Source organism: Emys orbicularis, chromosome 14 (genome assembly GCF_028017835.1).
Source record: "Emys orbicularis isolate rEmyOrb1 chromosome 14, rEmyOrb1.hap1, whole genome shotgun sequence".
In the NCBI taxonomy this organism is placed as follows: Eukaryota; Metazoa; Chordata; order Testudines; family Emydidae; genus Emys; species Emys orbicularis.
In genome coordinates, this window is record NC_088696.1 from 25,874,703 (window position 1) to 26,118,495 (window position 243,793).

Genomic DNA, 243,793 nt, shown 5'->3' on the forward strand with positions numbered 1-243,793 from the left:
GTGGGGGGAATCTCTCAAAGGTTTGGAGTCGAATTCAGATGCTTATCCAAATCTTTGAGAGTTGTCATGGAGACCTTACCATCTCCCTGTGTTAAGGCAGCTATTGCCTCAGTTTCCTGTCCTGGTATTCTCATTGGTTCCTATCTCCAGCTAAAGTGAAACTTGACCCTTTCTAGATTTACAGAAGTCTAAATGAAAGTCCACAGCCCTTTCTTCCAGAGTCAGTGTCGGTCTTCAAAACTTCTCCTCACTCTCGGTGTACCAGAGACAACCCCCCCCCCCAACTACCCGCTGCATCTGTCCCAGCAGAAGGAGAACTTCTGCTTTCCCTTTTCCAAATATTTCAGTCTTGAGCCCTAGACAACAAAGTAGGCATGAGGTCTGAGAACTCTCCCCACATTTCTTCCCCCTCGACTACTTCCTTTGATGCTGCTATAAACCATTAGATTCCTCTTGGGGAACCAGGAGCTGTCTATGTCTGCATCCCTGTCTAGTGACAGATGTCTCAATAGGGCATTTTACCCAGCATCTGGCTGTTTCTTAGGTCCCTCCTATGCCCTTTGATTGGTGCTATACATTAGAGTACCTGCTCCCTGTACTGGGCAAAGTGAGCTGCTTATATACAGTCTGTCTTTGCAATGAGGCCTACAAGTCCCAGGAACCCTCCTGGACGACAGTCCCAGTGTATTTTTTTGCTAGAGTTGCCAATTTTGGTTGGATGTATTCCTGGAGGTTTCATCACGATACAATCTTTAATTAAAGATTAATCTGTAATTCCTGGAGACTCCAGGAGAATCCTGAAGGATTGTTAACCCTACTTGTTGCAGGAACTAGGGTTGCCCCCTGGGATCTTTTTTTTTTTTTTTTTTTTAAGGTAGGCTGTCCTGGGAAATGTGTAAGTATGCTCAGTACACATTGCCAGCTGTGCAGTTTTATGCAGGGTGGATAAAAATCAATGATTTAAAAAAAAATTGGAGTTTTTTTTATTTAAATCTGATTTTTTTGATCAAATGTTTGTGTGACAACAGAAGAAGGGAACGTCTTCCTTACAGAAACAATTGATACATCAGAAAATGCACACACAGCAGAATACTTACAAGAAGTAGCAGTAAAAGCTATAACAAACTGTGAAAAAAAATTCAAATGTCTAGTACGCAGTTTGCTCACAGACAATGCTGCAAGTGTATCCAAGATGAGAAGAAATTTAGAAGAGCGTGGAGAGAGTCCCAAGTTAATAACATATGGTCGCAGTGCTCATTTTGATGCACCTCCTAGCCAAAGACTTCAGTGTTCCAGAAATAAAGGCTAATGTTGTTGAAATTGCAAAATGCTTCCGTAACAACCACTTTGCAGCAGCTGCTCTGAAAAAAGTGGGAGGAACCAAGCTAACTCTCCCACAAGATGTGCGATGGAACTCAGTAGTGGACTATTTTGAGCACTATATCAAGAACTGATCTAATCTGATGACAGTTTGTGAACAAAATCGTGAAAAAATAGATGGCACTGTCTTAGCCAACGTTCTCAACATTGGGCTTAAGAGAAATGTTGAACATATGCTGAGTATCCTGAAGCCTATTTCTGTAGTCTTGAACAAAATGCAGGGAAATAGCTGTTTTATTGCTGACGCTGTTGAAATTTGGAAGGAACTGAGTGAGATCTTAAAAAGAGAAATATGCAAAGACAGAGTTAAATTACAAGCATTAAAAAAACTACAGGGACAAGCACAATCTCGAGCTCATTTTCTTGCAGATATTCTCAATATTTTGGTACCAGGGACAAACCTTAACAGCTGAAGAAGAGGAGTTGGCTATGCCATGGACATCCAGGAATAATCCCTCCATAATGCCAACTATTATAAACTTCAGAGCTAAGGGTGAACCATTCAAAAAATATATGTTTGCTGATGATGTTTTAAAGTCCCACCAGTGAACTGGTGGAAGTCACTTAAGCACTTGGATTCAGAGACTGTTGAAGTCTCAACAGCAGTAGCTTCTTCTGCTGGTGTAGAAAGAATATTTTCTTCCTTTGGACTAGTTCATTCCAAATTGAGAAATGGTTTGGGACCTGAAAAAGCAGGAAAGCTTGTTTTTCTTTTTTAGATTATGAACAAACAGGAAAATGAAGGTGAAGATGACTGAGTTAGCTGCAGAAGCCAATATTTTAAGTTTCTCATGTTGACCTGGCTGACATAGTCGATTTAATTTTTTTTTTTAATATTTCATTTAACTATTTTAGTTAAAAACAATTTTAATAAAAACAAACCTGATTTAAAAAAACTTGAATGTTTTTAACTAAATTCAAAAATTCATATGCTTGTTTTGTTAAAATATTATATGTTTGCTGTTGAAGAAAAAAATCCAGAATACCTAACATTGTTGTTTTAGTTAATTAAAACAATTTAAATGTTTGACTGGTGATGTTCTCCTCCTAATACAGCATGGCAAGAAAATCCTTCAAATATTAATGATTAACCTGTTGAATTGGAGATAGTTCACCTCCCAATGACTTCATAAATATCTGCTTCACTTACCTTTGGTAAATGAAATAACCAAACAATCATTCACTTTCTGATATAGCTGTAAAACTAATTTGAAAAGTTTTCAAAATAAATCACTTAAAAAATGTATAGTGTGTACCTTCTAAAAATGAAACCTACATCTCTTTCTGAGTTGTGAAGAATATGTATTAAGGTTATAACAACCAACAAGAATGCACTTTTATGTAGAAATCCATGATTAAATAGAGTCTTCCTGACTAGTGATTTAAATCAAATCCACCCTGGTTTTATGGGCTCAGGATCATCCTGGATGTTTAGGTTTTTTGTACCTCAGAAGTGGCAACCCTAGCAGGAACATTGTAGTGCTGGACTGTAAGCCTGCCCTAAAAAGCCAGTTACAAAACTCCAAAAGAGACTATTTTGACTCTGTAGTCCTTCTCTCCTGTACACGCTCTGACTCAGCCCAAAAAGTTGACTCCCTGAAGTAGCCTATTTGAAATCCTGGAAGGGTGGGCAGAGCCCACAAGAACAAAATGCCTGACCCCTCAAATAGGGGAGAGGATGCAGATCAAGAATCAGCTAAACATGGGAGACAACAAATGATTAAAATAGGAGGCTCCTTGGAGTAGTGTGTAGAGCAAGCAGACTGATGCTCTCTCCTCCTAACCACACTCCACCCTCAGGGTCTCTTATTCAAAGGCAAATGTTTGCCCAAAGTACTATATTATTTCAAAAGGTATGTTTGTGGCTAGGGGGAAAGGGAAGTGAGGGCAAGCTATGATTGCCTGAAATTATTCAATTCTAATAGTGAAATAAATTCTGAGTGGCTTCATAAAGCATCAGGAATTGATGGGAAGCTAAAGATGTAATAAAAGAAAAATGATCTAAACAAAAAAAATTGTACTTGTAAATTATTTTGGACACTAAAGTCAACTACCACACTCTGTAAAAGAGAGTGCAGAATCTGGAAGCTGTGACAAGTGTTTCTACACAAATCAGAAAGTGACAGATGTAGATGCGTATTTCTAAATCCTTCTGGAATATAAAGGAATGGGTATTGTTTTCCTGCTGAGCAACAGCTTAATTGACTCCTTGATGCTCCGCTAGTCTCTGTTATAGAAAAATATGTAACACAAAGAAAAGTGCAACTTTGTTCAAACATAAAATAAACTAAAGGGATCTTTTCTTCTGGCACAACTATACTGCATATTGATGAGTTTACTCTGGAAAGGTAAGCTTGGACAGCATTTCAGTGGTTTCAGTTTATGCACCTTTAGAGATGTCTTGCAAACTGTAAGAATGTAATAAATACAAGATTGCATGGCCTATTTTCTTCCTAATTTAACTCATTTTTTTCATACGTGGAGGGGTGGGTATGAGGGAGGATAGGAAAAAGATTCACATGGAAGTTGGTAAGGCATCTAGATGTTCTCTTTCACCTGTCCAAATCCAACAATGTGGGGACCGTTAGGTCATAAGAGTTGGGTAAGTTACCAAACAGTAACATGGAGAAAGGGGAATGAGTGTGAGTGACTACATAAAAATATCATGCAGTATAGCTGTGTAACATTACATTGAATACACAGTGTTGTTGCAGCTGTGTTGGCCCAGGGATATTAAAAAGGCAAGGTGGGTAAGGTAATATCTTTTAGTGGACCAACTTCTGTTGGTGAGAGAGACAAGCTTTCAAGCTTACATAAAAGAACCCTTGTCTGTGTCTCACCAATAGAAGTTGGTCCACTGAAAGATATTACATCACCCACTTTCTCTCTCTCTCATTACACTGGATAGTTACCCCAAGAGGAGTTCAGAGCTTATTTAAAAAAATTTTTTAGCAAGTATAAAACATTTACACTTCTAGGATTGAATAAGAGATGGGCTCACTCAATAAAATGTGCTGCTTCTCCTGAAGTAGAACTTAGAGATGGTGCTTCTTTCTTTCTTGTTATTGATTTATACAACAATGGTTGATGCTTTTTTCCCCCTGGATCATTCTTGTTAACTAGAAAAATGCGACCCAGCAATCTAATGGTGCAACCTATATTTTTGACTATTCCTATTAAGAACTATGCTGTACTGCCTGAAAACTAGTTCGATTTCATTTCATGCTTAGTTGCTTTCAGATTTTAATAAAGAGCCCATAATATCATTATATTCAGCAAGGAAGTTTAAGAAGCTTGAGGAAATGTATACAAAAGAACAAAGATGAATTCTATTCAATGGACTGTTCCCTTTTGCTAGTATGCTAATGAAAAATGACAGCCTTACTTGAAATTTCAGTCCCTTGTGTCCTTTTTACACTTTTTAGTCCTTTAAAACACTAATTTAGTTCATAGTTGAATGTTTCTGTAACTCTGTACCGTTTGTCTTATAGAAGACAATGAAAGGTGCTTATAATTGTATGCATGGGATATAAAGCATTTAGCTTTTAATAAATAACAGTACACAATAGAATATGACAAATGTGCGTGTTCAGGCAATCTTATATAATACTTGCTTATGAATCCTTATCTATTCATCTAGGATACTTATATGGCTTGCATTGCCATTGTATTGAACTGCTGCATGATCCTTAATGTATTTATCCTCACAATACCCCTGTGAGGTAGAGAAGTGCTGTTATCCCATTTTTACAGAAGGGAAAGGGAGGCCCGGAAAGGCTAAGTGACTTGCACAAGGTCATGCAGGAAGTATGGTACAGCAAGGACTAGAATGTGTGTCTCCCAGTTCCCAAGCCCTAACTAATAAACCATTCTTCCTCTCGTTACCCAGCTAGAATGCAGTGAGATTACCTGAGCTGCCTGTGGTATGCTGATCTTGAAATGCTGTTCTAGAAATAAAAGTCCTGATTTGTGTCAGAGTCCATGCTACAGGTGTAGTATGTTGTATTAAGCCTTTAGACCCCAGTCTGGCAAATGCTTATGCATGTGCTTAACTTTACATATGTGAATAGTTCCACTGATTTCTGTGGGGCTACTTAAGTTAAACACATGCATAAATGTTTACAGCGTCAGGATCTTAGTGCCATTCAACGTACTGTGTACCAAAAGAGCACTGTGGATGGATACCATAATTTATATGTAGAAATAAACTGAATGCCTTTAAAAGCCATGCGCTTAGGAGCACTGTAGCATAAGGATTTGTGTTGTACAGTAAACATGGTATTTCCATAGAACATCCAGCTCTCAGAATGGAGGCATGTATTGTATCCAGGTGGGGAGAAGTAATGGGGACTCCATCAATAAAATTTGAGCCTGAGAACATCTGCCACAGAAAATCACTTGGTTTAAGGATTGTATGCTTTCTGATCTTTACTTGTATATGCTCATCTATCCAGTTGTATGTTGTTTTCCCAAAGCAGTGAAAAACTCACTGAGAAGGCAGGTACCAATACTGGAACACCAGCTTTGCCTGTTTGTTGCAATCCCAGATCTGCATCCCTCCCTTTCCAGGCACTTTGCTGTCTACTGAGAGAAAACTTCTGCTCACCAGGGAAATGTTCAGCTGCCAGAACCATGTTGCAGCTCATACAACTTATCACTTGACTTGCATCCCCCAACTCTTCTGTGCCTGCAAGTTTAATTTATATTAAATGAAAAACCATTTTTTACTGGCAAACCTTACTGTCCACTAATGGTGAAAATCCAAAGCTCCTCTGCCCAATGTTTGTGTGGGGATTTTTTAGCATTGAAAGGTGTGTGTGTGTGTGTGTGTGTGTGTGTGTGTGTGTGTGTGTGTGTGTGTGTCTAAGGGAAAAACAGAGAGCTGCAGTAAGATCGGTGAGTTTTCCCTGATGCATCTAGCATATTTATTACTGAAAAATCTTTATTTTTGCAAATTAGTAAAATTCCCTATTTATTTGTTCCAAAATGAAGGCCCAATTCTTCTTTCACTGCATTCAGTGTTGTGAAGTCCCACTGAAGTCTAAGATTTGTCTCTTGCTTCGTTAGGAACAGGATCTGGCCCTGCCTGTTATAATCTCAATGAGACTCAGGGAAATTCACATTGCATTCCATAGACATTTTAGTTCAGTTACAATCATTCAGTCATAAAGAGCTAAAGACTGGAACGGGGCCTTGCTTTATATTTAGTTGTGGTATCAAAGGAGAGGATAAGGAAACATGACTTTCACCAAGCATACCTGTCTTCCCCTTATAGGAAAGAGAGATGCTATGTGTACCCTGCCCCCAAGAGTGGGAGAAAGGTGTTTTTTGAGCTTTTCTGGATGGGAAGAAAAACACCTGCTGTCCCCAAAGAGAGTCTGTACTGTCATTCCTCGAGGGAGGGGCTGACGACTGTGCCTCATTAGGGAAATAGATCTTTAAATGAAAATGTTTGCTCTGAGAGGACTATGGTTCCAAGTGGGATCAGGCTATGCCAGGATTCTAGGCCAAGAGGACATTTCCCCACAAAGTCGGGGCCTGACTGCTTAGAGAGTGAGAATCCACTATCCACTATAGGACTGCTGGTATATAGTCCCCTGAGTGTTCAGGAATGTTCATGACTAGGGCCCTACCAAATTCACAGCCATGGAAAAATGCATCACAGACCATGAAATCTGGTCTCCTCCTGTGAAATCTGGTATTTTGTGTGCTTTTACCTATACAATACAGATTTAATGGGGGAGACCAGCATTTCTCAAATTGGGGGTCTTGACCCAACAGGGAGTTGCAGGGGGGTCACAAGGTTATTTTAAGGCGGTTGCAGTATTGCAACCCTTACTTCTGCACTGACTTCAGAGCTGGGTGGCTGGAGAGCAGTGGCTGTTGGCTGGGCACCCAGCTCTGAATGCAGTGCCCTGCCAGCAGCAGCACAGAAGTAAGGGTGGCAATACGATACCATGCCACCCTTACTTCTGCGCTGCTGTCTTCAGAGCTGGGTGGCTGGATAGTGGCAGCTGCTGACTGAGGGCCCAGCTCTGCGGGTAGCAGCACAGAAGTAAGTGTGGCAATACCATACCATCCTTACTTCTGCGCTGCTGCTGGAGATGGCTCTACCTTCAGAGCTGGGCTCCCGGCCTGCAGCCGTCCCTCTCCATCTGCCTTTCTCTTAAGGCGGTGCTGCTGCCAGCAGTAGCGCAGGAGTTAGGGCAGTAGTACTGCAAACCCTCCCCCCCACTCTCACACACAGTAACCTTGCGGACCCCCTGCACAATTCCTTTTGGGTCAGGATCCCTACAATCACAATACCTTGAAATTTCAGATTTAAATAGCTGAAATCTTGAAATTCACAATTTTTAAAATCCTATGACCGTGAAATGGACCAAAATGGACCATGAATTTGGTAGGGCCCTATTTATGACTTAACATCTGTGTGGTATCACTTCATACATATAATTGTGCTGTGCCTGGGTGTGAACTATGTATCAGATGCACCCAGAGACCGTGATGGGGCTGCCACACACCTTTTATCCCATAATAATTCATTGTAGCAATTCCATCAGCCTATGATGGATATTTAAAGTAACAGTTGTCTTATACAAAGTATATGACACTATGGGTAATTCAGTATACTTTCTAACTAAAGGCCAATATTATCATAATTTCTCCTCCTTCTAATCATTTCCCACTCATTTTTTCCACTTCTGCTTTTCTTTCTTTCTTTTGTTTTTGTTTTTTAAATTCATATTACTGCTGCTTACAGACCATCTGTCTCCTGGGCATGGAGTCTGTTCTTCCAAAAATACCACTTCCCATCAGTGCATGATTTATAATCTTATGAAGGGGAGATAGTGATTTCAGGACTGCAGGACCAGTGTCAACACAGACACCCCAATGAAATATTCCAATATAAATAAAAATATTTGCATACCATGACAACTGGCATAATAGATTTTTAAAAATATCTGCAATGACTTATTCACACAGAGCCTTAATGGAAAGCTAGGCAACAGTAATAATGTCTTTTTGTGGCCACTCTCACTCATCAGTGTTAGCATTTTTGCTTAGCTTGCTTTACAGTGTCCAGGAATCACATGTGCGCAGTTGGGTTTATCTGACTGTGCAAAGCAGTAGCTCTCATCCCTGCTGGTGTGCTTCCCAGAATGGTATGACAGGGTGATTAGCCAGATGGGAGCCTACGCAGATGCATACTTAGAGCTCCCACTGAAGTCTGTAGTTGCTGTACAAGAGCTTCAATCTAAGGATAGAATTAAGCCTTTTCTATGAAGCATGTATTTTATAGTTTTGTTATTTCCTTATTTATTTTTAAAGTTAAACTCTGTCCATATCATCCCCTTGCTATAGCCAAGTAAGACGACTTGATGTAAGAGGCTCAATGGGAGGGAATCCATCAGGGTCAAAGGTTACAATAGTCTCCTTTACTCGTTCCCCTCCACCCTACAAATGCCAATAACCTCTGTATTCATGGAGCAGATGATATACTGGCCCCACCGTCACTGCTCTTTGTCTTAGCCTTCTAAAAACCAGCGAGACCCGTTGGAGCTGGGCTCTATATACCCAAGTGGACCGGAACCTCTCACTAAATCTTATCTGCCCTTATTCAGGGGAATCACGCTTGTTCTGCTTGTGCTGTATCTGGGGCCCTTGTCGTCATGGAGTAGGTGGCAGGATTTAGCACCTTTACAGTAGTAAATATTTCTGAAGCTTCTTTGATCGGCACCTTGCTCATAAACACGACCCTCACATCAGGATCAGCTGTTGCTTTCATTGGCATTTCTCCTGCATCGTACATGCTCTGGTTTTTCAATTTCACTTTTATTAAATCAGCAGCATATGGTTTGTAAGGTCTCGGTAAAGAGCTACTGCACAGTGCAGCTGTGGCAACATCACCTGTCAATAGTGCTTTAATTACATTCCTTCTAAATCTGGAGATATTTAAATATAATGCTAAATTTAGGTGTTTGGAGTCAGTAATCCAAGTCCTCCCTATTCATTCAGTTGTCTGAGTTTGTTTTACAGCGTGCAATCTGATCTCGTAAATAACCATAGAGGTCTAACAACATTGAATAAATGCTAGTTAGATAAGGAGCAGGTGTGGGATTTTATTATTTATACAGTGTGCTAGGGGCTTTACAAAGAAAAGACCACTGGGCCAGAGTCTCAGCTGGTTTAAATTGGCATACTCCATTGACTTCAGTACCACTGCACTGGTTTACACCAGTTGAGGATTTGACCCACTGTCCCTGCCTCAGAATTTACAGTCTAAGGGCCTGATCCAGCAAAAACTGTTGGGCATAGAGTTTGCCTCCATGAGTAGTCCAGTTGAAGGTGTTAACATGGGACTAAGGGTTCAAAAAGCATTATGTCTGATCCAGAGAGACTTTTTCGCATGGAATAGCCTGATGGCTAAGTTACTAGCTTGTGGAAGGGCTATGCTCAAGAGTGATTTGGGATGAAAAACTGCTTTGAATACATGAGAGCTGGGACTTGAACGTGGGTATCCTACATCCCAGGCCAGTACCCTAACTTCTAGGAGAGACATGTGCGTGCATGCATGCTTTTTTTCTCAGGTGTGTTGATACCTTTTCCCAAATGGAAAATGGACATTTCAGCAGCATTCTGTTTTCACAAAAATGCTTAAAAGCTTTTGTTCAAATGAATTTCTGGATTCACTCCTGTGACTTTATTTGATACTTTCTGGATGGTCCCTTGCTTCACTCCCCCAGAGATCAGTGAAGAAGGGAGCAAAACAATAAAAATTGCCATAGGATAAGACAAAAGAAAAAATTGTTCTCCAACATGTCCTCAGGGAGGAGCGTTATAGAGGGTTGGCAGAGGCAGGGACTAGTAAAAGGCATAAATTATGCTGAAACACAGAAAGCTCTTCCAAGTGTCACATACACAAACAAAGGTGCTATTGCTGTTACTAATGGTTTGCAAAAAGCTTTGGATTTTTGGAGACTGGTTTAGTTTTTACCACTGACTAAAAGCATTTCACATAACACTGAAAGGCTGTGTGTCCAAATTTATATGATAATAGAAAAGATGGGATGGTAATTGGGTATAAGACTGAAAATTGAGGATGTTCTTGCACTTCTCTTTATAAACAGCAGGATAATGTCCACTTTACAGCAGCTTTTATTTCACTAACACTGGTTTTCAACCTTTTTTCATTTGTGGACCCCTAAAATGCTTTGAATGGAAGTGTGGACCCATTTGTAAATCTTAGACATAGTCTGCGGACTCCCAGAGGTCTGCAGACCACAGGTTGAAAACCACTGGACTAACAGTTCTTTAAAAAATGCTTTCAATCAGTCATTTATACACTCTGATAGGGACACAAATCATTTCAAGAAGGATGTATTTGAAAGCCAACATGCGCAAACATGCCTCATGGCATAATCATGGCATAATCTAATGTGATGTGCCAGTTGTTGTTGTTTTTTTGGACAAATGACATGGCATCACGTTGCCTTTTTGGTGCATCAGAATTTAAAGTAATCCAAGCCATTTGTTCAGATCATGGGATTGTGCATACTCCTTATTTTCAGTTCTTTCCAAGCTGTTTCATTTATCTCCATTCAGAATGTTAAACCTTTAAGCATTTCACAGTAAATCCATCAGTGGTATCTTTTTGTAGGTTAATTTAAACACTCAATCTTCAACCATCTTCATCAGCTGCGAAAAGTTATGTTTGGAAAATAACATTTGATTAAAAAACAGAAGAGGGATTTTGGGGTTTTGGTTTTGGGTTTTGTTTTTTTTAATCCATTGTATTTTTTACAAGGCTTTGGAGGAAATTAACATTAACAAAATTTATCTCAGAAAAAAATTTGATCACAAAGATTATGTAACTCACTCTTTCCTTTAATCTTCTTATTACTTTTTTTTCCCCCTTAGATGAACTTCTCCTTTAGAGAAGCCCCTAGATACTATGTGTTAAGCAATATCTGCTATTTGTGGGAACAAAACTTTATTCCTCAATAGGGTTGCCAGGCGTCTGGTTTTCAACCAGAACTCCTGGTCGAAAAGGGACCCTGGACACTCCGGTAGGGACTGCCGACCGGGGCATCAAAAGTCCAGTCGGCAGTGCAGCAGGGGGCCAGGGCTAAGGCAGGCTCTCTGCCTGCCCTAGCTCCATGTGGCTCCCAGAAGTGGCTGCCAGGTCCCTGAAATGCAGCCCCTAGACACATGGGTGGCCAGGGAGGGTCCGCGTGCTGCCCCCACCCTTAGTGCCGGCTCTTCAGCTCCCATTGCCTGTGAATTGTGACCAAAGGGAGCTGCCGGGCTGGCATCTGTGGGCACGAGGGCAGCACGTGGAGCCTCCCTGGCCGCCCATGTGTCTAGGGACTGCACTGCAAGGACCTGGTGGCTGCTTCCTGGTAGCCGTGGTAAGCGCCGCTGGGACCCCGCATCCCCTCCCGCATCCCAATCCCCTGTCTGAGCCCGGAGTCCCCTCCTGCACCTAAACTCCCTCCCGGAGCCTGCACCCTCACCAACACCCAGCCCTAAGCCCCCTCCTTCACCCCAAACCCCTCATCCCCGGCCCCACCTCAGAGCCCACACCCCCAGGCGGAGTCCTCACTCCCCGCACCTCAATACCCTGCCCCAGCCCAGAGCCCCCTCCTGTACCCTAAACCCCTCATCCCCAGCCCCACCCCTGAGCCGGCACCCCCAGCCCAAAGCCCATACCTCCTTCTGCACCCCAACCCCCTGCCCCAGTCCAGTGAAAGTGAGTGAGGGTGGGGAAAAGTGAGCGACGGAGGGAGAGGGATGGAGTGAGCGAGGGTGGGGCCTCGGAGAAGGGGCAGGGGATGGGGCAGGGGTGTTTGGTTTTGTGTGATTAGAAAGTTGGCAATCCTATTCCTCAACCCAGCTACTGTGCTTCAATACTGTTGCTTTAGTGCTCACCTCTGTGCTTGGACTTGCGTCACATACTCTGCTTTCAAATAGCAACTTATACTTCTGTTTCTAAATGCATACTAGTGTTTCTAGTTAGATAAAATCACTTTTATTGAAGGAGGTTACTTGGTGGCAGTGATAAAATCTTAGATCTTTTCAAGGGAAGAAACTTTGAGAGGCAGATTCTCAACAGATATAAATTGTTGTATTCTGCATGGAAGTAGTGGAGCTATGTTTATTTACATCAACTCAGAATCTGTGTCTTAGCTTTTATGGCATGTCTAAACATTATTCTTTTCAAACTACTTATTTCATTAAATTGAGTAAAATAAGTCTGCTTGCAGAAGGAAGCTGTGTGGCTTCTGTGTTTGGAAACCAATATAGTATTCAGAGTGAAGAAGGGAATTACAAAGGTTTAATTTAAACACAAAGCCTTTGCATCTGAACACACATGCAGAATATGACAATAATTGAGAAATCAAGCAAGATTTTTGTTCACTCAGTCAAAGTTTGCGCCAAATGAATAAGAGAATGATCAAAGTGAAGCCTGGGTTTTAAGTTTGGAGAATGAAATTCCTAAAAGTATAGAAATGTGAATAAATTAAAATTCCTCATAAATGTGTATTGGAGATATTTTTCAGTTTGAAACAACTTGCCATTTAAAATAGATAGCAAGTGCTTATTTTAAAAAAATCTTGAAATTAAAATGACACAAGCTATCGTCTACTGTAGAGCTTGTTAGTGAGGAGGTATTTCTGTACTTGAAGGAATTAAAAACAGGGTCAGGCCCCCAGGTGGTGTAAATCAGCAGGGCTCCCATTGCATCAGTGGAACTATGGTAGGACTATGTCACCAGATCATTACACTTCTCTATAACAGATAATCAAAGAAGAAATCCTAAAACTATGAACTTCTAATGTCGCTCTGTATATATAGTTCTATGAGAAACAGCTTCTGAGATACTGCAATAATAAATTACTGTTTAAAGGTGTATCTGTCTGCAGAAGAAAAAAAATCGTTTCAAATGTTTAGTATGTGGGTGATGACAAAATTATAAAATAGAAATCTTGAGTTTTGTATTATCTAAAATGATGACGGGTCAGATTCTCAGTTGGTGTAAATCAGCATTGCTGCAGTGGCATCAATGGAGCTATGCTTGCTTACACCAATTGTTTTTAATTACTTCAAGTACTGGAATATCTCCTTACTAAGGCCTGGTCTACACTAGGAGTTTATATCGAATTTAGCGCCGTTACATCGAATTAACCCTGCACCCGTCCACACCACGAAGCTATTTAGTTCGACATAGAGCTCTCTTAAATTCGACTTCTGTACTCCTCGAAAACGAGAGGAGTAGCGCTAAATTCGAAATGGCAATATTGAATTAGGCTAGGTGTGGATGGAAATCGACGGTAATAGCTCCGGGAGCTATCCCACAGTGCACCACTCTGTTGACGCTCTGGACAGCACTTCGAGCTCGGATGCTCTGACCAGCCACACAGGAAAAGCCCCGGGAAAATTTGAATTCCTTTTCCTGTCTGGGCAGTTTGAATCTCATTTTCTGTTTGGACAGCGTGGAGAGCTCAGCAGCACTGGCAACGATGCAGAGCTCTCCAGCAGAGATGGCCGTGCAATCTAATAGAAAGAGGGCCCCAGCATGGACTGATCGGGAAGTCTTGGATCTCATCGCTGTGTGGGGCGATGAGTCCGTGCTTTCAGAGCTGCGCTCCAAAAGAAGGAATGCAAAGATCTACGAGAAGATCTCTAAAGCCATGGCAGAGAGAGGATACAGCCGGGATGCAACGCAGTGCCGCGTGAAAATCAAGGAGCTGAGACAAGGCTACCAAAAAACCAAAGAGGCAAACGGACGCTCCGGATCCCAGTCCCACACATCACGTTTCTACGAGGCACTGCATTCCATCCTAGGTGCGGCCGCCACCACTACCCCACCAGTAACCGTGGACTCTGAGGATGGGATATTGTCCACGGCCGGTTCCTCGTTGGAAATGTTAGCGGACGGGGAAGATGAGGAAGGAGATGAGGAGGACGAGGCAGTCGACAGCGCTTGCACCGCTGATTTCCCCGACAGCCAGGAGCTCTTCATCACCCTTACCGAGATCCCCTACCAACCGTCCACAGCCCTTACCCCGGACACCGAATCAGGGGAAGGATCAAGCAGTGAGTGCTTTAAACATCTAAACATTTCATTTTAACATAACTGGAATATTTATATTGTTAAGAATGGGCTTTTCATTCACTCATTTAAACATAGAAACTTTTATTTATAACAAAACAGGAATATTAACTATATTAGCAATTTGGTGTTCATGATTTATTTGGCTTAGTCAACTATTTAGTCCTAACTATGTATAAAAAATCAAATAATGTCCGGATATTCATGATTAGGCCACCACAGGACGCTCCACTCTGTAGTCCCTTATACTGCACTTAAAGGAAAAGACGGTCAATGTGCCCGGGAATGGACAGAGAGTCCTCCTGGGATAGCTCGGCATAGCTCTCCTGGAGGTACCGCTCAAGCATGCGCATCAGGTTCCGGGGCAGGGCGATCTTGTTCGGTCCACCGTGGTAACACACGTTCCCACGCCATGAGTCCATTAAGTAGTCCGGGATCATGGCACGGCACAGCATGGCGGCATACGGCCCTGGCCTCTGCATGGTCTCCCGAAGCATCCTTCCCCTCTCGCTCTCCGAGATCCTCATCAGAGTTATATCGCACATGACGCCCTGCTTTAAATTAGTGAGGGGAATGTTAGTATTGGGACTGCTTTACAGCCACGCGGTGGAGGCGGCAGAGGGGCAGCATACAGGGATCTTTCCCGGGGACTGCCGCGAGGTGGTGGGACAGGGGCAGAGCTCATGCTTCCCTGATTGCTGCCAGCAGAGAGTGGCCTTGCATTCAGTGCGAAAGGAGCCCAGTGCTACTATTACATTTTTAAGCTGCCACAAGTCTACGGCTTACCATGTTTTCCTGCAACAAAAGTAGAGGTGTCCTGCAATGCTTCTCTGATCGCAACTGCAAGACCCCAGGCACTGAAGGCGAGGGCCGAAAATTCGACCTTGTCCTGAGTGCGCATGTGAAAGGTGCAGTGCATGGTGTTGTTCACAGAGAAAGACTATGTTCTTTGTTAGCAACTTCATTTATCTGTCTCAGGAATTCACTCCCTTTTTCCCATTGCCACAGACACATCTGCGACTGTCTCCCAACCCAGCCTGGCATCACACTCCCAGAGGCTAGCGCAGATTAGGAGAAGGAAGAGGAAGACGCGTGAAGACATGTTTTATGAACTTATGGACTGCTCACGAGAGCAGGCAGCCCAGACGACACAGTGGAGGGAGAACTTGTCACAAATGCACAGAGCAGTCATGGAACGGGAGGAGAGGTGGCGCCAGGAGGACCAGCAGGCTACTCAAACCCTGCTTGGACTAATGAGGGAATAAACGGAGACGCTCCGGCGCCTAGTGGATGTTCTGCAAGACCGGAGGCAGGAGGACAGAGCCCTGCTGCTGTCTATCTCTAACCGCCCTCCCCCGCCACCAAGTCCCACACCCCCCTCACCAAAAGTCCAAAGAAGGAGGGGCAGCAAGGGCCGTTAAAACTTTCAGTCAGCCCCTGCACACTGCTGCAGCAATGGAAGGCTCTCGTTCCACAAAGTTTGAAAAGTCCTTTCCTACCCATCTCACACTAGCCCACGTCCAAGTTTCCTCCCCCCCCCCCCCCTTTCATGTGCGGTTCATAATAAAACATCTGTTTCTGTTAAGTACTGTTTCCGAGAGTGTCTTTTAGAGGGGATTCTGTCTGAAGGGGGGGAAGGGGTTTGTTACTTGGACAGGACAGTCACCTTTAGCAGGCTACAGAGGCGGGGGCAGGTCCAGCATCAGGACACATACACAGTGCAGTCACCAGTTACCCTGGTCAGTCTGGGAGGCGGTTTTCATGTTCTGGGGTGCGAGGGGGTTGATCTGTGACTTTGTGGCGGGGGAGGGCAGTTAGAGATCTTATGCCGCGGTCCTTATCCTGGATCACAGAGCCACGCAGCAGGGGGTCTGTTACCCTCCGCCCCCTGCCAGAAAGTCACTTGGCCGACACATACACGCAGTCCCGCCCAGGACTGCTGGCAGGCTGCGTTGAAACAACCAATCCAGCACTGCGGAGCCTGACATTCCCGGAGTTTAGAAGCATCATTTGCATCAGAACACTAAACCCGCCCCCCCGCCACAGTCTGCGTCCCCGGCTTAAAACATTCCCGCGAAAACAGTAAGAAAGAGAACCTTGTTCATTAACAAAACGGAACAGATTTTATTTGTTGGGAAGGTGGTGAAGGGGGTATGTAACTTGGAAGGATAGTCAACAGTAACTGGGTAAAGAAACGGGGGCAGGTTCAGCATCTGTGTCCACAAACTAAACAGTCACTGGAGACCCTGCTCAGTCAGGAACCTGGCTTTCAAAGCCTCCCTGATGCACAGCGCGTCCCGCTGGGATCTTCTAATCGCCCTGCTGTCTGGCTGGGCGTAATCAGAAGCCAGGCTATTTGCCTCAACCTCCCACCCCGCCATAAAGGTCTCCCCCTTGCTCTCACACAGATTGTGGAGCACACAGCAAGCAGCTATCACAATGGGGATATTGGTCTCGCTGAGATCACAGCGAGTGAGTAAGCTTCTCCATCTCCCCTTGAGACGTCCAAAAGCACACTCCACCACCATTCTGCACTTGCTGAGCCGGTAGTTGAATAGTTCTTTCCCTGAGTCCAGTGCGCCAGTGTAGGGCTTCATGAGCCAGGGCATTAGCGGGTATGCAGGGTCCCCGAGGATGACTGTAGGCATCTCCACATCCCCAACAGTTACTTTGTGGTCCGGGAAGTAAAGACCTTCCTGCAGCCGTCTAAACAGACCAGAGTTCCTGAAAACCCGAGCGTCATGAACCTTGCCAGGCCATCCAACGTTGATATTAGTAAAACGTCCCCGATGGTCCACCAGTGCTTGCAGCACCATGGAAAAGTATCCCTTTCGGTTGATGTACTGGCTGGCCTGGTGGTCTGGTCCCAGGATAGGGATGTGAGTCCCATCTATAGCCCCACCGCAGTTTGGGAATCCCATCTCGGCAAAGCCATCTATGATGAGCTCCACGTTTCCCAGGGTCACTACCTTTGATAGCAGTAGCTTGACGATTGCCTTGGCTACTTGCATGACAGCAACCCCCACGGTAGACTTGCCCACACCAAAGTGGTTAGCGACGGACCGGTAGCTGTCTGGCGTTGCAAGCTTCCAGAGGGCTATGGCCACTCGCTTCTGGACAGTCAGGGCTGCCCGCATCCGGGTGTCCTTTCGGTTCAGGGCAGGGGACAGCAACTCACACAGTTCGAGGAAAGTCCCCTTCCGCATGCGAAAGTTGCGCAGCCACTGGGATTCATCCCAGACCTGCAGCACTATGCGGCCCCACCAGTCCGTGCTTGTTTCACGGGCCCAGAATCGCCGTTCAACAGTATCCACAAGACCCAGTGACAGCGAGATGTCCTGGGCGCTGGGTCTCCTGTTTTCTGAGAGGTCGGAGCTAGTGTCCGACTTCATGCCGTCACGGTGGTGCCGTAGCCTCCTCTCATGATTTATCTGCAGCTGCCTCTGGTAAAGGTGGATGAGAAGCTGCGAGGCGTTGAGAACTGCCACAACTGCAGCGATGGTCGCAGCGGGATCCATGCTCGCACTGCTGTGGCGTCCGCGCTGTCAGTAATCAGAAAAGTGCGCGAACTGATTTCCCGCCGGCGCTTTCAGGGAGGGAGGGAGGGCGGGAGTGACGGACGGATGACGACAGGCGCCCAAAAGCACCCTCGACACATTTTTTTACCCAGAAGGCATTTGGGGCTCGACCCAGAATTCCAATGGGCAGCGGGGACTGCGGGAACTGTGGGATAGCTGCCCACAGTGCACCGCTTCCAATGTCGACGCTTGCCCCGTTAGTGTGGACTCACAAAGTCTCACAAAGTCGAATTACTGTCCTTAGTGTGGACACACACATTCGACTTTGTAATATCGATTCCACATAGTCGAATTAACTAAAATCGAAGTACTCTCGTAGTGTAGACATACCCTAAGAGATCTGACTAAGGGACATATACTGAGCCCTTGTTACTGCCATAGAGGTAAAGTTGTTGCAGGGGAAACAAATATATATATATATAAATATAAATGTATATATATATATATATATATATATATATATATATATATATATATATATTTTAGGTCAACAAAATGTATATAGGTATACAACAGTGGAAAAAATATTACAAAATGCTACACTTACGTTAAGTAGCAGAAAAATATAATATACTATATTTGAGAAATAGTGTTTGCTTTGATGATTGACTATCATCATACATACACAGAAAGGGGTAGAGTTAAGTTTGCGGAAGCAACCTTTACATTGGTATTTCCGATTTTGCATGTTTTAACAATGCAACTGTAAAGTTCTATTAATGTAGGCATTTTTGTATGGCATTAATATATATTATACATATACATATTACATTATGGAATATATCAGGGAACTATTTTTGAGAAATTATAAAAGATATACTTTGACTTCTTGAGAATCTGCAGTTATATTATAAAAGTGTCCCAGAGGATCCAACCACTTCAGCCACACCATCAGGGGCTCATTCACCTGCACATCTACTAATGTGATATATGCCATCATGTGCCAGCAATGCCCCTCTGCCATGTATATTGGCCAAACCGGAGAGTCCCAACGTAAAAGAATAAATGGACACAAATCGACATCAGGAATGGTAACATACAAAAGCCAGTAGGAGAACACTTCAGTCTTCCTGGACATTCTATAATAGATTTAAAAGTAGCTATACTTGAACAAAAAAAACTTCAGAAACAGACTTCAAAGAGAAACAGCAGAACTAAAATTCATTTGCAAATTTAACACCATTAACTTGGGCCTGAATAGGGACTGGGAGTGGCTGGCTCATTACAAAAGTAGCTTTGCCTCTCCTGGAATTGACACATCCTCATCTATTATGGAGTGGACTACATCCACCCTGATCGAATTGGCCCTGTCAACACTGGTTCTCCACTTGTGAGGTAACTCCCTTCTCTTCATGTGTCAGTATATAATGCCTGCATCTGTAATTTTCACTCCATGCATCTGAAGAAGTGTTTTTTTACCCACCAAAGCTTATGCCCAAATAAATCTCTTTAAGGTGCCACCGGACTCCTTGTTATTATAAAAGTGGAAAGTTTTTATTGCTTTCCAAGTAGCAAAAAGGGCATTATTTTTAATAAAATCTCCATAGAATGAACCTTATCATGCATGAAATATATATTATTTACAAACTTTAGAAGATAATTTTTTTCTCTAGGAAATCATGAGTGTCTTCATTGCAATTCACATTATTGTCAGAAATTATGTTACTGTTCACTGGGTACTTGTTTTTATCATATTCCTTTTTCATTAAATATTCAAGTTTGGCAAGGCACGAAGGCAAATGTCATTTCAGTAGCTAATGTTGTCAGATGTTAGAGAAGTGGCTGAAGCAAATTCATATAAACTGCATCATTAATGTCCTTTCTCTTTTGATAACCAAAAAGCAAAGTTTAGTGCAAGAGTCAGGCTTTGCAAATTCAGCCTCTCCAGATAATTCTAATTAGCAGTGTGATAATTAGGTACAGATGGTTTAGAGATGGGAGATGGCAGTGGTCGTCTTTTCAGGGTTGTGCAAGATGTCATCTACTTTTTCCATCCTACAGAAATGCTTTGAGGGCCTGAGCCAAAGCCAATTGATATCAGTGGAAAGATTTCCCTTGACTTCAGAAGGCTTTGGCTCAAGCCCTAAATTCTGTCATTATCCATAGTAATATTTTTCTGTACAGCATGGAGGAAATAATATGTAGCATTGCATCTTCAAAGCACTGTGAGAACATTAAGAGCTAGATTCTGCTTCCTAGAGTGTAGGTGCTGCTCAAGATGAGTATGGTTTATGGAATCTAGTCCTTATTAATTAAAGGCTCAGTCTGCCCCGCTTACTCACACTGAGTAGATGCTATTCCCTAGTCCTAGTCCTCAATGATTCCCAGAATAGCACCAAAATCGTAGAATCTGACTATAACTGACTAGTCACCAGACTATTACTGAAATTCTAGAATCAGACTTTCAGATATATAACCAGTCAATTTTAAATATATCTGTATATTATGTAGTAGAAAACACTGACAACTGTGTCTTATGGTATTTCGTATGTATCTGATCTCAGTTGATGTGTACCTTCTCATCAAAGTGTAAGGAATTAAAAGAAAAACAAGAGTGAACAGTTTTATCTGAATGGAGTATGCGTGGGCTTCTGTTACAGGGATTTATGGGCTATGTATGAAAATAGGATTCAGTTGGGAACATAACACAGCCAATTTCTTAAATCCACTAAACCAGACTGACATTTGTTGGGAAGGTACGATTAAAATATATGAAATGATACGAAAGAAGTCTGCCTCTACCAGAGCAACAAAAATACATTATCTATCTATCAGATAAGGCAAACTGAACTCAAATTATTGGGTTATCAATAACATATTTGCAAATATGTACCTAACTTGTGCATGCAGTTACTGAGACTGCAGGTACACTTTTGCATGCGCAATTATGCATGCTTCTCTTATACTCAGACCCCAAATGTCCATCCTTTACGTAAACAGTTTTCAGCTTTTATCTTTAGAATTTAAGACCTAGTGTAAAGAGAACATATCCAATATACACAGTGAGCTAAGAGATTTGGGGTCTTTTCTCACATTAATCAGATCAGGTTAAGAAAAAGACTGACACTCTTCCCCCCCCCCCCCCAAAAAGTATTGCATGAATTATGTCAGCTGGTAGTGAAAGAGTGGTAATTAAACACGTTCTTTCTGATCCTAAAGGCCATTTGCAATAAGGCATCCTGTAAACACTTTGCATATGCTTCACTTTACACACTATGAGTAGCGCCCCCTGAAGTCAGAGGGGCTACTCACAATGTGTAAAGTTAAGTGTGTGAGTAAGTCTGTGGGATCAGGCACTAAAGGTGTTACTTAGCTAGTCAAAACAGCTGTTAGGAGAATTATATACAAAATCAGATTCCATTCTCACTTACACATGTGTTAATTAGGACTAACTCCATTGTCAATGGAGTAATGGGTATAAATGACTGGAGAATAAGGCTCACAGTATCATTCCCTGTGTTCAATGAGTAAAATATCTATTGAAGTCAGGAGTCAGGTGATATCTTCACTTGGAAAAGTATCTAAAAATGTATCTGAGCTTGGAGTTTCCATAAAAAATGGAAAATAAATTCTTCTCTGAATAGCCTGACTCCATTCTACCCCCTGGGCACAACTGTAAAATGCAAAACTGTAAAGTAACTGCTCCACTAAAGCACTTTAAATATTTTTGTAGGAACTTGTAGGAAAGCTGAGAAGTCCTCTACTCTGTCATTAAGAAGCATCTACATAAATCTGTGCCAAATGAAAAGCTTTTTAAAGGGAGGCAATTAATATTATACTGTAGAGTGTATCATTCCCTGTATATAAGTCACAGGAAGGGGATGTAGGCTTTTTGTGGATTTTATATCTGTTTGGAAAGATTGATCTAGGTTGGAAAAGCATCAAGGTTAGAAGAACTGTTTCATACCTTTATACTTTTTACTATCATATATTTACTATATATAAAATTCACATTGAAAATAATTTGAAAATATTTATTCATAAGTAACTGATGGGTTTTTTTAAATTAACTGCAGTTGAATTTTAGTCTGATCAAATGTGTAAACTTCCTAGCAACTTTATACCTAAAATATAGTATACATTTTTAATACTAGGAGACCTGTCAAGGCAGAAATTTATTTTACAGTAATGTGGTATTCTTCAATAGAAATCACCCTGCAGGACAGATATAATATTAAGTCTTTCTCAAAAGCTTCCAGAGAATACTTTTCCAATTTCAGTGGACCAATTAAAATAATGAAAGGCCCCTCAACACGTGCACTGTATTTCATGGGCCAAATTCTGCTTTCAGTTACACCAGTGTAAAACAGGTGTAAATGAGTGGAGAATCTATGTCTCTGTATCATTCCCTTTGCCCTGGTCTACACAACAGGGTTAAGTCGAATTTAGCCACGTTAGGTCGATTTTATAATGAATGCGTCTACACAAGCAACCCCGTTCCATCAACCTAAAGGGCTCTTAAAATCGACTTCTGTACTCCTCCCCGATGAGGGGAGTAGTGCTAAAATTGATGTTGCTGGGTCGAATTTGGGGTAGTGCGGATGCAAATTGACGTTATTGGCCTCTGGGAGCTATCCCAGAGTGCTCCAATGTGACCGCTCTGGACAGCACTTTCAACTCTGATGCACTAGCCAGGTACACAGGAAAAGCCCCGGGAACTTTTGAATTCCATTTCCTGTTTGGTCAGCGTGGCGAGCTCTGCAGCACAGGTGACCATGCAGTCCCCCCAGAATCGCAAACGAGCTCCAGCATGGAGCGAATGGGAGACGCTGGATCTGATTGCTGTATGGGGAGAAGAATCTGTGCAGGCAGAACTCCGATCAAAAAATATATATGCCAAAATCGCACAGGGCATGATGGACAGAGGCTACAACAGGGACACACAGCAGTGCTGCATGAAAGTCAAGATGCTCAGGCAAGCCTACCAAAAGACAAAGGAGGCAAATGGTCGCTCTGGGTCAGAGCCCCATACATGCCGCTTCTATGAACAGCTGCCTGGCATTCTAGGGGGGGACCCTACCACTACCCCACAACTGTCGGTGGACACCTGCAAGGGGGGAGTCTCACACAACATGGAGGAGGATTTTGTGGATGAGGAAGAGGAGGAGGAGGAGAATGCACAGCAGGCAAGCGGTGAATCCGTTCTCCCCGGCAGCCAGGACCTTTTCATCACCCTGGAGCCAATACCCTCTCAAGGCGGGATCCCCGACCCTGAAGGCGGAGAAGGCACCTCTGGTGAGTGCACATTTGTAACTACAGTACAGGGTTTAAAAAGCAATAGTGTTTAATGTTTGATTTGCCCTGAAGACTTGGGATGCATTCGTGGCCAATACAGCTACTGGAAAAGTCTGTTAACGTGTCTGGGGATGGAGCAGGAATCCTCCAGGGACATCTCTATGAAGTTCTCCTGGAGGTACTCTGAAAGCCTTTGCAGAAGGTTTATGGGGAGGGCTGCCGTATTTCGTCCTCCACAGTAGGACACTTTATCACACCAAGTCAGTAGCAAGTAGTCTGGAATCATTGCAGCACAAAGCATGGCAGCGAATGGTCCTGGGTTTTGATCGCATTCAAGCAACATTCGGTCTATATCTTTCTGTGTTAGCCTCAGGAGAGTGATATCATTCATGGTCACCTGGTTGAAATAGGGGAATTTTTGTAAGGGAACAGTAAAAGGATCCCGTTCATGCTGGGCTGTTTGCGCTTGGCTAAAAGGGATCATCCCTGAGAATAGCCACGCGGCAGGGGGAGGGGTGAAGGGATCATCCCAAATAGCCACGCAGAGGGGTGGGGGGAGGTGTGTGCTGCACATCCAGCCGAAAACCGCAGCCCCACCTTTTAAATGGCAAACCCAACTGGCGTTGCTTGCTATGGGAAAGAAGAGCGCTGCAGTTTGAAAACATTCCCACATGTTATCAAGGCTTTAGAAGCCAAACCCACGTACCCTTTGGCTTACCATGGCTGCCTGGAAACCGAATTCTGTTGCCCAGGCATCTGTGATGTGTCACCATACCGGCAGGCGCTCAATATAAAAGGCAAAATGCGACCTTGTACCTAAAGCACATGTGCTGTCTGCTGTGAATTGCTTGATTCACTGTGAAAGAGTCTCCCTTTTGTTCTCAGAAATGTATCATCATACATTTTACTCTCCCTTTTTATCCTCCCGCAGGTGCAAATGTTTCTATGCTCCCCCTATCATCTCCGTCCCTGAGGTTATCGCAGATTAGAAGGCGAAAAAAACACACTCGCAATGCCATGTTTTCCGAGCTCCTGCAGTCCTCTTGCACTGATAGGGCACAGCTGAATGCATGGAGGCATTCAGTGGCAGAGTCCAGGAAAGCATTAAGTGAGCGCGATGGGAAGAGGCTGGATGCAATGCTGAGGCTAATTGGGGAGCAAACGGACATGCTCAGGCATCTGGTGGAGCTGCAGGAAAGCCAACAAGAGCACAGACCACCGCTGCATCCACTGTACAACCGCCTGCCCTCCTCCCCAAGTTCCATATCCTCCTCACCCAGACGCCCAAGAACACGGGGTGGGGGGAGGCTCCAGGCACTGAGCCACTCAACTCCAGAGCAACAGAAGGCTGTCATTCAAACAGTTTTGATTTGTAGTGTGGCTACAATAAGCAATGTGGCCTTGTCCTTCCCTCCTCCCCCACTCCACCCGGGCTACCTTATCAGTTATCTCCCTTTTTTTAAATTAATAAAGGAAGAATGCATGGTTTCAAAACAATAGTGACTTTATTTCCTTTGCCAGCTGTGATCAAAGGGGGGAGGGTGGTTGGCTTACAGGGAATTAAAATCAACAAAGGGGGCAGGTTTGCATCAAGGAGAAACGCACACAACTGGCCAGTCATGAAACTGGTTTTCAAAGCCTCTCTGGTGTGCAGCGTCCCTACCTGTGCTCTTCTAATCGCCCTGGTGTCTGGCTGTTCAAAGTTGGCAGCCAGGCGATTTGCCTCAACCTCCCACCCTGCCATAAACGTCTCCCCCTTACTCTCACAGATATTATGGAACACACAGCAAGCAGTAATAACAATGGGAATATTGGTTGCGCTGAGGTCTAACCTAGTCAGCAAACAGCACCAACGAGCTTTTAAACGTCCAAAGGCACATTCTACCACCATTCTGCACTTGCTCAGCCTATAGTTGAACTGCTCCTTACTACTGTCCAGGCTGCCTGTGTATGGCTTCATGAGCCATGGGAGCAAGGGGTAGGCTGGGTCTCCAAGGATAACTATTGGCATTTCAACATCCCCAACAGTAATTTTCTGGTCTGGGAGGTAAGTCCCTTCTTGCAGCTGCTCAAACGCATCCTAAAGATGCGAGCGTCATGCACCTTTCCCAGCCATCCCATGTTGATGTCCGTGAAACGTCCCTTGTGATCCACCAGTGCTTGCAGCACCATTGAGAAGTACCCCTTGCGGTTTATGTACTGGTTGGCAAGGTGGTCCGGTGCCAAGATAGACAGAATGCATATCCCTATCGCCCCACCACAGTTAGGGAAACCCATTGCAGCAGCACCATCCACTATGATCTGCACATTTCCCAGAGTCACTACCCTTGATAGCAGAACGTCAGTGACTGCATTGGCTACTTGAATCACAGCAGTCCCCACAGTAGATTTTCCCACTCCAAATTGATTCCCGACTGACCGGTAGCAGTCAGGCGTTGCAAGCTTCCACAGGGCTATCGCCACTCGCTTCTCAACTGTCAGGGCAGCTCTCATCCTGGTATTCCTGCGCTTCAGGGTGGGGGAAAGCAACTCATAAAGTTCCAGGAAAGTGGCCTTACACATGCAAAAGTTTCGCAGACACTGGGAATCATCCCATACCTGCAACACTATGCGATCCCACCAGTCTGTGCTTGTTTGCCGGGCCCAGAATCGGCATTCCACTGTATCAACCAGCCCCACTGCTGCCATGATGTCCCAATTGCCACAGCCCGTGCTTTCAGGAACATCTGTGTCCATGTCCTCCTCACAATCATCCTCATGCTGCCGTCTCTTAGCCAGGTTCTGCACATACTGCAGTATAATGCATGAGGTGTTTACAATGCTCGCAACAGCAGCAGTGAGCTGAGCGGGCTCCATGCTTGCCGTGCGTGCTATGGCGTCTGCACGGGTAACACAGGAGAAAAGGTGCGAAATGATTGTCTGCAGTTGCTTTCACAGAGGGAGGGAGAGAGGGGAGACTGATGACATGTACCCCAAACCACCTACAACAATGTTTTTGCCCCATCAGGCATTGGCAGCTTAACCCAGAATTCCAATGGGCAGCGGAGACTGTGGGAACTGTGGGATAGCGTTCCACAGTGCACTGCTCCGTGAGTCGATGCTAGCCACGGTAGTGAGGACGCACTCCGCTGACTTAATGCGCTTAGTGGGGACATATACAATCGACTGTATAAAATCGATTTCTAAAAATCAACTTCTATAAATTCGACCTAATTTCGTAGTGTAGACATACCCTTTATTTAAAAATGGAGTAACTCCATTGGCTTTGTATGACTGTAACCAAAGTGCAGAATTTGTGCCTAGCTCAGTCCTTGTATTTAGGAGCCATTCATTATTTTAATTGCTTTCAATATCTCTTCTCTTTTTATCTCAGCTGCTCTGTGATTCTAGGGGAAAACCATGTTCTCCAATCGTTCTGTTTTCTTCCTTTCACTAACTAGTAAATTACTATCATCTCTTAGGTTGTGGACAGGACAAAACCAGTGGAATTACTCCAGATGTACACTGTTGTAACACTATTTGACACAGTGTATGAAAGCCCTTTTCGAGAAAACCAGCATCTTTAGGGTAGTTTCGTGTATGAGCAAGCATTGTTCTTATTGTGAGTGCTTTAGTAACAGGATACTACTACAGAAGTTGCAACTCTGTTATTAATGGGGCTGATTGCTGAACAAGAAAAAAAACCACATTATCATAATTTCTCACTCCTATCTTCCCCAAGACAAAATATATTGCTACTTGCCATGCCCTGTACAAGGAAATTTATTTAAATGTTTGTTTATCAACTGTCATATGAAGGATATGTTGATGTGAGGAAGTCCTTCAATGCAGGAGATAGCAGCACAGCTGTACTTCTAGTATCTCTCACTGACCTAGAAAACTTGAGCCCTGCCCCACACACATCCAAGCTTCTGTTCAGGGTGACTCAGAGGCATACCACAAACTCTGTCATTTTATAGAGCTTTCTCCCATAAAACAGGATGAATAAAAACCTATTAAAATAATTAAATAGATTAAACTTTATAATATCTGATCAATTGGGTTTAATTTTTTTATTTCTCTTTATAGCTGAAACTGTCATGGCCTGGGGAGCAATGTTTGGCAGAGTCTGTTACTTTACGGGCCAATCCTGCAACTCTCATGAATAGACCCACTGGGCCAGATACAGTGTAGATGAGAGAACTGCAGCCCCATTGAAGACTAGGATTGGGTTATTTGACTTTCCTAGAATAATAGATACAAGTAAGGGCTGGTAGGAGGGGGACCAAAGTGTGGAGACTGTTTTTAGCCCAGACTTCATCCACTCTCTACTTATCATTGGGGGGAGGGATAGCTCAGTGGTTTGAGCATTGGCCTGCTAAACCCAGGGTTGTGAGTTCAGTCTTCAAGGGGGCCACTTAGGGATCTGGGGCAAAATCAGTACTTGGTCCTGCTAGTGAAGGCAGGGGGCTGCCTTGCCTTGATGACCTTTCAAGGTCCCTTCCAGTTCTACAAGATAGGATATCTCCATTTATTTATCCTTTTCTGTAGAACTGAGCGAATAATTGATTTTTTTTTAAGTTCGATGAAAAAAATGGCTTTGAGTTTACCCAAAACAGAATTTTGTCAGTTTTTGTTGCTGAAACAAGAAACTGAAGAAATTTTGTTTCAGGTTGAACAAAACATTTAATTAAACCTGAAATGTATTTTTCTTTTCCTTTCCTTTTTGTTTTGTTTTTCAGGTGTGGTTTTTAAATAAATCTAGCTAAATTTATAAATGAAACATAGGTTTGAAATGAAAAGTCAATGTTTTTGTTTTAAAAAAAGTCACCATAATTTTTTTTTACTTTTTCTAATTTTTTTTATTCAACTAAAATATGCAAATAGTTTCAATTGATCCAAAACTGCAGTTTTCAGTAAATAAACTATTTGTCCAAAAAACTTTCACCCAGCTCTACTCTGAAGTCCTTGTCTACACAAGAGAGTTGCACCAATTTAACTTAAATTGTTTTTAAAGCAATTTAATTAAACTGGTGAAAACCCCTGTGTGGACACTCTTATTTCACTGCTCAGGCCTGGTCCACACTAACCCCCCACTTGGAACTAAGATACGCAACTTCAGCTACGTTAATAACGTAGCTGAAGTCGAAGTACCTTAGTTCGAACTTACCGCGGGTCCAGACGCGGCAGGCAGGCTCCCCCGTCGACTCCGCGTACTCCTCTCGCAGAGCAGGAGTACCGGCGTCGACGGCGAGCACTTCCGGGATCGATCCCAGAAGATCGATTGCTTACCGCCGGACCCGGAGGTAAGTATAGACGTACCCTCAGTTTTCACTGTGCTTTTATCTTGTGATAGCTCATGTCCATTCATTACTGTGAGGTAAAAAAATAACCTTTTTAGAAGTGTAGACAAGGCCTTAGACTCCAGTACCAACATGTATCCACTCTTGCTGATGTGGGCAGGGCAGGCCAGACATGTTCTTCTGACACTGACATGTCTCCATCGTAGCAGCAAAGAACATCAACCAGATTTCTTGTTTAAAATTATAATTTAACATTTATGAAATGTCCTACGCATCCCCAGTGCTTTACAAATGCAGAGAGGCTTCGGGCAGATCCTCAGCTGGTCTGAATTTTCATAGCTGCACAAAGGAACTATGACCACTTACACCAGCAGGGGATTTGCCCCTTTATGTCTGCCTTGGGGAGATCACAGGATAACAATTCAAACACATGATGATTAGGGGCTAAATGCTGAAAATATAACTTAACAAATGCACCTCATCTCACCCAAAGTGTTGACCTGACAAACACAATGGAAATGGTGTTATTGTTTTAAAATGTATCTTTGATAAAGACTTTGCTGCAGTTACATTCTGACAATGTTTAATCGGAAGTTTTGAACTCTCTGCTATTCCTTTCTCCTTGGCTTCTGCTGCTTTCCTTCTCCTCTCAAACTCTGTCTTAAACAGTGAATCCATATACTGTTAGCTACTCCTCCTACCCACCCACCCTTCTTTTGTTTTCTTCCTTTTCTTTAAAGAACACTTTGTGCTGTTAGCTATTGTCTGTCTTCCAATATGTGGGCATGCTGCAGAGACAGTTTGGGATCGAATTTGTCTTAACTGAATTGTCTTGCCTTTGAGGTTTTGTGTGTGTGTGTTTGTGTGTGTGTGTGTATGTGTATATATAATATTTTTTTAAAACTTATTACTTTGTCAGTTTCTGTGGCTTAACACTAGTATGTGGAAGATTACACTTTGCTTTGATATTTATAATATGCATGCAGTGACAAAATGGTCTTGTCACAGGATATCTTAGCCAAGGAGATTTTTGCTACATGTTATTTTAAAAGATGGACTTCTCATTAGATATTCACATCGCATGTACTGTCACCTTTGGATCAAGACTGAAATTTGATTCTAGCTGCAGATAATTACTCTTGGACTAGCCAGGACCCTCAGATCAAAAGATCAGCACTCAAAACATATCAGATCCTCCTCCTCCTTCTCTATCACTCCCCTCAGCATTGTTGAGAACCCTTGGAAAATATGCTGAATTTCTCATCCATTAACATCTATACGGTTTCACATAAAAGTTTCTGTATAGATTAAAAATGCAGAAATGTTAAAAATGTTAGTCCCTCTCCTAGAGTGAATAACAAGTGAGACTGTGGGTTGGTTTGTTTGAGGCTACAAAAGGATGACATCTCCATCCTCAAGGTAGAGACAGTCGCAGTTTATGAGCTTAGTTAGGGATGAGGTTACTGTTTACAATCCAACATCATCATAAAGTTCTAGTGCATGATTACATGTTAGTTCTTATGAAAATATATCTATTTGTTCTTTCAGACCTGGTTTATTTTTTCTTTTTGGTTTGCATGTGTTTGTATTACCCATTACTAGTGTAGATAAATTTGATCTTTTAATCTGTTTTCCCCTATCATATGGAAAATTTCATTTAAAAAAAGTCTCCGTATACTCAGTGTGTTGGGGGGTGGGGAGCGTTAAGGAAGAAGTGTCTAAAGTAACTGCCTTCAAAGTGTGCTAGCCCGTATTATATGGGGATCCAGGGAGATACCATTAATCTTGGAAAATGTAACAGCTTAAAAATAAGGGTTAATTTGGCAGGAGTTACAATCCAATTTATTTTATCCTGCACTAACTTTCATTGTGCAGCTGGCTGATTAGCTCTGGCCAAATTGTGCCTGAGAGGCACAATACTGCACAGTGGGCAATATTTTCATCTTTTCTGTGCTTCTCCTATCCCCCTTTGGGGTGACTTGCACTCCAAGGGGCACTGAAAGAGGGATCAGTTTTTGTATTCTGGAGAATGTGCACTCCTTTCACTCTTGTTACAGGGGCCAGGCACCATCTGGGCCTTAGGAATTAGAGGATCTAAGATGCAATGTTGCTGATAAATCCTTAGATCATCCTAATTAGTCATGTTCTAAGTGTGAGATAATCAAACCCAGGGTCTTGCACACCTCCAGAGAGGGGGCAGGTACAGGAGGTGATTCTTTGTCACTTCATTATCACCACCACAGTTGTTAGGAGGCTCTGTCGATGTCTCCCAGTTGCTATAGAAACACTGTTCTTGCTTATCTTTGTTTCTCTGGTAACAATCCCCTACTTTCTGACTGCAGTCATGCTCTCTGTTGCTGTAATAGTCCCTAGTGTGGTTTAAGTTGTATGTTAATCGCTCATATTGGGTCATCCCATAGATTCATGCTTGTAGCTTCTTCCTTGCACTGTGGATTTTGGGGCTGCTTGTTTGGTGTTCTTTCAGAAGCTACTGAGACAAGAATAGGAAAACGTACCTTGCTACAGTTTACAGAGGAGTCTGGCAGTAAAGCTATTAAAAGCTAGATTTCACAATCTATTGCTTCTTGTGGTACGTGGGTCTAGGATTCACTTAGGAGAGAAGCCTGACTTGGGGCCAGAGAGTCAGGAAGCCTTTAAGGGAGTATTATGCTTGAGTTCTGGTTATTTGGGATTTCATGAGGAGAACATCCAGACATATGTCCTGAGGTCATGCGACTCCTTGGGGAGAGCAGCCAAAATTGAGGCCATAGGGCTTGGGATTCTGTGAAGGGTGTTTCAAATACACTTACTGGATTTAGATGAATGTGAGGTTAATGGGATTATTGCTGGAAATAGGGATTGTTGTATATATTTGTAGATGGTTACATGGCTAGTTTGTTTTTCATAGTGCTTTCCATGGTGCTGAATTTTCAATTCACTGAAATGCTTCTGACATTCTTAATTGTTAGAAACAATAGACCAGATTCTCAAGTGTTTGTGGTGTCTCTCCACATTAGTGCCACCAGCAGAATCTGGCTCTCCAGCTGGTCTAAGAGGCCACAAGAGGGTTACACTACTCGAGGGAGATACTCTGGTGGTGAAAAGTCACTGTAGAGATGCCTCTGAGATTGGTATAAGAGGCATGAATGGGGATTCCTTACATTCCCTCCCCCCAGTCCTTAGCTGCCTATGGCAGATGATGTAACACTGGGGAAAAGCCTTGCAGAAAGCCAGGATGAATGAAAAAGTGAGCATTGTGTACTCATTCCCCCATTCTTTGCTGTGTACACCTCAGCTGTAGATGAGGATCTGGTGCAAAGGGTTTAAAAGGAGAAGGAAAGTGATCTTTTGATTAGAGGATGGTTAGAGTTAATGTGGGCCTAAACTCTTTAAGACAAACTGAAAATTGATTAGACTATAATGTTCTCATGAGTTTTAGATAAGGAATTCATTAATGAGTTATTATGAATAATTTGGTAGTTTAAGAGGATCTGGAGATTTTTTTTGCTGTCTTTAGTTAGCAGACATTTTAGTGCCCTTACAACATCTCTTACTTGGGTTACCTTTTATGGAGCTCATATTTAGGTGACCATTGTTAATGTTTATGGGAGTCATTTGTATTAATCTCAGTGTTCCATTCACTGAATTTACCACACTATCCTAAAAGTAAAATACAATCTACTCTTCATGTACTATAGAGAAAGGCATGTTTACCTTCATGTAATTCATTGGAATGTTTGGAGAGATGAAACCACTATTTTTAATGTTTATATATAGTTTCTGTATTAGCCTTTTTGGAATTTATGGGTGGATAGATACTGCATATTTATATATTACTGCCTCACAGCTCAAACAGTTTATCATTTAACCCTTTTATCTGAATTAAGAGTAATATGCTGCCTCTAATATCAAATCAAACTTGGTATCCACTGTATATGTAATATAATTGTATTAAGATAAATTTGGGTGAGTTTGTTAATTGATTTCTTCCATTTACACCATCTACTTTATCTTCTCCATTATCAGTGTTGTCTATGCTGCTGTATTGGGTCTGTGTCCTGTACAATTATGTAGACTGAATGGGAAAAAAAAGTGAGAAATGAACTAGGAGAGTAGTTAAATTTGTTGCTAAAATAGATAGATGCTTGCCACCAGTATATTCATTCGATGCTACAGGACCATTGAAAACAAGTCATGTCGGAGAGTTTGGCTACACTTAGAGTATTGACGCTGGTGGCACTATTTGGAGAAGTAAGGATTACTTACATGCGTTTTGCAGGATTGTGTTGCTTTTAGGTTTTATATGTATTGGTTTAGAAGAACAGAAAATAGAAGAGATCAGCATATCTGTAGATTTGTAATACTAAATCAGATTTATTGCCTTATAAATGAAAACATTCTTCTGTCATTCTGTCAGGCATTCCCTTCTTATTTTGCATGACACACAGTACAGTATTTACCTGCTGCTGTGAATTGCCTCTGAGCATTTCTTTTTGTGTTATCTTTGCCTACCTATTTTCCCATGTCACCAGTCTCAAGTGACATTGATTCATTAAGTAGCAAATCCTGGGAGGATGTTCTGTCAGCATTTAAGGCCCAAAAGTATCTCAAACGATATGTTGGCTCTTCAGTGGGCAAAAGCAACAGAGATCTTGTGAAGGTCCCTGGGCTGCAGGTGAGATCTCCCTGATGCAAGGTAGAAGTGTGGAGGCTGGCCATGTGCATGTTCACTTTGTGGATCTACTGGGCCACATCCATTATTATCCCCACTACAAGCTAATGGTGACTGCAGCCCTTCTGAATGGACTTTCTGGCTAGCTGGAGCTAAGGATTTCATCTCTCAGGCCTGAGATACTTTTACACTGAGCAAAGCCCTTATACTGAGGTTTGTTTCCATTACCCAGGACCTGCCCTTACATGCAGATGAATTTAAGTTACTCTTTATACAAGAGCAGCCAAAGATGTAATAGCTGATAATGCTGTAGTGATAATGCTGATAATTCTGTAGTGAGTCATCAAATATACAGCCACTGTATATTTTAGAAAAAAGAACAGGAGTACTTGTGGCACCTTAGAGACTAACAAATTTATTAGAGCATAAGCTTTCGTGGGCTACAACCCACTTCTTCGGATGCATATAGAGTGAAACATATATTGAGGAGATATATATACACACATACAGAGAGCATGAACAGGTGGGAGTTGTCTTACCAACTCTGAGAGGCCAATTAAGTAAGAGAAAAAAAACTTTTGAAGTGATAATCCAAGATAGCTCAGTACAGACAGTTTGATAAGAAGCAAGTGTGAAAATACTTACAAGGGGAGATAGATTCAATGTTTGTAATGGCTCAGCCATTCCTAGTCTTTATTTAATCCTGAGTTGATTGTGTCTAGTTTGCATATCAATTCCAGCTCAGCAGTCTCTCGTTGGAGTGGACTCAGGATTAAATAAAGACTGGGAATGGCTGAGCCATTACAAACATTGAATCTATCTCCCCTTGTAAGTATTTTCACACTTGCTTCTTATCAAACTGTCTGTACTGAGCTATCTTGATTATCACTTCAAAAGTTTTTTTTCTCTTACTTAATTGGCCTCTCAGAGTTGGTAAGACAACTCCCACCTGTTCATGCTCTCTGTATGTGTGTATATATATCTCCTCAATATATGTTTCACTCTATATGCATCCGAAGAAGTGGGTTGTAGCCCACGAAAGCTTATGCTCTAATAAATTTGTTAGTCTCTAAGGTGCCACAAGTACTCCTGTTCTTTTTGCGGATACAGACTAACACGGCTGCTACTCTGAAGCCTGTATATTTTAGAGCACATACAAATCACCCTATTCATATTGCCACAACTTCAGTCTTTAGTAAAAGCAAGATCAGAGCATAGCTATTGAATGAGACATATGAGTCACAAAATGCCACTCCCATGATTTGAAATAGTAGGGCAATTAAATTCAGCCCTCTCCCCCAGGAATATGTTTGCCTGTCCAATCCAAGTATCTTAAACATGCCCAGGAGTGTGGTTTCTAAGCACAGACCATATAAAATGGCAATGTTTAAAAAAAGACACTTGTTTAATATTATGTATTGTAAGAGACTCCTAGAAAAAGGTGCAGTTGTCACATTGGTTCCTATGAATTTTGCAAGATTTTGGAGAAAGACGCCTAGAGTTTCAAGCAGTTTATGAAATACATTTTTTTAAAGTAACAAGGTCGGTGGGGCAGGATTTCACTCTGTGTCTTACTGGGAGCATATGCAATGATTTTTCCTTATCTCCATTCTTCATCAATGTGATTTTTTCCTTTGACAAAATGTTTCGTTTACTTGCAGAGATCAAAAAAATACATTGTCCTGATTCTTCTTAACACTAAGGCTCCTTTACACTGGTCTAGCCATGTACAGGGGCCTTACAATGGGTGCAGTTCTAACTTATGACCACTTTAAGTCCCGTTACACAGCCAAAGGGTACAATGGGTCCTTAATGCAATGAAAATAAGGTTCACATATCTTTTTCTGATCCTTATGGAGCAGGTTGTTCTAGGCTCCCTGTTGAGTGTTCTCTTCTATATAATGAACTGTAGAATGCCTACCAAGATACACTTGCACAGATATCCCAAATTTCATATTTCACAAATGTCAAATCTGTCCCTATCCTTAACAAGGTTTCACTGTATCCTCTGATGGGTTCCAAGCTTACATATACCAACTGAAATCTCTATTGAAATCTCATTGGGTTTTTAGGCTTGTTTCAGTTATGCAAGTGTTGTTTCTAAAATACTCTCCTCGGTACTTGCTGTCTACAGTTACCAGTCCCAATTTATAAAGAATAATGGCTTTATCCATTGGAAATGTTTGTGCTGAGTGCAGCAACAAGTGTTTTTTCCCCCTTACCCGTATAAGTTTTAAAGCCAAGTGACACAAGTCACTTCTAATCTTAATAGTGTGATTTTTACAGACTACCTTTCTTCAGAAGGGGCATCAAGCAGGAGTGTGCAAGCAAACTGAAATGCTGCTGTTGGCCATGGTACTCTATAAAAGTCATATAAACAAATGTTATGTGTGGGATTGCCAGGAAAAGTATTTACTGACCTTGTGGAAGGTACTGCTCACCTAATTTTTTTTAATGCTAGCAATTCAAAGCACCATGTAATATTGAGTTGTCTCATGTACCAATCACCACACTTCCTTTTCACTGATGTTTTGGGTTGGAAAAATCCTTTTTTAAATATGGATAATCATCAGAAAAAAATCAGAAAACCACTGGGCTCAACTCTCAACCCTGCTCTGGTCCATTTGCACTATTCCTAGAGCACAAAGAGGCCAGAAAGTATCAGGATCAGGCCAGTGGGGAATTCCTAAACCAGTATGTCTGTTTACTGTTAATTTTACTACCCTGAGGGTCCACAAATCATTTATGGTAATTAACTTCACTTCTAATGATGATAGCTCACTAAATAATATTGCTCTTTTTATCTCACAAAGTCCCTCATGATGGTTTCCATTGTATAAATTAGTGGTTCTCAGCCAGGAGTACACATACTCCAGGAGTACACAGAGGTCTTCCAGGGAGTAAATCAATTCATCTAGATATTTTCGTGGTTCTACAACAGGCAACGTAAAATGCACTAGCGACACCAGTACAAACTAAAATTTCATACAGACGATTACTTGTTTATACTACTCTATATACTATACACTGTAATGTAAGTACATTCTTTTATTCCAATTGCTTTATTTTATAATTATATGGTAAAAAATGAGAAAGTAAGCAATTTTTCAGTAATAGAGTGCTGTGACACTTTTTATGTCTGATTTTGTAAGCAACGAGTTTTTAAGTGAGGTGAAACTTGGGGGGTATGCAAGACAAATCAGAATCCTGAAAGGGGTATGGTAGTCTGCAAAGGTTGAGAGCCACTGATATAAATCATCCAACAGAGTTGTGATTTCCCTTATGGAAGAATCCTACAGAATTTAATAGTGATTAAATCAAAAGGATTCTATAGAAATTAATTGTGAATCTATAGAAATCACTCTAAAACCCATAAAATGGCATCCTTTCTATAAAATGTATGTCAGGGTATAAAATTATAGAGAATTATACCTCTGTTATACAATTCTATAGGTATTAAATTCAGGAGGATTTTTCTAGAAGGGTTTACTTTCTATTGTATATTGTTTCTAATCCCTTTCATTGTCCCTTGGTGTCTTCAGAGTACAGAACAGCTCACTTTGTTAATCAACACTGGAAAAAAAGACCCCTGTGTTCTACACATTAAGGTTCAGGAGTATATGTCATCTTCTCTAATTTTAAAACCATGTTCAGGCAAGAGGCATCAAAATAATCTTTTAAACCAGTTAAATTCCTAGATGTACAAGGCATATTTCTGTAACAAGTAGCAAACTGAAAGCATAAGTCATTACCAAGGACAGACTGTCAGTCGCTTAGGTCTAAAGTACTTGTAATATATAACTAGTACTGACATTATTGCAGATTGGAGTCGGAAATTGAATTTTTTTTTAAATCCAGGATTTCTTATGATGGAACAAGTCTATAGTGAGGCACTTGATTTATTGCAAAAATTGTACTGGAGAATAAAAACGGAGGGTTTTTTTTAAGAGCGATATATACTAATTGAAGTATTTCTCCAGAGAGCTTAATTAACTGTCTTCTGAACTTTTTATTATTAAGACCCTGATTGTGCAACTTGATCCACATGGGTGGACGCCATGGGTGGACACCTGTTCAGGTATAGAGCACCATATACTTCAGTGAGACTCTGTGTAGGGGATGAGAGGCTCATCCGCATGGATTGGTTTGCAGGGTCAGCCTATTGATGAGGCTGAAACACTTAGGAAGAAAGTGGCTTGCAAAAGCCAATGGGCATCACTGACAATGACATGAGTGAGATGCAAATGTATTAATGATATTACCTGGAGCTTGTTTGTAATTACTTTTCAACATCGAGTTGGAGATTTTTCAAGGGCACTCAGTGTTCACCTAACTCTGCTCTCATTGATATCAGTGGCAGCAGTTAAACAAATGCTTTTTTAAAATTCCACCCTATATGTTCTGTGTAAAACCTTTAAAAATGATCAGGAATGTGAATCAAAAGGGGAAAACCAAAGAGAAACTTTAAACATCAACTCATCGGTTTGCTAAGTATGTGTGTTAGTGCAGGACCTTATAGGGAATTATTTTGAACTTCAGTTAAGACCTCTTCGTTTGGCTTTTTCATTAGGTTTCTTTGATGGACAATCTGCAGAAATTCAATCTAACTTGAGATCTCCATCTGTGATTCATTTGATTTAATGTTTTGAAAGAGACTTATTATCTTGACAGGAATTATTTTAAAATCCAAATAAGAGCAATTGAATCAGTCAAGTCTGGGTCTCAAGGTTGCAATCATTTTAAACAGCCAACCATAGCATTAAAACAGCTGAAGCAGCATTACTTGATGTGCTGCTTTTGGCAGTTTAATTCTGATATCAGCTGAGTTTAATGCTGGTCTTTCAATAAATTTTTTGTCTTGCTTTTTAGGAGAAAAAAATTAAACCAGGGAAATAACATTAAAAGTGAGCAAATATCCCTATATGTTTACTAAGGATGTATCTAATCTCACTAACTGTACTTCTCTAATTCCATCAAAGGTAGCCTACTGTAAAGCGTTCCTATTAAACATCCCCCCAACTACAGTATATAGTCATAAAGTTTAAGGCCGGAAGGGCCCCAGATCATCTAATCTGACCTGTATATGACAGGTCAGCAGCACCCACATCCCAACAACTAAAATTAAACTAAAATATCACCACCCACAAGAGACTAAACTATTATGTGCCACAAGCAGAGAGCAGGCAGAACCAACATGCAGTAGTGCCTGAAGCCTCTGAAGTGGCTGGTAATTAAGTGAGATGTACCGAGATAATTCTGACAAGTGACCCACATTCTGTGCTGCAGAGGAATATGGAAAAAGCCCCAAGATCACTGCCAATCTGACCTGGGGAAAAATTCCTTCCAAGTCCCACATATGGCAATCAGTTAGATCCTGGGTATCTATGCAAGAGCCAGTCAGCTGAGCACATGAGAGACAGAGAGAATGCTCAGTGTAATTTAGAGCACTGGCCCAGCCCATGCAATGTCCCATGTCCAGCTATGGCTATCTCTGATGCTTCAGAGGAAAGAGACTCAACTCTCCCCTCACCTCAACCCCAGAATACATTGGGTGGGTTTAGCTTGCAGTAACTTTACACAGCCTGAGGATCACTTAGTGGTCCAAATTCACACAAACTCTCTAAAACTCAATGAAAATAGCGATTTCCCCCCAACCCACAATTCCCACACCTACCTTATATCAGGCCCTAGGATCCTCTGACCTACTTAAGTCTTTTGGAGGGAAGTGATTGTCTGCAATCCCCTTCCCCTACGATGTATTCAGAAGTCTGATACCTCACTTCCTTCCTCCATCAGATTTATAAGAAAACAGACAGCATAGGGATTGGGACATGATCTTCTAGTAGCTGCTGCTGTTCTAAAGCTTGTTACCTATTTACTTATCAGGAAAACGTTGGGGGCACGGAGAAGGAGACAACGGCAGTACAATGAAATGTTAATGCTCTCATGATAGATTTTGTAGTGGAAAAACTTCTTTATTGTGGGAAGATAATCTGCATGCTTATGGATTCATTTTATCTGAAAATAAATGACCACTGTGCTCCACAGATACATTGTGCGCCAACAGTACAAACTTCATAGTGTGCTAATTCCACCACCTTTTACCCACTAAACTTATTTCTTTGCTGTTGGTCTGCAACATTTATTTTGTCTGCAGTATTCTCCTGTCAACTTTTTATCAGATTTCCTCCAGTCCCCATTACCTGTAGATAATATTCTCTAAAGCATATCACATGTTGCAGTGATTTTTAGGTAGATTCATTTGTAGATCGTCTGCGTTTCTAAAGGATTATTGTAACCTACTTTTTTAGATAATAATTTTTTATTATAAATAGTGTTTGACAAAGTTGATAGTAGTCTCTGGTGATTCCCTGTAACAGCAGCCATATGGAACTGTAATTTCAAAGTCCCACAGATCTCATTTAGTTTTATACTGTGTTGGATTACATGTCAAAGTTGTTTTTGTGCCATCTGTAAGATTTCTTACACTATGAATGGCTTTACTCTAGATTCTGTTATCTAGAGATTCATTCTTTACATCAAAAACAACGAGGAGTCCTTGTGGCACCTTGGAGACTAACAAATTTATTTGGGCATAAGCTTTCGTGGGCTAGAACCCACTTCATCAGATGCATGAAGTGAAAAATACAGGAGTAGGTATAAATACATGAAAGGATGAGGTTGCTTTACCAAGTGTGAGGTCAGTCTAATGAGAATCAATTAACAGCAGGATACCAAGGGAGGAAAAGTGGTAAGAGAGTGGCCCATTACAGACAGTTGACAAGAAGGTGTGAGTAACAGTAGGGAGAAATTAGTATTGGGGAAATTAAGTTTAGGTTTTGTAATGACCCAACCACTCCTAGTCTTTATTCAGGCCTAATCTGATGGTATCCAGTTTGCAAATTAATTCCAGTACTGCAGCTTCACGTTGGAGTCTGTTTTTGAAGTTTTTTTGTTGAAGAATTGCCACTTTTAGGTCTGTTATTGAGTGACCAGAGAGATTGAAGTGTTCTCCTACCGGTTTTTGAATGTTATGATTCCTGGTGTCAGATTTGTGTCTATTTATTCTTTTGCGTCGAGACTGTCCGTTTTGGCCAATGTACATGGCAGAGGGGCATTGCTGGCACATGATGGCATATATCACATTGGTAGATGTGCAGGTGAATGAGCCCCGGATGGAGTGGCTGTTGTGGTTAGGTCCTATGATGGTGTTCCTTGCATAGATATGTGGACAAAGTTGGCACCGGGGTTTGTAGCAGGGTTTGGTTCCTGGGTTGGTGATTTTGTTGTGTGGTGTGTAGTTGCTGGTGAGTATTTGCTTTAGGATGAAGTGGGTTCTAGCCCACGAAAGCTTATGCCCAAATAAATTTTTAGTCTCTAAGGTGCCACAAGGACTCCTCATTGTTTTTCTGATATAGACTAACACATCTACCACTCTGATTCTTTACATCAGTTACCAAAATTAGATTTCTTGTTAAAAGATACTGTACAGCTTAATTTATTCCCCTATCTCTAGTCCTGCAGACTGGGGTCTGGAATTTATCTGAAAATCACAGTGACTCCAGAGATGAGTTAACAATCAAGTAAGTGAATTTGGTAAAAAGCAGCAATTTAGTCATTTTAACTCCAGAACATGTGGGTGGGTGGGAAGGGAGGAAATGTCATTTTGGCCTGCTACAGTGCAGCAGTATAGTGGAAGTTCACTTCCCTTAATGCGTAATTGCTTGGTTTTCTCCATCTGTGTCAGTTCAGTCTCAATGGGACAGAGCTAAAAATAACATAACCGTGCCCATACTGAAACAGAAGAAACGCTTTCTGGTGGAAAAAGAAGTCCAGGTAAATAATCTCAAAAAAAAAAAAATTACTTTATACTTTGCCTTTAGGAAGTGAGTGTTTGTCAAAGCCAAGTGAGTCACAGCTAATTTTTTGTTTGTAACCTTCAGTTTTGTCTAATTAATCTGTCCTTTCTCTTTGTGCTAGTGCCCACAGGGTCAGCCATTGAGATGGCTCACTAGCACTTGGAGCCTGTTCCTGCAAGCTCTGCTAGGCAAAATCCCCATGGCAGTCAGTGAGTTTTTTGCCCAGATAAGGACTTCAGGACTGGGCCTGGCACGTGGGAATGCCCTGGTGTTTTGTAAAATGTTTAGGAAGTTTTGGAGGAAGGAAAAATACCTATGGGTGTTTAGCAAACATTCAGGAGAGTGTTTGTTTCTTACAATGGCTTGTGAAGAGTTCTGGAATGACAGGTCCAGAGCCTGCCTTCCTCTATATGTTCTCAGAACAGGTACAGTTCAGGCAGTGGCAATACATCTGCTATAAATATCCAATTCAGTGCATCTTAACTCTCCTGGGGTGAAAACATAGTTTAGCATCTGGTTCCATGCAAATTAAATCCCTGGTCGTTCTGCTGAGACACCAGAAAGGGGGCCATTTGTGACAGTAGGTTTTGTAATATGTATGCCTGTGCATCAGAGACAGGTGTGAGACCACAAGCTCATTTAATGTGAGCCAATGAACAGCTGCCATCTGGGAAAGATTTTTTTGGTCTCTGTCAACCCTATTTTTATGTGAAGTGCTAATCTACGGCCTGGTCCCCACTAAGCCCCCACTTCGGACTAAGGTACGCAAATTCAGCTACGTTAATAACGTAGCTGAATTCGAAGTACCTTAGTCCGAACTTACCGCGGGTCCAGACGCGGCAGGCAGGCTCCCCCGTCGATGCCGCGTACTCCTCTCGCCGAGCTGGAGTACCGGCGTCGACGGCGAGCACTTCCGGGATCGATTTATCGCATCTAAACCAGATGCGATAAATCGATCCCAGAACATCGATTGCCTGCCGCCGGACCCTCCGGTAAGTGTAGACGTACCCTACAAGTTACCACCTACGCTGCAGTGGAAGAGGACTGGTGTCTGATAGAAAATTACTCCGAATGCAATAAAGACTTTTCCCCCAAAAAAACTTTAAAACCCTTTCAGAATTTCACAAAACAATTGTAGCAAGCCCAAAGGCACTAACAATTGCCAGCATATGCTCATATCATTGGGTTAGAAGCTCAGATGTTTGGCTTAATAAACATCAGGCTTGTAGTTTGCCTTATGGATAAGGAGAGGTGGGCTTGGCTGCAGTGAATGCAAATGGATTACTTTATTGGACATGTGTAGTTTGGGGGCTCTCCAGTTCTTCCTGTCTGTCTAACTAAACACATCCTGTGGTGCTTGGTGTCACACAGTGTATCCCTAACAGAAGCAGTGCCAGCCCATTGGGGACCCTAAGCAGGAATATCCTCCCTCCCCCCCAATAAAAAGCAAATGGGGGCCTCTTGGAGCTGCTCAGGGTCCTAAGCAATTGCTTAGTCTGATTATGCCGGCTCTGCTCCCTGAGTTCTAGCCTGGGCCATGCAGTCATGAAAGGGACGCCTCCTTATAGTACAGGCCTCTGTTGTTGTTTTTATTTAAGGACAGACAATGTATTAGATATGTACAATGTATTTAAGGACAGACTCATTTTGATGAGACCATTTCTCTCCAAGTAACTTACAATCTGAAAACTTAAGTTAAGGCTTGTCTACACTGGCACTTTACAGCGCTGCAACTTTCTCGCTCAGGGGTGTGGAAAAATACACCCCTGAGCGCTTCAAGTTTCAGCGCTGTAATGTGCCAGTATAGACAGTTCACCAGCGCTGGGAGCCATGCTCCCAGCACTGGTAGCTACACCCCTCATAGAGATGGGTTTTTTTAGAGCGCTGGGAAAGCACTTTAACGTTGCCAGTGAAGACGTGCCCTTAGTTAATAGAGAAACTACATTAGTTATCAGCATAGTAGAGCCCACATGTTTTATGGGCCAGCCTCTAGAGAATGACATTAGCCAGTACACTACAATCTCTGCAGAGAGACTGTGCATTGTCATGGGAATATCCACCCAGACTTTTAAGTTCCTTTGCACGATTCTGTTGGGAAAATTTGATTTTATCTGCATTAATCAGAACCTAGCTTTCATTTTGTGTGTTGTGAATAATCCCAGTTTTTTTAAAAAGGAAGATTCTAGTTTTGATGGTTGGATGAATCTTGCTGGGTTAGTCTCTGATCTTGGCTTTCTGTTTCGCTAGTTGCATCTCTTCTTTTCAGTTCTCAGAGGTTCATAGGAACCTTTTCTGTGGTCTTGATTCATCTGAGTTGTCACCCTCTCAGTTTTGCTTTGAGTTTGGTATTCAGACAGTTCCCAAAACTTCAAATGTGACCTGGTCTATAGAGATGAACTTTTTTAACACAAACCTAATAAATAGCTTTGATTCATAAATCTGTCAGTGAACCTGTGCTGAAGTTTTTCCAGTTTGTAACAAAATCCAATACCAGAATATTTGCATATTGAACTTTGGTGGGGAAAGTTCTCTCCTTGCCCCTAACCTCAGGCTCAACGAGGCCTTTCTATTTCTTAAGTAGTTTTATGTGGCCTCCATTACCAGTGGCATAGTATCTAAGCTCCTTATAATCTTTTATATATTTATCTGTACAATGCGCCGTGAGGTAGGACAGTGCTATTATCTACATTTGCTATTATCCACATTTTACAGATGGGGACCAGAAGCACAGAGAGGCTAAGTGACTTGCACAAGGTCATACAGGAAATCTGTGGCAGAGCAGGGACTTGGACCTAGGTACCAGGCTAGTTCCCTAACCACTGGATCATCCTTCCTCTCCCGGAGCCATGCGAGCTTGGGGAAGTAAGAAACTCCTGGGAGTTGACACCCAGACAGCAGAAGCAGACACAAACAGCTGCAGTAGGGACCTTCAGATGCTGATGCCTGTACTGATTGGCTGTTTGCCCCCAGTCTCCCTCCCACATCATCCTTGCAGACTGTTCAACTCCCTCCATACTTCCCACCTACCGATACTCAGCTCCCCTGTTGGTAGTTCCCCCTCCTCAAAATCTTTTCTCCTTTCCGTTGTCTTTCTGTTTCACTACCTCCTCTAAACAACACCCCACCCCCCAAAAAATAAAACCAACCAGCAAGCCACTCAAACAAAAAATGGTGGCACTAACATGACTGTTGCAGATCATCACACTGTTCCTTCTGCTTATATTATATCCTCTCCCTCCAACCCTGTGTCTGTTTTCTCTGTTTAGATTGTGAGCACTTTGGGGCAGGGAATGTCTCTTACTCTGTGCTTGTAGGGTACTGTAATGCTGCCTGCAGTGACTCTAGAGCATGAGTATCAACCTCAAGGCAAACTGTGAGGAACCAGGGCACAAACCCCAAATTGGTTGAGAGTTCTATACTTAGGTTTCACCAACCAATTATGAAGTGTAAACTCCTCAGGCACTATAACAGCCTAAAATGGAGTCACAGAGAGTCCCCTTGGGTATGCTGATCTATCTCGCCACTCAGGTGAGCATATCTTTGTGATAGATGGTTCCTTACAACAAGAATCACAGCAATATTCGGGTTACTCCCAGTCCGAAAGGACCAGTCACTTATCCCAGGTCAGTTGCACTTTACATCTCACACCAAAGACAACACTTGAGGCTAATCCTATAATAAACTATATAAAGAATTATTAAATAGGAAACTAGAGGATTATTTACAAGGTTAAAGCAGGTAAACATATATGCACAAATGAGTTACAACAATCTTAAATTTCAAAAGGTAATAAAAGCTACTATAATCAGCAAGCACTTTATGTCCTGTAGGGCTAACCCAAGCAAAGCAGCTGGGAATCTCTCGCTGATGCCTAGAACCACTTTGCCCCCAACATAGTCCAAGCGGCATAGAGATAATCACTTCCTTCTTATTAGGGTTTTTATCACCCTCCTGCCACGTGCTCTGAGCTGCAAGCTCAGCTGATGGGAGGAGTCAACTTGCATGACTCGTCTTTACAAGAAAGAGGGCAGAACAACAAAAGTATTTTGTCCTCTTGATAGTATGAAGGGAAATTCCAGTTGCAACGACCCACAATAGTCTGTCTGATATTGATGGACATTTCCCTTTGGGAAGGGTGCAACACCTTCTGTTGAAGATTAGCCCTTCATACTAAATGTCTCTCTCCTGTCTGGTGATTCTCACAGTTACAGAGGCTCACAATACAACCGCTCATATATCATCTTACAATATGGGATACAGATATTAGAAGTGAGATTAATGCATGCAGCAACTCACAAGCATTCAATAAAGTCTAGGCAAATTCTTATATTTCTAATACCTATTTTAACAATACTAACACACAGGTGAGCCGGTCTGATTCCACCTATGTATTTCTCAGTGTATGTTTGAGACATGGGGACCTTGGCATGAGCGGGCACTTGATCTGCCAGCGTCACTGGTATCTAGCACTGTGGGACCCTGAGCTCAGTTAAAGCCCAGAAGCGCTACCGTAATACAAATGAATAATAGTATTTGGCCCATATACAATTGTTGCCTTTCCTTTTTTGATTAAGATTCTGGTTTGATGATTTGAAAAACACAGTCCAAGTCATATCACAGTATTCATTGTAAAGTAAACTTCAGTGGTGTTTTTAGTCACATCCCCCCATGGAGACATCTCACTCATTAAGGTTTTAAATGACTTTTCACTTCTGCACACTCTGCTCTTGCCTCCATCTTTACTTGGTATTACTTCTGCTACTCTCAAATCCCAATATTCTTTTAAAATATTTGAAAGCTCATGCATGCTTGTCTGGTGCACTTTTAAATTGTTCAAACCATATCTGTCAGATAAGCAGCAATTTATTTTATGAGCTAGCTTTTTGTGCTTCTGTGAGATTACTCAATGCTGGATGTTTCACAGGAGTCCATTCGGGACCTATTACTACTAAATATTTACAGTTTAAGCTGCCTATGAGACAGGCTATTCACAGGCACAATGTTTGGTTGCAATGTTGTGCACTGATATGGATGAGAAATAGATTCATTGGTCTGTAAGTCAGCTAAACAAAATCATGCTCTGATTACCATAGTAAGTGGTCAGCTGGCTGCTACCAAAGTATGAATGACCACCAGTATAGGTTATAAACAATAAACATGGGGATAGCAGAAACTTGTCAGTGCGAGAGCCTTTGTTTTGGATTTTGATTGATATACATGATCTCCAAAAAATAACAGCCTGGAGTGCTGGTGCTTTGTTCTGGCATTGAAGTGTTGTTCTAGAATTAGGTAAAATATGGTGTTGTGGTTAAAACGTAGGCCTGGAAATCAGATCGGGTGATATTCAATAACATAGACCTCCTGTGTGATTTTGGGCATGTAACCAAGTGATTCAGTTTGACAAACTACAGTGCACTCTGTGACAATTAGGGGGATAGGTGTGTGTCAACTTAGGAATTCCATTTTGGTTTTGTGAATGCCATTTTATACTTCAACACCCATTTTGTATGACTTTAGCATTCATTAGTAACCTTTGATGTGACATGTAGCATTTATTTTGTAGCAGGAACTTGACACCCAATGGAGAGACTATATCTAGGAAGCTGTGACAGAGCAATCAAGGGCCACTGACGTTGAAATGGCTCTACCCTAACAAAACAATGGCTTTGTTACCAGCTGATTCATTGATTTTGAACAACTCTGTCCCCAGAAGCCGACATGCAGGCAAGGGGGGTGTTGGAGCCTGGAAATTCCCCAGAGAAAGTGCATGGGTAGAAAAGATGACAAAGGAATGATCTCTAAGCAAGGAAAAAGAAGGCAGACAGTCAGGCCAAGAAGGCTAGAAGAGTTGCCTGGCCTCAAGGAATCTGACCACATCCTGGTCTCATAGGGTTGGTGAGGGCAGAGTGGGGATTGCATTCGGGTGTTCATTGTTTTCCATAGATCTGTAACTGTCTTATCTTTTTTAAGAGTACAGTGTATGTGTTTAAGAAATTCCTTTACTAAGTCTATGTTCTTTGCTTTCATGCCATGTTATCCATGAAGGGTATAACTAGGGAACTAGACTTCGCCAAGTCAGGTAGACTATGTGGGGAATGGTGGCTAAGAAACTGTGACACTTCAGGAGGGCTGTTCCAGAGTCTAGGCAGTTGGATTGCAGGGTCCCACTGCCCAAGAAGGATGTCAGATATGTGGTCAGCACCCGGGAGTTCCCTTGAGAGACCCAGAGCTAGAAATAGTGACCAGTCTCTACCCAGATACAGGGGACTTAGAAACACATAAGATTCAGTGGTTGGATCCAATCATAACACACTGGTGTCTATGAAGAGAGCAGGACTGGAACCAGCTGTGACGCATTCAACAGTGATTAGGTAGTTGGTGTACTGTAACCACAGCCAATTATGCTAACCATTATTGTTTCATCATTGCCATGTGCTTTCCTTTATCTGTTATAGCCATCTGTTGTTTCTTCTGTTATATGTGGATTGTAAGTTCTTTGGGGTAGGGACTGTATTTTTGTTCTGTTTCTACAGCATCTAGTTCTTTGGGGTAGGGCCTGGTGCATGGCCCTAACGCAACACAAATGAATAAATAACACCATATTTGCTATTAGTAGAAGTATTATCAATCAACACTTCTATATTACTGTGTATCTAAAAGTATTTTACAAATGTTAATGAACTTAGTCTTAACATATCTGTTGCCAAAAATAAAATGCATTTCCATGGCTATCTCCCATAAACGGCACATTGCCTTTGAAGTGGCAATTTCCAAGTGGAGAGCCCATTCTTAAAAGGAAGATGCTGAATGTGCCACCCAGGGTTAGTACTAACATTAGCAATGAAGAGGCTAAAACATCTCATCATGCCAGCCTGGCATTCATTTTCTGCATTGCCATAGAGGAGACTCTGGTTTGATTTTTCCAGTCTGATTCTCCTGCCTTGCAGTCGGAGAATGCTGTGGAAACCTTGTTTAACTCAGGAGTGTTATCTCCTGCCAGTTAAGGAATGGCATTAAGGAACTCATTAGGATTGGGATCATGAGGCAGGGTCCAAGATGGGATGGATATTCAGGTATGGGAGAATTTCAGTGGGATGCAAGAACCCTTTCTAAGGGAAATTAACCCTTTCCTCAGCACTTGAAAGATGTGGCTGTTCTTCAATTGTATATATTCATTTCAGATCTTTTGGAGAAGCTTATTCATGCCTTTATCTCCCCTAGATTAAATTGCTGCAGTGCTCTGCTTGCTCGTATACCAAGTAGTTTGATGATTAATATTCGGCTTGTGCAAAATTCTACTGCCAGGGTAGTATTTCATGCAAGAAAGCACAGGCATATTTTTCCAATCTCTGTGCCTGCAGTCTATAAAACAAAGGATTGATTTTAAAATCCTTTTATGAACCTCAGTCTCATCACAGCCTGAGCCTTGACTTTCAGTACATTGTGTATGTAATTATAAGAGAGGCCCATTCTAAGTCCCCGTGGTCTGCAGCTTCCCAATTATTTCAAATTACAATTACTTGGCAATGAACGTAGGATGACAGGGCTTTCTGCCATCTGCCCCACAACTCTGAAACAAGTGGTGCGTCTGAGGGCTGATAGCTCCATGCCTGCTCATGAATGTAATTTGAAGACATTTCTTTATTAGTATGACTGAGCCTAGTACCCTTCAGGTTGTTCAGCCCTCTTTCTACAAAGTTTCTCGCTAGCCTTGCTGCAGCACTAGTCAGGGAGGAAGACTTCATCTGGAGCTCTTAAGTGGGAGGAGGGTCTTGGTTAGAAAGAGTGGGTGTCTATTAGGGATCAGTGAACTGAATAATAAGTCTGCTGAATACACAAACATCGGTGCTCTTCAACAAGTTCAGTATTACCCTGATATCGAACTTCTGGCCATACTTGGTACGAGAACCTTTGTCTGAGGATGGGATATGCTGCTGACCTAGAAAGCATCAGATTAAGAGTTGGTCAGTGAACATCTGGCTCAATGGATCTAGCAAAGGGGGGCAAGCACCATTCAGCTCCAGAACTGACAACCAACCTCAATGTCCAACTCTCCTTCATCCTAAACTTTCAGGGAGAGAGAAAACCCACCTGCCTGTTATCCATCCTTGTATAGAAGGATAGTGAAGCTTCCAGCTCTGTTGCTGCCCCTATCTAGAGGAGGGTAAGTAGAGCTATTATGATGCCCACCCTCTTGACTGAACACTGGGTTCAGCCGCCGGGGGGAGAGCGGAGCCCCCGCCGGGGCTCGCCGCCCTCCCCCCCCCCCGCGCCCTGCCCCCGGCCGCCGGGGGGATCGCCACCCTCGCCCCGGGGCTCCAGCCGCCCCCCCCCCGGCTCCGCCCCCCCTCCCCCGCGGGGGGGGGGGGGGCGGCCGGAGGCTTTTTTGCCTGGGGTGGCAAAAAAGCCAGAGCCGGCCCTGGTTATCTCTTAAATATCTCTAAACTATGGGTAAATATACCTACATATATCTCATCCATATATGCACCCGGAGCTCATTGCTCACAGTCATTTGCTCCTGTGATAGGCACAGGTACTGTCTGTGTGATGTAATGTGTGACTCTTGGGGTCCCTTACCTTTTTCATCATTATATGTGATTGTTGTTTCAATCCTTACATAACATCTGTATGCTCTTAAAATTATATGCACAATGTCTTTACATTCTGTTTTGTCCCCTTTTAGAGGGACACCATAAAGGTTGCTGGGTCTGAAACTTTACCTGGTGCAGGATTTTTACATTCCGTTTTCAATGCCCATGTATGTCTTCATGTATTTCCTCCTTTAGACAGATACTGCCATGCTCATTGCAGAGCCAGAGAACTATCATATTTTGTAACAGTTTGAAAAAGCGAACTCTTGAGTCAGTATGTTAATATCTTTCATGAGCTTGAAAGCAGGTTTCACTGAGGTATTTGGAGTGGCTGCAGATTCAGATTTTTTTAATAAATAAAGCCACTGAGAAATTTGGGGGAACATCTGTTAAGGTTTTATTGTAATGAATTGGACTTCTTTTAAAGTAGAACTTCGAAATAGTAGGGTTTGCAAGATTATTTATGCATTGTGTAGATCTCTCTACTCTCATGCTACTTGCTAAGTGACCTCTAGACCCTGCTACTCCTTCCTACTGCTTCTCTTTTCCCTTCCTGCATTTCATGTTCCAGCATGCCCCACTAGCTGCCTGTGTGTTAAAGCTGAGGAGGTAGCTGAAATGGTTGCCAGGGTAAAAGAAGGGCTTGGGAAAGTATTATATATGCTTGCACCTCTCCGAAATATATACATCTCGGCACCCAGCAACTCCCACTGTCTTGGGTGGTAGCTGCTGAAACCTGAGCTCTTTTGAAAATCTAACCCTATATATAGAACATTGTATTGAATGCGGATGTGTCTGTTGTAAGAAACACTGAACTGAAAACAAAAGCTTTTTTGGAGGGGGAGGGGGAAGGGAGAGACATTCACTTTCAGAAAGTGAGTCCTTGCTTTTGGAATATGTGAAAATTTGTGAAAAACTGACTGGCATATGACAGAGAAAAGCCCATATTCCCCATTCTCTGCATCCAAACAAATAGTTAACACAAGAATTTCCTAAGAAAACGAGATATAAACAAACCAAAAGTGTCAGGGTCACATGCTGCCCCCTCCCCACCCAGCAGGCATGAAAGGCACTAAATGCGGCACAAACGGCACTGTTTCTCCATGTATAGATCCAGGTTGTGGAGAGGGTTTACATGTGCCTGTACCCCTGCCTTTGAGCCAAGGAGCACTACTCTGTATCAACTCTTCTGCTCCAGTGTGTGTGAAGAGGGCTTAGGCCCTGGGTTAACCCATACCAGATGAAGGGCATGGCTTTGGCCTGTTCATCCACCAGAATTAGGATGTACTGGCCAAAACCGTTATATACGGGGAGGATAAAGGCAGCACTGTGAATAGTCCATGGGTTAGTGTAGCAGCTGTGACGTGACTCTGGGTATGTCCACATTGCAAGGTGAAGGTGTGATTGTAGCATGCGTAAAAATAGCACACATCTACACTGGTATTGTTAGCTTTAATCTAGCTGGCACAGGTAACATTGGTATGCCTACCAGTGCCACAATCAACCTTTACTTTGCAGTGTTGACGTACCCTAAATGGGTGCTCGGCAGCCTGGGGGGCGGGCACACAGTTGAGTTCTAGGATAATCCTCCCTGCAGAACCTATTGGTGAGAAACAGGATTTTGCCTTTAATTTTAATGTCAGGTTCTTGACTGTGAACACTTTTTTTGTATATTAGCTTTCTTACAAATAACCAGAACTGCATGTAAACAATAAAACTGGCCTACCAACTCCTTTGAAACCCGCTGTCTTCATGATTTTAAGATTTCTAGGGACACACTTTGTTATAGTAGTTCAGACACAGTCTTTGTTCTCAGCATTTTTTACCCTTTAGAAGAAAAAAGCCCAGCAAATCTATAGTTGTCTTCACCTTTCAAAATGACCTAACTCCATAAGCAGCTCTGTAGGATCAGAAAAGCAATGATCAAAATTTAACCTGATCTTCACTAGAAGTTTAGAATCCAGCTATAAGGCAGCTTTTGCTGTTTCACCAAGGGTACGTCTTCACTACCCGCCGTATCGGCGGGTAGCAATCGATTTATCCGGGATCGATATATCGTGTCTCGTTAAGACGCGATATATCGATCCCCGAACGCGCTCACCGTTGACTCCGGAACTCCACCAGAGCGAGCGACGGTAGCGCAGTCGACGGGGGAGCCACGGCCATCGATCCCGCGCCGTGTGGACCCCAGGTAATTCAATCTAAGATACTTCGTCTTTAGCTACGCTATTCTTAGATCGATCCCCCCCCCCCCCCCCCCAGTGTAGACCAGTCCACCAATAGATAAACATTCCAGGGCTGGGCTTTGATGTATTACCAAGTGCAAAGGAGTACAAAATGAGGCCGGTTCACAGAACACTAAGGGCCTGATTTTCAGACCCAAGCCTCTCCACACACCTGCATAAAAACACCTGTGTGTGTATTTTTGCAACACTAACATGCAGGTGAAGAGAGTTGTCATGTGCAAAATCTATTTGAACAAAATAACTTTGTGTAAACAAATTCTGTCCCTCCCTGTGCTGGCATTGGAAACTTTCATCAGTGTGCACAGGTTTTAATGCACCCAAAGCTCATGTGCAGGGCGGTATAGGGTGTGTGCAAAATTCTGTGCCCTATTCAAGCTGTGACGGAAGTACCACTCGCAGTCAGGATTTAAATCTTTCACACAGAGGGGAGGGGGGTGTAAAATCTTACAAATCTTGGGAAAACTTTGGAGAGGTTTGGGAACACCAGACTTGCAAAACTATTCAGAAGGAGGCCTTCCAAAATTAACTTGTGGCACCAAAGTACATAACCTTGACTAAAATGGGAGGTTAGAGCACAATCGGCTCAGGGTGTGTTCAGGAAATAGGCCCTAGTGATTGTGACTGATCCTGCAAGCCTTACTTGCATAGCAGTGATTTACAGAATTTGGCTTTGTCAGAGTTGCTGGGTGGCTGGCTGAGGCAGGAACAGCTGTAGAATGGAACAGGGGCTGTCTGGGGTGGAAAAGGACACCTACTAGCGCAGGGGAAAGGGGAGTATTTCTAGCCAGGTTGCAACACTGAGCAGACTGGAGAAATTGCTTCCCTTAGGAGCCTTTATACTTGCCTTGGGATAACCTGGGTGGGACCTGTGGATTGGCTAAACCCTGCAGGTAATTGATGACTCACCACATTCAAGGAGGCTCCAGCTCAGAGATAACTCAGGGATGAGTCATCACTCTTTAATATTGTAAGGCTGGCCCTTGTAGATCTCCCCTGCAAAAAGTCTCCCTTTAAGATCCTATAAACTATTTTCTTCTAATTCCAAACATACTGATAGTGTAAATCTCATGGTTTTTCCATATAGATTGTACTTTGTGCTCAAAGACAATGTATTTGTGGATTAAGCCATATATCCTCTTTTATTTGGTTGCAGAAGTTGGAAGGTGTACAGTAAATTAAGCAGGGAACTGCAGGAACAGGAAGGAGGGTCCCATGGGGCAGTTGGATACTGCCCTGAAGAACTGGATTCTATCCCTGCATCTGCCACAGAGTTCCTACGTAATGCTAGGCATGTCACTTAAACCAAACTTTTCACAAGTGGCCACTAATATGTGTTTCTCATTTTCTTGGCGTGTGACTTGAGGCCCAGGCATCTGATTTTCAGAAGTGCTGAGTGCTCACAGCTGCAGCTCAAGTCAATGGGAACTGTGCTTTGATTATATAAAGTCTATATAATACTAAGTACTCTGATAAATCAGGTCCTAAACATCTCAAATTGGGCACTCAAAATTGGTGGATGCTTTTGACCTTAATCTCTTAATCTCTCAGTGCCTCAGTTGCCCATCTGTAAAATGAGGATAATGCCACCTCCCTCACTTCATAGGGATGTTGCAAAAAATTAATGTTTGTGAAGAACTTGAATACTGTAGTGAAGAATACCATAGAAGAGCACAGGAGGAAATTAATAATTCTTCTTCGAGTGATTGCTCATGTGTATTCCACTATAGGTGTGCGTGCTCGCCACATTCACCGGTGCCGGAAGTTTTTCCCTTAGCAGTACCCATACTGGGGGAGCACCGCTGTGACCCCTGGAGTGGCACCTGTATATCGTGCCATAAAGGGGGCTGCATGCTCCCCCCACCCTCAGTTCTTTCTTGCCGCCAGTGAAGGTAGTCGGAACTTCTGCTCCAGCCTTGGCTGCAGCGCTTTTAACCTTAGTGGTATCCCGTTCGTGAGTGAACAATTTCTCTAGTTCTTAGCCTGGCTCGGGGCATGCCCCGTGGCCCAGGCTTCAAGTCGTGCGACTCTTGTCGCAATTCTATGCCCAGAAGCGATCCACACTCCCAGTGTCTTCGCTGTCTGGGCGAGGCTCATATCAGTGAGTGTTGCAAAATCTGCCGTTCGTTCAAGCCCTGGACGAAGCGAGAACGTGAGATCCGACTCCGGGCCCTTCTTATGGAGTCGGCACTGACCCTGACACCAACACCTTGACCCGATCCCGCGCCAGGCACCGCGTCTTCGGTGCATAGTGAGGCACCATCTACCAGTCGGCACCGCTCCCCGACTAAAAAGCAGGGAAAGACTCAGCGATGCCAAGATAAGGAGAGGGGTGAGGCCAGACCCGAGTTGGGCAGCCCACGATCCCCGTCGGGACCTAGACCTCCGACTCGGGCTGAGCGGAGTAGTCCGGTCCTGCCGCGTGAGCCTCTCCCGAAGTGAGGATGCCTTCGACGCCAGAGGGAGCCCAGGCCGCGCACAACATCCTAGCCCTACCCGCCGGGAGCGCCACCTCAGTCAGGTCCCCGGTCCCGAGGGAAGCCGCCCTTGGGCGCACATCAGCCCTCCCCGGAGGCATCGGAGATCGAGGTACCTTCCTGGATTGAAGGTCCAGCCCTAAGCCCGCGACAAACTTCCACCCCATGGGCCGGGTCTTTTGGGAGCGAGTCTGACTCCTCTGGTCGCAGGGACCGTAGACGCCGGGACAAGAGGCGACGCCGCTCCTCTTCTAGCCAGAGAGAGAGGAACAGGTCTCGACGCCGACGGCACCAGCACTCTTACTCCAGCGCCCACCGTGATAGATGCTGCGCTCAGAGTCCATCCCGGGAGTCCCCGGCACCGCGTCGTCGTAGCCACGGCCGCTGAAGGGAGTCGAGAGACAGCACCTCGGAGATTTACCTCTCCTCATCGTCGAGGTCGAAATCTCGGGGCAGGAGATGTCATGACCGGGACCGTTCCAGCCGATCGTACGGCACTGTGCGGTCGTTGATGACCTCGGCGTCGGCGCCCAGCCGCCCCTCTCCGGGCTGCTCTGCGCCACAGGAGCAAGCGGCTTTGCTGGGCCCCCACACGTCTTGGTGGCAGGGGGTCCCCTGGCAAGGACAATGGTGCCAGTGGACACCGTGGCCCCAGGCACCCGCACTGCCGAGACCCCGCTCTGTGGCCAGGGCCTCTCAGGCCCACTTGGCGTCTCTGCCTCGGCACCGTGACCAGGCCACGGGCACCGAACCACCGGCACTGACCCCAGGCCCGGAATTCGAACCGACAGTGCTGCCGGATGCTGAAGGCACCGTGCCAGCTGCCTCTTTGGCGCCGGACGAATCCGTTGCGGTGCCGCCTCCCGTCTCTCAGGAGGACTTTAAGGCTCACCAGGAGCTGCTTAGAAGGGTGGCATCAAAGCTCCCGCTCCAGGCCAAGGAGATGGAGGAGCCCTCGGACACTTTATTCCATGTCCTGACCTCTTCGGCACCGGGGCGTGTGGCCCTTCCTCTGCACCAATGGGTGGCCAATATTTCCACTGGCCTTTGGCAGATCCCGGCCTCCCTGGGGCCTATTTCTAAAAAGGCCGAGAGGAAGTATTTTGTGCTCACAAAGGGGCATGAATACCTCTACACCCACCCTGTCCCGAACTCTCTGGTGGTAGAGTCCGTTCACCACCGTGAGCGGCATGGCCAGCCCGCGCCCACCCCCAAGGACAAGGACGCTTGGAGACTTGACACCTTTGGAAAAAAGGTTTATTCCTCGGCAAGTTTCCAGCTCAGAGTGGCTAACCACCAGGCGCTACTGAGCCGCTATGATTTTAATCTGTGGGGGTCCCTCCCAAAGTTTGAACCCCTCCTTCAGGACAAGGACAGGAAGGAGTTCTGGGCCTTGGTCGACGAGGGTGCGGCGGCGGCCAAAGCAGCTCTCCAGGCGGCTTCCGATGCAGCAGACACAGCGGCCCGTTCGATGGTTTCGGCCATCTCCATGCGGAGGGCGTCGTGCTTTCTCTGTTGGGGCTGTCCGTGGAGGCCCAGCCCATCATGCAGGACCTGCCGTTCGATGGGAGGGCCCTGTTCGCGGACCAGACGGACACGCGTCTGCATGGAATGAAGGATTCCCGCACCACCCTGACGCTAGGTCTGTATGTCCCGCCTGCCAAGGACAAGCCCAGGCCTCAAACCTCTGCTCCCCCGGCTCGGGGCAGATACGAGCCCCCGCCTAAAAGGCAGAGGGAGCAGAGGCGTAGATCCCAGCGCCAATCCCGTTAGGCCCCACGTCCTGGCCCCTCGAAGGGCAAGAGGCCTGGGAAGAGGTGTTTTTGACTCGTTGCGGGGGGTCACCGGGCCTGTTGCCAGGGAAGCCCCCCAGTTAATAAAGTTGAGTTTTGCCAACCGTTTATCTGCCTTCTGACTACAATGGTCCCGTATAACGTCGGACCGATGGGTCCTCAGCACTATCTCCCAAGGGTACAGGTTGCAGTTCGTTTCGCCCCCTCTCCACCATCCTCCGTCCCGGGAGCCGCCCGGGGACCCGGAGCATGCCCTCCTTCTAGGCCGGGAGGTAGCGCGCCTCCTCACCCTGGGGGCGGTGGAGAGAGTACCTCAGGAGTTCCAGGGCAAAGGGTTCTACTCCAGGTATTTCCTGATCCCGAAGGCGAAAGGCGGGCGCCGGCCCATCCTCGATCTGCGGAATCTCAACCAGTTCCTGGTTCATTACAAATTCTGCATGGTGTCCCTGGCTTCTATTATTCCATCCCTAGACCCGGGGGATTGGTTTACAGCTCTGGACCTCCAGGATGCGTATTTTCACATCCATATTTTCGAGGGTCACAGGCGCTTCCTCCGTTTCCTGGTGGGTCAGGACTACTACCAGTTTACCGTCCTCCCCTTTGGCCTTTCTACTGCCCCCAGGGTCTTTACAAAGTGTATGGCGGTGGTGGCGGCCCACCTCAGGAAGAAAGGACTGCAGATCTTTCCCTACCTCGACGACTGGCTGCTCAAAGTCAAGTCTCGGATTCAGGTGCAGGAGCAGACGAACTTCCTGCTAAACACCTGCGCAGCTCTAGGCCTAGTGGTAAATGAGGACAAATCCACGTTACTCCCGGTTCAGCACATACACTTCATAGGAGCGCTGTTAGACTCCCGGGTGGCCACGGCCTCCCTCCCACGGGACAGATTCAAGACGCTCAAAGCTCTCATCGCCTCGGTCACGGCCTTCCCGGTAACTACGGCACGAGTGTGCCTTCAAATCCTAGGCCATATGGCAGCATGCACCTCTGTGGTGCGACATGCCAGGCTCCGGATGAGGCCCCTTCAGCTCTGGCTGGCCTCCCGGTATTCCCAGGCCAGGGACAAGGTCATCACGGTGCCACCAGCGGTGGTGGCAGACCTGCAATGGTGGTCCCTCCCGAGCAACATGCTTTGGGGTATTCCCTTCCGAGAGCCCCCTCCCTCACTAGATCTGGTGTCCGATGCCTCGGACCTGGGATGGGGAGCCCACGTGGGGGGCTTCAGAACCCAGGGAATGTGGTCACCCGAGGAACTGGTCCTGCGCATAAATGTCAGGGAGCTCAGGGCCGTGCGCCTGGCGTGCGTGGCCTTCCGCCAGCACATAGAGGGGAAGGTGGTCAGAGTCCTCACGGACAATACGACCGCGATGTATTATGTCAACAGGCAAGGGGGCTCGCGTTCCTCGGCCTTGTGCCAGGAAGCCCAGCTCCTGTGGGAGTTCTGTATAGCCCACGGCATCCTCCTGAGGGCCTTTTACCTGCTGAGCAGGAGCAACGCGCTCGCGGACCACCTGAGCAGGGTTTTCTCCCAACAGCACGAGTGGTCCCTGCACAGGGAAGTGGCTAGGTGCCTCTTCCTAGAGTGGGGCACTCCCCAGGTAGACCTGTTCGCCACTGCCCAGAATTGCCTGTGCCCACGATTCTGCTCCAGGGTGGGAGAGGGCGAGGGTGCGATATCGGACGCGTTCCTGATCCAATGGTCGGGGCCCCTGTTCTACACCTTCCCGCCCTTCCCCCTGATAGGCAGGGTCCTACAGAAGGTGAAGTCAGACGGGCCGCGGGTTATCCTTATAGCCCCGGACTGGGCCCGTCAACATTGGTACAGGACCCTACTGCAACTCTTAGCGGCCCCCCCACACAGGCTGCCGCTCCACCCAGACCTCCTCTCCCAGGAGGAAGGTCACCTCCTCCACCCCAATCTGACCGCGCTCCACTTGACAGCGTGGCTGCTCCGTAGTTGAACGAGGAGGAAGGGAGATGTTCAGAGGATGTGAGACAGATCCTGCTGGAAAGTAGGAAACCCTCTACACGTCGAACCTACCTGGCCAAATGGTATCGGTTCTCCTTGTGGGTGAGGGATAGGGGCTCCTCTCCCTCTTCCGCGTTTATCCAGCTCGTCCTCGATTACCTCCTGTCCCTTAGGACCCGAGGACTGGCGCCTTCCTTGATCAGGGTGCACTTGGCAGCCATATCAGCTTTCCACCCCCCGGTGCAGGGCCACTCGGTGTTTTCACACCACATGATGTCCCGGTTTCTAAAAGGGTTAGATTGGGCATTCCCTTACGCCAGACCCCCGGTCCCACTCTGGGACCTGAACCTAGTGCTCTCCCGCCTCACAGGGCCTCCTTTCGAGCCTTTAGCCACATGTTCGTGGTCCCACTTATCGTGGAAAGTGGCATTCTTGGTGGCTATCACCTCAGCCCGCCGGGTCTCGGAGCTCAGAGCCCTGACCTCTGAACCGCCGTATACAGTCTTCCATAAGGACAAGGTTCAGCTATGCCCTCACCCCGCTTTTCTGCCAAAGGTAGTCTCGGCTTTTCATGTGGATCAGGACATTTTCCTCCCGGTCCTCTGTCCTAAGCCCCATTACTCCAATGAGGAACGCCGCCTGCACATGTTAGATGTCCGCAGGGCGCTGGCCTTTTACCTGGATAGGACCAGGCCTTTTAGGCAGTCCCCCCAGCTGTTTATTGCATCAGCCGAACGCATGAGGGGGCGACCGGTCTCCACCCAGCGGATCTCCTGCTGGATCACCTTGTGCATTCGCACCTCTTACGACCTGGCAGGGGTTCCCCCGCCTCCTATAGTGAAGGCTCATTCGACGAGAGTTCAGGCCTCGTCAGCGGCCTATGTGGCTCATGTCCCTATTCAGGACATATGTAGGGCTGCTACGTGGTCCTCTGTCCACACCTTCTCCTCGCACTATGCGATCGTCTCCCAAACGCGGGATGATGCAGGGTTTGGTAGGGTGGTTTAAAACTTAAAACCCCTACCCATCTCCATCAGGTATAGCTTGGAGTCACCTATAGTGGAGTACACATGAGCAATCACTCAAAGAAGAAAGGACAGTTACCTGTTCCGTAACTGGCGTTCTTCGAGATGTGTTGCTCAGGTGTATTCCACATCCCGCCCTCCTTCCCCTCTGTCGGAGTTGTCTGGCAAGAAGGAACTGAGGGTGGGGGGAGCACGCAGCCCCCTTTATGGCGTGATATACAGGCGCCACTCCAGGGGTCGCAGCGGTGCTCCCCCAGTACGGGTACTGCTAAGGGAAAAACTTCCAGCACCGGTGCATGTGGTGAGCACGCACACCTATAGTGGAATACACCTGAGCAACACATCTCAAAGAAGGCCAGTTACGGAACAGGTAACTGTCCTTTCTGTCCTTTGTAGCAGGATTTGACTAGTGTGCAATGACTAAAGTGTGGGGCCATAAATGTGCAGAAAACAAAATATTAAGTGAGCACAATTCATTCTGTGCACTGAATGAGGCAGGGGTACTGTAGAAAAATGGTATGTGATCATGTAATTAAAGATTATATCATACTGCATATGAACAAGTGCGTGGAATTGAGGTTGCACAGGGAACTTTAAATCTGGCTTTTCCTGACTTTTGAGTATCTGACTTCGTAACCATAATAATGTTCTTTTAATGTAGGTTTTTAGTGTAATAATTATATATGATGGGTGAAATTCACACTGGTTTGCAAGGTTTTTTACAACACTCAAGCCCCATACAGGCAGCTACATAGTCCTTCTTTGTCCTGCACCTGTCTGTGTCGGTCTGGTGTGGGAGGTCAGTTTGGGAATGGGTCACTGCGGGTTCAGGGGCAAGCAAGAAGAAGAGATGAAGATCTGCATTTATGCAGATCCATTGGCCCCTGAACTATAGTCAACCAGCATGGAGTTCGGCCACTATCCAAGCCCCACAGGCTGAGGCAGCAGCTGCACTGAGAGCTTCAATGGCAGCCCTCCACCCTGGCACTGATTTGCAAAGTGACTCTCATCTCCCCAAACTCTCCAGAGATTATAGGCAAAGAGCTAGAGCATTCTGGTTTTATCCACATGGAGCAAAATTTGCTCTTATCGATATTCATAGTATAATGTTGTTCCTTCTTCTGACATCAGTGTCCCATTCTGGCACCAGTGTCATCCCTTTGCTGAGTGATAGCAGCTGTCTACGGCCTTGAAGGTCAACTTCTGAGTGGAGGAGAAATCAGTGATGTGGTATCTGGATATATTCTAAATGTACCTTGTTTTATTTACACATGCATGCCAGTCCTGGGACAATGGTGGTCAAACAGCATGCAGAGCAATCTCTTCTTGAAGAAATCTCAGCCCAATACCACTGCCCAGTAACCATAGCCTCATTGATACCAATCAGACTCTCCTGTTATTCTCACAGCTCCCCTCTCTCTAGGACCACTGCCTCTACACCGACTCTTGCATAACCAAAATAACAGCACAGCTTGTTTTTTCAAGACTGAACATCTGCTTGCATGTTGAGACAAAGAATATGGAAGACTGTTAAGTGTCAGCTGGTGATGCCTGTCATAACAATATTATGGGCCATTATATATATATTCAAATGCTAGCCATAAAACATTTGTTGAAAATATAACAGGAATTATTACAGACAGCTATGGAATATTGTTGCTGATTGGAAATCATAATACAAGAAGTTCTGTATTGTTCAAGGCTGCAGCCTCTGGTACACAGTCCTTCTCATGTCCGCAAATCTGAAGGGAAATTTTTCCACATAAAGCGAAGGGAAAAAAAGAGTCAGAACAGTCAATGTGATCGCACAGTGATTCATAGCACTAAATCATAATATGGCTACATCTGTTACCCAGTGACAGGAGTCACTGCTCAGTCAGGTCGATGCATCCTTCCAATATGAACGCCCAATTTTCAGGTGTTAATGTGTCTCAAACTAAATGCTTCAGAGACCTGTAAATTAACATTCTTGGGTGAGGTGAATATGATTCCACATGATTAATGGAATTAATGGCATCATTGGGCTACCCACTGGGTAATGCAGGCTTCTTATTTTATGTATTTATTTGTACATTTACAGTAGTTGGTAACTGCTTTAAATAAAAAGGCTTTTTTACCAGGATTGTTTTTTTCCTCAGTGCTTGTTATGCCAGATAATGTTACTAATTCTGTCTCTCCTGTAAAATGTAACACAAATCAGGAATTACTTCTGATTGGCGTGTTGTCCTTTTCACCCTTAGGGAAAAATTAAGGCTTAAGAAATTCCAAAACGGAAAAAAGTTAACCCATAAATTTGTTATGAGACAAGTGCAGAAAAGGGTGGGTAATAAAATAGCTGTTATCATCTGTGCAGGTATTTGTCCCTCATTTCTACACACCAATCGATCACCCTGATATTTCATTTGAAGGCAGGACTGCCAGAATGGAAACAGTTCTGTATAACAAAAGGGAACAGAGTCACCCTTCCAAGTAAGCAATGGAGTGGTAAGGCAAGCACTCCATTGTACACAGAAGGTGTCTGGAGTTTTCAGGTTTGCAGGTAACAAAATGGTTGTTAGTACTTCTAAAGCATAACAGTGAAGCAACCCTCTGTTGTATGCTGTATACATAGAAAGTGCATGAACATCACTAAAATATTTATTCAAGAGTGACTGGAAGTGAATCAGATGTGAAGTTTATTTTAAAGCACCTACCTACACCTTCCCCCTCCCCTCCCCCAATTACCTGATGAACTGGTAAAAAAAAAATTATTGGCTCACCATAGAGAGGCTCTTCTCTTGTATCAAGTAGAGCATGAAGTAGAGATACTGCCTATGGTCTGAGGGTCCCCTTTTGAGTCTCACCTGCTTTTATTTACATATGCTTATATAGTGTATCAAGTCAGTTCTGCACAGCATTGGTAGGAGAGTGAGGAAGAATGATATGAAAAGGATGCAGAGAAACACTATGCATGCAGTTACAGAGTTAGATCAAAACATTAATGTTTCAGTTTTGTCATGTTACTTAGCAAACTCCACAGCTTGTGGGCAACTTTGTGGTGTTGGGGTAGAAAGTGGCGCCATCTTGTCCAGTAAAGAATCAATATGGCTGTAGCATCCAGAGTCTGCAAGATCACTTATATTGATAGTAAGGTTATTTATTTCAAGATGCTCCTCAATTGTCCTCCACCTACTGTCCCTCTTCCGCTTGAAGTGGGTCAGAAAGTTCCAATAGGGCCACCTTCCTTCAACCAAGAAAAGATCTGAATTTGAGATTGTAACATCACCCTAAGTTGATGAAGCCAGGTGAGAATATTGTTGTACCAGGGCTGCATAGGTTCTTCCAAGCCATCTGGCGCACTAATAATATAATCCCCGATGATAGGAAGAAGGGTGCTGTTCGGCCACTGTTCAAAAAGGACAATAAAGCCAAATTTTATTGAGGTATTATGCTGTTGTCTGCCAGAGGGAGAATCTTTGTTTCTGTGTTAATGTCTCAAATCAATTATGTGCTTCATGACAAATGTTGGGATACTAAGTGCAGCTTTAGACCTGCTCATTTTACTGTCAACCAGATCTTTACTTTCAGACAGCTTTTGGAGAAGATGGTTGAATTTAATAAGCCCTGCACAGCAATTTCTATAGACTTTTGTTAAGCCTTTTACACAATGCTTTGAGCAAGTTTGTGGGATCTGATAAGGCGACTCAGCAGATAGCTGTCCATTCCATTATGCAGCTCTTCTATCAATGACGCTATTTTCTAGCTAATGGTAGATATACAGCATGGTTTCCTATTTCCACAGGAGTTAGGCAAGGCTGTGTATTGTCAAAATTGTTGTTCAATAGAGGCATTGATTCGTTGATGGATAAGCGTGAAGGGGCAGCTGTTGGTGGCATCAAGCTAAACACCATCTTGCTTTGAGATCTCAAACACACTGATGCTATTGCCTCATTGTCTCAGTCTGGTAAATTGCAGCAGCAGATGGCCAATTTGGTCAGACAAGAAGCAGCATGTATTGATCTGGTTATTAATCCAGATAAAACTAAGTCCCTGGTCATTACTATCAGGAAGCCCCCTACTCTAGATTACAAATTGTATTAACCTGTCTGGATTGTTATTTAGTAGCCATCAACTGTCAAATACTTGGGAAGCATCATAGACAGTGCTGGAGGGTGTTTGAAATATGTGGATGCTCCTAGAGCAGCAGCTACTGCCATGTGCCAGGCCCTTCAGTAGCCTCTGTGAAAACATTGTGACATCAAGCTTACTACGAAGCTGTAGCTCTATGGGTCTACAGCTATACTTACTCTCTCCTGTACAGCAGTGAAACACGTGCACTGAGGAAGGCTGAAGAGCTCAGATTGACAATTTTGATACTCGTTGTCTTTGTCAGATGCTCCATAATAAGTAGCAGGATAAGATCAGCAATAAGCATATTTGAAGCCAAACCCACCAACCTCCTCCATCAGTACTGGTTTGGTTTTGGTGACTTCCTTGGTACAGACATATTTTTTGGGACCAATAAATTGCACAGTGTATTCACCAAGGAATGCCTAGAAGTCGTCGGGGATCATGTGGGGACCAAAAGGTTCAGGGGCACTGAACATCCAGACAGACTGTCTGTCACTGGCAATCTTAAGAACCTAATTAGAGATTGATCTGGATGGCGCTAAGCCTGCAAGGAGGTTACATTCCTTTTGAGATTTGCCATGATGATGTTGATGAGTAGCTACGATTGTGCATCCCCAAATGTGTTATTGCCAGAAAGGGGGGATGTGTCTTTTGAAGGAAATCAGGGTAACTCTTTCAAGGGGGAGGGATAGCTCACTGGTTTGAGCATTGGCCTGCTAAACCCAGGGTTGTGAGTTCAATCCTTGAGGGGGCCACTTAGGGATCTAGGGCAAAATCAATACTTGGTCCTGCTAGTGAAGGCAGGGGCTGGACTCGATGACCTTTCAGGGTCCCTTCCAGCTCTATGAGATAGGTATATCTCCATATATATATATATATATATATATATATATATATATATATATATATAAAAGCTTGTGTTCCCTCTGTAGAGCTGGGATTTATTTTGACTGTATCCTCCTACAGGGCAGCGCTCCCCCTATTGGACAAGGACAGAAATACACTGGGTTGACCGTGACTGTATGAAAGCTTCCTACAATCACAGACTTAGATTCATAGATTCATAGACTTTAAGGTCAGAAGGGACCATTATGATCATCTAGTCTGACCTCCCGCATGATGCAGGCCACAAAATCTGACCCACCCACTCCTGGAATAATTCTCTCCCTTGACTCAGCTGTTGAAGTCCCCAAATCATGATTTAAAGACTTCAAGTCGCAGAGAATCCTCTAGCAAGCGACCCCTGCCCCATGCTGCGGAGGAAGGCGAAAAACCTCCAGGGCCTCTGCCAATCTACCCTGGAGGAAAATTCCTTCCCGACCCCAAATATGGCGCTCAGCAGAACCCCGAGCATGCGGGCAAGATTCTCCAGCCAGACCCACATTGACCATTGATACTAATTACCAGCGATGGCACGTTATTGACTTATTGACTAAAATCACGTTATCCCATCAAACCATCCCCTCCATAAACTTATCAAGCTTAATCTTAAAGCCAGAGAGGTCTTTTGCCCCCACCGTTTCCCTCGGAAGGCTATTCCAGAACTTCACCCCTCTGACGGTTAGAAACCGTCGTCTAATTTCAAGCCTAAACTTCCCGACGGCCAGTTTATATCCATTTGTTCTCGTGTCCACATTAGTACTAAGCTGAAAGAATTCCTCTCCCTCCCTGGTATTTATCCCTCTGATATATTTAAAGAGAGCAATCATATCCCCCCCTCAGCCTCCTTTTGGTTAGGGTAAACAAACCGAGCTCCTCGAGTCTCCTTTCATACGACAGGTTTTCCATTCCTCTGATCATCCTAGTGGCCCTTCTCTGTACCCGTTCCAGTTTGAGTTCATCCTTTTTAAACCTGGGAGACCAGAACTGCACACAGTACTCCAAATGAGGTCTCACCAGCGCCTTGTATAACGGAAGCAGCACCTCCTTATCCCTACTAGAAATACCTCGCCTAATGCATCCCAAGACCGCATTAGCTTTTTTCACGGCCACGTCACATTGCCGACTCATAGTCATCCTGCGATCAACCAGGACTCCGAGGTCCTTCTCCTCCTCCGTCACTTCCAACCGATGCGTCCCCAGCTTATAACTAAAATTCTTGTTAGTCATCCCTAAATGCATCACCTTACACTTCTCACTATTAAATTTCATCCTATTACTATTACTCCAGTTTACCAGGTCATCCAAGTCTCCCTGCAGGATATCCCGATCCTTCTCCGAATTGGCAATACCTCCCAACTTTGTGTCATCCGCAAACTTTATCAGCCCACTTCTACATTCGGTTCCGAGGTCAGTAATAAATAGATTAAATAAAATCGGACCCAAAACCGAACCTTGAGGAACTCCACTGGTAACCTCCCTCCAACCTGACAGTTCACCTTTCAGTACGACCCGCTGCAGTCTCCCCTTTAACCAGTTCTTTATCCACCTCTGGATTTTCATATCGATCCCCATCTTTTCCAATTTAACCAATAATTCCTCATGCGGTACCGTATCAAACGCTTTACTGAAATCGAGGTATATTAGATCCACCGCATTTCCTTTATCTAAAAAATCTGTTACTTTCTCAAAGAAGGAGATCAGGTTGGTTTGGCACGATCTGCCTTTCGTAAAACCATGTTGTAATTTATCCCAATTGCCATTGACCTCAAGGTCCTTAACCACTTTCTCCTTCAAAATTTTTTCCAAGACCTTGCATATTACAGATGTTAAACTAACAGGCCTGTAGTTACCCGGGTCACTTTTTTTTCCCTTCTTGAAAATAGGAACCACATTAGCTATTCTCCAGTCCAACGGTACCACCCCCGAGTTTACAGATTCATTAAAAATTATCGCTAACGGGCTTGCAATTTCTCGCGCCAGTTCCTTTAATATTCTCGGATGAAGATCATCCGGTCCGCCCGATTTAGTCCCGTTAAGCTGTTCGAGTTTGGCTTCTACCTCGGATTCTGTAATGTCAACCCCCCCTCCTTTATTCCCCTCCGTTACGCTGCCTCTATTCCTAAACCCTTCATTAGCCTCATTAAAGACCGATGCAAAATATTCGTTTAGACATTGTGCCATGCCTAGATTATCCTTAATCTCCACTCCATCTACAGTCTTCAGCGGTCCCACTTCTTCTTTCTTTGTTTTCTTCCTATTTATATGGCTATAAAACCTCTTACTATTGGTTTTAATTCCCCTCGCAAGGTCCAACTCTACACGGCTTTTGGCCTTTCTCACTCCATCTCTACATGCTCTGACCTCAATAAGGTAGGTTTCTTTGCTGATCCCTCCCCTCTTCCACTCTTTGTACGCTTTCTGTTTTTTCTTAATCACCCCTCTGAGCCGCTCGTTCATCCAGCTCGGTCTAAATCTCCTGCCTACGATCCGTTTTCCCTTTCTCGGGATACAGGCCTCCGACAGCTCCTGCAACTTCAACTTGAAATAATCCCAGGTGCCTTCCGCCTTTAGATCCATAAATATGTTAGTCCAATCCACCTCCCTAATTAGTCGCCTTAATTTATTAAAGTTAGCCCTTTTGAAATCGTAAACCCTAGTCTCCGATTTATTTCTGTTAATCCTTCCATTTAGTTTAAACCGAATTAGCTCATGATCACTCGAGCCAAGGTTGTCTCCTACAACCATTTCCTCAACGAGGTCCTCACTACTCACCAAAACCAAATCTAAAATGGCATCCCCCCTCGTCGGTTCAGTAACTACTTGATGAAGGAATTCATCAGCTAGCACGTCTAGGAAAATCTGAGCCCTATTATTGTTACTAGCATTTGTTCCCCAATCTATATCCGGGAAGTTAAAGTCTCCCATGATTACACAGTTCCTATTAGTATTTACTTCCCTAAAAACATTAAAGAGTTCTCTGTCCATATCCAGGGTAGATCCCGGCGGTCTATAGCACACCCCAAGCACTATCCCAGGGGAGGCTCTAGTAGTTTTTTTACCCAATGTGAGTATTGCCCAGACAGACTCCGTCTTATCCATTCCATCACTTATTATTTCTTTACAGTTTACCTCATTATTGACATACAATGCTACTCCCCCACCTTTACCTTTGTTCCGGTCGTTCCCAAACAGCACATACCCTTCCATACCTGTACTCCAGTCATGACTACCGTTCCATCACGTTTCGGTTATTCCTACGATATCCGGTCTCATTTCTCGGACCAGGAGCTCCAATTCCTCCATTTTGTTACCTAGGCTTCTCGCATTGGTGTATAAACATCTTAATTTATGCCGTTTAGCCTCCCTCACATTAGTTATCCGATTTGGTACGGACACCGTACCGCCAGTATGACCTATTAGTCTAGTATCCATCCCCCCTGTCTTCCTTATGTCCAATCTCTTCCCCCCGGCTATATCTGTTCTTGTCTCGTCACCCTCCTTCTCAATGTTGTAATTTGGCGTGGAGATTAACTGGACATCTCCCAACCGTCTCCCCCGAATTCCTAGTTTAAAGCTCTTTTGATGAGATGAGCCAGCCTCCCTCCCAGAAGTCTATTTCCTTCCCTACTTAGGTGAAGTCCATCCCGTGAGAACAGTTGTCTATCCCCGAAAGCCTCCCAGTGGCCATACATCCCAAAGCCCTCCTTATAGCACCACTCCCTTAGCCAACTATTTATCATCACAATCCTGTCAGCCCTTTGCTGCCCTTCTCTAGGAACAGGCAGAATCCCACTGAAAATGATCTGAGCATCGATTTCCTTAAGCGTCTTCCCCAGCCTGGCATAATCTCCCTTGATTCTCTCTAGCGAGAACCTAGCCATGTCATTCGTTCCTACGTGAAGGATGATCAAGGGGTTCTTACCTGCTCCTTTTAGGATCCTTTTCAACCGCAGGTCCACATCCCGTATCTTAGCGCCCGGCAGACAGCACACCCTTCTGTTCTCTGGGTCCGCCCTGGTCACAGGCCTGTCTAACCTCCTCAGTAAGGAGTCCCCAATCACATAAACCTGCCTTTGCCTGGTGACAGTGCGATCTACTAATCTATCCCCTGTTCCCTCTAGTCGCAACCCCTGTCCGTTCCTATTTTCCCTTATAATCCCCCTTATGCCACCCTGTACCGTCCCGGGGCCCAGATTTGGTGCTGTCTCCATCAACTCCTCCCCTCTTTCTATGGGACTAGCCGCTCTTCTCTTCTTCCTCACCCTTCCCCCTTCAGTTACCACCTGCTGCACCCCTTCCTCGTTATCCAAACACCCAAACCTGTTCCTGAGCTCTATTTCTCCGTCACTGACCCTCCTTTTCCTTGGCCTGCTTCTCACGGTCACATGCTTCCACTGCCCTTGTTCTCCCCCCGACATTCCCCCCTCACAGACCTTAGCCCCTGCTTCCACCTGTACCCCTGAGCATTCCCCTTCAGCCACTCCTTGCCTTTGCTCCATTAGCTGCTCAAACCCCCTTCTAAACTCTACCAGGGTATCTACCTGCATCTCCAAACCTTGGATCTTTTCTTCCAGCAGTTCTATTAGGCGGCATTTCATGCAGACATACCTCTGGTCAGGCACCCCCGCTAGGACCATGTACATACCGCAGCTGCCACATGCAATCATCTGCATTGTGTCCCCTGCTGCTTGGCTCATGGCTGCTGTGGTCTCTGCCCACTGCACCTGGGGGAACACAGCACACGGGACACCGCGCCCTCCTGCCTCCCCTTCCACCTCCCCCTGCAAACTCCCACTCAAACTCCCCTGTTAGCAGCCCTGTTTGCCGGCTCCTGTGCCGCTGCTCGCAGCTGTGCCACTGCCTGGCTGGGCGGCCGCTTTTATAGGTTAAACCTGGTGTTAAACCAGCACAGAAGAATGCCCTTTAGCTGTGGCATTCTTGACTGTTGCATGGGTAACTGACTTAAATGATACATTAAGATTAAGCACTTATTTCATATTTTGCATTTAATTTCCTAGATGTTTTTAAAAGGGGAAGCGGGAAGTTCATAAGCATAAACATTCATGTGTAGATTTTAATGAGAATTTTTACTAAACATTACTAGTATGCAATTTTTCATAACTTTATTAAATCAAAACTATTTTTTTACTTAAGAAACCATAAACTCATGCTCATGCCACATATCGCTTTTCAGCTGTTTTTTTTTTATATGGTGCCACATCTCCCTTTTAGTTCCACTGGGAGCTGCACTGCTGGAAAGGAGAGGGGAATTTGGCCATTCATCTACTTCTTGAAGTTCAGTTGACTAGTTTTCTCCCAGACTATCATTCCCTGCTTTTTAAAAAAACATAGGTCCTGCAATGTCTTTCTATGCAAAATGTTCCCTCTGGTTGAGCGCACAGACTGTAACTACCTTCTCGGATTTGCATCAGAGCAAATGAACTGTGATGCTGCTTGCCTGTTTTTAAATAAGTTGAGCATTGTTCCTCTAATGAAATGCTAAAGAATGCTATGCCCATGGGAAATATTCAGGTTTTGCATGGAAGGATAGCTAAAAAGAAGAATATTTTAAAAATAAATATGATGTCCAAAACGTAGTGGAAGTTGGTCTAGGCACGCATGGTTTAGCTTTGGCAAAGCCTAGGTAACTGTTTTGGTTAGAGCTGAAAGAGGTCACAGCTTCTGAAAATAAGGTCCTAGCTGTCTCCAATGGGATACTCACAATTAAGGGACATCGCTGAAAATGTTGGCTTTAATCTCACTGTCTTAGTTCTCAGATTGACAGAGCCAGAAGAGTACGCAGAAGTCACCTACTACAGGACAGGCCCAGCAAAGAAAGTAACAGAACACCACTAGCCGTCACCTTCAGCCCCCAACTAAAATCTCTCCAGCGCATCATCAAGGATCTACAACCTATCCTGAAAGACGATCCCTCACTCTCACAGATCTTGGGAGACAGGCCAGTCCTCGCTTACAGACAGCCCCCCAACCTGAAGCTAATACTCACCAGCAACCACACACCTCAGAACAAAAACACTAACCCAGGAACCTATCCTTGCAACAAAGCCCGTTGCCAACTCTGTCCACATATCTATTCAGGGGACACCATCATAGGACCTAATCACATCAGCCACACTATCAGAGGCTCGTTCACCTGCACATCTACCAATGTGATATATGCCATCATGTGCCAGCAATGCCCCTCTGCCATGTACATTGGCCAAACTGGACAGTCTCTACACAAAAGAATAAATGGACACAAATCTGACATCAGGAATCATAACATTCAAAAACCAGTAGGAGAACACTTCAGTCTCTCTGGTCACTCAATAACAGACCTAAAAGTGGCAATTCTTCAACAAAAAACCTTCAAAAACAGACTCCAACGAGAAACTGCTGAATTGGAATTAATTTGCAAACTAGACGCCATTAAATTAGGCTTGAATAAAGACTGGGAGTGGATGGGTTATTACACAAAGTATAATTATTCCCCCTACTGTTACTCACACCTTCTTGTCAATTGTTGGAAATGGGCCATCCTCATTATCATTACAAACATTTTTTTTCTCCTGCTGACAATAGCCCACCTTAACTGATTACTCTCGTTATAGTAACACCCATTTTTTCATGTTCTCTGTGTGTATATATATATCTTCCTACTGTATTTTCCACTGCATGCATCCAATGAAGTGGGTTTTAGCCCACGAAAGCTTATGCTTAAATAAATTTGTTAGTCTCTAAGGTGCCACAAGTACTCCTCGTTCTTTTTGCTGATACAGACTAACCCAGCTACCACTCTGAAAGATTTCATTGTGTAAGCTCTGGCTGCTGACTTCTAGTTGTTTAATGCTGGTGCTAGTATCTTGTTGCTTCTGTATTCTCCTCTGAACTAGTCTCATTTTTAGACCACTCGAGAGGTTTGCCTTATTCCTCTACATGTGTTTGGCAACTGCTCATTCTGGTTTTACATTTCTCATTAATCTTTCTACGTTATTTGGAGGTCTCCTGATAATCTGCCTTAGAGTATCAGCTCGTTTTTCTGCATGAATACAGAATACGATGTAGGCCTGGTGTCTCATTAGCAGGGATGAAGCACTATTTTAGGGCGGTAATTGAAACAGCTGACTCCCATAATATGCAGGTGATTAGTGTGTAATGGCATCTTGGAGGGGGTTGTACAGGTTACTCTCTGCAAAGCGATGTGGCCATATTAATTCTCATGGAATGTGTCTTTGCATTTTTGGATGTATGTCTTGTCGTATGGTTCATATGCTCCTAGTGATATTGCCTAGAGCAAGTGATATTCTGCCCCAATAAGGAAGAGGGATGCAAAAAATTAATTCTGTGCCAGTAAGCATTCTTAAAGTTAACTTTGTCATGAGGTGAGAAATGGCCTAGTTAAGAATATAGAAATTGTGGGAACCTATATATTTATTTCTGAATATTTTGACTTTGTATATGTACTTTTCAGAGAGATCTGCAGACAGAAAGCACCAGGGTAATACAAATTCTCTCCTATCCACAAATTAATTAAACCTCACAATAGTCCTTTGTGGGAGGGCCCCACTTTATATGTGGGTTAACTGAGGCACAGAAAAGTGAGGTGACTTGCTGAATGTCACACAGCAAATCAATGCCAGAGTTGGGAATAGAAACAAAAGGTCCTTGCTCCCAAACCCCTGCAGTAAGCAAAACACCACACTGCTGTAAAATATCACTTGCAAAAAAGATAAAAAGGAAGGAAGGAATGATGTGGGAGGGTAGAAGCCTAACAGGATTTGGGAATCCAGCATCTTTCATGGATGAGAGTCAGATGAGTAACTTTGAGAAAATGTAAGAGATTATGACATCACTACATTGTAGCATGACATAAAAGGCGGGGAGATGCCTCAGGGAGCCCATATAAAGTCTGTGGGATTAACAAGGTAAATTTGTGTCTAATCAGTTAAAACTTTTTTAATTATTTGGTCGTAAGGGGGTTGGAGATTGAATATAAGAGAAAGGGCTGTGATCATGCCCCTTTTGCCTCACCTGTAAATGGGGAGTGTGGCATAAGCAGTGCTAGAGACAGCCCCAAGGAATTGATGAAGTGAACAACAACTGGAAGAGGACACAGAAAGGCTACTGTGACCTACCCCACTTGAGCTCAAGCTCCCTGGAGAGACCTTTCCAAGTAGCATTAGACTCCCTTTTAGGTGAAAGTGGAAGTAAATTCGATTGAACTATGAGGAATATGATAGCGATTCTGATCAATTCCAAAAAAAGATTTTGTCTTTTACATGTGTTGTATAGTCAGGGACTGATTTTTAAAACTATGAGTGCGCAAGTGCGCATGAAAAAAGTGCATGGGTAACTGCACACCTAATTTGCATTTCCTTTTGCCACAATTATATGCACTCAGTGGATAACTGCATAAGTGACCATTTATGTGCAGAATTATAGAATTTTTTGCATACCCAGTTGTTAATTGTTCATGAAAACTAGGGGTGAACTTTTGCATGTGCATATTTTAAAAATCAATCCCGTGGTGTGTAATGGGCTTCTTAGAGTATATGTGCCATTGCCCCTGCTGGGCCTGCAGGTCAGGGCTGAGGTACATAGGTAAAGCAATGTACGATAGGGACAGAGTAATAGTAAGGGTGTTGCAGGTTATGCGCTTCACTTCATTAGCACCTTTCATTCAAGCCCCTCAAAGCACTTTACAAACAGTAATTCACACAATACCACTGTAAGGTGGAAGAACAGTGTTATCATTTGCATTTTACAGAAGGAGAAACCAAAGCAGAGAGGGGTTAATCACATCACACAGCAAGTAAGGGACCAAGCCGGGAATAATCCAGAATTGCTGATTCCTAGTCCCATTCTATAGCTACTCTCCTGAGATACATTGGCAGAGCTAATTTGCGGGGATGAGAATAGGGGCTTGGGAAAGCAATGAGTCTTGTGAGGGAAAGGGTGGTGCACTGGGAAATCTGAGAGGGTGTGTGAATAACAGGTGCTGCTGTCAGGCAGGACTGAGATGCATTGGAAGAGCTGAATTTTCCTTTTTTTTAAGAGGTGGACATCCATAACTGTAGACCATCAGGAGATGCTGCAAGTCAGAGTTTGCTTTAGAGTTCTGAGTTTAGAGTTACAGGGTTTTACCTCTGACATTCCCCTGACAAACCTCCAGCCTTGGATGACACTTTGATATAAATAATCCAGCTGTCAGACACTAAACTGGAAAACTGAGTGAGTAGGGAAGAGGGAGGAGAGAGAGCAAAATTGTGGTCTCAGATAAGGCTCCTTATAGGAATTCCTTTCTTTCCCAGTCTTGGGAATAAGTCAGCTTCTCTGACAATGCGATGGGGGGGGGGGGCAATTGGGGGACGTCTACCTTTTTTTTAAAAATGTGGTAATTAAAAAATGTCCTCTGCAGGGATGAAGACTAAAATCGTTTGCTTGTAGAGTGATCAGAGATATAGATGGGACACAGTAGCAGGACACATGTAAAGGAGAGTTTTGAGATGCCTTTAAGAGGGGTATAAATGGATATTACAGATCTAATATTGAGAGAGCAAGAGTCAACAAGTAGAATTATGGTTTGTCACAGAAATAATGAAACTCATTCAAAGTGGAAAAGCAAAAAAAGAAGTGGTCTCCATTAAAAGAACATTGATTCTTGGGGGCCTGCTAGTTGGAAGAAATTTTCTCCCCTTCTTGATGTTACTCCCTAATAAAATAAAGAAATTAATATTAGAAGGAACCCAGCATATGATTCTATGGTGACTTGATTGTAATATCTTTTGTTTTCTTTGTCTACTTTCATCTTCCTTGACAGTAGAAATGGTTGGGAAAGATCAAAATAGGAAGATTGGAGCAAGTCTCCCTGCCAGTGTGCTTCTCTGACCTCTGGCATGGAAGTAGGAGGTCACGTCTTGACAGCCACTGTGTCTGAATACTGAGAGGGAGTAAAAGGTTGATCCAAAGTGACACCACTTGTTCCTGTGAATGTTACAACAGAAGTATCCTCTGTCAAAGAAAGAACTAGAATATAAAGAAATTGTTTGCTCTGATGAGCCCCTTGACACAGATCTGACTTCTGAGTACTCCTAGCAGGTAAAATTTTCAGAAAGGGCAGAAATAACTCTCCAAGCTGTTTTTTAAACTCTCATTTTCTCAGAGATCCTCTGTCTCACCACCTAATTTGCAGAATGCCATTGTCTTCACTGGCGTTAAACCAGCACAGAAGAATGCCCTTTAGCTGTGGCATTCTTGACTGTTGCATGGGTAACTGACTTAAATGATACATTAAGATTAAGCACTTATTTCATATTTTGCATTTAATTTCCTAGATGTTTTTAAAAGGGGAAGCGGGAAGTTCATAAGCATAAACATTCATGTGTAGATTTTAATGAGAATTTTTACTAAACATTACTAGTATGCAATTTTTCATAACTTTATTAAATCAAAACTATTTTTTTACCTAAGAAACCATAAACTCATGCTCATGCCACATATCGCTTTTCAGCTGTTTTTTTGGGGGGGGGGGGCGGGGGGTTAGTTAGAACTTTTCCTACAGTGGAAAAAAATACTTCCCCTCCACTCTTTCGTTGCTGAAAAATGGATGAAGGGACTTTGCTGACAGTTCCCCAAAATAATAACCTTTGGGAAAAGATCAAGTTTGGAGAATTTCATCTGTAAAAGTAAATTATTTGGGGACCTATAAATGTGTGGAAAAACAAGGGGTTTGTACCGAAAAGAGTCTTGCAACCTTAAATGTAGCAGATGCTGTTGGCATCCATCCTAATAATGCTTTTATATAGAGAAAAACAGATGGTGTCCCTGCAGTCACTCATATGTTGAATGTCATATTCAGTAGGCAAAACTATTACTATTATTTTTTTGTTTTAATTTTTTTTAAGTATTAAAGAAACATTGGCTATAATCCAATGAGATAAGCCAAAAGTCAGATGTGGAGGAATTGGATGGTATTCAGAGAGATTAAGGGTAAACATGTTGTTTAGCCATATCAACTACATTTTATGTTGCTACTTTGTTGTTTTGATGCAGCAGATTTTGGAACATAAAGAGGAATGCTGGATAAAATATAATGGGATAAAGCAATGTGGGTTGAAGGGGGAACAGATAGGAAATGGAAACTGCTAAGTGAGAAATTGTGTTCCCAAGGGTTATGAATAGCAGACTGCAATACATCCAACAGGATCAGCAAAGGCCAATGTGAATGAACAAGGACCTGAAAAAGTAATCAAAGATAAGAAAATGGCATATGAGAGGTTAGGTATAGAACATCAAGCATGAAGAAAAATGGGGACGTGTACAGAACCAAGCTAAGAGAGTGTAAAAAGTGATAAGCAAGTTTAAAATAGATAATATAAAGAAGATTGCACAAAAAGTAATAAGAATGTTGAAATACATTAAGAATAAGAGATTAGTAAAATTAAAACAATTAAACAAGTCTGTCGGGCTTCTAAGAGATAATTTTAGAAGGGCTAATTTGGTGACAAGGCAGGCATGGCAGCAAATGTAAAATAATTCTTTGTCTCTATGTTCACCAGGGAGAGTGAGGGACTGATGCCAGAAAATGAATTAGATTTCCACAATAGGAAAGAGAATTGGTGAAGGAACTTAGGGGTCACATCTGAACATGTGATTCAGAAACCAGACCTAGTGGAGATTAATGCATTGGGGTCAGAGAGAGGGTCTCTCAGAATTCTGAAATTGGTGTTAAGGGGATTTTATTATCAGATATTTGAAACCTCTTAAGAAATGGAGTGACCTAAAGGAAAGGGGAGAAGCTGATAGTCTTTTTTAAGGTAAGGTCTGGTAAAAAGTGAGGAAATTGAACCTGTAATTCTCATTTCAGCAAAAAGCAAATGCTAGAGATCCTACTAAGGCCTTGCCTGCACTAGGAGGGTTTTGCTGGTATAGTTATACCAGAGTGGTTTAACCAGCAAAAACTTCTAATATGGCTGCAGTTATAACCACTTTTAGCTCAATATACCAGTATAGCTTATGCCAGTTCAGGAAACCTGCATAAGCAGTTATAACAGTATAACTGCATCTACACTAGGGCTTTTCCCAGACTAGCTATGTCAGTTAAAAAAAAAAAAAAATCACATCCCTAACCAACACAGCTGTGCTGGTAAAACTTGTAAGTGTAGATAGACCCTGTCTTAGATAAAGGATGGAACAGTAGAAACTTCCCTGCGTTTTGCTTCAAAACTCACTTGTAGGGAGCACTTCCAAGAATAAACCAGCACTTCCAGGAATAATTTTCTAGTGGCATTGCTAAAACCTTGTCTACACACAGTTCTTGTACCAATAAAACTATTTCACTTAAGGAGTGTAGTGATTTTTTTTTTTTTGTAACCAATATATTTACAGTTGTTAGTGTGGAGACAGTTATGCTGGTATGAAAATGCCTTATACCAGCATAGCTTGTTCCTCTGCCTATATGGGAATAATATTGTTATAACTGTGGGGGTAGGTTGCCATTTTAACTATACCAGCATAGTCAAAGTGCTACAACTTTTGTGTGTTGATAAGGTGCTAATTGTGATTAGAACTGAGCAACCTATTCAATATGAATAACTTCCTTGACAAGTGTTGCCTTTTTCTCTGTTTCAAGAATTGCAAGTAGGTTGTGTTGTTTTTATCAAATTTATTTGGCATATTTTCTTCCAAATTTTTTCTTGGTCTATGGATTGGTCAAATAGAGTTGTGTGTGAGTATTTGCTACTCCATATAAGAGCTGTGATGACTAGCTGTGATATGTTACATAAATTGCATCTAATTGTTTCTGTTTCCTGATTGGATAAACATAACTTTTATAACCTGGTTCTCATTTGAATATTTTGACATGCAAGCTTCAAAATTGCTTTCTGTAGCTGTTCATGTGTGAGAGCTTAAAATGCACATTCTATGACTACTTGTGTGAGTAAAATCACTCAATCAAATGTGAATATACAGCAAACACAGAAGAGTCAGAACACAGTGGAACTGAGTCTGTTTAAATTCACATGAAAAATCACAAAATATTTGTTTTCCCATCTTTATAGTCCTGAGGAAATTCTGTGCCACTGCGCACATGCCGAATTCATGTCCCCCACAGATTTTTTTTCTCCGCAGAAAATACATTCTGCCAGAGAGGTGCTGCAGTTACTCCTTTTGTCCACTGGGGCTGCTGTGGCTCCAGAATAGAGGGCAGCCACCTCAGCCAGCCATAGCAGTTTATAGGAAGGGGTCAGAGGCTGCGTTCCTCACAGCACCCTGCCCGCGGAGCCAGGTGAGAAGTCACAGAATATGGAGAGGGACACAGACAGAGCAGGGCACATGGGGCTGCTGGGGGGTCACATAGACTGGAGTTCAGAAGGGCTAGTGAGGAGATAGACTGGGGCGGGGGATGAATGGGAATCGGGGTGCAGGGCCACATGGGGACAGGGGCAGCTATGCCTGACTGAATGGGAGAGGCTAGGGGTCAGATAAAGTATGCATGGGGGAGCGTCCCCAACTCCCTAACAATCCCCCCCCACCAAAAAAACAACAACCCCTGTTCCATACTTCTCCCACCCACATCCAACAACCCTCCAGGTTCACTCCTGGCTCTTTCCCAGCAATTACTTCCCTATCCCTCAGCTCCTCCATTACCCCTAACTCCTCCAAGCCTTTGCACTGCTTCTGAGGGGTACAGGAAATACATTTCTGTATTGTGGTCTAAGTGAATTATTACTCAATTATGTATTAATATGCCTAGTAAGGAATCTGTCAAAAAACATTTCCTGAATCTGTTTTGTTGTTTGTATTGTTACAAACAGACTTGTTGGTCCTGCTTTGAGCAGGGGGTTGGACTAGATGACCTCCTGATCTTCTATGATTCTATGATGGGTATTATGAAAAAAATTACTAAAATAATAGAAACTGGTGTGATCATATTGTGTTATTTTGATAAATAAAATATGCTGAATTTTGCAGAATTTTTAATTTTTTGGCGCAGAATTCCCCAGGAGTTATCTTTACTTGTGATGTACACAGCTGCCTACTAGGAACAGGAATGACACCACCAATTTATCTCACAAAAGGCTTCAAATAGCCATTGGAAGATATTTGGCTATTATTGAATGGATTTGAATTGATGACTTAGGGCCTGATACAAAGTTAGTAGTAATCTTTTCCTTGACTTCAGTGGGTTTTGGATTAGACCTGAGATAAAATGTTTCATAGCTCATTACCAACCTTCTGAGCTTTCAGTTCTCCATAAATCCTTCTCACAAAGTACCTGCCTCTGTCTATTCTTGTAGCATGTATTCAGTATCTCTGCTCTTGCATCACAAGTATGCTTAAATGTTCTCTTCATCTTTGTACGTAAATTATTTAATCTGCAGTCTCATAGTTTATGGAATGCATTAGTGTATGACATGTATTATTCTGTGATTAATAAAGCATATAGGGTGAAAAAAGAATAGAAGGAATTCCTTTGATATAGTTTTATCCAACACTGTCAGCATGGATACACAGAAAGAAGATCATGTCTAATATAGAATTTATTCATGGAGATAATTTACCTGGGTCTTGAGCAAGTTTGTTACATTAGTATCCAAAAGATGACTGTATGCAATGAACAGTATGGTAGAAAGGCTCAGCTACATGAGTGCTGAAGGAGCCAGTTGAAGACTAAGAATTAAGGCCTTTGTGAGTGGGAAAGAGGTAATGTGGGGAGCCTCTTAAGTAAGTATTTAAGAGCAGCTTTGTTCACTGTCTATATTAAAAGAACTGGTGGAGAAAATCTGGTTCCCACACAAGGACCAAGTAGTTTGTCTGGTCAATGGTGAGTTGCATGGTGACAGACAGAGAGGGAGAATCTTACCTCTAGGTCATAGGACAGTAATGATGCTGTGTTCAGCTGCTGACAGGCCCTCAACATTAAGCACCAGTCCAATGGCTTAAAAGTTGAATGATGGTGATACATTGGGGCCAATGCCTGCAGTGTGATCCAAATCCAGTTTACTTTGGTGTGACATTGGATAGGTCAATAACATATTGCAATCACTCGAGGAAGATAGCAACCAAAGTCAGCACTAGCAACAACCTGCTCAGAAAATTGGCCGGTTCAACCTGGGGTGTGAGTGCCCGAACACTTAGAACATCGGCCCTTGCCCTCTGCTATTCAACAGCAGAGTACTGTGCTCCTGTCTGATGTCGCTTGTCTCACACAAGGCTGGTCGATGTAGAGCTTAACAAAGCTATGGGTCTTGTTACCGGGACTTTACAGGCAACTCTATTGCCATGGCTACCGATACTTATAATATAGCACAGCCCTATATTCCATGGTGAGAAGGCCTCTGTCATGCTGCTGGCCAAGATCCGTGAGAATAGCAACCTACCATTGTACGCAGACCGCGTCAACCAACCGCCAGCTCGCCTGTCTTCTAAATGCCCTTTATGGTCATTTATGCCACCACAGGACAGGACAGTGGAATCTGCTTGACGCAATGAGTGGTCAGTGACAACCGTCGTTAGTCACTCCCTCTCATCACTGAAACCATTTGTCCACCAGGTTTTGATCTGCCAAAGCATCTGTGGTCCTCTCTGAACCTGTTTTTGAACAGGACAGGGCAACTGTGCAGCCAATCTCTTTAAATGGGGTTTTTCTAACAACTTGCAATGCAGCTGTGGTCAACTTCACACTATGTCACATACCTGTGATGAGTGCCCACTGACTTATTTCGGCGGTGGGCAACTGGCTCTCCACCTGGCTGATGATGACGCCATCAAATGGCTGAGCACATTGCACATACACTGATAAAGGGCAGTTCTGCAGCCACTCCTTCAAGGCTGTATAGGAATTGCCAGACTGGATCAAACCAGTGGTCCATCTAATCCAGTATCCTGACACCAATGGTGGCAGGTACCAAATACTTCAGAGGAAGGTACAAAAAATAAATGCTGCAGTAGGCAGTTACGAGCTAGGCTACCCCCAGAGAAAGATGCCTCTTAACTCTCAATAGTTAGTTTGGGGCTCATAATCTGAAGTAGGAGGGTTTGTATCCCTACCGACATTCTTCTTTCATTTTTATTTCATTCCAACTGCTGAGGTACTATACACATGGCAGCCCCAGAGTCTTGCTCCCAACTAGCTCGTATCCCTGCTTGTCTCCCCCAACATACTGCTGCCTTGCAGGGAGCTTTAATGGTGCAGTTCTCTGTGCCACAAAGGGGTGTGTGTGGCTCTTCAGCCTTCATGCAGTGGAACCCCACTGCTTCTGCTGTACAGGGACCCTCTGGCCACGGTGAAGGAGAGGCCGCTAAAGCAGTCTAATCTATAAATGCCACAAAACCAAGGATAGAGGCAGTCATTACAGAGTTACGGCCCTGATCCAGCAAAGCATTAAGCACATGCTTTACTTTACACACAAGTAGTTCTGTTGAAATCAATGTTCTGTGTTTGTACAGCGCCATGTACAATGGGGTCCTGGTCCATGATTGGGGCTCCTTGGTGCTACAGTAATACAAATAATTAATTATAAAAATAATGGTAAAACTCCATGTTAAGTCCTGATCCAGCAAAGCAGTTAGGAAAGCCACCAGATTCAAGAATGTCCAGGTAAAGTACACACTGGACTGAAAATGTTCCATGTCATTCATTGTAGAGAAATATGAAGCCATGATAGTAGGATATAGGTACAACCTGAAAGGAGCTCCTCAGCACTCTCACACTGTGTAACTCTAATCATAAAAAGAACGGATGTGGGGGTTATAGTGACAAAATCTTATGGAGTCGATTAAAAATATATAAACACACTTCTGGGATATATAAATTGGAGGTACTCTACATAAGGCAGGGCATGTTATGTTATGAACAGTAATTATATATTGCACTTATTAATATTTATTGCCTGCATTTATAATGAATCTGCCACTGTAATATCTGGGAGCCCTTTCTGTGCAACTCATCTTAAAGTGCAACAGGAACATCAATTAACTAAGCCTAATAAATTCCTATGAGGTAGGAAGTACTGTAACAGTTTTATAGATGCCTGTGCATCTCTTAAGTCCCATTTAAACACTATTTAAAGGCTTATGTAACACTTAAGCGATATTTAGGTCTTTTACAGGCCCTCTCAACAGTGATGAATTTAACCAAAAGTGATTAAGCCTTCTTCTGTAATCATAGACTTTAAGGTCAGAAGGGACCATTATGATCATTTAGTCTGACCTCCTGCACAACGCAGGCCACAGAATCTTAAGGTAACACAATAATTCCATGACGGAGGTGGAAATAGAATCTTCTATTCCTTACTCTTAGTCCTTTCTTCTAGACAACATTCCTTCTCCAACAAAGACCAGTGAGGCCAGATCTGGAATATTGCCCTTATCTATAGTCCATATAAAAAAAGTGTTGGAGAAAGCACAAAGAAGCGCAACCAGAATGATTTTTGCACGAAAGAGCATATAGTAACTACACAGAAATCCTAAAAAATGGGGAATGAAATAGGGTCTGAATTCTTTGGAAAAGGTATGACTGAGGGGGAACTGTTTGCTATGAAAAATTCTGAGAGGTACAAAAAGGATCATTGCTACAAGACTGTTTGAGGTGGTGTCCAGCAGAAATACAAGAAGGATGCGCAAGTGAAGGAACAGCATTTCTTTGCATAGAGAACAGTTAGTTGGCGGGGGAGACAGAAATAGGAGAAAACGGTGATAAAAAAATTAAGCAATTCAAGAGGGATGCAACTGCTGGTTCAACAGACTGGGTTGAATGAGTTACATGGTCTTTCATTACTGTAATTTCCTGTCTTCTCATTGTTTTTTCCATGGGCCTAGGAAATAACATTGGCCTCACTTGTCAGTTTCTTGACCTTAGATATTTTTGTTCCTGTGACTCTTCGTTTCTTAAAATCAATCATTATGTGAATTGCCTGCAAATTCAGTCTGCTAGATTTGGGGTTTTAATACTAAGGCAGCACTTTTCCCCCATCCTACTTAAAGGTGAAGTATTCATCTAAGTGAGCACAGACCATTTACTATAAAGAAGAAAAAATTTCACACAACCCTTTGTGTCTGACTTCAGTGCTCACTCTCTTATTGAGGTGCAATGAAACTGTGCTGTATGCACCTGCAGCAGTAGAGAGTATTCCTCAGAAACAGAAACAGTTCTTTGCAAATATCTTTTAAGATATTCAGGAGCATAGGTGGCGAGTTATATGGGCCGTGGAGCCCATGCTCCATCAATATTCATGAAGGTGCGCCTAGCTCCACCAATGTTTGGGCCCCGAGCCCCAAGGTCCATGCTTTGGGGGGCCCTGCGTCATGGGTCAGCAACGTGGGGCGCTCTAACCTCGGGGGCAGCTCCCCCGCCTCCCTACAAGCAGCTCCCCCCGGCCCCGGAGTCGCTGCGTGCTTGGGGGAGGCCCCAGCGAGGACTCAGCTCCCAGCCCGTTGGCCGGGGAGCCACAGGTGAGCAAGCCCCGGTCGTCATCATCACAGGCACAGCAATTCTCTGGGTATTTAATTTCACTGAGGCCAGTAATTCAATTGACTCTTCCTTTCCAGACAGTTTGTGGCTTTTCCTGTAAGAAAACTTACAATTTCTTTGCAAAGAAGTACATTTATACTTTTTTCACTTGAGAAGTATATTTTCTGGTTGTTCATAAGCTCATTTATTTTGTTAACTCGGTTTCATAGGCAATTTTAAAAGTCACTTGAATTGTACCTGTTTTTTTCCATTGATCCAAAAACACATGGATGCTGTGCAGATTTTTATTTCTGTGGGCCAAACCACCCTGTGTAGAAATGTAAATGTCGGAGCTAAAAAAGCTCTGCAAGGGTAAGGGTCCCTTCAGGAAATTGTCCTCAAGTCATTCATTCTTCTGGGCATTCCATTCTATTGTTCCCTCCTATAGTGATAGTGATCAGTGTTTCCACCCACAGGGGAGAGGCAGAAGACAGGGTCAACCTTGCAGTGACTCTGCCTCTACGCTTGTTCTCTGTCTGCTTCCTCTACCAGCCCCTTTGGTCTCCCTAGGATTGCCCCTCCCATTACTCCCTCTGGGTTTTCTTTCTCTGGAGCTTCTCATGAAGTAAAGTCTGTCATGACAGGTTCTTATCTCTGTAATATATTTAATTTTGATGTATTTATTAAGTGTTAATAATGCACTATGGGAGTCCCCTTTAGCCCTCTGTATAAATTGATCCTCTTCTTTCCATACGTTTTGCCCATAGGGTTTTCTGCAGCCCTAGGGCAGCCAGCAATAACCCCTGTGCCTTTGCAATGGGGTGAGGGAAGGGGACCAAGGGTTCCCTATTGATGTGATTTGCAAGAAGTGTTATCTTTACTCAAGGTACCAAATGTGTTTACAAGATATAAGTGCCTTGTAAAATCCCAAAGCAAGCTCATTTTCATTTCTCATATAATCTCATATACAGTATACACACATTTTTCATTAATTATATGAGTTGAATTTATTATTATTTTATTAGCTAGGTTACTGGGTTTTTTTTCCAGTGTGGCAAAATGTGTGCTATTTTATGGGTTGAATGATTGACTGACATAATACACCCCTGCCCCCAATATCCATCACTAAGTCCGGTAATTTTGTCAAGTGTTCGTCGCACAACATGGTGGTGCCTACCCCTGCCTTGTGCTTCATGGGGTCATGGGGTCCAGGGCAGCCTGAGGAGTTAGTGCGGGGCCTGGTGCTGGCAGCAGCAAGTGACCTGACCCCAGCCCACTCCGCTCCACCTCGCTGGCTCCCAGCATTGCTCTGGGGCGGGGCCTTCGGGGAAGAGGTGGAGTGGGAAGAGGTGGGGTGGAGCAGGGTTGCTCGCTGCTGTCGGCACCAGGCACCCCGCTAGTCCCCCAGGCCACCCTGGACCCTGTGTCCCCCTGAAGTGCAGGGTCCCCCAAAGCGCAGGGCCTGGGGCAGTTGCCCCAGTCTGTCCTATGGATGGGACGGATCCACTTGGGCACCACCAAAAATTATACAAACCTGCCGCCCATGTTCAGGAGGTGGTCTGGGACTATGTGTATGGCAGGAGTGGTTGTGGAGTGATATTATTCGTTCTGAACCTCCATGATTCTGCCCTGCTGATCTCCATGTCAATCAAATCTACAGCTAGGGTTTGCTGTACTTAAGAAACTTCAAAAAGAAAGGGATGAAATAAGTGACAAAGGAGGGTAAAAAAAATAGAGCCAGTGCCTCAACATGTATAAATTGACATAGCCGCACAATGGATCTGTCCAGTAATTCTGCTGTTTGCATTAGCTCATCAGTTATAGTGCTGGGTCTAACCTTCCCTGTTTGACAAAGCTTACTGACAAGTTGGTGTCAAGGTATCATGGGTATTACTTGTAGTGTTTAGAATTCCTTGAAAATTAATATTTTTGTTCTGTCAGAAACTTTTTTTACCACTGTCCGTGAGGATTTGCTTTCCAGACTGTGGGCCCTAACTGGGGTAGGGCCTACCAAAAAATCAGCTAGAAGTCTAAAGGCTCAGGGAGAGAAGTAGAAGTACATAATCTACATAATCTGTGAGGGTAGGCAAAGGAGTTGATGCAAAGAACTCTTTGCTCTCGTTATCTTACCTTTTCCACAAGCAGTGCATTCTCTGAGGGCCCTGTGTCAGAGTGCGCCACAAAGTAGTTGATAACTCTAAAGGAAGCAGAATTGTTGTTTTTCTACAACCTATTTTTTTGTTTGTTTCCTTTATTTAAAGAATTTTGGGAATTCAGCTCAAAGGTATAACTGTTTTCTAAACATACCTTATTTTTATGTATAAATTAGTTTTACTTGATTGGTTCTCATTAAATTATAATAAGAATACTTGTATGCAGTGTTGTAGCTATGTTGGTCCCAGGATATTAGAGAGAGAAGGTGAGTGAAGTAATATCTTTTATTGTATCTATTATGTATTTACTTTTTTGCTTTATTGAAGTTGGTCCAATAAAAGATATTATGTCACCCACCTTGTGTCTTTAATAAGAATACTTAGGGTTTATACCATGATTAGGGGCTTGACTCAAAGCCCATGGAAGTCTATGGGCTGGATGAGGACCTTCGAGACGAAAGGTGATACTGTAATAAAGGCACTGGACTAGCACAGTCTGGGTCCTCCCACAGGCTTCCTGTGTCAGCTTGGGTCCCCACTTAATCTCTCAATAGTTCAGTCTCCTATCTGTAAAATGGGGTAATACTGGCTGTGTGGATCTTGCTACTGCACACTAAATGTTCTGTAGTGTGCATTAATGTACTGCTGTGTATATCAAAGTGCACTACAAAACTTCTAGTGCACAGTAGCAAGGCCCATGTGATGACTTAGAGTGCTGTACATTTCCACCCTGTGTAGACAAGCCCTGGGTAAGTTTTACCCTACCTCATTTATATAAGGAAGCACTAATAAGTACTTTTCCAGTAGAGCTGGTCTGAAAAATTCCAAGAAAACTTTCTGTCAGAATTTGCCAATTCATCTAAATCAAAAAATTTAGTGAAAAATGATTAGGACTGAAACAGCCTAAGGCCTTGTGTACTCATAGGGTTATTGCTGTTTAACTCTTCCTGATTAACTCCATATGCAGACACTTTCATTCTGGAATAAGAATGTCTTGTTCCCATTTATCTTAACCCACTGGTGGGCCATTTCCCCCCTCCCATTCTTTTCAAATGCGCCAAGTGTAAACCTGTATTTTCATTTTTCAATGTACTTATTTTTATATCTAGTTTTAAACGTCTCAAATAGGCCTTCTGCCACATCGTTGAGAGACTAGATGACGTATATATCTACTTTACAAGCTCTACAGCACTGGAGCTATGCCACTGTAGAGCCTGTAGCATTGACACTTGGTACAGAGAAGGAAGAGGTTTTTCTGTCACTGTAGTAAATCCACCCCCTCAAGGGGGTGGTAGCTAAGTCGATGAAGGAATTTATCTGTTGATGTAGTGGTGTGCATAATGGGGCTTAAGTTGGCTTTACTATATTTCTCAGAAGTTTGAATTTTCACACTCATGAGTGATATAACTAGGCCTTCCTAAATTTTAGGCGTAGTCCAGGCCACAGTATAAAAGATATCCTTAGTAAACTTATACTGGTATTCATTTTAAATTGCCTTTTCACTTCATCCCATTACTCCCAATTACACATTTGAAATATTTGTGATCTATTAAGTCCTTACTGGGTTAAACTAAACATAAGAGTGCCTAGTTTCTTCTGGAATAAGAGTGTCCACACAAGGTTTTAGTCAGGAATAACTCTGTATAGACCAGGGGTTCTCAAACTGGGGGTCGGGACCCCTCAAGGGGCCGCGAGGTTATTACATGGGGGGGGTCACGAGCTGTCAGCCTCCACCCCAAACCCCGCTTTGCCTCCAGCATTTATAATGGTGTTAAATATACAAAAAAAGTGTTTTTAATGTATAAGGGGGGTCGCACTCAGAGGCTTGCTGTGTGCAAGGGTTCACCAGTTCAAAAGTCTGAGAACCCCGGTATAGACAAGCAAGAGGTGGGGTTTTCAGTAGTGTTTAGCATTGACTTATCTCTGTTCTCTCATTGAAATCAGTGGGAGTTTCATCACTGACTTCAGTAAGAGTAGAGTTAGGCCAATGTTGAGCATTTTTGAAAACTCCACCCTAAATTACTGTGGCTGCAGCAGTCCCATAGGGATCACTGCACCAGCCAGAGATCAGATGACCATGCTATATACGACCTCCTATTCTCTCCCCTTTCTCAACTCTCACCAGCGTGCAGGACTGGAGAGCTATGCAACAGGGCTCTGCCACATTCTTCCAACTGGGTCCAAATGTAATTGCTAGTCTCTATGAAGCTATAGACAGCTATTAGTTTTGCTTTCAGAATTTACACAATGTGCCTGTTGACATTCATTTGGGGCTTATCTTTCTCCTGTTAATGTTCCTTGAGTCTGAAACTCCTTGCTAATATAGAGGAGGCAGTGTCAGAACACATTTTTATGCACCACATAAGACTTTCTTCTTTGCTGTCACCTTCACTTTGTTTAGTGTTTCATTAACTTCATTTTCATTTACATGGAACACACTATGCTCTCTGAATACTAAAGCAAACATAAATAGGTTTGTTCACCATTCATTGCATTTAAAAAGCATAGTTATTGATAAATCAGCAGAAATTTGTGTGTCTTTTAGAACCAGGCTTTTGTTCAAAGGGTGGCTTTAATGATGTGTTTTTAAACTTCACAGAGTATTGTGCAAAATGTTACCCCTGAAATTTACCAGTAATCCATTCTGAAGAATATTATTCTCCAGTGAATAAGATAAAATGCAAATACTCTTGGTGTTGCATAAATTTTCATTATTGGGTGCATTCAGGATATGGCAGGTGGCTGATAAAGCACTTACTGGAATTTTCCATCTTTTTGTTATTTGCGGAGTGTACAGTTTTTCCTCTTTGAACAGTATGTTTTATGTCAAAGGAGTTTATGTGCTGTTCAGACTTCTATTTAATCTCATCTACTCTTAGATGTGAAAATGCAGCTTTTGAGTCTTCACCGTTTTATGCATTCACTGGTTATACAGTAAAATGCTCTGTCCAGCTTGAGCCCATCTTCTGGAGCTATAACAGAATTTCACTCTCGAGTGCCTTACTTTGTGTATTTCTTCACCCAAAAAATGCAAAGTAAGCTAAGAATTTTTGTTAAAGTTCATTTAATGTCATTTTTCAGTGTCCATCTGAGTGAATTAAAAATACAGATGTTTAGTATAAGCACCAGGAATAAAATTGATAATGAAATAAGGAAACGACAAATAATTTATAGCTGAAATACAGCGTTTGTTCCAAGAGCTTTTGAATTTATAATAAATTTTCTTCCACTGAAATGCACTGTGAGTCACTTCCATTAATGATAATGTGAGCTAGGATTGTAAATGGAAAAACCCCAAGAGATCAAAAACATTTTCAAAGATAACGGCCTAATTCTCAAAACTGCAGTTTTGCACACCCTTAATAGTCAAAAGTAAAAGGATTTTATTGCACAATAAAAGCCACAGTCTGCCCTCAGATATGTATGTAACTTTCATTTATTTAACTGGAGCTGTGCAAACATGAGAGGGAAGGATTTATCCCTAAACATATAGTATTGTCTGTTACCTTGAAACAGGAAGAACCCTACAGATTTCTATTTTGACTAGCTATACTTACATGTATGCATGATATTTTAATTTTCCCCTCCTAAAGCAACAAAAATAAATAAACCTGAAGAATGGCCTTTTGTTAAGGCACTGAGCGGAGACTTAGGACATCTGGGACCTGATTCTCCATTGCCCTGCACTTTGTGTAATCATACAGAGAAGTGCAAAACGGATGTAAAATCCTACCAGTCAGAATAATAGCATTTCACACGCACTTTTCACTGGAGTAAATGACTTCATAGTATGCAGAGCAATAAAGAATGCCTCTAAATCCTATTCCTCGCTTTCCTGCAAACTTCTTGTGTGACCTTGGGCAAATACCTTCACCACTCAGTGCCTCCATTTCCCCCATCTATAAAATGGGAATGATAACTCTTCCCTATCTCACCTTTTCGTCTAATGTTGGTGAGGTGATCAGGCGCTACAGTAATGCATGCCATAGATAGATAAATTCTTGTTAGGGTTTTGGTTGGTTCGCTCGTTTTTGTTTTGTTGGTTTTTTTTAAGTATTTTGCCAAGGGTTATCTGTTGCAGGGCCAAATTCTGCTCTTGGTTACATCTTTGCAACCAGGGCTTTGGAGCTGTGCTCTGGCTCCGCTCCAGCTCCAGGCAAAAACCTGCAGCTCCTCTGCTCCGGAGCTGCTCCACACTCCAGCTCCGGACTCTGCTCCAAAGCCCTGTTTGCAACACTCTGATTAACAGACTTGCATGCATGTAACTAAGAGGAGAATTAAGTCCTCAGTACGTAGCCACAAATTGCAAACATTGGCTTTGGAGTCTTGTTTTATATCATACAGTAGCTTCATTTCAAGCAGTAATCAATTAAAAAAAATATGGGCCAAAGTCCTCTACTCTCAATTACTTAAGAGTTACACTAGTGTAAGAGAGAATGGCATTGATCTCATAGAATCCTTTACTGGGGAGTGCACAGGAATCAGGCAGTTTTTCATTACATTGAAAATGTTGTACTTGTTATGATTCTCACACTGCTAAAATTCTACTGGCATAAAAGTCTCTGCCTTCACATCGTCTACTGTTCATGTCATTGGATACTTCTGCATGATAGATCAAGAGGCACATATGATGGATTTTCACATGCCATAGTAAGGAAATCCATTTTGTTTCCCAAAAGATGAATTTATTGGTGCTGAGTTTCACTCACAGTAGCTTATTGCTTTATGGTGATGGAGTTTTCAAAGTGAATTCAACTAAATTGATAGAGGCGAGGAAGCAGTTCCTGGATATAATCCATATTGTATTTTATCACAGAAGGGAACTCAGATAGAAATGGAGGCTGGGATTCTAATTCCTTTTGCTCATTCATAAAAGTGTTTGGTTCAAGGAAATAGTTGCAACATAAAGACATGCACGATCCATGCCAAATGATGAAGGAAATTCTGATTCAATGGAGAATGGAATATGAAAAGATTATCTCCCTAGTACTGGGAAGATTGTCTCCATAGAGTGTTTATTATTGGTCAGATGAGTTTGGTTACAAGAATTAAAGAAGAAAAACGGTTACTCACCTTCTCGTAACTGTTGTTCTTCGAGATGTGTTGTTCATGTCCATTCCAAGCAGGTGTGTGCGCGCCGCGTGCACGCCAGCCGGAAGATTTTACTATAGCAGCGTCCGTAGGGTCGGCTTCGGCGCCCCCTGGAGTGGCACCTTCATGGCGCTGTATATAGGGGCCAGCCGACCCTCCACCCCTTCAGTTCCTTCTTGCCGATACTCCGACATAGGAGTAGGAGGGTGGGTATTGGAATGGACATGAACAACACATCTCGAAGAACAACAGTTACGAGAAGGTGAGTAACCGTTTTTTCTTCTTCGAGTGATTGTTCATGTCCATTCCAAGCCGGTGACTCACAAGCCCGAATCTAGGCGGTGGGGTCGGAGGTTACTGCAGACTGGAGGACTGCGCGGCCAAAGGCAGCATCATCTCTGGCCTGGTGTGTGATGGCGTAGTGCGCCGTAAAGGTGTGGATTGAGGACCAGGTGGCCACTCTACAAATTTCCTGCTTCGGGACTTGGGCCAGGAACGCAGCGGAAGAGGCCTGCGCTCTTGTGGAGTGGGCCGTGATAGGCGGGGCTGGTATATTGGCCCAACTGTAGCACTCCCGGATGCAGGTTCTGATCCAAGCCGAAATTTGCTGTGACGTGACCGGGAGCCCTTTTATCCTGTCGGCTACAGCAACGAAAAGTTGGGTTGACTTCCTGAAGGACCTTGTCCTTTCGATATAGAAAGCGAGAGTCCTGCGAATGTCGAGGGAATGCAGCCTACGCTCCCTCGCAGAGGAATGTGGTTTCGGATAAAAGACCGGGAGAAAAATGTCTTGACCCATGTGAAATGGGGAAACCACCTTAGGCAGGAACGCTGGGTGCGGCCTGAGTTGGACCTTGTCCTTGTGGAAGACGGTGTACGGGGGTTCAGATGTTAGAGCTCTGAGTTCTGACACCCTCCGGGCTGATGTGATAGCCACCAAGAACGCGACCTTATATGAAAGATATAACAGCGGGCACGAAGCCAGCGGCTCGAAGGGGGCCCTGTGAGGACGGACAGGACCAAATTGAGGTCCCAAGCTGGGACAGGTTGATGGATGTGTGGGAACAGTCTGTCAAGGTCCTTAAGGAACCGTGTAACGAGTGGGTTCGCAAACACTGAGGTACCCCCCTCTCCCAGGTGGAACGCCGAGATTGCAGCAAGGTGTACTCGAACCGACGAGAGGGTCAGTCCCAGGTGTCTCAGATGCAGCAAATAGTCCAATATGAGGGGGACCGGGGTGAGCGAGGGAGCCTGGCCCCGTTGTGTGGCTCAGAGGGAGAAGCGCTTCCACTTGGCCAAGTACGTGGTCCTTGTAGAGGGCTTCCTGCTACCCAGAAGGACCTGCCTGACCTGATGAGAGCATTGCAACTCCACTGGGTTTAGCCATGGAGCATCCAGGCTGTAAGGTGGAGCGACTCCAGGTTCGGGTGAAGCAGGCGACCGCGATCCTGTGTGATCAAGTCCGGGAGTAGGGGCAACCTGAGTGGCACCCACATAGACATGTGCAGGAGAGACGTGTACCAGTGCTGGCGCGGCCACGCCGGTGCTATCAGGATGAGCCGAGTGTGATCTCTGCGGGCCTTGAGGATTACTCTGTGAATCATGGGAATCGGGGGAAAGGCGTAAAATAGCCCGTCTGTCCAAGAGAGGAGAAAGGCGTCTGTTAGGGACCACGGACTGCGTCCCCTGAGGGAGCAGAATTGGTGACAGTTCCTGTTCTCGGTGGAGGCAAACAGGTCCACCTGGGGATGACCCCAGAGCCGGAAAATTGAGAGAACTATATCCCAGCGGATAGACCACTCGTGACCCTGGAACGAGCGGCTGAGTGCGTCCGCGAGCCCGTTTTGCGCTCCCGGGAGGTAGGATGATGTCAGGTGAATTACGTTCTGTACGCAAAAGTCCCATAATGCGAGGGCTTCCCGGCAAAGGGGAGAGGAGCGAGCACCACCCTGTTTGTTGATATAGAACATTGTTGGAGTATTGTCCGTGAGGACAGAAACGCATCTGCCTGCCAGCTGGGATTTGAAGGCTATGCATGCGAGGCGCACAGCTCGTAATTCCCTGACATTGATGTGGAGCGAAAGATCCTCTCGTGACCAAAGGCCTTGGGTTCTGAGGTCGCCCAGATGTGCACCCCATCCCCGATCCGATGCGTCCGTTACCAGGGAGAGGGAGGGCTCGGGGTCGAGGAAAGGAACTCCTGTGCAGACCACCCGCGGGCCGAGCCACCATTGAAGGGAGTCCAGCACCGGCCGAGGTAACGTCACCACCGATTCTAGGGAGTCCCTGACTGGCTGATAAACCCTTGCCAACCAAGACTGGAGTGGGCGCAGTCTGAGTCTGGCGTGTCTCACCACGTAGGTACATGCTGCCATGTGCCCTAGTAATTTGAGGCAGCTTCTTGCTGTGGTGGTGGGGTAACGTTGGAGTCCGAGGATAATGTTGGATATAGTCCGGAATCTGGCGTCTGGGAGATATGCTCTGGCGTGTGTCGAGTCCAGAACCGCTCCTATGAATTCGATTTTTTGGGTTGGAGATAGTGTGGACTTGGCCTCGTTGAGTAAGAGGCCGAGCTCGAGGAAGGTTTGCCTGGCAAAGACCACCTGAGCCTCCGCTTGCGCCCTGGACCTGCCCTTGATGAGCCAATCGTCCAGGTAGGGAAACACCTGGATCCCGTGCCTGCGTAGGAAGGCAGCCACGACTGCCATGCACTTCGTGAAGATCCTTGGGGCTGCTGACAGACCAAAGGGCAGAACCGTAAATTGTAGATGAGCGTTGCCCACGAGAAACCTGAGGTAACGCCTGTGCCGAGGGATTATCGCAATATGAAAATATGCGCCCTTTAAGTCGAGGGCGGCATACCAGTCTCCTGGATCCATGGAAGGAATGATGAAGGACAGGGAGAGCATGCGGAACTTGAGCTTCTTCACAAACTTGTTGAGACCGCGCAAGTCTAGAATGGGTCTGAGGCCCCCTTTCACTTTCGGTATTAGGAAATATCGAGAATAGAAGCCCTTGCCCCGTAGCTCCTGAGGAACCTCCTCTACTGCCCCTGATGCGAGGAGGGACTGAACTTCTTGAAGTAGAAGTTGCTCGTGAGAAGGGTCCCTGAAGAGGGACGGGGAGGGGGGCTGGTGGGGCAGGAGGGAGGAAAACTGGATAGAATATCCCTCCTTCACCGTGCAAAGCACCCAAGCGTCGGACATGATCCGGGCCCATGCACGATAGAAGGGGGACAGACGTGATGAAAAGGTAAGGCTGATAGGATCCACAGTTCTGACCGGTAGGTCGTCCTCGACCGGGCCATCAAAATGGTGGTCTAGGCCCCTGTGTAGGCCTTGGTTGGGTAGAAGACTGGCCGAAGGGCTGCTGTTGTTGCCTCCTCCTGCCCGTCCTTGGCCTTCTGCGCGAAGCATCCCCTCGATTTTGAGGTTGGTACGGCCGAGGGGCCTGCGGTGGCCTAAACTGTCTACGCTGAGTGACAGGGGTGTGGAGGCCTAGTGAACGGAGAGTGGTCCGTGAGTCCTTTAGGCTATGAAGCCTCTTATCGGTTTTCTCCGAGAAGAGCGTGGGCCCTTCGAAAGGGAGGTCCTGGATCGTTTGTTGGACCTCGTGAGGGAGGCCGGACGCTTGAAGCCAGACTCCACGCCTCATGACCAGACCAGTCGCCAACGTGCGTGAAGCTGAATCGGCCGCGTCCAGGGTCGCCTGTAGGGAAGTCTGGGTAATCAATCTTCCCTCCTCAACCAGGGCTGAAAACTCAGTTCGCGACTCCTGCGGAAGGAGGTCCGTGAACCTAGACAAAGCCGAGCACGTGTTGTGTCCATACCGGCTCACTATGGCTTGCTGATTGGCAATGCACAACTGCAGGCCCCCCGTTGAATAAACCTTGCGCCCTAACAGGTCCAACTTTTTGGCCTCTCTATTTTTAGGCGTAGCCCCCTGAAAACCCTGGCGTTCCCTCTGGTTGGCGGCATCCACCACTAGGGAGTCCGGGGGAGGGTGTGTATAAAGATGTTCATAGCCCTTGGTTGGAACGAAATATCGCCTCTCAGTCCTTTTGGCCGTAGGGGCCAATGAGGCAGGGGTTTGCCACAAGGTGCGGGCTGTGTCCGTAATGGTCTTTATGAGAGGTAGGGCTACCCTGGATGGGCCTGATGGGGTCAGGATATCAATCACCGGATCTGTGTCTACCTCGATCTCCTCAGTCTGGATCGAGAGGCTTTGGGCTGCTCGAGTAAGCAGTTGTTGGAGGATCCTATTGTCCTCCAGGGCCAGTGCCGCTGAAGTTCCCGCTACTGCCTCGTCCGGAGATGAGGAGGAAGAGATCCCCTGAAGAGGGCCTTCATCTATCCCCTCTCCCTCTATGAGGGCCTGCGGCACACGGTACTCAGGCTGCGCGGCCGGTGCAGACTCGGGATCCGGTACCGGGGTCGACACCGAGCGACGAGGCATGCTGGACGGTGCCTGCGGTGTTGGGAGCAAGGTCCCCGTCAGTGCCATTGTCTGGCTAGGCGGTGCCGTGTCCCTTTGTGGCACACTCCTGTCAGACGGCGGTGCCGGTGGTTGTGGCATTAGCAGCGGTACCGCGGACGCCGAAGAGACAGATGTGGCTCGTGAGCGGGGTCCGTACGCCTGTCCCACTGACTGGTGGTAGGCCCACGGCGTCCAGAACGGCCACTGGGGGAGCGGTTGCCACTGCTGCTGCTGCCACTGTGGTGGGTATGGCTGGGCACTCGTACGCGAGGACGATCGCCTACTTCTCGATCCGTTAGAGCAGTACGAGTCCGCCTCCAAGTCCGAAGTTTCCGAGTAGGAGGACATAGGAGGCGCGGTACCCACTGTCGCCGTAGAGGGTGCTGTTTGCACCGGTGCTGCTAGAGTGGCGCGGCGCGGGGAGCGCGGCGAGAGCAATGCCGGCTTACCCCTAGATTGATAATGGGACCGAGCGGTAGCTGGAGGTTCTCTGCACCGGTGCGGCGACGCCGGCACCGGGAGGTTCAAGAGGTCTGAGGCAGCCTTGAACGCCTCCGGTGTCGATGGGAGGCGCACTTCCTCCATCGTGTCCGGGGATCTAGGCTTTTCCGGACTCGACCGTACCCTCTCCGGGGCGGGAGTCAACGGGATGGCCGGATGGGTCTGTGGCGCGAATTGTCCTGTAGTAGACGTGGACGGCACAGGCCCTTTAGAGTCCCGGTGTGGAGAACGATCCCTCACCGGCCTGTTCTTTTTAACCGGCACTGGCGATGGGGAACGGTGTCTCATAGAAGACGGTTTCTTGTATGCCGACTCTCTCCGGTGCCGGGGTTTGGTCAGGGCCGTAGCAACAAAGAACGTGGCCCCCTCCGAACGGTGGCCCCCTCCGAACATATGTCCGGGCGGGGCCCCTTACAATGCAGAAACTGGAATGCGGTATTTATTTTGCCACTTTTAGGGGCCCCCTTCCTTGCGGGGCCCCCTCCGGTCGGAGGGTACGGAGGGCGCTCGCTACGCCTCTGGGTTTGGTGGCGTTGGCCTCACGACTCATCTCCGGCGCCGGAGCACTGCGCACCGAGGATGAAGTGCTCGGTGCCGTCTCAGTAGGCCCGGGATCTGATTGCGGCCGCAGGGCCGCCTCCATTAGGAGGACTTTAAGTCTCTGCTCTCTATCTTTGAGAGTCCTGGGGCGAAAAGCCCTGCAGATACTGCACCTGTCTTTTTGGTGGCTCTCGCCTAGGCACCTCAAGCACGAAGAGTGCGGGTCACTCTTCGGCATGAATTTCCCGCAGTCCCGGCAGAGTTTGAACCCCGGGGACCCGGGCATGCCCCAGCGGGGCGATGAAAACTTGGGGAAAACCCCCCAAGTAATAACTAACTAAGCTAACACGTAACAACAAACTAACTAACTATTTACAACAATGACGGAACACTGCTACGATTGCTGAAGAGCAAGCGAAGTTCCAGCTAGCCGTCACCGGCGGTAAGAAGGAACTGAGAGGGTGGAGGGTCGGCTGGCCCCTATATACAGCGCCATGAAGGCGCCACTCCAGGGGGCGCCGAAGCCGACCCTACGGACGCTGCTATAGTAAAATCTTCCGGCTGGCGCGCACACACCTGCTTGGAATGGACATGAACAATCACTCGAAGAAGAACCTAACTTTTAGAAACTATTCTAAACACAGCTGTAGGAACTCTTGTAACAGTTTTCTTGGCTTTGATTTAGTTACAAACCTGGAACTTGGAACATGTTTGCCACAGCGTTCGCCAAGTTCTATTAACCTTTTGAGGAGTCTCGGACCCTGGGGCAAGTTTTGGTTAAACTTAAACTGAGTTTTAGGGGTGGGAAAGGATTTGTGAGTTCAGGAGGAAACTAGGGGCTGTGGAATGCCATTTAAAAGATGGGGTCAGTGAGGGGGTGTGTGTCAGGTCCTGCCCCCAGGGATGGGGAAGAAGACAGGAAGGAAGGGAGATTGCGGATGAGGAAACGTGAGATAAACTAAAAGTGATTAGAGGAGAAGGTAGAGAGATCAAAAGGATATGGGGGAAGGAGGAAAAACACTAAGCAGGCAAAGTAGGAGGAAAGGAGATGAGGTAGATGAAGGGAGAGTGAAGAAAGAGAAAATAATAGACATTGAAGAAATCCAAGAGAAGGAAAGGAAAAGTAGGATGAAAGACGAGCAAGAGCAGCGTTACATGCAGTATAGCAGCTTAGCATTTCACAAAAATCAGTCAATAGAAGGTTGAATGTCAAACATTTCAATAAAATAAATATAGGGGATGTCTGGCAAATTCTCCATTGTTGTCCAGTCAGAAGTTTTAGGAAAACACAAGTCTGTAAAAGTAGTGGCTAAATTTTAAATCAGGCCTGTTCTGTAAGGTGGAACATTTCTGTATTAAGTAACGTGTTCCCATAATTCTGACCTTGCTAGCTAGAATTCCTAAGAGAAAATTAGAAATGTCAGTTTTGTAGAATGACTGCTTTTACAGCCAGTCACTAATGCTTATGTCCTGTATTTTCTATAAGCATTTGCTTCAGCAACAACATCAGTTGATGGAAGAAATTTGTCTTAATTTAAGGAGGGCGGCTAATTTAATTTGATAGAAGAATGGCTGAAGTAGGTAGTTTAGACTTTCCCCTGAGCTGAAAGCCATATTTATCTTATTTTCAGTTAATGTCCATTTCTGCAGTTAAATACTATCTGATAGTACTGTATTAGTAAAATCTAAAGTTAAATTAGTGCAAGAGTTAAGGCAACAATTTAGCTGCAAATCTGACAATACAACTATAAGGTTGTGCATTCCTCAAACAGATCTAATTATTTATTATAGCCATAAATCAATATCAGTATGATAATCTAGTTGTATTCTGGTATTTTTGACATCCCAGCTGGTAAAGTGAAAATAACAGCATCCTTCCAGAAAATGAACAGTGCCATAATCAGCCAATAAACTGTTAATTTATAAATGTAAGGATTCCTTTACATAGACTTCAAGATTGTATTTAGTAAGGGAGCCAGTCATTTTGTGAACATTGGTGTGTATTTCACACTAGTGGGTCAAAGGCACACTGACACAGATGATGCCTTTGATTAGGATGCAGATGCGTGCTTTGAGCATTCATTGCATCCCACAGTGAGTATTTATAAAACCAGTGATGAGTCTACACTGTTTTTTCTATACTTCAGTCTTTTAAAAAATAATAGACACCCACCCTATTCCCATTCACAGGTAGGGAAATGGATACACATTTAAGTTTCAGTGGAAAAGCAATCCCATCTAATGGCCATTTTAATTGACAAAATGTATGTCTGTTCTCTTTGGATTTCCCAGGATAAAACCACTTTCTTTATTTCTATCTAGCAGGTGGCAATAAAAATTATTTTGTGTATTAATTTCCCTTCTCCATTCAGATTTTTTTATTGTTTTTTTTTTCCAACACAGCAACTTTTGACCATATTTGGACTGATCAGAGGGAGAATGACAACATTTAGGAGAATCATCGTAGCAAAAGCTTTTAAAAGCCTAGGTCAATTTGCACTCAGATATCCCAGTGTTGTGTGTGTCAAGAGACAGGTTCCTCCTCTCTTTCTTCTCTATAACAGTTGTTTAAATTTACATTTAACTTTTTTAAATGAACGCAGAGCTCCTGAATAATGCCATGTGTGACAGTGTGGGAACTCAACAAAATATGCACAGCATGGCCTTTGGGAGTGATGCCTTCCCAGGTGACACAATACAGTTCCCCAACCTGGTTAGAGCAAAGGATGGCCTTTTGGCTTATCCAGTTCAAGGTCTCAGTCCTATATGCTTTGCAGTAAAGTTAGTGGAAGTCTAGGGTAGATGTGGAATGCGGGATCAGTCCCTTAAAAAGTCTCTAAATGACAGGTCTTTGGAGCTGTGCTCCGGCTCCGCTCCAGCTCCAGGCAAAAACCTGCAGCTCTACTGCTCCGGAGCTGCTCTGTGCTCCAGCTCCAGGCTCCGCTCTAAAGCCCTGCTAAATGTAATTACTGGAATATTGATGAGTTATGTTGTCCACTAAGAGCTAGAAGGAAATCACCAATTCCATTCACATACCTCAGGACACTGAACAATCAGAATTTGATTATCACTTAGTCATCAGCACCATCAGGCTGTTTTGGAACCAGAAACTTAAAAGTTACACTGAGGAAGCCACCATGTCTGACTACTAATGGCTTTTCCAAAAATTTAGCAGTAAATAAAATGGTTATCTAATAACTTGGATCTTTGATTTGTATTGCTACCTGCTTATTATGTTGGTAAACTGTTTTGAGATCTGCTGTCTCTTCCTAATGATGTTCTCCTGAGCTGTTTAACCTCTTTTTGTTACTTTGAAAAATTATTTAGATTTGTTTGTGCCATTACCTCTTATAATTAATGCATAATCTTAATGAAACAGTAATTGTTCAGGAACTGCTCTATTATGGCTCAGAATACTATTACAATTACCTTATTCATGGCTAAGATTTAAAAAAAAAAAAAAGATGTATAATTTCCCGGATCTCCATCTTGAATGTAAATTCTATTATCATTTTCATTGACCTTCGTCATGTCCCTGCTTTGCAGTGGATATTTAAAAACATCTATTAATGATTCCATTGTTTCCTTTGCTCTCCTATTTCAGAATACAGGAATGAATTGCATCTGAACCTGAGATTGTCAGACTGTAGGATCTTGTTTCTTCTTCTGACAGGATTGTGATTTCCCTCCCTCCCCCTCTTTTTCCTCCCATGGGAAATATATCTGTTTCCATCATATATCTACCCTTCTCTGTGAACATAGAGCTAAAGAATCCATTTAATTTCAAGCAGTATGCAGGGACATAGCAAGAATTCATTGCAGTTGGATACACAATCCAATCCCAGATTTGCTTTATAAATAAACTTGCCTTCCACTTTACTCTGCACAGGTTTTCAGGAAATTAATTTAAAGAGAGCCTTTGTTTTCCACCTATTAACTGTGAATATTTAAATGTGAATAATTTAATTAAAAGGAGGCATTTCCCTCTGTAAACTACAATTCCTCATAGAATCCTCCCCGTACCACACAGCTTTTCTCACCCTTTCTCTCTACATACCTTAGTCTGTTTTTTTTTTCGTGGCAGTATTAGAATGTGACCTTCTCAGAGCACGGACCATTTTCTTTCTGTTCCATGTACATTCAATGAGGATTATATTGTGACTGTCCCTTATTTGGGGTACAAGTGGGAAGGTGTAATAAGCCCCTAGCTCAAGGGCTGTGGATAGCAGAGGACATTGCACCACTAGTACAGTGTCTGCATTCCCCTTTAGGTGCATTGATTCTGCCTTACTGAGGGCCAAATCTCCAATGTATAAACTGAGCCATAGACACTTAATTATAATTTCTGACTTAACTGCTGATAGTCATAATTTTACTGCAGTGGCCTCATTAGTGGCAGAAACAGTATTGGATCCTAGCATAGAACAGATTCTCTTCTGTCTTAACAATCCTTTAGTGAGCAGATGAACAATTTTATCCTTAAAAACTAAATGTTGCTTAATATTGCAGAATAACACCTCCTAGTGATTGTTAAATCAAATTCTGTTAATAGCAGACTGGATAGCATCTGATGCTAGGCCCTTTGCATTTGTCAAGTGTTACTTGACTCCCCCTGTTTCTTTTGGCCCACAAACAATTGTAGTTCCCTTAGGGCTAAATTCCTTCCTTGGGGGTATGTGTATGGTACCCAGTGCAGTTTATATTCTTTTAGTGGAATATAGCAATTGAACATGGAGGCTTAATTCTCAGCTGTGACTAAGGAGTGCTCATGTCAAATGACGAAATGGGATGTGGCTTTAAATGTGCTCTACTGATCCCGGGACACCTCTCCACACAAGTTGCTGAGGGATGCTCTGACTTGTATTGAGTGTCTCGATATGTCTACATTGCAGCTACGAGCATGCTTCCCAGCCTGGGTAGACAGATGCACACTAGCTCTGCTGAAGCTAGAATGCCAAAAATATAAGCATGGATGTTGCAGCAAGTGCCAGCCGTCAGACTACAGACCCAGGGTGTTGGATGGACTTGTACTCGATGGCTAGCCGGTGCCCTGCCTGTATACAGTTTTCACACTTCTGTTTTTAGCACACTAGCTCAAGCAAAGCTAGCACGTCTGTCTACCCAGGCTGGGAGGCATGCTCCCAGCTGTAGTGTAGACACTCTCAATGGCCGCAACTGGCTGTTGTGGAAGCTAGAGTTCGCTAGGACACGAGAATGATCCGACTGTATCCTTATGCTGACTGCTGGGGGAGCATGGGAGCTATTACAATGGCTCTTCACAAATCACAAAAACCTTTGTGCTGTGGAGGTGCATCCTTCCGTGGCTGCCCAAGTTACCCTGGAAAACTTAGTTTCTCTTTGTAATGCTAGCAACAACATTGTCTCCACTGATTGTAAACCCGGTAAGGAGCTGCATACCTTAAGACTGCTGTGCATCACAGGGCATGCCTACACTAGAAGAGCTACATTAATGCAGCTGCACCGATGCAGCTGTGCCACTGTAGCGCATCTGGTGAAGTCGCTCTGTGCCGACGGGAGAGCGCTCTCCTGTCGGCATACTTACTCCACCTCTGTGAGAGACGGAAGCTACGTCAGTGGGAGAGCATCTCCCGCCGACATAGCACCAGTGTGGACAGTGTTTAGGTTGCTGTAACTTTTGTCGCTTGGGGGGTGGGGGGAGTGTGTGGCTTTTTCACATCCCTGAGCGATATAAGTTACATCAACTCAAGCGATAGCGCAGACCTGCCCCCAGTATTTTGAACATATGTTAGTGTACAACTTTCTGGCTTTCAGAGAATGTTTTTTTCCCCCTGAAGCACATGAAAACAACTTTGGCTATAAAACATTTTCAAAGAAAAGCAAATGGAAATATATGTATTTTTCTTCCTTTAGCTCTAACAAAAGAAAGATTTCTTTGTCCCTCAAAGGGAAACAGAAATACCCATTCAGCAATGTTTATGTAATCTCCGTGTATGTCCATATTTGGTGGTCAAAAGGCTAATGTTTTTGAGGGAAAAATAATCAGTGCTGAAGATTCAGTTGAGAAAAATGCATTTTATAGGCAGAAAGCTTTAGGGTATTTGACAGAATTTAAACAGAGTGGAAAAATGAGTTTGACAGTATGTGTTCTGACTGAAGAAGCTTACAGCATTTCAAAAGTCAATCATTTCTAGCTTTAGAGGAGACTGTTTCTTCATTCTTTCCGCATGTTAAACCCTAAGTGCTCTATTCTGTTTTGTTGTACTACTTATGCATACATATAGTTTTTCTCCCACAAATTTCCTAGGACGATTTACAAGTGGGAATGCTGGTTGGTATTCTGCATATCAGCCACTGAAAATGCACAGGCATGAAAGTGTGCAGGCAACATTTGTAAATAGATAAGCTAAGATTTTATCATGGATATTTTTAGTAAAAGTTACGGACAGGTCACGGGCAATAAAGAAAAATTCATGGAAGCCCTTGACCTGGCCCTGACTTTTACTAAAAATATCCATGATAAAATGGGAAGGGGCTGTCCAGCTGCGGGGTGGCTGGGAGCTGTGGGGATCCCCCCAGCCCCAGCAGCCAGGGAGCTGCGGGGATCCCCCGCTGCCCATAGTGGCTTGGAGCTTGCAGGCCCACTGTCTCGGGCAGTGGGCGTACCTCACAGCTCCCTACCGCTGCGGGAGGCAGCAGGACCCTGCAGCTCCCAGCCGCCGGGGCTGAAGTCACAGAGGTCTTTGAAAGTCACGGATTCTGTGACTTCCATGACCTGTGTGACAAAATCATAGCCTTATACATACAGTAACTCCTCACTTAACATTGTAGTTATGTTCCTGAAAAATGCAAAACGATGTTAAGTGAATCCAATTTCCCCATAAGAATTAATGTAAATGGGGGGGGGGGGGTTAGGTTCCAGGGAAATTTTTTTCACCAGACAAAAACCAGACACACACACACACACACTATAAGTTTTAAACAAACAATTTAATACTGTACATAGCAATGGTGATTGTGAAGCTTGGTTGAGGTGGTGAAGTCAGAGGGTGGAAGAGGGTGGGATATTTCCCAGGGAATGCCTTACTGCTAAATGATGAACTAGCATTCAGCTGAGCCCTCAAGGGTTAACACGTTGTTAATGTAGCCTCACACTCTACAAGGCAGCACGAATGGAGGGAGGGGAGACAGCATGGCAGACAGAGACACACACCTGTGTGTCGGAGAGAGAGAGAGATGCACATTGCCCCTTTAAGTACTCTGACCCCACTCTAAATACATTGCCTTTAAAAAGATCAGGAAGTTGAGACAGCAGCTGCGGCCAGCAAGTTCTTTCCATCCTGAGCCCTGTCATGTCCCCACTCTGCTCTATATGGAGAAGGGGTAAGCGGGGGGCAGGAGTAGGGGGGAGGGGACACCCTAAATTAGCCCCCCTCTCTCTCCCCTTCTGCACAACAAGCAGGAGGCTCCCCGGAGCAGCTCCAAGGCAGAGGGCAGGAACAGCACATGGCAATGGGGATGGGACAGCTGAACTGCCGGCAATTGATAGCCTGCTGGGCGGCTGCCGCACAGGGAACTTAGGGGAGTGGGGAGCCGATTGGGGGGGGCTGCTGGCCCACCCTGGTTCCAAGCCCTACCAGCTAGCTCCAATGGGCTGCTCTTCCTGCAAGCAGTGGACAAAGCAGGCGGCTGCCAAACAACGTTATAAGGGAGCATTGCGCAACTTTAAATGAGCATGTTCCCTAATTGATCAGCAATGTAACAACATTAACCGGGACGACTTTAAGTGAGGAGTTACTGTAGATAGAATGAACTGGAAATATAGCCAGAGGAATTCTTTGTATCTTCACAGGGCCTGCTCCAGGCACCAGCCGACCAAGCACGTGCTTGGGACGGCACCCTAGAAGGGGCGGCCAATGTTGGAGTGGCGGGGGGCGCTCGTGGTGTTTTTTTGTTGTTGTTGTTGTTCGGCAGGGCAGCGCTCGAGGGTTTTTTTTTTGTGGTTTTTTTTTGTTTCAGCCGGGCAGCGTGGGGGGTGTTTCGGCGGCGCGGCGCTGGGGGGGCGGGGGCTTTGGCGGCGCAGCCCGGCGCTGGGGGGGGGGGGCGGCGCTCGGGGCGCCCGGGCACGGCACTCAGGAGGCAGGGGTTTGAGCGGCCCGGCGCTCTGGGGTTTGGCCGGCGAAGCGAGGCGAGGTGCTCGGGGGGGGCGGGGGTTTGGGCGGCCCGGCGAGTCGCTCGGAGGGCGGGGGTTTGGGCGGCCCGGTGAGGCGCCGGGGGTGTGTGTGTTTGGGCGGCCCGGCGCTGCGCTCGGGGGGCGGGGGTTTGGCCGGCGCAGCGCTTTGGGGGTTTGGGCGGCCCGGCGAGGTGCTCGGGGTGGGGGGTGTTTGGGCGGCCCGGCGAGGCGCTCAGGGAGGGGCGGGGGTTTGGGCGGCCTGGCGCGGTGCTCGGGGGGGGGGGGGGGGTTGGGCAGCCCGGCGAGGCGCTCGGGGGGCGGGGGTTTGAGCGGCCCGGCACTCCGGGGGTTTGGGCGGCGCTGGGGGGGGGGGGTGTTACGGCGGGGCGGCGCTCTTATTTTTTGCCTGGGGCAGCAAAAAAGTTAGAGCTGGCCCTGTATCTTCACCATGTTTAAGGGGGAAAAAAACAAATTCTTGAAGGCAGGGATGCAAATTTTATGTATCATGGACTCACTGTACCTTTGGAATAGTCGCTTAACCGCTCCCTGCCTCACTTTCCTCATTTGCAATTGTTTAGCTACCTTGGGGTATTTTGAGGATTCATTAGAGTGAATGCCAAGATAATATAAAGAGGATTTGGTACATAGGATCCCAGACATTAAAAGGATCCCACACTCCACTCTCCTCCCCCATGTCCCTTTCACTAGCAATATCCTGTTGCCACGTCACTTTTCCAAATCATAGGGGACCATATTGTATAAATTATTCCAAACATGGGAAGGTAGGAAAGTGCCTAGTTTGGATGTGTTTTGAGATGTTTCTCCTTCACTCAGCCTGCTCCCTTTGTCCACAACCTTGGAGTCATCGTTCACCCTGAACTCTCCTTTGTCCTTCCCATATTCTATATCTGTAAATCTTCCTATCACCGCCTCCACACATTGCTCCTGTAAACCACTGTCTTGAAAACAGATCTCTCTGCTAAAAATCATTGTTGCCTTTCATTCTTTTAACCTTGACTATGGCATTACTGTCCATTATGGCTTCCCCAAATTGCAGTTATTCAGATTCCTCACCACACCACATGCAGGGTGCTTTCTAACTTCTTGCCTGCACCATATTACGCTCATCCTCAGACACTGCCACTGGTTCCCCATTCATTTGAGGATGCAGTTCAAAACAGTTCTTCCTGTGTCTGGAACTCTCCATGGACTTGGTCTACTTAAGTGACAGATTCTGTCCCTGTCTCTCTCTTTCTATACTCCTTTCCACACTCCCTCTCTTCATCTAGTGCCTGCATACTCTCTATCAATTCTTACTATCTCTCCACCTTTATTACAAGAGCCCTCTTCTCTGCAGCTTCTGCTGTTTGGAACAGCATTTGTGTATCTCTATACTCATCAGTTTTCCATTGCTAAAGATCTAATCTGGAAAAAAGTGTTTACTTCTGGGTCTAAGGTCAGGACTGGAAGCCTGAGCATTTAAATCTCCATTTGGAGTCGGACACTGGTTCCATCTGTTACCTTGGACAACAGCTCTGCTTCTCTGTAAAATCTGTAATAATAATTACCTAACTCAGAGGGATATGGGGAGGGATATTGTTTATAAAGATTAAAAGCTAAATAATGCCTAGTTATTAAGGGTTGTATTCTGCTGCCCATATCTTTACTATGCAGGTAGTCTCACTGACAGCAATGAAGCCACTCACATAGAAAGGTATTACTCAATTGAGTAAGGGTGGCAGAATCAGGCTCAGGATGAAGAGGGCAATGGACTGTCGCTTGTCTGTACATAATAGAAAATGTTCTGAGGTTAGATGCAAACATCAAAATATCATTAGAACCTTTAAAGTTTAAATAAAATGTACATAAATGGTTTTATTTCTGATGATGGGTTTGCTGAATTTCACACAAAAATGTGAGTGAGCGGTATGAAATTTCTGTTACTAGTTCTGACTGATGAGGAAAGTCTGGAGGAATTTGAATTTGCTTGGCGTGATTAAAAACACTAACCAACCAATTCCTTTGGCAACAGCAGTGTAGGGGACATATTTTAAAACTACCCTCAGGCTCTTTCTTATTACATTTTTTAAAAGAAAAGGGGAGATTAGGAGGAGTAGCTTTCTGTAAATTGCATGTCTTTTTATGTAGATCTTCCAAAGAATCCACTGGCTGCTGCCTCTAGCTAGGCATCTCCCTGAGATGTGCACTGACTTGATGGAGGTCAATATAATTTAGAAGGTAAAAAAAAATTTAAATGAGATCTGCTTTGCAGCATATGATTTAAGTTACACCAAAATCTGAGATACTCTGTGCATAAGAACTGGCCCTTCATATCAGAAATGAACAGCATCAGGGGCTTGGCAGGAACATTTTATTTGAGTTGTCCCATCACATTATTAATTCATTTGGAATTCACTTTGCTTCACTGTGATAAGACTGTTCATAATAAATTAATTTTGTATTAATGTGGAGGGTTCATAGCTTCCCGATTCATCCCCTACAACATTGATTAAGTACTTGTGGAGATCGTATCTCCTCAACGAAAGTACAACTGTGGTTGACAATCTGAATTTATATAAATATGCTTTCATGTAGGGGCCTTAAACACAAGAGATGGTTCATGTCCTTTTTATATACCTCTTGCATACTTTGCAAGATAATAGTATAGAACACCTTCCCCCTCCTAAAACACATCTGTCTAATCTTCAATCCCTTTTCTCCTGCAGGAAATTTAATTGGAAACCTCTTTTTCATGCTTCCAGGAATTATATTATTATTTATATAGCACTGGCAAAGAAAGCGGGGAGAAAGGGCATCACATTTTGTGTATTTAAAATTAAGGCCCCGGTCCCAAGGATTTTCCAGTCTAATTTATACAACTAGCATAAGAGTAAAAGCATCAGATCAAAAGAGTTGAGAATAACTAAGAGGATAACTAAAGTTGTGGAATTTCTGAATTTTCAAAGATTTTTTTTATCTTATCAAATAATATGACTTTGCATTTCCATAGCACCTTTTATCTGAAGATCTCGAAGCATTTTACACAGTTATGTGATTAGGATTACTTCCATTATACAAATGAATGTCCTTAACCAAGTCACTTAATCAGTGGCAGGGATGTGAATAAAAAGCAGGTGTCATCTGTTTCTCGGTCTCCTGTTCCCACTACTCCATGCAGTCATTGTGTATCTGTTATATACAATAAAGCAAAAATTGGGGAAAAAACAGCACCTTGGATTGTAACTGACAATGGCGGGTAATTTGTATTGGGCATCCCAAGATTGTTTTTTTATTTTGTTGGATCTACTTTTTGAAAGCGCTCCCCAGAATTACCCAGGAGGCTCATTTTTTCAGCACATTTTTCATCATAAGCTCACCATCAGGACCAAGCCAAAAATAAAGAAAATAAATAAATATAAACGCTCTCACTACTGAGCTAATGGAAAAATGGAGATATTTTTGGCGATCAGGGACATGTGGGGGAGGGCAATGAGGATGCTGAAATGGATGGTTCCGCTCAGGATGAAATCTCTTTGTTGTGTGAACGTGCTTTTTATTGGTTTGTGCAACGTGAGCCTGGGACCAGATGAATGGTTCTGTCAGAGATTGTGACAAAAATATATATGACACAGGAGGGAAAGGGGGGAAAAGTGGATTATGCCACAAAACTACGCTTAAGCCAAATACCTGAGACTAGGTCTGGAGAGTGCACACAATATCAAGAGCATTCTTTAAAGAGCTTTTGTTCTAGCATACGGGAGACAGAGAGATGCTATAAGAGCTGAATCTCAAAACACACTTTTTTTTTCAGTTTTTCAGTGAGACATCCAGGACAATGAGGATGTTTCGCAGCACTTTTACGTGCCTTTTTTTTTTTTTAACTTGCTGTCAAATGGGGATGTGAACACAACACATCCCTTCTAAGCACTGTTTTGGATAGTGAAGTGTAGAAACTTGGAGAGGAAGAGTCGAGGGAGCCCCAAAACAGCACCTTTCCAAGAGCTTTCCTTCCCAAATAGTTTGCAGCCCAGCTGAGGGACTTGCCACTTCAGCATAATGAATGGGAAAAATAAAGTAATAGAGCTGTCCACAGCCATATGGCTCCTGCTCCCGCAAACTCTGTAACATCAATCAAACCTGAGTTAGAGGGACATGTTACATCTCTGCAGCACGTTAGACTGCTGTTCGGGTGCTACTATGTATAAAGTAGCTCTAGAAGCCTGAAGCAAAAAACCAACATAATAACATTGCATCTGAAGTCATTTGCTACCTCAGTTGCATAAAGTCCTACACCAAATATTAGGTGTATTAGTTGATGTGTCCTGCTGCATCATTTACTGGAGAGGTCACATGTGAGTTCAGGGAAGATAAAGCTTATGCGACAATTGAAAGACAAATATGGAACGATAAATTACCTTGGTGGGGAAAAGTGTGGAGTGTGTGTGGTCTAGATCCTGCCCTGTGTTAGGCCAGGCTTGTGTTGCTCTTATGGTACAAAGTTGTTTTAATGATGGTTTAGTTGGCCATTGGAAAATTTCCCCAGTGTCGGAGAGTGTGTAGCCTCCATAGTGGTCCGTGTGGTCTCTTCTCCCAATTGCTGCTGCAGGGGTGTGATCAGAAAAAAATGGTGTGTGGCCATGGTCTCTTCATCCTGGAAATCCTTTAGCTGCAAGAAAAGCTCCATAGAGGCCATAGGCAGCCAGAGCAACTTACAGTGACCTTCAGATTTGGTCTAGCTTGCCCCAGGGACTGGTACCGGAATGGTCCATGATCAGAGGAGGGAGGGTACAAAGATGGCTTAAAGCCAGCTTTCACACTGGCTCTCCTGACCTGCACTGAGGGCTTCTTAGCTGTCGGTCAAGATCTGTGTCTGTGTGAATGAGTGCATACACATACATCAGTTACCCAAATGGAATTACATGGTCTGGGGCTCTGTTCAGAAAGGAATCAAGAAGTGGCTTCCAAGTCCAGTTTATATTAATCAATCTTTTCTGGGTTCCCTTAGAAATACACACACAAAAAGCACTCACTGTATTTCACAGGAGATCTGAGTATGGTTAGTTTTTAACGTGTCAAACACTTTAAAAGCTTAAAATACATAACTCATACAAAATCTGAAATGTCATAGATTTAAAACCACTCTTATGCAGTACAAGGCATCTTATTCCAAGGACTCTATTGTGATATTTTGTGTGTGTGTTTGTGTGCCTAAGTGTATGTTTTGCTTTGAGGCTGTAGGCAGGTGTCCTGGATGCACCATTTCTCATCACATTATATGATCATATACTGCTGAAGGATCAAATTCCTTGTCTATGTGTTGTTCCTAGTTGCATATACAGCATCGTTATAGGAAATGCTTGTAGGTCATCTTTTTAGCTACGCTTTCAACTGATGCATGAATTTTCTTTGAGGATGTTCTTCACTATGCAACAGATGAGGCTCCAGTCAGTAGTAGATACTGCAGAAGCAGCGACTGCTTTGCTAAGGTGAGGGAGTTGGTGAGAGGTGGTAAAATGAGGGACACCACTCCCAGCAGACCTGGCCCCAGAAATGTGAAGGGGATTCGCTCCACACCAGGTGACCTTGGGGAGAACCTGCTGAGGGGAGCCAGACAGAGATGCCAGCCGGTAAGAACAGAAGAAGCCAGAGCTACATTCCTTTGGACATTCAGAGAACTTTCCACTGGACTTTGACTGGACTTTCCCCTGTGCTAACTGATTGTTTGTGCCAACCCTCTTCCCCCTCCTCCTACCTCCCTGAGTCTTTAAACGTCAGCTTCTCTACACACCTTATCCTCTTCTCCCCTTCTCTGTCTCCCTTACCCCCTTCCTTTCAATGTCCCATCTACCATCACTTTTATTTCCATTTGTCTGATTCCTCTTCAGTAACCCCCCACCCCACAAAAAATCTTGGAATGAACATGATGTAGGTACTACTGTAATAAACACGATTAATCATATTAACTAAAGCTGATTGAATGCTCCTGGTTACTGATCCTACAGAGAAAAATTAAGCCGTGTTCTCATCTAATATTCCTGCTGTTGCTGCTGCCTCTACTTCTTCCTGATGGTTGGTTGGTTGGTTACAATCACTTTGACATCTGCGGATGATGTTCCTACCATGAAATCCTAAAATAAACTAGTGACATGCACAAGCTCTTCTATAGCCAAGAGGATGAAACACAATTTCACATGTCAAGAATCAGAACTCCTGGTGTGGAAGATATCTGGAGCAGCGAGGAGAGATTGTGCCAAGAAGACATGGAGGACCTGGATCTTACCTGTCACACTACTCTCTTGTTTGTCTTTAAAGAAAGGCGACAACATGGAACACAAGTTGAGGCAGTGTAATCCAGTGGATAGGGACTGGGGCTCAGAAGACCTGCATTTATCTATTTCTAGCTATGCTGCTGACCTGCAATGTGACTTTGGACTGGTCACCTTACACCTGCATGCTGCTTTCCTCTCCCACTTTTTATCTGTCTTACCTGTTTAGACAGTAAACTCTTTGGGGGCAGGGACTGTCTTTTAATACATACATGTGTGGTCCCTAGCACAATGGGACCCCAATCAAGATCTAGGTGCTATTGTAATATGCAAAATAATAATAAATAGAAAGATTTCCAAAAACTACTTCAGATTAAAGATGAGCCTGAGCTGCAAAATTCAGATCTGAATCCAGATTTCACACACCCCAAATCTTGTGTGTGTTTGAATTTGGGGGGTTTGTGCAGTCCATTATAGTGAACTAGTGACATGCTGTGAAATTCAAATTTATATCTAGGTTCAGATTTCATACTCTCAAACACCAGATCCAAACTTGGGGGTAAACTTCTGGCCAAGCGGGGACTTGGAAAATATTTCAGTCTTGGCAAAAATTTTCCAACTCAGCAAAATATTTTCAGCCCGCTACCTCCGGGTTGACCTGGTGGCGAAGCAGGGACTTAGAAAATGTTTCGGACTCGGCGAAAATTTTCAGCCCACTTCCTCCTGGTTGACCTGATGGCCGAGCGGGGACTTGGAAAATATTTTGCACTAGGCAAAAATTTTTAGGACTCAGCAAAAAATTTTCAGCCCGCTTCCTCCGGGTTCACCTGGTAGCCGAGCGGGGACTTGGAAAATTTTTCAGTGTCGGCAAAAAAATTTCCGACTCGGCAAAATATTTAAGCCCGCCACCTCCGGTTGACCTGATGGCCGAGCGGAGACTTGGAAAGTATTTTGGACTCGGCAAAAATTTTCAGGACTCGGCACAAATGTTTTGGACTTGGCAAAAAATTTTCAGCCCGCTTCCTCCGGGATGACCTGGTGCCCGAGTGGGGACTTGGAAAATATTTCGCACTCGGCAAAAAATTTTCGGACTCGGCAAAAAATTTTGAGCCCCGTTCCTCCGGGTTGACCTGGTGGCCGAGCGGGGACTTGGAAAGTATTTTGGACTCGGCAAAATTTTTTCAGCCCACTTCCTACGGGTTGACCTGGTGCTTGAGTGGGGACAGGACTTGGGAAATATTTCGCACTCGGCAAAAAATTTTCGGACTCGGCAATAATTATTCGGAGTCGGCAAAAAATTTTTAGCCCGCTTCCTCCAGGTTGACCTGGTGGCCGAGCGGGGACATGTAAAATTTTTCAGACTCGGCAAAATATTTTCAGCTAGCATCCTCTGTATTGAGCTGGTTGCCGAGCGAGGACATGTAAAATTTTTCAGACTGAGCAAAAAATTTTCAGCCCGCTTCCTCCGGGTTGACCTGGTGGCTGAACGGGGATTTGGAAAATTTTTCGCACTCGGCAAAAATTTTTCAGACTCGTCAAAAAATTTTCAGATTCGTCAAAAATTTTTGAAACCGCAACCTCTGGGTTGATCTGGGGGCCAAACGGAGACTTGGAATATTTTTCCGACTCGGCAAAAATTATTCGGACTCAGCAATAATTTTTCAGCCCGCTTCCTCCGGGTTGACCCGGTGGCTGAGCGGGGTCATGTAAAATTTTTCGGACTTGGAAATAATTTTTTGAACTTGGCAAACATTTTTCGGCCCGCTTCTTCCGGGTTGACCTGGTGTCCCAGTGGGGAAATAGAAAATGTTTCGGACGCGGCCAGAAATTTTCAGCCCGCTTCCTATGGGTGGACCTGGTGCTTGAGTGGGGACGGGACTTGAAAAATATTTTGCACTCGGCCAAAATGTTTCGGACTCGGCAAAAAATTTTCATCCCTCTTCCTCCGGGTTGACCTGGTGGCGAAGCAGGGACTTAGAAAATGTTTCGGACTCGGCGAAAATTTTCAGCCCACTTCCTCCTGGTTGACCTGATGGCCGAGCGGGGACTTGGAAAATATTTTGCACTAGGCAAAAATTTTTAGGACTCAGCAAAAAATTTTCAGCCCGCTTCCTCCGGGTTCACCTGGTGGCCGACCGGGGATTTGGAAAATTTTTCGCACTCGGCAAAAATTTTTCGGACTCAGCAAAAATTTTTCAAACCGCAACCTCCGGTTTCATCTGGGGGCCAAACGGAGACTTGAAATATTTAGGACTTGGCAAATATTTTTCAGACTCAGCAAAAATTTTTCAGCCCGCTTACTCCGGGATCACCTGCTGGCCGAGATGGGACTTGGAAAATTCTTCAGACTCAGCAAAAAAATTTCAGCCTGCTTCCTCCAGGTTCACCTTGTGGCTCAGCGGGGACTTGGAAAATATTTAGGACTCGGCAAAAATTTTTCAGACTCGGCAAAAAATTTTCGGCCCGCTTCCTCCGGGTTGACCTGGTGCCCGAGCGGGGACTTGGAAAATTTTTCACTCTCGGCAACAATTTTTCAGCCCGCATCCTCCGGGTTGGATGGTAAATGGAAAATGGTAGAACACACTGCTCTAAAATCATCTGAAAGAGTCTCGCAAATGCGGAGGGTAGGGGGAGGGAACAGAGCTCTATTACATGGTCAATTTCCTGCAAATAAAACAGCTTTTGGTCTTCTTGGCTCTTCACAGCTGAGTCCCCATGCTAAACTCTCCTCGCATAGGTTTATTTATAAAAAGTATTTATACTAATGGAGATTTATCTGCATTTGCAATTGATAGAAATAGTAGGTGCTTTTGCTCACAAGTGCCAGCTTCTAGGGCTTGATTTTCAAACTTACATGCACAAGTGAAAAAATGTGTGTCTAATTGTCTGATGTGTGGTTTGGCTATACAGGTTTGCGTGAGGGGTAAGCATGTAAGATTCCGCTTCAAGTGAGAGAGTTTCTTCTGACTTGTCAATACTGTATATGGAAAACACAGAGGAATTTGCTCTGGCTTCTTAGAATTGTACATTAATATTTCCCAATTTGTTTTAACCTTTTAGAGCAACATATGGGTAACCTATTCTCTTTGGCAGGGTTCTCCTATGTTTAGATTTTTGTCCCTTTTTTAGTTAGATGCCATTCCCCCTTTGTTTAAGCAAGAGCATGTATCCACAGATATGCACCAGATTCTCAGATCGGGGATTCAGAATTCCATGACTGCATAAAGAAAGGTCTGGAGCCATATTACAGAACTTTCATTTAATGTATGTGAAAACTGGAACTAGCAGGAGATGAGCAATAACAATAGGTCACTTACTTTAATTCTCTGTCCCACTAAGAAAACAGTGTCTTTGAAAATGCTGTTTGTTTTTTAGTCTCAATTAACTTCAATTGCATGCTAATTTCTATTATCTTGTAAACTGAAAATAAGTTTAAAGATGAGGATACTCAACATATTTTACAGTGTGATGGAAGCTGAATACACAAGCAAGTATTAGGGCTTAAGAACCAAATCAGCTTCAATGACATCAGCCTTAGCCTGTCAAACAACATCTGTCACATTGCGCACTAAGCAGAGCCTGATGGAAACCACCTGCCATTCCAGAGCTGGATAAATTGTAAAGAGAGAGACTGTATAGTTAAAAGGGGGTGGGGGAGGAGTAGGGAAAAAACACTGAACTACACAATTATTCATGTCATAAAATAATCACTGATTTTATTTATTTACTTATTTATTAATAGCTCTGAACTTTCAGTTTTCCTCTAACCACAGCAGCACCCAGTGGCTGAAAAATTAAAAACTCCCTGAAAGCAGAGCCCCTGATCTTTGGTGTGGTATGTTAGTTTCTGATCATGCATGTAATAATTCAGTAGGATTACTATGGATGAGTGAAGTGTCAAGGTCATTTACATACTTTGAGACAATAAAGTATCTTAAATGTGTTTGATTGCAAACACTAGAGCAGTCATTTAGAACTCTCAACTCAAAGCCTGTATTGGGACAAATCCAGAGAAATGCTAAGCACCTGCTGAGCACTTTCAATAGAAGTTGCAGATGTTCAATATCCCTCAGCACTTATTCCATTCAGTGTAAAAGTGTAAGCCTGAAAGAGCTGAAGAGTGATTCAGTACAGTACTAAGTATTATTTAAAGGCCACCCGCTGCCCAGGACCATTGAAGAAGGCAGTTGTGTGCACATTTTGTCATAGCAGCATTCAGTTCTAATTGTAGAATTCATTCCTTTTCCAGTTAAATTTTATTGGTGAGAGAGTCACATTGATATTTAATTCCTTTCCTGTTTAAAATGGGGATTTTGTTTCTTTGCAATAAGAGGAAATCTTTTGCAAATGCTTTGGGAGTAGTTCTGCACTCAGGTACAAGTTTGCACCTCCTACCAACTCCAGTAGCGTTTGGGGCTCTTGAATCTGAGTGCAGAATAGGAACCAGAGTGCCATCCTTACCGACTTCTTCTTGTATTCACTGGGCCTGATCCTTCATTCCCTTGAGTTTCCTCTACATGCAGATAGCCACCCTGATTCAGTGAGGTTACTCACACAAGTCAGGGCTCTGCAGGATCAGGATTGCTGTAGGTAACATTTTCCATTTGTGTTTACCTTTTGAAAATTCAAGCATTTCATCAGGGTGGAGATGTAGGGCCAGATTTTCAAAAGAGCTCAGTGCATCATAGCGCATCTTTTGAAACCTGGCTGTGTCACAATAGGAGCTTCTGAGTACTTTGAAAATCTGACTTTATTTAGGTACCTAAATGGAAGCTGAGCTCTTTTGAAAATCTGGCTCCAATTTTGGGTGCTAAAGCACTTGAAAATCTGGGCCTGAGTTTGTTTGTTTGTTTTGAGTGAATGATTAGAATCAGATCTTCTCTTTTGTAGCTCTCATACAATGCTCTTGGTTCCTATTAGAAAAGAATTTGCTAATCAGACATAGTCTAACAAACTGACTATTAATGAGGGAAGACTGAGTGTGCCCATGTGAATTTCTTTCTTCAGCTTAATTTTGATTTGTTAAGGACATTGGCCTTTTGATTCCAAAGGTTTACCAAATTATCTTTCTGCACAGTGTGAAGTGGTAACCTGTTATTTAGAATTCCTTTTGAGGGAAATTTACATTTTGTGTAATGGAACTGTAACTCCCGATGCACACTTAATTGACACTGAAAATGTTCAAGTTTATTCAAATAGAGCTAAACACTGAGATGTATAATTTTAATGCCAATTAGTCTGCTCAAGTGAGGTTACTTAATGAAAGTCTGTATTTAAGCGATGAAAGAATTTGCTGTGGAAAAAAGAAGCCCCATATCTTGCAGCCCATTAAATCATTGTAGAACATACAGTGTATTTCCCCAGATATTTATTACAAAAATGAGAAGATGCTAAACAGCAGTAAAGTGCTACAACTATAAAAGCTTGGGGAAAACATGAGTAAGATAATAAGCAAATGTTCTAAACCCTTTGAATGAATGGAGGTAAGAGAGTAATTCTTCATTTCCTCTTTTAGGGACGTTAGGGTTAAGGAGTGGTCTTCTGAGATACACTCCATTCTTGTTCTTTTGTTTATCATCCTTCAAAAGCCAGGGTCCAGTTTGCTCTCTCCCTCCAGCCGAGGAAGGCTGTCAGACGGAACTGCCTTCAGGTTATTTTTGTGCCTCTTCTAGGTCAAGCTGGAAGGAACTGTGTCAGAGCAAAACAAGACGCTCCCTTCCTCAAAGTTCAGCTTACTCCTTCACAATCCTTGCAGACACTGGGAATCAGGAGACTAAGGGACCAAATACATCTGAAGTCCAGTCTGCTGCATTGCTTGTCTTTCACTGCATTTTAGGGATGAATAGTATAATTGATCAGAACTGTACTGCTGGTCGAATTGTAGATGCCTGGTGCAGAGCATTAGCAAGTATAATTACCAGTTGTCCAGTGCAGAGTAATCAGTTTAATAATCAACATTTTACAAGTCAGTAAACAGATCTATGTGTATGTACATCCCCAGAGCCATAAATGGCAAATATTCTCTCTCTCTCACACACAAACACACACACACATACTTTGTTTTCAACTGGATTAATCTACGCAAAGGGGTGGGATATGTGTGGGCCAGCCATATTATGTGCACGCAGTAACAAATTTGCATAATTTGTGTGCACCCTTTATTGGACTACCTGGTGTAATGACACAATTTGGCCCTAAAATGTGTTTTTTTGCGTGGAGTTGGAATTTTCCAGCCCAGAACCCATTGATGTTAATGGGTCAGCAAAGTGAATTATTTCTGGCTCCAAAGAAATAATTTATTAATTACAACAAGTGGGTAATGGATTTTATTAAAATGATTAACAGTCAAAGAAATGGAATGCAACATTGCCAAAGTAAAGAGATTATAAAAGGTGACCCTTGGGATTTTCCAGACCTTCAGATGTGTTTATCTGCATGGCCCACATCCTCAGAGCATTCCCAATAGTGGACCTGGAAAGGATGTAATTTATCCAAAAAGGGATGCTTTGCAAAACATTCCCAACATTCATCTTCTAACATCTGAGAATTGCTTCAGTGAAGTCTGTTTCACACACCCAAATTATTTCAAATCTTAGATGGAGTAGTGTAAAAGAATGTACAGGTCACTTGCTGCTATATGGAGTAGCATCCTACTGTCCCCCGCCCCAGTTGTACCCATAAGAGGAAGCCATGCCAAGTCAGGCAGCACAGGGGCAGTGGTAGCAGAACTGCAATATTAAATTGCAGGGGGGGAGGGATAGCTCAGTGGTTTGAGCATTGGCCTGCTAAACCCAGGGTTGTGAGTTCAATCCTTGAGGGGGCCACTTGGGGATCTGAGGCAAAAATCAGTACTTGATCCTGCTAGTGAAGGCAGGGGGCTGGAATCAATGACCTTTCAAGGTCCCTTCCAGTTCTAGGAGATGGGATATCTCCATTATTTAAAAAAAAAAATGCTGCAGGGGCTTTTAAATTCTCTTTAAAAGCCCCTGCAGCTTAGTGGAATTCACAACCCAAGACAAGGCATTGTTGTGGGGAGTTAGGTGCCTAAGGGTGGGTTTCACAAAAGCCAGCAAGCTGAGTGGGCAGGTGCCTAAGCTACCCAATGGCAGGAGCCAATGAAAGGAGTATCCCATAGCTTGGGTGAGTACTCCAACAACTGGGCTAAAAGTTATAAGGGAGGGGCCAGTGCCACCTCCTCTGGCATCTGTGGTGTAGATTTAGGTGTGGTCTGAACATGCCCCGAAGACAAGATAGTTGGGGGAATGCCTATTTTGAGAATCTCGCCAAGATTTGGGGATGAGTTTGTTGCTGAGCTGCTGAGTGTCAAGAAAGAGATGGCTATATGCATGCCCAGCCACCAAAATGTAGACACCTAAGGGGCTTTAACAGTGGAAATTTAGGCAGCAGTTGAACAGGGGTTTTGTGGATGCCATTGGTACCCACATGTTTGACTTAGGCACCTACTGCCTCTTTGAGTACCTAAGTCCCTTTGTGAATCTGGGCCAGAACCTTAAAATGGGTCTGGGCTAGTGCTGTGAGAGGTTGAAATAAGGGTGAGAAGAAGTCAGAACAAAAGTCCTAATAATTGCTCTGTTTATGTGGAGATAACAGACTATTAAACTTCATCCAGGCTTTGTTGGTTTGTGTAAGTTTGGATGAACAAAATCATGGTAAATAAGTCAGAAAGTCCAGAGACAATTTTAGTTAAATCTGGCTCTCCTGTGATCTTTCTTGCTATCTACTCTGACCCTGATTATTACTGTCTGATGTGGAGCTGATAGGGAACTGGCTGGCAGTGTATGTTTCTGTATGTATCTGTTGCTATAAAGAAAGGATGCAAATGTTACCATTAAGAAGTGTTAAGTGGATTTGAAACAATCTATGTGAAATATGGTTTAATGAAACAATTGTTGTATTTAGACAGCTTCTGACCTATAATTCTGATCCTGCATGATTCATGCTGCTGAGAGGGAAACACTATGCGTATGTTTAAGATTAGCACTGTGAAACTTTAAAAGTTCAGTAGTAAATAGCAGTGTGAATGAACTGTGAAATATATTATATATAAACATTAATTTGGCATCTGTGATGAAGCTTCAGACATTTGGGATGACCAAATGGAAATAACGAGGAGTCATTGCAAAATTCATTTGCAAATTTAACACCATTAATTTGGGCTTGAATAGGGACTGGGAGTGGCTGCCTCACTACAAAAGCAACTTTCCCTCTCCTGGCATTGACACCTCCTCATCAATTATTGGGAGTGGACGACATCCACCCTGATTGAATTGGCCCTATCAACACTGGAAAGGTAACTCCCTTCTCTTCATGTGTCAGTATAATAATGCCTGCATCTGTAATTTTCACTCCATGCATCTGAAGAAGTGGGTTTTTTTACCCACGAAAGCTTATGCCCAAATAAATCTGTTAGTCTTTAAGGTGCCACCGGACCCCTCGTTGTTTTTGTGGATACAGACTAACACAGCTACCCCCTGATACTTGACACCAAATGGAAATAGTTTTTTAAACTTTTAGGACACAATGGATAATGAGTTACAAGAGGATCAAAAAGATTTATACAAAGTATGCATGGTATTGGCAGATTTTTGTGGCAGGTGGCATGCATGTCACTCTTTGGGGCAGTTGCTGTCATTTATTTTTTTTACTGTGTGTGTCCAGTACCAGTCCCAACTTGGTAAAGGCAGGTAGGCACTACATATGATAACTCTAGATGTAAGTGCTGTAGCCTGAAGTCCTTAGGGAAGGAGCTCTCTGCTCTCATCTGTTGGTGAACAAGTGGAAATATGGCTACAGAGAGAGTATCTGCATAAGCTTTCTACCTAGTACTCTTCCAGTAAGACTTTGTGTGTCTCCATAACTGTACACAAGCTCGGAATTGGTTGGATAGTGGAACTGAATTGAGATGAGAATAGGGCTCTGATCTCCCAGCAAGCAGTGCATCCTCTGTGGTAAGAACTCTCCTCAAGGGTCCTGTATGCTACTGGTTTCATTCCACTGAATATTCTGTAGTGCAATCTCTTTATTGTGAAAGTGCAGTTTACAAATGTAGGATTTTTTTTTTACATAACTGCACTCAAAAACAAAACAATGTAAAACTTTAGAGCCTATAAGTTGAAGGATGAAGGGGCATATGAATGTGTAGAATATCTAGCACATAAATATCTTGCAATGCTGGCTACAACAGTGCCACGCGAATGCCTGTTCTCACTTTCAGCTGACATTGTAAATAAGAAGCGAGTGACATTGTCTCCCATAAGTATAAATAAACTTGTTCGTCTTAGCAATTGGCTGAACAAGAAATAGGAGTGAGTGGACTTGTATGATGTGAATTGAAAAATACTATTTCTTTTATCTTTTTTACAGTGCAAATATTGTAATCAATAATAATATAAAGTGAGCACTGTAAATTTTGTATTTTGTGTTGTAATTGAAATCAATATTTGAAAATGTAGAAAAACATCCAAAAATATTTATAATGCATTTCAATTGGTATTCTATTATTGTTTAACAGTACATTTAAAACTGCAATTAATCATGACTATTTTTTTAATCTAGTCAATTTGTTTTGCATTTATCTCTTGCATTAACTGCGATTAATTGACAGCCCTACTTTCATTGTTTCATACATAGCCTCTGTGCTGGTGAGTGTAGAAGTATTACCTACTAAGGGCGCCCAGCCTGGGAAAGTACTTAGTGGTACCAGAAATTTGTGGGTAGGGGCTTGAAGTGGTGGTGTGCTAGTCTTAAGAGGAACCCTTTGGTATTTGGACCCAGACCTTGTTGTTGTGGACAGCACCTCCAGTAGAATTACACAAATTATGTCAGTGTGGTGAAATGCATGGTTCATGTATTAAGCTGTGTCTTGTCATCCAGTGCTGCAGCCCCAAACATTTTTTGGAACCTAAATAAGAGTGGATGGAAGATCTGGCACAAAGGAACACGAGTCTTGTTGGTACTTGGACACTACTGAAATGGGTGCAGAATAAGAGCCTAGGTAGAGTGGAACAGAGCGATCTGACATTGCTGTGATATTACTTTTTGGGGAAATATTTTCCTTGATGTAACCTGTTGTGGAATACTCTCTTGTATTTCTGTATCCGTATGGACAATAACCTTCTATCACGGATAAATACAAGAGGGCTTCAGATATTTTAAGACTAGTGAAAGTTTCATTTCAGGAAAAAATCCCTCGATCGTGATTCCTAGCTCTCTCTGCCCATGAAATCCAATACTATGCTCCCTCCTCTATTCAGTCAATCCCCCAACATGCTGCTGCCTTCCCTACCTTTTAAAATCTTTTGCAGGAATCAAGTGTTTCTCTTTTGGTCTGAGCACAATTAATTAAAACCTCTTTAGCTCTGACTGAAACATTGGAGTCTGGGGAGGATTTAGCTCTTATGAGAGCTACAAATTACATATATTTAGATAATATATATGTATTATGTGTGATTGCTATTTAAATAGGGTACTACCTTGAACTGATGACTGTTTAAAATGGAGAAGCCACTTCCTACTTTGATTATATTAAAATAATGGGAACAATATAATTTCTACTTTAAACATACCTGAGTGAAGAACAAGTGACTTGCCACAGATCACAAACTGAGTCACGAGCAGAGCCAAGAACAGAGCCCAGAAGTTCTTGCACTTTAACTGTCAGACTATGCTTCCTGTTCCCTTGTTTCTAGTACTGCTTGACTTAGCATTAGAAAAACTGCTGAATCACATTTAATGTGGGTCTTGCCAATTTTCTTAGATAAAATGCTCATCTACTATGGTGAAGGGCAGCTTCAAAACTCCTAGATATAATAGAATAAATCCAGGATAACCATTTAGCTTTGTGGGAGATTTTATAAACTACTTCTGTTAATCAGCTGATTGACAGTAAAAAGGACTTCTTTTCATGAACACTGCAAATTTTTAAAAATGTCCCTCTGATTTTTATTTAAAGCTTGCCATTTCATTTAGGCTATTGCTTATATTTTTATCTAGAATCGGAGGCAAAAAGTCATTTAAAAATGTGATATTTTAGAGAAGACGACAGATAAGATAAAGCTGTGTAGAAGTGTGTTGAAGGCTGGTTTGACAAGATTTAGTGAATTTAAAGTACAGAACAAACAGACTGAGAACTTTGTCAGTGACTTAGATTCTCTTAAAATTTTTACTGACAAGTTTCCTTGATTTATATGTTTTTAATGCCTTCTTCCTTTTAATATCCCGCATATACCCTTGCAAGATTAATATGGGCTAAGTCTATAGGTTCCGGAACAGCAAATCCATTTTTCTTCTTTTCATACAAAAGGCAAACACTGTTTCCAGTCACTGAGAGGTATTGTTTTCTTTTTTGCTCTGAGTAATTAAGATGTGAAAATATACTGCCTTTAGGTGATATTCAAACTAAGATTATGATGCAGAATGTCAGTATAGTCTTTGGTGCTTCCAGGGCCGACGAGAGGGGGGGGAAGCCGGTACAAATTACCGGGGCCCGGCTTCCCCCCCTCTTGTCGGCCCTGTTTAGCCGGTCCGCCCTTCCTTGGGGGGCCTGAAAAAATTCTGGGCCCAGCTTCCCCCACCTCTCGTCGGCCCTGTTTAGCTGGTCTGCCCTTGCTGGGGGGCCCGAAAATTTTTTTCACCGGGGCCCGAACCCGCTCTCGGCGGCCCTGGGTGCTTCTGTATCATTACAACTGCGTGAGTAGCTTTTGTATAAGAGCATGCCATTATATGATCAACATGAAGATCTTATAAAATTGTTTAAGAATTTTATTTAATATAGTTTATTTTCCTTTGGGGTGAGCATTTGTGCATTAAACCCCTTCTCTTTCAGAAAATATCTCTGATATTTGGTGTAGACTTTTATAGCAGCACATAATTGGAGGCAGTTTTGAAGACTAAAGTAATTGTGGGCTTATTTTATAGCATAGTGATGTCTATCTACCTGACAGCATTTGCAACTCAGGTAGTTGGACAACTGAGTGCTGTAAAGTACAGCTGCAATTATTTGCAAGCAGAAAAATGCAGGTGCAAAGTTGAGGCCAACTTTGAGGTCTTTTTGAAATTCAGAGACAAAATCTAAAATATTGCCATCAAATTTGTATGTACATTGGTGAAAAATGCCTAAAACAGAATCTCCGGAATCCCTGTAGCATGTGGAAACATTTTGCTTTACTCTAAGTCAAAAAATACAATAAAGCCAGATATCCATTGGTTAGGGATCTAGATTAGGGCAACAGATTAATTCACTGTTTCATTTCTGAAGGTTTGGATTCAAATGGAACAAAGTAACCATCACACCAGATCAGATCAGTGGTCCATCTAGTCTAGTATACTGCCTTTGACAGTGGCCAATAGCAGATGCTCCAGAAAAAAGTACAAGAAACCTTGTAATGGATAGTTATTGAATCATTTACCATAGTCTTACTTCCTAACCCTGTCAAACAAAGTGAAGGTTACTTAACAATTTGTAGGATCAAGCCCTTTTAAGCCATAGCACAGATTTTTCCCATGCTGCAGTACGCAATTACTTCCAATAAAGTCACAAGCAAGTCACCACATTTCTTGTATATTTTGTACTATACCATGTCTGATGAGTCATAGGCCTGGTCTACACTACAAGTTTAGGTCGACTTTAGCCGCGTTAAATCGAATTAAGCCTGGACACGTTCACACGACGAAGCCCTTTCTTTCGACTTAAAGGGCCCTTTAAACCGGTTTCTTTACTCCACCTCCGACAAGGGGATTAGCGATAAAATCGGCCTTAGGGGGTCGGAATTGGGGTAGTGTGGACGGAATTCGACGTTATTGGCCTCCGGGAGCTATCCCACAGTGCTTCATTGTGACCGCTCTGGACAGCACTCTCAACTCAGATGCACTGGCCAGGTAGACAGGAAAAGCCCCGTGAATGTTTGAATTTCATTTCCTGTTTGCTCAGTGTGGAGAGCACAGGTGACCACGCAGAGCTCATCAGCACAGGTAACCATGATGGAGTCCCAGGATCGCAAAAGAGCTCCAGCATGGACAGAACGGGAGGTACGGGATCTGCTCGCCATATGGGGAGACGAATCAGTGCTAGCTGAACTCCGAAGCAGTAAACGAAATGGCAAAATATTAGAAAAGGTCTCCAAGGCCATGAAGGACAGAGGCCATAACAGGGGCGCACAGCAGTGCCGCGTGAAAATTAAGGAGCTACGGCAAGCCTACCACAAAGCCAGAGAAGCAAACGGAAGGTCCGGGGCAGAGCCGCAAACATGCCGCTTCTATGCGGAGCTGCATGCCATTCTAGGGGGTGCAGCCACCACTACCCCAACCGTGTGCTATGACTCCTTCACTGGAGAAACACACAGGGAAGTGGGTTCGGGGTACGAGGAAGATGAGGATGGAGAAAATGTAGATAGCTCACAGCCGCAAGGAAGCGGAGAAACTGGTTTCCCCAACAGCCAGGAGATGTTTATCACCCTGGACCTGGAACCAGTAACCCCCGAACTCACCCAAGGCGTGCTCCCAGACCCTGAGGGCACACAGGGGACCTCTGGTGAGTGTACCTTTGTAAATATTACACATGGTTTAAAAGCAAGCGTGTTTAATGATTAATGATTAATTTGCCCTGGCAATCGCGGCCAGTACAGCTACTGGAAAAGTCTGTTAACGTGTATGGGGATGGAGCGGAAATCCTCCAGGGACATCTCCAGAAAACTCTCCTGGATGTACTCCCAAAGCCTTTGCAAAAGGTTTCTGGGGAGGGCTGCCTTATCCCGTCCGCCATGGTAGGACACTTTACCACGCCAGGCCAGTAGCACGTAGTCTGGAATCATTGCATAACAAAGCATGGCAGTGTATGGTCCCGGTGTTTGCTGGCATGCAGACAACATCCATTCCTTATCGCTCTTTGTTATCCTCAGGAGAGTGATATCATTCACGGTCACCTGGTTGAAATGGGGCAATTTTATTAAGGGGACATTCAGAGGTGCCCGTTCCTGCTCTGCTGAACAGAAATATTCCCCGCTGTTAGCCACACGGTGGGGGGGAGGGGTGAAGTGATCATCCCAGAGAATTGGGTGTGTGGGGGAGGGGAGTTAGTTGGGTTTGTGCTGCATGTTAACCCTGAAACCGCAGCCCCTCCTTTTACATTGCAAACCCATTTTAAATGGCCAACCCAACGGGTGCTTGGTATGGGAAATGAGAGCACTACTGTTTGAAACCATTCCCACATGTTAAGAAGGTTAAAAAAGCCAAAAGACTGTGTCTTACCATGGCTGCCTGCAAGCTGAAATCTGTGGCCTGGCACTGCGTGAGTGATCTCTCACACCAAACCGGCAGGCCCTCAATATAAGAGGAAAAATGCGACCTTGTAACGAAAGCACATGTGCTGTGTAATGTGAACAGCAAAATTTAACGTGAAAGAGTGTACCCATTGTTCTCTAAAATGTGTCTTTTTTAACCACCTCTCCCTTCTCCTCCACCAGCTGCAAATGTTTCTCCTTCACAGAGGCTAGTGAAGATTAGAAAGAGAAAACGTAGGACGCGTGATGACATGTTCACAGAGCTACAGATGTCCTCCCACGCTGACAGAGCACAGCAGAATGCGTGGAGGCAGTCAATGACTGATTACAGAAAAGCACAATATGAACGAGAGGAGAGGTGGCGTGCTGAATCGCAGGCTGAAAATGATAGGTGGCGTCAGCTTGCAGACAGAAGGCAAGAGTCGATGCTCCGGCTGCTGGAGCATCAAACTGATATGCTCCAGCGTATGGTTGAGCTGCAGGAAAGGCAGCAGGAGCAGAGACCGCCGCTACAGCCCCTGTGTAACCAACAGCCCTCCTCCCCAAGTTCCATAGCCTCCTCACCCAGACGCCCAAGAACACGGTGGGGAGGCCTCCGGCCACCCAGTCACTCCACCCCAGATGATTGCCCTAGCATCAGAAGGCTGGCCTTCAATAAGAGTTAAAGTTTTAAACTGCAGTGTGTCCTTTTCCTTCCCTCCTCCCCCACCCATCCCGGGCTACCTTTGCAATTATCCCCCTAGTTGTGTGATGAATTAATAAAGAATGCATGAATGTGAAGTAACAATGACTTTATTGCCTCTGCAAGCGGTGCTCGAAGGGGGAAGGGGAGGGTGGGGTGGTTGGCTTACAGGGAAGTAGAGTGAACCAGGTGGGGGGGGCGGAGGGTTCATCAAGGAGAAACAAACAGAAGTTTCACACCGTAGCCTGGCCAGTCACAAAACTCGTTTTCAAAGCTTCTCTGATGCGCACCGCACCATGCTGTGCTCCTCTAACCGCCCTGGTGTTTGGCTGCGCGTAATCAGCGGCCAGGCGATTTGCCTCAACCTCCCACCCCGCCATAAATGTCTCCCCCTTACTCTCACAGATATTGTGGAGCGCACAGCAAGCAGCAATAACAATGGGGATATTCTTTTTGCTAAGGTCTGAGCGAGTCAGTAAGCTGCGCCAGCGCGCTTTTAAACGTCCAAATGCACATTCCACCACCATTCGGCACTTGCTCAGCCTGTAGTTGAACAGGTCCTGACTCCTGTCCAGGCTGCCTGTGTACGGCTTCATGAGCCATGGCATTAAGGGGTAGGCTGGGTCCCCAAGGATCACGATAGGCATTTCAACATCCCCAACGGTTATTTTCTGGTCCGGGAAGAAAGTCTCTTCCTCCAGCTTTCGAAACAGACCAGAGTGCCTGAAGACGCGAGCATCATGTACCTTTCCCGGCCATCCCACGTTGATGTTGGTGAAACGTCCCTTGTGATCCACCAGGGCTTGCAGCAGCATTGAAAAGTACCCCTTGCGGTTTATGTACTCGGTGGCTTGGTGCTCCGGTGCCAAGATAGGGATATGGGTTCCATCTATCGCCCCACCACAGTTTGGGAATCCCATTGCAGCAAAGCCATCCACTATGGCCTGCACGTTTCCCAGAGTCACTACCCTTGATATCACCAGGTCTTTCATTGCCCTGGCAACTTGGATCACAGCAGCCCCCACAGTAGATTTGCCCACTCCAAATTGATTCCCGACTGACCGGTAGCTGTCTGGCGTTGCAAGCTTCCACAGGGCTATCGCCACTCGCTTCTCAACTGTGAGGGCTGCTCTCATCCTGGTATTCTGGCGCTTCAGGGCAGGGGAAAGCAAGTCACAAAGTTCCATGAAAGTGCCCTTACGCATGCGAAAGTTTCGCAGCCTCTGGGAATCGTCCCACATCTGCAGCACGATGCGGTCCCACCAGTCTGTGCTTGTTTCCCGGGCCCAGAATCGGCGTTCCACGGCATGAACCTGCCCCAGTAACACCATGATTTCCACATTGCTGGGGCCTGTGCCTTGTGAGAGGTCTATGTCCATGTCAATTTCCTCATCACTCTCGTCGCCGCGCTGCAATCGCCTCCTCGGCTGGTCCTGGTTTTGCTTTGGCATGTTCTGGCTCTGCATATACTCCAGGACAATGCGCGTGCTGTTCATAGTGCTCATAATTGCCGCGGTGATCTGAGCGGGCTCCATGATCCCAGTGCTAGCTATGGCGTCTGGTCTGAAAAAAGGCGCGAAACTAGTATCTGACGGACCAGGGGAGGGAGGGAAGGAGGGGCGAGTGACGACATGGCGTACAGGTACAGGGAATTAAAATCAACAAAGGTGGCTGTGCATCAGGGAGAAACACAAACAACTGTCACACAGAATGGCCCCCCCAAAGATTGAACTCAAAAGCCTGGGTTTAGCAGGCCGTTGATTTGACGGAGGGAGGGGGAAGCAAATGAATACAGAACAAATCTATTTTTTACATCTTAAGACGACGGTGCAGCATGACTGATAGCCCTCGGCATCTTCTGGGTGCTTGGCAGCAAATACTGGGCGCTTGGCAGTTAGTGTATTAAGACTGATAGCCACATTTTTCCTGTATGATGACGATGGCCTTCAGGCCTATTGCACGATCTGCTGCTCAGGGAAGACTCTGCTAATGTGCGATGATCCAACTTGTAATAGGAAAAGACTACGGTTACCAGTCGTAATACACCATCTACTGCCAAAAGGCAAAAGGCGAGGGGCTGGTGCAATGCAGCCCTACGGCTGCCAGCCCCACGGCTGCCAGCACCCAGATCGCCGATGAAGGCTACCAGTCATGCTGCACCATCTACCGCCAAAAGGCAGTTAGCTGCTGCTGCTGTGTAGCAATGCAGTCCCACGTCTGCCGGCACCCAGATGACATATGGTGACGGTGAGCTGAGCTGAGCGGGCTCCATGCTTGCCGTGGTATGTTGTCAGCACAGGTAACCCAGGTAAAAAGGCGCGAATCTATTGTCTGCCGTTGCTCTGATGGAGGGGGAGGGGCCTGACGACATGTACCCAGAACCCCCCGCGAGACTGTTTTGCATCATTCGGGCATTGGGATCTCAACCCAGAATTCCAATGGGCGGCGGAGACTGCGGGAACTGTGGGATAGCTACCCATAGTGCAATGCTCCGGAAGTCGACGCTAGCTTCGGTACTGTGGACGCGGTCCGCCGACTAGAGCACTTAGAGCATTTTATGTGGGGACACACACAATCGGCTGTATACAACCGATTTCTATAAAACCGGCTTCTATTAATTCGACCTAATTTCGTAGTGTAGACATACCCATAAATTTTAATAATGAATATGCTAGAACAGTCCCTTCCAGAGAATCCCCTAATTCAGCTGTGTTGCAAAGATGTTACTGACAAGATTGTGTGTCTCCCTGAGTATGGACACTAAATTAATTATTCCTGAAAATGGTAATCCCTTGCCAGAACTTGCTGTGAATTTGCTCTCCTTCTATATTGCAATTATTGTTTCTATCACATAGCAGGGAAGGGGAAAAATAGAGCTAAATGTTTAGCATGTGCTTGTGTATAAACTGCCCTATTGTTTATTCTGATCAAGGACTTGGAGATTTGGACTTGGACCATTAGGTATCTGCTTCAGGGACCATCACTGCCAAGTGCCCACACAGTTTAAAAAGCAATATACACATCGTGCTTATACTCAGTTCTTTCATTTTAATATTTTTCTTCTGTTGTCCTCATTGTCGCTTGTCTCCACAGACCTTTGAAATCACTGCCATATTCCTGTATTTCAGTGCTAGCCAACAGTGCAGCTTCCCTCCCATCAGAGTCTCACAATTATTTTTCATACTCTCTTCCTGCCATTACCCTAGGTACCAGTCCATGCTTTTCTGTTTCCATTACTAGGCTGAAATTGTAAGGTTGTTTTAATTTTTTACTTTCTTTGGGCTGCCTTATCCTGTTGTGGGATCTGGGGGGACAGAGGACCCTGGAAACTCTACATGGTTCACTTCACAGAGCTTCAGATTAACCTTCTGCTAGGTGGTAAAGATGTTGTAGACTCCTGATTCATAGTACCTGGGATCCATGGAGACCAGGCCCAGAGATCCAGAGACATTTGTATACGGACATATGTTCCATGCTGCTTACTTTAATAAAATATTTCCTTCTGCTGTTTACCCTACTGCTCCCACGTTTTCTTAGTGCTCTTATTTATGTACAAAACATGCACTGACCCGGGTAGAAAGGCCTTACAGCTAATTTTGATGACAGCCACAGAGGAACTCTGAAAAGGAAGTGTCATAGACAAGATCCCTAAACCTACAAGACCCTCCTTTGGCCTGATTGATCTCCATCTGAGGCTCCTTTCCAAAGACAAAGCCATCCAAACTCATTTGAATTACAGGTTCTTTAGGTATTGTCCCTCCCCTTATTTTCCTTCAAGACGAACGAGATAAGGGACAAGTATTAAAATACCGTAGGCCTAGATAATTAAGGGCTATATGTACCATAACCAAAATCTTACACTGAGAACACTGGTTAGTTACAACCAATGCAGATCACAAAGAGAAGGCATTAACCATACACACGCTTCTATAACAACAAATAAAAAGGTAGCTGTGTGCGCTGTATGGCTCTTAGATTCTGGATTAATTTTAAGGGAAGGACTTGTAGGAACAATTTAGGATGATTTAAGCTGGAGTTGAAGAATTATTAAGGGCTGAACTGTGACATCTTTTGGAGGGTCTGAAACACAGTGGAATCCATCAGCTTCCTAGGGTAGAAAAGTAAGACCCCAATTCAGTGAGGTATGTAAGCATATTGTTGTTTGTATTGTGGTAGCACCTACCGCCCTAGTCATGGACCAGGGTCCCATTGTGCTAGGTGCTGTACAAACACAGAACAAAAAATACAGGCCATGCCCCGAAGACTTTATGCCTAATTTTAAACATTCATGTAGTCCCATTGAAGTTGATGAAACTATTGACATACTTACAGTTAGGCATGATCTTAAGTGACTTGCTGAGTTAGGGCGTATATTGTGTTCCCCACCTCGATAGGACCAAGGATTGGCCTGGACCTTAGCATTTGGATTCTAATCTGAGTGATATTTTTATTTTTTAGAATTATCAATGTTTCAGGAAATGAAGGATAAAAACATTAGATTATCCCAATATTTTCATTTTATTGTGGACTATTATTTCATTATTTCAATTTTTATTATTTCAATATTTCATCTTATTGTGGATTATAATGCCCTTACTCATACTGAATGGTTCCTCACTGCACAAATATCCACGTTTACTTCAGTGGGATCACTTGTGGTATAAGGTACTATTTATCATAAGTTACAGCATCACAATCTGACCCCATATTTCTCCATATTATTTTGTGGTGTATCGTAGGCGCCGACTCGTGGGTGCTCCGGGGCTGGAGCACCCATGGGGGGAAAATGGTGGATGCTGAGCAACCACTAGCAGCCCCCCATCATCAGCTCCCCTCCACCTCCCCAGCACCTCCTGCCTGCTGGTGAGCCCCGTGGATCAGTGCCTCCCCCTCCCTTCCCGCGCCGCCCACCTGCCCGCCGCAAACAGCTGTTTCACAGCAGGAGGCTGGGGGAGGGGGGGAGAGGGGAGGAGGGAGGACGTGGCGCACTAGGGGGAGAGGGTGGGACAGGGTGGGAAGAGGTGGAGCGGGGTGGGGGCAGGGCCTGGGTCAGAGCCGAGGGTCGAGCACCCCCTGGCACTTTGGAAAGTCGGCACATGTGTGATGTATGTTATTCATAAGTCCCTTAGGGAACATCTCCATGAGGATAAAAGCCCCACAGCACAGCTGCGGCTGGCCCAGGTCAGCTGATTCAGGCTCACAGAGCTAAAAATTGCTGTGTAGATGCTTGGGCTGGAGCCTGAGCTCTGGGACCCTTCACCCTCGTGGGGTCCCAGAGCTTGGGCTCCAGCCCAAGCCCGAACATCTACACATCAATTTTTGAGTCTGCAATCCTGAAACTGCTGACCTGAGCCACCCACAGGTTTGTATCCCTGTGTAGACATATCTTTAAAATGGAAGTGGCTTCATGGCCTGGGATTCTGTTTTGTTTGGTGCATACTGCATATTGTGAAATATCAGTCACTTTAGGCATTGCTTAAGTAGCAAGAAGAAGAAAAGCCGCTCCCAGATGACACACAGCAGATCTACACAACACTAGCAGGGAGCTATATGCAATCTGATATCAACAATACCTTTCTTTACAACTTTCTTAAAAAGCATAGACACTGATTTTTAACCATATCAATGAAACATACTTTGTAACATTTTGCATCAGCAATTAATATAAACATTTAGTTCTCATTGTAAAAGCTAACCAAAGGCCAATGTTTCAACAGAACCATTTAAGAACATTAAGAACCATTGAGAACATTTTCAAAAGTCACAGCTTATTATCACTGGCCATTCTCTAGGCCCTTTAGAAAATGTTCATGACAACAGTAGAAAAAAAACACTGAACTACTGTGGTTCAGTTCTCATACTGTACTGTATGAGAAAGCTCTAATTAAATTACTGAACAAAAAATGTATATGGAAGGAGAAGATCTGCAAGAAATTTTTACTTTTTTACAGAAGAGATCAGACACAAACATACAAGTCTACATACCAGTGCATCTGCATGCACAATTATCTGTTGCACACAGGAAAATCCTGATTTTCCATTTAAAAAAAGGAACTGTCCTCACATAAGGAGGTCTCCTGAAAATTTGGGCCATAAAAGTAAATATTAAAGAAACACATAACATTGCAGAAAGACAAATTTTGTGAAGCTGCATTGGCAGGTGTTTTGAGTAACATATTTGAATGACAAACAGCAAGATTAGTGGCAGAGCTAATAGGCGGTCAAGAGGGGCAACTGCAGCCTTTAGGTGTATGTCTGGTGCCTTTTCACGCATTTTATGCATTGACAAAAGGAGGTGTACAACACAAATTTTCACATGGCACTGGAGACCAACCCCACCCTGCACTGACCTGATGGTTGCTCCTGTCCTGGAGGGCTGGGCATTATGACATGGCACTGTGACCCTATGTAACATGTCACAAGCCACTCACTCCAATTTCACCCAGCAGCCCCTTCATCGTGAGGAGGGGCAGCTGGGCCAAACCTGAATGGTGCTGCGACCCCGTGCACTAGGTCACAACACCTGGACCAGGGAACTGGGCCCTGCCCTGCAGGACAGGAGCCATTGCTGCTGGGTGAGTGCAGAGTGGGCTCACTCTCCAACACCCCTGTTCCCTGGGGCCTTCCTTCTGCACCAGATCAGAATTAAGGCTGTGATGCTAAGGTGGAGGGTGCAGAAGGCATGATAATATGTGAAATACACAGGCATGATAACGTGTGAAATTAGCAAGCCAGCAGGTTTAATTGAAGGTGGCACCACTAATTATCCATTGCCACTTCTGGTTCCAAACTTGACTTCGCCACTGAGCAAGAGATAAAAGTATTGAAACATAAGCTTCAATGGATAACATTTTATTTTTTTCCAGTCTGTAATGATTAATAGATCACATGGAGTACACAAGATAATCATCTTTACACCAAACTTGCCAACAAACTGTATTTCATGCCTTGGATCAATACATCTGTTGCATATTAAAGTGAAAGATATTAATCAGCACTTACCCATAAACTTCCAGTCTTTTCTCTTCTAATTTTATAATAAAGCTTTAAAAATATTATTGTCTTGCATTTTCCAGTGTTTCATCATTTATCTATATTTTTATAGGAGGGTACAATATTGGACTGGTTTTAAATGATAGAATGTGGTAAAAATAGTACATTTCTGTAGTTTCCACTGGCTGGGTGCACTATGACACACATGCTTCATTTCCAGACTTCAAACCAGATGTGAAGTAAGCAACTAATTCATCTGGCATTTATTCTAGCTTAATCCTTAGTCTTTTTAGGTGATGTTACATGACTGGTAGTGATATGACTTTCAGCTAAAGGTCAAAATTTTAATTTCTAACCAGATCTTGTTGCTGGAAGTTAACATGGCAATCTAGTAATGTCTTTATTTCTAAGCTATATCACACATCCATCTTCAGTGATCACATGACAAAACAAAACATGTCTTCTAAAATGCCACTTTGTTTGCTGCAGCCAAGAGTGATCCAAATGCAGAATCTGGTTTTTGTACAAGATCTTCGGGCTTGCCAAACTCAATTACCTGAAAGTCAGCAGGAAATAGATTGAACAAATGTCAAATAGGAAGCAAAAACACAAATGTTTTTGAGTTTCACACTATATAAAACTTCTTTGGGTGAGGATACCACCATAGGTTATGGGCCTATTAAAAGAGTGGCTGGGGAAGGGTCTGTGGGTTATGTGCAGGAAGTCAAACTAGATTATCATGATGATCCCTTCTGGCCTTAAAGTATATTACATATAAAGTAATAATGGCAGTACGAATTTGCTATAGACCACCAGCACTAGAGAAAAGTGAGCAGAAAACATTTGTGAACCAACTTATGATTCTCTGAACCTCAGTGCTTCATACTCATGGTAAATTATGATTACCCAGAATTCTATAAGATAATAAATGGAGCCACAAATGCATCAGCAGAGACATTTCTATATTACTTAAAAGATAACTTATTAGCTGGTGAGGGATGGGGACATGGTCAGAGAGCTGCTAAGCTCCAGTTGATTGCTGGCTGATGCAATGGTCTTGTAAAGACCATTACCAGCTGGCATAACCCTGAGACTCTTCTAAGTGGCACTGGTTCCCTGATCAAGGGGTGCAAAGGTCACAAATTCCATCTTTCCTTCCCCATCAATTTTTACTTGCCAACAAGGATCAGAGCCAAAGGCATAACTTTACGGAACAGTTAGATAAAAGTCTATGTAACTCTGCTGTGACTATACCCAGAATATTGCATTCAGTTCTAGGCACCTAATTGCCAAAATGCTATCAACAAATAGGGAATTCAGAGAAGAGCAACAAAAATGTTTAGGAGGCTGGAGGGACTGAGGACTTGCCGACACAGGAAAGTTTTTCCAGTTCTACCAATATAGTTAAGCTGATATAACTCTCCACGTGGACACACTCATTCCAGAATAAGAATGGTGTTTTTTCAGTTTAGTTTAAACCCCTTCATAAGCAATATAAGCTAAAGCAAAAAAAGCCCCCTTATACCAGAATAAAAATATCAGTTTAAATTCATGTCAGTTTATACCAATGTAACTTTCCTGAGTAGAAGAGCCCTGATTTATAAAAAAAAGGATCAAAGGCTCAATCCTGCAAGGTGCTGAGTTACTCTGGCTCTGATCAAGCAAAGAATTTAAGTATATGCCAATGGGATTACTTGTTCTTAAAGTTAAACTTAATTTATTTACTGGATTGGGGCCAGAATGTTCAGCACATTACAGAACTGAGCCCCGAAAAAGTTAAATAAATATAGCATGGCTGAGCAATAATGAAAGGAAATAGGGGAGGGCCATGGCAAAAGTCTAAATATTTGAAGGGTGTAAGCACCAATGATAAAGATAATATTTTGGATGGTTTGGAGTCTGAAAGGGAACAATGGGAAGAAATTAAGAAGAAACTTAAGGAAAAGCTTCCATGAAAAGAGATCTATTAGGCAGTAGAAACGTTTTTCCCAAAGGAAGTAGTAGTGAAAGCCCCGTTGTTTCAGACATTTTAAAGTAGACCAGACATAGCACTAGTAAATGTACAATAGGGAATAAATGGTACAGTGGCAGAGTGATGGATTAGATGATCTAACAGGTCTTTTCCCTTTCTAACTTCTTTGATTCTGTACCTTTCCATTATCCATAACCAGAATATGGTCACACTCCAGAACAGTGTTTATGCGATGCGCAATGGTTAAGACTGTGCAGTCCTTGAATGCTTCTCTGATTGTGCACTGAATTAGTGCATCAGTTTCAGAATCAATTGAGGCCGTGGCTTCATCAAGAAGTATGATCTGTTGAGGGGAAAAAAACTTTTAAACATACAATATGTATTTTTTTAAAAAAATCTTTACGCCTTACAATGCTTTTATACATGAATAAACAGGAACATATATTAAAAATGGCGTTTATCAAGTTAGATATTTATTTTATAATGCTTATTTTTAACAATCAGATTAGACCAAAAAATGAAAATCTGATTATTAAATTCTCATCACTGGGGTTTGTTTGAGAATTTGCAAGGTGGGGAGATTTTGATTTGATCCCTAATCCTGTAAATACTTATATGCATGCTTAACATGTGAGACTACTCATGTTACAACTACTTACATGAGGAAAGTTAGGCATGTTTGTGTGTAGGATTGGGGTGCAAATCAAATACTCACTACACTTCAGATTCTCAAAAGAAACCCATTTAGAAGCGTTTTAAAGATTTCTCCCATACTGACTTCAATGGGACTACTCATATGCATAAAATTAAGCATGTGGTGTTTGTAGGATTAGGGCCTTGATTTGTAATATGTTTCTGCTACTTGCTGGTGGTATGTGCAGCAAGGTGCAGGGGGAATGTGCTGATGTTCTGGATTTTGTAATGATTTGGGTATTATTTTTAACTAATGGCAAAGCCAATTACAGCTTGGGCTAGGCATTCTTTTATGTCTTTTTAAATCTAAATGAATAAATATTCATTGTAATCATTGGATACCACAGTTACAAACTGAAATTTCCACAAGGTGGGGAAATTTTAAGCATATTGGTCATCTAAGCAATAGCACCATCTTCCTCTTCAGTTGTGAATAACTGAGTGGATACATAGTTAATAGAAAATGAAAAACACCAAAGTTAGTGATCTCATTCTTGCATTTCAATATTATTTAGATAGTTCATCCTCTAACACAAATAAGAGTATACCCAAAAACAAAAGTAAGTATGGGACTGTGACAGAATATACCCTGTGTTCATACCATACACACTATTGTAATAATCTTTGTACAAAGTATGCCTTGTAAGGTATCATTTGAAAACTCATAATTTGCTGTTCAGTATCGTCCTGATAAAATGTGTGGCAAAATTGTATGTAAAATTGTAAAATTTTCCTGTATGGTGTTATTAACACAGGTTCCAAGCTCCACAGCCCTGCCCAAACAGAAGGCGGCAAACAAGTCTGCCCTAAACAAAGGAATGTGTGCTTGCCGTAATTTGCATTTAAGTAGTAAACAGTCATCAAGCAAGAAGGGAAACAAAGAAAGCTCAAACAGGTGAGGGGGAAAAACAGCAGGGAACATCCTCCAACATAGACTCTTTGTCTTCTAGTGCCCAGCTAGAAATATTTTTTAAGAGGGGGACTGAAACCATAAAAGGAGGGACAAAAACCCCAAGGCACCCCTCTCTCTCTCCCTGCCCATCACATTCATTGCACCTGAAGTGACAAAGGAAGCATTTGTTGGACTCTGGGGAAAGGGTCCTGACATACAGTTTCGTCAGTAAGACTGCTGAAAGCATGTGGTGAGAAATTTTGCTTGAATCTGATATAGTTTGTTAAATTAGGTATTTGTAAATGTCTTACCTTTATTCTTCTTGTAACCATTTCTGACTTTTATGCCTCATTTTTTGGACTCACTTAAAATCTCTCTCATTGTAGTTAATAAACTTGGTTTATCTAATCGAATGTATTAAAGTTGAAGTGTCTGGATAACTCCATTTGGGGTGACAAGTTGTGTGCATATTATTCTCTTAAAGGAATAATGGACTTAAAATATTTTGTACTGTCTAGGAGAGGTCTGGGCAGTACAGGACATACGTTTCTGGGGAAAATCTGGGACTAGGGGAGTGTTGCGGGTCACCCTGAAGTACAGCCAAGGCTGGTAAGAGCTGGAGTGTAATCCAAGTGTGGTTGGCAGGCTGCAGTTACATACAGACACACGGGGTGGTTTGCATGCTGGAAGGCTGTTTGTGAGTGACCCAGGTGTGAGCTACTTCAGCAAGGCATTGTAACCCCCCTCCTCCCAGATGGCAGGACAGAGGTGACAAAGCTCCTCATTGGTCTGGATTTACCCTGGTATGTCACAGGGGCCAGTTGTGTTTGTTTTTCAGGAAAGATTTAGGTCCTAAATCCTTCTCTCATTGAAGCCATTGGCAAAACTCTCTGGGTGACTCCAAATGGAGGAAGATTGAGTCCTAGAAGAGCAAATTATGGCCCCTATTGTATGAAGTGTTGAGGAAAATTTAAACTTGAATTACAGGAGAGAAAAGATAGGACACTTGCAAAGAGGACTCTAGGAGGCAGAAAAGAGGCAGTCTTGTTAGTGGAACACAACAGCAGTTTTATATGTATCATCTAGTAAGTACCTATCTTTTGGGGGGGAGGTTCTGACTTAACTTTAAGAGATAATGTATATGGATATAATTTCTTAAATGGCTATGTATGCAAACAACATGATCCTGGTGTGGTGGGTCCTGTGATCCTTACTTACATTGAATAGTACCTTACTCCATGAATAGTCTCATTTTATTTCAGTGAGGCTAGATTAAGATAGAATCTTGCTCCTATCTAGTTGCTTGAATTGCACAGTTTGCGCCTTCAGAATTGCAAATGTGGGTTTAAAAAGGAGGTTGAAGCCCTTTGGAAATGGGGCCCACTACATTAAAACACAGAATCCATGTTTGAGACCATCCTGATACAGTTGCAGGCTTGAAAGGGTTTGCCAGAGCTGGAAATTCATAATTTTAAAAATATTTTGAAACTTTTATTGGGGGAGGTGGGGAGAGAAACAGTGGATCCTTGGAACTTTTTTTCTGATGGTTTCGGCGATTGTGGAGGAATGAGAAACTTATTATAAACTAACACCACATATCTTGTAATATTAAAAATGGGTCCAGATATTTGTATAGATCAGTGCCAAGTGACAATATGTGCATGGCTTTATTAAAATTAAAGGTACTGAAGATCTTGAGGCTTATACATTAATAAGGATTTACTGATCCAACCCTCATTGATATTCATTGTCTTTCCACTGAGTAGAAACTGGATTGGGCCCTTGCTGAAAATTGGCAGTAAGTCCCCATTGTCATGTTTATGCTCAAATATGCAAGTTAAAGCCAAACAGAAGCTTTTATGCTTTTACAGACAGATGTAGGAACTTGTTTGTTACTGCTCTATTGCCTTATAGATTATACAGTGTCAACACTTGAAGAATAGCCTGATGGACCAGGCTACAAGGTTATTTAGTTTCCTGAGAACGCTGGGAAATCCCATTACGGATTAGTTCCTCTCAGGAACCAGTTCTCATGGTCTCTCTTACAGGTTTTAAACCTTCATTCCGAATAAGTTTGGATATGTATATTTGAGCATAAAAATTATTTGTAGGGATGTGCTCCTCCGGGGAGAGAGAATCCCTGCAGACAGAGCCCTCTTTTGAAGTTTAAATTTCATTTTCACTTGAAAAAGCATAGCTGAGCAATAGGCAAATCTCAAATATGCTTTGCCAAGCAAAAGACAAAAGGTTAGAGCCTCAGCTGGTGTAAATCAGCATAGCTTCACTGAGGTCAGTGGATTTATACCAGCTGATGATCAGGCTCCATGATTTTATAGATTCAAAAATGACCACAGGCTTCCTGTCCTCATAGTGCTATTAACTAGTAGGACAACAGAACTTTGTGACTTCAAATTGCCAAAAGCAGCAATTAAAGTGAGCAGGAGACATTGTTAGTGTGAGATGTATATATTGTTGGAAAATAAAGAATATGGGTGTTCAATCATTAACTGCAGTAGATGTTTAGTGTTTAATATGACAAGACATAGGTTGATTTATGAGGAATCTAAAAAGTGGAAGAGATTTGGATCAAATATAGCAGATAAGAAATGCTGAAAAATATATTTCAATTAAGTTGACTTTACTCATAAGCTAGTCATAAAACTGAGAACAAACATGTTGGTTTCTTTCCTCTGTTAGATGGGGAAAAAAATATTGCAACTCTCATGCATTCGGGACCACTGCTAGAAGTATCAGACTCTCCCCCATTACTTACTTTTGAATTTCGAAGGAGTGCTCTTGCCATACAAAGCAGCTGTCTTTCCCCTACTGAGAAGTTTTCTCCATTTTCAACAACTTCTGCCTGTAATTTTCCTGGGAGTTTCAATATCTAGAATACAAAGAAAAAGACACGACTATACATATTATGCAATAATATATATTGATTGTGCATGATCATACATTTATCAGGATGTTATATTTTCATGATCGTTAAAAAGAGTGTTGTACATTTCAAATAAACATTCTGCCATTATAACATCAAAAAGGGAAGCAATGCGGTAAGTAGACATTATTCACAACTAATGAGATTATATATTAATGCCTCACTATTATTATTACCAATCTATCATGATAAATTATATGCCGTAACAAACAGTAAATAATGACTTTCCATTTATTATCTTTATCAGAAAATGAATTATGACCAAACCCCCAAAAATGTACCGTCTCTTTCATAAATGTTCTTTCCAGAGCTTTCCAGATCTGCTCATCTGTATAGTTACCAAAAGGATCTAGGTTGTACCTGACAGGCAAAAATTAAAATGATTTTTTTTTTAAAATAAAACACAATATAGTACAACAATACTTTGTAAATTACTGTCACAAGTCACTTTGAACATGAAATATTTTGGCTGAATGGCCAAAGAACTTATATCTGTACTTTAATTTTTATAATGCATGTTTTCAATTATTTTTCATACATTGTTTTCCTGTATTCTGAGCTCTTAGCTGGTTTGAGGGAAAAATCAGTTTGTCCTGTTGATATTGATACTTCTGGATTCATGATTATTCCGTAGAATATGTTGATATTATTATAAAAATATAATAGCTATATTCAGGGTTTCAGCATTACTGCTAATATGATCTAATGCCTTCTCTTCTCACCCAAGTGAGGTTTTTATTAAGGAATTTAAGGAATGTTGGTGAACAAGTTTGGGCAGCATATTCCAACACTAAAGTGAAGCATGAAAGATTGCATGGAGGGCATTGTAAAAGAAGATGAAGGTGTTATGAAGGCCGAATGGAGACGAGGGTGCAAGGGTAGTGTAGACCTGGTTGAAGATGAAGGCAAGCACTGTCTGACATGGGGCTATGAAGGCAAATACAAGAAGGTGGGCATGAAGAACAGCACAATGGGAAGCCAGGAAAGTAATGCAAATAAGAGGATGGTGTGGTTGAAGTGACAGCCAGAGAGATGACTTTTGGCAGTAACATTTTGGATAAATTGGATAGGGGCAAAGGAGAGTGGTTGCATCAAGTTTAATGAGGAATGGTCGTAGTGGAGAGGGTCTAGAATGAAGGATAATGAGCTCTGCTTTGCCCACATTAAGTTTGAGATCATGGTGAGCCATTCAAGCTGATATATCTGAGACATAATGAATTCTGCTCCAATGAAGATGAGTGATTTTTAGAGGTTAGTTCCCTGCCATTCACAAACCATTTTCAGTATTGGTAAACTGGGAATTTCAGATGTTCTGTGTATATTTTATGAAATTCTGTTTTCAAAAATTTGATTCTGAGAGAATTACTGGACTTGGACACAAGTGGTCTGGGTTCAATTCCCAGGACTGTCATAGACTTCCTGTGTAACCTTGGCCAGTCACTTAGGATATGTCTACACAGCAGCTGAGAGGTGCAGTTCCCTCCATGGGTAGACATACATGCACTAGTTCTGCTTGAGATGGCACCTAAGAATACCAGTGTGGCCCCAGCAGCTTGGGCTAGCTGCCAGAGTACAGTCTCCCCCAACCTCCTGGGTAAGGACGTGGGTCACCATCCATGCTGCTGTGGCTATACCGCTGTTTTGAGATGCTACCTAGAGCAGAGCTACTGCCTCTATATCTACTTGTGGTGGGAATCGCACTCTCAACTGCAGTGTAGACATACCCTTAGCCTCCCTGCGTCCCAGTTCCTCATCTGTAAAAGGGGATGCTAATACTTCATTTATCCCACCTTTGTCTGTTTATACTGTATGCTTTTCTTACTGTGTGCATGTATAGCATAAGGGGGTTTGGATCTCAAGGCTTCAATCTCAAACCAAAATGCCTCAATTTATGATTTAATGAGATTTCACTTCGCAACAAATGTTAATTTACAGTTGTAAGAACAACTACCTTACTGTACCTACAAACAGAACAGGATCTTGAGGAATAATAGAAAGCTTTGTTCTTAGATCTTCCAAACTAATAGTACAGATATCAACATCGTCAATTAGGATAGTACCAGCAGTTGGTTCTACTAGTCGAAAGAGTGCAACTCCTAATGATGATTTTCCTGTAGGGGATAAAAAAAAATATTATTCAGATAAACTTTGACTTTTATAAACAATGATGTAAAGTGCATTTTAGTCTACCTGGAAAGTTCCAGGTTTGATATATGTGTGATCCGAACTCTGTTTTACTCACAGATCAGTTATAGCACAGTTAGCAGCAGTGCAAGTTGCTAAAATGTAGTTGTCTGTACCGCTTCAATGTGTCTCAACACTTATACAAATTGATCACTTTGAAGGTGAGAGGTAAGTTCATTCTCCATGCTTATTCATTCTTGGGCTCTCTGCTGAATATGTTAAGAAGTTTGCCAATAATGTTAATTATAAATGAAGGATACTTACTTGTAACCAGAGTTCTTCCAGAAGACTCTGTAAATATCCATTTACGGGTAATGTGCCGCCTGGTGGTGCCTAATGATAGAACCTTCTCCAAGTAGTGCCCATAGAGTACACATGTGCCGCCATCTCAGCATCCTCAAATGTTCTAAGGGTAATCTATATGAGGTGGTGGTGTGCCCCCTTCCACCTTGTTCTTTCCACCACTAACCCAGAGAACCAAGGTAAGACTCTGAGAAAGAGGGGAAGGTTATTTACTTGTACCCGAGTTGTGGTGTGAATATGCAGAGTTGTCTTGAAGAACTCCAGTTACAAGTAGCCAACCTTCACTTCTTCTTTGAGTGACTCTGCATATTCATAGTTATGAGTAGTACACAGTGCTGAAATTTCAGGAAGAGGGAACAGAGTCCTAATCAAATAATGATTGAAGCATGTCTCTTACTAACTCTGGCATCTGCTCTTGAAGCAAAATCCAAAGCATATTTTTTGGTAAAAGTACAATAGACTCACCTCGAAGTAGCAGCTTAGTAGATTTCTCCAATAGGAACATATTTAAGGCATGCAAGAGATGTTACCATTGCTCTAGTAGAATGGCACTTCACAATAGCAGGCACAGGAACTGCCACTAACTTATAACATTCAGTTATACATTGTTTAACTGATCTAGAAATAGTCTGAATAGATGCACTATTACCCATATGATTCTTAGCTTAAGAGATAAATAACCTAGATGACGTTCTAAAACTCTTTGTTCTATTTAAATAATAAGCCAGAATCCTTCTAGCATCTAAAGTATGTAACTCCAATTCCCTTTCATTAGCATGTGGCTTAAGGGGGAAAAATTAGGGAAAACAAATTAATAGTTTGATGGGTAATTCAGATGCTATTTTTGCAGAAACTTGGAGTCAGTTCTAAGAACCATCTTGTCTGTATGAAAAATAGTAAATAATGGAACTGCCATCAGAGCATACTTTTTGATGCCCTAGATCCATGAGTAGGGAGATTGTGGAGTTGATATGAAGTAGCAGGCCCTCACATGAAGAAGACTTCAGCAGCCAGTTGTCCAAATATAGGTAAACAAACACACCCTGCTTTCTTAAATACACTGCTACTACAGAGAGCCACTTTGTAAAGACTCGTAGTGCTGTAGAAAGGCCAAACAGCAGGACCTTGTACTGGAAATGTTGCCGGGCCATAACAAAACAAAGGCTCGGCTGGATTGAAACATTAAAAACCAGAACTTCCACATGTACTTGTTCAGTTTTCTGAGATCTAAAATTGAAGAGAATCCCTCATCTTTTCCTATACCAGCAACTATCTTGAATAAAACCCGGACACCAAAGATGTTTGGATATCTCTTTGACAACACCTAGCAGAAGCAGTTTTTGAACTAGTGATAGAAGAATAGCCTCATAAGACAGTTCTCTGTAAAGGGAAGATTAGGGAGATTTGAAAGAGGGTAGTTTTTTTATTTATATGGCATACCCCTCCTCGGTGATTTCTAGAACCCACTTGTCTGATGTAATAAGCCTTCAATTGTTTATGAAAATGACTAGCCTGTCTCCAAATAAAGGAAGGGAGGAATTGTCACTTATTGGTTCCTGACTCTCGATCCTCACATCAAATTTCAGGCCTGGTGTTCAAGGAAGGTAAAGAGGAGGGAGCAGGTTGTTTTGTCTTAGGTGTGTATCTAAAAGCCTTCTTCTTGCACTCGCTCTGAGATGAAAACAAAGCTTACTGATGCTGACATCTGTGATTTGAGAAAAATAAGCAAATGACTGAGGTAAAATTGTCTCTGATAATGGAAACAAGGAGTGTGGTCTCTTTTCTGAACTAGGGATAGATACCCAGTGAACAAGCAGTGGATTTGCTATCTGTTAATTTTTCCAAAAATTCATCAGTCTTATTGCATCCCTCTCAAAAAGAAGATCTTCCATTTTAATTTGGTATCCACAGCCAGTGAAGAGGAACAAAGCCAAAAAGGTCTCCTTAAGGTAACTACAGATGCCAGTGCTCTAGTGGAAGAGTGAGAAGCATCAGCTGAAGCCCTGAGAGCATGCTTCACATTTTGTCCCTTCATCAAAATAATATTTGCCAGCCTTCTCTTATTGTCTGGCAAAGCCTGAACAAACACAGATGCCATGACCACCTGGTAATTAGTCATTCTAATACCAAGAGACGAGGAAGAAAAAAAACTTTCTCCCCCTCTCTGTCAAGAGTCTAATGGGCCTAACTGGACCTAAACTTATTACTGGCAGCAGCCACCACAGTGAATTAGGCAGAGGGTGAGTGTGACAGTAAGAAAACCCCAAGTCCTGAGGTATCTCATACAATTATCTACTTTTTCAGAAATACACTGACTGGAAGCAGGGGTTGCCCAAACAGTCCTAGTAGGCTGCAGGAGACCATCCAGTATCCGCAACCACATCCTATTCCAGAAGGCAGCCCCAAGAATGTCCAATACTGGGTGGAAGGTTTCCTCCACAGCCACAGAAGGTAAGTTCAACGTGGATGCCATGTGGTCCACCAGGTCATGAAACTGCAAAGCATCCTCAGAAGGAGACAAAGCAGAAGCAACACCTACCTGCTCATCAGGTGACAAGTCACATCAAAGTCTGTATCTATCTGCTCTTGTTCAAAAAGAGGAGCTATCTCCATCTTCCTGTTTAGAAAACGTGTCAGGCACAACCATCTGAGCTGAAGATAGATCTGGTGGAACCTGATCCAAAGGTTGCTCAGCACTTGGATCCATATCTGCTGAAACATCACCTCTCCATCCATAAGGAGGATGACTCAAAAAGTCCTGTGGTGGAACCAGGATTGCCAGTCCCTCCAGTAGCTGGGATGTGGGAATATGCCCAGAGGAGGCAGAACAATATTGGAGTGGTGAGAAAGTTCTGCCTTGGGAACCTGTTGGAGTCCTAGGAGGAAAAGGCACAAATGGATCCAGAGAAAGACTAACAATCTCCTCTGCTCATCTCCTTTTTCAGATGAAGAGGAAGCAGAGCATTGTCAAGTCGTCTACCTCTCACTTAGATCCGAGGAATGCTCACATGCAGGATTATTCACTTCAGCCACCACAGTAAGAGACCTTTTTGGATTAGAGGATGACCCCAGAACACCAGCGAGGAAATAGCTGTCCCCACAGATCTACAGAGTACCAGATACAGCAAAATACTCAGCTCCACACCTCTGGTCTTTGAAGTAGAAAGTGGAACCAACTTTGGCTTCAGAGATGGAACTGCAGAGGCCATGTCAGAATCATATGGATCCATCAGAGGGAGCCCTGAAATTGACAAGAAAGCCAGCTCCCAACTCCCCAGCTGGGCTTCTGCCAGGTCTCCGCTCCAAGCTGGCTGCTACCCAGACTCCCGGCTTCGGCTTCCCCCCGGAGTCCTGGCTCCCCGCAGGGAGCACAGCAGCCGACTGGACTCCAGGCAGGAACTTCCTGCTGGAGGCGAGAAGCCCCGGCGGGCAGCTGGGCTCCCAGTGGGGAGCGGTGGGGAACTGAGCGCCCTGGCCCTCAGCCCCCTACAGTGCCCCCCTTTAGTCGGTGGAAGTGCTCCTGGTAAGGATGTGCACCACCGACAAAAGGAGGATAGTGTGGACATCAGCCACCACGACTTAACATAGGTCGACTTAAGATTGCGGTGTAGACATTCCCTTAATGGCAGAACTGAGTCCTTTTAATGTAATGTCACAATTTACAGATAAACTGACTATAGAAAACAGTGAACTATCAAAAATATGTAATTAATTAGTATGAGGGGCCAGAGAGAAATCAGGGAGCAAAAAGACAAAATGGTATATCACACCAGAGCCTGTTCTTCCAACAATACCAATTGTTTCTCCACCATGAATGCTCATATTTAAGCCATTGAGAACCACAGGACTGTTGTTTCTATATTTCATCTGGTAATCTTTAAATGTGATGTCCCCTCGATCCGGCCAGCCTTTGGGAGAGTTCACTATATCTGCACACTGGGAGGCCTCAGGAACACACGTCTACAAGAAAGGGAAAAAAAGGAAAACATTTAATTGAGCCACAAAGTCAACAGTTAAAGATTTCAGCAATATTTATACACACGGTGGTCTTAGTGGCCCATTTAGATGTATTTCTTACCGAGATATATTCTTGTATCTGTTCAACAGAAGTGAATTTAGCTTCTGTCTCAGTCCCTGTTCTTACACATACTTGGAGAAGTCCACTCAACTATTAAAAAAATAAATAAAAACTTTAATGGAACTATTCATATGCATAAAGTTGAGCATGTGTCATAAATCTTTGCAAGAAAAGGGCCTAAAACAATAACAAACTCATTAATATTTATATCAGCTTACTGACCATTGTCCAGAGCTTCACAGGAAATCTCTTTCTGTCTAATAAGTGATGCATATGATAGTGATCATTTAGGGTGTGACTTTCAAAAGCACAAAGGAAAGTTAGCCACCCAACTCCCATTGATTTTCAGTTTGATTTGAGTGCCTAATTGCCCTTCGTGTCTTTGAAAATCAATCCCTTACAGTCTGACCTTCAAAAGATAGGTGCGCAAACGTGTATCTAATATGTTTGTTTATTCAGCCAATACTCCATGCGGGGGTCATGCTGTGGTATAGTCCTTCCGTGCCCACGCCAATGCAAGGCTATTTGGTATAATCTAGCCCACAGCTGTGCCAATTCTCCATTCCTTTTGAGAAGTGTAAAATCTTCACACACACAACTGTATGCCAGGAGTTTCTCCCTCTCTAATTAGCCTTGTATGTAACAGGCATTTGAAAAAGTGTATATGAATCACGTAACAGCATACAGCCTTTGGAATTTAGCCCAGTGCATTGTGGGAAGTCACCTTCTATTCACTTCTGTCTACAGTAGCTCTAGTGATGAATGAAGAGTGCATAATTAATGTAAAAGAGTGTTTTGGAGAATGAAACCGCACACAAGCTAATCACCAGCACAGCTCAATAATAGATCCCGAGGTGATTCCAAAGCTATTACAACTGCCTATGGAGCTTGCCAAGCTGAAGCAACTGGAAAAATATCTTTCACAGTTTGACATGAGGGTCCTGCATTTTTCTGGCCTTTCTGCTCACTGTTAGGAGATATTCGGTAGTCAATTAAATGTGTTATAAATATATTTGTATTTTCCATGACATCTTAACTACCTCACATTTAGGAATAAATAATATATATATATTTTAAATCTACATTTTTTCATATTTATTTTTAACATTTAAAATATATTTTGGCAACACATCATTAATCCAGCAGTAAAAGCCATTGGGCATATGTATTCAATCTTTGCACACTAACTTTTAATAGATGTATGAGCTTTAAATGTTACGAACAAAAGTAGTGGGCTAAGGTGACAACAGTTAAGGTAAAAATGCAGAAACTACTTGTTGCTTCTGAGAGGTTCATTATGACTGGAAATATTTCTATTACTTTATTGAAAGTAGAAAGGTTATGAAAGTAAAAACAACACTACCCTAAGTGTGTAAGAATGGGGATGGTTTATTGTAATTTTTAAAGAAAAAAATAGAATTTATTTTCATTTGCCATTTAAAAAAATAAACAACTCCCATTCCTTTTTGTGCTTTGCAATAAGTTAGGTATCATTTTCTATGGTAAATTCTATATAAAACGAAGGGATATTTAACATTCATATACTAAACACAAATGGTTTGGAATTATTTACTTATATATTGTGCAGTAGTACATGAAGGCCCTAGTCAGGATCAGATACACACTCTGGTAGGTGCTGTACTGACACATAGAAAGACACAGTCCCTACCTTGAAATGTTAGCAATCTAACTTAAAACAAGTTATTACAAATGAGTTATTAAATAATAGAAGGTAAGATGCAGTGAAATGAGGATGAGATAACGTATTTACATAAATTAGCTATGTGTACAACTTGAATCTCAGCTCTTTCTAAAATGTGAACTATTTTTTGTCTCCCTGTGTTCTCGATTCTGCCATTCTTTTTCACGCTGGGTAATATCTTGAGCCATTGATTTCAGTATCCAATGCGCTATTTGCAGAGTAAAGTATTGCCCAGCCTGAGTAAGGGTGGTAGAATCTGGGTTCAAGTGAATATAATACTTTCATGTATTTTAGGATAAAGAGAGGGTAGAATAGGAAATGTATATGCACTAACATAATTAACAGAGGTTAACCCAAGACACCAAACATTTATTTTTACCTGAATAATATAGGACAAAGCCAAGCCTTTTGCTGCAGTACTAATAAAAGAAGGGCTCAAAGCAACAAATAATGCCACAATGAAGGTTACCAAGGTCATGAGGATATCCGTTCTAATCGCAAACCAGCGTAGTGCATAATTAAACAGCAGAAAATGGCTGCAGTTTTCATCATTTAGCATTTTAAACCTGAAATGAAAATAGATGAATATTTCTGATAATCTAAAAGAGGTTTTAACACGTAAACACAAGTTCCATTCCTCCTAGTGAGTCGGTGACGTAGGTATTTTTATGACAGCCTTCATGCATGTTTTATTCTACTTACTTAAAATATTATGCAAACACAGTTGAGTAAAACAGGAGATACCACAGCTTAGTATGAATTTTTCAGGAATTGATTTATATTGCAACATTTTTCTAAAGGGAGGCTTCCATAAATCCCATCCTCAGAAACAGAAATGATCTACTGTTTCTGGATAAGACCCACAAATACTGGTAGGGCAAGACTATGTACAGATTTAGGAGCTTTGGGAGTCTAAAGGGGCCTTAAAGTGTGTGTAAGTGTAATTTATGCAGTGTAAAGAGCCATCAGTATAAATGAGAATCAGACCTTTAATGCAGATGAGAAGTGTCATGGTTAACCTCAAAGTCCACATGACATGAGGTAAAACACAACAGTCCTTGTCTATGATCAGTGCTACATTGTGTTAAACATTGCATTAGTTAACCTGTGTTCTAACAACCTGTGCATTTAGACACATAGGGAAAGTGGGAGCTTCCCTTTGGAATTTCAGGGGCTATGGATAGGGGCCTACTAAATTCACGGCCATGAAAAACGCATCACGGACCGGGAAATCTGGTCTTTTGTGTGTTTTTACCCTATACTATACAGATTTCAAGGGGGAGACTAGCGTTTCTCAAATTGGGGGTCCTGACCCAAAGGGGAGTTTCAGGGGGGTCACAGGGTTATTTTAGGGGGGTTGTGATATTGCCACCCTTACTTCAGCACTGCCTTCAGAGCTGGGCAGCCAAGGAGTGACAGGTGTTGGCTGGGCGCCCAGCTCTGAAGGCAGTGCCCCGCCAGCAGCAGTGCAGACGTAAGAGTGGCAATACCATACCATGCCACCCTTACTTCTGCACTGCTGCCTTCAGAGCTCAGAGAGCGGCAGCTGCTGACTAAAGGCCCAGCTCTGCAGGATACCATGCCATCCTTACTTCTGCGCTGCTGCTGGCGACCTTCAGAGCTGGGCTCCCGGCCAGCAGCTGCCATTCTCCAGCTGCCCAGCTCTGAAGGCAGCGCCACTGCCAGCAGCAGCACAGAAGTAAGGGTAGCAGTACTGCAACCCTCCCTACAATAACCTTGCGACCTCCCCCCAACTCCTTTTTGGGTCAGGGCCCCTACAATTACAACACTGTGAAATTTCAAATATAAATAGCTGAGATCATGAAATTTACGATTTTAAAAATCCTTTGACCATGAAATTGACCAAAATGGACCGTGAATTTGGTAGGGTCCTAGCTATGGGATCTGAACCATTAAGCAAACTAAGCAGGGTTCATAGTCAGTTCTGGAGAATAGATCTGACATGGTACAATTCACGAGACATCACAAATCAAACCCTAAAGGTCTGCATGTGTGGGTTTAGATAATTTTGAGAACCCACCAGTGAGAACTCATTGCCCCTTGGCTTTTAATTCAGATCCTAGAAATTGCTTAAAACTCAGAAAGTAAAAATATTGCACAATGCTCAAAAGTGGACACAGAGAGATAGGACATATAGTGCTGTTTGTGAGACTTCTAAGAGTCCATGGTACAAACTAGGAGCATCATTTTACAAAAATGAAAAGCTGCAGGATCATTGCTGTTCTGCATTATAATAACAGAATGGTTTCATCAGTGTCACTTAGAGTGACCAGATAGGAAGTGTGAAAAATCGGGACAGGAGGTCGGGGGTAATAGATGCATATATAAGAAAAAGCCCCAAATATAGGGACTGTCCCTATAAAATTGGGGCATGTGGTCCTCCTAGTGTCACTGCATGTACAAAGACAAAGTATCCACAATCAAGTAAAGAATAACAATGCAGTGCTCTCTGTCCATATCAAAATGACAAACAAAACAAACAGGATATAATTGTAATGTATGCAGCTTACTGGTTGATATAGTCTTCTTTTTTATTATAAGCATGAATTACACTGAGGCCTTGCACAGAAGAAGTAATGTGTGAAAACCATGGAGATCTGCTAATGTTTTCCATTCTTTTTAGTTCTCTGATGGCTCTCTGAAAAATTCTGCAACAAAATGAAAGCAAAATGATATTGTAGGTGTTTATATGTCAGTAAGCCAATGGTATACATCACTGTCTCACGGCTAAAGCCAGTAGTCTGAACTGGAATCTCAAATGGCCTGCACTGGGGGAAAAGAGAGAGGAATTGCATTTCACAGCCTTACCTGGAGCTCCTAAGTATGCAGAAGGAGTGCACATACCATACTATGCTCCACTCTGTGCCCAGTCAGCTTAGCTTAGCTGGTCAGTGCCATGGCTTTACCGTCTTCCTCTCACCCCCCTGGAGTACCTTGTGTCCCCTGAAGGCTAAGAGGGAGCAGTCCCTAAGCCCAGGGATAGCTGCTGGGTCTGACCCTAGCACTGAAGTACAAATGGAGGAAAGCTCCTTGTCTAAACTTAAAGTGAGTAGAAATTGTGAGTGCCTCCTGCCTCCATTTTTAAGGGCCCAGTTTGAAATACTTTAAAAGGACTGGATAATCAGAAGGGACTGGGTGCCCAATTTGAGATACCTTAAAGGGACTGGATGCTTAGTACTTTATGAAAATCAGGTCATTTCTATGTGTCTCAAATTGGGCACTCAAAGTCACTAATCACTTTTTAAAATCTTGGCTACGTGTATCCTCTCTGCCCCCCAGTGAAAGACCAGGCATAATCTAGCCCTTCATGTATATCATAATGTATTATGAGTACTGAAGTATGACAGTAGATTTTGAAAACTGCAAGAGTAATATCATCCCCTCTACTTCCAGGTACAGAAGGGACGAGAGGCACGTGAGAAAAATACACGCAACATGTGGCCAGAAAACATGTATGGGGAGAGGAGCCTAAGCAGCAGCATCCCACTGAACATCCATCCTCCATATGAACAACAGAACTGTGGCTTTAAGCTGCAGTCTCCATAGTGTCTCCACTGCTGGAGATTATATAGCACGGGCTAAATCAACGCATTCCAGGTTACCTTGGCTATGCCTTCCCCTGCCAGCCTGGCTTATTTCTGTGGCTTTGGTCCTGATTGTAGACCTATAGGTTGAGGGAAGGTTATGGATGACTTCTGTCTCTGTAACATCATTTTGGGCAGACTAAGGGCTCTGGACTATATTGGCAGAAAACAGTGCAAGCAAAAGACTGAATTTAGCCCTTAGTATAGAAGGCAGTAAATATTTGATAGCTTCCCAGTTTCCACTGGCTGTGCCTGCTCTATGAGATACTGGTTCCTGTAGTTCTCACCCTCCAGTAAACCTTTACAAAAGAATTTATAGTATTTCGCAACTGGAGTTCAACAACAGATGTACATAAGAACTACAATTGCTATTGGCTAGACCGCAAAGGTAATAAAAATTCTTAAAATAGTTCTTAAAGAACTAGCACATCAACTTACTGAAAGAGAATAACAAAAATAGTAGCTAGGACAACAACTGCAATTAGGAGGAACGGAAACACAATGGCTATTATGATTAGAATAGAGATCACCATAAAAAACTGCTGCAAAAAATTCTCTGCATGAAATGGAAGTCTCACATCCAATTCATCCATATCCTTAGAAAAACGGTTCATTAGCCTACCAGTGGGAGTTGTATCAAAGAAACTCATTGGACTCAGTAAGATCTGTGGATAAAGGGAAACAACAGAATCAAATGACAGTCTTTGTCTTTTACAGTATTCAGAGTTTGTTAGATAAAATAGATACTAGTATAATCTTGACTAAAATGTAAATAAGAGAAACAGCAAACAAATGTATTATAGCTTTCACAACATCACATAATATTTGTGAAGCAGCCTTTGAAAATAAAGTAAGGGCTTATCTCCTGTTGTCATGATCATAACAGAATAAATGCACATGAGAATCTGAATGGTGAGGATCTACAGTACACTTAAAAAGGAATCATTACAATAAGATATACTGTATAGGCCCTGATTCATCAAGGTGCTTAAACAGGTGTCTGACTCAAAGCAGGTGTTTGCAATGTTGTGGTAGCCATGTTGGTCCCAGTATATTAGATAGAGAAGGTGGGTGAGGTAATATTTTTTATTGGACTAACTTCTGTCGGTGAGAGAGACAAGCTTTCAAGCCACACAGAGCTCTTTTTCAGGTCAGAAGTGCTCTGTGTAAGTTCGAAAGCTTGTCTCTTTCACCAACAGAAGATGGTCCCATAAAAATATTACATCACTCACCTTGCCTCTCATAGCAGGTGAGTAGTTCCATTGAATTTGATAGAACTATTCGTATGCTTAGAGTTGGACACTTACTTAAGTTCTTTGCTGAATCAAGTCCTCACAAAATATAGGAACAAAGGACAGGTCACACCAGATTAGATGAATGAGGTAAAATTTTCAAAAGCACCTAGGTGATTTAGGAGTCAATAAGCTTTACAAAAGCACCAAAGCAGGTTAGGTGCCTAGATCGCAGGCGCCGACTTTCTGATTTCCCCGGGAGTGCTAGACCCCCGCTCCGCCCCAGGCCCCGCCCCCACTCCACCCCTTCTGCCAAGTGCCCATCCCCGCACTTCCTCTTCCTGCCACTGCTCCTCTCCCAGCTCTTCCCACCCCGTTCCTCCCCTGAGTGTGTCCTGCCCTCACTCTGCTTCTTCCTGCCTCCGCTCCTCCCCCCCAGCGCCTCCTGCCCGCTGCTGAACAGTTGATCAGCAGCAGGCAGGAGGCACTGGAGGGGAGGGAGAGGAGCTGATTGACAGGGCCTGCCAGTGGGTGCTGAGCCCCACTATTTTTTTTTCCATGTGTGCTCCAGCCCTGGAGCAACCACGGAGTCGGCGCCTATGGCCTAGATGCTTAGGCACTTTTGTAAAGCCCACTAGGCAACTATCTGCATCTTTAGACACCTAAATACCTTTGTAAAGCTGGCGTCACTTCTGAAAATTGGATTTAGGTGCTTTTGAAAATGTTACCCTTTGGCCCTTAGACTCCAGTGCCTGGAGTGATTTTCAGTTGGATTTGAATTCCTGTCTTTTAGGCACTTTTGAACATTTTACCCAGTGCCTTTTTTGTCTAGTAAAATGCCTTCAGCAGAGACCAATATCTGATGCTTCAGAGGAAGGTGAAAATCTGTATGGTGTTTCTATCTAATTGCACAGTGCTGTCACAGGGTGATGTCGCAGTTTCCCTCAACAGCAATCATTTTAGGTCCAAGTTGCAAGAAGTAATAGTTTGCATTTACATAGAGTCTTTCATCTGAGAAGCTCTAAGCACTTTGTGAACATTAATTTAAAGTTTACAGCAACTGTGTTCAGAAGGCAGACATTATAATTTAATAGAAAAACAGGCACAAAATGTTCATATGCACTGCTCAAGGTCACACAATGAGGCAGCAGCTGAACTGGCAACAGAACCAATGACCCCAGACATCAATAGTAACTACTAAACCATGCTCCATCCTTTTATAAGCTTATTATGGTAAATATCCCATAATAATGGTTAAAGCCATGTATTTTCCATACCTTATAAAATACATCATCATGTAACATTGAAGAAGCCTTTAACGTTGTCTTTGTGAAAACAAACCCTTTGATGATACTTAGGACAATCATGGTCACCATGCTCATTCCATAGACTAACTGGTAAAAGTGCAGTCTGGGGTTATCCGAGATGCTTCCCATGTCACAAATGGGATATTCTGTTTCATTACTCAGGAGGCTGCAGTTTGTCTTTAAAGCAAATGTGTAAAATACAGTGATTTAAATTTGAAAGCTTTTACTGATAAAATGATAAATGGATAGGGATAAAGGAAGATCGGACAGTTAAAGTGTAGGGATACCCTCATCTACACCACTTTCCCTATGCCTGAGTCAGAGATGGGGTGGCATAGTGCTACTATGTCACCTTCACACCACACTTGAATCTTCCCCCCCCCCTTACACAGTGAAATCCTCACAATGCTGCACATCCACTGATGTCATGCAGCCATAATGACTCAATCTCACCCAACATTATTACTTTTTGCAAAGAAAAAGATTTTCCAGTTTGAAATCCTACAGATTTTTGTAACAACAGTTCTCTGGCTATGTTACACGTACCCCTTCACTAGCTTCCTCTTTTTTTATTGTATTTTTTTAAGTTTTATAAAATTCATTTTCATTAGACAGTTCCACTTTTGCCTACATCTCATCTCTCATTTCTTTTAACAACTTATCCTCCCATTCTAATTTGAATAGAAATTTATTTTTATCCCTATTAAATTCTTTTGGACTTTTCTAGTTATCATGTATGTGTGTGTCACTTACCTCCACTAAATGGAATCAGAACTGCTCAACTGTATTTCATAGGACCCTATAACTAACTGTTAAAGGAGAGTCTCCTCTGTGCATGTGGTAGGGTCTTGTGCTTTTGGAGAAGTATCTGCATTCTATGTTGTTATCATTAAATTTTAAATTACTATTGTGTGGAGCTTAGTGACACCTGTGATGTTTCTAGGTCCCACAGCCTTGTTACTCTAGTAATATGATTTGTTAAGTACCATGTGTATTTATGGTGCTATATAAAATGTAATAATTTTGCCTCCTGAAAGCTGTAGTTGGGTTTTAAAACCTATACTTGTATATTTCAGCAGGCAGCCAGCCACTGAAATCTAGAAGTCAGAGTTCTTACTTAAACTCTTCAAAATAAGGTAATGGCATGTTGTTAAGAGCCAATAGTTTATAACCCTGACTTTATTTTTTCCCGTCCAGTACGTACATTTATGGAAATAGAAGTAGTATTGACAAAGCTGTTACCAGAAAGACAATTATTCTTATTTTTCCGTGGAAATGTATATCAGATAAGGAAAAGCAAAGTCAAGAGTTTAAAACACCACTGTACCTTTAAAAAATTACCTTCACCTTATTTGGTCAGCCTAACCCTTGTTTATAAAAAATAACTGCAGATATCAGGAGTCTTTTAGCTCCTTGCCTTTGAAGTATCTTAAATATTGTAAATTTAAGAGGGAAAAAATTAATATCTATTTATATTTTCAGGGACACTGTCAGAGATATCCCTATTTAAAAAAAGCAAATTTTTAACCTGTTAATGATAACACCTTAAATTATTAAGAACCAATTTTACTTTTCTCCATTAATTATATTCATATTTTGCATTTCCTTTAGCTTGAAGAATGAAAACAAATTGATCCTTTTTACTAGAAATTATGCTTCATGGTTCTGATGCATGAATACAAAGTTACTAATGATGCTTACTTCCTTTGTAGAGCATTTTGAGATCTACTGATGAAACATACTCTATAAAAGCTAGGTATTGTTATTATTATTATTATTATTATTATTATTTATTATTGTATTATAGTTTTGGGGTTATAAACACAGCATACTGGAACCTTATACAAAAGCTGTTTTCATTTACATTATTGTTAGGTTTTTCTGTCATTAAAAAACCCAAACACCTAAAGTTGAGTCACTGTCAGCTAGTTAATCCCCTTTTATGCTACATAGGGGCAAGTTTTTACACTTGCCTAAGCCTTACGTAGCTGCAAAGACAAGTAGAAAGAAGAAATTTCTCCCCAACAGTCTTTTGAAACTGGGCTGATGCACTGGCCAGCTCTGGTAGTCAGCTGCCTGGCAAAGGGGGCAAGATGCTGGACCCCAGAAAGGGATGTTGCAAATTACTTCTCCCCAATCCTATGCAACTGGATTGCCAGGGAGGCACTGTACCTCTACGATCCAGGGCCTCTGGTGCCCTTCAGCTGGCGAGAAGGCACAATTTAGCTCTAAATTATTTTTATCTAATGATAATGGGAAATTTAGGTCTGATTTTGTTCCAGTAAAACATGTACAACAATAGAGCGCTCAAACTAATACAAATCAGTACATGATTCATGTCCACTTATTTATATTCATTGTGAAAAAATGTGAAGCAATAAATCAGACATATACACAGCTTTGAATTCCTAGCTAGTATGTCCTCAATGAGTATATAATATAACACAATCAATTTGATTTTTATATGGCATACTTAATATGCATTATCTGAGTTCTTTACAGAGAGTTCATTCTATGCCAAAGAGGAAGGAAACGTTTTTGAAGTGAAATTTAGGGTGAGTATGTGAGTCAGTGGGTTGGAGAGAGATGTCAGAGAATCCTAGATACAGGACATACAACAGCATCAGAGAAAGATTAACTTCTGGAGGAGCCCAAAATTGTAGAGGTGGAATGAGTGGGATAGGAGGGGATTAGATAAATGTGAGGCTAAAGGGACAGTGTGGATTGAGTCCAGGGACAGTGTTGCAGACCAGGAGGGCAATGTTGCATTGGAATGTGCAGGAGGCTGCTGAAAGTGGCAGGGGTGATATGGTCCATTTACTTAGAGAGCGTGCACACAGCAAATGAAGGGGTGATTGTAGTGCCAATAGGCATACTGGTACTAGCTCTAATCAAACTAGCCTGGGTAACAATAGCGAAGATGTGGTGGCACAGGGTTCAGTGCAGGCTAGCCATCCCAGTAGAAGCCCACCAGGAACCCTGGGTACACACTTGGGTTGCTAGCCCATGTTGAAGCTTGTGCTGCCCCATCTTCACTACTGTTGTTACCCATGCTAGCTAAAGCGGCAATCACACCATTATTTGCTCAGAGAGAGAGAAAGAAATAGTTTCAGCAATATGAATCTGAACGAGCACTGTGTAAATGATGACACACTGGACACTTTCAAGAGCAAGTTCAACAAAGTTCAGAGGAAGAGAGAGTGGCCCTCTGAAGTTTAGAGAGAGAGGATTTATGAAAACCATTTTAAAAGGAACTGCAATTGAGATGGGAAGAAATTAAGACAAATAAGAATTTCATCTGAAGCAGGGTTTGAAGGAAGCCATACAGCAACTGTCTTAATGCTACAGATGCTGGAGTTGAGCTTTATTATTCATATTAAATACTTCAAATATATGTGCAACTCTGTTTTTAAGGAGCAGAAATTTACAATTAAATTGTTACACTTACCCCTGAGCCCTGTTCTAGCCAGAAACTTAACCACCAATTGCTGAAGGTTGAGCAGCCAATCATCAAAATAAAGAGAAGTACAACAAAGGAAGACAGTATGAAACCTGCAAATGGAACAAAAGACTAGACAAATAACTGATGGTGTAAGAATGGTTAAACATACTATACTCATGTACTCTGTTGTGTAGCTTCTCAGCAAAGACTTTATTGTTTAATCTGTATTTATTCTTCTCTTCCTATAGGTGCAGAACTGCCATTTACAAGAACGTGGGGACAAGGAGTTAAATCTTGAAGTAAAGATCAAGGTAAAAACTGAATAGGGGTTTCTGAATTTAACCCATTAGCCCAGAGAAGGGGAACTGATATTAATTGTTTTTGGTATTTTCCAGAATGGTGGCTAAGGGCCAGATTCTGCAATCCTTGCTCATATTAAGTAGCTCTTATTCAAGTGAGCAGTCTGACTGTACAAAATGTTAATGATTGTGAGTGTGGGTTTCAGAATCTGTTAGTAAATTAATGCTTGGGAAAACACTTGATGTACATATTAAAATCTATGCGTACTCACTGCACACACACACCACATGATTCTTACTAAATGAACCAGCATTGAAATAGTGGGCAATGCTCCCTGGCTATGAACCCAAAAGGGGTTATAAGGATTAATAATTCATATTTAAAATCTGGTAAGTGGGTCTCACTCTCATTTATGTATGTTACTATGTGATCTGTGAACATAAATGCTTGTTTGCATATGCATATATGGGATTTGTGGTCAAATAGTTGTGTGTGCACTTTTACAGGCACAGTAATTGTGCCCATGGCTAACCATAGGCCCAGACAGTATGTTTTATATCAGCGAGGTAAAATCTTAAGGGTAAAAATATGCGTACGTATTTACATAAACACAATTTTCCTATATAATTGTAGGATTAGAAGTTGTCTTAAAGCAAAATCTCACAAACACCCTGGAAATCTGTGGGGTGTGTAAATCTGAACCCGATCCAGACCTGAATTTCACTGCTGACTTCTCTATCTAATGAGCTGGACCAAAACCCAGATGTGAACTATTCCAAACTTCAATCTTGAAATCCCAATCTAGATCCAAATTTTGCTTTTCAGGCTCCGCTCTGACTAGAACGTTTCAAATTTTCTCTCTAATAAATGTCAGAATATCTTAAATTATTACTCAATTACTCAATTTCTCTATAAAACCCAGTGATCTGCAATTCTAGGTTATAAATATATCAGGAGATTACAATGCTTTGTTTCTTGAGAAATGCAACCATTGTTTTGTGTGTTTGTCTAATTTCAATAAGATTAAAGCAGGAAACTTTAACAGAGATCAAGAATGAGGCAATCTGAAACTGAAATATTAGAGTTTAGATTTAGGGAAAAACATTGGAAAGGAATCCTAGCTTTAAACATGGAAATATCAAAGGGAAAAAAAGCAAATTCAGTATAAAGACATTTTTGCAGAATGTACCTCCAGATGCCTTAATATAAGCGTGATAGGTTTTCCATGTCACTGAGCCTTCTTGTTTTTCCTCTTTTTTAACAAGTTGGTTTACAGGAGCTACCACACAAACAAAAAGCATACATTCGTGTAACAAAATTTTGACCCAATATCAAGGAATCCTGGTTTCAGAGTAGCAGCCGTGTTAGTCTGTATCCGCAAAAATAACAGGAGTACTTGTGGCACCTTAGAGACTAACAAATTTATTAGAGCATAAGCTTTCGTGGGCTACAACCCACTTCTTCGGATGCATATAGAGTGAACCATATATTGAGGAGATATATATACACACACATACAGAGAGCATGAACAGGTGGGAGTTGTCTTACCAACTCTGAGAGGCCAATTAAGTAAGAGAAAAAAAACTTTTGAAGTGATAATCAAGATGGTTCAGTACAGACAGTTTGATAAGAAGCAAGTGTGAAAATACTTACAAGGGGAGATAGATTCAATGTTTGTAATGGCTCAGCCATTCCCAATCCCTATTTAGCCCTGAGTTGATTGTGTCTAGTTTGCATATCAATTCCAGCTCAGCAGTCTCTCGTTGGAGTCTGTTTTTGAAGTTTTTCTGTTTTAAGATAGCCACCCGCAGGTCTGTCAAAGAATGGCCAGACAGGTTAAAGTGTTCTCCCACTGGTTTTTGAGTATTATGATTCCTGATGTCAGATTTGTGTCCATTAATTCTTTTGCGTAGAGACTGTCCGGTTTGGCCAATGTACATGGCAGAGGGGCATTGCTGGCACATGATGGCATATATCACATTGGTAGATGTGCAGGTGAACGAGCCACTGATGGTATAGCTGATGTGATTAGGCCCTATGATGGTGTCACTTGAATAGATATGTGGACAGAGTTGGCATCGGGCTTTGTTACAAGGATAGGTTCCTGGGTCAGTGTTTTTGTTCAGTGATGTGTGGTTGCTGGTGAGTATTTGCTTTAGGTTGGGGGGTTGTCTGTAAGCGAGGACAGGTCTGTCTCCCAAGATCTGTGAGAGTAAAGGATCATCTTTCAGGATAGGTTGTAGATCTCTGATGATGCGCTGGAGAGGTTTTAGTTGGGGGCTGAAGGTGACAGCTAGTGGTGTTCTGTTATTTTCTTTGTTGGCCCTGTCTTGTAGGAGGTGACTTCTGGGTACTCGTCTGGCTCTGTCAATCTGTTTTTTCACTTCAGCAGGTGGGTATTGTAGTTTTAAGAATGCTTGATAGAGATCTTGTAGGTGCTTGTCTCTATCTGAGGGATTGGAGCAAATGCGGTTATATCTTAGAGCTTGGCTGTAGACAATGGATCGTGTGGTGCGGCACTGCTATGGGTACCCGCATGGCCCCGCAGTATGCCAACATTTTTATGGCTGACTTAGAACAACGCTTCCTTAGCTCTCGTCCCCTAACGCCCCTACTCTACTTGCGCTACATTGATGACATCTTCATCATCTGGACCCATGGAAAAGAAGCCCTTGAGGAATTCCACCATGATTTCAATAATTTCCATCCCACCATCAACCTCAGCCTAGATCAATCCACACAAGCGGTCCATTTCCTGGACACTACTGTGCTAATAAGCGATGGTCACATAAATACCACCCTGTACCGGAAACCTACTGACCGCTACACTTACCTACATGCCTCCAGCTTCCATCCAGGACACACCACACGATCCATTGTCTACAGCCAAGCTCTAAGATATAACCGCATTTGCTCCAATCCCTCAGATAGAGACAAGCACCTACAAGATCTCTATCAAGCATTCTTAAAACTACAATACCCACCTGCTGAAGTGAAAAAACAGATTGACAGAGCCAGACGAGTACCCAGAAGTCACCTCCTACAAGACAGGGCCAACAAAGAAAATAACAGAACACCACTAGCTGTCACCTTCAGCCCCCAACTAAAACCTCTCCAGCGCATCATCAGAGATCTACAACCTATCCTGAAAGATGATCCTTTACTCTCACAGATCTTGGGAGACAGACCTGTCCTCGCTTACAGACAACCCCCCAACCTAAAGCAAATACTCACCAGCAACCACACATCACTGAACAAAAACACTGACCCAGGAACCTATCCTTGTAACAAAGCCCGATGCCAACTCTGTCCACATATCTATTCAAGTGACACCATCATAGGGCCTAATCACATCAGCTATACCATCAGTGGCTCGTTCACCTGCACATCTACCAATGTGATATATGCCATCATGTGCCAGCAATGCCCCTCTGCCATGTACATTGGCCAAACCGGACAGTCTCTACGCAAAAGAATTAATGGACACAAATCTGACATCAGGAATCATAATACTCAAAAACCAGTGGGAGAACACTTTAACCTGTCTGGCCATTCTTTGATAGACCTGCGGGTGGCTATCTTAAAACAGAAAAACTTCAAAAACAGACTCCAACGAGAGACTGCTGAGCTGGAATTGATATGCAAACTAGACACAATCAACTCAGGGCTAAATAGGGATTGGGAATGGCTGAGCCATTACAAACATTGAATCTATCTCCCCTTGTAAGTATTTTCACACTTGCTTCTTATCAAACTGTCTGTACTGAACCATCTTGATTATCACTTCAAAAGTTTTTTTTCTCTTACTTAATTGGCCTCTCAGAGTTGGTAAGACAACTCCCACCTGTTCATGCTCTCTGTATGTGTGTGTATATATATCTCCTCAATATATGGTTCACTCTATATGCATCCGAAGAAGTGGGTTGTAGCCCACGAAAGCTTATGCTCTAATAAATTTGTTAGTCTCTAAGGTGCCACAAGTACTCCTGTTATTTTTAAGGAATCCTGGGCGTGTTAAACCAAAATAAAAGACTCTATGTGCTAAAATACATATTTGTAGCTTCATAAGAAACTCAGTGAAATGTATTCCTTCTTTTAAAGAATCCCCACTGCCTCTGGATGCTGCCATATGGTAAATGCTCCCTCCAGTTTTATAATGGTTTTTGAATGACTAGAAAATCATGATGAGAATTAAAATGTAAATTATATGGATTTGCTAAAAATGATCGATAGCACATAGGTTTGAATGCAAAACTCTATTGACATTCCTGTTCTTCTTCCTCATCCTTGACAGAGCAATATGCATGCTAAAGCAGAATAAGAAACCAAATTTTTCTGCTCCACCTAAGACAGTTATAAAACTGTGTATATCACTACACTGCTAATGTATAGAATTTGATGTGAAGGGAGAGGTTTTTTAGCTAAAAAGTAATTTGCTGTCTATATTAGTCCTTTACAACAGTGCTTCTCAAAGCTGGTCCACCGTTTGTGGAGGGAAAGCCCCTGGCAGTCTGGGCCGGTTTGTTTATCTGCCGCGTCCGCAGGTTCGGCCGATTGCGGCTCCCACTGGCCGCGGTTTGCTGCTCCAGGCCAATGGGGGCTGCGGGAAGGGCGGCCAGCACATCCCTCGGCCCGCGCCACTTCCCACAGCCCCCATTGGCCTGGAGCAGCGAACCGCGGCCAGTGGGAGCCGCGATCGGCCGAACTTGCGGACGCGGCAGATAAACAAACCGGCCCGGACCACCAGGGGCTTTCCCTGAACAAGCAGAGGCCCGACTTTGAGAAGCACTCCTTTATAACATCCCTGTAACTTTGATTTAGCTTTGAAAGTGTCTTTTGTTTGTCCTAACCCCATTATGTTTCCTTGAAAGGATTTTAAGAGCAGTTGAAATAACAGTTCCAGCCACTTTGGGCGATACAAATGAGAAACTTCTGTTCAGCATTAATACTGTGACCTTTGGTTCTACTGAAGGCTCTGGCTGGCAGTTTAGCCAAGGTAATTTTAACTTATTCATATTTGTGAGAGATGTTCTTATAAGTGACAGTGTCAGCTATGCAAATGAAGGAACAGTGTCAGTGCTTAAAAATTTTCATCTTTCAGGACAGATAACAAAATGGGCTGTGTCTTATCTTCTCTCTCTCCTCCCTGCACTTTTTTAGCCACAACCCCACTCTTCCACAAGTTACATTTAATACATTTCAAAGTTGCTCCTATTCCTCCAACCAAGTTGAAAAAACGTCTCTCAGGTTGCTTCACCCCACCAACATGGAAGGTGGAGGTAGGACTCTCTTACTGGGAGTCTCATTAGAAAACCCCCCACTCAGACTTACTACCTCTCCAGCAATGCCTCAGTTGGTCTACAATAGAGTGAAGGCACAGTGGCAGAGCAAATGTGGGGATGCTTGCACTGCAAGTGTCTGTGTTATGCTTGTTCCCAGGGCCGGCTCCAGCGTTTTTGCCGCCCCAAGTGGCGGGAAAAAAAAAGCCGCGATTGGCAGCACTTCGGCGGGAGCTCTACCGCCGCCGCTTCATCCTTCGGCGGCAATTCGGCAGGAGGTCCTTCCCTCCGAGAGGGACAGAGGGACCCGCCGCCGAATTGCCGCCGAGGAGTCGGACATGCCACCCCGTTCCGTTGGCCGCCCCAAGCACCTGCTTGCTGGTCTGGTGTCTGGAGCCGGCCCTGTTTGTTCTAAAGGGAAGACATCAGCTTACAGTATTCTCAGTGTGGCATTTTTCACAAATATTAAATTAATCTAAAACTGTTCCAAAAAGTGAGGCGGCAATGATGATTGATCTGCCTCTCTGCCCATCAGGTCAGGAAAGGCAATTTTATTATTTTAGAATAATTATTTGTTTTGCAGTAATGCACCAACATCCCATTGTGCTGTACAAACAGAGCAAAAAGACAATGTCATCCCTAAAAGCGCAACTAATCAGCGCAGGCAAGAGGATCTGAGGAACAGAAACTAGTTGATGGATACAGCACATTTTGAATGCAGCAATCTCTTTCAAATCAGAAATCTATATTAATATACAATTAAATTAATTTTTTTAAAGCAACAATTTGGAAAGATGCACAAGTGAATCTTTGTAGCATACCTGTGTTATTTCCCCTTTGTGGGTCTCTTTCAGGTTCCTTTATGATGATTTCTTCATCAGACATAACAAAAGGTATGTGTATGAAAGAACAGTTAGTCTTTTTTAAACAACAGAGTATAGGCAATTCTGATTATTGTCCTAAAATACATTACCAGGATTTTCAATTCCTCCATAAGAACTTCCTGAGGAATCACTCTTATCCTGAGTTTTGCTCGTTGGTTCTTTCATTGATCCAGTCAAAATAATTTCTGGGTCCTGTAAAATAAGAAAAATTTACTTGTGAGATCTGAAACCCTATTTTCAATATTCTAAGGCATGTAAAAGCAGAATATGTTTAAGAGTAAGGGCTAACTGTTACCTTTGCTTGCTCCATATAGAGGTTTTGAATTAGCTGAGCATAGCGTCCTTTTTCTTTCATTAAATCTTTGTGAGTTCCCCTTTCATATATTTCTCCATCTTCTAATAAAATGACTTCATCACAGAATTCTAAATACTACAGATTTTTAAGAGTGGACCATTAATTCCATAAATATTGTAACTGCATTGGAAATAAATGCATGCGCGTAGTGTCTTCAAAGTGAATGATGGTAATTAACAGGTTTCATTTCACAGTTGGGAAAACATCAGCAATTCTATGTTCATTTACTACATTCATGCAGGTGTCTATGCCTCTGTCTGTACTCCACAATTAATTGTGTAAAGGAATTATTTTAAAATTGCTTTCCAATACGATCAATTTTGTTTCAAAAATTCAGCCTAAATTACAAAAATAGCTTGTTTGGGCTCCACTGAACTTGATGCTCTTCCCTTTAATTTAGCCAACATAATGGATTCATTCCTTAGCTGTGCTTATAAATGGTGAGGGCCACTGAGAGGAAGAACTGTGAAAAGGGCACTTTCTATAACCCTGGGGCTGGTTCTGTGCTGGACCCTGTGTAGTTTAGTGGAGCCTAAGGGCTAGCTATGATTCCAAGGATCTGATATATCAATTGGAGATTGTCAGAGCACAGTGGCACTCTGGTCACACACCCTTCTTGGCATGACCTCAACATGTCCCCTCTGTAAGTTCCTGACGAGAGATAGCATAACAACTGGCTATGGTGGCTGTACTCCACCCAAGAATTTCTCCTTGGCAGAGGGTTTCCAAGCTGACTGCTTATGTTTTCTTTCCAACCTCTTTAGGCCAACTGAATGGCAGTGCAGAGCAGGGGCCAGGGCAGGTCTGATGCACTTAATTTACTAATTGGATTTCTATTTATTCTGTCTTTGACAAATCTGAACCAAATCTCCCCAAGTTATTAGTGTCACAGTTCTGCACATAAAGGGCAAATCCTGCCTTCACTGGTACAGGTACAGCAGCAAAACTGGTGTGGCTGCTGCACTAGAGGCATGGGGGGATGTTCAAACTGCAGAGGGATGCACCATGCCTCTGCAAGTTCTCTTCACCCTACTGGCTTCATGGAGTGGCTCTGGCTCCACTGTAATTTCATTGCCTTGATGAGAGTATTCTTCTTCCCTTCCTTGGGTGCTGGGGATTAGTTTTGCCCCATGAGTCTCTTAGAAAATTAACTTCAACAATCACCTTTCCTCAGCCTTTTCTGTCAAACTGTACTTCTTGACAAGTTGGCAGGCCCCTTACTCTCTCCCCAAAAGACATGTCAATATGTGATCATTACATTATACATTCAGTTCAGATCTGGGCTCTGGGGTTTTGTGCCCCAGAATGTACTGGGACCTAAAGAACCTGAGAAATTTGAAGTAGGTGACTATTACTCCTGGGAGAATACTGCACCACTATGTACGCGCAGAATTGATGTTCGGCGCAGAATTTTTTTTCCTGCAGAAAATACATTCTGCCTAAGAAGTGCTGCAGTTCTGCCTTTCACCCAACAGAGGCCACTGTGGCACCAGAACAGCCATGTAGAATTTTTTGGCGCACAATCTCCCCCCACTTCCCTCTTTGAGAGCATTCCAGATTGTATAAGCAAGTCCTTGCCCCAGCCACCCCCAGTTGATTTCAAGGAGGCAATAGTGCAGTTTTTCTCAGCTCCAAATAAGTGCAACGTATGAGTTCAGTTCTTGAAGCGCACTCATATCACTGTCTCCTGGAAGTATGCACTGGTGCATTTTCACCATCACCACAGAGTTTTTTTCTTTAGGAAATAATTTAGGAAGATAAGAACACAGGCCCTGGTTCTAATGGGGACTTCAATCACCCTGACATCTGCTGGGAGAGCAATACAGCAGTGCACAGACAATCCAAGAAGTTTTTGGAGCATGTTGGGGACAACTTCCTGGTGCAACTACTGGAGAAACCAACCAGGGGCCGTTCTCCTCTTGACCTGCTGCTTACAAACAGGGAAGAATTGGTAGGGGAAGTAGAAGTGGGTGGCAACCTGGGCAGCAGTCACCATGAGAGGCTGAGTTCAGGATCCTCACAAAAGGAAGAAAGAAGAGTAGAAAAATACAGACCCTGGACTTCAGAAAAGCAGACTTTGACTCTCTTAGGGAACTGATGGACAGGATCCCCTGGGAGGCTAATATGAGGGGGAAAGAAGTCCAGGAAAGCTGACTGTATTTTAAAGAAGCCTTATTGAGGACACAGGAACAAACCATCCCAATGTCCAGAAAGAATAGCAAATATGGCAGGCGACCAGCTTGGCTTAACAGTGAAATCTTTGTTGAGCTTAAACACAAAAAGGAAGCTTACAAGAAGTGGAAACTTGGACAGATGACTAGGAAGGAGTATAAAAATATTGCTCGAGCATGCAGGGGTGTAATCAGGAAGGCCAAAACACAACTGGAGTTGCAGCTAGCAAGGGATTTGAAGGGTAACAAGAAGGGTTTCTACAGGTATGTTAGCAACAAGAAAAAGGTCAGGGAAAGTGTGGGACCCTTAATGATTGGGGGAGGCAACCTAGTTACAGATGATGTGGAAAAAGCTGAAGCACTCAATGCTTTTTTTGCCTCGGTCTTCACAGACAAGGTCAGCTCCCACACTGTTGTCCTGGGCAACACGGTATGGGGAGGAGGTGAGCAGCCCTCAGTGGTGAAAGAACAGGTTAAGGACTATTTAAAAAAGCTGGACAGGCACAAATCCATGTGTCCAGATCTAATGCATCCAAGGGTGCTGAGGGAATTGGCTGATGTGATTGCAGAGCCATTGGCCATTATCTTTGAAAACTTGTGGCAAGCGGGGGAGGTCCCGGATGATTGGAAAAAGGCAAAGTATGAATTGGATGAATGGACTATAAGGTGGATAGAAAGATGGCTGGATTGTCGGGCTCAACAGGTAGTGATCAATGGCTCGATGTCTAGTTGGCAGCCGGTATCATGCGGAGTGCCCTAGGGGTCGGTCCTGGGGCCTGTTTTGTTCAACATCTTTATTAATTATCTGGATGATGGGATGGACTGCACCCTCAGCAAGTCTGCAGATGACACTAAGCTGGGGGGAGAGGTAGATACGCTGGAGGGTAGGGATAGGGTCCAGTGTGACTGAGACAAATTGGAGGATTGGGCCAAAAGAAATCTGATGAGGTTCAACAAGGACAAGTGCAGAGTCCTGCACTTAGGATGGAAGAATCCCATGCACCGCTACAGGCTGGGGACCGACTGGTTAAGCAGCAGTTCTGCAGAAAAGGACCTGAGGATTACAGTGGATGAGAAGCTGGATGTGAGTCAGCAGTGTGCCCTTGTTGCCAAGAAGGCTAACGGCATATTGGGCTGCATTAGTAGGAGCATTGCCAGAAGATCGAGGGAAGTGATTATTCCCCTCTATTCGGCACTGGTGAGGCCACATCTGGAGTACTGCATCCAGTTTTGGGGCCCCCACTACAGAAAGGATGTGGACAAATTGGAGAGAGTCCAGCGGAGGGCAACGAAAATGATCTGGGGGTTGGGGCACATAACTTATGAGGAGAGGCTGAGGGAACTGGGCTTGTTTAGTCTGCAGAAGAGAAGAGTGAGGGGTGGGGGGGTTGATAGCAGCCTTCAGCTACCTGAAGGAGGGTTCCAAAGAGGATGGAACTCGACTGTTCTCAGTGGTGGCAGATGACAGAACAAGGAGCAATGGTCTCAAGTTGCGGTGGGGGAGATCTAGGTTGGATATTAGGAAAAACTATTTCAGTAGGAGGGTGGTGAAGCACTGGAATGGGTTACCTAGGGAGATGGTAGAATCTCCATCCTTAGAGGTTTTTAAGGCCCGGCTTGACAAAGCCCTGGCTGGGATGATTTAGTTGGTGTTGGTCCTGCTTTGAGCAGGGGGTTGGACTGGATGACCTCCTGAGGTCTCTTCTAACCCTAATCTTCTATGATTCTATAAATGAGGCCAGCTATATTAATGTATTATGAAGGATGCCTGCTAAAATAAAAAGTTTTTAAAAAATCAAGCAAAGCAAAGGCTTCTACAGCAATGTCAAATCAACTAAGGTATACATATGTAGGTTTGTCTCTTCTTGTTTTTCTACATTTCTATTTATGTTGTTAAATGTTAAACACAAATATACAGGTTGGGCAGAGTGGCCAAGTTAACATTGCTGTAGGAACCTCACATTTTGCATTTCCTGACTTTTTCTTTTCTTTTATCAGACCAACCTTAATGTTGCATTAATTTAGATTTTGGCATTTACTACATGCGACGCTAATGTCTTCCATTAGTGTAGGACATTCTCCTCCAGCTTTTGCTTCAAGGTAGTGTAAAATGTTGCTGCTGTGCCACCTGCTGGTACATTGCTTTTATATTACTAGCAACAAAAACAAAAACAAAAGTGAAAAATGAAATGGGTGTATTAGATCAAACAAAAAAACAACTCCTGAGACATATTTGCCATTAGGAAGCTATGAGAAATGCATTCCAGTATAAAGGCTCTAATGCTGAACAAGGACATCTGTGCTTTAATTAAGATTTATTGAAAATTATGACTTTCAAAAGGGAGACATTTCCCTACTTTGTTAATGGAAGGAGGAGGGGCTTGAAGCACAGTACTTTAGACTGCAGAGAGATGTCTGCTCAAACACAAGGCTTTGTACTGTATGTCTGGTAAGCCTGGAGGTAGAGCTTGGAGGGGAAAGTTTTTCCTGCCTTGCAAAAAACAATTTAAGATTTCAAATGCTTATTCTTTTCTGCGTTGGGACAAACCCAAGAGCTTTTGAAGTTTTGTGCCTGTTCCCAGAACACCCACTAGCAAGGGCTCTCAGTGGGGACATGGGAGATCCAGGTTCAAGTCTCTGGCCTGAATCAGACAGAGCAGGGACTTGCACCTGTGTTGCCCACATCCTAGGAGGATGCCCTAACCACCAGGTTATTGGGTATGCTTGGGTGCATGGCTCTAGCAGGGTGGCCTGCCCCTTAAGGGCCAAAAGGCCTGCGGGTAGTCAGCCCTGTTTAGGATGACCATATTTTCCCAAAGGGAAAACAGGACACTAGGCCAACCTGAGACCCCCCCCTCCGCCCCACCCCTACCTGCCTGGTGCTGATGGGGCCGGCCTGAGGCCTCCCTTTCTCTCCCATGTGTGGGGCTGGCCCGAGCCCCACTGCCGTCTGCCTACACGCAGAGCTGTCTTGAACTCCCGTGCCCTCTGCCCGAGCCCCCCTGCTGCCAGTGCCCCCCTCTACTCTATTTGGCCTGAGGCCCCCCTCTACCCACTGCATGCGGGGCTAGCCCAAGGCCCCCTGACGCCTGCCCATGCAGAGCCTCTCTCCCGAGCCCTCCCTCTCGTGCAGGGCTGGCATTGCCACTCATCCCCACCCTCCCCACGCATTCCTCAGCTGGCAAGAGCAAATGCAATAAATGTACAGTTTCGCCAAAAAAAGTTGGAACAGCCAGGACAGGGCTTAAAAAAGGGACTGCCCCTGCCAAAATGGGATGTATGGTCACCTTAGCCCTGTTCAGTCAGCTCATCTGCGGTGTAATTAATTAGCTGCTTCCCAGCCTGAGGGAGCTAGATTAATTGGGGTCAAGTGATAGCATGAAACAGCTGGGCCTCAGGACTAAGAAAGCTCAGTTGGGGGGGTAATCACAGGGAGCAAGTTGGGTTCCTGTGGAAGGCTTTGAAGCAGGGTCTGAAAGGACTCCAGGGAAGCAGCCTGGGTGGTAGAGTTCTATCCCAGAGCCAGAGTGACTGAAGCTGCGAAAGGAATTAGCTTTGCAGTCAGCACTCTCCTCCCGGGAGCGGAGACTTTGGCCTGGTCTACACTACAAACTTAGGTCAACATAAGCCTCATTATGTCGATCTAATAATGTGTGTGTCTATGCTACTGAGTCCCTTCCACTGATCTAAGTGGTCTGTAAAGTCAACTTCTGTACTCCACCTCCACGAGAGGCATAGCACTTGATTCGACATCCACGTGTTGACATAGGGATAGTGTAGACACTACATTGTGTAATTCGAATGAATTGGCCCCCAGGAGCAGGGTGGATAAAAATCAATGATATTTTCAAAAAAATAAAAAAAATTGGATTTTTTTAATTTAAATCGGATTTTTTTGATAAAATGCTTTTTGAGGAAGAAACCTATCTAAAGATAGATACATTATAGCTCAATGATATCTCATCATGAAATAGGAATGATAAATTCTAATTCTATAGTATGATACAATATATTCATGTAATGTTTAAGAAAAGTTTTGTAAATGAGTTCCAATAGTTCATGGATTAGAGACCCAATCTTATGGGGTTCCAGGGGCTTCTGTATAGATTATTTAGGTTAATCTTTCTATCCACCCAATGGGACTCAGTGCTCAGTCTAGAAGATACCATCAGAGATGCTTAGTTTTGCAGTTCTCAAACTGTGGATTTGTGTCTCCAGAGATAACATGCTTGTTAACAGCAAAAATGTTTTTAAATGAATAAGTAGAGGTGAGAAATAACAGACCTCAACCCTACTGTCTCTCTGCAAATTTGTGTACACAGAGTCAATCCCTTACCTCTTTCTAAAAGTGCTAAGTTACAAAAAGTTCAATGAATAGAAGATTGTTGGGGGCAGAATAGATCTGGACAAGGAGAAGAAATCTGGAGATGTGAGAAGGGAGGGACGGGCAGTAGAAACAAAAGTGAAACTGTTTGAGCAGCATATTCCAGAAGTCTTGAGGTCTTTCTGAGGGTAGCCTTCATTGATTTGAGCTCTACCATACCATTCTCTCACTAGAAGGGAAAACCTACAATGGCATCAGGCCGCAAAAGAGTCCCAGTTTGGGAATATTTTTATGAAGTTCCTCTAGCTCTGGGTAAGACAGGCATGCATGCAAAATGCAAACAGTACAACAAAGAAATGCAAGGCCTGATTGCCCGAATGAAATGACATCATGAGAAGTGTTCCTTCTCAGGAGTAAGCTGCGTTGAAGATGATGAAAGGAACATGTCTGAACATGCAGGATCATCAGGTTGGTAAACTTTTTTTATTTCATACTTGTTTCTTAAGCACTGAGCAAAAAATATAGTTGTTACTCTATGGTACTATAATTTTAGATGCAGTTGTGATAAAAAATAAATAGCTGAAATAGGCAGATCTTCCTTTTACAATTTCACCTTTAAAGTAGTACTGAGTGTCAGTGAATGCAATGAGTAAAACTAAATGAGCAGTATGGTAATCATAATTAAATAACTGCACTGACTTATTTTGTTTAGGAGAATCCATCCTCAACATACAGGATTCTGAAAACTATCCACCTTCAAGATCACCATCATTTTCTATAGTTTCAGAGTTATCTGCCAGTGTTAGTGTTTCAGTCACATCATGTATGTCACATAGCCACAGTATATCACCTGTAGCAAAAAGAACGAACATCTCCATCATCCAGAAACAACCATAGATAAGTTTGTGATAAGAACCAGCAGATTACAAAAAGAGGTAATTGATGAAAAAATTGCCCAGTTTGTTTATGCAACAAACTCTCCTTTCTGTATGATTGAGAACCCACACTTCATTAACATGGTTCAGTCATTAAGACCAGGATACAGTCCACCCAACAGAGCAGATGTCACAGGCAAATTGCTGCATAAAGTGTATGAAAGAGAAATTGAGCAGTGTGCAAAAGGTCTAGAGGGTGAAATTGTTAACCTGAGTCTTGATGGGTGGAGCAATGTCCACAATGATCCTGTTGTATGTGCTTGTCTGACAACAGAAGAAGGGAATGTCTTCCTTACAGAAACAATTGATACATCAGAAAATGCACACACAGCAGAATACTTACAAGAAGTAGCAGTAAAAGCTATAACAAACTGTGAAAGAAAATTAAAGTGTCTAGTACGCAGCTTGGTCACAGACCATGCTGCAAATGTATCCAAGATGAGAAGAAATTTAGAAGATCGTGAAGAGAGTTCCAAACTAATAACATAAGGTTGCAATGCTCATTTGATGCACCTCCAAGCCAAAGACTTCAGTGTTCCAGAAATAAAGGCTAATGTTGTTGAAATTGCAAAATACTTCCATAACAACCACTTTGCAGCAGCTGCTCTGAAAAAAGTGGGAGGAACCACGCTAACTCTCCCACAAGACGTGCGATGGAACTCAGTAGTGGACTATTTTGAGCACTATATCAAGAACTGACCTAATCTGATGACAGTTTGTGAACAAAATCGTGAAAAAATAGATGGCACTGTCTTAGCCAACGTTCTCAACATTGGGCTTAAGAGAAATGTTGAACATATGCTGAGTATCCTGAAGCCTATTTCTGTAGTCTTGAACAAAATGCAGGGAAATAGCTGTTTTATTGCTGACGCTGTTGAAATTTGGAAGAAACTGAGTGAGATCTTAAAAAGAGAAATATGCAAAGACAGAGTTAAAATTACAAACATTAAAAAAATGAATGGGACAAGCACTATCTCGAGCTCATTTTCTTGCAGATATTCTCAATATTCAGTACCAGGGTCAAACCTTAGCTGCTGAAGAAGAGGAGTTGGCTATGACAAGGACATCCAGGAATAATCCCTCCATAATGCCAATTATAATAAACTTCAGAGCTAAGGGTGAACCGTTCAAGCAATATGTTTGCTGATGATGTTTTAAAGAAAGTCACACCAGTGAACTGATGGAAGTCACTTAATCACTTGGATTCAGAGACTGTTGAAGTGATAATCTCACTTTTAACAGCAGTAGCTTCTTCTGCCGGTGTAGAAAGAATATTTTCTGCCTTTGGACTAATTCATTCCAAATTGAGAAATCGTTTGGGACCTGAAAAAGCAGGAAAGCTTGTTTTTCTTTTCCAGATTATGAACAAACAGGAAAATGAAGGTGAAGACGACTGAATTAACTGCAGAAACCAATATTTTAAGTTTCTCATGTTGACCTGGCTGACATAGTTAATTTTTGTTTTTGTTTTTTAAATATTTCATTTAACTATTTTAGTTAAAATCAATTTTAACAAAAACAAACCTGATTTTAAAAAACTTGAATGTTTAACTAAATTCAAAAATTCATATGCTTGTTTTGTTAAAATATTATATGTTTGCTGTTGAAGAAAAAAATCCAGAATACATAACATTGCTGTTTTAGTTAAATAAAACAATTTAAATGTCTGTCTGGTGATATTCTCCTCCTAATACAGCATGGCAAGAAAATCCTCCAAATATTAATGATTAACCTGTTGAATTGGAGATAGTTCACCTCCCAATGACTTCATAAATATCTGCTTCAATTACCTTTGGTAAATTAAAATTTTCTGATATAGCTGTAAAACTAATCTGAAAAGTTTTCAAAATAAATCACTTTAAAAATGTATAGTGCGTACCTTCTAAAAATGAAACCTACATCTATCTCTGAGTTGTGAAGAATATGTATTAAGGTTATAAGAACCAACAAAAATGCACTTTTATATAGAAATCCATGATCAAATCGAGTCTTCCTGACTAGTGATTTAAATCAATCTGATTTAAATCAAATCCACCCTGTCCAGGAGGTATCCCACAGTGCTCCACTGTGACCACTCTGGAGAGCACTTTCAACTGCACGTCAACCAGGTACACGGGAAATGGCTACTCCTCTGTTAAAGGCCTGGGAACTTTTGAATTTTCATTTCCTGTTTGATCAGCGTGGCGAGCTCGCCAGCACAGCTGATCGTGGAGACTCAAGGCTGCAAACATGCTCCAGCATGGAGTACACAGGAGGTGGTGGAGGTTATTGTTGTGTGGGGAGAAGAGTCTGTGCAGGCAGAGCTCCGATCCAGCAGAAGAAATGCTGACATCTATGCCAAGATTGCACAGGGCATGGGGGAAAAGGGCTACACCAGGGACATGCAGCAGTGCAGTATGAAAATAAAAGAGCTTCGGCAAGTGTACCAGAAGACAAGGGAGGCGAACAGTCATTCTGGTTCTGCCCCACAGACATGCTGCTTTTATGAGGAGCTGCATGTGATTCTCAGCGGCAACCCCACCACTACCCCAAAACGCGCCATGAATACCTCCCAGAAGCACTGGGTGACGTCGAGCAACAACGAGGAGGACATTGTTACAAGGAAGAGGAGGAGGAGGAGAATGTGAGGCAGGCAGGCAGAGTATCCATTCTCCCCAACAGCCAAGAACTGTTTTTAACCCTGGAGCCCATCCCTTCAAAGGGCCAGTTGTCAGCAGAGCATGATGCCGGGGAAGGCAACTCTGTTGAGTACACATTTCCAATCAAACTGTAGGGGTTTACATGCTATTATTTTTTATGTTTAATCGGGACAAAAAATTAGGTGTAGTGGGTATCGGTGGCCACTCCAGCTATACAGAAGGTGCTCTCCAAACAAGACTGTTTATGTGCACAGGGATGGCCCGGGAATCCTCCATGAAGATCTTTAAGACGCTTTCATGGAGGTACTCTGCAATCCTTTGCAGAAGGTTTCTGGGAAGAGGCTGCCTCATTTCGTCCACCACGGTAGGACACTTTCTGGCGCCACTCCAATATTAACTCTGCGGGCATCATTGCAGCACACAGCATTGCAGCATAAGGACCAGGTCTGTACCCAGACGCTTGTAGCATCTGCTCCCTTGCCAACTCTGTTACCCTCAGGAGAGTGATATTGCATAGGGTCACCTAGGGGAAACGGGGGGAAGTTTTCAATGCCAATCCTTAAACCACAAACAATTCAACAAGTAATACGCCCCCCGTTTGGTGAAATCTGCGTCACACAACCACGTTTTCCCAAATGTGCCATGGTTGTGGTTGGAAGGGATCACTGTGTATTGCAAGCAGCATTGAAAAAAAGGGGGAGGTGACGGCTTCCTGTTTGTCTCCCTTTCCCCCCTCCAACCCAATGCCACTTTTGTAAGAAAAAAAACACAAAACAAAAAAAACTATTTGGGGAGCTTTACACTGGTGCCTGTCCTCAAGATCATCCAGGTTGCTGGGGGAAAGGGAGCTTTTCTCAAGTTACAACATGTGATCCCAAGGATGTCTTCACAAAAGCAGCAGCACAAGACCTCTCGCCCATTCCTTGTGGCCTTACCGTGGCTGGAGCAGCAAACCGACTCTTGCAATAGCCAGCAGTTGTGATTACGTTGTGACTTGCAGTGAAGTGTATTGAGGGGTGGGGTTTTTTATAAAAAAAAATTAACCTTGCACCAGAAACAATGTATGCACGGTCAATGCTACCATTGTGTTCTGCATTCCTTGCAGCTGAAACCTTGTCCGTCGGCGCATCCTCCACACTCAGACAGAGACTTTCCCAGATTAGAAGGTGGAAAAAGAAGACTCGGGAGGACATGTTCAATGAGTTAATGCGTGCCTCCGAGAGTGACCAGATGGATCTCAGAGCATGGAGGATTATATTGTCTGAGAACCTGAATATGGACAGGGGGGAGAGGAAAGCATGCAGGGAACAAGAGCGTGCCATGGAGGAAGAGATGCTGTGGATTATGAAGGAGCAGTCAGACATGTTGAGGCATCTGGTTGCAGTTCAGGAAAGGCAGCTGGATGCTAGAGTCCCTCTGCAGCCTATGCTGAACCTGTTGCCATCATCGCCCAGTTCTACATCCTCCTCCCCCAAAATGTCCTATGGGGAGGGGGCGAAGTTCAGTATTGCTTGCACTCAACACCAGGGCAGGGTACAAGGACCAGAAGGTGCACATTCTCACACCTTTGATTGTTATTGCAGTGCATCGGTAAGCAAGCTTTCCTTGTTTCTCCCCCCACTGTTTTATCAGCACTTTTGCCCCAGGTTATCTTACTTTTCTTTGCTGTCCCTGTGTGTTTGTGTGCATAATAAAACTTAACGGATTGAGGAGAAAAGGCTCTTTATTCATTCAAAACACCATGGTTGGTGGGGGTTGAGATTACAGGGAAGAAAATGTGATGGAGGAAACAGTTTGGTAAGAAACAACACAGATAAGTGTCACATTGCTCTGGCTCATTGCTGGCTTTCAAAGGCTCATGGAGACGCAGAGCCCCTCAATGTTCTCTCTTCTTACTGGCCTGGTGTCTGGCTGCTCAAAATTGGCTGCCAAGCGATCTGCCTCAACCCTTCTTCCCAGCAGAAACTTTTCTCCTTTTGTTTCACAGATATTATGGCTCACACAGCAGGCAGCAATAACAATGGGGATATTGCTTTCATTGAAATCTAATCTAGTCAGCAAACAGTGCCAGTGACCTTTTAAACATCCAAAGGCACATTCCACCACCATTCTGCACTTGCTCAGCCTATGGTCGAACCAGTCCTTACTGCTGTCCAGGCTGCTTATGTACGGCTTCATGAGCCATGGGAGCAAGAGGTAGGTAGGGTCTCCCAGGATCACGATTGGCATTTCAACATCCCCAATGGTTATTTTGCAGTCTGGAAAGAAAGTCCCTGCTTACAGCTTTCTGAACAGACCGGAGTTCCTAAAGACGCGCACATCATGCACCTTTCCTGACCATCCCATATTGATGTCGGTGAAATGGCCCCCATGATCCACCAACGCTTGCAACACCATTGAGAAGTACCCCTTTCGGTTTATTTACTCTTTGGCAAGGTGGTCTGTTGCCAAGATAGGGATATGCGTTCCATCTATCACCCCACTGCAGTTAGGGAACCCCATCATGGCAAAACCATCCACTATGTCCTGGATGTTTCCCAGAGTCACTACTCTTCTTAGCAGAAGTCTGTTGATGGCCTTGCAAACTTGGATCACAGCAGATCCCCCGGTAGATTTACCCACTCCAAAATGATGCCCCACTGACCGGTAGCAGTCTGGCGTTGCAAGCTTCCATAGAGCTATTGCCACTCACTTCTCCACTGTCAGAGCAGCTCCCATTTTAGTATTGCTGCACTTCAGGGCTGGGGAAAGTTCCAGTTCCTGGAAAGTGGCCTTACGCCTTTGAAAGTTCTGCAGCCACTGCTTGTTATCCCATAGCTGCACAACAATGCAGTCTCACCAGTCAGTGCTTGTTTCCTGGGCCCAGAAACGGCGCTCAACCATGTCAAGGTGATGCGTGACTGTCGCCAGCAACTGCGAATTGCTCCACTCTGTTTCTTCCAGCAGGGCTGCTTGTTTGGCATCACATTGTTCTGTACGGCAGCTCCTGTATTGGCTGTGTAAATACTGCAGGATAAGGCACGAGGTGTTTGTAATGCTCACAACAATAGTGTACAGCTGAGTGGGGTCCATGCTTATCGTGCTATGGCGTCCGCGTGGGTAACCCAGGCTTACGGAAAAAGGCGCGAAAAAGGCTGATTGTTTGCTACTGATTTCCTAGAGGAGGGAGGTAAGTGCATCATGGGAGGCTAACGCCATGTTCCTATAACCACCCACGCCAATGTTCTGGTCCCATAAGGCATTGCAAGCCCAACCCAAAATTCCACTCAGCTAGGTGCACTGTGGGATAGCTATCCACAGTGCAGTGCCCCGTGTGTCGATACAAGCCCTGCTAGTGAGGATGCACTCCGCTGACACAATGAGCGTAGTGTGGACATGCAAGATTGACTTGCTTAAATTGGAGGGTCAATGTCGACTTACATGAAGTCAAATTAACTTTGTAGTGTAGACATGGCCTTTGGCTATGTCTGTGCAGCCTGCAGAAGCTAGCCTCCCAGAGCTGAACAGACTTGGGCTCATGCTACTGTGCTAAAAATAATTGTGTAGATTATTGCAGTTTGGGCTCTGAAGACTCCAGCGTGGGGAGTAAGTAGGCTTCGGAGCCTGAGCTCCAGCCCAAGCTTCAATTTTAAAGTGCTGTCTACATAACTAGTTATAGAGTGTTAGCATAAGCCTCACAATGCGAAGTCTGTCAACTTGCAATGGGAAGCATGCTGCCATATGCTGTATAGACAAACCCTTAAAGGGAGCCTAGAAAACAAGTGGAGGAGGAGACCGTGTGGAAGGGAAATAACATTTTGTTTGTTGGGGACTTTTAGAAGTTTGGGATTTTGTAAGCTGGTTTGTGACTTGTCTGTAGGCCTAAGCCACATCTCCAGCCCTGACCTGTGTGTGGAGGGCTGAGGAGCCCTACCTTGGGGAAGGAGAGAGAGTCTGCAGCAGCACCATACGTGGCCCACAATGGCTGCTCTGAATTGACCACACCCTATTACAGTGTGTGTCTATTGCTGTGACCAGAAATTCAATCCTGGACCTGAGAAACCTTCTCACTGAAAGGATTGGTTTGGATGACTCAGCATGTTGTGTCAAAAAAAATCAGTCAAATTCCTGAACTGCTGTAGAGGTTGAGATTAAGTTTAGAGAACAAAGGAAATAGCTAGCTAGACCTGGTTGAGGGAGCACAGGGGCTCAAAGGAAGAGAATATCAGCAAAGGAAACTATTTTAACCTGTCTGAGCAATGGAAGAGACCCACCCAGGGAAGGGGACTGGTGAGCATTCTCTTTGCTTTTAGGACGTGTTTTTTTCTGAGCACCCAGTGCTCCATTTGAAATCAGTGAGATCTATACATACACTGCATCTGAAAATCAAGATGTAAGTGTCTGGGACCCTATTGCTATATGCAATGGGACTGGTATTCTGACACTTGGGGAAAATCAAGGTCACAGACATGGGGCCTGATCAGAGATCAATGGAAAGACTCCCGGTGGCTTCCATGCACTTTGGATCAAGCCCATGGAGACTGCTGCTCAGTTATGTTTCAACTTTAAGTTTTGTAGCTTCTGGCTCATTCATGCTTATTTACAGCTTAACTTTCCCCTGCAGTTCTTGTACATGGGCATTATGTATACCACGAAAGTGTAAGTTCCAAATATAGGATATTGGGGTTAGTTTTCAATGGCTATTAACTTAATGCAACAAACAGTCAAATGAAAGGCAGAGGCTATTTAATGCTTTTTCCATTATTATAAGTTATTCATGCTAATCTCCAGTGGGAAACTAGAGCTCCTAATAAACTAACTACCAATATCCTATATTTTATTATTATGATTTTTCCCATAAGGTAGCTCAAACTAGGTGGGAGGGATAGCTCAGTGATTTGAGCATTGGCCTGCTAAACCCAGCATTGTGAGTTTAATCCTTGAGGGGGCCACTTAGAGATCTGGAGCAAAATCAGTACTTGGTCCTGCTAGTGAAGGCGGGGGGCTGGACTCGATGACCTTTTGGGGTCCCTTCCAGTTCTATGAGATAGGTATATCTCTGTATAAAGTGATTAAAGAGGGCTCCCTATCTCCAGTGCTAACAAGTGTGAAATGAAGAACTGGAGGCAGTTGATTAAATTGTCCTCGCTCCTAGAAAGTTCTCCAGAAATGGAAACTGAGGTGGAGTCTAAAAAAGAAACATCTATCTATATATCTACTCCCATCATCATAGTACTTGAGTGCCTTGCACGTATTTAAAAATTAAAATAATAATTTTAACCTGAAGAGAGAAGGCCAAAACTATAAACAAACAGCAATTTTGTCTTATTGATAGCAATAGTTGAATTATTTAACCTTCAAAAAAAGAAACTAACTGTGAGAGACTACTTAATTACCTATGAAAGCATCTGTATCCCCAGATTTTAGAGACATTTAAACACCAGTTAATTGGTTCCTACAGTCAGTGTCCTGTGTATTCCGCCATTCCACGGCTGCAGAATTTGCCATGGAATGCACTCCCTTCTTCAGAATCTAAGCTTTAATTTTAAAAAAAGATATTTCCAATCCTTTTGATTGCAAAGAAAACCTTGAAATTATGTAATGAATGTAAACCCGTGCAGAGTTGTCTGCATGAGTCCAGACAACCTAAAATAATAACTCTAAGTCGTATTCATCTCAGTAAGATATTAACCACTCTACCTAAGGATCACATTTAAAATGACTTAACTATTTCACTGATGACCTTTATAGCAGACCTGCCTAACGTCATTCAAGAAGTCTGTGTTAGAGCCTGAACTTAGCACCCGGACCTAAACATTAATTATCAGGCTGTCCCACATTCTCCTTTTATGTTCTATTTCCCCAACAGAACACTTACCATACAATCTCCAACATACTAAAAATAGAAAGAAATTGTCTCCTCTATTAGGTACAGTTTCGCTTACATTGTTTTGTTTGTGATATTAATATTATTTTACATGTATACTTATATATATATATATATGCTTCAAATATACTTCACATTTATAATTATTGCATTAATAATATTAATTGTTTTAATTACCTGTAGTTGATGAGTTACAAGAACTACTGTTTTTCCTTTAAGGGCCTCTTTTATGCATTTCTCAAAAATGTATTTTCCAACATGTGCATCAACTGCTGATAGGGGGTCGTCCAACAAGTAAATGTCTCTATTGGCATAAACAGCACGAGCTAAGCTGATTCTTTGCTTCTGGCCTCCAGAAAGGTTGAGACCTCTTTCACCTATCTTTAAATGGGAAAAGATGACTGCATGAGTTTATTGGTAATAATTGTTTGATTTTTTTTATATATACATATAATAATAGGTCTATAGTAAAGGTTGCACAAAACTTTGCATTATAAGACCCTGTTTTCAGTTGCTTATAACTTTGCCAAGTCAGGCAAGCTAAGAGCAGGAAAGAAGGCAGGATCTGGGGAGGAGGGGCTATAGAACCAGAAGGGAACAGGGAGAGGCTGGCAGGGACAGCTCAGAAGGATCTGTAACCATTAAAGCTCACTCTCCTACAGAAACTGGAATTGAACCCATTATTCCTGAGTCTCAAAATTCCCTTACTGTCTAGTAAATAGCTGTAAAATCTACTGGCAAAGTGTGTCTATCTCTTCGAGTGGCAGGTCCACATAGAAGATAACCGCTTTCTGCTGCTATCAATTACAGTAACTCCTCACTTAACGTTGTAGTTATGTTCCTGAAAAATGAGACTTTAAGCTAAACGATGTTAAGCGAATCCAATTTCCTCATAAGAATTAATGTAAATGGTGGGGTTAGGTTCCAGGGAATTTTTTTTTACCAGACAAAAGACTATATATATACACACAGTATACGTTTTAAACAATTTAATACTGTGCACAGCAATGATGATTGTGAAGCTTGGTTGAACAAGACCCCATTCTAAGTACATTGCCTTTAAAAAGATCAGGAAGTTGAGACAGCAGCTACGGCCAGCAAGCTCTTTCCCCCTGAGCCCTGTCATGTCCCCACTCTGCCCTATATGGAGAAGGGGTAAGCGGGGGGCATGAGTATGGGGGAGGGGGACACCCTGACATTAGCCCCCCTCTTCTCCCCCCCCCCCCCCCGCACAGCAAGCAGGAGACTCCCCGGAGCAGCTCCAGGGCAGAGGGCAGGAGCAGCACAGGGCAGTGGGTGGAGGGACAACTGAACTGCCTGCAATTGATAGCCTGCTGGGCGGCTGCCGCACAGGGAACTTAGGGGAGTGGGGAGCTGATAGGGGGGCTGCCGGTCCACCCTGGTTCCAAGCCCCCACCAGCTAGTCCAATGGGCTGCTCTTTCTGCAAGCAGTGGACAAAGCAGGCGGCTGCTAAACAACGTTATAAGGGAGCATTGCGCAACTTTAAATGAGCACGTTCTCTAATTGATCAGCAATGTAACAACGAAACAATGTTAACCGGGATGACTTTAAGTGAGGAGTTACTGTACTCTATTAACGCAAGTCATAGAGGACTGTGCTGCAGATCTAAAGGTCCCAACAATACTGAACCACAGGGATGGGCACAGGCTCAATATGGTTCCATATGAATAAATATTTACTGTTTCAGTTTTTAAGTTTTTAAAGAAACTTAGGAAACTACATCTAAAAACATAATTAAAAGAATGTGCAGGTTGCAAAGTCATCCCCTCAAATGGTAGGGAATGCCAGAATTCAGGTTGCCTGTGCAACCTTCGTTCATCCTCCTTGTGCACGTGCTTCATGATCGTCTTTAACTACATGATCACATCCTATTTCTTCCACAGGACCTCTGTCTAACTTATTGATTTCCCCTGCCACTGCTGTCTGTAGGATTTCTGCTTCATTTGTTGCAGTTCTTGGAAGGTGTGTAATTAATGAGAAAGGATTGTCTTGTGGTTAAAGTAGCTAAATACCATCCTGGAAAATTTTATTCTATCCCTGCCTCTGCCACAGATTTCCTGTGTGATGAAAGGCAGGTCATGTAAACGAAAATTTTAACAGGTGATCACTGTGTTCCTCATATTCTCAGTACCCAGTGTGAGACTTCTGTGATCTGATTTTCAGAAATGCTCAATGCTAACCACTACAACTAATGTCAATGGGAGCTCTGCTCTGAACATATAAAGTACCATAAAATGCGAAGCATTCTAAAAAATCAGACCCTACGTTTTTCAAGTTGAGGACCCAAAATCAGTTGACACCCGCTCTTCTAAAATCTTTGCATGCAGAACTTCTATAGACCTCAAAAGTAGTTCTGTACACAGATGGCATGTAAGATCAGGTCCATAAATAGAAGCTGACTTGTTCTTTAGTTCTGAAAAAAGGACCAGACTCTTCCAACAAGTTTTTGGTTAAAATTATTAAAATTACTGTGATAGTTATTATTACAGAAGAGCTCATTAAAAATCTAACCTCACTGCAACAAAATATCAATATGCTATAAAAAGAACAAATAGGCTTTAAAGGGTTGTAATTGTAGGTGCATTCCCCCTAAAGCCCAGTGCCTCCGGAACTTCCTGCTGTGCCAAACAGCTTTAAGCCAACCAGAAAGTGGGTCATTGATTTAAAAACACAACCTAGCCTTAAATTGGAATATGCTTTATGTTCCTAGTTAAGTTTTTAATAAAAAAAATTAAACTAACAAGCTGGCCAGACCATGAGGAAAGCATTGTTGAATCAAATGATTGCAGCACCCTTAAAATTAGGTTGAAATATTTAATGTCAACTCAGAGAGGCATGTAGTATGATAGAATGCAAAACAGATAATAAAAAGGGCAGCTTTAAATGAGTTTAGCATTGCATCCACTTAATTCTCACCAGCTTGTTCAGATAAAAGGGTTGAGTGAAAGATGAGAGACATAGAAAGGGGAAGAAGAGGACTAGTAGCCCTAAAAAGGGAAGACCACACAGTGTCAGTAAAATTATGATTACAGTAAAGATAATTCTCTAGTAAAGATGGGCGTTACCTGGACTCAAGTGACCCTGAATCTTGTGAATTTCCCCATCGAAGCCAGATCTAAACTTCGTGGAGTGTACCCATTTCTACTTTCTAATAACTTTAGTTCTCTGATCCTTCACCCTGTTAGGTCCAGGAATCGATTAAATGAAAATTCCTAGAAGGGTCGAGCATTCCTCTAGTGGAATGAATTCTGACAGGAAGGAGCATTAAACTGATGAACCTCTCTGTGTAGTAGTCCAAAGATACCACAGGACCACTTTATATGGAAAAGAATAACAGGAGGTTCTGATAAGAAATTGCAACATAGTATCTTAATTTTAATTAGTACCTTTCAAATACAAGGTATATCAAAGCACTTTACAGTAATGGATCAGATACTGATAGTGCAGTGGTTAGGCAAATATGACAACCATTGTACACTTAATAATACCTCATACACAGTTTGAATCTGTTTCACTGACAGTTAGCTGGATCAGTAGAGTTACCTTTTACTTTTTAAAAGGTGCCATGGATTCTATAACTTCCACAGGAACAGCCACCAGATATGGAAAAAGGAATACGATTTAACACAATCTCAAGGTCCCCACCTTTAACAATACTCTAGCCTCAACACTGCATGAGAGCATTAATGTTAGCGTGAACCCAAATCTTGATGTGGAACTTGAACCTATGCCTTTCTTAACCCCTTTTTTTTTTTTTTTTTTTTTAAATGGAGATATCCCATCTCCTAGAACTGGAAGGGACCTTGAAAGGTCATTGAGTCCAGCCCCCTGCCTTCACTAGCAGGACCAAGTACTGATTTTGCCCCAGATCCCTAAGTGGCCCCCCTCAAGGATTGAACTCACAACCCTGGGTTTAGCAGGCCAATGCTCAAACCACTGAGCTATCCCTCCTCCCCAAAACCCTGAAATACAAGTGCAAGGTGCAATCAAGTGAGTCCCACTAAGACATACATATAAGACATACATATAAAGAAATTTTCTACAGCAGCTTATAAAAGAAATTTTTAAGGTGTCAAGCAGTTCAGAGCCCAAGAAGGAGGAGAAGGTGAATGAGGTCAGGTGGTACTGTTTCTGTTCCCTGATTGGATCACGTCAGTGACTAATCAGAACAGTGTAAACTGTGAATATTAATCAATTATACAACTTGAAATCCATGCTGTTTGGCTAATTGGTAAGTTGAGTTAGCTATATCTGTTGAACACACAATTCACAATTTGTGCAGTTTTTGTAATATTTGCAGTTTGTATTTTGAATCTGCAGATAAGACTGCAAACTGTAATTTGCAGACCAAGACAATTGTGACTAATTTCAAATAATGAATACATTTGAAAATTTCATGATCTGTTCCCAGATAGCAAGCAAACAGAAGAAAATGCAAAATCCATCAGTTAAACTATTACAATTTTTTGATCATCAATACTATCAGTATTAGTTTTATGGACCAAAACAAGAACATTTTAGAAAAGTGACTGACGAAAGAGAGATAAGGAGGGAAGCTTTCATTTCAGAAAGGAAATCTGTGTTATCTAAACCTTATTTCTTAACTTTTTCAGGTTGGCAACCCCTTATTTGAAGTCAAGATTTTCACGAGCCCCTTACATTTTTGATAAAAGTAAGTTTTATTTTTAAATATCAACTATAAGCTTATATAATTTATTTGTGTGTGTATTTCAGGAGGTTGACAGCGAATACTTGACCTTGAAGTGTAAAGGTGTATAGCGAGTAGGGAAGAGAGGTTTTCTTTGTTTTAGATTGTAATAAAAATGTCAATGCCTTGTGACCCTCCTAATTGCTTTCCATGACCCTCCTGGGTGTTGCAACTCACCAGTTGAGAAATATTGATCTAAACATTCAGGGTCAGAGTCTCAGTTGCTGTAACTTGATATAGCTCCATTGACTTCAGTTTACACAGTTGAGTCGGGAATCAGTTATAAATGACTGGCAAACAGTAATTACAGAGATGCACAGGAACATTGTCTCTGCAGTGAAACAGCTCAGGGAATACTACCATTCTCCCAAATCTGTTTCCAGAAGATAATGGCTTCTTTGTATATTTAAAGACCTGGAGTGAACCCTTCTATGTTCGTTCAGCTAGTATGTCTTTGTTTCCTTGTCTGTGAGGACATGAACCCATTTTCCTTACAGGACTTGAGAGCTAGGTGCACAGATATTTATATACAACTTCATCTCCAGAGGATAGTGTACAAGAGATATGTTACGAAAGGCTCTGAGTAGTAAATTCTCACCCATTTTGGGAATAATCTGTCACAAATGTGACCTGCAATTGATGAAGACAACATAAAAAGAAAGTCAAATTGGACTCTAAGGCCCACTAACAAATAATGCTTGACAGGATAGTTGACAAACAGTAATAGGTGAATTGTAATATTTTTGGGGCCATTGTGCTCTGAGAATGTTCTACAAAGAAGATATCTTTTAGCCTTGGTAACAGATCCAGTACAGGAAGTCTAGAAACCACACAGACAAACTATTGAAAGTATTTGAAGAGGTGGGTGTTATTGCATTGAATTATAGAACTACCACAGTAGAAATCTGTAAAATAAATACATACAATGAATTATCAGTCATCCTTTTTTCTGCTGGAGGATGCTTTTCAGGGTTATGTCAGCTGTTAAGAATGTTTACATAAAACAGATATTTCTCCTATAACACAACTTTGATTTTTTTCATTTAATAAAAAAGAGATGTCACTTGGGTTTTTATTTCTTTTCTTTTCTTTAAGCAGAAGCATAACATTATTTTATGTCCATTAAGGCTTTTTTGAAGATTAGGGCCAGATTTAAATCCTGATGAGGTCAAGGTGAGTTTTTCAATTGACTTCAGCAGGCTTTAGTTTAGGACGCAAGAGCAACACCTAGATAGCATGGTTGATAGTTGAGAGTGCTCCTCACCCAGGTAGTAGGAATATGTATGCATATAATGGTAGCAGATAGATAGGCTATTACTGCTGCCCATCACCCTGTATACTCTGTGGCAAACTGGATCTCTGGATTATGCAGAAGCACTCTGGTGTCACAGACTGGAACTTCTATGGCAGCTTCATTTAAACATTAAAAATACAGGGTTTTATTTAAGCAAATATGAATAATACAAAGAATACAGTGGCCCCTGTATTTATTTTTATATTAAATTCATTTATTTTATGCTGGTCTGGATGAAAAGAGGCGGGAGATAAATCAATAATCCTTCCCTGTCCCCTTTGCTCTTTGTCTCTTTTCTGCTTTCATATGGGCCATAAAATTTGTGTGCTAGGAATAGTGCAGTTAATATGTGGGAATATGAGTACTGTGGGGTATTTTCTCTTTTGTGATGTATAATACTTTTGTACGTGTTTTATATGTTGGCACCTAGAACTTGTTTGGTTTGTTATAAAAAAAAATGAAAAAGTTTAATAAATAAAAATACTTTATGCAGCCCCCACATTTTCAGTTTTCAGTATGTTGCAGATTTTTGAATTGACAACACAGAACTACTTTGTAGAAGCTGTTGGAGGAAGCTGGATAGGAGCTTGGCAGTTTGATGGGGCTCAATTAGAATATTTTTTTACTCCTAGGAGAGTGGAGCCGTAAGCTTTGGGTTGTGGGATAATCACACTACCAAGATGTATTCAGCTTGTCTGCAATCTTAGAAAGACCATGCTGCATGATTTACATTCAGTTCATATTTGTAAAATTTCTTTTGTGCAACCATAGAACTAGAAATAATTTTTTAAAAAATATTTTGAAATCCCCTTTCTCTAAAACTTTAAAACAAATGTCCAGGGGAAAAAATCTAGCCTGGGATTTGGTGTGGAATGTGAAATTTTTTGGGGGTGTGTGTAAATCAGAGTGAAAGTGGGTTGAAAATTGGACATAATGGGACTCTATTGTCAACTTTTTTCTATGGAGAGTTTAACAGCTCTCCATAATATGTGCCAATATTTTACTAGATTGCATAATGATACTTACTTCAGTCAAATCTCCATAAGGAAGAGTTTCCATATCTGACTTCAGACTGCACACATGGATTGCATAATTGTACCTAAAGAATGAATGTTCAGAATTGTTTAATTTCTAAAAATCTATTATTTTCTTCAGCACAAAATCTAATGCATTTTGAGTTACCCTAGCATCTTTGTTGCAAATACATTGATTTGAACCATAATTCAGTGACCATGGCTATCATTCATTCATTCAGATCCAGCCCTTTCCCCCCTGTTTTCTGTGTGTACAAGTTACAGTTATATCATACTGTGACACAGTTGCCTTTGAAATTCTTATACAATATCATCATATGAGCAGATATACAGTGTTGTACTCTACAACCTCCAATTGAGACCAAGAGCATCAACTCTGCAATTCCAGCCTCACATACAAATCCAAAAATGTAGGAATTTGAGATTAGATTTGAGATTATTTTGGATTTCTCAACCCTGAACCACAGTTGCTTGCTATAGGTTGAGCCTTTTGACCAACCAAATACTGAACCTGATTCTCATTTACATTAAAGAGTTTTTATACCACTTTGTCAGTGTAAAGAGGCCTTACTTTATTAGTAGTATTATAATGTATTTGAAGTGTGTGGCACCCAGAGGCTCTACCCCATTGTGCTCGGCTGTGTACAAACATAATAAGGACATGGTCCCTGCCCTGAAGAGTTTACAGTCTAAAAGGGCATAAATTTGCATTGATGGCCACATTAGGGCACCTTTACACTGCAGTGTAAATGAAAGACAGGTTCTGAATGTTTAAAACTTTGTACTGTAAAACAAGAAGGATAAAGTGCAATCTTATATACAATCTACACATGCAAAATTTCTTCTTCTTTCTGGAGCGGATAGGCTAGGTGTCTACCTACCAGAACTGGTCTCAGATATTAAAAGGAATTGTTCTTTTACTACTGTAAGATTATATTGCAAATATTAATCTTATGCTCTTCTTTTATTCCATATTTTGCAAAGAATGACTAACATTTCATTTATCAGCCCTGTTTCTGTGAGCAGTAGTCCATATCAGTTGCACCAAATGCCTTATAAAACATTATTTAGTTCCTACCAAATTTATGTAGTGGCTATATGTTCAGAATCTTCTGGTTCTCCTGGAAGAAAATACCTACTGTATTAAGGTCTTGCAGTTGTTGCATCCCAATGTTGTTTTACAGGGCCTATACCTCACCGTCTCACCTTTTTTCAGAACCCTTTATTGTAAACATGCCATGGGGAATTTGAACCAAATTTCAGCTACTAATTCATATGTTTGTGAAACGATCTCCAATTTGTATTTTGTGTTTGTATGCTGGTTTCTTAGGAAATTTGGGGAAACAAACACCAGAAACCCTGTTTTTCTTCCCTACGTAGCGCACATTTGCTGCACCCTGATGGTGCCTGAGCAGTAACATTGTGACATCAGCGGTAATCAGACATCCATCACTCACTCCCTCCAGTTCAGTTGCATACTTAAGGAGAGTCACTAGTGCCTTGGTTGTCATGGCAACTGCTGCCTGTGATAACTGATTTACCTCAGACAACCCTGACATTATTACAGTGAAGGAGCCCAGGAGGAATTGGAATGAAGGCTGACTGTGCTCTTTTGGACTTGTCCTGTGGCAAGTTACACTGTTTATTTTCAAAGGGTAATCGTTACTTTTCTCAGATACAAAATTACTTTTCATGCATATTGTTTACATGCTTCTTTCAAATTGGAGGTTGAGACTTTATGAATACCTCCAGCTTTTTTAAAAACATGGGAAATTATAGGTCTGAATCCCTACTCAGTTTTCACTGTCAGACAATTTTAAAAAGTCATTTAGAAGTTGTAGTAAAACTGAAGTTTAATTACCAAAAAACATGTTCTGACTACAGATTAATTTAATTCCTTTCAATATATTGGTCAACATGGTATTGAGTGTTGAAATATGGAACTTCACAAAGATAAGAATGGCAACCAGATATATATTGAAGAAAGCTAATATGCAAGTGCTTTACTTAAATAGTACAGGGGGCCGAATTAAAGGTTGCATGGGCAACAATCGATCTGGCATTTCCAAACTTTCATAATCTTTTAATCCTATTTAGTCTTTAACCCTGTACTTGTTAATGATTTTATGGTTTAGTTTATTGATGTCTGACCTAAACTAATGGTAAAAGAAGGTTTTTTTGTTTAATTTGTGTATATTCTTAGAATACTTATTGCCTTTTAACTACATGTAACTCTTCATAATCTAAAACCAGTATTCTTTGGAGCCATTTTCAGGAACTGGTAAATGGAGTTTAAGAAGAACCATAGAATTTGATATGCTGCTTCAAAAATTGCTGTAATATATGAATACCATAAGAAATGGCTATTAAATGTCTTTTTCTGATATTCCTATGTCTATATGTTTTGATAAAATAGCTACTAAACTATTTAAGGAAATTAACTTCTTGAATTTTTAAATACAAACCATATGTCTGGGATGTCTAATGGAAACATTTATCTGAAATAGATAAATTTATAGACAGGCAAATTCATTCCATTTCCCACATGGCTCAACTTCACGAATTGGCAGGTTGAAGACAATAGCAGGTATTGAGCAAAATGAACATCTGACAAGCATGGCTGCTCACCAGCATCTAGCCAGATTTGGCAGGTTAGACACTGGAACAAGTCCTTTTTAAAAAAAAAAAATAAGCACAGGGATTCTCTATCTATTGTCCATAAAAGTATGGCTGAACAAGGTTGGAACTAGAGTTATTAGCAATACAAAGGTAGCTTTTGTTAGTACTTAGGGATGGGAACTTGCTGGTTTTATGCAATGCTGCATTGATAAGTAGCAGGAATGCAGAGGAAAGTTTATGGATATTTACAGGAGCTCTTTATTTTGTACATTTTTCAATATTTCTTTGGTTTGAAGTCTCCTAATTTAGTTAATTTGTTCCCATTTTGGATTTAAAAAGCCTCCTCTCACATATTAAAGTGACCTGTTGTGTGATATGTGTGGCCCATGTGAATATAAAGGAGAGAGGCATGTGCATCAGGTGTGTAACAGGTTGTCCTGCCCCTTTAAGGGCCAGAGGCCTGGGGCAGCCAGCCATGTTCACTATTCAAATGCAGCTGTGAAGGAAATAGGTGTTCCCTATTAAAGAGCTGCAAAACAGTGGGACAGCTGAGAGAATCTGCAGGAAGGGACAGCCTAGTACAGTAGTACCAGAAGAAGGGATATTCCCGGGGGGAAGCCCTGCTAATTGTGGTTGGGTAGAAAGCCCCAGCTGGAAGTTTTGTTTTCCTTTTGTGACTTGTTTGGACAAAAAAATGGAACCAGGAGGGAAGGGCTAAAAGCTGATTTGGGCATGGCTGATGATTTCCCAGGCTGGTGAGTGAAACTGCAAGGACACAGAAGGGTTTCTGCAGCCTGCATGACCAGAAAGGGAAGGACATGTGCAGCCCATGTGGCTGTAAAAAGAGAGGGGTGTGTGCACCTTGGTAGGCATATTCAATGTGTTCTAAGTCTATGTACAAAGCACAACATATATATGGCAGTGTCACGCTACATGAACTAAAATAAAACCCATTTTCCTGTAGTCTCAGTCCAAAGCCAGAAGAACATAGGGACTGCTTCCTCCCTAGGGAGTAGAAAAAGACAGGGCTGGCCTTACCATGAGGTGAACTGAGGCAGCCGCCTCAGGTGCCAGACTGTGGGGTGGTGCCACTAGGACCCAGAGGGTAGAAAATTGTGTCTGCTGCTGGTGCATCTGTATTCTCTCTGCTCTAGATGCACAGAGATGGTGGAGTGCTGTGCTGGAGGCAGGAGGGCACAAGAGACATAACAGGCAGGCAGGAAAAAGGGTGAGAGGGAATAACAGAAAGCAGCAGGAGCTGCAGGGAGAGAGAGGGGAGAAGCCTCTTATGTACCTCTCTAGCACCCCCAGGAGCCTGGACTGAATAACACCAGCTTCTCAGGGAGCTTCCTGTTTCCTGCTGCTTCCCTGAACCCATTTGAGGAGAACAGGCAGTCAACTGAAGTAATAGGAGCCAGTTAGGCCCTTAAGACGCTGATATCTTCCCTCACTCAGGCCCTGCTACCAGCCTGATTATTTGTCCCCTTCAATTCAGTGTTGAGAGCCACTATAGCTGGCACAGAACAGCAGTCATGAGTGAAAGAAAAAAACGCCTCTCTGGGGCAGCATTCAGAAAAAGAAAGAAAGCAAAGGAAGCTTTTCTATCTAAGCAGGAAGGAGCTCTCCTGAGATACATAGACACAAATGTTCACGGTGAGCCTTCCGGCCCCAGTGAGGATGTGAGTGGTGAGGAGATGCCTGATCTTCCAGTTAGTCAGAGTGCAGGTGACCTGGCAGCTACTGCACCATCCATATCTCCATCTCAAATGGATGTAACCATGCACATTCCTGAAGAAAAGTGTAGATCAAAGAAGAGTGTGGTGGAAGCGCAAGAAACAGCTGCTGCTGAGTTTAGTTCCTTAAGTCTAGATGATCCAGGACTGTGGACCCACTTGAGCAGTAGCCTGAGGGACTTCCTTCTACTGCATGGGCCACAGCAAGTGAAAAACTGTTCCCCAAGGACAATGAAAATAGAAGTTTCCATCCAACACATTACTGGTGTGAAATCCCCAATGGTGACAAAGTGGAGAGGCCATGGCTTGTGTACTCAAAAACCCAGAATGCTGCATACTGTTTTTGTTGCAAACTCTTCCAGCCACATTGGGTTCTACAGGAACAAAGGACTGTAAAATCTGGCTAGAAATCTGGCATGCCATGAGAAGGCAGCAAATCACCAGAGAGCATTCCATAGGTGGAAAAAGCTTGAGATGAGACTAAGGTTAAAGGCCACCATAGATGATCAGCATCAAGAGAAGATTGCATCAGTCTCTCTTAACTGGCAAAATGTTCTGAAAAGGCTCATTGCTTGCTACCCAAAACCCTAGCACTGCGTGGCACTTCAGATCAGCTGTATGTGCCAAACAACGGAAACTTCCTTAAAAGTTCCACTTCCTAGACCCCACAGTACAAATAAGTGATGGTCATGTTAACACCACCCTATACCGAAAACCCACTGACCGCTATGCCTACCTTCATGCCTCCAGCTTCCACCCCGGATGTGGAGGCTCTCTACACAAACATCCCACACACAGATGGAATACAAGCTGTCAGGAGCAGCATCCCTGATGATGACACAGCACAACTTGTTGCTGAGCTCTGTGACTTTATCCTCACGCACAATTATTTCAAATTTGGTGACAATATATACCTCCAGACCAGTGGCACCGCCATGGGCACCCGCATGGCCCCACAATATGCCAACATTTTTATGGCTGACCTGGAACAACGCTTCCTCAGCTCTCGTCCACTCACGCCCCTCCTCTACCTACGCTACATTGACGACATCTTCATCATTTGGACCCCTGGGAAGGAGACTCTGGAAGAATTCCACCACGATTTCAACAGCTTCCACCCCACCATCAACCTCAGCCTGGACCAATCTACACGGGAGGTCCACTTCCTAGACCCCACAGTACAAATAAGTGATGGTCACGTTAACACCACGCTATACCGAAAACCCACCGACCACTACGCCTACCTTCATGCCTCCAGCTTCCACCCCGGACACACCACACGATCCATCGTCTACAGCCAAGCACTGAGGTACAATCGCATCTGCTCCAACCCCTCAGACAGAGACCAACACCTACAAGATCTTCACCAAGCATTCTCAAAACTACTATACCCACACAAGGAAATAAGGAAACAAATCAACAGAGCCAGACGTGTATCCAGAAGCCTCCTGCTACAAGACAAGCCCAAGAAATAAACCAACAGAACTCCACTGGCCATCACCTACAGTCCTCAGCTTAAACCTCTCCAACGCATCATCAGTGATCTACAACCCATCCTGGACAATGATCCCTCACTTTCACAGACCTTGGGAGGCAGGCCAGTCCTCGCCCACAGACAACCTGCCAACCTTAAGCATATTCTCACCAGCAACCACACACCACACCATAACAACTCTAACTCAGGAACCAATCCATGCAACAAACCTCGATGCCAACTCTGCCCACATATCTACACCAGCAACACCATCACAGGACCTAACCAGATCAGCTACAACATCACCGGTTCATTCACCTGCACATCCACCAATGTTATATATGCCATCATGTGCCAGCAATGCCCCTCTGCTATGTACATTGGCCAAACTTTTCCTTAAAATTGTGGAGCTGATGGCCGAGTTTGATGCTGTACTCCAGGAGCATCTAAGAAGAGTCACAGCCCAAGAAATGTACACACGCCACTACCTTGGAAAAACAATTCAAAATGAGATCATACAGTTACTGGCAACAAAAGTCAAACAGAAGATTGTGGCAGATCTGAAGTCAGCAAGATATTACTCTGTTATTCTGGACTGCACACCTGACATCAGCTATACGGAACAAATGACTTTAATGGTGCGTTTTGTAACAACAACAGAACCTAGTGAAAATGTCCCTGCAATGGTGACTGTCAGAGAGCATTTTCTAGAATTTATTGACATTGATGATACTTCAGGGCTGGTATGACAAATGTGCTTCTTAAAAAGCTGGAAGATATGGGAATTGCGATAGCTGACATGAGAGGTCAGGGCTACGATAATGGTGCCAACATGAGAGGAAAGAACAGAGGAGTGGAGACATGGATCTGAGAGTTAAACCCTCGAACTTTTTTTGTCCCATGCAGTTCTCATTCATTGAACTTGGTGGTGAGTGATGCAGCATCAGCTTCTAGTGAGGCTGCTGAATTTTTTAATGGAATTCAAAGCATTTATGTATTTTTCTCTGCATCAACTCATTGATGGCAAATTTTGAAGCAACATCTGGGAACATCCTCTCTGACACTGAAACCACTGAGTGCCACATGATGGGAAAGTTGAGTGGAGGCGATAAAGCCTATCAAACACCAAATTGGGAAGATAGCATTATCCTCCAGAATGGCAACTAGGGCAACATCTATGACAGGAACTGTTCATGGGAGAACAGTGGCAGAGGGAAATGAAATCACCAGAAACATAAATAACTTCACATTTCTTTGTGGCTTAGTGTTGTGGCATGGCATACTGTTTGAAATAAATGTTGTAAGCAAGAGAGTCCAAGGTGTTGACCTTGATATATCTGGAGCAATGGAACAACTGGACAAAGCAAAGTCATACCTACAGTCTTACCGGTCAGATGAGGGATTTAAAACATTCTGAAGAGTGCACAGAAGTTGGCAGAGGAACTTCACACTGAAGCCTTTTTCCCACCCATTCAAGAATACAAGAGTCACCGAAGAAGACGACATTTTTATTACGAGGCACGGGATAATCCCATAAAAGACTCCAAACAACAATTCAAAGTTGAATTCTTTAACCAGGTGCTAGATTGTGCAATACAGTCAGTTGAAGAATGTTTCATGCAGCTCAAGGAACACAGCAGTATATTTGGGATGTTGTATGATATTCCAAAACTCCTCACTATACCTGAAGAAGAGCTACACCAGCAATGCAGGGCACTAGAGGCAGTGTTGACACATGATGATATGCGCCATATTGATGCGAGTGATTTAGGTGATGAACTAAAAGGCCTTTCAAGATACATTTCAGCAGGATCAACTCCAAAGGCTGTTCTGAAATGTATGTGCACAAATAAGATGACCACCCTCTTTCCAAATACTTTTGTTGCTCTGCGCATACTTCTAACACTTCCCTGTAACAGTTGCCAGTGGAGAACGCAGCTTCTCCAAGCTGAAGTTAATAAAAACACATCTATGCTCCACAATGACACAGGAGAGGCTGGTCGGCCTTGCAACCATCTCAGTAGAGCATGAGCTGGCCCAGACTGTGGACCTTCAGGAAGCAGTTCAAATCTTTGCAACCAAGAAGGCACGGAAAGCACCACTTTGATTATTCAAACAGATAAAAATGCCAGTGTTTACAATGCAGACAAGAAAAGTTCCATTTGCTGTTCAGGCATTTGAAAGTTAAGTGTTACTTAAAATTTTTGAACAAGGCATTTTAAGTTGTTAGTTCTCCTCTGTTGGGGAAGGTAGCAGAGCAGTACCATGAGAGGAGTAGAACAGGAAGAAGGCAGAATTGAGACTTTTCAAAGTTTTGGCCCAAGCGAGGGGGCATGGGGCCATCATTTGAGCTCCCCTCCTCAGGTGCCAAAATGTTGTGGATCGGCCCTGAAAAAAGAGGTGAAAACTTGACCTTGCCCATATCACGAGCTCATAGTGTAGGACCCAGTGGGTACTGGGGAATATGCTGCACTCACAGAAGGGTGTATTCCCCTTGCACATCAGAAGTGCTAAAAGGCATTCTACTTCACTACGGCAGAATGTTTCCTAGTGCTTCCCCTGGAATGGTGCACCTCCCACTCATGCCGGGAATCGCTGTGCCTTTAAGGCACAAATGAGTCCTGAGGCCCAGATTTTTAAAGGTATTTAGGTATTGCTATGCTCACCATTGTAGGGTCTAAGTTCCATTTTCAAAAGTGTCTAGGCCAGGCATGATTTCAATGGAAGTTAGGCAATTAGGTGCTTTTGAAAATCCTACTTGGCATCTATCTGCATCTTTAGGCACCTAAATACCTTCAAAAAACTGGCCATTAGGCACTTTGGAGCCTAAGTCCAATTGACTTTGTGAATGGAATCATTTAGGGCCTTGCAAGGTAGAGTGCAGCAGTGCCAAAATATCTTTTAAAATCTGGGCCTAAGTAACTAGATGAGCTTTACACCATGTCCTGAAGATAAACAGAATAATACTGACAGACCAATTGGTTGGTATCCCCTTAAATAGTTGGGGGGGGGGGCCTAGTGGACCTGCCTGTCTTCTACTGCAGGAGACACCTAACACATCAGCAGCATATATATGTACTAGGCCTTGCATGTTTGATTATAGGTAGTAAATATAGTTATATGGACCCCCACTCTGCCCTTGTGGTTTCCTCTTAGTCTTAATGTTGCGTAGAGAGCAAAGACTCAACACCAATGGAGAAAGTGAATTCCATACATTTCCTAGTTGTTTATAACTAATTAAAAAAAAACCTTTTAAATAGTCTCACAAAACACTGACTGCACTGCATCAGTTAATAATATGAGAACTTATGAACTGCTGCTTTTGATTTCTGGGGATATTTCTGTTATTTAGCTTATGGCAAATTTAACACACGTATTTTCTTCTGAGTTTTAGTCACATGCTATTGAAGCTGAAATTTGAACACATGGTACATGACAACAGGAGTAAAGTGATGATTTAATCATCATTATAATGTGTGAATACCAGTCCTGAAAAATGAAAATATCCAGCAGTGTAGGTCAGCACAAAGAAAGTAATGGCCATTTATAGCCTAACATTAATTTAACATAACTTTTTAAATAGTTCATTTTCCTTTTGAGATATAAAAATTAATTAAAATAACTGACTAGCTTGATCCTTCAATTGGCAATATCTGAAGTCCATATATGAGAGAGACCTGGAAGTTTTAGTTCTAAAGCTAACTGAGGCTGGGAGCATCAAAGAGGTGATACTATATATCTTGTGACTGAGAATGTTGAATACATCTCGTCTCAGCAGTCACTGATGACTGGTTGTGGAGTTAATGTCTTGGAAGATAATATTTTGCATTGTTGGTTGCAGCAAAGTACAGAGTTTCATTGGGTGTGGATAGGAGCATTGGAACTCAGAGGTGCGATCTCCCGTGGTGTACTTATGTGTGGGGCCATGATTAATTATAGGTGTTCTAGCGGAAATGAACCAGAATAAAGGCAATGGTGAAAGTCAAATAATACCCTCTCCTCCCCGTTAGTCATGAGATCAAGTAGAGTGAGGGAAACCACATGTTCAGAGTCTTTGGGCCCTAGTCACAAAAGGGAACATACAATAGAAGACGTGTGTGTGTGTGTGTGTGTACACGTATGTAAGCTCATCTGTCAAATATGGAAGTTTATCCTTAGAGTAAATAAGTATTGGTAAGATTTCAATATTTCAATAATTACCTTTCTTCATTGTATTCTTCTCCAAATAATATATTCTGCCTAACATTTCCATGAAATATCCATGCTTGTTGTGACACATAAGCTAATGTTCCATCAATACCTACTGTCCCATCATACAAGTACATCTGAAACAAATAGATTGTACAATTAAAAAAAAATGTATAGAGGTCTTCTAATCATCATTATAACCTGACTCAAAATACTGGACAATCAGCAAGGATGGTCATTTTGCTAATGTGTTTATGAGTGTAATTCTTCACTGTATAAATAACAGGTATCTAGAACATGACTTAAGAAGGACCCGCAGTTCTTTTGGCCATTCACCCAAAAGCTCTTGTAACCATTCCTCTATGGTGCCCTTTTTACCTCCCTGGTCCTTTTCAGGAATAGCTGAGAAGTGGAGGGTTAAGTGAGTGACAAAATAACTGCGAGTGGCCATAGTTACCATTGTGTGAATTGTTCTTGAACTTTGAGGAGTTTCTCTCCTGTGTAGGGCAGGGTTAGAATAAATGAGTAGATCTAGTACATTAACAAAACCAATGTACTAGATAGGGCTGTCAAGCAATTTAAAAAATCAATCGCAATCAATCACATGATCAAAAAAATCAATTGCGCGATTAATCGCACAGTTAAACAATAATAGAATACCATTTATTTAAATATTTTTGGATGTATTACTAAAATAGTATTTTTCAATTCACCTAATACAAGTACTGTAGTGCAATCTCTTTATCATTAAAGTTGAACTTACAAATGTAGAATTTTTGTGTAAAAAAACCTGCATTCAAAAATAAAACAATGTAATATTTTAGAGCCTGCAAGTCCACTCAGTCCTACTTCTTGTTCAGCCAATCACTCAGGCCTGGTCTACACTAGGAGTTTATGTCGAATTTAGCACCGTTACATCGAATGAACTCTGCACCCGTCCACACCACGAAGCTATTTAGTTCGACATAGAGGTCTCTTAAATTCGACTTCTGTACTCCTCCCCAACGAGGGGAGTAGCGCTAAATTCGACATGGCCATGTCGAATTAGGCTAGGTGTGGATGGAAATCGACGGTAATAGCTCCGGGAGCTATCCCACAGTGCACCACTCTGTTGACGCTCTGGACAGCAGTCCGAGCTCGGATGCTCTGACCAGCCACACAGGAAAAGCCCCAGGAAAATTTGAATTCCTTTTCCTGTCTGGCCAGTTTGAATCTCATTTCCTGTTTGGACATCTTGGCGAGCTCAGCAGCACTGGCAACGATGCAGAGCTCTCCAGCAGAGATGGCCGTGCAATCTCAGAATAGAAAGAGGGCCCCAGCATGGACTGATTGGGAAGTCTTGGATCTGATCGCTGTGTGGGGCGATGAGTCCGTGCTTTCCGAACTGCGATCGAAAAGACGGAATGCAAAGATCTACGAGAAGATCTCTAAAGCCATGGCAGAGAGAGGATACAGCCGGGATGCAACGCAGTGCCGCGTGCCAGGAGACAAGCAAGTACTCCGGGATCATTGCAGAGCATGGCGGCATACGGCCCTGGTCTTTGCATGCTTTCCCGAAGCATCCTTTCTTTCTCCGTCTCTGAAATCCTCATCAGAGTGATGTCGCTCATGGTGACCTGCTTTGAATTAGGTAGGGGAATGTTAGTATTGGGACTGCTTGCCTGTTCCTTTACAGAACTGTAACCGGTGGTTTACAGCCACGCGGTGGAGGCGGGAGAGGGGCAGCATACAGGGATCTTTCCCTGGGACAGCCGCGAGGGGGTGGGACAGGGGCAGAGTTCATGCTTGCCGGATTGCTGGCAGCAGGAACTGGCCAACGCTAGGAGCATTGCTTTGAACATGAAAGAAGGCCAGTGCTATTATTAAAGTTTTAAGCAGCCACAAGTCTACGGCTTACCATGTCGGCCTGCTACACAAATTCCGCTGTCCTGCCCCGCTTCTCTGATCTGCACTGCAAGACCCCAGGCACTGAATGCGAAGGCCGAAAATTCGACCTTGTCCTGAGTGCGCATGTGATAGGTGCAGTGCATGGTCTTGTTCACAGAGAAAGACTATGTTCTTTGTTCACAACTAAATTTATCTTTCTGAGGAATTCACTCCCTTTTTCCCATCCCACAGCTGCGACTGTCTCCCGACCTAGCCTGGCATCACACTCCCAGAGGCTAGCGCAGATTAGGCGTAGGAAGAAGAGGACACGGGAGGACATGTTCTCGGAACTTATGGGCTGCTCCCGAGCCCAGGCAGCCCAGCAGACCCAGTGGAGGGAGAACTTGTCCCAAATGCACCGATCACACATGGAACGGGAGGAGAGGTGGCGGCAGGAAGACCAGCAGGCGACTCAAACGCTGCTTGGACTAATGAGGGAGCAAACGGACACGCTCCGGCGCCTTGTGGATGTTCTGCAGGACCGGAGGCAGGAGGACAGAGCCCCGCTGCAGTCTATCTCTAACCGCCCTCCCCCGCCACAAAGTCCCATACCCCCCTCACCCAAAGTCCCAAGAAGGAGGGGCGGCAGAGTCCGTGAAAACTCTCACTCCACCCCTGCAGACTGCTCAAGTACCAGAAGGCTCTCATTCCCCAAAATTTGATAAGTCCTTTCCTTCCCGCCTCACCCAAGCCCCCGTCCCAGTTTCATCCCCCAGTTTCATGTGTAGTTGCTAATAAAAAATACGTTTCTGTTAATTACTGTTTCCATCATGTTCTTTTAGAGGAGAGTCTGTCTGAAGGGGGGGAAGGGGGTTGGTAATTGGACAGGACAGTCACCTTTACCAGGGTACAGAGGCGGGGGCAGGTTCAGCAGCAGGGCACACACACATTGCAGTCACTAGTTACCCTGGTCAGTCTGGGAGGTGGTTTTCATGTTCTGTGTGGGGGGGGGCTATGTGACTTTGTGGCGGGGGAGGGCGGTTAGAGATCTTATGCAGCGGTCCTTATCCTGGATCACAGAGCCACGCAGCAGGGGATCTGTAACCGTCCTCCCCCTGCCACAAAGTCACATAGCCCCCACACACAGAGTCCCGAACAGGAGGGGTGGCAGGCTCCGTTGAAACAACCAGTCCACCACTGCGGAGCCTGTCATTCCTGGAGTTTAGAAGCGTCCTTTGCATCACTACACTACACCCGCTCCCCACCACAGTCTGCGTCCCAGGTTCAACACTTTCCCGCGAAAACAGTAATAAAGAAAACGGTGTTCATTAACAAATTTCAAGTGATTTTATTTTTAAACGTGTGTTGGAAGGAGGGGAACGGGGGGAACAGGGTATGTAACTGGAGAGGATAGTGAACATTTACTGGGTAAAGAAACGGGGGCAGGTTCAGCTTCTCTGTAAACAAACTTAATAGTCACAGGTTACCCTGCTCACTCAGGAACCTAGCTTTCAAAGCCTCCCGAATGCACAGCGCGTCCCGCTGGGCTCTTCTAATCGCACGGCTGTCTGGCTGGACGTAATCAGCAGCCAGGCTATTTGCCTCAACCTCCCACCCCGCCATAAAGGTCTCCCCCTTGCTCTCACACAGATTGTGGAGCACACAGCAAGCTGCAATAACAATGGGGATATTGGTTTCGCTGAGATCACAGCGAGTCAGTAAGGTTCTCCATCTCCCCTTGAGACGTCCAAAAGCACACTCCACCACCATTCTGCACTTGCTCAGCCGGTAGTTGAACAGTTCTTTTTCAGTGTCCAGGGCGCCAGTATAGGGCTTCATGAGCCAGGGCATTAGCGGGTAGGCTGGGTCCCCGAGGATGACTATAGGCATCTCCACATCCCCAAGAGTTATTTTGTGGTCCGGGAAGTAAATACCTTCCTGCAGCCGTCTAAACAGACCAGAGTTCCTGAAAACACGAGCGTCATGAACCTTGCCCGGCCATCCGACGTTGATGTTTGTAAAACGTCCCCTATGGTCCACCAGTGCTTGCAGCACCATTGAAAAGTAGCCCTTTCGGTTAATGTACTGGCTGGCCTGGTGGTCCGGTCCCAGGATAGGGGTGTGAGTTCCATCTATAGCCCCACCGCAGTTTGGGAATCCCATCGCGGCGAAGCCATCTATGATGACCTGTACGTTTCCCAGGGTCACTACCTTTGAGAGCAGTAGCTCAACGATTGCGTTGGCTACTTGCATCACAACAACCCCCACGGTAGATTTGTCCACGCCAAAGTGGTTCGCGACTGACCGGTAGCTGTCCGGCGTTGCAAGCTTCCAGAGGGCTATGGCCACTCGCTTCTGGACACTCAGGGCTGCTCGCATCCGGGTGTCATTGCGCTTCAGGGCAGGGGACAGCAACTCACAAAGTTCCATGAAAGTCCCCTTCCGCATGCGAAAGTTTCGCAGCCACTGTGATTCATCCCAGACCTGCAGCACTATGTGGTCCCACCAGTCCGTGCTTGTTTCCCGGGCCCAGAATTGCCGTTCCACAACATCAACATGACCCATTGCCACCATGATGTCCTCGGCGCGGGGTCCCGTGCTTTGTGACAGGTCTGTGCCACTCTCAGACTTCAGGTCCTCACCGCGCTGCCGTAGCCTCCTCGCCCGATTTCTCAGCATCTGCCTCTGGGAAAGGTGGATGATAAGCTGCGAGGTGTTGACAACGGCCATAACTGCAGCGATGGTCGCAGCGGGCTCCATGCTCGCAGTGCTGTGGCGTCCGCGCTGTCACTGACCAGAAAAGTGCGCGAACTGATTTCCCGCCGGCGCTTTCAGGGAGGGAGGGCGGGAGTGACGGTTGGATGACGACAGTTACCCAAAACCACCCTCGACACATTTTTTTCCCCAGAAGGCATTGGGGGCTCGACCCAGAATTCCAATGGGCAGCGGGGACTACGGGAACTGTGGGATAGCTGCCCACAGTGCACCGCTTCCAATGTCGACGCTTGCCCTGTTAGTGTGGACTCACAAAGTCGAATTACTGTCCTTAGTGTGGACACACACGTTCGACTTTGTAATATCGATTCCACATATTCGATTTAAGTAAAATCGAACTACTCTCGTAGTGTAGACATACCCTCAGACAAACAAGTTTGTTTACATTTGCAGGAGATAATGCTGCCTGTTTCTTGTTTACAATGTCACCTGAAAGTGAGAACAGGAGTTCGCATGGCACTGTTGTAGCCAGTGTCGCAAGATATTTATGTGCCAGATACGCTAAAGATTCATATGTCCCTTCATTCTTCAACCAGAATTCCATGGGACATGGATGGTGGGTCGGGTTCTGTAGTTTCTGCATCGGAGTGTTGCTCTTTTAAGACTTCTGAAAGCATGCTCCACACCTCGTCCCTCTCAGATTTTGGAAGGCACTTTAGATTCTTAAACCTTGGAGCAAGTGCTGTAATTATCTTTAGAAATCTCACATTGGTACCTCCTTTGCGTTTTGTCAAATCTGCAGTACAAGTGTTTTTCATGTGCTGGGTCATCATTTGAGACTGCTATAACATGAAATCTATGGCAGAATGCGGGTAAAACAGAGCAGGGGACATACAATTCTCTCCAAGGAGTTCAGTCACAAATTTAATTAACACATTATTTTTTTAACGCGCGTCATCAGCATGGGTGCATGTCCTCTGGAATGGTGGCAAAAGTATGAAGGGGTATATGAATGTTTAACATATCTGGCACGTAAATACCTTGCAATGCCAGCTACAAAAGTGCCATGAAAATGCCTGTTCTGACTTTCTGGTGACATTGTAAATAAGAAGAGGGCAGCATTATCTCCTGTAAATGTAAACTAACTTGTTTTTCTTAGCGATTGGCTGAACAAGAAGTAGGACTGAGTGGATTTGTAAGCTCCGAAATTTTACATTGTTTTGTTTTTGAGTGCAGTTATGTAACAAAAAAATCTACATTTGTAAGTTGTACTTTCATGACAGAGGTTGCACTACAGTACTTGTATGAGGTGAATTACAAAATACTATTTCTTTCGTTTATCATTTTTACACTGGAAATATTTGTAATAAAAAATAATATACACTTTGATTTCAGTTACAACACAGAAAACAATATATATGAAAATGTAGAAAAACATCCCAAATATTATATACATTTCAATTGGTATTCTATTGTTTAACAGTGCAATTAAAACTGCGATTAATCGTGAATAATTTTTTTGAGTTAATCACATGAGCTAACTGTGAGTAATTGACAGCCCCAGTACTAGAACAAACAGTACCAAAACGTTCAATTAAATATGTATTTCTCATGCAAAAGGAAAATAAAAAATAATTATGCAAGTTATTCTACAGTGATTAGCATACCTGTCCTAGAATAGCTGATATGACTGAGCTCTTTCCGCTTCCAACATTTCCACAAATTCCCAAGATCTTTCCCTACAAAGAGACATATTTTGCAGATAGTTGATCTATATTTGTAAAGTAAGAAATTTCTCGTCACGTTGCCTACTGTTCTGCGATCATGCCACAGATATTTCATGTCCTGTCACACCTGCCAATTCAGGAAAGCATCCTTATTCAGGAAGATCTCCTAAGCATTTAATTTTAAGCATGTAGATAAAATGCTTTCCTGTATCAGTGCCATAATGCATATTTTACCCCCAAGAAAACAAAGTTAAAGGTGTTGTATTTGGATTGATAGAAGCCTATATAAGTGGCATTTTAAATAATGCAGTGATGTAATTTTTTTTTTAAATTTGTTTTTACTGTGTACAGTGCTGTAGCCTTTTCATTAATGTAAGGAATTTACAAAAAACTTCTCTATTCTGGTGACTGGTAGATAAATGAAGGCTTGAATATGCAATTTATTTATAAAAATCAGTCATTGTTTGGTATTGAGATATTCACTTTATAAACCATATTCTGTGTTTGTATCTAGAACAATAGAATACTGATCCATGACTGTGACTCCTAGGCACTACTGCAGTATAAATAATAATTTATTCGTGGGCTAATGGGTGCTTTAGAAAGCCTGTGCTGGGCAAGGAAAGGTGTGTGTCTGGGGAAAGAAGGAGAATTGAAATCTTTGTTCCTTAGCTCAGTAGGGCAGTGCAAGGCAGAGATAGCAAGGGAACCAGGGCACCCAAATCCTTGCAGGCAGCTTGTTAAATATTCTTTTTAGAAAGAATATTTAAGACAAACTTACCTTCTTCACAGTAAAGCTTAAGTTGTATAAAGCAATTGCTGCACTACCCTCTTTTCCTGTTTCTCTGATTGATGTCTCAGAGTGAGGAAGGACAGGCTCTGGTTTTGGCTGGTATTTATAAGCACTCTTCCCATTCATACTGTTTTCATTATTGTTCTTTCTGCTGTGTTCATTCAGACGTTCCCAAGACAGTGTAGCATTTTCCATTACCACGGCATTTTCTGAATTTTTCAGTTGCTTTACATAAACAGGAGGAATTTCAGTTAGGAGAATTTTCTAAAATAAGAGAGATAAAATTAAGAATGCCATTTATTTATCGAAGTATGAAAAGTGAAAAAATATTATTATTTTTTTATTAATCCAGCATAGAGCTGACTGCTAATAACATGTTGATGAAATGTGGTGAAATTCTGGGCAAACTATTTAGTATAGAAGCAGAATCAATGCAAAAAAGCAGTGGGAAGCAGATTCAGTGCAAATATTGCTTTAGAAATACTGCAAAAAATATTCTTAAGAGATTTTCACTTTTAGGGATTCAAGAATTTGGATAAACATTTGAGCTTTTGTGCGCTGATCCTCTGAACCATTTGCGGTTCACCATGAACAAATAATTTGTTTAGTTACAGTAAAAGTCCACTGACTAGTTCTAATACAAAGAGAAGCATCATGTAAATCCTTTGGCATGTGGGAGGCCCAATTGTTTTCAGAATCAGGACCTTAGAGACCTATTTGCTACATAACATTACTTGAGATTTGTTATATATATACATATAATATTTTTTTAGAAATATCTGCTGCTGTTTCGGTATCTCCATTCAGTGAATGGGGTTAATTTCTCTTTCACTGAGGGCAGGCATTTCTATAGCCACATTACGTGAAACAAAGTAGAACTAATCCAATCAGTTGTCCCATAAGAAGGCACTGGAAATCAGAAAATTTCAGAGCTTGTATAAGGTAATATTTTAAAATATATATATTATATGTAAAAAATAAGGGCTGGTTTAAATCACACTGTTGAGCAATAGAATACCAATTGAAATTTGTTAAATATTTTGGATGTTTTTCTACATTTTCATATATATTGTATTCTGTGGTGTCACTGAAATCAAAGTGTATATTTTTATTACAAATATTTCCACTGTAAAAATGATAAACAAAATAAATAGTATTTTGCAATTCACCTCATACAAGTACTGTAGTGCAATCTCTTCGTCATGAAAGTGAAACTTAGAAATGTAGATTTTTTTTCATAACTGCACTCAAAAACAAAACAATGTAAAACTTCAGAGCCAATAAGTCCACTCAGTCCTACTTCTTGTTCAGCCAATCGCTAAGAAAAACAAGTTAGTTTACATTTACAGGAGATAATGCTGCCCTCTTCTTATTTACAATGTCACCAGAAAGTCAGAACCTTCTGCTGGTGGCATTTGTCTCATATAATGAAAATGAACGTGCATTGGTCCAAACTGCTTTTGATCGTTATTAAGCAGAACCCGTCATCAGCATGGACACATGTCCCATGGAATGCTGGTGAAGCATGACGGGACATATGAATCTTTAGTGCATCTGGCACTTAAATATCTTGTGACGCCGGCTACAACAGTGCCATGAGAATGCCTATTCTCACTTTCAGGTGACGTAAACAAAAAGCGGGCAGCATTATCTCCTGCAAATGTAAACACACGTGTTTGAGTGATTGGCTGAACAAAAAGTAGGACTGAGTAGACTTGCAGATCTAAAATTTTACATTGTTTTATTTTTGAATGCAGTTTTTTTCCCCATAATTCTATATTTTTAAGTTTAACTTTCATGATAAAGAGATTGCACTACTGTACTTGTATTACGTGAATTGAAAAATACTATTTCTTTTGTTTTTTTACATTACAAATACTTGTAATCAAAAATAAACAATCTGAGCACTGTACTTTGTATTCTGTGTTGTAATTGAAATCAATATATTTGAAAATGTAGAAAACATCCAAAATATTTAAATAAATGGTATTCTATTCTTGTTTAACAGTGTGATTAATTGCGATTAATTTTTTAATCGCTCGACAGCCCATTCTTTATATATATATAAACATATTGGTTCACTTAACAGTTGGTTCAACAATAACTTTTAGGTTAGCTCCCATTTTTTAAAATAATTTAAGAACTCACTATTTCCAGTGCACTCTAACTGGAAACAGATTCTTTTAATCTTTCTTCTTTTCTCTTGCTTCATTATATTTTTGTTTGTACAGCACCTAGCAAAATAGTGCCCTGGTCCTGATTGAGGTCTCTTAGGTGCAGCCGCAATGCTAATAATAATAATAATAGAGGAAGAAGGCAGTGGTGGCTTGTTATTTGATGGATAATTATTCTGTTTTTAATTCTACTTTTGAGATACACATTTTTAGTTTTCTCTTTAGAATTAGGTATGTAGCTTAGTATAGTTTTCTTTTATTTACTAACTAAAGCCTGTTATAATGCCTGAAGTCATTGAAGTCAATGGGAGTCTTTCCATTGCTCTGAACAAGAAGTAAAATTATAATCTACATTAAGGGATTGTCTGCACTGAGAAATTAATTCCGTTAAGGGAGGATGTGAATTAAAACAGAAAAGCTATTTCTGATTAACTTCTTGTGTGGATGCTCTTATTTAAGAAGATTCTTATTCTGGTCAATTTTAACCACTTTGGAAGTGGATTAAGCTAATTTAGAATAAGGTATGTACATATAGGGAGTTAATCAGGAATAATTATTCCAGAATAACTTCCTATATAGGTAAGCCCTTGTTTGCACTTATCTAGAAAATTCCCCAAATATTTTAAAACTATGCTTTACCTTCAGTCTTGTTAGGGAAACTTTAGCTTCTGCTGCTGCTTTCACTGAGAAAGGCAAGATAGCAATTGAAAACTTCATTACGTTAAACATGGCAATCACACTAAATGCCTGCAAAAGAAAAAAGGAAAGGGCTTTTACTGTTTTAGTACCGACCATTATTTTGCATTAAAATTCTAAATATATTTTTGTATTATATTTTAAAGGGTAGGAAAAAATATATCTATATGCTTTTAATTTGTGTGGTTTTCATTTTCATAATTGCAACGTGAGTGGCTAAAACACAATGCAACTCCTTCCATTTTTCAAGTCATTATGAATATGCAAAATGTCATTGGTCCCAGTTTATAGCTTTCTAGAACATCACTTTGAGAATTCTTCCTTGGTCTTCTACCACTGATTTCAGTGAAATTAGGTGAGGGAGGAATTTGGTCTGTTAACAATAAATCTCTGAACCCTTCCTGCAAACCAACTTTCAATCCATCTTGCTATGTTAGCAATGAAGCTCACATTTTTGTATCTTGTCTAGAAGCTTCCTGTGTGATACCTTATCAAAGACTTCACTGAAATCCAAGTAACTCACATACACTGCCCTGCCTTCCTACATATGCTTTGTCACTTCTTTAAAGAAATCAGTCAGGCTTATTCTTAGTGAACACATGTTGGCAAGTGCCTAACTCCTGTTATATACTTATAAGTGAAACATTTCATTTCATCCCTAATACATGAACCCAGTATTTTCATAAGACATAAATGAGATTACTGATTTGTAATTAAGGGGCCTCTAGCTTACTATGCATTTTAAAAATTGGTATTATTTCCACTGTCTTTGTGCATTTTCTGTTTATGCAGTTACGTGCAAAATAAAAAGATGCTAATGTTTTTGCTTGTTCCTTGCTTAATTCCAAGAGTTGCCTAGGGAGCTGGGCAAGCCTAGGAAGCAATTGCCTGGGGAGTCAGAGAACTGGGAGAGTCTGTACTGGCAGGAAACTAGGCAGGCAGACTTTGACAGAATCAACGTTCCTACATAATGTTTCAGTTCTCTTGAATCAGCATTTTCTAATAGAATATTGTTCTGTTGGAAAATTTTCAACCAATTCTAGTGGGCAGTGCAAGAAACTAGTCACAGTTGCAGCCCCTCCACAAGCTTTATAGGCACCCCCAGGCTTCCCAGAGAAGCTGATACAGATGCTCTCTCACATGGTGATATGGTTCACAAGACTCATCTCAGGAGATTTCAACATCCACAAGGACAAGGACTCTGATATAATAGCTCACAACCTCCTATCCAAACTCTTCATCGTTGTTTTCTCATAGGGAATCTTTGGACTCCCACACATAAAGCATAAAATATGAAAGTACTATACACAAATATACAAGAAACATAACTGGAATAAACAACTGTTACAAAATGCATCAGCAGATCTGTTTAGCAAAATGGGTTGCTTTGAAATACATCCCCTTTATGCAATACTCTGCACCAGCTCCACAGTTTAAGGTTTCTAACCTGAAATTCAAAGCTTTCCATGGAACTGGCCCTGTCTACTTGAGAGATCACTTCCATGGCCATGACTTCCCATGACAACTGTGTCTCACTGGAGCAATGAAACGATCAAACAACATGGGAGGCCAAACTTTACAGGAGCTAGACCAAGACAATGGAACTCACTACCAGAAGTCAGAATGACAACTAATCTCACCATGTTTACAATGAAATCCAGTGTTCATCCCTTCTGCTTAGCTTTACCCGCGTTTGCTCAGTAAACACATAAACCCTATCAACTATTCAAGTTATATCTCCTACAGGCTGGGGAGAAAGAGACCACACTATTATTTCTATTTTCCAATAGAGGAGGTGTTCGGATACTGGTATGCTGGGGGACATATAAGCATATAGATTCATTGGATGAAATCCTGGCTCCATTGAAGTGAATGGCAAAACTCTGATAGTATATCAGAAGCTATATTCTCTTTTATCAGCATTACATGGAATCTTTCCCCCTGCTTTTTGCTGTTTCTTTGACTTTCCTTTTGTACATCCTCACTCATTTTGTAGTCAAGTGTTTTTGCCAATAAACCCCCTACATGTCAGATTGTTTATTTTTTTAAACAAAATTTCCTCGTTTGCTTGTATGTTTACTCTTCCTGCCCTCCGTCTTTTCCCTGGCTACTGCTTTCTAAAGGGGAATGCATCTTGCTGTTCACCAGACTGAATTTTGCATTAATCTGCATTGAGTTCTGTGTGGAAGGAGTGGGTAGTGAATGATCCCAAATGTCTAGTTAGTTTCTTACTATTTAAGAAAATACTTTAAAGCATTTAAAAGACCATATATCTTCTTTTAGAAGCTTCCCTAATTAATAACCAATTTAATTTATTAACTTTATCTTTACCATGCAGTGTTTAATAGAAGCTACCCTTGTTTACTAGCCAAATACAGGGGCAGCGAGTTGTATTGGCCCATGGTGCCCGTGCTCCAGGAATATTCCTCCAGGAATATTGGCCCATGGGGGCCCGGCTCCACCAATGTTTGGGGCCAGGTCTCTCCCCGGCCCTGCTTGCCGTCCCCACGCACCTGCCCTGGAGCGTCTCCTGGCCCCGCCTGCTACCCCCAGGCGATTTAAAAGGGCCTGCAGGCTCCCAGCTGCTGCCACCACCACTGGCAGCGCAGTGGGGCTAAGGCAGCTTCCTGCCTGGCCTCGCACCGTGCCACTCCCAGAAGTGGCCAGTACGTTCCTGCGGCCCCACGCTGCCCCCGCCCCGAGCGCGGACTCCGCAGCTCCCATTGGCCAGGAACTGCGGCCAACAGGAGCTGCGAGGGTGGTGCTTGCGGGCAGCGGTGTGCAGAGACACCCTGGCTCCCCTGCCTAGGAGCCACTGCCAGAGGGGTGTGCGGGTCACTTTCAGGAACCACCCAAGGTAAACGCCAACTCCTCACCCTCTCCCGCACCCCAACCCCCCCTGCCCCAGCCCAGAGCCCGCACCCCTCCCACCCCCAAACTTCCTCCCTGAGCCTGCACCCCTCCCACACCCAAACTCCCTCCCAGAGCCTTAGGCAGGTGTGTGTGCGGGGGCGGGGGGGCAGAATTTGGACCCTTTCTGGGCACCACCAAAAATTACACAAACCTGGCCATATATATCTTTACAGGAAAGCTATGTTAATTTTGGAGCTGCCATTCATTAAAAATCCTAGGGGAAAGTAAGTAAATTTAAGAGGATCCAGATCTACTCTACAAAGATATACAGTACTATAAGGGAACAAGGACTTTGGGGGGGGAAATATATAAAAAAAGGTCCTACAACTGATGCAGTTAGTTCTTGCTTTAAAAGGGTGTGTAAAACAAATGTCATGACAGTAGCCAGTGTTGATACAATAGGTGTCAGAGCAGAGTTTACACTTTGTACATATCCCGCTTTTTCCAGTATTTTCCTTTCCACATTTCTTATACCTGTGAAATATAAGAAATTTAAAATATTGTAATGTAAAAAAAATGTAAAGCAGAGCTAACATTTTCAAGAGAAGACCATTCTAAACAGCAAAGGCCTTCCTTATACTAAGCCTGGATTTGGGAGACATTGATATCAATTGAATTGCATGCACCAAAGGTAAATTTATGGCCCTACATTTGATAGCATTAAGGTGGTAACACAAAAGCTATTTAAACATTGTTCCCTTTAAACAAACAAACAAAAATCTTATGATTAAGCAAAAGCCTAAATGACTACCATACATATATACTTTTTGATTTGGAAGAAATTGATTTTGATTTTTTTTTAATAACTTCAATAGATAATACCAGTTTTTTTAAAAAAAAAAATCTATTGATTTAAATTTTCACAGTTGTGTAAAATTATGTGTTTAAGCATTCTTTTATTTGTAATCAAGTTTAAATTTTCACTGGTGCAGAAAACTGGGAGGGATGTCAAACAATAATTAATGACAGATGTTGAGCTTCAAAAAGTTAAAGCTTTAAATTTAAATTAAATTAAATTAAATTTCAGTTACTATTGATGGAAATATTTTTTGTTGGTTTGTGGGTATATGGTAAAATTAACATTTCCCGATAAAATACTATATATTTTTTCCCTTTAAAAGCATTAAATGATAGATAATCAGTAAACAGACTCAAATGTTTGCACTTAGGTTCAGTTAAACATTGATTTTAGAGCATTCTCTTTTCATTACCATGTTTACCTTCCTAAATCTGTATTTTTGTATAAATATTTTATTTCCATATTTACTCCAAAATCTGGAGGAAGTCTTTACAAGGGCTACATTTAAGATAGCATGGGTTGTGATGAACAAGACGATGGGCTTGCTTTGTACAGGTTCAGAACCCCAGTTTTGCTTTGAGTTTTGGGTTTGTGTGAAAATGCAAACTCAAAGCGGAAAAGGGAAGGGAAAACACAAAAAATGTCTCTCGGTGAGTTGCACTAAAATTGATCAGAGCATCTCCATTTCAGTAACCCTTTCACCCCAGTAAGCCTGGCCCTCTCTTCAGTGGCCCAGAATCCGTCCACTCCCTTCCAAAGGTATCCCGTCACTTACCTTTTGCAGCCTTGAGGGAGAGCCACCTCACCTACTCCCTCTTATGTGAAGCCTTTAGGGGCTGCTTTTCTCCCCACCAGAGTAAGATCTTCATGGACAGTGGGAAGACTGTTTCCTTTGTCCCCTTCTCCATAGCTCACTTGGTCCCAAAGTTCTATTTTTGTGTCCCATTTTATCTCTATGTACCACCCATTCAAAGGTTAGGAGCCCTCTTATAAGAGCAGCACCTCAGTTTACTGCTGCCCTTCTAAGATTATTTCTGGAGGACTGACTCACTTAATGTTCCTCTCTTGACCACCCATAGGAGTGTAACTCCTTGGTGGTATACCCTGCAGCTGTCCCATCTGGTCTAGGATTTCCCCCTGTTCAGTCTATCCTGGCTGCTTCTGACCATTTCCCCCCATAGGCTTCCATTTGGTCTCACCCATATGCGGAGACTCATCACATATCTTTCCCTCATCCTCCTTTGACCATATGCACAGCTCTTCTGGCCTCCAGTGCTCTGATTTCCCTGTCTGATTCCCTGGCCAGGATCATGGAAATTCAGGCTTTAGGCTCTAAGGTAAGGGATTTGTGAGGTGGGGCTGGCTGGAGAAAGGGAAATATTGCAATACAGGATGCAACATTCCAGGTGCATTACCACCATAGCAGGCAAAGCCGAACTATCTCCTGTCAAGAGATGCCACCCCATATGCACTCTTTAATTGTTACCCTTTCTATTGCCAAAACACAATGTTTCTTATTTGCTGCCCTTTATCCCTATAGCTCTCCCGATATTCCTGCTTTCCAGCTTTTGGTCTCCCATTGAATAGTTTTGGGTCATTTTTACCTAAATATATTAGCTGAATTTCTTCTTCTTATTTTCTGCCATATTGCTACCTCTGTATTATTACTGTGTTCTGACCACCTCCTGATTTAGTGTCAGCCAGTTTGATCAATGTGTTATTTACCTCCACTTCCACATCATGAATGAAGAGATTAAATAGGACAAATCTTAAAATCTCCCCCCCCCCAATTTAATGCTGTTTTATCATTCCACTTTGTTTATGGCACTTCAGTTTCCAATCTAGGTAAGTGTTCGCATCCAGGCCAGTACAAATTAATCTCGTGATCAACATTTCATGAGTCATCCTATTAAATCCTATATTGCATTTGCTACCTTCCTTTATTAGGGGCCCAATCCTGAGAGGTACTAACTTCTCTTCAACTCCCACTTATGATGGGAGTTGAGGGCACACAGCAACCTTTTGGGATTGAGCCCTTACTTTGTAACAGCCAAAAGCAGTAATCAGATTTGTTTGGCAAGATTTGCTGCTTGTTGTAGACAAATTGGAGTGAGTTCAGAGAAGAGCAAAAATTTTATTAGGAAGCTAGAGGGAATAATTTATGAGAAAAGAGAGCCAAATATGCATGGCTTCACTAAGCAATAAAGGTGATATAAGATTTTACAAGTATTTGAAGAGTATAAACACCAAGGAGAGAATGAGTGGAATTATTGAGGGTGCTACAGCGGGTATAAGTAGGAGTAATGGGATGAAATTAAAAGAAAAATGTAGGCTCAAAATCAGGGTTGGGAATCTTGTTAACCCCATTGCTTGGAATTGTTGAAATTAGACTGGATCAGGAAGTAGACTAGGTAATATACTGTAGGGAGCTGCACTGGCAGGGTCATGGAGTAAATGGCATGATACTTCAGGGGTAACATTTTCAAAAGTTCCTCACTGACTTAGGAGCCTATGTTCTGCTGATTTTCAGTGGAGAAAACAGAACGGGGTTCATGAACATCCTTCTTAGAGACAATAAGTGGTTTTAAAACACAGAGCACATTAAGTTTCTATAAGTCACTGATATTGGACAGAAAGGCACAGTTACCATTTTATATACTACTTTAAAATAGCCACTTTCTATACCTTTGATTGCCTTTCCAAAAGATTTTTCCCAAGCATACATTTTAATCAATTTAATGCATGTTAAAATCTCATTCATTGTTTGCACACGCGTATCAGTCACTGAAATAGCAGCTCGTCGGAATACGGATGTGAGCTTAGCCATGAGCATCTGCAATCAAGATGTAAAAATGCTATTAAAACATATCCTTAAAATGGAGACGTCTAACAAAAAATGTGAATTTAAGCAAACATGTTTGAGTGTGTGTTTGTGTGGATGGTAAATGCCTACAACTGGCAATATTGCAGGAGCCAATTGCCACATCCTTTTAAAGTGACAGCATTATATTGCTACCTCACTAGCTAGTCTTTATACATTTGAATGTTTTTCCTCCATATGCTTCCAAACTCTTTTTTGAATATTCATGTTTCCAGTTTCTGTTGATACTCATTGTAGTATTCCAATGAACACATTAAAGGCCTCATTCAGGACTCCATTTTTGCATCCAATATCATATATTGTATAGATTTCTTGTTCCTTTTCTAATTTGACTCTTCTTCTAAGATGTGTGTCACCTAGACTAGAGCTTGCTTCCATGTTCCATGGAAGAGGCCATTAACATATCATGTAAAAAACAGGAACAGATCTGTATGTTCCTATACACCTTACTATTTAGACATGACGAGGGAACAACAGGAAACAGCTGTGATTTCCTTTTCACCTTAATATGTAGATTTGACAATCTTTGTATATATTTTTACCCTTACAGATGCTAATATCAAGTTAGAAAAAGAACAAGAAAGCTATACAATATATATTACTGGATGCAAAAAGGGAGGCCTGAATGAGTCCTTTATTGTGTTCAGTGGAATACTGTAATGAACAGCAGTAGATGCTGGAAACATGAATATTCAAAAAAGTTTGGAAGTATATGGAGGAAAAACATTCTAACGTATAAAGACTAGCTTGTGAGGTAGAAGTATAATGCTGTACTTTAAAGGATGTGGCAACTGGCTCCTGCAATATTGCCAGTTGTAGCCATTGACCATCCACACAACCACACACTCAAAAAAAAAAAAACCTGCTGCCAACGTATTGTAAACACTTTGAGGCAATGGTTTGTGGTTCTGTGTGTTTAGCTCCTATAGGTGCGACAGCATTGTACAGTAGGAGATTATCAAATGTACTTTAGAAACTGTTAAGATGTGCCTGAAAAAGTTTAATCAATTGAAAACACATTTCATTAACTAAACAGCTCTATGCATCCCTTTTAAACAGAAATAAAAGACATATAGCTTAATTTAAAAGTAACAACGGATTATTCCACTGTTACTGCTTGAAAGGAAAGCTCCTTTAACTATTCTGAATGTAGTTTATTCTTTATATGAAAAATTTAAGCACCAGTGAATACTCAATTAATACATTAATTAACACACTCGAACTATCTTGAGGCCATATTTTCATAATAGTCTCTACGCTTGCACGAGTTATTGATTGTACAACAGGTACAAAATTGCAGTTACATATGTTAGAATTATCATCTGTAACTATCGTACCTGATTGTTTTTGAAAATTTGGCCCTTGTTTTGTCTTTAAATCACATTCATTTTAGTTTTTCTAAAACGGCTTAAATGGCAACACCAAAGTGAAAAGATACTTGCAAGTAGGTATTGCAGTGCTGTGTATCAGAATGAGATCAGAGGCCTAGGTAATAGAAATTCAGATATTGGGACAAATTCTCCTTTTAGTTATTCCAGAGCAACTGTGAGAATAGAGTTACTTTGCATTTACTGAGAGAAGAACATGATCCTTTATTGAGTTCTTTAATAAAATATGATTTAAGGTAAGGATTTTCAAAGGAGCCTAAGGAGTTAAGTACCCAACCCCACATTAAATTTTAGTGCCTTATACCCTTAGGGTCCATTGAAAATCTCAGCCTTACATTTAATATTGATCAATGTACATATAAAATGATTAGGAAAATTAGTCACTTTACCTGTAGAGGTATAAATATAATATAAACAAATGTTCCTGTGAGTGCAGTGGGACCAAGAATAAGACAAGAATATATGGTACAAACGATCATTAGTGCAGGCACAGTAATTGGCAGAGGACAAAATAAGGCAGCTTCAAACATTCGATAGCCATCATTAGATAAAACATTAATGACCTGCAAACACATAAAAAGAGAGAGATGAATAGTTCTCCCTTTTATCAATATTTTTGTGACCAAGAGTTTTTAAACCAATCATGTTTTTATAATCCCAGGAGTAAGACTTTCAGGATCCATTATCCATATACTGTTTATTAGTGCATCAAGACTTAAGTGACTATACCATTTAAATTGACTTATTTTAGTATTTCACAAAAACAGCTCAGACATTAAAGGCCACCTAGAGGTTAAGAAGTAGAATATGATTATGAAAACTTACCTCACCAACAGAGATGTGTGTCAAAGACTTAAATGCTAATAGATATTCAAAAGCTACTGTAGATACAGCAACTTTTAATCGTATAGCTGTACGGTAGTTGATGGCCCACGCCAATGCCCAAAATATTACTTTGGAAAGTTCAGCAAGAAAAAGTGCTATGCAGAGTCCAATTCCCTGAATGCTGTCTTTGGAGACGCTTTCACTGTGCTGTAGAATTTTATGAATGATCACAGTCTGCAAAGAAATTTCAGAATTATTTTTTAAAATTGCATCATGAAAATGTTTACATCTGTTAACCTTTGGGAAGTTCAACACAGCAAAGTCAGGAACTGTGCTGCTTCCACAGATACCTCTACAATGCACACTCCTTTCAGTGGCATGTAGAGTTCATAACCTACATGCCCCCCTAGCAGTGGTATACATAGCAGTGTAGATGGTGAGGCACTGCTTAGGTGAGTAGAGTGACAAAACAGCTGAACCATGCAGGTATGTGCCCTATATTACTCTGCAGTACCTCTCCATCTATGCAGCTATTTTAGTAGTGTAATGTTATGCTACCTCCTCATTGCTGGAGTCTTTCACCACTGCAGGGAAAGGCTCCAGCAGCAGGGAGCCTGAGGGGAAAGGCTCTGGCAGATCCCCCCACCCTCAAGAGCCTTTCCCCACTGACTACCCTCCCTCCCCTCAGAGCCCTTTCCCACTGTCTATCCTCCCTCCCCTCAGAGCCTTTCATGACATGTGTACACATTGCAGTGTGGACTCAGACGACTTTTCACTGCAGGGTGTAGCTACATGTACCCTACACACCTCTGCAAGTGCTGCGCAGTGTAGGCATACCCAGCATGGTACCATATGGGATTTATACATATAAATAATAGAGGTTTTGGGAAGGAAAGTACATTTTATATTCATGAGGTACTAAAGGATAGGCACTCAGATACTATGGTGATGAGTGCAGGATGAGGCCTGGCTAGATTTTAATAGATGGTTACCAGTTACCTATCTGTCTGTCACATTTGAGAACCAGGTGGTTTCACTGCGGGAAGATTCTGAAATTAGTTACTTGTATTATTGGCCCAATGAAAATATTTATCCACTCTTGATATCCTGATATAAACCACTGAAATCAGCTCAGGTAGCTAGTTACCAAAAGTTGCTGCTACTCTGTGAGGGAGGTATGAACAAATACATTAATTGATAAAACTGCAATAATGGGGATTTCAACTAAGCGTGCTTAAACTGGTCAATTGTCACATCAGAACAAGGTTTAACAATTGCTTTTTGCAACAAATAGTTCCAAAGGGAGAGATTATTCTGGACTTGTTTCTTATTACCACAAAGAATAGGTTGGTTCAAGGACAATAATAGAGCCACAAAGTAATATTGACTGCAATATAATTAAGTTCAACATCCTTGGAGGAGGAATCACACCAAAAGCTGGTATGCTGAGACTAAAATTTAGAAAGTGGGATTTTTTAAATTTAAGAGGATGATTGACAGAACTGAAGGGCAACAAATTTAAAAGACAAATTGCTAAAAGAAAAGACGAACACAAAATTTAATGAACCATTGGAACTCATTCCCATGAGATATCATTGAGATCAGGAGCTTATTAGGATTCAATAAAAGGATTAGACATTTCTATGGCTAATGAGAATATCCACAGTTACATGGGACAGGAATAAAAAATGAACGCTACAGTAGTACATGTAATAAAAAGAAACCTCTGACAAGAATCAGGGCCTTTAGCAGAGCCAGTCTAGCAGCAGGGCCTGCAGCAGACATTCTCCGGACAACCTAATGAGCACAGCTGGCCTGTGGCTGCTTGATTGGCTACACAGCCTATTTGACTGGAAGAGCCATCAGACTGGCTCTTAAGCCCAGCCGCAACAGCAGTTCAGGGGCAGCTCAAAGCATTTGCCCATAGAAGCAATAGCTCCTGAGTTTCTTGTTAGCTTGTTTCTAGGCCTGCTTCTGCCTTGGACCCAGCTTTTACCTGGAGTGAGGCAAGGCAGCCTAGTTCTTACAGGGAGAGTCCCCAGAGCCCAGGCTCCAGCCTGAACCCGAATGTCAACACTGCAATCTTATAGCACCACAGCCTGAGCGCAATGGGCCAGCCACAGATGTTTGACTGCAGTGCAGACATACCCTAAGGCTCTCAGTTCCTCTCTTCCCACAAACAGTTTTAAAAAATCACTGGAAATCACTAATGAGGTAGAATAATCTTATTTGTCAACTTGTTTCTGAAATCCTTCTGACTTATCGGGGTTTCCTCCTTACCTTCTTCTCAAGTTCTTCTCAAACAGATACTATCTCTCTTAAGCCCACAGAAATATCTTTGAAAATCATCAAAGAATGGTGAAGCAAAGTTTCCCCCCCAAAATCTGCCATTTCTACTTTAAGAAGCTGTAAAATGTAAGCAATAAATAGGGATAGGTGAATGACAAGCATTGTGGATCTATTAAAGATTGAAGATGGCCCTGTTGCCTACCCCTTTCTTGTATGGACTCTGCCCCATTCCTGCAGCAAGCTATGGCTCCTCTACTTGATGCCATTGTCTTTAGAGGCATTTGCTGCCTTGATTTTCTGTAGCAGGAACCATTTTGCATGTCTCTTCCTTTTTAACAGTTATTAAAACCCCCATTCCTTTGTATCCCCTTATTATGGAGATTCTCAACAAACAATCTTTTGCTTTGTGATTGTTAGGTAGATGATACAACTAAGATTTTTGAGATGGTCACAAGTTAATGTGATATTATTATGGGGCATTTTTACAGTGCAAGTTTTTGTTGTTGGTTTTTTTTAGTACTCATGTACATCTTCTAGATAAAGCATATTTGCCAAGGAAGCTCATGGGCTTGCCTACTTATAGAGGCAAATACTTTAAATGTAATTGGTACTGTACAAATGTTTAACTTCTGACTTCACAACAGAAATGGCACTAGTAAACAGAATAATAATGCAGGATACTCTTAAAATCTGCAAATGTAATACATACTGCATGTAGTAAACATACGGTGATACGATGACTAGGTCCTCAGACTACAGTGATGGGTAGAAGGACTCAGAACATGTTTCTGACTAATGGAAGATTGCTGTTAGGGTCTCTGTGAAGAATTCAATACTTTAATAATAAAAATTACTTTAGATTTCTATTGATTTGTCATATATAGAATACGGGGATTCTACATGTATGAACAGCTAGCAGGCCTTGAACTCTTATAAGTTGAAGCTCATGTTATATGTCACCAGAAATCTTTTTTAGATTTGCAATAAAATATCTGATTTGACCCAGACCTTCCATGACACCATACTTTAGATGAGACATAGCTTTATAAAAAACAAAGATTAAAGTAGAGTCATTTGGCCTTGAGATATCCATGGAATCCTCTCATTACAGGTGATTGGTGAGATTAATGTCTTTTAATGCCTGTTAGTTCTTTAAAATTCTATCAATAACTGAGCAACAAAAAATGGTCTCCATTTCCCATACTTAGTTTATCAGAGAGAGATTAATTGCAGTACACTAAAATTGTTCATCAGTATGGAACTACTTACTGGTCCTAAAGCAGCCAAGATAATACAAATGAAGTTTGCTATCACATCCACCAAAATTCTTGTTCTCTGAAACTTAAGAACTACTCTGACCAACGAAGCTTTTTCAGGCCCAACTCTTGCAAGCTCTGCTTCCCAAAGGAGTCGAAATCTGGAGAAAAAAATATCCCCACGTATTAAAGAGTAGAAGGTTAAATAGAATAGATAAATAGATAAATAAATAGAATGGTAAAGCATTTTTTCTAATCACAACAGTTAATAAGAAACATATATGAAACTGCTACGATGATAAAATTAAAATTCAGTTCCTCATCCTGTCAATCAATAGTTATAGAAATCTAAAAATTATACAAAGAACATTTTTATAGATCAACAATTCATGAAGGGAATTCATTATTCAATGTGATTCCTCTAAGGAAATTATCACATTGAAAACATTAAAATTTGCAATCTGAGGACAGATATTCTTAACTGTTCAGCTAAGTGTATGTATTCCAAAATGGACTCGGTTGAAATAGTTTTCAAAATCTCAGGAATTAATTGGTTGCTGATGGTACCTGGGGCTGAACTAATGAATACTACAACCACTAAATCAAAGTTACATAGGGTCCTTAATATTCTTTTCCCAATCCATTATGTGCAAAATTTACTAGTCCTTTCAAAGAGCTTTGCAATACATTTAGGCTCAATACTGTATGATGCTGACATTCTGGTCTTGATCCAGTAACACACTTAAACATGTGTTTGAAGTTAATGTACTTATGTGCATTGCTAGATTTGGGCCAGAATGTTCAGTACCTGTCAGGATTGAGCCCTTCAGGTCTGTTTCAAATCCCATTAATGGAAAGACTCCCATGGACTTCAGTGGGCTTTGGACCAGGACCTGTAGTGCCATAGCTGAAGAAGCCTTGTCTGCCATACAGAAGGCTAAAATTTTGGAGGGAGTTCTTGATTTCAACACACCTGGGTCTTCCTTGTGAGGAGTTGCCCCCTACCTCAGCTTCTTGCAATGTGGAATCCTTGTATAAGATATGGGAAGAAAGAATAAATGGAAAAGCAATAAAGGAAAGAGAAGACTCAAGAAGTTTTGTTTCTTTCTCCCTTCTTTTGTATCTTTTTTCAAAAAACAATCCCAACAACTTTTCTTCTTTTCCTTTCTCTTCCTCCTCTTTTTTATTGTTTTATTGTTTTATTGTTTTTTTCTTAAGGGTCCTGTACTGAGTCAAACAGTAGGAAACATGCAAAACATTTTGCAGCTAAAAACTGCTATTATATGTTATATCTAGTGCCCCCCAGAAGTCTCAAATCATGGCTCTCAATAAAGAAAACCACATAAGGAGGAATCTTACAATAATTATATTGAAAAATTGAAATAGTCCTACCTTTTTGCATTTGGCTCTGAACTATCATGATATGATAATGGAGGTAAGGTGTCCACGTTAATATTGTGTCTGTATCCTTTGATCATTAAAGATGAAAGCCAAGAATATGTAGCAAATGAGAACAGTCCTGCATTATCCATTGGGTTAACAGCAGATCTAGGGGGAAAATAGAAGCTACTAATACAGTATTCAAGTTAATTTCACGGTTGTCTCACTGACCTTACAAATGTTAACTGTAGAAAATTATGTTTTCTGAGCCATATAAAGACCTTTCGATACTGTTAGGCAGAGACCATCATGCATCCCTTAGTGGAGTGATAGATAGTATGAATACACCACTTATTAATTAATGATAAGATAAGGTCACACTGATGGGGTGAGAATCTAGTCTGTAGCTTCCAAAGCACGCTGTGTGCTCAGCTTCTGAGCTAAAAACCAGCTTCATTATTTGAAATCAACTGGCATTTGCTGCATTTAATCAGTATCCTCCTCAGATAATGCTACAGGACATACACAGAGCATCAGAGTAGTCACTCATGCTAGCTTTCAACAATGCTGAAATGTCAGATTCTGTCAGTTTAGCTCAGCTCAGATTATGCCTAAAAATTTTCTTGGCATTGTATTAACTCAATTAACCAATTAAATATAAGTGAGACACCTTTAGTAGGTTCATTAAAACAGATAATGCAATTTTAGCCACTAAAATACATTTGAAGTAAATGCTAGCTTAATAGTTGGGGAGGTGGGGGTAATCAAGACTTCCTGAAAAATAAATTTTAATCTTCATTAGCCATCAAAAAATGATTTTCTTTCTATATATTATATTTCAATTATAAATAAATGTGACTTGCTTTGCTTTGAGGCGGACAGGAATCATTGTTTTTAAACTAGGTTCATATTTGTGGTGAAAGGTCATTTCATCATCTCGTATATCTAGATGAGGTAGCAGATACGGTGCTGAAGTAACCATTGCGCTGGTTTGCAGGTACCAAGGTTCCTTGTGCTCAGTCAGATTTCTCTTTGAAGTAAAATTTAAAAAATAGAGCATATTAACATTAATTACTTTTATTTAAGTAACATTTTAAAATATGTGGTAAAGCCCATAACCATTTTCAAACCACAACAATATCTTATCATTGGCGAAAGGCTGGAAAAGATCTCCATAGTTATCTATTTCATTCCCCTGCACAATGTAGAAATACAGTACACATACACTTTCTCCCCATTTATAATGCTCCCATCACCACGGTAACTCAGTAACCAAAACTATAAAAACCTACAAGCTGTCCAAAGCCTTTTGCCTTTGCCTTCTGACGTACAGAGAAACCCCATTAAATCACAATACACTGAACACATGCAGCTCAGCATCTCTCAAAATCAGGTCATTTATTTTTGGTACCTAATATGGATATACCAGTAGGTCCTCAATTTTAGGTACCTATACTTGAAAATGTTGGCGTACAAGTTTAATCAAGTTTATGGTTAACATCTCTAACGCTGTTGCCTCAGTGACCTCCCTTGGCAATTTAGGGTCTTATCCAAACCCCACTGAAGTCAAAAGGAGGTTTTTTTTCTACATTGAGGATGCTAGGATTGAGCCCTTAGTCTGTCTTTGTATGTTATAATGCCTAATCCTTTTATCATTTTTGTAGCCTTTCTATGGAGTTTCTCTTCAGTCTTTTTCTAGTGAAGAGTTTCAAACTGTAAACAGTCTGAGTCTGAATGTACTAAAGCTATATTAAGATATGAAGTGTGTATATAACCCAGAATAGCTTTGCTTTTTTCTCCTCAGTGTAAATTCATGTTGGATTTTTGTGCCTATACCCGTCTCTGTATTTAAGATGTCTTAACTATCAATCTCCATTATGTACTTCTGAATGCTATTATTTTCTTTCCTCCACCGCATGCTCACATAATGCATTTTTCAAAGTAAACTCATTCCCACTTATTTCTGTCCAGTTCTCTAGTTCTCTCTGGATCATTCTGTAATTCTTTTTAAGGGCATGTTTGCAGATGCTCCTCCAGAAATTTTGTGATATCTGCATATTTGATCCATTTACAATTCATTTATTCCAAATTGTTTATAAAATATTAGACAAACATAGACCCAATATTGATGCTATTGGGACCATACACCCATTTGATATCTTGCCTCCATGTAATGAAAATAAACCGTTTGATAGTACATTGATGGAGACTATAAATACCCTGAGCAGAGAGATTTATCCTAGCAGGAGCCAGATTCTGATTTCCTTCACTCCATTTTTACCCCAGTCTTACTGCTTTGTCTTCACTGGAGTTGGTCTTGATTTATATCTGTGACGCTGACATCAGCCGTCTCTCATGTATAAATGCTGGGAGATGGAAACAGGCATCTTGCTCGTTTCCATTGTTTCTTCCATTATTTTTTTTAATCTGTTTGTGCCATATAATTTGTTTGCATGGTCCCTATGGTCCTGCATACAACGAGCACGGACACTTTGATTAGAGTATTTTCACGCAAAAAAATGTTTAAGCACAGTTCACCAGAAAGATGGTAAGTGCTAGCACAGTTTTTCTGGCCATTATAGACAGAATCTCTTTTGTAAACACTTCCTGTCTCCCTTTTCTTTCTAGTTTATGGCAATAAAGTGCATCTGAAACCCCATAACCATTATATTTCCCAGAAAGCAGATTAGACCGTGTAGGAATATATGAACAAAGTGTTTGACACAATATGCTGAGCACTGAACACACAACCAAGAAAAATGAACTCTTTGCTGAATGAGGACTGAGATTTGCAAATAGGACATTTTCTAGCAACCTTCTTCTAAAATGCTGAAAAAGGCATATCTTTGTGAAAAAATGAAAAAGACTGATTACCGTCTGTATCACTGTTCAGAGATTCAAGTCCTATATAACCTTTTATTTCTTGTTACATTTTTGCTCCTGTAAATGCTCAGAGGGATACTGGGCAAAATAACTCCCATTATTTGCAATTTTAAAAATAAACTTACTGCAATCATGTCAGCTGAAGATAATAATCTGCCCAATACAACTATGCTGATTTAAAATACTCAACTGATTTAACAATAAAATTGAGTCTGCTGAGAAATCAAGTTGCCATACTTTGCATGAATGTTTAAAATGGTGCTCTTTACAATTCAACTGCAAAAATCATGTCTCATGTCAATTTCCTTTGGTCAAATCTCTAAAGGTTTCATTTTACAAGTTCTTTCCCTATTTTTTCTTTTATGTAGATATAAAAAGTACAATATATAGTGAGTCTTCTAAAAAGATGTAAAGATATATTTTTGAAGAACAGTTGTAATATAAACTGCTAATGGACAATTTAACAAATAGGGAGGAACTCGTTGAGAATTTGAAAGTAGAAGGCAGCCTGGGTGAAAGTGATCATGAAATCATAGAGTTTGCAATTCTAAGGAAGGGTAGAAGGAAGAACAGCAAAATAGAGACAATGGATTTCAGGAAGGCAGATTTAGGTAAGCTCAGAGAGCTGATAGGTAAGGTCCCATGGGAATCAAGACTGAGGGGAAAAACAACTGAGGAGAGTTGGCAGTTTTTCAAAGGGACACTATTAAGGGCCCAAAAGCAAGCTATTCCGCTGGTTAGGAAAGATAGAAAATGTGGCAAAAGACCACCTTGGCTTAACCACGAGATCTTGCATGATCTAAAAAATAAAAAGGAGTCATATAAAAAATGGAAACTAGGACAGATTACAAAGGATGAATATAGGCAAACAACACAGGAATGCAGGGGCAAGATTAGAAAGGCAAAGGCACAAAATGAGCTCAAACTAGCTACAGGAATAAAGGGAAACAAGAAGACTTTTTATCAATACATTAGAAGCAAGAGGAAGACCAAAGACAGGGTAGGCCCACTGCTTAGTGAAGAGGGAGAAACAGTAACAGGAAACTTGGAAATGGCAGAGATGCTTAATGACTTCTTTGTTTTGGTCTTCACCGAGAAGTCTGAAGGAATGCCTAACATAGTGAATGCTAATGGGAAGGGGGTAGGTTTAGCAGATAAAATAAAAAAAGAACAAGTTAAAAATCACTTAGAAAAGTTAGATGCCTGCAAGTCACCAGGGCCTGATGAAATGCATCCTAGAATACCCAAGGAGCTAATAGAGGAGGTATCTGAGCCTCTAGCTATTATCTTTGGAAAATCATGGGAGACGGGAGAGATTCCAGAAGACTGGAAAAGGGCAAATATAGTGCCCATCTATAAGAAGGGAAATAAAAACAACCCAGGAAACTACAGACCAGTTAGTTTAACTTCTGTGCCAGGGAAGATAATGGAGCAAGTAATTAAGGAAATCATCTGCAAACACTTGGAAGGGGGTAAGGTGATAGGGAACAGCCAGCATGGATTTGTAAAGAACAAATCATGTCAAACCAATCTGATAGCTTTCTTTGATAGGATAACGAGCCTTGTGGATAAGGGTGAAGCTGTGGATGTGGTATACCTAGACTTTAGTAAGGCATTTGATACGGTCTCGCATGATATTCTTATCGATAAACTAGGCAAATACAATTTAGATGGGGCTACTCTAAGGTGGGTGCATAACTGGCTGGATAACCGTACTCAGAGAGTTGTTATTAATGGTTCCCAATCCTGCTGGAAAGGCATAAAGAGTGGGGTACCGCAGGGGTCTGTTTTGGGACCGGCTCTGTTCAATATCTTCATCAACGACTTAGATATTGGCATAGAAAGTATGCTTATTAAGTTTGCGGATGATACCAAACTGGGAGGGATTGCAACTGCTTTGGAGGACAGGGTCATAATTCAAAATGATCTGGACAAATTGGAGAAATGGTCTGAGTTAAACAGGATGAAGTTTAACAAAGACAAATGCAAAGTGCTCCACTTAGGAAGAAAAAATCAGTTTCACACATACAGAATGGGAAGAGACTGTCTAGGAAGGAGTATGGCAGAAAGGGATCTAGGGGTTATAGTGGACCACAAGCTAAATATGAGTCAACAGTGTGATGCTGTTGCAAAAAAAGCAAACGTGATTCTGGGATGTATTAACAGGTGTGTTGTGAGCAAGACACGAGAAGTCATTCTTCCGCTCTACTCTGCTCTGGTTAGGCCTCAGCTGGAGTATTGTGTCCAGTTCTGGGCACCGCATTTCAAAAAAGATGTGGAGAAATTGGAAAGGGTACAGAGAAGAGCAACAAGAATGATTAAAGGTCTTGAGAACATGACCTATGAAGGAAGGCTGAAAGAACTGGGTTTGTTTAGTTTGGAAAAGAGAAGACTGAGAGGGGACATGATAGCAGTTTTCAGGTATTTAAAAGGGTGTCATAAGGAGGAGGGAGAAAACTTGTTCACCTTAGCCTCTAAGGATAGAACAAGAAGCAATGGGTTTAACCTGCAGCAAGGGAGGTCTAGGTTGGACATTAGGAATAAGTTCCTAACTGTCAGGGTGGTTAAACACTGGAATAAATTGCCTAGGGAGGTTGTGGAATCTCCGTCTCTGGAGATATTTAAGAGTAGGTTAGATAAATGTCTATCAGGGATGGTCTAGACAGTATTTGGTCCTGCCATGTGGGCAGGGGACTGGACTCGATGACCTCTCGAGGTCCCTTCCAGTCCTAGAATCTATGAATCTATGAAAACTACAGGACTCTATCAGCAATATAGATCATAATATAGTCATGTGATAAACAAATATTTGCTCATAATGATGTTGGAGAGTTTAGTCCGACAGTGAAATTGTATTATACTTGATTATGTAAAATATGAGTTTTCACTAATGTAGTGCACATGTTGCCATTAAAATAGGAAATGTTAATTTTGTAACATTATATTTGTGATAAATTGGGGGGGGAGGGGAAGCTATCCTTTTGCAGCAGCAGAAAAAGTAATCTCTACTCAAATACATGTGAAGTAAATGCTAGATTATTATTTGGGAAGGCTGAGGTAGCCAAGGCCTACTGAAAAATAAATTTTAATCTTCATTAGCCATCGGAAAATGATTCAGGGAAAAGTTATTTTGTGTGTGTTTATATAAATACATATACAATGAATATTTGTATAAGTCACACATATATGCATTGGGTAAATATTCATCCCAGGACTGGTGATATGGGGACAGGGAATTCTTGTTTTTAATGTTAGAAGTAGCAGGCACAGCCTCCTCTCTCTTTGCTGGAGGATCTTGCCATTTTTGGAAGACCTTAATATTGATTTCAGAGTGGTAGCCATGTTAGTCTGTATCAGCAAAAACAACAAGGAGACTAACAAATTTATTTGGGCATCACATAAGGCTGTAAGGTAAACGGCACCTCTCCCTTCTGTCAATTTTAGGAACAGAGGTACTGCTTCTTAGAGTCTATGATATTCCTGACATTTCTTTTGTTATCACTGAAATTTCTCACTGTAGTAAGGTGGTTACCCCGCTCCAGCCTGAGGGGTTTAAAAGAGCCCTGGCAGAGGGCTGGGGCAAAGGGAAAAGCTACTGGGCTGATTGGGGAAGTAGCCACAGCTGGGCCATGCCCCAATCAGGCCCCAGCTGGCCTGTATAAGAAGGCTGGGAGCCAAGAGCTCACCAGTCTCTCTCTGAGTGCAGAGAGAGAAGGGCCTGGCTGCAGGGAACTAGAGCAGAGTACCTGGGTGGAGCAGGGCTGGGGAAAGGCTGAGGAGCTGGGGAGCTCTAGCCTGGAAAGCCCCAGGCTGTGGCCTAGTGTTAGGCCAGGAGGTACTAGGGGTTGCAGAGGGCAACCCCAGGCTAGGCCAAGGCAGCAGGTCCAAACCCTCCTTGCCAGTGATGAGTGGCCTATACTTCAGTCTGCCCCAGGGAGCGGGGGCTAGTTGGTGACTGGCAGTGGCCTTATTCTGAGGTGAGGTAGGGATAGTGGGTGGGGGTTCCCCAGGGAGGGGAGACCCTAGTACTGAGGGGTGTACTGCCAGGGGGGCAGCACCCCAGATACAAGAGCACTGGGGTCTGGGAGGGATACGGGGCCAGAGGACAGGTGGATCACCAGCCTGCAGGAGGTGCTCCAGGATGCTGGAAGAGCTAATTCCTGAGCCGACCAGCAGGAGGTGCCGCAGGGGTGAGTCCAGACCATCTACATATGGTGAGAATGCGGGTATAGCGGTCCGCCCCTGACACAAGGGGCAGGGCAAGGACTGTGGGACAGTTGCCTGAATCAGAGAGTGGAGAAACTGACAGTGGAGAAGAAATGAAGGATTATTACTGGAGAGCCTGTGTGGCCCGTCTCACCGAGCAGCAAGCCAGGCTGCTTCAGCTGCTGTGGGGGAGGGCACAAGGACCTCATTGGGGGCCAGGCACCTTGGGCAGGAGGCCGGTGCCAAGGCACTGTTGGGCCTGTGGGGAACCAGGACACTTGAAGAGGGTGTGCCCTCATGGAACTCACAGGGCCCAGGCGAGCCCTGAAGGAAGGGCTGTGCCAGAGACAGACCATGGAGAGACTCAAGTGCCCCCTGTGAAGTTAACAGGGGGGCTCCAAACTTGTTGGGCCTGTGGGGAACTGGGGCACGGAAAGAGGGATTGCCCTCATGGAACTCACAGGGCCCGGGCTAGCCCTGAGGGAAGGGCTAGGCCCAAAACAAACAGTAGAGGCCCCATGGCAGGGGGAAGACACAAAGGGTGCTGCTACTGCCACCAAGAGGGGCATTTAAAGAGGCGTTGCCCCCTGAGTCAGAAAGGGGGAGTGCCTGAGAGAAAGGCTCGGTCCAAGACCAGCCCCAGGGAAGGGGCGGTGAAGACCGAGGCCTCTAGAGAGAAAGAGGCTGGGGCAAAGAAGCCCCACCTAAATCTGGGATTCCAAGGGGGAGCCAAGAGGGCTACTGTGGGGACCCAGACTGAGGGGGAAGCGAGCAGGCTGCTTCAAACACTGGAGAGCTTGCGGCAGGAAAGGGATGTCCTGCGGGCCCAGTTGAGGAAGATGCTGGGCAGATAGATACCCCCTTCTTCCCCCCCCCCCCCCGGTGGAGGGGATCTTGAGGTGGGGGGGGTGTAGCGGGGTGGTTACCCTGCTCTTGCCTGAGGGGTTTAAAAGAGCCCTGGCAGAGGGCTGGGGCAAAGGGAAAAGCTACTGGGCTGATTGGGGAAGTAGCCACAGCTGGGCCACGCCCCAATCAGGCCTCAGCTGGCCTGTATAAGAAGGCTGGGAGCCAAGAGCTCAGCAGTCTCTCTCTGAGTGCAGAGAGAGAGAAGGGCCTGGCTGCAGGGAACTAGAGCAGAGTACCTGGGTGGAGCAGGGCTGGGGAAAGGCTGAGGAGCTGGGGAGCTCCAGCCTGGAAAGCCCCAGGCTGTGGCCTAGTGTTAGGCCAGGAGGTACTAGGGGTTGCAGAGGGCAGCCCGGAGATAGGCCAAGGCAGCAGGCCCAAACCCAACCTTGCCTGTGATGAGTGGCTGATACTGCAGTCTGCCCCTGGGCGTAGGGCTAGATGGTGACTGACAGTAGCCGGATACTGAGGCGAGGTAGGGTTAGTGGGTGGGGGTTCCCCTGGGAGGGGAGACCTAGTGTGTGGGTACTGCCAGGGCGCAGCACCCTGAGCAAGGGACACCGGGGTCCTGGGAGGGACACGGGGCCCAGAAGTAGAGAGCAAGGCAGATCACCGGCCTGCAGAGGGCGCTCCGGAGGCTGGGTCGAGCTAATTCCCTGAGACCAGCAGGAGGCACCGCAGGGGTGAGTCCGCTCATGTTACACTCACGTATAACCAAAGCAAAACTTTTTGAAAGTTTGAAAGGCCATCTGTGTATATAAACTTCAATTCAGGAAGCTATCCTTATTCAGGACAACCCTTAATACATGCTTAACTTTGACTTCAGTGAGATTTAAACACAAGCTTAAGTGCTGTCCAGAACAGGGATAGAGTGAGTGAGTGTTAAGCGCTTTACTAAATCAGAGCCTAATAAAAAGGTGTATATGGTAAAAGCAAATTTTATTTTGTTTTTAAGATCACCTTTAATTAATAATGATGAATGAAACATAGACTACCCCAAAAGATGTGCATAACAATTTAATGCATCCTGGATTTAATTAAATGGAATAAGGGTCAAATTCTGCTCTGTTACATTAGTGCAACCCCACTGAAATTTATGGGCATGCACCAGTGTAATTGAAAGCATAGTTGGCCCTACAGTTCTAATTATAGTGCAAATAAACAGTCTTCAATCTCTGGTAGCTGTGGGGCTGGGATTAAAAGGTTGTTTGAATAGGGCAGGAGGTGGGCTAAAACTTCCAGTTCTGGGCTAAAGCATATAGCAAGTTAAATCTGCCTTTCCTGTCATTATTTTATAGTTCATTTCAGTACTGCTTGCACATGATATTCTCCATTTGTCTTCCTGCATGAGGCCTGAAATATGTGGTTACCTTGTATATATTAATGAAATAACTTGCCATATTGGATATCATTTGAGGAGAAACAATGACAGGTTTCAGAGTACCAGCCGTGTTAGTCTGTATCCGCAAAAAGAACAGGAGTACTTGTGGCACCTTAGACTAACAAGTTTATTGGAGCATAAGCTTTCGTGGGCTAGTTATTTCACTCAGATCTCCAATTTTGGTGAAATGTGCCCCTTCCCTGTGATATATAGGAGGTCATCCTCAATTATCTGGTGGTCCCTTCTGGCCTTAAACTATGACATCACAACCATGAATTTCAACCTGTACAGCACATTCTGAGTTGAGAATTCATGCATTGTAATGTACATAATTGGGTCAGTTATATGTAAATTACAACAAATTTCCCAGGTATGTACTGCACATTTAATAATATCTGATATACCAGGTGGTCTTTGGGGCTTTTTGTTTTTGTTAAGTCTGATTAATTGCAATTTTTAAATAACACTCCTAGGAACTTTTCTAAACAGCCATAAGAAACTTTTGCATAAGATACTGAAGAACTATGTCTGCATTCAGAAGTACACAGCCCATCACAAGGCAATTTGACCTGTTAATAAAAAGACAGCAGCTGCAGAGGTTTTTTTTAACAGAGATGCAATGTGCAAAAATAAGTGTCTATATCTGCCATTGTTTTTTATGTACAATACTTTAATAATCTAACAGAATTCCTATGAACATAAGAATGGCCATACTGGATCAGACCAAAGGTCCATCCAGCCCAATATACTGTCTACCGACAGTGGCCAATGCCAGGTGCCCCAGAGGGAATGAACCTAACAGGTAATGATCAAGTGATCTCTCTCCTGCCATCCATCTCCACCCTCTGACAAACAGAGACTAGGGACACCATTCCCTACTCTTCCTGGCTAATAGCCATTAATGGACTTAACCTCCATGAATTTATCTAGTTCTCTTTTAAACCCTGTTATAGTCCTAGCCTTCACCTCCTTCTCAGGCAAGGAGTTCCACAGGTTGACTGTGCTGTGTGAAGAACTTCGTTTTATTTGTTTTAAACCTGCTGCCCATTAATTTCATTTGGTGGCCCCTAGTTCTTATATTATGGGAACAAGTAAATAACTTTTCCTTATTACTTTCTCTACACCACTCATGATTTTATATACCTCTATCATATCCCCCCTTAGTCTCCTCTTTTCCAAGCTGAAAAGTCCTAGCCTCTTTAATCTCTCCTCATATGGGACTCGTTCCAAACCCCTAATCATGGGATGATACAACATGAGGAGGAGAGGCAAACAATGTAAGACAAAGCAAATATATAACTTGAGCTAAAACTTTGTCTACTTCAGTAACTTTAATAGATTTGGTTCAGTAAAGATAAATGCTAAGGTGAAAATCCTGATAAGTGCTGAGCACATGCTAACTATCTGCAAGTACTGTGGACCACAGTGGGAATTGCAGGTGTTTAGCAAGGGAGCAACACCTCTTGGGATTTGGCCACTTTTTTTTATACCTAAGAATAAAATGCCTGTGCAATAATTAATATGGAAGAATGTTAGTTAGACAGCAATACTTCAGACACAGATTTGGGCAAAATAATAGCCAGTAAATTGAATGTTACTCTACAGTGAAATACAGTTGCAGAGAAAGCACAGGCTGTATCAGAGGAGGTATTTCATATGAGACAAGGCAGATACAGCACTAATGAAGCTGCATCTGAATTACCACAAGGATATTAATAAAATGGAGAGTATCCAAAGAAAAGCAACAACTATACTGAAGGATTTTGAAAACATGATTAGGTTTGGGTTAAAAAGCATTAGTTAAATGAGGATTCACTAAGGGAATATATAAAGCCAGATCCAATCCTACACTGACGCTACTGTATGCTGTGCCACTGATGTGACACTGCCCTGAGCCAGCTACTGGAGGACTCCTCCTGCATAGGGGGTATCCTAGGGTGTCACTTAGTCATTGTAGTAGCTCCCACCTCCCTGTGGCCAGAGGAGAGGTGTAACCAGGAGAAAAGGTGCATGACCACAGCAATTCCTGGCTGTTGGAATAGCTCCTTGGGGTCATAAGCAATCATGATAATTTAATAGAGTATAATAAAATGATGATGATTATTATTACTGTTACACAGGTTGTCTCCTCTTTGCTCTACTTCCTATTTCATAATAGCTTTTACAGGGAGCCTTATACTAGGGGCACAAAGGATGTCCTTTTGGAACCTGGTGTCAAGGCCGCTCATCCCTAGCCAGGCTCCGCTTCCTCCCTTGACTTTAGGCTCTTTACTGTTGGAATCTATGACTCAGAGTAGGTGAAACACTAGTGGCTGCTTTTTATTCCCTCTTTATTCCGTAGCCCCAGTCTTTTTCCTAGCCTGCTCTCAGGTGACATGTAAACTAGCAAGAGCAGAAGCCTCCTCTGTAAGGGAAAACATTTTTTAAATGGGAATATTTTAAAGTAAAACTAACAAAAGATGCATATGTCCTATGCGACAAGCTCCCCATTCCCTCCAGCTAGCTACCCCCTAGCCTTGCAACACTTTCCTTTACAGGCTAGCACTACAGTTATTGATGAGTTCTTGTTCCCTTTAGTCACCAGAGGCCTCAAGCGCTGAGCACCCACAACTCCAGCTGATGTCAGTGGGAAATGTAAGTGCTCAGAAAATTAGGGCCAAGTTGGACATCCCTAGCAGGTGCAACACAAGGCACTTATCTGTTTCCTTGGCCTTCTTCTTGTTCCTTCCCTTCTAATTTTGTGTCTTGAATCTCTTCTTTATATTTTCTCTGGTACTCTATTTCTCCAACTCATTTTCATCATCATCTGTTTCTCTCCACATTGAGGGAAGTCCTGCCTGTCATTACTATTACACAGACCTCTCGCTCTCCAACTGCTCAGTCCAACTGCCGCTTGCAACCTGCAGGGAACCTTCTGGCACCAACATTCCTTCCCCCATTCTGTTAAGGAAACATCACCCCAAACATTCTGCCTGAAGCAAAAGCTAGAAGGCGTCCATCGAGAATGCTTAACTTTTTTTATGCATAAAGAGCAAATTAACTCCACTACAGACCCTCTTTGTAGCTCAGCAACAAGGCTCCCCTCCCGTGCAGGATCCTCTTGGGGAACGTAGTGCTGGAGCTAGCCACACCTATATTGAATCCTCTTTCAGAGCCGACACACAGAGAAAGCAGAAAGATATTTCTTTGTTAGCCCCTGTGAGTTTTGAGAGCATGGGGATTCAGTCCTTGTCTGGGGTGGGGACAGGGAACACATCCTGCCCCTTTGGTGTCTTTTAGTAGCCAGTCATAAAGAAAAGAAGCAGTCTTTAGTTGTAAACTGTAGGATCAGCTGTGCAAATGCTGTTTCACGGTACAATATTAAGCACTTTTTAAATGGGCCCATCCTGTATTCCTTACCAAGACAATGGGAGCTTTGCCTGAGTGTGGGATGCAAGATTAGGCCCTAAGATTGTCTTCCTCCCCCAACTGTGACCTTTCTTAAAAATCATAAACTGGAAGTATTTTAGACCATTAATATACCATATTTACTTTGCAGATAAGAAAATCTTCATATGATCTACGTAGACGAGAAATGCTCCTGCCAGTGTAAAGTGGCACTTAAAGTTCCTTTTGTAGTGCCTTCAGACTGGGTGAGTGAATAGAATTTGGGCCACTATACATGTCTGTAATGTAGTTTAATACAATAAATTGTTACTTACGTAAGTGAGGCCAGTAATTCCATTACTTTCTACATTCTTCTCTTTGGTTGAATTATTTTTGGGGCCAGAAAAACATTTACTCTTCCTACTTGGCATTTTCTGTTAATACCACAACTTTCTTTTCTAAAATGGAGAAGAAAAGAAAACACACATTACAAAAACACAGCAAAGGTAAGTGAGCCTGAAGCCTTTTCCATTACCACAACTTTTTCATTCAGGTAAACTACGTTTAAGAAACACTTATCTCCCATCAGCAGTTCCCTAAACAAAAGCTGATCTGGTAGGATGCAGAACAGCAACTTTTAGGGCCAGGTCCTCAGTTGGGTATTAAGGAATGGAGCTATGCTGATTTTTCCATGGGAATTACCTGTGTCCTCCAAAGAAGTTAGTTTGCATCAGATTTTTGTGATGTATTTCTAGTGTTAAAATTTTCACATAAAAATCAAATTCAAGATTGGGTGGGCAATGCACCCTTGATGTTCCTCCTCTTGGGCTGCTAGTTCTGAACTTCTTCCTCCATCCACTTCCAGGCCCCAGCTGGGGCGTGCGCAGGAATAAAAATGTGATGGCTTTTGGAGGGGCATGTTCTATGCATGCCCCAGGGCCAGAGGAGCTCTGTGCCCCCTCCAATTATTGGAGGTGTCTGTGCCCCTGCTTGTTCCCCCCGCCCCTTGTGCATTCCCATGGGCCCTAGTTTTATATCTGGTTGATCTGAACTTTCTCTTGTTGGGCTGCCAATTCTTACTCTCCCCTTTTCACCATGGCCCCTCTTTCATATTTGAATGGAGAGATTGAAATCTGAGATTCACTAGCAAATATTCCTAGAATATTGCACAATGCAATTACTGTGAAAGAATCACACACACACACACACACACACACACACACACAACTGAAAATCTCTGTAAGGTCTTAAACTCATTCTTTTTGTCAGGAATGGACTGCCAGCAATTCTTGGCATGTGTTCCACGTACTGAGCTTACACAACCAACTGGCAGTATTTCAGTCAAGCTGGATATAGAAAAAACCCCAGAGATCCTTTGGGTGAGGGCAGAGGAATGATTGCGGGTATTTAATACAGAGACTACATGTGAAAAATAGCTTTTTACATTTCCAGTGCAACCGTCTAGTGTGAGACATACAGACAAATAAATTTTAGAATTCAGTGCAGTTATTTTATGATGCATGCATTGAATAACTTGACATTCAAAATCTCCTGTTTGATGATATTCTTTTGATTTGTGGGGCCTTGATGATATATGTCACGATGCTGAGAAATATGTGAAACTTTTTGCCACATTTGGAAAAGGTGAAGTCTCTCTATATTGAGACACATAATCTGATGATCAGACTATTCAGCTTTGTTCCTTTACATAGAGAGTAGACAGTGCATCCCATGTAATCAGTCATCTAGCATAACTTTACATGGCTTCAACACTTATGCATAATGAGGTTGTTCCAAATTCATGACAATAAATGCTTTCTACCACATCCTACCTCGCCTTCCTTTAGGTATTCTCCATGGGCCAGATCATCAGCTGATTAAAGCGGTGATTAAAGTTCACATCTGTATGGTTGAGTATATGTTTAAGGGCCTAGGTATCAGTACTCAGCCTGAACTTAGGAAGGAGGCCTCTTAGCTGATATCCTGGATAAGCAGAGAACATCAGAACGGCTACATTGGGTCAGACCAATGCTCTACTTAGCCCAGTATCCTGTCTTCCAACAGTGGCCAATGCCAGGTGCTTCAGAGGGAATTAACAGAACAGATAATCATCAAGTGATCCATCCCCTGTTGCCCATTCCCAGCTTCTGGCAAACAGAGGCTAGGGACACTTCAGAGCATGGTTTTGCATCCCTTCCCTTCCTGGCTAATACCCATTGATGGACCTATCCTCCATTAACTTACCTAGTTCTTTTTTGAACCCTGTTAGTCTTGGCCTTCACAACATCCTCTGGCAAAGAGTTCCACAGGTTGACTGTGCATTGTGTGAAGAAATATTTCCTTTTGTTTGTTTTAAACCTGCTGCCTATTAATTTCATTTGGTGACCCCTCAGTCTTGTGTTCTAAGAAGGAGTAAATAACACTTCCTTATTTACTTTCTCCACATCAGTCATGATTTTATAGACCTCTATGATATCCCCCCTTTGTTGTCTTTTCCCAGCTGAAAAGTCCCAGTCTTATTAATCTCTTCTCATATGAAAGCTAATAATTTTTTATGCCCTTTCTGTACCTTTTCCAATTCCAATTATCTTTTTTGAAATGGGGGCAACCAGATCTTCACGCAGTATTCAAGATGTGGGCATACCATGGATTTATATAAAGGCAATATATTTTCTGTCTTATTATCTATCCCTTTCCTAATGATTCCCAACATTCTGTTACCTTTTTTGACTGCTGCTGCACATTGAGTGGATGTTTTCAGAGAACTATCCACAATGGTGCCAAAATCACTTTCTTGAGTGGTAACAGCTAATTTAGACCCCATCATTTTATATGTATTGTTGGGGTTATGTTTTCCAATGTGCATTACTTTTGCATTTATCAACATTGAATTTCATCTGCCATTTTGTTGCCCAGTCACCCAGTTTTATGAGTTCCCTTTGTAACGCTTCACAGTCTGCCTGGGACTTAACTATGTTGAGTAGTTTTTGTATCATCTGCAAATTTTGCCATCTCACTATTTTATGAATATGTGGAACAGTACTGGTCCCAGTACAGACTCCTGAGGGACACCACTATTTACCGGTCTTAATTTCTGAAAACGGACCATTTATTCCTACCCTTTATTTCCTGTCTTTTAACCAGCTACTGGTCCATGAAAGGATCTTCCCTCTTAGTTTGCTTAAGAGCCTTTGGTGAGGGACCTTGTCAAAGGCTTTCTGAAAATCTAAGTACACTATATCCACTGGATCACCCTTGTTCACATGCTTGTGAATGACCCCCACAAAGAATTCTACTAGATTGGTGAGGCATGATTTCCCTTTACAAAAGCCATGAAGACTGATGCAGAATATTTGTTTAGTTTCTCTGCTGAGACCTTATCTTCCTTGAGTGTTCCTTTAGCATCTCAATCATCCAGTGGTCACCTTGGTTGTTTAGCAGGCTTCCTGCTTCTGATGTACTTAAAATTTTTTGCTGTTACTTTTTGAGTCTTTGCCTAACTGTTCTTCAAATTCTTTTTTGGCCTTCCTAATTATATTTTTACACTTTACTTGCCAGAGTTTATGCTCCTGTCTACTTTCCTCAATAGGATTTAACTTTCACTTTTTAAGGATGGCTTTTTGCCTCTCCAGCATCTCTAGTAAAAGAAGCAGTTAAAGTTAAGACAAATTAACTAAAGGTATGAAATTAAAGTTCATTACATCCCTGTCTGGTTGCTCTCCTCCAGAAATCAAGTGGCCTTAGCTCGCTTTATCTTAATTCCACAGGATTAATCCAGCAGTTTAGAGAGGGGAGAGGAATGTAATTCCCAAAGGAGACCTTCAGAGTCAGGCCATGTCTACACTACAAATTTGTGTTAACTCAAGTTACGTTGGCATACAGCTGCTGCAGTTAGTATATTGCTTGTGTGCATGCATACTTTGCTCCTTGTGTTGGCAATGTGCGTACTCACCAGGAGCACTTGTATTGATGCAGAGTGTGGTGTAACATGGGTAGGTATCCCACTATGCAACTAACCACCATCCAGCACACTGTCTTTTGAGAGATTTGGCCATGCATGACACAACTGAAATGAGTCGTGCAGGAGTGACTGGGAGTATGGGGTCAACTTCCTAGTTTGCAACTGTTTCCATCCCATAACATCATCTGTATTCCACAAACTCATGTGGTCCTCCTCGCTGTCCACCATCTCTGACAGAAGCATGGAGCCTGCCATGCTCTGCGCTCTTGTCATGAGCATTGCAAGCACAGGGCACACAATCCTGCAGTATTTAAAGAGCCACAAGTAGACACGGGAACATGATTCCTTGGAGAACACGTTGCTATGGGTCATAGCAAGAAACAATTCCAAGTTGTTGGTGGCGTTCATGGAGCAGCTGCAGACGATGGAACTCTGGTTCTGGGTCTGAGAAACCAATACTGACTGGGGGCATCGCATCATAATGCAAGTTTGGGATAATGAGCAATGGCTGCAGAACTTTCAGATATACAAGGTCATATTCCTGAATCTGTGCGCCAAGCTCACCTAAGCCTTCCAGTGCAGAGACACCAAAATGAAAGCCATACCGACAGCGGAGAAGCGAGTGGCTATTGCACTGTGAAAAATTGCAACACCAGATTGCTACCGATCAGTCAGGAATCATTTTGGAGTCAGGAAATCCACCATTGGGGCCACTGTCCTGCAAGCATGCAGGAATATTAATCGCTTCCCGCTATGTCGGACTGTGACCTCTCAGCAATGTGCAGAACATAGTGGATGGATTTGCAGCAATGGGATTCCCAAACTGTGGTGGAGAGAGAGATGGCACGCATATCCCTATTTTGGCAGCAGACCATTTTGCCTCAGAGTAAATCAACAGAAAGCGCTACATTTCTATGGTTATGCGAGTGTTGGTGGATCTCCAGGGATGCTTCACTCACCTCAGTGTGGGCTCAGGAAAGGTGCATGATGCATGCACTTTTAGAATACAGTAACTCCTTGCTTAACATTGTAGTTATGTTCCTGAAAAATGCTACTTTAAGTGAAATGATGTTAAGCGAATCCAATTTCCCCATAAGAATTAATGTAAATAGTGGGGGTTAGGTTCCAGGGAATTTTTTTAGCCAGACAAGACATTATATCCATATACAGTATAAGGTTTAAATAATTTTAAACAAACAATTTAATACTGTACTCCCCAGTGATTGTGAAGCTTGGTTGATGCAGGGGCATGGGGGGTCGTGGCGTGGGGCTTGCCCTGCTCTGCCCAGTGTTCCAGCTGGGGCGCAGGGTTGGGGGCTTGCCTGCTCGCTGCGTGGAAAGCTGGGTGGGTGGAGCAGGGCAAGCCCCCCCGTGCCCTGACCCTGCTCCCCGGCAGGAGCACTGAACGGGTGGGCAGAGCGGAACATTGCACGACTTTAAACGAGTATGTTCTCTAATAGATCAGTGACCTAATAACGAAACAATGTTAACCGTGACTACTTTAAGTGAGGAGTTACTGTTCAGAAAGCTGCAAGCAGGGACTTTCTTTTCCAATCAGCAGATTATGTTTGGCAAAGTTGAAATGCCAATAGTGATCCTGGGCGATCCAACCTACCCCCTGCTCGTGAAGCTGTACACTGGCTACCTCGACAGCACTAAGAAAAGATTCATCTACAGGCTCAGCAGGTGCAGAATGACAGTTGAATGTGTCTTTGGGTGTTTGAAGGGTCACTGGCATTGGATCTCAGTGAGAAAAATATCCAAATGGTTATAGCTGCCTGTTGTGTCCTGCATAATATCTGTGCAGCAAAACAGGGAAAGCTTCTGCTGAGGTGGAGCAGCTCTCTGCTAAATTTGAACTGCCAGATATAAGGGCTATTAGAAGAGCTCAACACAAAGCTATGCAGCTCAGGGAGGCTTTGAAAGACCATTTTCATAGTGAGCCAGAGTAGCATGTGTTGTTGTAGTGTACTCTGTCTGGCCATGGTATGTGAAGCCTAACTCTGGAGGGGAATGAAAAGGAAAACTCTACCTCTCTTGGTTGTACCACTACCTCTTGTAGCATGAGTAAATCAAATCAAAAAACATGCTACTTTGAGGAGGGGGCCATCCTTCTTATTTAAAATTAAACTACAAACTTATCCGAGGTTCTTTCCCTTGGATTGGGCTTGCCCGTACTCAACTGGTGGGACTGGCTGGATTGCAGTGGAGTCAAAAACAGGTCCTGGGTTGCTGTGCACCTGGATCGCCTGATCGCCTGTCCCTCATACTCCTCCTCACTGTTGATGGCAGGGGCCTGTGACTTATGCTCCTCGGAGGTATCCACTGGTGCTGCTGGGGGTGGTGATGGGATCTTCACCGAGTATGGCATGCAGCTCATCACCGGATTGATTGTTAGCCTCCCTGGCCTTCTGATATACCTGCCACAGCTCCTTGGCTTTGACACAGCATTACTGGCAGTTCCTGTCATACCCCTTCTCTTGCATCCCCTGGGCAATCATCTTGTAGATGTCCACGTTTCTGCAGCTGGTTTGGTGCTGTGCTTGCACAGCCTGTTCTCCCCACAAACCCTAGAGATCCAATATCTCCTGTCTACTCCAAAGCGAAGAACGTCTGGAGCAGGTAGCTGGCATGGTCAGCTGGGCAGTTGCATTGAAAATGGAGAGTTGCTAGGTGTGCTTGCCAAGCCAGGCAATGGGGAAAAGGAATTTCAAAAATTCACAGGGTTTAAAGTGGGGAGGGCGGCTTCTGCTCTCCGTGACCCCTGGGCAGTAGAGTTCACAATGGTAACCAGAGCAGTCAGTGTGGGGTATTGTGGGACAGGTGCTGGAGGACAGCAATGATCGACATAAGTAATGCAGCATCTACACTCACACTGCGTCGATGTAGGTACATCAACCTTGGCTCTATGCTGTTTAGGGAGGTGGTGTTACTAAACTTGGCATAATGGGACGCTTATGTTGGCAGGAGCTAAATTTAAGTGAAGACGCATGCACAACTAGGCTGACATAAGCTGCCTTGCATCGGCCTAACTTCATAGTGTAGTCCAGGCTTCAGAAATGTATGCAAAGGTCAGTAGGATTCAGAGTAGTAAAACAGTTTGGTATTAAAAAAAAAAAAAAAAAAAAAAGTTCAGTGACAGATTGGGGTTTTGCCTGGGGAAAATGGCTACACAGGGTATAGCAAAGAACTGGGAGTTTGTGGGTGTGTTAGTAAGGGGACACCTAATGAAAGCAAGATGAGGATCACGTCCATCAAGAGGCGCCTGATTGTGGTAAATGGAAGAGGGGAAAAGCACCTTAGCATCTACTGCAGGAGAGGAGAATTGAGAGTTACATGAGATAGGTATTAAGAAGATCAGGATGTATGCTGGTGTAGGGTGAGGGTTGGGAAACTCTCGTTCGTAGGGGAAGAGAGACAGTTTTGCTTTGGAATAAAGTGTCTCTTTATGCATATTATAATACGGTGGAGTTTATAAAGCTGTGATATAATAGGTTGCTGAGACTAGTCTGTACAGGCTGGAGCTTTGGTGGCTGTTGTGGAATGGCTCTGCACCCACTAAAGAAGAAATGCACCTGTAGAAAGGTTCTGGGGCTGGATAGGGAGCTTATATTGCAGGAACTTTAATAAAAAACAGTATCATGATGGTCTACAGTGAGCCCCAGGGAACAGCGAACTTCATCCAGCATGAAACTGTTTCATTGTGTGTACTTTTCTCAAAAGATATTTCAATAATATAAAGTCTTGCATCCTAAAGTAAAAGGTTTATTTTACCTTTTTTTTTTTTTTTTTTTTTTTTTTTTAAAATAGGGGAACATATCAGCTGTAATTATCATTTCAAAAGACATACTCAGTTAAATCTACCACAGTCCAGTAATAAAGTGTCATTATCTGATATTATACATTACTGCATATAAAAAATTTGTCTTGTCATCCTCTCAATTAGTGAGAGGAATTAATTACTCAGAGTAGCAATGGGTACAAAGTAGTTAGAGGTTGCACTTCAAAAGAAATAAGGTGGAAGCGTTGCACAGTGTATGATCTGTTTTCATTGACATTGTTATAATATAGATTTTTCATGAAACAGAGTATTTTCATAACTAACAAAGTTAACAGTCATACAGTTAATATAAAAGGTAAGTCATTTTTCTTTTAGATCTATGTCTGCATATTAAAACTCAATGGAACATAAATCTGGAAAAATAGTTTGATACCATTATATTATCATATATAATATGCAGTTTATTGCAGAATAATCTCACATTCATTCAAAGTTTATATTTATCGTGCACACATAAAAAAAGTGAAACTTACACTACCATGTGAGTTAGAAGTGTTTGGCTTGTCCTGTTGAAGGAGCTTCTGTGCAAAGGACAAAGTTCTTGTGGCAAATGCTTTTATGTATGGTAGTATTGCAGCAATTTCTCAGTGTAATTAGTCTAAAGGTTAGATTAGAGAGTCCTGTGCAATTCTAGATAAAGCACTTATATAATTAAATGTGTCTCTTATAAAAGTCAATGTAAAGCTTGTGAAGATTTCTACAGAGCCACAGAAAATATACATCCTATTCACCTTACCCATGCAAGTATTTACATTCAAGTCTAGGCTGATTTATGAATCTGGTATGATCAAGAATGCTATATGTAGTATTAGGGGTACTATGTAAGGAAAATAGTTGGAGGTAGGAATCAGAGCAGAGAACTAAGAATTAAGATTTCTGGGTTCGCTTTATGGCTCTGACCCTCTGTGTGACTTGAGCAAGTCTTAGGTCCAAATTTTCAGAAGAATTTATTATATCTTAATTTTGAGTGGCCAACATGAGACACTCAAGCCCTGGTTTTCAGAGGTGCTGAGCATCCACTTGGAAGTAAAGTGGACAGCGTAGTAGAGTAAAGAAGTTAATTTTTAAAAGGAATAAAATAAATAGATCACTAAGCTGGCTAGTTTCTTGTAGGCTTCACAGTGGAAGTGGGTGTCAAGGGGAGGGGGAACTTGACTGAGAAAAGGTATGGCCTTGCTAACCAGCTCAACAGCATTTTTGCCTTATCCAGCAGTGCACTTAAGCACATGAAGTATGACTACTCACATGCTTAAGATTAAGTATGTGTTTTTAGTACCTTGCTGAACTGGTTCCTAAATCAGGCCAGAGCAATTTTAGTTTACATGGGGCCAGCAAGTGCAAGCTTCTTCCGGGATCCACTGCATTGGTAGAGTTGCCAGCTCCTCCAGAGGTTTAAGTGACATGGTGGCAAATTGGAGGGGAAAGGTGGTGATATTCTTCCAAGCTCTGCCCACAGAATAAGCCTCACCCATTTGAGTCAACCAAAATGAGGTACTACTCATGGTAGATTGTGCAGAGATTCAAAATATGGATTGTTCTATTCTCTGGGCTCCTCAAACTTGGTCCCCTTCAGCATGCTTTGAATGTGTCAATAGACTGTGCTGGGCTCCTCAAGCGTGGCTTCACCTTTTGTGGTACTTAGATCCCCAGATATGCTCCTTGGGCTTGGCTCTTCCTTGGTGGGACTCAGGTCTCTGCTTGGCTCCTTTTAACTTGGGGGGAAAAGAATAAGTGGAGGTATCTCCCAGACGCCACCCACACACACTTAATTTTTGCACTATCACTTTGAGGATATTGTAAGGATGTGAACTTTCCTCTCCTTGCTTACATGCTTTCATGAGCAAGTAGCTAACAGAGTGTTGACAATATCACTGAGCATCTGAGTTAATACCTCCCTGAGATAAAGGGGCAGTTCACACCTCTCAGAGCTATTCTTTCAGACCCATTGCATCAGTTAATCTAAAAAATGTGATCTCAATGTTTCTTAGCTACTGTAACACTTAGAGACTTTTTAAGAAAAATTAGGAGCTGAATTTTTGGAGCACATCATGGCAGGGTGAGAGGCGTACCAATACACGGTACCATGACATATTGGCTCAGCCTTAGTCCTGCTTGATAGTAACAACATCAGAAGGTGTCATAACATTGTCAACATTAGAACTCCCACTGGTGCAGATGTATATTTTGCTAAGTTTCCCTAGAGTGCATGTTACCTGAAAAGCAAAGGCTCTGATTGCCAGGCCCAATTGTCCTGGCAATCCAGCTTTAGGAAATAGTCAGATGACTCCATGGAGCCTATGATAACGGTAGATAACCAGCTGAACATGGGCTGCCTGTGCAATGCTGTAACTAAGAGTGAACACAGTCCTTGGAGATACAAGGGAATATCAAGTAAGCGTAAGGAGGTGGTATTACCTCTGTATATGACATAAGTGAGACTATTACTGGAGTACTAGGTCCAGATCTGATGTCTGTATTTCAAAGAAGATGTCAAACAGTTGGAAGGGATTCAGCAAAGGGGTATAAGAATGTAAGGTCTATTTTCCAGACCCCAAATCAACGAGAGACTTAAAGCTCAAGCTATTTCGTTTATCTAAGAGAGAGTTAAGTGGTGACTTGGTCACACTCCACTAGTACTTCCATGGGGAAGAGATTTCAGATCGTAGATAGCTCTTTCTACTAGATTAAAGAACTAATGAGATCTAATTGCTGCAAGCTGAAGCTAGTCAAATTCAGACTAGAAATAACACGCACATTTTAACAGATATCCTTATCTAGGGATATGGTAGCATCTCCATTACTTGGAGTCTTTAAATCAAGACTGGATATTTTTAAAATATATGCTATAGCTCAAACAGAAGTTACAGGCTTGATGCAGATATTGCTGTTATAGCCTGTGTTATACCGGCAGTCAGATCATTATAATGGTTCTTTTGGGACCTAAGTTCTATGAAACTATGGAGCTAATTGAGAAATCCGTTTGACGTCTTATTGTGAGGGGCTGGTTCTTCACTTACTGAGTGATGTACTGCCAGTCACTAAAGAAGTTTAGGGAGGCAGAAACTCAAAGCTTATTTGAGCGCACTTAAGCGGACATCTCTTATTATTTATTGTTTGTATTATGGTCCTGTATGTGGTTCCACGCACTGCTATAGCACGACATTGCAGGGGGTTTTATTGCTACCACCCCCTATTGACATCTTTAGCCCTTCATGGTATATCTATACCTTCAGTGGCCTAGCCCTCTGGTCATGTTGCCTTCTAGTTCAGCCCCTCTACCAGGGTAACAAAAGCCTAGCAAATTCCATATAAACATCCAAACAAATGGGTCTTCTGCCCCCCTTGGGCTACATTAAAGTTGCCTACTCTTCACCCCTAGTTCCAGGCCTGGCAGAGTTCTATTTTCCTTAAGTCAAGGACTGCATTTCAGGGCTTTCCTTGGAGGCCCTCTTTTCCAGCAGGTTTCCTCTATCTTCCCTCTCCAGGACCTCCAGCAGCTTCTTGTAGGGATGTCTCCACTGCTTATAGGTCCTCCTTCAGAACTTCTCACAGAAGCTCA

General features: G+C 42.8%; 1 protein-coding gene across 1 annotated transcript; it reads right to left on the reverse strand.

The window, feature by feature from the left end:
- Positions 1-132,278: 132,278 nt before the first annotated feature.
- LOC135888660 (ATP-binding cassette sub-family C member 12-like) lies at positions 132,279-232,863 on the reverse strand. The gene is made up of 30 exons (XM_065416394.1): positions 232,768-232,863; positions 220,557-220,723; positions 219,706-219,861; positions 218,327-218,474; positions 214,769-215,002; positions 214,333-214,506; positions 212,360-212,507; positions 209,201-209,349; positions 205,906-206,013; positions 203,081-203,356; positions 202,240-202,311; positions 196,004-196,128; positions 185,970-186,042; positions 179,097-179,300; positions 162,925-163,059; positions 162,719-162,821; positions 162,567-162,638; positions 157,656-157,745; positions 156,173-156,276; positions 152,695-152,901; positions 150,624-150,850; positions 149,112-149,249; positions 146,960-147,146; positions 144,879-144,968; positions 144,571-144,760; positions 140,265-140,424; positions 138,595-138,673; positions 138,146-138,259; positions 133,966-134,130; positions 132,279-132,371 (listed from the first exon to the last, which is right to left on the reverse strand). Exons 1-30 carry the CDS (start codon positions 232,861-232,863, stop codon positions 132,279-132,281), a joined length of 4,284 nt encoding a protein of 1,427 aa, XP_065272466.1.
- Between the last annotated feature and the right edge of the window lie 10,930 nt (positions 232,864-243,793).

Excerpts from the sequence above, each read along its gene's own strand:
- LOC135888660 (XM_065416394.1), bottom strand. The coding sequence starts at position 232,863 with ATGCCAAGTAGGAAGAGTAAATGTTTTTCTGGCCCCAAAAATAATTCA. Across the intron at positions 218,475-219,705 it reads TCAGAGCCAAATGCAAAAAG|ATTTCGACTCCTTTGGGAAG; the intron begins GTAGGACTATTT and ends TTTTTTCTCCAG. Across the intron at positions 196,129-202,239 it reads TATCAGCTATTCTAGGACAG|ATGTACTTGTATGATGGGAC; the intron begins GTATGCTAATCA and ends TATTTGTTTCAG.